General features: G+C 33.0%; 7 protein-coding genes and 1 long non-coding RNA gene across 14 annotated transcripts; 5 read left to right on the plus strand and 3 right to left on the minus strand.

Annotated features, from left to right (window-relative positions):
* Nucleotides 1-39,439: 39,439 nt before the first annotated feature.
* On the plus strand, nucleotides 39,440-65,756 carry LOC143058752 (protein PALS2-like). Its single transcript, XM_076232201.1, has 15 exons — nucleotides 39,440-39,525; nucleotides 41,821-41,881; nucleotides 44,233-44,354; nucleotides 44,911-45,063; nucleotides 45,695-45,850; nucleotides 46,078-46,156; nucleotides 46,618-46,766; nucleotides 50,285-50,416; nucleotides 51,690-51,807; nucleotides 58,256-58,315; nucleotides 58,898-59,059; nucleotides 59,555-59,757; nucleotides 60,387-60,512; nucleotides 61,460-61,492; nucleotides 62,626-65,756. Exons 2-15 carry the CDS (start codon nucleotides 41,842-41,844, stop codon nucleotides 62,800-62,802), a joined length of 1,710 nt encoding a protein of 569 aa, XP_076088316.1. The 5' UTR covers nucleotides 39,440-39,525; nucleotides 41,821-41,841; the 3' UTR covers nucleotides 62,803-65,756.
* A 1,485-nt stretch (nucleotides 65,757-67,241) lies between these two features.
* Nucleotides 67,242-96,455, minus strand: LOC143058196 (alpha-galactosidase A-like). 3 transcript variants are annotated; one of them, XM_076231656.1, is made up of 8 exons: nucleotides 96,195-96,454; nucleotides 93,108-93,282; nucleotides 89,571-89,748; nucleotides 86,965-87,133; nucleotides 86,331-86,410; nucleotides 69,195-69,356; nucleotides 68,660-68,869; nucleotides 67,242-67,659 (listed from the first exon to the last, which is right to left on the minus strand). In XM_076231656.1, the coding sequence occupies exons 2-8, from the start codon at nucleotides 93,266-93,268 to the stop codon at nucleotides 67,399-67,401; spliced, it is 1,221 nt and encodes a 406-aa protein (XP_076087771.1). In that variant the 5' UTR covers nucleotides 93,269-93,282; nucleotides 96,195-96,454; the 3' UTR covers nucleotides 67,242-67,398. The 3 variants fall into 3 exon arrangements, with proteins under 3 accessions (XP_076087771.1, XP_076087770.1, XP_076087773.1); XM_076231655.1 differs by having other exon boundaries at nucleotides 96,205-96,453; XM_076231658.1 differs by lacking the exon at nucleotides 93,108-93,282 and having other exon boundaries at nucleotides 96,205-96,455.
* A 19,161-nt stretch (nucleotides 96,456-115,616) lies between these two features.
* Nucleotides 115,617-142,528, plus strand: LOC143058557 (TGF-beta receptor type-1-like). The gene is made up of 10 exons (XM_076232051.1): nucleotides 115,617-115,725; nucleotides 121,177-121,282; nucleotides 123,643-123,812; nucleotides 126,312-126,554; nucleotides 127,265-127,495; nucleotides 128,089-128,256; nucleotides 130,045-130,137; nucleotides 132,435-132,632; nucleotides 133,425-133,555; nucleotides 135,089-142,528. Exons 1-10 carry the CDS (start codon nucleotides 115,659-115,661, stop codon nucleotides 135,227-135,229), a joined length of 1,548 nt encoding a protein of 515 aa, XP_076088166.1. The 5' UTR covers nucleotides 115,617-115,658; the 3' UTR covers nucleotides 135,230-142,528.
* Nucleotides 142,529-143,138: 610 nt separating this feature from the next.
* On the minus strand, nucleotides 143,139-146,119 carry LOC143058558 (uncharacterized). Its single transcript, XR_012973115.1, has 2 exons — nucleotides 145,998-146,119; nucleotides 143,139-143,994 (listed from the first exon to the last, which is right to left on the minus strand). It is a non-coding gene; the product is annotated as an uncharacterized LOC143058558 (long non-coding RNA).
* Nucleotides 146,120-148,327: 2,208 nt separating this feature from the next.
* LOC143059529 (C-type lectin mannose-binding isoform-like) lies at nucleotides 148,328-156,158 on the plus strand. The gene is made up of 5 exons (XM_076233043.1): nucleotides 148,328-148,472; nucleotides 151,067-151,173; nucleotides 152,859-152,946; nucleotides 153,429-153,645; nucleotides 156,045-156,158. Exons 1-5 carry the CDS (start codon nucleotides 148,433-148,435, stop codon nucleotides 156,070-156,072), a joined length of 480 nt encoding a protein of 159 aa, XP_076089158.1. The 5' UTR covers nucleotides 148,328-148,432; the 3' UTR covers nucleotides 156,073-156,158.
* Nucleotides 156,159-157,019: 861 nt separating this feature from the next.
* Nucleotides 157,020-200,176, minus strand: LOC143059526 (uncharacterized). Of its 2 annotated transcripts, XM_076233040.1 has the most exons (22): nucleotides 199,838-200,176; nucleotides 197,454-197,662; nucleotides 194,660-194,749; nucleotides 191,207-191,342; nucleotides 186,067-186,175; nucleotides 185,171-185,249; nucleotides 184,465-184,542; nucleotides 183,853-184,010; nucleotides 182,857-182,894; nucleotides 180,100-180,205; nucleotides 178,318-178,482; nucleotides 170,064-170,205; nucleotides 168,719-168,832; nucleotides 167,684-167,735; nucleotides 167,159-167,308; nucleotides 166,203-166,319; nucleotides 165,699-165,827; nucleotides 164,151-164,900; nucleotides 163,093-163,199; nucleotides 160,154-160,263; nucleotides 158,400-159,190; nucleotides 157,020-157,193 (listed from the first exon to the last, which is right to left on the minus strand). In XM_076233040.1, the coding sequence occupies exons 1-22, from the start codon at nucleotides 199,947-199,949 to the stop codon at nucleotides 157,150-157,152; spliced, it is 3,786 nt and encodes a 1,261-aa protein (XP_076089155.1). In that variant the 5' UTR covers nucleotides 199,950-200,176; the 3' UTR covers nucleotides 157,020-157,149. The 2 variants fall into 2 exon arrangements, with proteins under 2 accessions (XP_076089155.1, XP_076089156.1); XM_076233041.1 differs by lacking the exon at nucleotides 165,699-165,827 and having other exon boundaries at nucleotides 199,838-200,175.
* LOC143059527 (uncharacterized) lies at nucleotides 188,563-191,546 on the plus strand. Its single transcript, XM_076233042.1, has one exon. It carries the CDS (start codon nucleotides 188,811-188,813, stop codon nucleotides 189,672-189,674), a length of 864 nt encoding a protein of 287 aa, XP_076089157.1. The 5' UTR covers nucleotides 188,563-188,810; the 3' UTR covers nucleotides 189,675-191,546.
* A 16,037-nt stretch (nucleotides 200,177-216,213) lies between the features above and the next one.
* On the plus strand, nucleotides 216,214-261,995 carry LOC143058214 (cys-loop ligand-gated ion channel-like). 4 transcript variants are annotated; one of them, XM_076231674.1, is made up of 9 exons: nucleotides 216,219-217,483; nucleotides 251,556-251,684; nucleotides 252,662-252,856; nucleotides 254,029-254,286; nucleotides 255,172-255,327; nucleotides 256,404-256,577; nucleotides 257,556-257,603; nucleotides 258,439-258,579; nucleotides 261,337-261,995. In XM_076231674.1, the coding sequence occupies exons 1-8, from the start codon at nucleotides 217,169-217,171 to the stop codon at nucleotides 258,556-258,558; spliced, it is 1,395 nt and encodes a 464-aa protein (XP_076087789.1). In that variant the 5' UTR covers nucleotides 216,219-217,168; the 3' UTR covers nucleotides 258,559-258,579; nucleotides 261,337-261,995. The 4 variants fall into 4 exon arrangements, with proteins under 4 accessions (XP_076087791.1, XP_076087792.1, XP_076087789.1 ...); XM_076231676.1 differs by lacking the exon at nucleotides 256,404-256,577 and having other exon boundaries at nucleotides 216,214-217,483; XM_076231675.1 differs by lacking the exon at nucleotides 258,439-258,579 and having other exon boundaries at nucleotides 216,220-217,483.
* The last annotated feature ends 3,150 nt before the right edge of the window (nucleotides 261,996-265,145 follow it).

Genomic DNA, 265,145 nt, shown 5'->3' on the forward strand with positions numbered 1-265,145 from the left:
TATCTTTGATGTCTATCGCCTCTCTTTTAAATGGTTTTAGTGTTTGAAGTAGTTTGTTATATATTAGTGTTTTTGAACTAGATATGAACCTTGTAGGATTGTTTTATACATCAAGTATTTTTTTCAATTGATCGAATAGTGACAGAATGTGGTTCGTTTGTTTTATTTTTAATTTCAACCACAATAAAATATATCAATTTGTTTCAGAATTCTTTAATTTCCTACTTATTAACAATCAACAAAATAATATTTCATAGCAATCTTAGAGTAGCTATTACTTTAAAAGAGGGACGAAAGATACCAAAAGGACAGTCAAACTCATAAATCTGAAAAAAACTGACAACGCAATGGCTAAAAATAAAAAAGACAAACAGACAAACAATAGTACACATGACACAACATAGAAAACTAAAGAATAAACAACACGAACCCCACCAACAAGTTTAACTTAACCAGAGTGAGCTTTAAAAGCATTCAAATTTCGTTTTCATTGTCAATGATTTTAAATTAGCTTATCAGATTGTTACCAAAGTATGGTCTTGTTGTATGGTATATACAATTGAACAAGAGATAAAACAAGAAACGTTTACTGATGGTCATTGATGTTCTCTTTGGTTTTCTTCTTGTATTATTGATTATGACAGCTAATATTGATATAAAACTAAATGATGGTGCGCAGGAAAAAAAATATGTTACAAAACCTTGTACGTTCATTAGATATAGGAAGATGTGGTGTGAGTGCCAATGAGACAACTCTCCATCCAAATAACAATTTAAAAATAAGTAAGCCATTATAGATCAATGTACGGCCTTCAACACGGAGCCTTGGCTCACATCGAACAACAAGCTATAAAGGGCCCCAAAATTACTAGTGTAAAACCATTCCCACGGAAAAACCAACGGTCTAATCTATATTGAATAAAAAAACGAGAAACGAGAAACACGTATAAATTACATAAACAAACGACAACTACTGTACATCAGATTCCTGACTTAGGACAGGTGCAAACATTTGCAGCGGGATTAAACGTTTTAATGGATCCAAACCTTCTCCCTTTTTCTGAAACAATAGCATAAATCACAACATAGAAAAACACACGGTAAAATATCAATTGGCAGGCTTAACTCAATCAAAAAACGTACATTAATACACTATAAACGAATAAATTTGATGTCAATAAAATATCAGGGACAAACATTCAAGGCCAAAAAGCAAACAAACAAGTCCAAACAAAGCCATGTCAAGACACCACTGCGAAATATTTAACCCTTCGAAAATATTCACTTTAGAAAAAAAAACGGTTTTAAAAAAATACAGGTAAATCTTTACTATTATATAGGAAAGATTTGATATATTTCATTAACCAAGGAACTTAAAACAACAAAGCGGTCATTGTAGGCACAGCGAATTTTAATGTGATTGAATCAATGTATACTACACAAGGACTTAAAATCGTTCCGGGCTTTTTTTTAAAGAGATCTAGCATTAAATATTAAACAAAAATAGAAATTCTATTTTTATTTACCAGACTGCAAATCAAATGCATATACAATCAATATATGCATATTTGCAGGAAAATAACATTGGTCTTAGCACAACTTTCTTACTATTTACCGAATTTGTAATAACATAAGCAACGGTCACATCAGGAGCAGGATCTGCTTACCCGTCCGGAGCACATGAGATCACCCCCATTTTTGGTGGGGTTAGTTTATCTTTAGTGTTCTATGTTGTGTCCTCTGTTCTATTACTTGTCTGTTTGGTTTTTTTATATATTTTTTAGCCATGTCGTTGTCAGTTAATTTTCAATCTATACCCTCTGGTATCTTTTGACCCTCTTTTACACAATTTATGAACGGTTAACTAATAATAAAAGAAAAGCCTTTAAATGTATTTACTGGAGAATCTTCCTATTTTTCGCATTGAAAATATGCCGAAGTCAAGTCGCATCAGAGTAAAGCTTTAGTGAAATTTTCATTTTGCTGCTTAAATGTATATCATATAAAAGAGGGACGAAAGATACCAAAGGGACAGTCAAACTCATAAATCTAAAACAAACTGACAACGCCATGGCTAAAACGAAAAAGACAAACAAACAACAGCACACACGACACAACATAGAAAACTAAAGAATAAGCAACACGAACTCCACCAAAAAACTATGGGTGATCTCAGGTGCTCCGGAAGGGCAAGCAGATCCTGCTCCACATGCGGCACCCGTCGTGTTGCTTATGTGATAACAAATCCGGTAAATAGTCTAATTCGGTAGGTCACATTCATGAAAGGGAAGGGGATTGTAGTTACGACGTAAGGAACATATCCGATATCATTTGTGAAACGGTTATTCCATAACGGTCAACCAACTCGTGATGGCGTCCGTAAAATTTACGAAGGGATGATTTCAACTTCACCATTTGGAACTCTTGGTTTAATAACTTCCTTGTGAGCAGCAACCCTCTATCAAGAAAATCATGATAGGAAATACAAGCACGGGAATATCGTATCAATTGGGAGATATATACCCCGTATGCAGGTGCTGCTGGAATGTTGCTACTTAGAAATGGAAAGTTCACAATTGGAAAGCTGAAATCATCTCTTTTGTCGTAAAGTTTTGTTTTCAACCGACCCTCATTGTCAATTTCTAGATGTAAGTCAAGATATGAGGCCGACTTAACTGTATCTGTAGTATCCTTTATCTCTAGCTCGATTGGATAGATGCGTTCCACATAGTCACCAAATTTTGAATTATTTAGTGAAAGAACATCATCTATATAGCGAAAAGTAGAGTTAAAGGATATTGCTAACTTCTTATCTTTCTTCCTAAGAAGTTCCTGCATGAAGTCAGCCTCATAATAATAAAGAAACAAGTCAGCAAGTAGAGGGCACAGTTTGTTCCCATTGGAATGCCGACAGTCTGTTGAAAAACACGTCCTCCGAATGTAACAAATATGTTGTCAATCAAGAAATCAAGCATCTTGATAATATCAGTTTCAGAGAATTTTTTGTTCGAATCAGAGTGATCCTTTACAAAGTAGGATTTATCCCTCCCTAAGACAAGATACTTGTATCTACGTTGGCCATTCTTTTTTACGAAGCAAAGCAGTACCAACTCTTTAGAATGAGGAATACTAGTGTACAGAGTAGAAAAGTCAAATGTTTTAATACTGTTACAAGATGACAGAGAGTTAGATTGTATGTACTCTAAAAGATCTTTGGAATTTTTAAGTATCCACATCTGATTCACGCCCCCTCTAGAATAGGCAGTTTCACAATAACTTTGAAGCCCGTCTTTGATTGCTGATAAAATCGATGTTAATAATTTAGAAAGAGGTTTCGTGGAGCACTTGGAAGACCCAGCAATATACCGTTGTTTGTAAGGACACTTATGTAGTTTAGGTATCCAATACAGTGATGGCAGATCCAGTTCTTCATCTTTGGTTGAAATTCCAAAGGAACACAGAACAGACCTATGATTATCCAGGGTTTCCTCTTTGGTAAGTGTCGTGAGGGTATATGTTGAGTTTCCAAGTGAATTGTCAATACCTAATTCGTTTATCAAGCAGTTTATGTAATGAATTTTACATACAAAAACGATGTTGTTTGGGGCTTTATCTGCGGGGACAACAACATATTTGTCATGGAGGTAGGATAGGTGTTTTGCAACATTTGGGTCTTTAAAGATTGACGTAGCATGGGCATTGATAGACCCATTCAGTTTCTTAATTCTGATTTGTATCAACGACCTCACTGCCTTAATCCATTCGGAAAGAGTGTCTACGTCTTCCTTCTCGCGCTTAGCCCATTACCTGGCATAATCCTCAACTGAGTCCATCAAAATTTTAAAGTTGTATTTCCAATTGATGGATTTAGGCTCACGATATTTCGGACCTTTCGATAACACATTTCGTAGAGAAGTGTTATTAACAATGTTGAGGTCACCGGTAATAACGTGGCCAGCAGGATTATATGTGAATTGGGAACTAGCACAAGTGCAATCAGGAGGTTTAGACTTGAAGTCGTCAATATCGAGATCCTGCAAAACGTGTTTGTAATTGAAATTTTTAGTTGCAATAGGTTTGGTATAGGTATAAGAAATGATTGGCACAGACTGGTCTTTGAAATAAGGAGGTATTTTCGATTGAACTAATTTATGATGAAGGATATTGCCTAAGTTGACGCCATCGATACCTTTGTTGGCAAAGGAAAGATTAAGGAAAGATCTTTTCTCTTTTTCATCTTTGCCAATGCGGACTGGCTTGAAAAGTCCGTGACTAGCAATATCCGAAATTATAGCTGTAATTTTGTATTGGTTTGAATGAGGGTTTGTAACAGTGGATTCCAAACATAAATTGAACAGAGAATGAAGTTTTGAATGGGGTAATGAATAAAGTTTCGTGCGAATGTGATTAATACCTAACGGCTTTTGTATAAATGGCAGCAAGTCATTAATAGATACATCATGCAGAGAAGGTGATGTATAATGACGATGACCATGACTGCGTCTACGTCGAGGAGTCGAGTTGAAAATATTCATCACATTCACCGAGTTACACAAAGGACTAGATAGAATACCTATACCATCAATTTTGTCATTGCAACAATAAGGTGTCGCAGTTTCCAATTGTCTAATCCAGTAGTCCTCTTTTTGTCTACGGAGAGTTGTTGAAAGATTAGGATTAGATATAACAGCAAACAACAAACGATGCACATTTCGATCAGTTAAATTTAATTGTCATTATTTAAGAGTACATTGAATCTAATAATTTTATTTACGCCGTTTTATTTCATGGTCATGAAAGTTTTTTGGACTAATGAGTTTGGATGTCCCATTGGTATCTTTGTCTCTCTATTACAAAATTGATATTCCGTTTGTCAATTTTATCCGAACTGGGACTTAGCATGTGTTTTAATGCTTTCAATTATATTATATGTCCGATATATATGCGGACGATAATACTAGTTTTACTCTTCAATTATGAATTTATGTTTTATTTTCTTCTAATCAACGAAACCGGTCATGTGAATAGGGCGGTTGTTTTTGTTACTTTTTCTAATCAACTGGTCGTGTGAATTTGACGATTATTTTTTTCTATTAACTTAACGTAAAGAAAATTCTGAAATATATTTTGAAAGTATGTAGGCAAATTTATATTTCATATATGTACTAGGAAATAGGACATTCTGCATCAGTATAAACGAATCGTGTGTCAATGAGAAATATTTACACATTTGCATAAAATAAAAACAAGAATAAAGGCAGTTAATTTACATAATGTCTTCTACGATTTGTCATGTCAAAACAATACTTCAATATCAGTACATTGTTTATCAATTGATTGTTGATTAGCGCCATTTTGAGTCCTATTGACAATTTTTTGGTGGTCATTTTGAGCGCTATTGACTATTTTTTGGTGGTCATTTTGAGCCCTATTGACTATTTTTTGGTGGTCAGTTTTTATTCGTTGATAAAGCCAGAGTGTCTGTAGAGAAACATTCAAGAGTCTAGCGTACCTGCCACTTTACTGGTTCGAAATAACATGACAGCAAACTATCAATAAACCATTAGTACTTTAGTCAGTTTTGTCTGATTTATGATTTTACCTCATTCGCATCAATCTGTATCCACTGTGTAAAAGTACAAATATATATAGAGTATAGTACATCAGTATCACTGAATCATTAGTACTTAGTTTGGTCTGTCTGATTTCCAATGATATCTCATTTGTATCCTTCAGTATAGACTGTATGAAAGTACTGGTATAGAGTATAATACATCACTGTTCATGAATCATTAGTACTTAGTTTGGTCTGTCTGACTTCCAATGATATCTCATTTGTTTTCTTCAGTATAGACTGTATGAAAGTACTGGTATAGAGTATAATACATCACTGTTCATGAATCATTAGTACTTAGTTTGGTTTGTCTGACTTCCAATGATATCTCATTTGTTTTCTTCAGTATAGACTGTATGAAAGTACTGGTATAGAGTATAATACATCACTGTTCATGAATCATTAGAACTTAGTTTGGTTTGTCAGACTTCCAATCATATCTCATTTGTATCCTTCAGTATAGACTGTATGAAAGTACTGGTATAGAGTATAATACATCACTGTTCATGAATCATTAGTACTTAGTTTGGTTTGTCTGACTTCCAATGATATCTCATTTGTTTTCTTCAGTATAAACTGTATGAAAGTACTGGTATAGAATATAATACATCACTGTTCATGAATCATTAGAACTTAGTTTGGTTTGTCAGACTTCCAATGATATCTCATTTGTTTTCTTCAGTATAAACTGTATGAAAGTACTGGTATAGAGTATAATACATCACTGTTCATGAATCATTAGAACTTAGTTTGGTTTGTCAGACTTCCAATGATATCTTATTTGTTTTCTTCAGTATAAACTGTATGAAAGTACTGGTATAGAGTATAATACATCACTGTTCATGAATCATTAGTACTTAGTTTGGTTTGTCAGACTTCCAATGATATCTCATTTGTTTTCTTCAGTATAAACTGTATGAAATTACTGGTATAGAGTATAATACATCACTGTTCATGAATCATTAGAACTTAGTTTGGTTTGTCAGACTTCCAATGATATCTCATTTGTTTTCTTCAGTATAAACTGTATGAAAGTACTGGTATAGAGTATAATACATCACTGTTCATGAATCATTAGAACTTAGTTTGGTTTGTCAGACTTCCAATGATATCTCATTTGTATCCTTCAGTATAGACTGTATGAAAGTACTGGTATAGAGTATAATACATCAGTGTTCATGAATCATAAGTACTTAGTTTGGTTTGTCAGACTTCCAATAATATCTCATTTGTTTTCTTCAGTATAGACTGTATGAAAGTACTGGTATAGAGTATAATACATCACTGTTCATGAATCATTAGAACTTAGTTTGGTTTGTCAGACTTCCAATGATATCTCATTTGTATCCTTCAGTATAAACTGTATGAAAGTACTAGTATAGAGTATAATACATCACTGTTCATGAATCATTAGTACTTAGTTTGGTTTGTCTGACTTCCAAGGATATCTCATTTGTATCCTTCAGTATAAACTGTATGAAAGTACTAGTATAGAGTATAATACATCACTGTTCATGAATCATTAGTACTTAGTTTGGTTTGTCTGACTTCCAAGGATATCTCATTTGTATCCTTCAGTATAGACTGTATGAAAGTACTGGTATAGAGTATAATACATCACTGTTCATGAATCATTAGTACTTAGTTTGGTTTGTCAGACTTCCAATGATATCTCATTTGTTTTTTTTTCAGTATAAACTGTATGAAAGTACTGGTATAGAGTATAATACATCACTGTTCATGAATCATTAGTACTTAGTTTGGTTTGTCAGACTTCCAATGATATCTCATTTGTTTTCTTCAGTATAGACTGTATGAAAGTACTGGTATAGAGTATAATACATCACTGTTCATGAATCATTAGTACTTAGTTTGGTTTGTCTGACTTCCAATGATATCTCATTTGTATCCTTCAGTATAGACTGTATGAAAGTACTGGTATAGAGTATAATACATCACTGTTCATGAATCATTAGTACTTAGTTTGGTTTGTCTGACTTCTAATGATATCTCATTTGTATCCTTCAGTATAAACTGTATGAAAGTACTGGTATAGAGTATAATACATCACTGTTCATGAATCATTAGAACTTAGTTTGGTTTGTCTGACTTCCAAGGATATCTCATTTGTTTTCTTCAGTATAAACTGTATGAAATACTGGTATAGAGTATAATACATCACTGTTCATGAATCATTAGAACTTAGTTTGGTTTGTCTGACTTCCAAGGATATCTCATTTGTTTTCTTCAGTATAAACTGTATGAAAGTACTGGTATAAAGTATAATACATCACTGTTCATGAATCATTAGTACTTAGTTTGGTTTGTCTGACTTCCAATGATATCTCATTTGTATCCTTCAGTATAAACTGTATGAAAGTACTGGTATAGAGTATGATACATCACTGTTCATGAATCATTAGAACTTAGTTTGGTTTGTCTGACTTCCAATGATATCTCATTTGTATCCTTCAGTATAAACTGTATGAAAGTACTGGTATAGAGTATAATACATCACTGTTCATGAATCATTAGTACTTAGTTTGGTTTGTCTGACTTCCAATGATATCTCATTTGTATCCTTCAGTATAGACTGTATGAAAGTACTGGTATAGAGTATAATACATCACTGTTCATGAATCATTAGAACTTAGTTTGGTTTGTCTGACTTCCAATGATATCTCATTTGTATTCTTCAGTATAGACTGTATGAAAGTACTGGTATAGAGTATAATACATCACTGTTCATGAATCATTAGTACTTAGTTTGGTTTGTCTGACTTCCAATGATATCTCATTTGTATCCTTCAGTATAAACTGTATGAAAGTACTGGTATAGAGTATAATACATCACTGTTCATGAATCATTAGTACTTAGTTTGGTTTGTCTGACTTCCAAGGATATCTCATTTGTATCCTTGAGTAGAAATTGTATGAAAGTACTGGTATAGAGTATAATACATCACTGTTCATGAATCATTAGTACTTAGTTTGGTTTGTCAGACTTCCAATGATATCTCATTTGTTTTTTTCAGTATAAACTGTATGAAAGTACTGGTATAGAGTATAATACATCACTGTTCATGAATCATTAGTACTTAGTTTGGTTTGTCAGACTTCCAATGATATCTCATTTGTTTTCTTCAGTATAGACTGTATGAAAGTACTGGTATAGAGTATAATACATCACTGTTCATGAATCATTAGTACTTAGTTTGGTTTGTCTGACTTCCAATGATATCTCATTTGTATCCTTCAGTATAAACTGTATGAAAGTACTGGTATAGAGTATAATACATCACTGTTCATGAATCATTAGTACTTAGTTTGGTTTGTCTGACTTCCAATGATATCTCATTTGTTTTCTTCAGTATAAACTGTATGAAAGTACTGGTATAGAGTATAATACATCACTGTTCATGAATCATTAGAACTTAGTTTGGTTTGTCTGACTTCCAAGGATATCTCATTTGTTTTCTTCAGTATAAACTGTATGAAAGTACTGGTATAAAGTATAATACATCACTGTTCATGAATCATTAGTACTTAGTTTGGTTTGTCTGACTTCCAATGATATCTCATTTGTATCCTTCAGTATAAACTGTATGAAAGTACTGGTATAGAGTATGATACATCACTGTTCATGAATCATTAGAACTTAGTTTGGTTTGTCTGACTTCCAATGATATCTCATTTGTATCCTTCAGTATAAACTGTATGAAAGTACTGGTATAGAGTATAATACATCACTGTTCATGAATCATTAGTACTTAGTTTGGTTTGTCTGACTTCCAATGATATCTCATTTGTATCCTTCAGTATAGACTGTATGAAAGTACTGGTATAGAGTATAATACATCACTGTTCATGAATCATTAGTACTTAGTTTGGTTTGTCTGACTTCCAATGATATCTCATTTGTATCCTTCAGTATAGACTGTATGAAAGTACTGGTATAGAGTATAATACATCACTGTTCATGAATCATTAGTACTTAGTTTGGTTTGTCTGACTTCCAATGATATCTCATTTGTATCCTTCAGTATAGACTGTATGAAAGTACTGGTATAGAGTATAATACATCACTGTTCATGAATCATTAGAACTTAATTTGGTTTGTCTGACTTCCAATGATATCTCATTTGTATCCTTCAGTATAAACTGTATGAAAGTACTGGTATAGAGTATAATGCATCACTGTTCATGAATCATTAGTACTTAGTTTGGTTTGTCTGACTTCCAAGGATATCTCATTTGTATTCTTCAGTATAGACTGTATGAAAGTACTGGTATAGAGTATAATGCATCACTGTTCATGAATCATTAGTACTTAGTTTGGTTTGTCTGACTTCCAATGATATCTCATTTGTATCCTTCAGTATAGACTGTATGAAAGTACTGGTATAGAGTATAATACATCACTGTTCATGAATCATTATACTTAGTTTGGTTTGTCAGACTTCCAATGATATCTCATTTGTTTTTTTCAGTATAAACTGTATGAAAGTACTGGTATAGAGTATAATACATCACTGTTCATGAATCATTAGTACTTAGTTTGGTTTGTCAGACTTCCAATGATATCTCATTTGTATCCTTCAGTATAGACTGTATGAACGTACTGGTATAGAGTATAATACATCACTGTTCATGAATCATTAGTACTTAGTTTGGTTTGTCTGACTTCCAATGATATCTCATTTGTATCCTTCAGTATAAACTGTATGAAAGTACTGGTATAGAGTATAATACATCACTGTTCATGAATCATTAGAACTTAGTTTGGTTTGTCTGACTTCCAATGATATCTCATTTGTTTTCCTCAGTATAAACTGTATGAGAGTACTGGTATAAAGTATAGTACATCACTGTTCATGAATCATTAGTACTTAGTTTGGTTTGTCTGACTTCCAATGATATCTCATTTGTATCCTTCAGTATAGACTGTATAAAAGTACTGGTATAAAGTATAATACATCACTGTTCATGAATCATTAGTACTTAGTTTGGTTTGTCTGACTTCCAATGATATCTCATTTGTATCCTTCAGTATAAACTGTATGAAAGTACTGGTATAGAGTATAATGCATCACTGTTCATGAATCATTAGAACTTAGTTTGGTTTGTCTGACTTCCAATGATATCTCATTTGTATCCTTCAGTATAAACTGTATGAAAGTACTGGTATAGAGTATAATACATCACTGTTCATGAATCATTAGAACTTAGTTTGGTTTGTCTGACTTCCAATGATATCTCATTTGTATCCTTCAGTATAAACTGTATGAAAGTACTGGTATAGAGTATAATGCATCACTGTTCATGAATCATTAGAACTTAATTTGGTTTGTCTGACTTCCAATGATATCTCATTTGTATCCTTCAGTATAAACTGTATGAAAGTACTGGTATAGAGTATAATACATCACTGTTCATGAATCATTAGAACTTAGTTTGGTTTGTCTGACTTCCAATGATATCTCATTTGTATCCTTCAGTATAAACTGTATGAAAGTACTGGTATAGAGTATAATACATCACTGTTCATGAATCATTAGTACTTAGTTTGGTTTGTCTGACTTCCAATGATATCTCATTTGTATCCTTCAGTATAAACTGTATGAAAGTACTGGTATAGAGTATAATGCATCACTGTTCATGAATCATTAGTACTTAGTTTGGTTTGTCTGACTTCCAATGATATCTCATTTGTATTCTTCAGTATAAACTGTATGAAAGTACTGGTATAGAGTATAATACATCACTGTTCATGAATCATTAGTACTTAGTTTGGTTTGTCTGACTTCCAATGATATCTCATTTGTTTTCTTCAGTATAAACTGTATGAAAGTACTGGTATAGAGTATAATACATCACTGTTCATGAATCATAAGTACTTAGTTTGGTTTGTCTGACTTCCAATGATATCTCATTTGTTTTCTTCAGTATAAACTGTATGAAAGTACTGGTATAGAGTATAATACATCACTGTTCATGAATCATTAGTACTTAGTTTGGTTTGTCAGACCTCCAATGATATCTCATTTGTTTTCTTCAGTATAAACTGTATGAAAGTACTGGTATAGAGTATAATACATCACTGTTCATGAATCATTAGTACTTAGTTTGGTTTGTCTGACTTCCAATGATATCTCATTTGTATCCTTCAGTATAAACTGTATGAAAGTACTGGTATAGAGTATAATACATCACTGTTCATGAATCATTAGTACTTAGTTTGGTTTGTCTGACTTCCAATGATATCTCATTTGTATCCTTCAGTATAAACTGTATGAAAGTACTGGTATAGAGTATAATGCATCACTGTTCATGAGTCATTAGTACTTAGTTTGGTTTGTCTGACTTCCAATGATATCTCATTTGTATTCTTCAGTATAAATTGTATGAAAGTACTGGTATAGAGTATAATACATCACTGTTCATGAATCATTAGTACTTAGTTTGGTTTGTCTGACTTCCAATGATATCTCATTTGTATCCTTCAGTATAAACTGTATGAAAGTACTGGTATAGAGTATAATACATCACTGTTCATGAATCATTAGTACTTAGTTTGGTTTGTCAGACTTCCAATGATATCTCATTTGTTTTCTTCAGTATAAACTGTATGAAAGTACTGGTATAGAGTATAATACATCACTGTTCATGAATCATTAGTACTTAGTTTGGTTTGTCTGACTTCCAATGATATCTCATTTGTTTTCTTCAGTATAAACTGTATGAAAGTACTGGTATAGAGTATAATACATCACTGTTCATGAATCATTAGTACTTAGTTTGGTTTGTCTGACTTCCAATGATATCTCATTTGTATCCTTCAGTATAAACTGTATGAAAGTACTGGTATAGAGTATAATACATCACTGTTCATGAATCATTAGTACTTAGTTTGGTTTGTCTGACTTCCAATGATATCTCATTTGTATCCTTCAGTATAAACTGTATGAAAGTACTGGTATAGAGTATAATGCATCACTGTTCATGAATCATTAGTACTTAGTTTGGTTTGTCTGACTTCCAATGATATCTCATTTGTATTCTTCAGTATAAATTGTATGAAAGTACTGGTATAGAGTATAATACATCACTGTTCATGAATCATTAGTACTTAGTTTGGTTTGTCTGACTTCCAATGATATCTCATTTGTATCCTTCAGTATAAATTGTATGAAAGTACTGGTATAGAGTATAATACATCACTGTTCATGAATCATTAGTACTTAGTTTGGTTTGTCTGACTTCCAATGATATCTCATTTGTATCCTTCAGTATAAACTGTATGAAAGTACTGGTATAGAGTATAATACATCACTGTTCATGAATCATTAGAACTTAGTTTGGTTTGTCTGACTTCCAATGATATCTCATTTGTTTTCTTCAGTATAAACTGTATGAAAGTACTGGTATAAAGTATAATACATCACTGTTCATGAATCATTAGTACTTAGTTTGGTTTGTCTGACTTCCAATGATATCTCATTTGTATCCTTCAGTATAAACTGTATGAAAGTACTGGTATAGAGTATAATACATCACTGTTCATGAATCATTAGTACTTAGTTTGGTTTGTCTGACTTCCAATGATATCTCATTTGTATTCTTCAGTATAAATTGTATGAAAGTACTGGTATAGAGTATAATACATCACTGTTCATGAATCATTAGTACTTAGTTTGGTTTGTCTGATTTCCAGGGATATCTCATTTGTATCCTTCAGTATAAACTGTATGAAAGTACTGGTATAGAGTATAATACATCACTGTTCATGAATCATTAGTACTTAGTTTGGTTTGTCTGACTTCCAATGATATCTCATTTGTATCCTTCAGTATAGACTGTATAAAAGTACTGGTATAGAGTATAATACATCACTGTTCATGAATCATTAGTACTTAGTTTGGTTTGTCTGATTTCCAGGGATATCTCATTTGTATCCTTCAGTATAAACTGTATAAAAGTACTGGTATAAAGTATAATACATCACTGTTCATGAATCATTAGTACTTAGTTTGGTTTGTCTGACTTCCAATGATATCTCATTTGTACCTTCAGTATAAACTGTATGAAAGTACTGGTATAGAGTATATTACATCATCAATGAATCATAAGTACTTATAAAAAAAGAAGATGTGGTATGATTGCCAATGAGACAACTATCCACAAAAGACCAAAATGACACAGACATTAACAACTATGAGTCACCGTACGGCCTTCAACAATGAGCAAAGCCCATACCGCATAGTCAGCTATAAAAGGCCCCGATAAGACAATGTAAAACAAGTCAAACGAGAAAACTAACGGCCTTATTTATGTAAAAAAAATGAACCAAAAACAAATATGTAACACATAAACAAACGACAACCACTGAATTACAGGCTCCTGACTTGGGACAGGCACATATGAAAATAATGTGGCGGGGTTAAACATGTTAGCGGGATCCCAACCCTCCCCCTAGCCTGGGACGGTGGTATAACAGTACAATATAAGAACGAACTATAAAAATCAGTTGAAAAGGCTTAACTCATCAGATGGGCAAAAATACAAGTGGACGTGGTTAGTTTGGTTTGTCAGACTTTCAATGATATCTCATTTGTATCCTTCAGTATAAACTGTATGAAAGTACTAGTATAGAGTTTAATACATCATCATCAATAGATAATTAGTACTAAAGTCAGTTTTGTCTATCTAATAATTTGATCTAATTCGTATCAATCAGTATAAAACTTTCATAAATTTTACTTGTTCTTGTTATAATGTGGCATAAAACATTAATATTGTAGAACATTGGATGGCAATAAAATCTGATATAATGTACAACGTTCCAGACTTAAAATTGCGCAATCATAACGTTTTACCAGAGACATATAATAATGTGTCTTTGGTTTTACACTTATGCGTACAAATATATGTCACATTACGGAAAACATTATTCATTTTATTAATAGAAAAATTGTCACTATAGAGAACTGTATCCATTATATTGTGTTTTAACGTTAGATTTTACTTAATTTGCGACAAAATATGTCTTATTGTAAGCTAAGCTAAATACATAATTTAGATATGATAGAGTATGCGTATTAAAATAAAATTAACGGTATCAATTTACTTGCACCAGATGCGCATTTCGACAACACATGTCTCTTCAGTGATGCTCGTGGCCAAAATATTTGAAATCCAAAGCTTATATAAAAGATGAAGAGCTATAATCCAAAAGGTCCAAAAAGTATAGCCAAATCCGTGAAAGGAATCAGAGCTTTGCATGAGGGAGATACATTCCTTAATTTATAATAATTTCTAATATTTTGTAACAGCAAATTTTAATAACACAAAAAATCCTTATGTTCATGCCAGTACCGAAGTACTGGCTACTGGGCTGGTGATACCCTCGGGGACTAATAGTCCACCAGCAGAGGCATCGACCCAGTGATAGTAATAAAATTAACGGTATCAATTTACTTGCACCAGATGCGCATTTCGACAATACATGTCTCTTCAGTGATGCTCGTGGCCAAAATATTTGAAATCCAAAGTGAGGCGACAGATAACAAAGGGACATCCAAACTCATAATGAAAAACCAAAAGAATGAAAAACGATATAAAAAAAAAATGAAGACTGAGCAACGCTAACCTCGCTAAAATTGAGGATGATTCTATGTGCACCAGAAGGGTAGGCAAATACAACTCCATATGTGACAACCGTAGAATACAATCTTTATTTTTGACCAAAGAACATGTTTTGATTATATGGTGTGCTAAGTAATCAAATGCGTTCGATAATTACGTTTTAAAATCATTTGAAATAGCTATGACCTACACATGAACGTGACAATGGCCAAATTGCATAGATAAATAGAATACATGGACGAATAAAGTATTATAATATTTGTATTGTAGTCCTAACATTGTAATGTTGTAATGTTCAACCCACCATTTTTTTATTAAAATTTTCTGTTCCAAGTCAGGAAAATGGCCATTGTTATATTATAATTCGTTTTTGTGTGTGTTACATTTTGATGTTGTGTTTCTGTTGTTTCGTAATTCTCCTCTTATATTTGATATGTTTCCCCCAGCTTTAGTTTGTAACCCGGATTTGTTTTTTGTTTTTTTTTTTCAATCGATTTATGAATTTCAAACAGCGGTATGCTGCTGTTGCTTTTTATATTGATTTCTGATTTTTTCGAAATACTGAGGATTTCACAATATGAATAGATTGCATTAGCTGCAATTTAAAAAACTTTTGGAAGTTGAGGATCTAGATGGCAACAAGCAATTGTTTAGTATCACAACTGTCTATAGTATAGATAAAAGTATTAAAAGCGGGGTAAAAGATACCAGAGGGACATTCACATTCATAGTTCGAAAACAAACAGACAACGCCATGGCTAAAAACTAAAAGGACAAACAGACCAATAATAGCACACCAGACACAACATAGAAAACTAAAGACTAAATAAAGGCAACAGTAGTATATCGCTGTTCAAAACTCATAAATCCATGGACAAAAAACAAAATCGGGGTAACAAACTAAAACTGAGGGAAACGCATTAAATATAAGAGAACAACGACACAACATTAAAATGTAACACACACACACACAAACACAGAAACGGACTAAGCATTAGACAAAATTACCTTTGAGAATAACAAATATAACATCAAAACCAAATACATGAATTTGGGATAGATAAGTACCGTGACACGTCTTGTAGTAATCTGAATTCACACTCAAAAATAAGAGAAAACAAACGACCTGGTTTTGTGGCATGCCAAACCTCCCTCTTTTATGGCCATGTGAAATATAACATTAAAATGACAACGCAACATTACAGGACTACAATATAAATAAATAGGAGAACACAATTGACAAAGAAAAACACGAATAATAGCTAACAAAAGGCAACAAGTTTAAAATTTTTAATACGCTAGAAGTGCATTTTGTCCACACCAAAAACTGGGGCCTATATGGTACAAGACTGAAAGCGACTTTATATGATTTAGATTCTGTACTGAATATAAACAAAATTACATCAGTGTTCTCCATTACAAATCATATGACAATTTACAAAACAAAATTGTAAAGTTATATGATTTTCTCTGCACTATAGCGATGAAACGAACACGTTAAGTTTATCGGTTACGAGGTTCCTTCTTTATATGATATATATATATATAACATCAGAATTTAAAAAGGACCAGGTTTTCTGTTTCAGCATTTGTTTAAATAATAAGTGAATGTAGAAAGATACATTTTGGCTATTCTCCTTTATTCTTTCTTTTTGTTTTAACAATAAGTCCTTATTTTATTTTGTTTTAGCCTCCCATGTTTCGCTATTCTTTAATGTATAGTCGAAATACAGTATTCTGTTAATTTAATCCTTAACCTTATAATGAGATTTATTTAGCAAAAGAAAGGCACAAAAGAAAGCAGCAATAATATTACATATATATTTTTTAGTTTATAGTAGAAAAATCCTTACAAATCGTCTGTAGTAAAATTTACTTTCTTCTATAAAAATGTATTAGAAACTAGCTGATTGTTTTTAAAATAAAAGTTTTCTCGATAATTCAATATCGAACATTTGCATTAATCAATAGCGTGAACATAGTTGCACAAACATCAAGCAATTTAAATAATGTTTTACTAAATCATAGCGTATTGTTTTGTATATTAATGGATTAAGTAGATTTTAAAATTTTAATGAAAAATAACTTTATTCATTCAAATACAGTATATCTACATTTTATCATAAATTTTAATAAAAAACTGAAGTAGAATTCATAATTTGTTAAACTGTTGGCATTTAAGGATGTACTTAGGTGAGGTTAGGTGCAAATTAACAAATCAAGAATTCAAAATTGATATAATAAGCCGGTAGAGCATACATTAACTAAAGGCTAAAAATAAGCTAAAAATGTTGATAGGTCATGGACCTCTTTTTCGAGATATTTGAGATTTAAAATATGGCGGGAAAAGACTGACTCGGACTTTTACCTTATATTTGCATTGGTATTATTTGGGTCTCAAAACAAATAAAAGAAAATCAAGAATCTTCTAAAATTTTGGTAAATGACCTTTCATGAGCTATCAAGTCTTATATGAAAAAATAAATGTGTGTTATGGAGCAAAATATTTTTCATTGTATTGTATGGAAAAACACCAAGAAGTCCGAACACTTGACACAAATTCAAAAACCTCACCTAAGTACATCCTTAAGTCTCGATTAGTTTTTTTAACTCAGAAATGGAAACTAGTACAGTAACAGAACAACGTACCTACATCAAGGGGTGTTCACTGCCCCCTTCACCCAATTCAACTCTGATAAGCATTAAACATGTTAACCTTAGAGTACAAAGAATACTATAAGTGTGGGCTTAGCTTTTTTATTATGTTTGTTCCTCATTTCCAGGATATTGTTGATTGATGGAATCTTACATTTTTACTGTCTACTGAATTCTTTCATGAATATTTAATAGAATAAAGGTGATTAGCGTGGTTTAACTAGAGTTTCTGCGAAATAAATTGTTATCATGATGGTTTGTATTCAAGTAGAAAATGCTATGGATTAACGTTTATTAATTAAAAAAAGACCAACAAACAAACACACACACACACAAATAACTGTTGAAATTGTTATCCTTTTGCCTATGATGATTTTTATAAAAAAAAATGATAGTGTAAAAAGTAAAATCATAAAAAAACTGAACTCCGAGGAAAATTCAAAACAGAACGTCCCTAATCAAAGCTCAAACACGTATATATAAAATTTAGTCCTGGTGTCTATGATGAGTTTATTTTCAATCAGCATACATGAAGTTCATGTCCATCCTTTTACCGTTACTTAAATCAGCCGTTAAAAAAAAGTAAAATCACAAAAATATTGAACTCAGAGGAAAATCTAATCAAAAAGTCCATTATCATATGGCAAAATCAAATGACAAAACACAAAAACGAATGGATAACAACTGTCATAATCCTGACTTGATACAGGCATTTTCTTATGTAGAAAATGGTGGATTAAACCTGGTTTTATACTTATCTTATACTCTTATCTTTACGTTTTGTTTGTATTTTTTACATTTATAAATGGAGGTAAAAGTTAAGAAATGAATAAGCATGAATGAAAAGTCAGAGTTAACTTATCAGTAACAGTTTAACACGTGTATTATATCCTTGGAAGTAATGTGTTACTGTGATTTGCAAAATGTAATCCAAGTTATATAACATCAAAATTACTCCCGCAGATTATTAAGTTCCTACAATGTACCCTACAATTTAAACTTTCGTCAAAATTAACACAAGCTGGATAATTGAAAATATTAGATTAATGCATTATATATTGAGGAGTTTTGAATGACAAATTATGAAGTTGAACGTGTTAAAATCCCTGTATTTATTTGATATACAATGACAAATGATGACATTGTACATGATGATATTGCTGAAGTTGTTTGATATACAATGACAAATGATGACATTGTACATGATGATATCGCTAAAGTTGTTTGATATACATTGACAAATGATGACATTGTACATGATGATATCGCTGAAGTTATTTGATATACAATGACAAATGATGACATTGTACATGATGATATCGCTAAAGTTGTTTGATATACATTGACAAATGATGACATTGTACATGATGATATCGCTAAAGTTTTTTGATATGCATTGACAAATGATGACATTGTACATGATGATATCGCTGAAGTTATTTGATATACAATGACAAATGATGACATTGTACATGATGATATCGCTGAAGTTGTTTGATATACAATGACAAATGATGACATTGTACATGATGATATCGCTGAAGTTGTTTGATATACTATGACAAATGATGACATTGTACATGATGATATCGCTGAAGTTGTTTGATATACAATGACAAATGATGACATTGTACATGATGATATCGCTAAAGTTGTTTGATATACATTGACAAATGATGACATTGTACATGATGATATCGCTAAAGTTGTTTGATATAAAATGACAAATGATGACATTGTACATGATGATATCGCTAAAGTTGTTTGATATACATTGACAAATGATGACATTGTACATGATGATATCGCTAAAGTTGTTTGATATACATTGACAAATGATGACATTGTACATGATGATATCGCTAAAGTTGTTTGATATACAATGACAACTGATGACATTGTACATGATGATATCGCTAAAGTTGTTTGATATACAATGACAAATGATGACATTGTACATGATGATATCGCTAAAGTTGTTTGATATACATTGACAAATGATGACATCGTACATGATGATATCGCTAAAGTTGTTTGATATGCAATGACAAATGATGTCACTGTATATGATGATAGCGCTGAAGTTGTTTGATATACAATGACAAATGATGACATTGTACATGATGATATCGCTAAAGTTGTTTGAAATACATTGACAAATGATGACATTGTACATGATGATATCGCTAAAGTTGTTTGAAATACATTGACAAATGATGACATTGTACATGATGATATCGCTAAAGTTGTTTGAAATACATTGACAAATGATGACATTGTACATGATGATATCGCTGAAGTTGTTTGATATACAATGAGAAATGATGACATTGTACATGATGATATCGCTAAAGTTGTTTGATATACAATGACAAATGATGACATTGTACATGATGATATCGCTGAAGTTGTTTGATATACAATGACAACTGATGGCATTGTACATGATGATATCGCTAAAGTTGTTTGATATACATTGACAAATGATGACGCTGTATATGATGATATCGCTGAAGTTGTTTGATATACAATGACAAATGATGACATTGTACATGATGATATCGCTAAAGTTGTTTGATATACATTGACAACTGATGACATTGTACATGATGATATCGCTGAAGTTGTTTGATATACAATGACAAATGATGACATTGTACATGATGATATCGCTAAAGTTGTTTGATATACAATGACAAATGATGACACTGTATATGATGATATCGCTGAAGTTGTTTGATATACAATGACAAATGATGACATTGTACATGATGATATCGCTAAAGTTGTTTGATATACATTGACAAATGATGACATTGTACATGATGATATCGCTAAAGTTGTTTGATATACAATGACAAATGATGACCTTGTACATGATGATATCGCTAAAGTTGTTTGATATACATTGACAAATGATGACATTGTACATGATGATATCGCTGAAGTTGTTTGATATACAATGACAAATGATGACATTGTACATGATGATATCGCTGAAGTTGTTTGATATACAATGACAACTGATGACAAGCGCTTCATACTAAAAATGTGCGCACGGTCAACGCTTTTACAATCCTATGAAGTTACAAAAAGAAGCATTCAATACTTATATTTACATTTTTTTAGCAATGATCATGAAAACACGAATTTTATTATTGTTTTATTTAATTCACCTGTGCACTTTATTGTGGGACCACGTGTTATCATGAATGAAAAGTTTTATTGAGCAATGCAATTGCTTACGGAATAACAGGTGATATGCAGTTAGTAAATCAGAATAAAGTATCATAATGAAACATACATCTAATGTAATTATTAACAAACGATGACGCTATACATGCTGATATCACTGAAGTTATTTGATATTTTTTAAATTACAAATGATTACGTTCTATATTCTGATATCGCTAAAATTATTTGATATTCAATAACAATTGATGACGTACATGGCGCTTCTCTGATGTTATTAGATAATCGATGACAAATGACGGCGTTGTACAGGTCGACTTCGCTGAAGTTATTAGATATTCGATGACAAATGCAAATGATGAAGTTTTACATGCCGATACCACTGAAGTTATTTGATATTTTAAGAATTACAAATGATGACGCTCTTCATACCGATATCGCGGAGGTTATTTGGTATTCAATGCCAAATGATGACGATGTATATGCCGATATCACTGAAGTTGTTTGATATTCATTGACAAATGATGACGTTCTACATGCCGATATCACTTAAGTTGTTTGATATTCATTGACAAATGATGACGTTCTACATGCCGATATCACTTAAGTTGTTTGATATTCATTGACAAATGATGACGTTCTACATGCCGATATCACTGAAGTTGTTTGATATTTATTGACAAATGATGACGTTCTACATGCCGATATCACTGAAGTTGTTTGATATTCATTGACAAATGATGACGTTCTACATGCTTATATCGCTGAAGTTGTTTGGTATTCAATGATAAATGATGCCGCTGTACATGTCACATCGATGAAGATGTTTGATATTCAATGGACAATCGCCGATATGGCTGAAGTTATTTAATATCATTTGGCATTACAGTTCAATAAACTTTCATTTATAATCTATCTCATCAATAAACTATATTGATCTGACGATATTTATAACTACATCAATTCCTTCGGTATTACATTGTGATTATTTGATGAATATTTCATGTACAATTCATATTATTTGATTTGTGAATAAAGGTTCATCATTGTTCATAGATTGATTAAGTTATTAACACTCGCATTGTGTCTTCTGGGGATGTTTTGATAAATACATTCTTTAAGTATTCAAGTACTTATATTATATAGATTTTAAAATTACTCCTTATATTACATGTGTCAGGTTATATGCGATTATAGATATTGCTTCTGGTATTCAGGGCTCCCATAATGCATGTTTTCTACAACTGTATATCAGATTTATGAAAGTTTAACTTAGACTTTTGTATCGTCCCGTTTTAGTCTTCAGCCTTTATCGTCGACCCATTCTTGTCTTCTACCTTTTTTGGTAGATCCTTTTTTGGGTCTTTTTCCTTTTTAATCGTCCCTTTTTGGTGTCTTTTGTCTTCTTGTTCGACCCTTTTGTGTCTTCTACCTTAAATTTTGTGATCTTTGTTTTTTTTTGTAATTGCAGCGTTTTTATGTTCGTTTTGGTATATCTGTCTTTTATCCTACTGAAGGAAGGTGGTTCTCTACGGACACACCGGCTTCCTCTTTCAATAAAACTAACCGCCACGACAATGCACAAAAGTAGCAGTAAACACCTTTCAATCAATCTTCTGCCTTTTCTATCCTGTCTTCAGCCAAAATGGATCCTCCCGAGTTGTAAGTAGTTATCAAAGGTACCAGGATTATAATTTAGTACGCCAGATGCGCGTTTCGTCTACATAAGACTCATCAGTGACGCTCATATCAAAATATTTATAAAGCTAAACAAGTACACAAAGTTGAAGAGCATTGAGGATCCAAAATTCCAAACAGTTGTGCCAAATACGGCTAAGGTAATCTATGCCTGGGATAAGAAAAACCTTAGTTTTTCTAAAACTTAAATTTTCGTTTACAGGAAATTTATGAAAATGACCACATTATTGATATTCATGTCAACACCGAAATGATGACTACTGGGCTGGTGATACCCTCGGGGGACGAAACGTCCACCAGTAGTGGCATCGATCCAGTGGTGTAAATAGTTATCAAAGGTACCAGGATTATAATTTAGTACGCCAGACGCGCGTTTCGTCTACATAAGACTCATCAATGACGCTCATATCAAAATATTTATAAAGCAAAACAAGTACAAAGTTGAAGAGCATTGAGGATCCAAAATTCCAAAAAGTTGTGCCAAATACGGCTAACGTAATCTATGCCTGGGATAAGAAAATCCTTAGTTTTTCTAAAATTTAAATGTTCGTATACTGGAAATTTATGAAAATGACCACATTATTGATATTCATGTCAACACCGAAATGTTGACTACTGGGCTGATGATATCATCGGGGACGAAACGTCCACCAGCAGTGGCATCGACCCAGTGGTGTAAATAGTTATCAAAGGTACCAGGATTATAATTTAGTACGCCATACGCGTGTTTCGTCTACATAAGACTCATCAATGACGCTCATATAAAAATATTTTTAAAGCCAAACAAGTACAAAGTTGAAGAGCATTGAGGATCCAAAATTCCAAAAAGTTGTGCCAAATACGGCTAAGGTAATCTATGCCTGGGATAAGAAAATCCTTAGTTTTTCTAAAATTTAAATGTTCGTATACAGGAAATTTATGAAAATGACCACATTATTGATATTCATGTCAACACCGAAGGTCATGTTAGGCGTTACTGTGCCTCAAATTCGACTGAGCGATGAATTATGAAAAATGGTGAATGTTTCATTAAACGGGAAGTAAATGCAATGTTGAAGTCTTTGGTTTGACTTTGTCGTTAATATAGAGTCATGTCGCACAGAGACAATCAATGTAATTCGCCGTTTCAGAATCTAATGCATCCTGGGTAATATTTTCAAAAGTGTGCACAAAAACGTTCTGATAGGTTAAAAATGTCATAAAGAATGGAAATTTAACCAATGACGTGACGTTATTTTCATTTTTGGGTACGAACAATGAAATTACCCATGATACTTTAGATTCTAAAACGGCCAATCAAAAGACGCAAGAACAACATATCACATTGTTTGAATTTGGGGATTCAAAAGCATTCTAAAGTTATATTACTGATACTGACCAATAAATATAATCTTATTTGAAATTTTACTAAAAATTATACTGAGACGCAATATATGTCCGTGTTATACAATATTATTAAATAACAGGTTATATCGGCATTTAAAATATGACATTCCAATATATCATCTAGTAAATGTCTTTGCCCACGAAGCTTTTGCTGTTCGAAAAGAAATGACATGAGTTTTAAGTAGCCGTTGGCTTTGAAAATGTCAAAGGGGTGATTTACAACGCGAGTAGGTTCAAAGAACCAATAAAAAAAATATTCAATTATTCATTTCAATTCTCTAAATCGATTATCCGTCTTCATTCTGACTTGTGCTAGCTTTGAGGGATTTTATTATATTCTACCTCCACAAATGTATATTTAACAAAATGTAAGTTAACATTCATATCAATAAATAAACTCATCATAGATAACAGGATTAAATTTTGTATGTACGCCAGACTCGCGTTTCGTCTACAAAAGACTCATCAGTGACGCTCGAATCCAAAAAAGTTAAAAAGGTCAATTAAGTACAATGGTGAAAGGTCATTGGCGGTATAAATCAATAAGACATCAATAAGACATCAATAAGACACCATTCCAACAACACAAAACCATATGAAGCTCGGGGATCAAAACATAGTTTTTATTTTAGGCAACTGTCATACAAGTGTAGGGTTTATCTAGCTATAAAACCAGGTTTAATTCACCATTTTCTACATAAGACAATACCGGTACCAAGTCATAAATATTACTATTGTTTTTACATACGTTCGATGTGTTTGAGCATTTGATTTTACGTTTAGAATTTTCCTCGGATTAGGTATTGTTTGTATTGGACTTCGTCACGTGTTCATATTATATTTTAAAACTGAAATCTATACTAAATCACAAAAATGCAATCACTTAAGGATAAACAAAAGCAATCATTTAGGATGTTCCTTACTCATGTTACTCTGCTGTATAGGAAATCACGTGTTATAGTGTTCTTTATTTGTCTTTGTAAATTACAAACCTTTACTGCTTAGTTTGTTTTATTTTTGGTAATATCCTTTCGGTTTGGCTTGGTACTTATTCATCTTGCATATACGCTATCTTAATTTTTATAGTTTTATTGTCTATCATTTTAGCTAATGTGCTTTCTCTAAATGTCAGTTTGATTTTCTGTGTTGACATCTTTAGTTATAGTAATTCAGATAAAACACAATGTCGACTGATGTACTCATAATGTTTTTTAACATTTACTGGTGACGAATTGTCTTATTTTGGGAAATGTTCCTTCTAATTTTTACATTGACTCCTCATACGAGTAAAGCTGACCAAAAAATCTGTCCATTTACCTTAAAAATCAATTTGAAGGCCCGTAATCAAAATCAAAAGTATATAAATGAGGAGAAATAGTTGCCACGAGCATAACTAAAGACACATTGATTGTCTAAAGGCGCATCTGGTGCAGAAAAGTTGGTACCGCATATAAGCAGCATGGACAACATTTGCATGTGAGCCAATGTCTAAAAAACATATTTGGTAATTTAACTTTACATTTGTAGGCGATCAGAAGGAGGATTTTAAGTGATTAAAATGTTGAAGGCCGTACATTGACCTATAATGGTTTACTTTTATAAATTGTTATTTGGATGGAGAGTTGTCTCATTGGCACTCACACCACATCCTCCTATATCTACAACCTAGAATATGATCGGAATTTTTTTAAAGTCTAGCGCACCTGCCACGAGCGGGATTCGAACTCAATACTTTTGTATTTCTTTATATAAGACCTTTAGACTACTGAGGCATCCATGTCGACTTAGATTCATATCTTAATTGAAAAACAAATTCAAAGACACAAATTCCAAAACAAGTGGTTCTGAAACTGAATAAGCTGAGCAACAACCCGATGGCACAGGGAAAAAAATATCTAGGGTCAGCGAAAACTATTGTACAAACAGTTTGAACATAAAACATCCCTCTTAATGGATACTGTAACACTGTAAATTTTAATCTGCAATATTCCTTCTACTGTTTGATTCATACAAGCGTTAATTGAATGCTCCTTGTGTAACAAATATTGTGTGATATGACAATAAAGTTCTCATACAATCGATCATATCTTTATTGACGTCTTGTGAATGTGATTGAATGGCTGTCCAACACGCTGGCGTGATTGATGATCTTAGCTGTGTAGGGTTGATGATTAACTTTGTTTTGAACTTTGACATATTTTGTCCGTTCCATTTCCTCCTGCAAACATCTCACAAAAGTCGATAGTTTCGTTAATGAAATAGCAAAATAGTTTACATTTGTATACATACATGCTTCAGTACATTCCTGTTCACTCGAAACTGTTTAAAATACAATGTATTTCAAAACATAAGACAAAAATATATGTATTGAAGATTTTTTAACAGCAGGAATATCACTGGACACTAATTAATCTTAAAATAATAATGTTAACAGTTAATAGATCTGAGTCTTCAACCTCAAGTTTTACAATCCAAAAAATCCACATTTCTAGAATCCGACTTAGCGACACGATTTCAATGAATAAAGAGTTGGTGTCCTCGTAATTAAGTAAAAACGTGAATTATTAGGATCATATCATTTGGTAGAGATCAGTGGTTCTCTCGGTTTACTATGACTTCTTCTGCTAGTCATGATGATATCGGCAATATAGCGGGAAATGGTGTTATACATTAACAACCGGACAATGAAAAGCAAATGTATTCAAGTGTTAATGTCTATACTATATACTAGAATATGCAGTAGTTTGTGTCCGAGTGAGAGTACATATTTGTTTAGGCGCCGGTTGAAGAACGCCTCCGGTTGCGGGAGTTTCTCGCGGCATTGAAGACCCTTTGGTTGGCTTCGATTGTTGTCTGGTATATGGTCGGGTTGTTTTCTCTTTGACACATTCTCTATTTCCATTCTCAATTATAGGGTTTTGCATTACTATAGAAAAATATGAACCCTTCATGTTCATTGAAAAATGATACGTTGGTCCTGTTCAACTAAAACACTGACTAAACTTTTCAGCTGATCCTTTTCATCTAGCTGAATAGAAGTCAGAGGCTTAAGGTCGATATATCGAAATTCCGAAATGGAAGGCATGTATTCAAGTTTTTTTTTCCAGATCTTATTGAGCTTAATTGGTAAACAACAATACTTTGGAGATGTTTTGTTCTTCCGCAAATTATTTGGCAAACATACAGACGCGTTTTAAACGACGAAAAAAATGAATACTAATACAATAAATGCATTGGAGTTAGACAGAAAGAAAATATATTTTGAATTAGAATATTAAAATTGGGAATGGAAATGGGGAATGTGCCAAAGAGACAACAATCCGACCATAGAGCAGACAACAGCAGAAGGTCACCAACAGGTCTTCAATGCAACGAGAAATTCCCGCACTCTGAGGCGTCCTTCAGCTGGCCCCTAAACAAATATATACTAGTTCAGTGATAATGAACGCAATACTAAACTCCAAATTGTACACAAGAAACTAAAAGTTAAAATAATACAAGACTAACAAAGGCCAGAGGCTCCTGACTTGGGACAGGCGCAAAAATGCGGCTGGGTTAAACATGTTTGTGAGATCTCAACCCTCCCCTATACCTCTAGCCAATGCAGAAAAGTAAACGCATAACAATACGCATATTAAAATTCAGTTCAAGAGAAGTCCGAGTCTGATGTCAGAAGACTTGTTTTTTAAAGTGTTTATTGCCACAACATATGTTGACTACATCTATTTATCTTATTATTGCTTTAATTGATATTTTAAATCTCTTATTTGGCTTTGATCTGTTCTCATACATTTTTATACCTATCACTCAGCGACCTTACATGGACATATGTCTATAGTAGTTTCAGCCGCGTCCGATATCCATAGCCTACAAATGTAAAGTAACAAACATGTGTTCTAGTCATTGATTCATTGGTAGGTAGTTAAGCAATGTATTTTCTTTATTCTTAGTTAATTTAACCATCCATAATTCCGAGACAATTATTTAATCCTTTCAGTTGTTTTTCTTCATTTGTATGGTGTGTTCGAGCTTTAGATCTTGTCATTTCATTAAGTTCTTTTCATCTTGATTTTTTTTTTTTGCAGTTTTGTAATTTTTGTATTATATTTTTAAATCATATTTTTAACCGTATATTTTGCACTTTTTGCCCATTATTCTGTAGAATTCATCCAGACACGCATGCAGACATTATGAATTCAAAATGGTGGCTTTCCCTATTTACGGATTAGAACGTAGAACGTGTAGTCTAACATTCCTTTATTTGTCAACGTCCAATTAAAGCTATCGTTCTCAACGAATTTTATCAAAATATATATTTGTATTTTGTATGAACTTGGTTAACGTCTGGCGTACAAATTTAAAGCCTGGATCAATCTACAGCCTTTACACATTGTATAAAACATGTATATAAAAATTATGTGTTATTCTGAAAAGACAATTGAAAAGGTGTGAATCAGTTCTTTGCTTCTTATATGCTGTATACATTAATATTTCAATTGGGTGCTGCATGTACATGGGAGAAAATTATTACAAAAGATTGAGCTTTATTCCAACCCTCAACAACCTAATATCTTGAGAGTAAATTTATATATTATTCAAGGGGAAGTCATCCTTACAATATAAATGGATTATCTTCTCTATCAATATTTTTCTCCTGTGTAGATGCACGGACTGTTACGTCTTTAATCAAATCATTGCAATCATTTTATGAAATTTAAAATCCGCAAAGGTCCATGATTAGTCAAATAAGGAGTTGTATTTCTATTTCTTTTAAGAGTTTAATTAGATACAATTTAAAATAAGGCTGGATTCTTTCTGTATTAGCGACCCAGATTGTATAGGTCTTACCCAGATTATATGAGTCTATTGTATATGATAATCAAACATTTCTGAAGCACATAGCTGTTCAATTGTTTTGGTTATACCGTGTACAGTCATCATATGTATGTTATATAATTGGTATTGTGACGTTCTAATGTGTTGGCTATGTCGACAATAGAATCATCATTGTTATATTAAATATTGCGGCTGTATCATCTCCCCAGTTTTGTAACCGAGCTCCCCAGTAATGGTTCATTCTTAGTTCATTCACATCAGCGTCATACTTCTCCCCTTCGTCAGTTTATTATGATGAATGGCAACATAGTTTACACTCCTGTACGACAAATTGGCTTATACAAATTATTTGCAGGTTTTGGAGTACGATGCAAATATCTCTTTAAGATATGTTTTTCGTTTTTAGGTTTTCCTAAAAAGAGAAAGTTCTTCACAGACCATTCGAGTACATCTGGATATTTTTGCGAATTCCTATGAAGAGAGCGAATAAAAAATCCTTGTTCTTTTGTCATTTGGCATAAACGGATACTTGTCCAAAACAAAATATATCTGCCATGTTGAAACATTGCCATACGTCACCACTGCATGCTGATTGGCGGACATCTGTGTTTTTAACTGAAGAAGAAAAGTGACCATGCCAGTCGTGATAACTTACGGCAAAAGGAAAATTTTCAAAACACCAATACCTTAGAGATTCATTCTTTACTTTAAAATGATCATATAGATATATTCGCTCAACTCCCGCGTAAAGCATATAATCCATCCATAACTCTACTTTTGTCCATTTTGCTTTGTCATTATCATATATTCTTACCAGAATCACTGCCACTAAATAAAATGGAGGTTTACTGTCGTTCAGAGTTCGGTCGCTGCCACTTCCTTTGAAGTGTTGTACTATATCTATGTATGTTGACCTCACGTGAATATAATGTTGATTATTATACAATAAAAAATCCTAATAATCGAGAGAATATATATGTACCAATTAAGGTTTATAAAAGTTTCAAACACGTGTACCATCTTATCATATTTTTTTTATTTTTTTTTTTTCAAAAATTGTTAAAAAAAAATACACCGATCGTTAGTGAGAAAGTATTTGAAATTAATTGAATGCATGCATATCTGTTGTAATTTCCATAGACAAATCGAAACGTAGCATATAAAATATTAGATTAAATTCTCACCTCTTGTGACAGATTGAATAAACAATACATACAATCATAGGTTACACACAAGTACCTCGCTATATAGGGTTATTAAAAACTTAAAAATCATTATTATATGCAGATACAAGTCGCTATCATGTGTATGAAGGAACTATAGTATTCAAGATGTTTGTTGATATAAACACATCTTCGCACCAATTTAACGATTCATCAAATATATGACATGACAATGCCAGTCGTGATAACTGACTACTGTGAAAGTACTTTTGAAGTTCTGTTCGTGGGGTACCAATTTTCGTGGGTTTCGTGGTTGTCTCCAACCACGAATTTAAGTGTTCAACGAACTTTTGCAAAAATCAAAACACGGAAATGTAAACTGTGAAGGACCGAACTTGTGGATATAAGTAAAAAAAATACTTGGAGTGCCAGTACTTGTATTTTTCCTATATAAATGCAAGGAGAAAGTATGTTTGAAAATATGTAAAAGTTATATACAGTAACATGTTTATATCACCATACAAATATAGTCCAGCTGGAGACCTTTGCATTGTTAACAATGAAGAGGGGGGCAAGGGGGGTTCCAATAACAGCAAAACAGTAAATTGATTTGGCTTATAACAGATAACAAGGAATTGAAAGGGTCAATAACAGATAACAGTAAATGAAATCTTAAAATCAGTCTGGCCCAGGACTAATACAGTATATCTTATTATATAACTGGTTGCATGGATCTAGCTAGGCCTTAACTAAACAGACACATATATATTCACATTTTTACAGGATATTTTGTTGAGAAATTAAATTGAAGCTGTTAAAGACACATTATTATTTGCAGCGACAGTTCTGAGCTTCACTTTTCACTATGTGAACCAGTTAAAAAGCTTTTAAAAATGAAAGTCAGGGTTCTCTTTCATGTAAATACATATGAGGAGGAGTAGAACTTCTAAATGTGAATGCTAAAAGCAAACGATGTTGTGTAATTCCCACAGGTAATATTTCACTCACATGCTCAAACAAATGATACAAATATACTATTTTTGTATTTTGTAAACAAGTATAAAAGGAGGTGTGGTATGATTGCCAATGAGACAACTCTCTAAAAGAGACAAAAAGACACAGAAATTAACAGATATAGCTCATCATACCGCCTTCGACTATGAGCAAGCCAATACTGCATAGTCAGATATAAAAGGCCTTGAGTGACAAACGAAAAACAATTCAAACGAGAAATTTAACAGCCTAATTTATCTACAAAATAATGAACGAAAACAACCACTGAATTACAGGCTCCTGACTTGGGACAGGCACATACAGAATATGGCGGGGTTAAGCATGTTGGTTGGTGCCAAACCCTAAGGCTTCCTTAACCTTGGACAGTGGTGTAACAGTACAACATAAGTTTATTATTTGGTGATTTAATTAAAATTATATACGGTGTATCAATGCTTTTTTTTATGACAAAATCCATATGATAAGTTATTGTAAAAGTTATAAGTAAAATTTAGGCAAATTTTATACACATTGTTACTTTTATAAATCATAAGTTGTTCAAAAAATGTGTACAAAGTCAAAATACAAATTATAATTTGTAAGAAAAATGTGTACAAAGTCAAAAAAACAAACTATAATTTGTACAAAAAATGTGTACAAAGTCAAAATACAAACTATAATTTGTACCTTTTTTGTACAAATTATAATTTGTACAAAATTATACATCGTAAACATGTTCACAGACAATGGAATTTATTACAAAAACTAATAATAATGTATACTAGACCCGACTGTTTTTAAATATGTTGATGTGATGCATGTTACTGGAATCCTTCTGCAAATACGTGACCTCCATATTACTAGTGGAAAGACCCCAATAGTGATAATAAGATGTGGTATGTGTGTCAATGAGACAACGCACCATCCAAATCACAATATTCAATTTTCTTTAATTTCTACTTAAGATTGGCTGTCAAAATGGTAACATTCCAAATTGCAATAACAGTTAACAGCAAATACAATCTCACAATAACAGATAACAATAAAAATAATAGTCCTATAACAGCTAACAAGGAATAAGACAATAACAGCTAACAGTAAATATATTTTCAGAAAAACAGATAACAAAGAATTAAACTACCCCATAACAGCATAACAGTTAAACCCCTTGCCCCCCCTCAATGAACAACTTATAGAGAATGTTAGAAAAAGACCAATTATATCGAATTCCCCAGCCAATGAATTTGAGGCTAATAAAAGATGCATTTGAGAACTTAGTCCCAAAATGGGTAAAGTACGAACCAGATAAATAAAAACTGGATACATCATCTGATTCGTAAATGCAGTTTGGTCATGCTTTCAAACTGGCATTTAAAATCAGCGATGTTCAATGATCATGTGTGTTTCGCACCCCCTCAAAAAGACAAAGGTTGTGATGTTATTCCTGTCGAACAATCCGATCTCTCTCCGATTATATCTCCTACACTATTATCTGTTGTTGTTGTTTTTTTTTTTTTTTTTTTTTGTTATTCGGTTTTTCTTTGTTTTTTGGGTTTTTTTTTTTTGGTACAAATGTATATTCTAAGAATATTGGTCAACTACAGTTGCTTCAAATTGCAAATCTCTCAGGCATATTTTACAAAATGTGTGAATGTGGTATCCTCTCTCCAACACAGTAGGACGATGACTTCACACTTCTAAAACCAAACCGGGTAAAACATTCACTGGGTTGTTGTCTCTTTGACACATTCCCCATTTTAATTTTTCTTGTATATCGTATCAATTGGCAGCTATATAAATTCCATATTCAATTGTTGTTGGAATGTTGTTATATAGAAATAGAAACATCACAATCGGGAAGCTGAAATCATCTTTTACGTCGGACAGTCTTGTTCTCAACCGACCTTCATCGTTTACAAAGTCTAGATGTTAGTCAAGATATAGGTCATTTTCAAACAATGTCGAATTTTCAGTACACCCATGCTAAAAATGTTATTTCTAATGGAAATTTCAGTTATAATTGTTTAAATGAAAGTTTTTAGGATTTATGATTCAGAACATTAAAAACAAACACGATTTACATCTATTTTGGTAAGACTAAAATATATTTAAGTCCGATTTTGGTGTAATTTGTGTGCATACAGTGTCAGAAAAACACATTTCAAATGATAGTTTTTCCAATTTTCTGATCGCCTTCATGTCTGAAAAAGGGACTTTTTAAGAACGTTAATAATTACTCTAACGAAAAATCGTAGCTATCATTACATGTAATATTTAAGCTACAAACTAAATTCAATCAGCGTACATGAAGTTCATGTCCATCCTTTTGCCGTTACTTAAATCAGCCGTTAAAAAAAAGTAAAATCACAAAAACACTGAACTCAGAGGAAAATCTAATCAGAAAGTCCATTATCATATTGCAAAATCAAATGACAAAACACATCAAAAACGAATGGACAAGAACTGTCATATTCCTGACTTGGTATAGGCATTTTCAAACGTAGAAAATGGTGGGTTGAACCTGGTTTTATAGCGCTAAACGTCTCACTTGTACGACAGTTGCATCAAATTTTATACTAATTGTTCTCCCTATGAATATTTAATTAGTCAGTGTTGATTTCGAAAGTGCAAAGTAATCATAACAGGTAACACAGCACGTTTATTGAACGACAGTGTGGATAAAAGAAATTCCAAGACATTTAGTGAAGAAAAAACAGAGGTACTTTTTTCATGTCTATGCTGTTACCAGCAATTTTGATAAATCACACCAAAAGTATGGGCTTTGCTCATTGTTGAAGGTCGTACGGTGACCTATAGTTGTTAATGTGTGTGTCATTTTGGTCTCTTGTGGACAGTTGTCTCATTGGCAATCATACCACATCTTCTTTTTTATATTAAGTGCAATAACGTGTTGGAAACCAAATTCACAACCGAAAAACATTATCACTTCACCAAAGGGAGTAGTTATTCCACAATAGAATTCAAAAATGAAGAAATTTGTCTATCCTGTTACTATGGTTGCTATGGTTACAGTAACAGGATAGACAATTGTAGACAGAAACGTCGTTAAAAAGTTTATCATAACATATAGTTGCAATAGTTGAAATATGTCGTTGTTTGAACTTATCTTAAGGTTATACCGTCTTAATCTTCCCAATTTAGCATTTGCAGGTGACGTGCAATACTGATGTCGGTAACAGGATAGACAAAAAGGCAACTTTATATAGTGATATATCATAAACGTACGTTTCGGTTACCAATGAAATAAAGACAAAAGTAAACTAACATGTGAGGGATTTACTTATGTTGTGTTTATTTGAAAGAGAGAAAAAAAATACCGAACAATATGAATTGCTACCATAGAATTAAATTACTGGTGGTACTTTTACAACCTTTGAAAATCAATTGTTAGAGGCATTTTTCAGTACAACCTGTAAAATTGGCAAATAATCTATTATTTCACAGTATGAATATATATATAGAAGTTTATTCTCTTGAAAACCATCTAATTGGCTACGAAAAACAGGCTTAAAATTGTATCTAAACCTTTTCTTAATAACCCAAAATTTCTTTTGGAAATGGTAACAGGAGGGACAAAAAATTGTACTGCACCTATCAAAAAATGTTTCAGGATATTCTTATATATATGACATTATAAAGATTGCATCTTTTCATTTTTAGACTTATATCTGGAATTTAACTTACACAGTCATCTCAGTACCAAAATCTATGACAAACGAGACGATTTTAATTTTGAAATTGAAAATTTCACCCACCTTAGTAGCAATATACCAACTTCACCTGCATATGGGATATATATTCCCCAACTTATTCGATATTCAAGAGCTTGCAGCTCCTACTCAGACTTTGTAAAGCGTCATCAGTGTCTGAGTAGAAAGTTGATGAACCAGGGGTATGTCAAAGAACGTCTCATCCTTTTTCTAAAAAAAGTTCATCGGAAGGTACCAAGACCTTGTTGATAAATATTCCGTATCAACTTCACAAATAATACACGATGGTCTTGATGTATAGATTATGCGTACTGATGGTGTTTATCATCTTGACAACGTGTTTTATAGTTCTTTCATTTGTCTTTGTTCTATTATTAACATTACTTTTACTGTTGAATGGTTTTATGTGATACCCGTTTGACGTGGCTAGGTATTTATACATCTCGTCAATGTGTTTGTATTGTCTTTAATTTTTTGGTGGCGTGTTTTGTATATGCGACTTTTTGTATTTCTTTGGCTCTTATAACGTGACTCTGTACTTTAATAGATCCCGTCAGTATGATATTGTTCTATTTTATGTCATTATGATATATTTATATTATGAATTACAAAATACGTTGAACCAAACGTCAAAATCATACAATCGCGTAGTGCAATTAACTATTTGTGGATTCTTATAAATTCTATATATAACTTTGGACTATTTTCAATCTCGGTCTATTTCTGAAATTTATTCTTACATACTTTTGATTTTTTAACCCTACATGCTAACATTGCCTATGTAAATTTTTAAATTGTTTGTATGCACATTGAACGACAAATCTATGTGACGTATAAAATTTTCTGACGTCAAACACACAAATCAATGAATGTGTTAGTAGATAGATGTTTTTGTGTTCTGTTAAATTGTTCCTTTTAAAATTGTTATACGATGATGACTTATGTACCAATATTTTGACTATTTTATTTATTGTGTCTGTTTAGTTAACGCATCAATGTAAATATAACGGAATTTGATGAGACTGTCATCAAATTAAAGTGAGAGGGTTAGCGCTATAGAACCAGGTTTAATCCACCATTTTCTACATTTGAAAATGCCTGTACCAAGTCAGGAATATGACAGTTCTTGTCCATTCGTTTTTAATGCGTTTTGTTATTTGATTTTGCCATGTGATTATGGACTTTCCGAATTGATTTTCCTCTAAGTTCAGTATTTTTGTGATTTTACTTTTTAATATGTTGTTCGATAAGTACTGTTTGTTTTGATTTACTTATGTTTCTTAACTTATTCTTCGTATGTAAAAGTAAAGATAATTAATCACCCAGTTCATACATAAGATTTTAGTTTAAGAAATTCCGACAAAGCTAGATACATCTTTGTAATACAATTAATTGTCTAATTACTAGATAATTACTTGGTATAAAACGGCTAATAAGCCCTACCAAATCATTTTGTCAAGTTGAAATAGTGTATTGCCATATGTTATTGCTACATGTTGATAAGCCGTCATCTTTTTTCAGCTACTAATAGATAAGGAAAATACTTTTTACAGTCGTGTAAATTAGATAAGTTTATAACTAAATCGTCTCTAACTCAAAATATAGAAATAATAGCTTCAGACGTACTCATTGCCTTACCTTTTCCTACTGAACCAAATCCCAACTTTGTCTTCATAATAACCCATTTTTTCTGTTAATGTATATCGGAATTTCTTTCCCTCCTTGCTATTTCATGTAAAAAATATGAAGGAATTTCTCATAAATCAATTATATAAGCCGGACATCTGTTCCGACGTTTGTACTTCGAGGCATGAAAAAAGACAACTTCACTTATTGATGTAAAAATTGTCAATGGATGGGTTATGATAAGTTTACATGAAATGAATTAGTATAATGAATAAAGTCGAAAGCATCAATAAACTTAATTTTCAAAAATTGATTACATCAATTAGTGAAGTTTTTTTTTCATACCTTGAAACGGGTAAACAGTAAAAAAAAAAAACAGATTTGAACAGAAAACCATTTTGGCTTTAACGGCTTTTAAAAGTAAAAGCAAAAAAAAAAAAAACAACATAAAAATACATTTGTAAGTAAATAAGTAAGTAAATTCTATTTAGAGTCGGCATATATATACACAATAACAGACAAAACATGAGCTCTGGTGAGCTCTTTAACCGATTATCACATGAACAAATCATGCAGTATCATACAAATACTATCAAATAAAAAGGAAAAAAGCATGCAAGCATAATGAAAGCAAAACTATTTGATCTGTGAGCCTCCAGAGTCAAAGTTCATGTGGCAAGCGCATGTATGTGCATTGAACGGGGGAGTCAGCAAATCACTTGAAAATGTAACAAAAATAACAAACTAAAAGCATAAAAACAATAAATGAATAAATATAAGCACTAGCATTTAGTGGCAGATATATTCAATAAATGCATAAAAGTAGAGCAAAAGGCCATTATAAAAAGAAAGAAAGAAATTTCATCTTTGAGACAGCACTGGGTGGAAACGACATGAACTGCAGTTACATTTTTGACCCCAACACCAGCAATTTATAAAATTCCTAAACTGGTCAAAAGAAGTCATGATTTTGGCCTCATTAGGAAGGGAGTTCCATACTTTTGCTGCCTCAAATCTAAAGGATATTTTACCATAACTTGATGTTTTAGGTCTAGGTACCTCAGCAGTTTTCACATACCTGAAATTATATGAATTGGTTTTTATTACAACTAAATCTTGAATAGAATAAAGGACATTTTTTATTAATTATTTTAAAGGTCTCCAAGGCAATTGAGAGCATTCTACGGGGTTAACTTTAATGATGGAAGGTTTGAAATATGCAGGAGTGTTTCGTACGAGCTCTGGTGGTCTTCATAAATAAAGCAAAGCGCTCGTTCTTGTATTTTTTCTATTTTCCTGGTATTTTGTTCCCCGCAGAAATACCAAGTCAAAGGGCAATAACTAAAGTTAGACACGATAAAAGAGTAATAAATGGTGAGTTTACTCAGTTTGTTAAGATGTTTTCCAATTCTTTTCAAAACATTTATAGCCTTGCAGCCTTTTTACTAATATTTGAAATAATAATGTCAATTGAAGTTTAATTTAAAATCAATTGTAACTCCAAGTAGTTTAACCTCACCCTCACATGATATAGAAATACCATTCAAATCAAACACAATCTTTTTATCATGTGTTTTCTGCTAAGAGAGAGAGCTTGAAATTTCTCTAGGGTTGGCCTGCATTTTATTGGAAGAAAATCACTGTATTAAATAATTGCTGTCTTCCTCAAGAGTAGAAATTACATCTTGTAAGGAATTTCCAGACTTTGACAAAGTTTTGTCATAATTATATAAAGAACATTTTTTACAAAAAAAAAAGAACAACTCATTTATAAAAATATTAAATAGGATGGGTCCAAGGATGGAACCTTATGGTACCCCTATAAATATGACTAGCATACCACTTAAATTTTGGTTTACTTTCACACACTGTTTTCTTTTTGTTAAATAACTATATAACATATCAAGTGAGGATTTGGAGAGACCATAAGTTTTTAGTTTCAGTTGCAGTAAGTCATGGGGGAGACAGTCAAATGCCGCTTTTGACAAGTCCATAAGTCCCATAAGGATAGCTGCAAGGTATTTATTTTGATCTAATTCTAATTTCCAATCTTCAATTACTCTTAATAAAGTTGACTGACATCCAAAACCTGATCTAAAAGCTGTAAAAAATGGACTGAAGATGATATCAAAGTACTGTACTAATTGTACTTCTATGGCATTTTGAAAATTTGAAGGACCTCTTGAATATTTCATAGGACTATAAGAGTCTATCTTGCACGCAAAAACCCCAATGGACATTTTGAAAAGTTGGCAGGTATACAATACAATACAATACAATATTTTTTATTGTCAATAAAGGACGCCCTTAAAGAGCAGTATAATTACAAACAATTTATTACAATGATTATTATTAATTCTTAATGATATACAAATGACAAAATATAGATTAAAGAAAATAAACACAAAAGCAAAATTAAAACTGCAGATATTTATATATGTATATACTCAACATGTAAAATTGTTATTCAGCTGTTTATAGGTACCATTAGTGCCATATAAATTTAAATTTGGTCTATGAATGATTCACTGGGTCAGCAAATTGGCATCATTTACATTTTGTATCAACTTATCCCTTTCAGTCCAGAGACTGATTATTAAATTACATAGGTGTTTTAGAACTTCTAGATTCTCACAACCCATTAGCCATATAAACATATTTTCATAGTTACATTTCTTTAGATAAGGATAAGAAATACTAAGTTCTTTAATAAATGTTATTCTGTATGTTTCTAATTTTTTGCATCGTAGGAGAAAGTGGATCTCATCTTCCACCTGAACCTTAATATTTTGTGTTTTTAAAACACCCGCGTTTTTTACTTTTCTAATTGGAATACCTCTGATTATAACATCAAAAGGTACGAAAAAACCCGAAATTATTATCAGCCAATCGTAGATGGTGTTACAAACGACTTTCGTCGGATAAATGTCACAAATATTTCACAGGTGAAAACCGCGTCATTTTACTTAGTCAAGTATTCAAACAGGTAAATAAGTTAATTAACACAGATATACATATGCCAACTATTGTTTCTTTTGCATTTAAAGTAGATTTAACGAAAAAATGTTGAAATTATGATTAAATTCTTGTAAAAATGACAAACACCCGCGACAGGTAAGACAAACCTGGAAAATGGCTGTAAAATGTAAACATAATAACCCGGAAGTGCCGACTGAACACATGTTTTGTTTTAAAAACAGATAGACTGACTGAAATAAGAAGATGATGGTACACTGTGTCTTATTGTGCTCCTGGTAATTTAGTGAATGATCTGTGTTTATCCTGGATTTATTTACCATATTTGTTTTTGGGTGGTGTCTTTTCTACTTGTTTCATGAAATATTGATCGTATTATTTGATTTAGGTACATCTTTTTGGTCTTGTTAATATTTTCAACACATATCAGAAAATCCATGTTTCATTTTATCTAACATTTCAACCTTTACTTTTGTTGAACAAATCACAATTGAATCTATATATCTTTTCATTTTCTAAAATTGTTGTTATTCGTATTAGGCAGTGTCTGCGCGTACCCACATGCGGGTACGAATAGTCAAATTGCCGTTCTAGGCTGCGCATACCCACATCCGGTTTTCTATTAAAATGCCATCGGATCGGGAATGAAACGTGAAATATATACGGAAATTATCAATAATATGGGGATTTCGTGTAGAACGAGTGAAGAGTATGAAAAATAATATTTTCAAATTGTATTTATTAAATAATGATACATAATAAACATTGCAAAATTAAATGCACAATGATGGAAAATGAAACAGTACAGTCCCTGTAAAAGAAAAACATGATAGAAATTAATACTATTATCAAATTTAAATGAAAATTTAAAGAATAAAATTTTAATAATTTAAAAATATACCCATATGATATTTTAAAATAATCTTTTAGTAAAATGTAAAACAGAAACTGAAATTTTAAAATATATAAAACTACTAAAATTAAAGCTTGAGTTTATAAAAATTAAAGAAGCAAGTAACAATGAGTAATAATATCAATTTAAACCAATTATAAAAGATTCATGTAACTAATTAAGAATGGGAACAAATTTTACATGTATGTATCCAATATGATTGTTTTGGCACAGATTTCAACCCTGCACATTTCAAATGTTGCCATTCTAAACAGCAATCACATGCCAACGAGTCCTGATAGTGTAGGTTTTTTTTACACTTTATACATATCCAGTCGCATGTTTCCAAGCTTCAGTTGTAAAATATTTTTTAATGCGCTTGAGGTTTACGTTTTCATCAAAAATTTTATTGTTTTTAAGAGAAACATCAAGAATTTTTTTCCCCATGAATGCAGGAAAAATTTATTCTGTTGTACTTTAAATCTTCTTTAATTTTTGTGCTCCGGGTTTCTTCTTTTCTCTGCAGCTGCTATAGACTCCGAATTTCTTTTATACAATTGTATGAAATTTAATGCCTGATAGTTCTGTACATTTTAAGAATATTAATTAACTGAGAAAAAACTGTTCACTTACCTATATATATATATATGTGTATATTTATAAAAATTCTAAGTAGTTTTAATCAATTTATTCACTAATTGCAACAAATTCCGTATATATTTCATGTTTCATTCCCGATCCGACGGCATTTTATTAGAAAACCGGATGTGGGTACGCGCAGCCTAGATAGGCAATTTTACTATTCGTACACGCATGCGGGTACGCGCAGACACTGCCTTCATATTATTGTTCTAACTTGTGGCAAAGTGTGCACTCTTTACGTTTAGCCACAAACCTATCTGCCCAGGATGGTAATTGAGTTATCAGGTCTATTAAAATGAATTATGCATGTGTTTGGGGTTGTGCAAACGAACCCAGAATATAATTAGGACTTCTTCAAAACTTCCCATCAATTTACTGGTACATTTTTGTATCTCTGCATCCTTTTTGACAAAAATGAACATCTTCAAATGCATGTCAAAGTTCCAGCGAAGCCACCCAGGGGCGGATCCATCCTTTTTGAAAAGGGGGGGGGTTCCCAACCCAGGATAAAGGGGGTTCCAGGTATATGTCCCAATTCTAATGCATTGATCAACCAAAAAAATGGGTGGAACCCCCCCTCCCCCTGGATCCACCAATACCACCTTGATACCACATTGTACAAATTGAAACATCTTTGGACTCGGAGTCTCATCAGTTCAGTGAATAATAAGTCCAGCACTCATGGACTGTCCTCAGTGAAAACCTTGTTTTTTTTTTTTTTTTAAATTTATGTTTATTCATTCTTTAATAATTTCAGTTTTGTACTTTCAGATGTGAATAAAAGGTGTAACAATGCCAGCTGCAACAACTGACAGTCAAGAGACTGCAATTGGTAATGCTCGTTATCTGATACTGTTAATTGGTTCTCATGGAACTAAACAATTCTAAGCATTTAAAAATAGTCATGATAGTAGTCATTTCTTTCCAATTTGGCAGCAATATATTTTTGCACTTTTCTAGCATTGTTGTAATTGTTTTAGGCCAACCTTAAAAATATGTTTGTTTGCAGTTTTCCGACTGTACCTTCAGAGTGAAGGGTCGGTAGGTAGGAAAAATATTTTATTTTATCAGCCAAAATACAGTTTAAACAAGCAGTTACACTAAACCAAGTTTCTTGTGAAGAAAAAAAAAACATTTTAAAACAACAAACACTGGACATGCTGAAAACCAACATCAAATGAACAGGCATTTTCAGATAAAAAACATTTTAACCAAAACTGAAACTTTAACATACATTACATAGTGTCATTATCCAATTTATGACATAAAATATGGTATAATTATTAAATACTGGAACACTTATAAATAAGGAATGTCATTATGACTAGAACTGTTTTAAAGAAATATATTCAGACATGTATGCTTCTTGACTAGAATGTTTTCATGAGTAGAGTATTTTCATCAGAAAAATGTAGATATTAAAGATTTATAAGACAATATATTAAAGAGTGTATTTTTAATAAAAAAACAATAACCATTGAATCTTCCTCAATTGAAAAAAAAGTATTAAGACATTCAACTGTTTTCATATTTCTAACAATATTTAATTATATGTGATAAGGTTATATTTTTGCCAGGCTTTAATGAAAACCAAAGAAATCTAAAGTTTGGGTGAAATCCATAGCACCCCATTAAAAGTAAATGGTCTGTACTGAAATGTTTTTAATGCAGAAAAAAAATTGGCAGCATAGCTCCTAAGGACATGTTTTAATTGAATTCACACAGGCCACACAGTTTGGGTATATTTAATATTGTAAGAAAGAGAATAATTGCAATGAGTGGGGCAGCCCCCCTTATCCTAAAGGAGCATACTCATTGCAATTGAAGATAGATTTAATATAGAGAGAGTATATTTATTTTTCAAGCTAACCATTCATTTTCTCTACATCTTTGTGTAGTTAGGGTTGCTTCTTATTGATTTAGCATGATCTATATCCATTAACATTTCAAATGAGCCCATTTCTCCGTACAGGCGTGTTTACAGATATCCATGAAGATTTAAGTCACAGAGGAGTGGTTTCATCTTTGTCGTCTTCACAACGATTTGTAGAAAATATGCCATACTTCAAGCTGCTGTCGAATTATTTAACCACTGAAATTGGTTCCATAAAGTCAGGCTCCACAGATTCTGTACCCGATTTGTTTGAGACAGAATGGTTATCGTGTCAGTTATGAATATCCGCTGCATCATCGTCAATGATTCATCACACATCATTACATGTGCCTGAATCTGTATAAACAGTTTACTAATAAAATTTTTTGTTTGTTATTTGTCTTAAAATTGACACGAGACGACAGCGTAAAGCACTCCTCCGTGACTTCATGGATACCTGTAAACAATTTCCATGTGCTTTATCATTAAATGGTCACATGAACGCTTGACGGGAAGCTAAGAAAAACCGAACTTGAAATGCGTAATTGACCCAGACTTTAAATCATTTCCGGAAAGGACCCAAAGTTCCGGATCGCGTCAATAGAAGTATCAAAAAAAAATTCTTCAAATTTAAAGCAATAAAATTTTCACAGTCGGGAGGATTTTCAAGGGTCGGTCGGTAAACTGCAAACAAACAATATTTTAATTTAAGCCTTAACTTGTGTACAAATGCTTAAAGGGAACTAATTAAGTCATGTAAGTCCCTGCTTGTACTTAATGCAGATGAATTAAACTCCTAAATTAAATTGTAGGTCATTTAGATTCAATATTTTATAAGTTCTCATCATAGACACTTATAGAAATAAGTAGGATAATTGCCAATGAGACAACTATCCGACTAAGTTCAAATGAAGTGGATGTACATGTAAGCAATTAAAGGCACCCATATTCATGATAATGGCAAGTCTTCAGCAATGAGAAAAATCTTGCTGTATACTGCATATTCAGAAATTATTGTGTTCATTTGTTATTATGTTTCTGTTATTTTTAAACATGATTTTATTTTTTGCAATATTGATAAAATACAATGTACATGTTTAATTCAGATAAAAAATTACAAAATGTGAGTTTAAATTATTGCGCTGTCACATTTTTTGCAATAATTTCTGAACTTACAGTAGTCAGTTATGAAAGGCTCTTTTTCTTTTAAAACTAGTAAAATAAAACACTAGCTGATTCTCCATTGGCAAATTTTTCATCAAGTTCATATTGATGTTTTATTGATATCATTGATGATTTGTATGTTCCAGATTGTCTCCATGACCTTCGATCACAGCTTAATGACATTGGTGATAGAACAGGTGCTCGTGATGCTGACCTTGACTTTCTAAAAAGCTTTTTATCAGATCCTGTTGTTCAAAAAATTGCACAGGTAAAAAATCGCTATACTTCAGTGGGTTGTGCTCTATTGCTAAAATTATTATATCCCACGCAACGAAGTTGCGGAGGGTAAAATGTTTTTGACCCATTGTCCGTCTGTCAATCAGTCCTGTTTCTTGTCATCGCAACTCCTCTCAAACCACACAACAGAATTTTTAATGAAAAAAATTATTTCATATACATTTATGTCATAAACATCATAAAGATGAATGTATTAATTTCAGCCTGAATCAGGTTTGGGTCATGAACTGAGCATCTAAAATAAAACACATCCATTCAGATCTTCATATACATGTATATGGTTTCAAATTCCTATCCTACCCTTAGCAGGATTTGAACCTATGCTAATATTCTTTGTGGCAACACCATTTGTTAAGTTCAAATTTAGATTATCTTAAAAAAAATCATCATTTCCTGTTGATTGTGTGGCACACATACCAGCAAATTATATTGATCTCAATATGAAGCTCAGACTCCTTTAAGCCTCTTTTTTTATTCTTATGCACAAATGTTTATTAAAGACTAAAATATATTTGTTTTGTGTTTAGGCTGATGATGAGTTGAAGCTTCCGATGTCCAATCCCCCCAGTGATGTCAGAGGGGAGAAATTATTAGCAGATGTTAACAATGTCATACAGAAAGTTGTAGGAACTGCCAATGGGAGAGATCTGGATGAGATATTGTCAGATCCTCATATTGGGGTAGGTTTATACAACAAGAAGATGGCGAGGAAATATTGCCATCATGCTCAGACAGTTGACTTGTCTTCACCAATTGCTGACATAACCACAGCTCAAAAGAAACTATCACAATTCTAAAACTCTAAATTCTAAACTGTCTCAAACTATCACTGTGGATTCATGAGTAGGTGAAAATTACAAATTTTGATCTTCAACAAAGAATCTATTCTCTTGAGGCTTGTATTCTGACTTTGGCAAATACACAAATATAAATATCCATGAAAAAAAAACTTTCCCTCAATCCACAAAATATGGTACCCACTTAAGTTAATATGATAAGATAAGAAAACATTGTTTTGATTTGGCACAAGTTAAACTATACAATACAAGCTCTAGGGAGCTTTTGACCAAATATAGAATCATATACAATGTATATAACATAAAAACAGTCGATATTTGCAAGGTCATACAGAATTTTGACAATTAATGGACAATCGAAATAAAAAAAAGTGTTCTACATTGCATTAATTATTGCAAAACAAAATATATTCCAATCACACAAAAACAATGTTTTATCTTTGATACAGATGAATTGTTGTAATGTTAAGAAATCCAAAATAAAGACTGAAAATAATCTTTGTTTTTTATTTAGGCTTTAATGAAAGCATATGATGATGTGGCAGACAAAAACTATGAAGAAGAATTATACGAAACTAACAAGCTAGCTCAGCCTCCTCCACCAGTGTTCAGTGCTGTAGCAGACCATGTTAGACTTGTCAGTATCAAGAAGGATAAAACAACATCTTTGGTGAGTTATTTCCCTTGAAATTATCTTTGGTGAGATATTTTATCTTGAAATGATCTTTTAAGAGTTATTTCCCTTGAAATTATCTTTTGTGACTAATTTCCCTTGAAATTATCTATGATGAGTTACTTCCCGTGAAATCATCTTTGCTGAGATATTTCCCTTCTCTTCCATTTCATATCATCATTTAAATCAAAATCATTATTGTAGAATTCTTTATTATTTTACAGGGTATTACAGTGAAAATAGATGAGAATTTTAATTTGAGAATTGCCAGAGTTTTAGCTGGTAGTGTCATTGATAAACAAGGTTAGTATGAATACCCTATACATGTTTATGAACATTTATGAGTATGTCTTATAGTCAAATAAAATAAGTTTAATATAAAGTTTTTTGTATGCACAATACAATTTACTGTACTTTGGATTCATAATTATTCATTAGATACCAATTTTAGAGGATTTCTCGGGTACAGTTGAACCAAAAAATGATAGTTCAAAGAATGATAAATTTTCTTAGGGCTTTTATGCAGATGCCGCAAAACAACAAAATTTAATATCCACAAACATACAAGTTTCTTTCATCCACCAAAATTGACTCCCACGAAATAAATGAATCCACAGTATGCTTATATGTAACCATTGTTCATTGTACACTGTAGTTTGACCAATTAACAAAGCAAACATTTTGACCTTCTGAGTTTCCGTACTTCACAACCTTTGTGGTATAATATTTGAAAATCTCACCTTTTTTTTATCTGTTTTATACAGGTATGTTACATGTTAATGACATCATTAAAGAAGTGAATGGAATACCTGTAGCCACACCAGAACAGTTAATGGATATTATCAGAGTGGCGGAGAGTGAAATCACATTTAAAATTATACCAACAATGCAGGATATTAATTTTAAGACACAGGTAGTAATAATTTAACTGAATATAAATACACATTGAGGTTCATTTTAAAATAATGAATATATTTGCATACATTTTTAAATTCAATGAAAATGAGAATGGAAATGGAGATTGTGTCAAAGAGCCAACAACCCGACCATAACGCAGACAACAGCCGAAGGCCACCAATGGGTCTTCAATGCACCAAGAAACTCCCACAGCCGGAGGAGTCCTTCAGCTGGCCCCTAAATAAATATGTATACTAGATCAGTGATAATAGATGTCATACTTAACTCCGAATTATACACAAGAAACTGAAATTAAAATCATACAAGACTAACAAATGCCAGAGGCTCCTGACTTGGGACTTGTGCAAAAATGTGGCGGGGTTAAACATATTTTTTGAGATCTCAACTCTCGCCCTATGACATTTTTATTCCTGAATATGCAGGAAATAATGGCATCTGGATGTTATTAACCGTAGCAAAAAATAAATTGTCCATGACATTTATCATACTTTATATATTAATTAGTCTATAGACTAAAGTTTGACCTCTTCAATTCTTTACAGCTAGAACTAAGCTTTAATTCCCAGGTTTGTAGGATAAGTGTTATGTTACTCTGTTGTTGTATATCACAGTTGTTCTCAAGTAATCATTTATTTTTCAGTTTAATGTCCTAGAATATTTAAGGGGTGCATAACACCTAAGGGAGTTAACTCTTTAAAAATCAACTGAGCGCTTTTAATAAGGTGGAATCAAGCTTCTCAGTGATCAAAATTAGTGTTTGTCAAACTGCTATATTTCCAATGAAATTATTCCTGTTGATTCAGTGGTACAAATTTCTTGAAATTTTTATTTTTTTGTCAACAGGTAAAGGTAAATATTTTGTGATAATTTTATAAATTTAGAAAGGCAAAAATACTGGGTATCCGCTTATTTGAGGGATGATTCATGATTGATATAATTATTGGCAGGGATTTGTATATTCCCAATATATATCCACTCTCGAAAATCGTTTAAAAAATAGTTGGTTAAGGTTTCTGGAAACATACATGTATAAGAACAATTGGTGCTGATATAATGCAAAATTCACTATGTTCATGTATTTTGTTTTCATTCATAGTATGCATCTTGGTGTATGTTGATGTAATCTCAGTTTGGTTTATTTATTTTTTTGTAAACCTTCATATTTTCAGTTTTTCATATGTTCCTTAGTTAAACCTCTGCCTTACATTTTCATGTATATATACATACATATATATAAATCTTGTTTTCTATTTGTCTGTAGTGATCGTTCATGTAAACCATAATCTTTTTTATCAACCACACATTGAGTCATTGTTTGAATTATTATCTGTTATTTCTCCAAATCCATTTTGAAATACTATACCAGGTCCAGTACATGTATATGAACTTGAACTATTGTTTTTTAATTATTATTTAGAGATATGTTTGAAAAACGTTAATTTTGAAAAACTGATTCTTTTTATTCAGTAATAGAAAGATGATAAACATATTGATTCTTTTAATACAAGACCCTGTTTTAATATGGGGGTATTCTCTAAATGATAATTTATTGATGTGTTGAGCATTTTTGGTGGAACTATATTATAGCATTTATAAGTTTGTTGTTGCAGAAAAGTTAAGATCCCCCTTTTCCCACTGATACACCCTCTTTTTCCGTTTTCAGTCATCTTTTATTCATTTGTGTCGAGCCTGCAACTTTTGTTGCAGAAAGCTGGACATAGGGATAGTGATCCCGCAGCAAATTGAATCCTTGGGGTTCTTTGATATGCTGAATCTAAAAATGTACCTAGATTTTTGATTATTGGCCCAGTTTTCAAGTTGGTCCATATCGGGGTCCAAAATTAAACTTTGTTTGATTTCATCAAAAATTGAATAATTGGGGTTCTTTGATATGCCAAATCTAACTGTGTATGTAGATTCTTAATTTTTGGTCCCGTTTTCAAATTGATCTCATTAAAGTCCAAAGGGTCCAAAATTAAACTACACATGTAAGTTTGATTTTAACAAAAATTGAATTCTTGGGCTTTTTTGATATGCTGAATCTAAACATGTACTTAGATTTTTGATTATGGGCCCAGTTTTCAAGTTGGTTCAAATCAGGATCCAAAATTATTATATTAAGTATTGTGCAATAGCAAGAAATTTTCAATTGCACAGTATTGTGCAATAGCAAGAAATTTTCAATTGCGCAATAGCAAGAAATCTTCAATTGCACAGTATTGTGCAATAACAAATATTTTCAATTGCACAGTATTGCGCAATAGCAAGAAATATCTAATTGCACAATATTGTGCAATATCAAGAAATTTTCAATGGAGTTATCTTTCTTTGTCCAGGATAGTAGTTGAATCAACTTAAATCATTGTTTTATACAATGTATATTCACTTTTACTACCAACTGATAAATTAAAACAATCTTTACCATTCAGTGATAACAAGCACTTTATTTTACATTTTAATATTTTTTTTATGTATTTAAATGAGTAGTTATTGTTGCAAACTCCATTAGAAATTTGAATTGAGATCAGTTTTGGAAAAAGGGAAAGGGGGATGTGAAGAAAAAAATGGGGGGGGGGTAAATTTTTCTCATTTCTGATTTCATAAATAAAAAGAAAATTTCTTCAAACATTTTTTTGAGAGGATTTAATATTCAACAGCATAGTGAATTGCTCAAAGGCAAAAAAAATATTTTAAGACCACATGCATTCTGTGTCAGAAATCTATGCTGTGTCAACTATTTAATCACTATCCAAATTTAGAGCTGAATCCAGCTTGAATGTTGTGTCCATACTTGCCCCATTGAACCGTTCAGGGTTCAACCTCGTGGTCGTATAAAGCTGCGCCCTGTGGAGCATCTGGTTGTGTTTTAGTCTGTTTTTCTTATACTGTATGCAATAGGTTTACTATATTTGGTGTATGGAATGAATGTAAGGTGTACATGTCTAGCTGGCAGGTGTCATCTGGCCTTGACCTCATTTTCATGTTTCATTGGTCAAAGTTAAGTTTTTGATTTTTGGTCTTTTTTTCTAATACTATATGCAGTAGGTCAACTATATTTGGTGTATGGATATATTTTAAGATCTATATGTCAGTCCCGCAGTTTTTTTTTACCATGACCTCATTTTCACAGTTCATTACTCAGTGTTCAGTTTTTGTGTTTTGGTCTGTTATTCTTAAACTATAAGCAATAGGTCAACTATATTTGTTGTATGGAAGAATTGTAAGCTGTACATGCCTGACTGGCATGGTTCAACTGACTGTGACCTCATTTTAATGGTCCATTGGTCAATGATTAGTTTTCTTGGTTAATGTTAAGTTTATGTGACAGTTGTAATAAAGCTTTATATTTAGGACTATCAACATAATATCAATGATTGATAAAGAAGGCGAGACATTTCAGTGTGTGCACTCTTGTCTTATTTTTCATCTTCTAACTTACCTCATAATTCTTTGTTGATTTTTTCCTCATCATATTTATATATTTATCTTAACTGTTGACCCTTTTCCTTTCAGATGTTTATGAAAGCCCACTTTAACTATGACCCCTTGAAGGACAGATTGATCCCCAGTAAAGATGCCGGTCTGACTTTCAGTGATGGAGACATTCTACATATCCTGACTTCTGAGGACCCTAACTGGTGGCAGGTAAAGCAAACTATGACTGGGTTTCACATGCGTGTTTCATGCTCATATGTCTCATATGTTTGAGACGTTTCCTGCAACACATTTTACACAAACTTGGGCATGCATGTATTCCATGCATGTTTTTCATGCATGGTAGGAAACATGTATGTCACATGTGGGGCATTTTTACCCTAGTAGGTTTAGACTGTCATTCTAATAAGATGAAATAAAATGTAATAGCAAAATACTATCACGTAGAATGGTTTTACTCAGGCTCAAGTCATTTGGGTTACCTGTAGACAGATAATCTATAATCTTTCATCTAACCCTTTGATGAAATTGTAGACGAGAAACATCATCTTTTTTTTTCTTCAGAACGTCAGTTTTAATCTAGCTGATCTGTAACAATAACATCTTCATGCCTTATATATCATGTACTGCAGTACGCCGCTAGATTAAAACTGACGTGGAAAGGTAACACACGGCCAGCGAAAGCTCTTTTTGGAGAGCCCAGGTGGTCGTGTGGTCTAGCGGGACGGCTGCAGTGCAGGCGATTTGGTGTCACGATATCACAGTAGCATGGGTTCGAATCCCGGCGAGGGAAGAACCAAAAATTTGCGAAAGCAAATTTACAGATCTAACATTGTTGGGTTGATGTTTAGACGAGTTGTATATACATTATGTACACAGCCATGTATCACCATCATTGATGGCGATCCGATGGATACATCTGTTGTAGGGTTGTCACTGACTCAGACGTACTTATAAATATAATTATTTTCTGTGACTGTATCTTACATTAATTTGTAGGATCCTTTACTATAGATAATTTAGCTGATCTGTAACAATAACATCTTCATGCTTTATATATCATGTACTGCAGTACGCCGCTAGATTAAAACTGACGTGGAAAGGTAACACACGGCCAGCGAAAGCTCTTTTTGGAGAGCCCAGGTGGTCGTGTAGTCTAGCGGGACGGCTGCAGTGCAGGCGATTTGGTGTCACGATATCACAGTAGCATGGGTTCGAATCCCGGCGAGGGAAGAACCAAAAATTTGCGAAAGCAAATTTACAGATCTAACATCTATCCTACAAATTAATGTATATATGGGATTATGATAATGAAAACATTTAAGTATTCATTGAGATTATCTTTAATTTTGATGTAAAAAGTTTATTGGCACAAACACCTTGGCAATATATCAATTAGAGGGGAAAGTCTGATAAAACAACTCTTTGGTCCAATCAATGTTAAAAATAAAAGTGATTATAAAAGTTTGATGATAATTTTCAGGCCAGGCGGGTAGTGAAGGATGGAGAAGGGCCTACAGGACTGATCCCGTCACAACAGTTAGAGGAGAAAAGAAAGGCATTCGTACAACCAGACTATGATTATTCTAAAAGCAGTTTATGTAAGTTAACTTAATGTGCCTTGAAAAGCCTGCACTGGTTATTGTCTGCACAGGCTTTTCGCCACTTGGAATTCAGGAATAAACTTTTTTCACTTGTTGATAACGTCTATGGGAGCTCTGGTAGTTTTTGGAAAGATTAGAACTTGTTCTAAATCTTTACTTAGGCACCGGCCTCCCTAACAACAGGACAGGTTAGCTACTGTTACTAAATGTATTCACACTGAAATATAGTTCCCTATGTACTATATGTTGATAGCATGTTTATATGCCTTATTTAATAATAATTGTTATGAATTATTACCTAATTTACAAGAAACATCTGAAGAAAAGGATAATGTTTATGACTTTTCTTCAACAAAGGGTATAAAAATATGTTCACATAATGTCAACAGACTTGAACACAAGCTGGATGAAATCAAATACAATTTAATGTTTTCTGAAAATCCTCCTGACATATACTGTTGTTGTGAAACATTTTTGGACATTAACACCCAGGATAATTTTATACAAATTCCTGGGTTCATTTTAAACAGAAAAGATAGACTATTACGAGGTGGAGGTGGTTTGGTTGCTTATTTTTCAGAAAAAGTAACATTTAATAGAAAAGCTGAATTTGAAATAAGTGACATTGAAACAATGTGGTTTGAAATAAAACCAGTTCACAAAAAATCATTTTTATTATGTTCAGTATACAGACCTCCTAATTCACTAATTAATTGGATTGATGAATTTGAAAAAGAAATTACAACTGCTATTAATCATAATTCAGATATTATTTTAGTTGGTGATTTTAATATAGATTTTTTAAAACCTAATAAACAACCACAAAAATGGCTAAGTTTATTAGAAACCTACAACCTCAACCAGATAATTCAAGAGGCAACAAGAGTTACACCTGATTCTAGTACACTAATTGATCATGTTTATGTCACCAATAAAGATTTGATACTAGAATCACATGTTGCTAAATTTTCAATAAGTGATCATTATCCAGTTTGTTTAACTAGAAAAGAAAAAAATTCCACTTATATCAAAAAAGATATTCATACTACCATTTCTTACAGAAATTTTAAAAATTTCAATGAGGCTAATTTTCTAAGTGACTTAGCTATTGCACCTTTTGATAAAATTGAACACGAAAGTCACCCAAATACATGTATTCAGATGTGGTATGACATATTTAATGCAGTTCTAGATAAGCATGCACCAATTGTTACTAAACGAGTAAAAAGAGACAGACAACCTGAATGGTTCAATAATGAAATTGCATATGCCAGAAAAATGAGAGAAAAATACCATAAATTAGAAATGTGGTCCGAGTTCAAATTTTGGCGAAACAGGACAAAGCACATAATCGATGAATCAAAAAGAAATTTTTATTCAAAGATGGTAAAAGATTCAAAAGCATCTAAAGATTTGTGGAAATGTATTCACAGTCTTAACCCATCCCAACAAGAAAAGCCATATGAACTTTTAAATGAAGATGGTATTAAAACTAATAATGTCAGGGACATTTGTAATGTTTTTAATAAGTTTTTTACATCTTGTGTTGAAAACCTGAGGACTGACAGATGTATGAGCAAAAATAATGATTATGCAAAATTAAATAATTTTGTACAAAAGAAATTTACTAAGTCAGAACAAGTAAAATTTTCAATTCCACCAGTCACAATAAATGGTCTATTTAATGAGATGATCAAACTTGACATTAATAAATCCACCGGATCTGATAACATAGGACCAAAAATTTTAAAATTGAGTGCTCCTTTCATAACTTCATCTTTAACTTACATTTTTAACAGAATAATAGATACAAGTACATTTCCCTGTGTTTTAAAGAATGCAAGAGTAACCCCTGTTTTTAAAGCTGGTGAAAAATTCATGGCAACAAATTATAGACCAATTTCTGTACTTCCAGTTTTATCAAAACTTTTAGAAAAGCATGTTTCAAAACATTTGTTTGACTATCTTAAAAGATTAGATCTTTTACACCCAGCACAGTCTGGGTTTCGACAAGAACACTCTTGCCAAACTGCCCTTATCAATATCATAGATAAATGGATACAGGATATGAATGATGGTAATATCAACTTAGCAGTCCTGTTGGATTTTAAGAAAGCTTTTGATGTAGTAGATCATGATATCCTCTGTAAAAAACTTGAAATTTATGGATTTGATAATACTGCTGTTTCTTTTTTTCAATCGTATTTGAATGAAAGAACTCAACAAGTACAAATTGGTAATGCTCATTCTGAAAAACTTCATATCAAGTATGGTGTTCCCCAAGGCTCCATATTAGGCCCCCTTCTGTTTATATTATACATCAACGACCTTCCTATTTATATGAAAAATTGTTGCACTGATTTATATGCCGATGATTCAACCTTACATCTTTCTGGTAATTGTTATCAAACTCTTCAGTCAAAGGTACAAGAAGATTTACATGGTGTAGAGGCATGGTGCAATGATAACAATATGTTCATCAATAAAAATAAAACAAAATATATGATTATTGGAACGAAGCAAAGAGCAATGCCACATTACAATGAGAGTTGTTTAACTATTAACAATCAAGTGATACAATCTTCCACATGCGAAAGTCTTTTAGGCATTAAAATTGACCCTTCCCTCACATGGACAACCCAAATTGACTTGATCTGCTCAAAAATATCATCTAGACTATATCTACTATTAAAGATTAAAAAATTTCTAAATCTAGACTGCAGAAAATTATTCTATAATGGTTATATCTTGCCACTTATTGATTATTGTTGTATAGTGTGGAGTAGTTGTAGCAGTGAGGGTTTAAAAAGGATATTAAAATTACAAAAGAGGGCTGCTAGATTAATACTAGAAACAGACCCATTCGCTCCTTCTGCACCCTTATTCAAACACTTAAACTGGATGACAGTTGAACAGAGAATAAAATATCATAAGTTAGTGATGACATTTAAGTGTATTAATAATGATGCCCCATCATATCTTACTAACAAGTTTCATTATGTTTCAGACAGAAATCCGTACCCCTTGAGAAATGCTGTTCAAGGAAACCTCATACTCCCTAAACCAAAAACAGAATTATTCAAAAAATCTTTTATGTATTCTGGACCATTCTTGTGGAATAATTTGCCAATACCGTTAAGAAATATTACAAATATTAATTCTTTCAAATACAAAATAACAGATCATTTATTGAAATCAACCTAGCTGTATAAATAATATAAAAAACTGATCATGTCATTATGTTTATTTTTTCATCACATTTTATCAAGTTGTATTGAACATTATTATCACACTTGACTTTTTATGCTAATGTATGTATGCAATGTACTAGTATATGTTTGTGTTTTGTTTGATTTTTCATTACGAGGGCCTCAGGGAAGATTAGTTATATAGCTAACTGTGTAACCCTCTTAAAATAAAGTATTGTTGTTGTTGTTGTTGTTATGGTTCTCATGTCTGTGCACATAATACACATATAAACTGAAAAAACTGGGTATATTATTGGAGCAGCTCATTCAAGAATGTATGTCATTAAGGTGTGTTGATGTGCAGGCTTTTTAAAAAACATTTTGATTAGGTAACTGGGTATTGATTCAACTAGTATGATTGACAACTGTCATTATCACTAAACAATCAGAGACAAGGTGGACCTTTAATTACAATGCCCCACCTCCTAAACTGCCAATCAAATTGACCACATTACCTATCAACCTCAGTCTTACATAATTATACAGACCACTCAAAATTCATATAATTCTTAATACACAAGTATTTGACCTCATAATTGAATACACAAATGTGTATATTAGATGTTTGATATTTATAAGGATGACAGATTTATTTATTGCCAATTACTTTTGATCTACATTACATAAAGTGATTCTGTAAATTATATCTGAAAGATAAATGATTAATGAATTAACAAGATCTTAAAAAAATGAAATATGAATATAAATATGTATAAATAAAAGGTATTCAAGTAAGGCCTATAATTTACTTGATAAATTTCCAATAATCATTTGTAATTAATCAGCAATTAAATTAGTACACTTTTTTTTTTATCAGGAATTGGCTTGAAACAGTTTAAAAATTTAAAAACTTTTAATTATAACAAACCATTGTTTATTAGTTTATTTTCCATTTTAGTCATTTGAATTTTTATTAGAAGTGAATATATATTTTTGCAATCGGGAAAGAATCCACATTTCAATAAGATAAGTTTTTTAATTGGTTTACGTTGAAAAAAGTACATTTTCAATGCCCTGTGTTGAAAAATACTTTAAAAATTGATCAAAAGGCACTCTAAAACTTTTAATCTTCAATGCCATATATCCTCTGTTTCAACTTACAAAATGCCCCAAAACAACATTTTTCAATTTTTGTTGTTGACACTTTAAAGTTTTAAGCTGTTGGTCCAGATTAATGTCTTACAAGGATAGTTGGTAACATTTAATAGAAGAATTTTTGCATTTTTTTTGTTTTTTTGAAACATGTTCAGAACCGGCAACATACTTTCGATAAGATATAAACTGCAGTTTAAATAAAGTTGTGCAAATTAAGAGACCCATATTATTTAATTTGAGCGCATTTTATCCTCATACTGGAAAGCAAGTTTCCTTCTAAAGACTTGCTGTAAATGCAATTTTCAGCAATAGTGCTTTATAAATGATCATTTTTCCCCACCATACCTTAATATGAAATAATTCAAACTACTCTTCTAATCTTTCCATGAGTGATTTCCATCACTTTGATTTCACTTGTTGATAACGTCTATGGGTGCTCTGGTAGTTTTTTCACTTGTTGATAACGTCTATGGGTGCTCTGGTAGTTTTTTCACTTGTTGATAACGTCTATGCAGGGATGATTCCACTATATAGTTAAGGGCTGCTTAGCGGCCCTTAAATCGGCCAGCGCCCCCCCCCCCCCCCCCCCCCCCAAAAAATGTACATGAAAATGAATTCCCAATTCAGGAAAATAAAATAAAAATCGATATTTTCGGAAAAGTTTCTGTTACCAATTAAGGCAACTATAATTTTTCAGAGTTTGTTGTCAAAACATTTTTAAATCTGGATAAAAATGCTGTTTACGATCGCATTTTATTAACAACGATTTAATTATGTCAAAATGTGGCAAAAAAATTTATCAGCCGAATTCAATTGATTAATATGTTATAGGAGCAGTGGTGGATCCAGGGGGGGGGGGTCCGGGGATTGAAACCCCCTTTTTTTCGGCCGATCAATGCATTTGAATGGGAGCATATAGTTGGAACCCCCCCTTTTACTCTGGGTTGGAACACCCCCACCCCCCTTTTTAAAATGACTGGATTCGCGCATGAGGAGTATTAGATCTTGTAAAAGCAGATCGCCCAGCAGGTTGATAAAAATGGGTGTCAAAGCAGACCTCGACAGAGAAGAAAATCCAATTTTGATATAACATTGATGGATAAAGTTTAATGGGCGCCGTTCTCGTAAAAGCAGATCGCCCAGCAGAGCCGGTTATATAATATGATGAAAATTTGTTTTGTAAAAGAAATTATTTCCTCAAAAGACAAAAGTTTTTGCGTTTTTTGTAAATAATGTTGATGATAGACCATTCATATAATACGATGTCAACATTATGGAACTATTTCACAAGTTTTGAAGATGATTCAAATAATTTTAAAGAACACTGGTTCAATGCTTTAAATATATCTTATCAATTAAGTATATGAACTTTTGTAATTGCTTTTTTCAGTGGTTTATGTAAGCTGAAATATATGTTTTTGTAATAGGCCTAGGTAACTATAGCTAAGATGATAGACTGGTGCATCATGTTCAATGATATTCATGTAATAACAGTTGCCCATCCAGAATTATTCAAAATGTTACAACTTACATGAACATCAGTGTACAGGTTGAACTTAATGTTATTTCGTCTTAGATTTTATGCTTAAAAAATCCCAATTAGAATAAAAGTTCCCAATTTGATGTTCAAGGGACCCATTTGAAAACACCTGGAATCATCCCTGCTATGGGTGCTCTGGTAGTTTCAAAGCGTTGTGATCATTTGCAGTATTTTTTCAGTATTTTTTCATCAAGTTTAAAATGCTCGTAAATTGTTCTAAAACACCTCATGAGTGGTAAAATAAGCAAAAATTACAAGAAAACCAATTGTAAAAGTTTGAAATTAACAGGATATCTTAATAGAATGTGTTAATCGAAAACAAAAAGGGTAAGTGTGTGCAGTTAATGTGTTCTTAATAAAAACCACAGTTTTCTACATGGTAAACGCAGGTACATGTTTACTACAAATTAAAAGAAGACAACAACATGTCAGCATAGATTTGAATTAAAACATGACTCTTACATATTTCAAAGCATGGGCGTCTATGCCCTATGGACACTTTATTCTTGTATTTTACTATATAAATTTATCATATTAATTGGAAATTGAATTTTGATTTCAGTGTGTGGTCTTAAAAGGAGAAAGAAGAAGAAGATAAATTACACAAGCAGTAAAAATAAAGGTAAATAGCAGTACACATAGAGACATCAAACAATATGAACCCCCCCCTGGCTACGGGTATGTATTGTTGAGACCATATCTTGGCCTCTAGTTGTCTTTTGTTTTTTTTGCCCCCACTGCAGCAGAGGAAGCATTAAGTGATACCCTGTACGCCTATCCTGAAATTGGTTTCCATTCTCTAACTTTAGTTTACCTTGACCAAATGTTATGAAATTTGTACACAATTATAACCACAAAACACAGGTCAAGTGTGAATTTGAGTTACCGTCCTAGAGTTGTGTCCTTTACAAACATTAAAATTGCAGATTTTTTTGTTTCCATTCTCTACTGAAGTTTACCTCATTCAAATGTTAAGATACTTATACACAATGCTTATTATCAGAAAACTTAGATCAAGTTTGAAGTGGCATCACTTTTTCTGTTCTTGAGGTACAAATGTATGTCTCTTCATAATGTTTCATGCAAGCAGGGGCATCATCTTTGTCCCATGGACACATTATCCATTTATTTGTATTGTATGTTGCAGTCTAGATCAATGTATTATTTACATCTGCTATAACTCGCATACATATTTTCTTTTTAGAGTTTGATAAATGTGAAATTACCATATATGAAGAGGTGACTAAAATGCCCCCTTTCCAGAGAAAGACACTAGTGTTGGTAGGGGCAAGTGGAGTGGGCAGGAGAGCACTCAAACAAAAATTACTGAAAGATGATCCAAGGAGATTTGGAGCTGTTATGCCACGTAATTATTACACTTTAAGCTCTAGATGCAGATATAATACAAGTTACTGCTGAGTGAATAAAGGTCAAATATTTCTTAAAACAAAAAAATGTTTCCAAGAATATTTCTTACAAAGAAAGGATGTAAATGTTTAAAGTTTGTACATTATCATGATTATAGCAGACTTTTGTTAAGTTTTTAGCTCAGCTTAAAATGGATATAGAGTGATCTTTTTGGTGATAAAAATACTGTTTTTCATTTGAGATTTTTAATGAAAACAAAGTTTTCTTGTATAACATTATTTTACACTCATTAGAGTATTTCTTGTATGATGTAAGTTTACACCTATTAGACTATTGTCAAATTTTCAAATTTTTTCAACAAATTGTAGATATTGATATCATGCAATTATAAAGATACTGCCCAGTGAAATATCAACTAGATATTGTTTTGATGCAATTGTACTGATAAATAAACAACAGTGTGCTTAAATAAGGAGTATTTTCATAATTACAGATACGTCAAGAGCCCCTAGAGAAGGAGAAGTCCATGGTAAGGGATACTATTTCACAGATAGAGAAGGCATGGATGAAGAGATAAGAGAAGGAAAATACATTGAATGGGGAGAATTTAATGGTAATCTGTATGGAACTAAACTGGAGTCCATTCATAATGTTACCATGGATGGAAAAATGTGTGTCCTGGATGTTAGTCCCACTGTAAGTTCTATAGAGATAAATGTACATAGATGAGGGGAGGACAGGGGTAAGGGAGAAAGGGGGTGGGAGAAAGGAGAAAGGGGGTAGGAGAAAGGAGAGGAAGGCTGGGAGAAAGGAGAAAAAGTTGGAGAAGAAAATAAAATATGAAAAAATAAAATATCTCTCTTTTTTCCGGTAAATTAAAAAAAAAAAAAGGAGAAGAGGGGTAGGAGAAAGGAGAAGAGGGGTTGGAGAAGGGAGAAGGATACCCCCTGTCCTCCCCCTCATATATAAGGCCGTTAGTTTTCTCGTTTAAAATGTTTAACATTGTCATTTCCAGGCCTCTTATAGCAGACTATGTGGTATGGTCTTTGCTCATTGTTGAATGCCTTACAGTGACCTATAGATGTGGTATGATTGCCAATGAGACAACTCTCCACAAGAGACCAAAATGACACAGAAATTAACAATCTCAAAAAAAAATTCTATTGGAATATTTCAGGTTTATTTGTAGTGTGAGGTAGTACAATTTTAGCTTGGTATTCCATGGACAAAATGCACAATTATCAAACCGTAAAATAAGTTACGTATGGAGATTTTTGTTGCAAGATTATCTGATTTCTTTGTAATCGGTTTATTTTTGTTTTCAGTCATTAAAAGTTTTGAAGACAGCAGAATATATGCCCTTTGTTGTATTTATTGCTGCACCTGGTATTGAGGCATTAAAAAGAATGTATGAGGAGGGCAGACGGAGAGGTCTGGTGGGCCGTAAGGGGGTGAGTTACAAATAATAATGTTTTTACATGCTTATCAATGTTATGTAACTTTTTTCAGAAGATGTGCAGAGAATTTGTTGACACTTGAAATACAGATGTAGGCACTTAAATACACCAGAATTCTGTCTTAAAACAAGCCTTCTATAAATCCCTCATTAGTTTATAAAAGTTAAATAAAAAAGGTTTTATATACCCATTTTGATTGGGTTACTGAGTTTCTAATGATTTATACATTTTATTAGTATAATATTGATTACTTGGTATTCAACTTAGTATTTTGTTATATAAGTTAAAATTTAGAATGGAAATGGGGAATGTGTCAAAGAGACAACAACCCGACCATAGAAAAAACAACAGCAAAAGGTCACCAACAAGTCTTCAATGTAGGGAGAAATTCCCGCACCTGGAGGCGTCCTTCAGCTGGCACCTAAACAAATATATACTAGTTCAGTAATAATGAACGCCATACCAATTTCCAAATTGTACACAAGAAACTAAAATTAAAATAATACAAGACTAACAAAGACCAGAGGCTCCTGACTTGGGACAAGCACAAAAATGTGGTGGGGTTAAACATGTTTGTGAGATCTCAACCCTCCCCCTATACCTCTAGCCAATGTAGAAAAGTAAACGCATAACAATACACACATTTAAAATTCAGTTCAAGAAAAGTCTGAGTCTGATGTCAGAAGATGTAACCAAAGAAAATAAACAAAATGACAATAATACATAAATAACATCAGACTACTAGCAGTTAATTGACAATTGACATCTCCAAACCTCAATTAAACTGATTGAAAAATTATGACTTCATCATATGCATATTAGGCACAATCCTCCCCGTTATGGGTTTAGTATCATACCATCATAACATATATGAGAAGAACATTACCTGTGTCATATTCTTAAATTGCTGGATACTTATTTGTTTATGTCTTTTATTTTAGGCAAGTGGTCATGGCACTATTGAAGTTAAAACTGTAAGTATTATTTATTGGAGAATAAAGAACATGAATTTCTGTCCTTTAATATGCCATTTCTTAAAAATAGTAGTTAGTTACTGTGGATTCATGTGTTTTCATGGATATCAATTTTCGTGGATTAATTTATCATGGATATTTGATCTCATGGTTTTACCAATCTCTGCACACAAAGCCTATAGAAAATTTGTAATTCGTTGAACATATGAATTCGGGGTTCACCTGTACCCATGAAACCCATGAAAATAATAATGAATTCACGGTAGTTTGTTATGTCTGTCATGTGACTCAGCCGAATGTGACTAAAAAGTAGACATCATTACTTCTAACATTTTGAGCAAACAAGGGAAAACATTTCATGCTATACTGCGTTTACACTTATAAGGGACAATCAAATTACGTACTTAAAGTAAATAAATAATTTTTAGACATCAGTACAAGTTGATGCATGTGTAAAAGTTTGATTTGATAATAGTGCAGGGATACAGGTGCACCTTCTATCTGGTATGTGATGTCATAAGGTTGTGATTAAATGACGATCTTTTCTTGTGACAGACATAATTGAGAAATCGCCTATTATGGAGAGTTGTCTTAATGACGTTCATACCACATCTTCCTATATCTATTAGCTTGACCATCATTGATATTTTAAACATTAGAAGTAAAATTTGAAAAGAGGCAAGGACCATCAAAGTGTCTTTCTATGCACATTAAAGTTAATAATATGAGATCACAATCAGTTTTGGCTGGGGTCTTTGTTTCTCAGTCATGAGTTTAATATGTTGTGTTTTGTCTGTTGGACTTTTTCTTTTTTAACAATTGCTTTGTCTGTTTATTTTTAACTTGTGAGTTTGAATATATAAACAAAGAAGATGTGGTATGATTGCCAATGAGACAACTTTCCACAAGAGACCAAAATGACACAGAAATTAACAAATATAGGTCACTGTATGGCCTTCAACAATGATCAAAGCCGATACCGCATAGGCAGCTTTAAAAGGTCCCAAATGACAATGTAAAACAATTCAAATGAGAAAACTAATAGCCTTATTTTATTTAAAAATTGAATGAAGAATCTTTTGCCTCTCTTAAATATATTCTAAATTTAACATGCAATTCAACCTATTTTTCAGGAACATGATTTTTACGAGACGATTCAGGAAAGTCAGAACATAGAGAGAGTATACAAAGGAATGTTTGATTTTACGATCGTCAATGATGACTTTGACGAAACGTATAGAACTTTGAGACGAGAGTTAGACAATTTAAGTTCCGAGCAACAGTGGGTGCCCATCAATTGGGTCTATTAACCTGTATATTTGTACATTCTTTATATCATATCATATCAAGGGGAAGGTTATGCATCAGTAGAGTGCTTAAAGATAATTGTCAGGTAGTGTGGATTAGAGGAAATTTTCAGATATTACATGCTTTGTAAATGCAAAAGTATGGTGAATTCTGTATATTGTACTGAATCTGCCTGATTTTCATATTTTCATGATTTATTTATATAGGGCAAGGCCCTATTTATACATTTGATATAACTTTGCAACTAATTTTCTACTCAGATGGGGGAGAGGGGGGGATAATCGGTTGTAAAAATTAATTTGACTACAGTATTTAAAAGACTACATCAAGGCTGTGCATTTGAATTGTAGTAAAAACTTGCAGAAATTAAAATTAAAAATATTTGCAATTGTAGTGGTGAATTCAACATACACCACAAAACAACAAATACATCGGCAAATATTCAAATTCTATATAAAGTATTGTCATCAATCAAAACCAATAACATTTGTAAAGCATTACCATTTTATGTTTTATGTGTATGAGAAGCTTTTAACCATATCTAATTTGGCCTTTATCATAAGTACAGTACTGGTATGCATTTGGATGTTGTTATTCAGTGTTACACATTCTATATATAGATTTACTTGATAGTGGAAAGATTTGTGATTATTCAGCTATGACCACATCAAATTGATTTTCATAATTTGGATGTAAAAAGTTAATCAGGTTTATGATTTCTGGACTTCTTTAATCTTTATTCAAACAAAAGTAATTTGATGTGTATTTATAATTGTAATCTTTAGGCAGCATATATATATATATATATATGTATTAAGTGTCTTACTTATCGGTGTGTATGCATGTATATAGGATGAAAAGAGATCCTCTGTTTCTATATTATTATTTTTCTAAGTGAAAAAAATGTTCTTTACAGTTTATTACATAGTGTTAAGTTATTTGATATAATTTTCACATTATACGAGACGGGGAAGATTTATACTTAAACCTTCACTCTGTATTGCTATGTCTTGGAATGCCTATTTTGCATGCAGAATATTCTTTTAGCATTTATATTTAACCTCAAGATCAATTATGCAGAAAGCAGTGTTATACTGACACTATTTCTATTGTAAATTTACACAAGACTTATACTGTTTTTGGTTTTTTTCTTCACTTTTTAAGATTGTAGGGTGACCTTAAATTATTTATATCAACTCACATGCATGAAGAGGAACTTTTATATTTCTCTTTGCATTTTTATGTCTAGAATGTCAACCAAGGCAGTGTACACTTTTAACATTATTTAACCTCAAAACCTCATGATTACTTCTGCAGGGTCATTTTAGACACAATTACAGGAATTTTTATTTTCTCTATTTTGCTTGATTGATCATATTTTATAATAGCAACATAATAAAGGCATAATATAAGGACAATCTTTTATATCAAGGACATTTTATTTATAAAAAAAGATAATTCTATTGATAAGAAAGGTAATTCTATTTAAAGAACATTATTTGGATTAATTAATTGTATTAAGTGATTAATACATGTAAGTGGATAAACTATATGAAGTTAACAGCATATTTGGTTAAATAGGTAATTTTCTTATTTCTTATGTTTTATTTCTAACTTTATTGCACATGTGCAAACAAGAGAAGTTCCTTTGTCTAGTAAGAGGTCAACACACATTGAGTCAATCTCATCCATTAAGATTTGTTTCATTATATATGCATCTGTATTTTATCTAATTTGAATAAATAAACCATTTTTTGTAAATTATGCAGATATTCATCACCAAATGTCATGTGATAATGGGTTGTTACTACTTTTGTACATATCTTGTTTTATGATAGGTTGTAGAAAAAACATCTTAAGACACGCCTTTTGGCTATTAGTCTGCCTTTGATTGGTTGCCATACATATTTTCATAAATTTCAAAGACACAAGAGTTAAGGTCTGACTGCAAAGAGCAAAAGTGATTTCGTATGATGACAATAGGTCAAGTGTTAGGGTATCCAAAAAGAGCTATAAGGTCTATTATTTATGTACCCATTTATGTACCCTAGGTGAAAGATTAGTGTCAAGTCTGATATTTGTAACATATCATAGGTCATGGGTTGTACATAAGATTTTTGTATATTGAGAAAACATATTCTTTTCCAAATAATTTCCTTTTTAATAACTGGAATTTATCAGCTATATACCTATAGTGCATGATTTTAACATTTTTTCATATATATTTTGTTCAGAAATTTTAGTATACATTTTTTTTTTTTATATTTAAAATTTTGTATTCTAAGTATATATTATTATTTGTGTTTCATTTCTGGCTGTGAAAGTACAACAATACATCAAGAACAAATATGAGTAATATATTATTAATTTAGGAGAACAGTTCAGAAAATATTAATACCTTTACTTAGTTTATATATAATTTTTAATATTTTGAGAAATTATTTGTTGATTTTTTAGTAAATTAGCAATATATTAAAAGATACATATAAGCTGACTGATAATTCTGACAGAATATAAAATTAACTTGTTTTATATGAGCATACACTTGTATTGCAATACACTTACATAATAATTTGAATTAGACTTATTATAGGGGTCTGGAAGGGGTTTACAGAATAGAAATAAATTGGGAGAGAAGAGAATAGAAAAATAGGAAGGAAATAAGAAAGAATAAATAATAATGGAGTGTTTGAATATAAAGAATAGAGGATAATGGGCCAAATAAATGAAGTTTAGAGAAAAATGGCCTTAACAATTAAAAAATAAAAAGATGAAATATCCCGTCCAGACCCTCAACTATTGTAGTAATACTAATCCCTCCATTGATAGTCTTGTGTGATATATATTTTCTTGTATGCAAATTAAGCTTTCAGAGATGTATAATAGATGTAAAATATTCAAATTATATTTTTTGATTATGCAAAACCTATTACAATAAAACAATGATAGAAATTTCTTTTTTATTGTTTTAATAGACTCTGTTTAATTTATTTATATTTTGTGCAGATTTGGGTTCATATATGGCTATACCTATTGTAGAGTCCATGTGTGTTGATCTTGTTTTACTGTGTTGTATCTTGTGTAGACTTGGTGTCATATATTGATGTACCTATTACATGGAACTGGTCTATGATAGAGTTCTTGTGTTGATCTTGTTTTACCGTGTAAATATATCTTGTGTAGACTTGGTGTCATATATTGATGTACCTATTACATGGATTTGGTCTATGATAGAGTCCATGTGTTGATCTTGTTTTACTGTGTTATATCTTGTGTAGACTTGGTGTCATATATTGATGTACCTATTACATGGAACTGGTCTATGATAGAGTTCTTGTGTTGATCTTGTTTTACCATGTAAATATATCTTGTGTAGACTTGGTGTCATATATTGCAGTTCCTATTACATGGAACTGGTCTATGATAGAGTTCTTGTGTTGATCTTGTTTTACCGTGTAAATATATCTTGTGTAGACTTGGTGTCATATATTGCAGTTCCTATTACATGGAACTGGTCTATGATAGAGTTCTTGTGTTGATCTTGTTTTACCGTGTAAATATATCTTGTGTAGACTTGGTGTCATATATTGCAGTTCCTATTACATGGAACTGGTCTATGATAGAGTTCTTGTGTTGATCTTGTTTTACCGTGTAAATATATCTTGTGTAGACTTGGTGTCATATATTGCAGTTCCTATTATATGGAACTGGTCTATGATAGAGTTCTTGTGTTGATCTTGTTTTACCGTGTAAATATATCTTGTGTAGACTTGGTGTCATATATTGATGTACCTATTACATGGATTTGGTCTATGATAGAGTCCATGTGTTGATCTTGTTTTACTGTGTTATATCTTGTGTAGACTTGGTGTCATATATTGCTGTACCTATTACATGGAACTGGTCTATGATAGAGTTCTTGTGTTGATCTTGTTTTACCGTGTAAATATATCTTGTGTAGACTTGGTGTCATATATTGCTGTACCTATTACATGGAACTGGTCTATGATAGAGTTTTTGTGTTGATCTTGTTTTACCGTGTAAACATATCTTGTGTAGACTTGGTGTCATATATTGATGTACCTATTACATGGATCTGGTCTATGATAGAGTCCATGTGTTGATCTTGTTTTACTGTGTTATATCTTGTGTAGACTTGGTGTCATATATTGCTGTACCTATTACATGGATCTGGTCTATGATAGAGTTCTTGTGTTGATCTTGTTTTACCGCGTAAATATATCTTGTGTAGACTTGGTGTCATATATTACTGTTCCTATTACACGGAACTGGTCTATGATAGAGTCCATGTGTTGATCTTGTTTACTGTGACATACCTTGTGTAAATAGTGAAATAGTGAAAGGAGTAAGTATCGGCCGCTGAAAAAAAACCCACCAAAGTTACTGGTTCTCAAGGAACTTGTCTCAGAAATTATAAAAATATGGTTAAAAATAACGTTTATTTGTATAACTTAAATAGAACATAAGCCCACTTGTATTTACATAGCACAAACATTCATCTATTATATGAAATATATATATTAACTGAGCAAATTCACAAAGAACAAATGTTAACACTATAAAAAGTGCTTCCAGTATTAACTCAGAGGAACTGCCACTGCCAAAAATAATGAAGTTGGTTCCATTTTTAAGATAAGTTCATCTAAAGGCTTTAGTGGACCGTATTTCTTTCCTGTGAACACCTCAATCAAATCATATCCCTTCTGATTTGTAAGGCCAAAATCGCTCAGTGTCTTATTAACGTATTGTAGCCATCCAAAGTTGTTTGAATTCAGTATTCCTACAGCATACGTTCCTGCTGGAGACAGCGGTCTTAACCAACCTTCCACGTTACCTTGCTGAAAAATATCGTAACTGAAAACATATATTCAGGGCTGCCAATTTTCACGCATTGTCATGCTTATTTGGAGGCATTTCCTTTGATTATTTTTTTCCCTCTTTGATCTTTACAATTTTGGCAAAATCCCACGCAATTTGCTTCATGAAAAGTTGGCAGAACTAATATGCATTCACGATTAGTTCGCATTAGCGAAAGTTTATTCTTTTTCGATGTAATATTATAGGGACTTAAAAAGTCACATTCTTGTCACCTTGGTGTTTATCACTGTGTTACAATTTTTGATTGGCTTTAACATGTTTAATAGTATTGCTCTTTTTTGTCATGTCTGTGATATTTTACTTAGCGATGGTATATTCCATCGGCATTAGTTAGTGGCCAAAGTGTTTGAAACATCAATAACTTCGTCAAACCTTTATGGAGTATTTCAAAACTTGGCCAGACGCTTTTTTATAATTAAAAAGTATCGATAGCAAATATTTGAAACTTTTTTTTTCTTATTTCCTGTTCTAACCCGATAAAAGGGCTTATTATATTTGTAGTTAACTTTAAGATACAGTCTAAGGTTAAAGTTTTTCAACAAAAATAACTATGTGAACCGTTCATGAAATTTCAAAAAATAATGACAAATTCAAGGACCACATATGATGTGAAGTATTCTGATTCTCATATTGCTTTCTTTACTCCATTAAAATACCAATAATATGATGAATGTTACTCTTCGACGCACATGTAATTAAGCACACATAGCTGAAGGTTATATGCTTGTGTTCATCCCTTACATGTAGTGATCTTGTAAAGTCAATCCTGGTCACGACACCAAAATGTCAAAGAAAACGTTGCATGTCATAATTTGCAATCGATCTGAAGAATTTCAAAGTATATAAGTGACACATCACAAAGTCTTAAGTTTACAATATAAGAAATAAGTGACGTTCCCACGTTGTGTTCTCTACGAATTTACTGCAATGCATTGTACCTAAACGTGGAACCATACTTACTCGGACAGGATATTTAAACATTCGTCTTCCTTGTATACCAAGTGGATCTTGACTAATGGCTATTACTTCTTTGTTCAATAATATCTTCTTTGACTCGTTATCAATATCCCTTAGGTCTACAGACATAAATAGAGGTGACGCAAACAGAGCCCACATACCCATCTGGATCTTCTGTTGATTCAGACTTAAACCATAGTCTCCAACAACTAACTGTACAGAAAAAAGCAACTACAATGTACTTACTGTATAGATAAATAAAAACCAACAACTAACTGTTCAGAAAATAAAAACAACTACTGACTAATGTTACTGTACAGAAAATAAATACCAACTACTAATTATATATATAGAAAAATAAAGACAAACTACCAACTTTTCAGAAAATAAAAACCAACTACTAACTGTACAGAAAAAAAAATCAGAAAGGCATGTTATACAATTCGCAGTAATTTTTCAATCAAAATTATCGTTGCTATACTATTAAAATGTGTACAAACATTGCTGTCACTGAATGTGATACCCAACTGATATTTACCATGTCAGCATCGTGCCAATGACCCGGTCCTGCGGAATCAATGAACTCCTCTGTCTTATTACCATAGAAACTAATGATTTGGTAGACATTTTCCCAGCTATCTTGTACATCCATATACGATCTCACTGTATTACACGTATTTGCACCAGGAGTATAAGTTCCCTATGGAAAGCATTTAGTATTGAAGTGAAAAAAGTACTGTTAATCATTTCAATATCAATGCTGGTTTACAACTTTGGTTAGATTTAATTAATACATCAGTATTCTTTTTTATATGTCATATCTTATTGATTGGTTGATTGATTGACGCCAATGATGGTGCAAACAAATTGATTAATTGGTTGATTGATTGACGTTAAGGATGGTACATATATATTGATTGATTGATTGATTGACGTCAAGGATGGTACATACATATTGATTGGTTGATTAATTGACGTCAATGATGGTACATACATATTGATTTGTTGATTGATTGACGTCAGTGATGGTACATACATATTCACGGTGCATAACCATTACGGCCACTTCTGGCGGAAACGGATACTGCCACCAAAACCAACGGCGACTTTCGGTATTTTTCCTATCATGGACTCGGACGACGATCCGAATAATGATGATTTAGACAAATCTGTTGGGTTAGTGATACAATTGGTGTGTCCACGGAATCCTCGGATGTTTTTTTGTCATCTAGAAACCACTTATCCCAACGAACATGTATTCCTTTTATATTTGATTAGCATTTTAAACTATAGTGACTATGTGTTGTGCAACTCTTTTTCCACCAAAATGATAATTATTTCCGCTTTAATTAGAACAGTATTAGCCATACTTACATGGTTTCGACGTAAACTTTCTTTTGTTGATAACATTTTGAGTTTAATTTAAGATTTAAAGTCAAACTCCTTCCTTTTCAAAATTATGGGTCCGGTTCCAGTAATTTGATCTAGGTGAAAGGGTCCGTTTCTAATAATTTTGAAAAGTAAGGAGTTTGACTTTAAATCTTGAATTATGCACAAAATGTTATTAACAAAAGAAAGTTTACGTCGAAACCATGAAAGTATGGCTAATACTGTTCTAATTAAGGCGGAAATGAATAATGTGTGTGAAGTTAGCAGCCGGTTCGTTATTCGATATTCGATATTCAATATCCAACCGGCTGCTAGCAGTCGGTTGGATATTCAAAATTAAGTTGAAAATAAAAAAAGAATAATACTTAATAACATTAAAAGCATGATTTTTATAGTTAAAAGAACTGATACAATGTAAGATACGTAGGAAATAGTTTCATTACCTCTTCAAGCTGTCGCAAATTCTCGTTGTTCTCGAATATAAACCCTTTTCTAATTTGCATATTTGTCTAAATGTAATATAGATTGTTGTCAATACAAAAAAATCAAAGAGGTACAGTACTTTTATACAGGATTTTTCTTAAAAACAAAAACACAAAAACCAATGACTCTAGAAAACAATTAGGATTAGAAATATTTATGGAAAGCCCATAAAAAAAATATATAGTGAAAAGCTACCTGAGACCGCTTAAATGAGGGTGAGACCCCCCTGGTCTTTCAATGTCCACAAAATTTAAGTAAATCATAGACTGTATATATAAAGGTTGTATCAGAAGGATTGCCCAGAATAATGTCATATTCGATATCTATGGAGGGCTTGTATTGTCACTTTTCAGCTAAAAATTTTCAAAATTTTAGGACAAAGGGCACAGGGCAATGGTAAGAGCCCCCCTAATTGCTCAATCTTTCTAATATTATGCAGACATTTAGTCAATAGGTAGATACACGCGTGACTAAAAGGAATTTGGGTAGACGTCCTGTCTTTTATGTTTACGGAGCGCCCAAAGTGCCAGTTGGATATTCAAAATATATAGTGAAAAGCTACCTTAGACCGCTTAAATGAGGGTGAGACCCTCTGGTCTTTCAATGTCCACATAATTTAAGTAAATCATAGACTCTGTATATATAAAGATTGTATCAGAAGGATTACCTAGACTAATGTCATATTTGATATCTATGGAAGGCTTGTATTGTCACTTTTCAGCTAAAAAAATTCAAATCTTTAGGACAAAGGGCACATGGCAATGGTGAGAGCCCCCTAATTGCTCAATCTTTCTAATATTATGCAGATATTTAGTCAATAGATAGATACACACATGACTTAACGGAATTTGGGAAGACTTCCTGTCTTTTATTTTTACGGAGCGCCCAAAGTGCCAGTTGGATATTCAAAATATATAGTGAAAAGCTACCCGAGACCGCTTAAATGAGGTGAGACCCCCCTAGTCTTTCAATGTCCACATAATTTAAGTAAATCATATACTCTGTATATATTAAGGTTGTATCAGAAGGATTGCCCAGAATAATGTCATATTCGATATCTATGGAGGGCTTGTATTGTCACTTTTCAGATAAAAATTATCAAAATTTTAGGACAAAGGGCACAGGGCAATGGTGAGAGCCCCCTAATTGCTCAATCTTTCTAATATTATGCAGACATTTAGTCAATAGGTAGATACACACGTGACTTAAAGGAATTTTGGTAGACTTCCTGTCTTTTATGTTTACGGAGCGCCCAAAGTGCCAGTTGGATATTCACAATATATAGTGAAAAGTTACCTGAGACCGCTTAAATGAGGGTGAGACCCCCTGCTCTTTCAATGTCCACATAATTTAAGTAAATCATAGACTCTGTATATATAAAGATTGTATCAGAAGGATTACCTAGAATAATGTCATATTTGATATCTATGGAGGGCTTGTATTGTCACTTTTCAGCTAAAGAAATTCAAATCTTTAGGACAAAGGGCACAGGGCAATGATGAGAGCCCCCTAATTGCTCAATCTTTCTAATATTATGCAGACATTTAGTCAATAGATAGATACACACGTGACTTAACGGAATTCGGGAAGACTTCCTGTCTTTTATTTTTACGGAGCGCCCAAAGTGCCAGTTGGATATTCAAAATATATAGTGAAAAGCTACCCGAGACCGCTTAAATGAGGGTGAGACCCCCCTGGTCTTTCAATGTCCACAAAATTTAAGTAAATCATATACTCTGTATATATTAAGGTTGTATCAGAAGGATTGCCCAGAATAATGTCATATTCGATATCTATGGAGGGCTTGTATTGTCACTTTTCAGCTAAAAAATTTCAAAATTTTAGGACAAAGGGCACAGGGCAATGATGAGAGCCCCCTAATTGCTCAATCTTTCTAATATTATGCAGACATTTAGTCAATAGGTAGATACACACGTGACTAAAAGGAATTTGGGTAGACGTCCTGTCTTTTATGTTTACGGAGCACCCAAAGTGCCAGTTGGATATTTAAAATATATAGTGAAAAGCTACCTGAGACCGCTTAAATGAGGGTGAGACCCCATGATCTTTCAATTTCCACAAAATTTAAGTACATCATATACTTTGTATATATTAAGGTTGTATCAGAAGGATTGCCCAGAATAATGTCATATTCGATATCTATGGAGGGCTTGTATTGTCACTTGTCAGCTAAAAATTATCAAAATTTTAGGACAAAGGGCACAGAGCAATGGTGAGAGCCCCCTAATTGCTCAATCTTTCTAATATTATGCAGACATTTAGTCAATAGGTAGATACACACGTGACTAAAAGGAATTTGGGTAGACTTCCTGTCTTCTATGTTCACGGAGCGCCCAAAGTGCCAGTTGGATATTCAAAATATAAAGTGAAAAGCTACCTGAGACCGCTTAAATGAGGATGAGACCCCCCTGGTCTTTCAACGTCCACATAATTTGAGTAAATCATAGACTCTGTATATATAAAGGTTGTATCAGAAGGATTGCCCAGAATAATGTCATATTCGATATCTATGGAGGGCTTGTATTGTCACTTTTCAGCTAAAAATTATCAAAATTTTAGGACAAAGGGCACAGGGCATTGGTGAGAGCCCCCTAATTGCTCAATCTTTCTAATATTATGCAGACATTTAGTGAATAGGTAGATACACACGTGACGTATAGGAATTTGGGTAGACTTCCTGTCTTTTATGTTAACGGAGCGCCCAAAGTGCCAGTTGGATATTCAAAATATATAGTGAAAAGCTACCTGAGACCGCTTAAATGAGGGTGAGACCCCCTGGTCTTTCAATGTCCACAAAATTCAACCAAATCATAGATTCGGTATATATAAAGGTTGTATCAGAAGGATTACCCAGAATAATGTCATATTCGATATCTATGGAGGGCTTGTATTGTCACTTTTCAGCTAAAAATTATCAAAATTTTAGGACAAAGGGCACAGGGCAATGGTGAGAGCCCCCTTATTGCTCAATCTTTCTAATATTATGCAGACATTTAGTCAATAGGTAGATACACACGTGACTAAAAGGAATTTTGGTAGACCTCCTGTCTTTTATGTTTACAAAGCGCCCAAAGTGCCAGTTGGATATTCAAAATATATAGTGAAAAGCTACCTGAGACCGCTTAAATGAGGGTGAGACCCCCCTGGTCTTTCAATGTCCACAAAATTTAAGTAAATCATATACTCTGTATATATTAAGGTTGTATCAGAAGGATTGCCCAGAATAATGTCATATTCGATATCTATGGAGGGCTTGTATTGTCACTTTTCAGCTAAAAATTATCAAAATTTTAGGACAAAGGGCACAGGGCAATGATGAGAGCCCCCTAATTGCTCAATCTTTCTAATATTATGCAGACATTTAGTCAATAGGTAGATACACACGTGACTAAAAGGAATTTGGGTAGACGTCCTGTCTTTTATGTTTACGGAGCGCCCAAAGTGCCAGTTGGATATTTAAAATATATAGTGAAAAGCTACCTGAGACCGCTTAAATGAGGGTGAGACCCCATGATCTTTCAATTTCCACAAAATTTAAGTACATCATATACTTTGTATATATTAAGGTTGTATCAGAAGGATTGCCCAGAATAATGTCATATTCGATATCTATGGAGGGCTTGTATTGTCACTTGTCAGCTAAAAATTATCAAAATTTTAGGACAAAGGGCACAGAGCAATGGTGAGAGCCCCCTAATTGCTCAATCTTTCTAATATTATGCAGACATTTAGTCAATAGGTAGATACACACGTGACTAAAAGGAATTTGGGTAGACTTCCTGTCTTCTATGTTCACGGAGCGCCCAAAGTGCCAGTTGGATATTCAAAATATAAAGTGAAAAGCTACCTGAGACCGCTTAAATGAGGATGAGACCCCCCTGGTCTTTCAACGTCCACATAATTTGAGTAAATCATAGACTCTGTATATATAAAGGTTGTATCAGAAGGATTGCCCAGAATAATGTCATATTCGATATCTATGGAGGGCTTGTATTGTCACTTTTCAGCTAAAAATTATCAAAATTTTAGGACAAAGGGCACAGGGCATTGGTGAGAGCCCCCTAATTGCTCAATCTTTCTAATATTATGCAGACATTTAGTGAATAGGTAGATACACACGTGACGTATAGGAATTTGGGTAGACTTCCTGTCTTTTATGTTAACGGAGCGCCCAAAGTGCCAGTTGGATATTCAAAATATATAGTGAAAAGCTACCTGAGACCGCTTAAATGAGGGTGAGACCCCCTGGTCTTTCAATGTCCACAAAATTCAACCAAATCATAGATTCGGTATATATAAAGGTTGTATCAGAAGGATTACCCAGAATAATGTCATATTCGATATCTATGGAGGGCTTGTATTGTCACTTTTCAGCTAAAAATTATCAAAATTTTAGGACAAAGGGCACAGGGCAATGGTGAGAGCCCCCTTATTGCTCAATCTTTCTAATATTATGCAGACATTTAGTCAATAGGTAGATACACACGTGACTAAAAGGAATTTTGGTAGACCTCCTGTCTTTTATGTTTACAAAGCGCCCAAAGTGCCAGTTGGATATTCAAAATATATAGTGAAAAGCTACCTGAGACCGCTTAAATGAGGGTGAGACCCCCCTGGTCTTTCAATGTCCACAAAATTTAAGTAAATCATATACTCTGTATATATTAAGGTTGTATCAGAAGGATTGCCCAGAATAATGTCATATTCGATATCTATGGAGGGCTTGTATTGTCACTTTTCAGCTAAAAATTATCAAAATTTTAGGACAAAGGGCACAGGGCAATGGTGAGAGCCCCCTAATTGCTCAATCTTTCTAATATTATGCAGACATTTAGTCAATAAGTAGATACACACGTGACTAAAAGGAATTTGGGTAGACGTTCTGTCTTTTATGTTTACGGAGCGCCCAAAGTGCCAGTTGGATATTCAAAATATATAGTGAAAAGCTACCTGAGACCGCTTAAATGAGGGTGAGACCCCATGATCTTTCAATTTCCACAAAATTTAAGTACATCATATACTTTGTATATATTAAGGTTGTATCAGAAGGATTGCCAGGAATAATGTCATATTCGATATCTATGGAGGGCTTGTATTGTCACTTGTCAGCTAAAAATTATCAAAATTTTAGGACAAAGGGCACAGGGCAATGGTGAGAGCCCCCTAATTGCTCAATCTTTCTAATATTATGCAGACATTTAGTCAATAGGTAGATACACACGTGACTAAAAGGAATTTGGGTAGACTTCCTGTCTTCTATGTTTACGGAGCGCCCAAAGTGCCAGTTGGATATTCAAAATATAAAGTGAAAAGCTACCTGAGACCGCTTAAATGAGGATGAGACCCCCCTGGTCTTTCAACGTCCACATAATTTGAGTAAATCATAGACTCTGTATATATAAAGGTTGTATCAGAAGGATTGCCCAGAATAATGTCATATTCGATATCTATGGAGGGCTTGTATTGTCACTTTTCAGCTAAAAATTATCAAAATTTTAGGACAAAGGGCACAGGGCATTGGTGAGAGCCCCCTAATTGCTCAATCTTTCTAATATTATGCAGACATTTAGTGAATAGGTAGATACACACGTGACGTATAGGAATTTGGGTAGACTTCCTGTCTTTTATGTTAACGGAGCGCCCAAAGTGCCAGTTGGATATTCAAAATATATAGTGAAAAGCTACCTGAGACCGCTTAAATGAGGGTGAGACCCCCTGGTCTTTCAATGTCCACAAAATTCAACCAAATCATAGATTCGGTATATATAAAGGTTGTATCAGAAGGATTACCCAGAATAATGTCATATTCGATATCTATGGAGGGCTTGTATTGTCACTTTTCAGCTAAAAATTATAAAAATTTTAGGACAAAGGGCACAGGGCAATGGTGAGAGCCCCCTTATTGCTCAATCTTTCTAATATTATGCAGACATTTAGTCAATAGGTAGATACACACGTGACTAAAAGGAATTTTGGTAGACCTCCTGTCTTTTATGTTTACAAAGCGCCCAAAGTGCCAGTTGGATATTCAAAATATATAGTGAAAAGCTACCTGAGACCGCTTAAATGAGGGTGAGACCCCCTGGTCTTTCAATGTCCACAAAATTTTAGTAAATCATAGACTCTGTATTATAAAGGTTGTATCAGCAGGATTGCCCAGAATAATGTCATATTCGATATCTATGGAGGGCTTGTATTGTCACTTTTCAGCTAAAAATTATCAAAATTTTAGGACAAAGGGCACAGGGCAATGATGAGAGCCCCCTAATTGCTCAATCTTTCTAATATTTACAGACATTTAGTCAAAAGGTAGATACACACGTGACTAAAAGGAATTTTGGGTAGACTTCCTGTCTTTGATGTTTACGGAGCGCCCAAAGTGCCAGTTGGATATTCAAAATATATAGTGAAAAGCTACCTGAGACCGCTTAAATGAGGGTGAGACCCTCTGGTCTTTCAATGTCCACATAATTTAAGTAAATCATAGACTCTGTATATATAAAGATTGTATCAGAAGGATTACCTAGACTAATGTCATATTTGATATCTATGGAAGGCTTGTATTGTCACTTTTCAGCTAAAAATTATCAAAATTTTAGGACAAATGGCACAGGGCAATGGTGAGAGCCCCCTAATTGCTCAATCTTTCTAATATTATGCAGACATTTAGTCAATAGGTAGATACACACGTGACTAAAAGGAATTTGGGTAGACTTCCTGTCTTGTATGTTTACGGAGCGCCCAAAATGCCAGTTGGATATTCAAAATATTTAGTGAAAAGCTACCTGAGACCGCTTTAATGAGGATGAGACCCCCTTGGTCTTTTAATTTCCATTAAATTCAACCTAGTATAGATTTTATATATATATATATATGATTGTATCAAAAGTGGAATGTTCTTGAACGGACTGTCTGCTGCAGATCAGATCAGACCAGAACCCTAGGCCTAGTAGAATCGATGACCTAGTTTCAAATCAAACCGTCACTATAGGTTGAAGGGAAAATATACAGACCTTTATCACGCACCTTCACACAACTCACACAACCACCCCTTTTGATGTAAAATCCAGGTCCAAATGCATTGTTGATCGCTATTTCACACAGACAACTTAGGGCTCCAACACCTCATGCTGACATGAATTGTGTTCGCCAACATAGGATTGCCCTTTCCGCTAACATGGATAGGAATCCACTTTCTTTTTGAATGTTTTTCTTCAATTGGTTAGTGTTTTTTCCACTAGAACCATTCTGTAGGAGCTTGGTGATCTTTTCAATCAGTCGCGGGGTAAGCAACATCTTGTGTTCACCTTGCAGGTTTGTGTGGGATAAACGAATGGTGACCGGGAAACCTTTTTTGTCTGCTCTCTGTAATATTTAGATTGACCTTTTCTAAAGTTCAAACCGTATTTCGATAGACTATTTATTCATGCCTCGCGAATATGAAAGCGGATGGTGAGATGTTCTCTGCGGAGATTGTGGAGGATCGCCGTCTGGATCGGTGAGTTATGTCTGCATGCGATTGATGGTTCTCAGGATCACGGGTAAGTACACCAAATTTTTTGGGGGTTTGAATGATCTTTACCCCGGGATCGATTGCGGGGGGGGGGGGGGCGAAGCTTCAGATAGTGGACTGTTGGGTGCCGTGTATGTAGCTGCTATTGATGATGCCACTGTTCACCAGGATGCTGTTGATGCTTCTGATGCTTACAATGTATTCACCCTCTTTATAACATGTGTTGCCCGATCAAATTTGTAGAGCTGTCTCTTAAATCCCAATGTGGTGTTCGATTCCTTAAATTGTAGTTGGGGGAGGGGGTTGAACCGAGTAAAAATGCGACTGTCGTTTCCAGAGACAAGGATGGAAAACCCTTGTTTTTTGGTCTGTGTTGTGGATGATTTGCTGCAACAGTGTGGTGTCCATTTATTTATTAAAACACGACGTTCAACTACTGACCGGCCGATTCGAACTGGAGTCCTCGGACTCCTACGGAGATTGGAAATGCAAATGCTTCGGTGTTGGCGGGAGCATAACGCTCGAATTCCGCTCGAATCTGGATGTCCGTTCGGACTGATGACTTACATCGATGACAAACAGCGGCTATATGTCAATGAAATCAGAGGGGTTGACACCACCGTTACTGAGGAGGGTGTCAATGTTGTAGAATTTCTTTCTGGAGTCTACATCCTCCTTGAACACTCTGGCAACCTTGTTTTGTGAAAAAAACGGCATTAAAGTCGACGGCTGAGTAGCGTTCAGCTTTGAGGGTGACATGGATATTTTGCAATCGACAGCGATTGAACACGGAAGCATTATGGGTTTTGTCATTATCTCTGTCGGATTGAAAGGCAACGATAATATATCTTGGCTTTTCGTGACCACTATTGGCAGCTAGGCGGCAGTTTAACTGTGAGGCTTGGGGAACGGCTATGAAATCACACTGTCTCCTGCAAAATCCACAGAGGATCGTGGATTTTTCTGGATGGTTTTGTACAGTTGCATCTTGTTTTCGTCTGCAGGAGTGACGCTGCAGAGTTGGTAAGTTGGGCGCCGGCTTAAGGTTCGAATTCGTGAAGCTAGTATTAATAATTTTGAAGACTTTCATCGAAGGTCAACCCTTCTGTGATTGTAAGGATGTCAGACATTTATTTATTTATAGCATTGGAGGAAGTTGGGACGGTACCGATGCCACGACCAGAGATGAGATTATTAAACTGGGTTTGGTTGTTGGGCTTTCTGCATTTAACACTGAGCTGTTGATTGGGCTTGCTGCGTTGGTCAATGGGTTTTCGAGTGCGGGTCACTTTGTCAACGACATGGTTGACGACTACCACCTACCACTCCTATCATGGCTGCATTGGTGGCAGTGCTCATAGGCCTGCTTTTCAATGTCTTGGCAGCAGAGGAGGTGAACATGCGACCAGCGATACTGGCGATAGTGTCAAAAAAACTTCTACCACTGTATGCATACTTTCGAGCAAAACCTTTCTTAATTGAGGATATTACGATGGAGTTGCTTATATTCCTTGATGCTGATGTGTTCACCTTTCTTTATGGCATCGAGGATCGCCATAATCGCGTTGCGCACACCATTGTTTCCAGCACGGTATGCAGTGTTGCACAGATCCAAGCGATAGAGGAGCTGGTCAAAGTCGGAGGGTAGAAACACGGTTTGAAGTCCGCTACAATGCTTATCTTGCTTTAGTTGTGAGACACAATCTTCGTCCACTTTTAGATCTTTATCGCATTAGGGTTCTCGAGAGGGTTAATTGCCTTGATACATGGCACCGGAACTGTTCAGGATCTCTGCATAGTCGACAAGGTCTTAAAAACTTCGGGCTCGAAAGATTCTGATTTCTTTTACACCATGATTCCCAGAGGTTAAGGGTTCCTTTGTACCTCACTCCATCCACGAAAATATCATCGCCGTCAGAAGTAACTGGTTAGCTTCCGATGAAGATACCATCGTTTTCAGTTCTAGATCCAAAGGTGTGGTCGGCGAAGGATCGTTACTGATCTGCAAATACTGCTGTGCTCGAAGTCCGAGGATGGTGTCTATAGGTGGTGCAATGGGTGGTGGGTAGTCAAACTTGGGCGTCGGAGGATGGAGGGCTGTCACTGCTGCAGGAAGGTAAACGATCGTTTAGGTGATCGGTAAAGCTGCCTCACGCTGAGCCTCAACCACAGGCTTAACACCTTGGAAAGGTCCCGGTTGAGTCCAATCTTCTCGAGGCGATGCTGCATGTTACTGGCTTGAATCTTCCGCTTGATCTCTTGCAACTCCCTGGCGACCGCCTCACACTGTTTAGGGTCTGTAATCTTTATCGTCTATAAGTTCCACCCTTGACATCTGAGAGACCTCAAGGAAGGTCTGCACATCCATGTCAATAATTGGGGTCATCTTTCAGGTAGTAAATACATCTTTAAAGGTTTTCTTCAGTGGATGTACCTCAATTTTATCCCCAATGATTTCCTATCTTCTCTGATCTGTTCCTGTAACTCCTCCAGTAGTCGATCTTTCGACATCCTGCTAACCTCTATCAACTCATGCTGTTTTGCTTGGGTGATAATATCCTTCCTAGTATAGGGTTGGGACAACGCTAAAAAAATGTTGGTCTTCGTTCCGATCAACTGATCCAACTGATCCTTCCTCATCCGGGAGTACCATCGGCGGTGGTTCATTTTGGCAATACCACTCAGAGCTTTGACGTTTTCAACAACTAATTCCAGCTATTAATAACTATTGGATCGATGTCTTAATCTTTATAACAATCCAAAATAAAATCAATTTGTTTCACCCAAAACCAATATCCACGATTAAATGGTTTTTAGACCCAGCTTTTGATCTTTCGATCCTATCGTCCATATCAAAATATATAAAATTCGTGGTAATCATACCAGGTGCGCCTGTTTTTTTTTCATCCCATAGCTCACAATTTGCCGAGCTCAATCGGTCTCTCTCTTTGTCACGACGGTGGTCAGCTGCTTGTTTAATCTCTCACAACCCCAAGTGGGGATAGTTGCCCCCTTCCAACATAAGGTTATAATTTCTGCCTACCTATTAACTAAATGTCTGCTTAGTAATACAAAGATTGAGAGATTAGAGGGCTATCACCATTGCCCTGTGCCCTTTGTCCTAAAATTCTGATAATTTTTAGCTAAAAAGTGACAATATAAACCCTCCATATATATCGAATATGACAATATTCTGGGAAAGCCTTCTAATACAACCTTCATATACTAGTATACATAGTCTATGATTTAATTGAATTTTATAGACATTGAAAGATCAGGGGGGTCTCACCATTATTTAAGCGGTCTCAGGTAGATTTTCGCTATATATTTTGAATATCCAACTGGCACTTTGGGCGCTCCGTAAACATAGAAGACAGGGAGTGTACCCAAAGTCCTTTTATTCACGTTTGTATCTACCTATTGACTAAATGTCTGTTAAATATTAGAAAGATTGAGAGATCAGGGGGCTCTCACCATCACCCTGTGCCCTTTGTCCTAAAATTTGGACATTTTTTGACTGAAAAGTGACAATCTTAGCCCTCCGTAGATATTGAAGATGACGTTTTTCTGGAAAATCCATCTAATACAATCTTTATATATACAGAGTCAATGATTTGGTTGAATTTTATGGACATTGAAAGACCAGGGGGGTCTCAACCTCATTTAAGCGGTCTCGGGTAGGTTTTCGCTATATATTTTGAATATCCAACTGGCACTTTGGGCGCTCCGTAAACATAGAAGACAGGAAGTGTACCCAAAGTCCTTTTACTCACGTTTGTATCTACCTATTGACTAAATGTCTATTAAATATTAGAAAGATTGAGAGATCAGGGGGCTCTCACCATCACCCTGTGCCCTTTGTCCTAAAATTTGGACATTTTTTGACTGAAAAGTGACAATCTTAGCCCTCCGTAGATATTGAAGATGACGTTTTTCTGGAAAATCCATCTAATACAATCTTTATATATACAGAGTCAATGATTTGGTTGAATTTTATGGACATTGAAAGACCAGGGGGGTCTCAACCTCATTTAAGCGGTCTCGGGTAGGTTTTCGCTATATATTTTGAATATCCAACTGGCACTTTGGGCGCTCCGTAAACATAGAAGACAGGAAGTGTACCCAAAGTCCTTTTACTCACGTTTGTATCTACCTATTGACTAAATGTCTGTTAAATATTAGAAAGATTGAGAGATCAGGGGGCTCTCACCATCACCCTGTGCCCTTTGTCCTAAAATTTGGACATTTTTTGACTGAAAAGTGACAATCTTAGCCCTCCGTAGATATTGAAGATGACGTTTTTCTGGAAAATCCATCTAATACAATCTTTATATATACAGAGTCAATGATTTGGTTGAATTTTATGGACATTGAAAGACCAGGGGGGTCTCAACCTCATTTAAGCGGTCTCGGGTAGGTTTTCGCTATATATTTTGAATATCCAACTGGCACTTTGGGCGCTCCGTAAACATAGAAGACAGGAAGTGTACCCAAAGTCCTTTTACTCACGTTTGTATCTACCTATTGACTAAATGTCTGTTAAATATTAGAAAGATTGAGAGATCAGGGGGCTCTCACCATCACCCTGTGCCCTTTGTCCTAAAATTTGGACATTTTTTGACTGAAAAGTGACAATCTTAGCCCTCCGTAGATATTGAAGATGACGTTTTTCTGGAAAATCCATCTAATACAATCTTTATATATACAGAGTCAATGATTTGGTTGAATTTTATGGACATTGAAAGACCAGGGGGGTCTCAACCTCATTTAAGCGGTCTCGGGTAGGTTTTCGCTATATATTTTGAATATCCAACTGGCACTTTGGGCGCTCCGTAAACATAGAAGACAGGAAGTGTACCCAAAGTCCTTTTACTCACGTTTGTATCTACCTATTGACTAAATGTCTGTTAAATATTAGAAAGATTGAGAGATCAGGGGGCTCTCACCATCACCCTGTGCCCTTTGTCCTAAAATTTGGACATTTTTTGACTGAAAAGTGACAATCTTAGCCCTCCGTAGATATTGAAGATGACGTTTTTCTGGAAAATCCATCTAATACAATCTTTATATATACAGAGTCAATGATTTGGTTGAATTTTATGGACATTGAAAGACCAGGGGGGGGTCTCAACCTCATTTAAGCGGTCTCGGGTAGGTTTTCGCTATATATTTTGAATATCCAACTGGCACTTTGGGCGCTCCGTAAACATAGAAGACAGGAAGTGTACCCAAAGTCCTTTTACTCACGTTTGTATCTACCTATTGACTAAATGTCTGTTAAATATTAGAAAGATTGAGAGATCAGGGGGCTCTCACCATCACCCTGTGCCCTTTGTCCTAAAATTTGGACATTTTTTGACTGAAAAGTGACAATCTTAGCCCTCCGTAGATATTGAAGATGACGTTTTTCTGGAAAATCCATCTAATACAATCTTTATATATACAGAGTCAATGATTTGGTTGAATTTTATGGACATTGAAAGACCAGGGGGGTCTCAACCTCATTTAAGCGGTCTCGGGTAGGTTTTCGCTATATATTTTGAATATCCAACTGGCACTTTGGGCGCTCCGTAAACATAGAAGACAGGAAGTGTACCCAAAGTCCTTTTACTCACGTTTGTATCTACCTATTGACTAAATGTCTGTTAAATATTAGAAAGATTGAGAGATCAGGGGGCTCTCACCATCACCCTGTGCCCTTTGTCCTAAAATTTGGACATTTTTTGACTGAAAAGTGACAATCTTAGCCCTCCGTAGATATTGAAGATGACGTTTTTCTGGAAAATCCATCTAATACAATCTTTATATATACAGAGTCAATGATTTGGTTGAATTTTATGGACATTGAAAGACCAGGGGGTCTCAACCTCATTTAAGCGGTCTCGGGTAGGTTTTCGCTATATATTTTGAATATCCAACTGGCACTTTGGGCGCTCCGTAAACATAGAAGACAGGAAGTGTACCCAAAGTCCTTTTACTCACGTTTGTATCTACCTATTGACTAAATGTCTGTTAAATATTAGAAAGATTGAGAGATCAGGGGGCTCTCACCATCACCCTGTGCCCTTTGTCCTAAAATTTGGACATTTTTTGACTGAAAAGTGACAATCTTAGCCCTCCGTAGATATTGAAGATGACGTTTTTCTGGAAAATCCATCTAATACAATCTTTATATATACAGAGTCAATGATTTGGTTGAATTTTATGGACATTGAAAGACCAGGGGGGGTCTCAACCTCATTTAAGCGGTCTCGGGTAGGTTTTCGCTATATATTTTGAATATCCAACTGGCACTTTGGGCGCTCCGTAAACATAGAAGACAGGAAGTGTACCCAAAGTCCTTTTACTCACGTTTGTATCTACCTATTGACTAAATGTCTGTTAAATATTAGAAAGATTGAGAGATCAGGGGGCTCTCACCATCACCCTGTGCCCTTTGTCCTAAAATTTGGACATTTTTTGACTGAAAAGTGACAATCTTAGCCCTCCGTAGATATTGAAGATGACGTTTTTCTGGAAAATCCATCTAATACAATCTTTATATATACAGAGTCAATGATTTGGTTGAATTTTATGGACATTGAAAGACCAGGGGGGTCTCAACCTCATTTAAGCGGTCTCGGGTAGGTTTTCGCTATATATTTTGAATATCCAACTGGCACTTTGGGCGCTCCGTAAACATAGAAGACAGGAAGTGTACCCAAAGTCCTTTTACTCACGTTTGTATCTACCTATTGACTAAATGTCTTTTAATATTAGAAAGATTGAGAGATCAGGGGGCTCTCACCATCACCCTGTGCCCTTTGTCCTAAAATTTGGACATTTTTTGACTGAAAAGTGACAATCTTAGCCCTCCGTAGATATTGAAGATGACGTTTTTCTGGAAAATCCATCTAATACAATCTTTATATATACAGAGTCAATGATTTGGTTGAATTTTATGGACATTGAAAGACCAGGGGGGTCTCAACCTCATTTAAGCGGTCTCGGGTAGGTTTTCGCTATATATTTTGAATATCCAACTGGCACTTTGGGCGCTCCGTAAACATAGAAGACAGGAAGTGTACCCAAAGTCCTTTTACTCACGTTTGTATCTACCTATTGACTAAATGTCTGTTAAATATTAGAAAGATTGAAAGATCAGGGGGCTCTCACCATCACCCTGTGCCCTTTGTCCTAAAATTTGGACATTTTTTGACTGAAAAGTGACAATCTTAGCCCTCCGTAGATATTTCTATTTATAGTTAAAAAAAATCTTGAGTTATTGTTTTTTCTCTTTGTCGTAAGAAACATTATACACAAAAGTACATCTTTGAAGTCGTTTTTATGACAAAACTCTATATTACATACAGACAAATAAGTCGCACGGAAAAGGGTTTATATTCGAGGACAACGAGAAATTGCGACAGGTCATTTAATGATTCCTACGTATCTTATCAGTCCTTTTGACTATGAAAATCGTGCTTTTAATGATTTCCAGTATTTAATTTTCTTATGATTTTTCATTAAATTTTGAATATCAAACTGGCTGCTAGCAGCCGGTTGGATATTGAATATCGAATAACGAATAACGAACCGGCTGCTAACTTCACATACATAAATAATTATCATTTTGGTGGAAAAAGAGTTGCACAACACATAGTCACTATAGTTTAAAATGCTAATCAAATATAAAAGGAATACATGTTCGTTGGGATAAGTGGTTTCTAGATGACAAAAAAACATCCGAGGATTCCGTGGACACACCAATTGTATCACTAACCCAACAGATTTGTCTAAATCATCATTATTCGGATCGTCGTCCGAGTCCATGATAGGAAAAATACCGAAAGTCGCCGTTGGTTTTGGTGGCAGTATCCGTTTCCGCCAGAAGTGGCCGTAATGGTTATGCACCGTGATATTGATTGGTTGAATGATTGACGTTAATGATGGTACATACATATTGATTGGTTGACTGATTGACGTCAATGACGGTACATACATATTGATTGGCTAATCGATTCACACAAATGGGCGCATACATATCATTATGTTGATTAGTAACTGTTGACACCAATGGGTTCAAAAAATATCAATTGGTTAATTGATTGACGACAACGATGATAAATAAATGTGTATCGATTGGTTGAATCTAATGAGTGCATACATATAGATTAGTTAATAAATTGACGCAAATGGGTGCAAACATATCGATATGGTAATTGATTGAAGCATTATTTGACTATTCCTAGTGGTTTTCTTATTAATTTTCATCTTTCCAATACTTACTTCAGGGTTAGCACAACTACAACAAACATATAAAAATGGTCGCCCAGTTTTGTTCAGGAAAAATCCCATCACTTCAATACCTGAAACATACAAAATTCTTTATAATGAGGCACCTCATGGGGTGTCAAAGGAATAACATAATCACAACTTTCTTGCCAATATAATCATATAGTGATTCATTATTTTGTTAAACAAGGTTATCAAATCATCAAAAATACAGTCCTATGTTATCAAATTATCAAATAATCATGAAATATATAGTCTGATAATCAAATGATCACTATAAAAATGGCCAAGTGATCACACATCAATTCAATGCTTCGTCAAACGCAGCCTGATACGACCGCAGAGGTCGAACCTTGAACAGTTGTTGAAAGTTTTGGCACAATATTCAAGCTTGATACTGTCTGAATTTGGACCGTGATCAAATTTTTGACAAAATGATTGAAATATTTGTATAATTTTTCAAGTGAAGATTGAGCAATTCTGTTCATTTAAAGATTTTTTCTATTGTGCAATTTGATATTTCTCGCTATTGCACACCACTAAGTCTATGCAAATGAAGATTTCTGGATATTTGGCAGTATTGTGCTATTGCGCTAGAATCGTTATACATTTTAATTCACTAACTTACCCTCAACACTATGTGATGCGTAACAACAATCTATTTTTAACATGTCCACACCCCACGAAGCATAAGTCTCAGCATCCAAAGGTATATAGAATTCGTTTCCAGGGTAACCTTGACACGTCTTTGAACCAACATCACCATAAAGACCAAACTTTAGACCTTTGGAGTGAATCTAAAAGTAACATGAATCAATTTATTTCCAATTCATTTAAAACCTTTAGAAATTAAGCTTAGTTGGTTGGTCTTGTATTTCGGTTTTATTGATTATAACAGCTAGATCTAATTATATTTAGACAATAATAGTTTACCAATGGTGAAATCTCGTAAAAGAAAATCAATTAGAAAGAGACAGTAAGATAACAAACAAAAAGTGAGATAATCACACGAACGAGGGTCCGGATGGGTTTACAGAATAGGAGATAATGGACACAAAGTACAGAATAAAAGGTAAAAAATATAAAGAATAGATGAAAAATAGAGAATAATAGAGTAATGAAGTATTAAAAAACAGAGAAAAATTACATAGAAAATTAATACAGAAATGAAGAACACCTCATCCAGACCTAGCGACAGCTAGATAGTACAGAGTAAATACTTTGTTTTCTCGCTGTGTTAGTAAGTAAGTAAGTAAGTAAGTAAGTAATGACTTTATTTACAGAGGGTGACTCAATTAGCTTGTGCTAATCTACCCTGAGGCCCTCACAAAGAACAAACAGTACAAATATTACAAAGCTTACAGTTTCTAACATATTATGTAAATGCACTATTCATACTAACTATAAACTGTCTGTAGAACAAGAGAAAAATAAATTCATTGATATATATATATATACATAACATTCAAATCATTAGAATATTTGAGTAGGTTGTTATAAATCATTTATAGACAAGAAATCAACACATTTTTGTTTAAAAGTGTCCAGGTTTTCACAACATTTTATTTCATTTGGTAGTTTATTCCAAAGTATAGATGAGCTATATGCAAAAGATTTCTTCATTGAATTTGTGTTCGGTCGTACAACAGCTAAATTATTATTTGCAGATGACCTTAGATTTCTACTATGTAGGTTAACAATTGGACAACAGAGTTCCTTTAAGTAATCAGGTGCTTTATCGTTTAGAATTTTATGAACAAGAATAAGTTTATGATATGAAATTCGAGATTTGAAATTCAACCACTTTAGCTCTTTAAATAAATTTATACTAGGTGTTAGTATTGGTGCATCAAGTATAATCCTTGCAGCTCTTTTCTGCATTTTAAGAATTTTTTTATATCCATCTTCATAGCAATTTCCCCATATTGAGCAACAAAAATCAAATATGGGCAGAATATAAGCATTATAAAACAGCTTTCTACTACTTATATCCAAAAATTTCTTAATTCTAGATAGCAGTGCGATACGAGAACTTAAGTTTTTACATACATAGTCAATTTGAAATTTCCAGTCCAAATGTTTGTCAATATATACACCCTAAAGTTTCTGTATTTCAACGGGTGTGATTGGGCTATCTTGTATACATGTTGAAGACCCATTGATGGCCTTGAGCTGTTTGCTGTTATTTGGTTGGGTTGTTGTCTCTTTAAGGCATTCATCGTTTCAATTATCAATTCTACTACTAGTATTAAGCAAAGTAAAAAGTATAGAAATTGATAACGATAAGGAGAAAGAAATATTTTAGTTAAACTTTTAAACCAAGTTAAATGATGTAGAAAAACTACCGATAGTTTGGTTAACCGTACAAAATATCAAACAGTCTACTAAAGCGTCATCTGATATCAACAGAGTTTTATTAAATTCCTTGCCGAGGAATCTGCTATATATATATATATATATGACTCTGGAATGTAATAACTGGTGATATTTGACTATGTGATATAATTCCAGGAAAATGTGCATGGTATCCATCTCAGCATTTCACATCGTACCATTCCAGGCATTGCGTATTGTATCATTTCAGGCATTGTGCACAGTATTATTCCAAACATTGATTATGGTATCATTTCAGGAATTGGATAATTTTCTAACACATGTAAATAAACTATAATCATAGATACCAGGATTAAAATTTTATATTTAAGCCAGACGCGCGTTTCGTCTACAAAAGACTCATCAGTGACGCTCGAATCCAAAAATGTTTTAAAGACCAAATAAAGTACGAAGTTGAAGAGCATTGAGGACCAAAAATTCCTAAAAGTTTCTTTGAACAGAGAGTCATAACTATTAACTGGCTTGTACTACTACTTTTATTCTTTCTAGTCTCATCAGGGATTTGTTACAGTAACATTTTTTTCTTTACATTTGTACATACATAGACATTGCTTATGGTATCATTCCAGGCATCGTGCATGGTACCCATCCCAGCATTGTACAGTGTATCATTCGAGGCAATGCAAAAATTATAATATCAGACATTATGCATGGTATCATTTCAGGAATTGGATAATTTTCTAACATATGTAAGTTAATTTCTTTGAACAGAATGTAATAATTATCTACTTTCAAGTGCTACTACTTTTATTCTTTCTAGTCTGATCAGGGATTTGTTTTATTAGAATTTGAATTTGAAATAGGAAACAGTTAAATTTATTTGTTTACATTTGTACATACATAGTCTATGACAGGTTTCATACCACCAGGGAATCTTAGTGGGTCTGCCATTAATCTGCCGTCGCTGCTATTTCTCTGATGTGCCATCCAACAATCGTCAACTGCCAAGTACTCATAACCAGCATCAAGATACCCGCCATCTACCATCTGATCGGCCATTTGCATCAACAGCTTTGCGCTGAAACAATCATATATAATTTCATTTGTATGTATCAAACGCAAACAATTACAATTTTCGCATTAGAGCAGCTGCCTTTATTTCCAATCGTCAATCTTCATTCAGCTAGCATAACAACAGTAATTTGTAAAAGAGGGACGAAAGATACCAGAGGGAGAGCCAAACTCATAGATAGAAAATAAACTGACAACGCAATGGCTAAAAATAATAAACAGCTGCGCCATGGGCGCATGATACGCCCGACGTCTTGTGTGGAGGTTTTATGCAATAATCATAATTATTTTCTGAGAAAGTTTTAAGCAATAACCATTTATTGTTTTTGAGACACGGCGGGACATGTGAACCCCCCCCCCCCCCCCCCCCCTGTTTTTTTTTTTTTATAAATATCACTAAAAATAAAATTTTGAATCAATCATTAAAAAGCATACAGATCTTTAGATTAATATAACAAAGAAGTGTGTAAAGTTTTAAGCAATAATCATAAATCGTTTTTGAGATACGGCGCGACATGTAAAAAAACCCTCCCCCTTTTTTACAAAATACTCAATAACTGAAAAATGAAATTTTGAATCATCACCAAAAAGTATACAGATATTAAGATTGATATAACTAAGAAGTGTGTAAAGTTTAAAGCAATAATCAAGAATCGTTTTTGAGATACGGTGTGACATGTGAAAAAAGACAAACACCTGTTTTAGTTACAAAGTGCCGTAACTCAAAACGTTTAAATCTTATTTTCACCAAAAAGTATACAGATCATTTGACCATCATAAAAAACAACTATATTAAGTTTCATGAAATTTAGATAAGTCGTTCTCAAGTTACGGTGCGACATGTTTACGCCGGACAGACAGACAGACGGACGGACGGACGGACAGACGGACAGACAGACGGACGGACAGACAGACGGACGGACACCGGACATTTGTATACCATAATACGTCCTGTCAAAATTTTGACGGGCGTATAAAAAAGACAAACAGACAAATTATAGTACAGAAGACACAACATAGAAAACTAAAGACTAAGCAACTCGAACCCCATAAAAAACTTGGAGTGATTTCAGGTGCTCCGAAAGGGTAAACTATGGCAAGCCGTTTTACTATTTATTCTAACTTCAAGATATCTCATATAATATGTAAGATATCTCATAAAATATATAAGATATCTCATATAATATATAAGATATATATCTTATATAATCCAGTTTTTATAAGATATCTTATAAACTTAAGAAGATATCTTATATACTTTATAAGATATCTTATAAACTTTATAAGATATCTTAAATACTTTATAAGATATCTTATAAACTTAAGAAGATATCTTATAAAGTATGTAAGATATCTTCTAAAGTATATAAGATATCTTATAAAGAAAATTATATGAGATATCTTATAAATTATATAAGATATCTTATAAACTTTATAAGATATCTTATATACTTTATAAGATATCTTATATAGTTTATAAGATATCTCATATAATTTATAAGATATCTCATATAATTTTCTTTATAAGATATCTTATATACTTTATAAGATATCTTATATATTATATGAGATATCTTATATGTTTTATAAGATATCTTATATAAAAATTATTTATAAGATATCTCCTAAAATTTATAAGATATCTTATATAAATAATTTCATTGAAAATCAAAGTCTCCCTTTAAATCATTATTAAATGCGGTTCCTTCAACCAACATACGTAATAAATCTCAAGACTTTACACCGTTTTATTTAATTTCATTCATATGAAAGCTTGTTGCCTATAATTGAGATAATAACTAACAGTGTTTCGGGATTTTTTGCTTATACTATTAAAGCATGGGTCCCTTTTCAAAAGTCTCCCAACTATTTTTTTGAATTAGCAAGGTATTCACAGGCACATTAAAACAGGTTGAAGATTTCTTTAACATGGCGAACAAAATTAATCCGATGGTAAAAAACCTTAGTAAAGTTATAAGAAAACATTGGAGCAATCTGCAAAAAGACAAAAAATGCAGTAAAATTTTCACCCAGGTGCCTATCATAGCATATAAGCGTAACAAAATTATCAAAGAATACCTTGCTAAACTGAGGGAATAGTTGGGAGACTTTTGAAAAGGGACCCATGCTTTAATAGTATAAGCAAAAAATCCCGAAACACTGTTAGTTAATATCTTAATTATAGGCAACAAACTTTCATATAAATGAAATTAAATAAAACGGTGTAAAGTCTTCAGATTTATAACGTATGTTGGTTGAAGGAATCGCATTTAATTATAATTTTTAATTTTCTGCGGTTCTGATGTAGGGAGCGTTTGTTATTCAAAAATAATGGTTGAAGTCCCGTTTATAAGATATCTTATAAAGTATATAAGATATCTCATATAATTTTCTTTATAAGATATCTTATAAACTATATAAGATATCTCATAAAGTATATAAGATATCTTATAAAGTATATAAGATATCTTATAAAGTTTATAAGATATCTTATAAATATTTTTATATAAGATATCTTATATACTTTATAAGATATCTCATATAGTTTATAAGATATCTTATATACTTTATAAGATATTTCATATAGTTTATAAGATATCTTATTTAGTTTATAAGATATCTTATAAAGAAAATTATATGAGATATCTTATAAACTATATAAGATATCTTATAAAGTATATAAGATATCTTATAAAGTATATAAGATATCTTATAAACTATATAAGATATCTTATAAACTATATAAGATATCTTATAAACTATATAAGATATCTTATAAAGTTTATTAGATATCTTGAAGTTAGAATAAATAGTAAAACGGCTTGCCATAGTAAACTGTTTTCTATGTGAAATCACGGTCAGTGTTAACATATTCATCTATAGTGGATCGGAAAACAAGTTAATACAACTTAAAGTAATCCCTTTACACTGTGCTGGTTGCCTTGTAGCGGCACTGATTTGTCTGCTCTTTTCGAAATCTACAAGGGTGTCTGTTATGTCCATAATATTTTGCTTACTCTTAACCAGCGTCAGCCATTTATCGTCCCCTTCCGACGGACTACCGGCATCGTTTCTCAACACCATACTCGCAAATGGTGTTAAGTAAGGAAGAGGCTTAAATTTAAAATTCACTACAATTACAATAACGCAATGTCACACAAACATAAACATCAATCATAACGTTCGTAATCAATGGGTTAGTAACCCAACCTAACATTGCGGTTTTTAGTGTCCACCGTTATAGCTGTTTTGTTGTTGTTACGTTCCAACGTAGTCGTAGCAAGTGTCTATATATTCAAACGTATCTTATACAGTTATTGGGTTCAGCCTCACAATCGGTAAAGCTGTGCCTGTATTCAAACTTACCTTATACAGTTATCGGGTTCAGCCTCACAATCGGTAAAGCATCGGAATCTTTCCCATGACATCCAACCCATTGGAGGAGTCCTAGCTAACCCATTGTCCAAAGCTACGGTTAAGTAGTTTATCAATACACTATAAATTACAGCCACAGGGAACATCATCATTTAGCAATGTCAATCTGTAAATTGTCGAAACAAATATTTTGACACATTGACGGATCCAGGTATTCTGAGGGTTTGGATGGGATGTCCTTAATTTCTATAGTCTTTAATTTTTTATGCCATTTTTCTTTTTATATTTTTTTGCATTGATATATAAGCATTAGAAGATGTGGTATGCTTGCCAATGAGACAACTCTCCACAAGAGACCAAATGGTACAGAAATTGACAAGAGGTCACAATACTACCTTCAACAATGAGCAAAGCCCATACCGCATAGTCAGTTATAAAAGGCCCACAAACTGATGCGTTATAAAACCTATGAATGTCCCAATGATCTCCGCATTGTTTTGTCCCACAGACTAATGCGTTATAAAACCTATGAATGTCCCAATGATCTCCGCATTGTTTTGTCCCACAGACTAATGCGTTATAAAACCTATGAATGTCCCAATGATCTCCGCATTGTTTTGTCCCACAGACTAATGCGTTATAAAACCTTTGAATGTCCCAATGATCTCCGCATTGTTTTGTCCCATCGACTAATGCGTTATAAAACCTATAAATGTCCCAATGATCTCCGCATTGTTTTGTCCCATCGACTAATGCGTTATAAAACCTATGAATGTCCCAATGATCTCCGCATTGTTTTGTCCCACAGACTAATGAGTTATAAAACCTATGAATGTCCCAATGATCTCTGCATTGTTTTGTCCCACAGACTGATGCGTTATAAAACCTATGAATTTCCCATTGATCTCCGCATTGTTTTGTCCCACAGACTAATGCGTTATAAAACCTATGAATTTCCCATTGATCTCCGCATTGTTTTGTCCCACATACTAATGCGTTATAAAACCTATGAATGTCCCAATGATCTCCGTATTGTTTTGTCCCACAGACTGATGCGTTATAAAACCTATGAATGTCCCAATGATCTCCGCATTGTTTAGTCCCACAGACTGATGCGTTATAAAACCTATGAATGTCCCAATGATCTCCGCATTGTTTTGTCCCACAGACTGATGCGTTATAAAACCTATGAATGTCCCAATGATCTCCGCATTGTTTTGTCCCACAGACTGATGCGTTATAAAACCTATGAATGTCCCAATGATCTCCGCATTGTTTTGTCCCACAGACTAATGCGTTATAAAACCTATGAATGTCCCAATGATCTCCGCATTGTTTTGTCCCACAGACTGATGCGTTATAAAACCTATGAATGTCCCAATGATCTCCGCATTGTTTTGTCCCACAGACTAATGCGTTATAAAACCTATGAATGTCCCAATGATCTCCGCATTGTTTTGTCCCACAGACTAATGCGTTATAAAACCTACGAATGTCCCAATGATCTCCGCATTGTTTTGTCCCACAGACTGATGCGTTATAAAACCTATGAATGTCCCAATGATCTCTGCATTGTTTTGTCCCACAAACTGATGCGTTATGAAACCTATGAATGTCCCAATGATCTCCGCATTGTTTTGTCCCACAGACTGATGCGTTATAAAACCTATGAATGTCCCAATGATCTCCGCATTGTTTTGTCCCATAGACTGATGCGTTATAAAACCTATGAATGTCCTAATGATCTCCGCATTGTTTTGTCCCACAGACTGATGCGTTATAAAACCTATGAATGTCCCAATGATCTCCGCATTGTTTTGTCCCACAGACTGATGCGTTATAAAACCTATGAATGTCCCAATGATCTCCGCATTGTTTTGTCCCACAGACTGATGCGTTATAAAACCTATGAATGTCCCAATGATCTCCGCATTGTTTTGTCCCACAGACTGATGCGTTATAAAACCTATGAATGTCCCAATGATCTCCGCATTGTTTTGTCCCACAGACTGATGCGTTATAAAACCTATGAATGTCCCAATGATCTCCGCATTGTTTTGTCCCACAGACTAATGCGTTTTAAACCTATGAATGTCCCAATGATCTCCGCATTATTTTGTCCCACAGACTAATGCGTTTTAAACCTATGAATGTCCCAATGATCTCCGCATTGTTTTGTCCCACAATAAGAAACAACTAACATACTTACATTTGTTCATTGGGCCTCATACACGACTGTTTTTATCTGGTTTAATTTTTATTGTAAGTGGTTTATTCTGATTTAAATGTATAACTATCATCACTCGCTTACTCATCACAAGAAATGAAAAATCACAAGTCCCAGGTGTTATTTTAATTTGTTTGGAATCGATCGTAAAACGATGAAATAGAAAATGATGATTGTTTTCGATCTCCAAGTAATATAGTGTCTACATGATTTGGATCTACAGAATAGAAATAATAGGCCAAACTTACAGTTTTGAGAAAAAGGACCAACAAAATAAAGAATGGAGACCATTAGGGCAAAAATGAACTAGACGAATAGAGAATAAATGGGTGTTTAAATTTTAAATATAAAGAACAGATAATTGTGGACCAGACATAAAGAAGAAAGAAATCTTAACCAAAAACATTATGAATACATGACTTCATCGATTTAGACTACATAAATGTGTCAGGAATTATAAAATATTTAAACAATCTTCTCGAAAGGTATTCGGAGAACGAGGATGTATTTGTCTATAGAAGTGACAGTCAATTGAAGGGTTTACGTCAATATAATTCTCAAAATATTCATACATAAGTAAACAGAAAAATTTTATGAACACACACAAATACAGACAATAGTTATCATATAGAAATGTAGAAGAGTCGTAAGATAGATTTGCATGGTAGATTTAAATATATATTAGTAGTAACTTACTTCCGCTTTTGGACTGATAGAAAATTCAATCATTTGCAAATGTACGTATAACTGTTTTAAAAAAAATGGTTACTTCAATTCTTATGGATTCAATTGAAAACTGTTTAATATTGTTCATGTGGAAGCATTTGTGACGAAAATGATAAGAACTTTACCTGATCTTACCTTGGCTTCTTTGTTTGTTTGCTGACAAGTAAATCCGTCAGCTACATCCTATACCAAGTTCTTCATCGTTTACAGCGAAAATATAAAATATCAACTAGAACCTACACAAATCGACATCAAAATAATCCAAACTGCTCTGCGATATAGGTTTTCTTGTATCGATTAAAAATTATATCATAATAATTACCGTAAAAAATACAAATACCGGTATGAGATGTCTTAAATGTCCTTTTGTGAACTACAGTTCTTATTTATAAACGGTTCCGCTTCGCATGATATGTGGGGTAGAGACATGCTTCATTAATCAGGAAGTTAAAAGACAAATTTAAAAAACAATAACTAAAAGCTTTCACTTAAGAATTGAATGCTTCTTTTTGTAACTTCATTGGGGTGTAAAAGCGTCGACCGAAATACATTTTGTATGAAGCGCGGAAGCGTTGACCGAAGTAGATTTTGTCTGAAAATGTGAGCACGGTGAACGCTTTTACAACCCTATGAAGTTACAAAAAGAAGCATTCAATACTTATAATTACATTTTTTTAGCAATGATCATGAAAACACGAATTTTATTATTGTTTTATTTAATTCACCTGTGCACTTTATTGTGGGACCACGTGTTATCATGAATGAAAAGTTTTATTGAGCAATGCAATTGCTTACGGAATAGCATGTGATGTGCAGTTAGCCAATCAGAATAAAGTGTCATAATGAAACATACATCTAATGTAATTATTAAGATAAATGTTATACTGATTTATTTATTCGTTAAACAGTTTATTTCTTCCTCTGTGATATTTTATCCAGGGGATAATTTGTCATAGTACATTTTTAGCTCACCTGGCCCGAAGAGCTAAGTGGAGCTTTTCTCATCACTTGGCGTCCGGCGTCCGGCGTCGTCCGTCGTCCGTCGTCGTCCGTCGTCGTTAACTTTTACAAAAATCTTCTCCTCTGAAACTGCTGGGCCAAATTTAACCAAACATGGCCAAAATCATTATTAGGGTATCTAGTTTAAAAATTGTGTCCGGTGACCCGCCCAACCAACCAAGATGGCCGCCATGGGTAAAAATAGAACAAAGGGGTAAAATGCAGTTTTTGGCTTATAACTCAAAAACCAAAGCATTTAGAGCAAATCTGACATCGGGTAAAATTGTTTATCGGGTCAAGATCTATCTGCCCTGAAATTTTGAGATGAATCGGACAACTCGTTGATAGGTTGCTGCCCCTGAATTAATAATTTTAAGGAAATTTTACTGTTTTTGGTTATTATCTTGAATATTATTATAGATAGAGATAAACTGTAAACAGCAATAATGTTCAGCAAAGTTAGATTTACAAATAACCCCTTTAGGAGTTATTGCCCTTTATAGTCAATTTTTAACCATTTTTCGTAAATCTAAGTAATCTTTTACAAAAATCATCTCCTCTGAAACTACTGGGCTAAATTAATCCAAATTTGGCCACAATCATCTTTGGGGTATCTAGTTTTAAAAATGTGTCCGATGACCCGGCCATCCAACCAAGATGGCCGCCATGGCTAAAAATAGAACATAGGGGGGGTAAAATGCAGTTTTTGGCTTATAACTAAAAAACCAAAGCATTTAGAGCAAATCTGACGACGTAAAATTGTTTATCAAGTCAAGATCTATCTGCCCTGAAATTTTCAGATGAATCGGACAACCCGTTGTTGGGTTGCTGCCCCTAAATTGGTAATTTTATGGAAATTTTACTGTTTTTGGTTATTATCTTGAATATTATTATAGATAGAGATAAACTGTTCACAGCAATAATGTTCAGCAAAGTTAGATTTACAAATAAGTCAACATGACCGAAATGGTCAGTTGACCCCTTTAGGAGTTATTGCCCTTTATAGTCAATTTTTAACCATTTTTCGTAAATCTTAGTAATCTTTTACAAAAATCTTCTCCTCTGAAACTACTGGGCCAAATTAATCCAAACTTGGCCACAATCATCTTTGGGGTATCTAGTTTAAAAAATGTGTCCGGTGACCCGGCCATCCAACCAAGATGGCCGCCATGGCTAAAAATAGAGCAATGGGGTAAAATGCAGTTTTTGGCTTATAACTCAAAAACCAAAGCATTTAGAGCAAATCTGACATGGGTAAAATTGTTTATCAGGTCAAAATCTATCTGCCCTGAAATTTTCAGATGAATCGGACAACCCGTTGTTGGGTTGCTGCCCCTAAATTGGTAATTTTAAGGAAATTTTACTGTTTTGGGTTATTATCTTGAATATTATTATAGATAGAGATAAACTGTAAACAGCAATAATGTACAGCAAAGTAAGATTTACAAATAAGTCAACATGACTGAAATGGTCAATTGACCCCCTAAGGAGTTATTGTCCTTTATAGTCAATTTTTAACAATTTTTATAAAATTTGTAAATTTTTACTAACATTTTCCACTGAAACTACTGGGCCAAGTTCATTATAGATAGAGATAACTGTAAGCAGCGAGAATGTTCAGTAAAGTAAGACGTTCAAACACATCACCATCACCAAAACACAATTTTGTCATGAATCCATCTGCTTCCTTTGTTTAATATTCACATAGACCAAGGTGAGCGACACAGGCTCTTTAGAGCCTCTAGTTTTCAGACATGATATTTCACAGGTAGATTTTATCCAGAGGAGTGAAATTCTATCGATCTGTCTTATGCGGATAACAATAAACATTTGCCAGTATATATTTTATTCGAAGAAGAGGTGATTAGGTGTAGGAAGATGTGGTATGAGTGCCAATAAGACAACTCTCCATCCAAATAAAAAAAAAAAGTAAACCATTATAGGTCAAGGTACGGCCTTCAACACGGAGCCTTGGCTCACACCGAACAACAAGCTATAATGGGCCCCAAAATTACAAGTGTAAAACCATTCAAACGGGAAAACCAACGTTCTAATTTATATAAAGATACAAGAAACGAGAAACATATATAAACTACATTAACAAACGACAACTACTGTACATCAGATTCCTGACTTAGGACAGGTGCAAACATTGTTTGATAAGTTATTTTTCTGCTTTTATAGCAGTAAAACTCATTTCATGCTCATTCTTAATTGATGAGGAATTGGAGGCTTTGTCACAATATCAAGGAAATGAAAAAAACCTGGTTTGCTCAATTGTGTTTTAAAAGGAAAAGACGTTTATCCCATACTGGTCTCATTTGATTCAACGCTTTTTAAGAACAAGAAATAATGGATTTAACTTATTCGGGCGTCAGTCGATAGTCAACGTTCCTCAGTATGTCAACTCATCGAAAAGCTGGGGAGCTGGTTTGTGATATTGACGGCATGCAAATATGTACTTTTACCGTTAAAATTTATATACAAGTATATAGTATTGCGTTCATTATCACTGAACTAGCATATATTTGTTTATGGGCCAGCTGAAGAATGCCTCCGGGTGCTGGAATTTCTCGTTGCATTGAAGACCTGTTGGTGACCTTCTCAGCTGTTGTCTGCTCTATGGTCGGGTTGTTGTAATGCAGCAGGCGTGCTTCAGCTGGCCACTAAACAAAAATCAATACTAGTAAATTCAGAAATAATGGACGTCATACTTAACTCCTATATATATAAAAGAAACTAAAATCAAAAAGCATACAAGACTTACAACGGTCAGAGGCTCCAGACTTGGGACAGGCGCAAACATGCGGCTGGGTTAAACTTGTTTTTTGAGATCTCAACCAGGACTATTGAAAAAAAGGGGCCAAAAAAAGAATACTATATTGTACAATGTGATTATGATAATTTAATTCAATAAAATATCTTCCTACATATCTTTTTAATTGTAATTTAAAGTACTTGCACTTTGTCGATATGTTTCCTGTTCCATATCATTTTGTATCGTTCTTACATTTCTATACGTAACCATTATAAGTGACTAAATTCACAATATTAATATCCTTTGAATGTTGGCACGGCAGTCTTCATTGGATTTTCCCAACAAATAAATACCCATTTTTCAGAATAAGCCATAACACTTCCAATTTTTCTCATTTTTCCAGAAATATACGCACTTTCTGCTACCGAAAACTTGGCGTCGGCGTCATAAAACGCATTGCCTCCATCTTTACATAATTTCTCATCAAGGAAGAAGCACTTATCTTTAAGTCTGTAAGGTGAAAATTTGATACACAAGGTTATTAATTCCTCCGTTTCTCCGAGGTTAAGACTAAAACGACCATAATCCATGAATCGAATCAATCGGGAACTTGGAATGTCTTCAATGCCAATGCACGAGCTTGCGCATGACAAATAGTACATTAAGTGTGCTCTGTAGTCGTCTGCGACTTTGGCAAGAGAACCTTCTTTAGTTAGTCCTACAACAGACGACATCTTCGACATGTTCAGGGGAGGATGTTTGAAATTATACTGAGTAGAGTTTGAATTATTATGATTTGATAGTTTTACATTACAATATATTTTATATCGTTTTTTAATGTTGTAACTAAGTTTCATGCATGGTGGTCCTAAATTGTGCTAAGTTATTATGATAAATATACAAAACTGTATTACAATATGCGATTAAAAGGGTTCGAACTGGGGTATATTCTTTATTCATGTATTTTGTCATTTTGCCTTATTTATGTTGTATCTTAAAAGTAAACAGTTTACTTTTCTGCATTGGCTAGAGGTATAGGGGAGGGTTGAGATTTCATAAACATGTTTAACCCCGCCGCAATTTTGCCCCTGTCCCAAGTCATTACTCTCTTGCCTTTGTTTTGTATTATTTTTAATTTTAGTTTCTTGTGTGCAATTTGGAGTTTAGTATGGCGTTCATTATCACTGAACTAGTATATATATTTGTTTAGGGGCCAGCTTAGTGACGCCTCCGGGTGCGGGAATTTCTCGCGGCATTGAAGACCTGTTGGTGACCTTCTGCTGTTGTATGCTCAATGGTCGGGTTGTTGTCTCTTTGACACATTCCCCATTTCCATTCTCAATTTTAGTGATACATCTATGAGGTTGTGAAGAATAATAGCGACAAAACATGAAGAAAGGGCAAAATAAAAAGAATACAGCATAATTGGGTGCTTAAATATAAAGATACAGATCGATGCTCTTACCAAGACCCCCATATATATGTTCTCCTTATATATGTTAGACTCAGATCGACGTCCGGCCTCTAATCGACGTCTGTTTCTCAAATCGACGTCCAAATCTGACGTCACATTCTCAAATCGACGTCCAATATTTTGATACTCCAATCGACGTCCAATGTGACAACCGACGTCCGATTGATTGTAATCGTCTTTTATAATCGATGTCCAATATCAATAAATAATAAATTACTAGACTTAATTTACACTTATACATGTACATGTTTTGTTGGGTTCTTACGACAACTAAACTTTCAAAAATGTATACATGATACTTTCCATATAGATTTTTTTCAACCCGAAATAGGCAACATGCATATTTTAAAATGTTTATTTTGATAAAAAGTTAATACACTCGATCTACATAATAGTGTGTCATTCCTATTCCTATTAATAAATGACATGCATTTAAGGGTAAAAGCAACCCAACGACAAAGAGACCAAACGCCATCTAGAGGGCATTATTCAGTCTTCAACAATTGACAAAATAAAGAAGTACAGCGAATTGTTTTGAGAGAATTATAATTCTGACTCTGTAAGATATTTTCAACAAATGTCTAAGCTTTACACCTGGAGTGAATCATATACGCAAGAAATTGGCAGTATGTTCTATGTTGTGCTGTTACACCACTGGTCTAGGTTAAGTGCGCACACACATGTTTAACCCCGACATATTCTTTATGGGACTGAAGTGCAATGGTTTTCGATGATTTATGTCTGTCATTTTTGTTTTTCGGAATTGTTTTTTTTATTAATAAGACCGTTAATTTTATAATTTGAATTGTTTACATTATTCATGCCGTGGCCTATTATAACCTTTAACGGTATGGGTTTTTATCATTGTTAAAAGCCGCACGGATGCCTATAATCGACGCTGACATCCCCTTTATTTGAACTCTGTTGGATAGTTGTCCCATTGAAAATCATACCATATCTCCTTATTTTCATGTAGTCTCTAAAATTTAAAAACTGATTTCACTACCTGTTTTTTTTTCTTTGATAAATCTTATTTGTCACAATTTTGTTTAAAAGTCTAACGGTTTCAGCTGCTTTTGCCGGTTCAGTTAAATTTTATATTTTGTGTCCAAACAGACGTTGATTTGAGAAGCTTAAAATTGGACGTCGATTAGAGAAACCAAAAGAATGGACGTCGATTAGACATAAAATTGGCCGTCGATTTGGAATGTTATTTTATTGTGACGTCAGATTTGGACGTCGATTTGAGACACGGACGTCGATTTGAGACCGGACGTCGATCTGAGTCTTACATATATAATTTAATTTTGGATGTAACGCGTCTGATACGGTGCTTTTTGTCCGCAATTTGCTTTTTGTCCGCTTTTGCTTTTTGTCCGATAATTTTGCTTTTTGTCCGAAACTTTTGCTTTTTGTCCGTTGCTTTTTGTCCGTTTCGCCTTTTGTCCGATAATTTAGCTTTTTGTCCGAAACTTTTGCTTTTTGTCCGTTGCTTTTTGTCCGTTTCGCCTTTTGTCCGATAATTTTGCTTTTTGTCCGAAACTTTTGCTTTTTGTCCGTTGCTTTTTGTCCGTTTTGCTTTTTGTCCGCTGATTTTGCTTTATGTCCGATATAAAAATGTGTATATCTTTTGCCGGTTTCGTTTTGAACATCAAAACCCCCTGCCATGTTTTATTATTACAAAAGTAAACATACATAAGTGATTGCGCATATTGTCAACAGAGGCAGAAATTTTTATTGGTATCGTGCATATTTATGATTTTTTGCGTTTTGTGTTTGATAGTTTGTAAGAAGTATTACATAGCTAAAATTTTAAGTTATGCACATAACATTATTTATAACTGAATGCTATCAAACATGCAATGCTTTTATCTTTTTCATCAAAAAACATACTCAATTATTTTAGCCCATCTGGCTCTTTTGACCAAATAGGCTTTTCTAATCAAGTAGCGTCCGGCGTCCGTCGTCGTCGTCGACCGTTAACTTTTACAAAAAAAATACTCTAAAGTTACTGGGCCAAATTTAAACAAACTTGGCAACACTCATCATTAGGGTATCTCATTAAAAAAATATGTCTAATCATGGAAGTTTTAAATATTCAATATTACTTCCATTATCTAATTAACTCGCCTACCAACACGCCGGAAATACAATATATGGGGTAAAATTTAATTTTTGTCTTTTATTTTGAAAACCACAAAAAAGGTAGAAATCTGACAACAGCAGGATGTTGAGCTCTTCCGATTGTTCATACATTTCAAAACAGTCAGATGATGTCCCAAAATTGGTTTCCATTCTCTAACTATGGTTTGCCTTAAACCAATGCTATTAAACTTGAACACAATGCTTATTACCACATAACCCAGAACAAGTTTGAAATTCGGTGGCTTCACTTTTACTGTTATAGAGTTATGTCCCTTTGCAAAAACTGTTGATTTTTTATTCCCGTTCTTTTACTTAAAAAAATGGTATGAAAGGTGCAATGTGCATTACTACAAATCACAGGTCAAAATGGTGGCATCACTTTTCCAGTTATGCCCCTTTATAAATAAGAAAATGCTGACTTTGTCGTTTTTGTTTTCTAACTTAAGTTCGTCTTAAGCAAGTGTTATGAAACTTATACAAAATGCTTATACTAACAGAAGTACGATCAAGTTCAAATTTGGGTAGTGTCACTTGTGCCATGTTTGTGTCCCTTTCTAAAGGTAAATGCAAGCGGAATCATTATCTGTGTCCAAAGGACTCATTTGGATTTATTGCCCTCAAATGGATTTTACCATTTATTTTCGTGTTTGCCTACTATTTTGAAAATTAAAATAGAGACCATGGAGACAGAAAAACTTTATGATGATCAGTATGATCAGTTCTATACAAGTGAGACAACATGGTCGAACTCATTAATAGAATCCTACTTACAGTAAATGTCCTTTGATGATGATTTTGACCATTTTTTTGTTTGCGTTTTTTTGCCTCATACTGGATCTTAAATCTGCAATAAAGACAATATGAAGGCGACTTCTTATTTAAGTTATTGCCCTTTAATGTAACTGTCTTTCCTCTTCTTTTTTTAAATGTAAATAACAGAGAACCCAAGGACAAATTTGTAATTAAGGTAGTAAAATTTGATTTTGTTTGTTTGATTAGTAATGTTTTTAAATGGTAATTTTAGGGGAGATAACTATAAAACAGAGCAGACAACAGCCGAATGCCACCAATGGGTCTTCAATGTAGCGAGAAACTCCCGCACCCGTAGGTGTCATTTAGCTGGCCCCTTAAAAAATATGTATACTAGTACAGTGATAATGGACGTCATACTAAACTCCGAATTATACACAAGAAACTAAAATAAAAAATCATACAAGACTAAAAAGGCCAGATGCTCCTGACTTGGGACACGTGCAAAATTGCTGCGGGGTTAAACATGTATATGAGATCTCAACCCTCCCCTATATCTCTAGCCAATGTAGATAAGTAAACGGATAAAAATACGCACATTAAAATTCAGTTCAAGAGAAGTCCGAGTTCGATGTTAGAAGATGTAACAAAAGAAAAGAAATAAAATGACAATAAAATATTTATAAATAACAACAGACTACTACATGATCTTTTGCTATTTTACATTTGAGCACGGTGAACCTTTCTTATCTATTAATGTTTTCAAAGCATTTTCTTTTCTAAAAGCTATATTCTATCATTTGTTCACCATCATTTAATTTAGCTTCTGATCACATAATGCTGTTTTTTTCCCCCTGTATAATCCATACAAATGTGTCATTTTGTCACAACCTGTATCTTGAGAAAATGTTCGTTTACCTATCATATTTATTATATTTTTGAACATTTCACAATATTACTAAGTTTGTTGCAAAATCATTTTTAATCTATTCTCCCATACCACCTAAAAGACGATTTTCACCACCTATTTTGCGTTTTGTCATATATCATAGAAAATTATAATAGATAAAGATACACTTTAAATCACAAAAATGATCTGCAAGTCAAGATCTGCTTACATGTCAAATTTTGCTGACATAGTTAAGTATAGTCCGGCGGCTACAAGCATATATCAGACGAATTGTGTACATCCTGCTACAAGCATGAAATTTGGCATAGACTTTCCTCAACTATTACTCTTTGATTTCAGATACGGAGGCATTTGAAAAAAAAGTCTCACTTCCGGTAAAATTCAAAATGACGGACACCATATTTGAATCAGCCTAATATCGAAGACTAGTATTTGAAAAGGTGTTATTATCATGCTTCTATCATAATATTCAGTACAAACCTTTGTTTTTGACTACTTTTGGATATATTATATAGATAAGATGTCTTTAAAAACACTACTGCCGGTAAAATCCAACATGGCGGTCATTGTACTAAAAAAAGTTTTTTTTTAGGAAGGGTAATTGAAGTGAGTTTTAATGTATTGCCACTATCATTACATTATGCAGAAACCTTTCTTTAGTGCTTCTCATGGACATAATTTATAAGACGTATATCTTTAAAACCCTGACTTCCGGTAAGATAAAAAAAATCGCGGACATAGAAATATCGATTTATTACTTAAATATTCAACTTTTTTAACATGTAAAGAAAACGTTGGGTCATTCAACTTTTGGCTTTAAGTTATCACCAAAACCACTTATTCTATTCTGTTGTAAATGTTTAAGGGGACGACCATTTGATATTCTGGGAAGAGGGGGGGCAGGAGGATTTGTTTTTGATCAGTTATTTATTTTTGTAAACTGAGAGGACAGATTATTCTTTTTCTGCACTATTGAAGCAAGATTTTTCATTATTCATTTTCACAACTATATTTATGATACTCGAAAACATACATTTTTTTTAAATATTTGTTAATTATACATGTATAGTCCAGTCATTATGTACCATTTAATCAGAAAAGATCATTATCCCCTGCAGAAATTTTAAGATTCAAGATTTCATTCATAACCCCAGACACATACTTGTGTACAATAGGACAATATACAAACATTTTAAGATAATACATAGCGAGACAGGACAAACGAAACACAAATACATAGTAAAAAGTATGTTATAAAAGACAATTGATATAATTAGATTAAGTTTTTTTTTAATTTTCTTCAAGAAATAAATCATTTATGTTCCAAAGCAATATACATGTAATGTGTTCATACATAGTATTAAAGTTAATTTAGTTTGGTTTTACCTAGCCTAATTTAAAAGTATTGTCAAACATCTTTTGCCGAGCGGAGCGAGGCAAAAAAATTTTTGAAGGGTTTTTGAACCGATGAAGGCCATAGAAGCTATAGACCTGCTGAGTTATTTATTTTCAATACATTGCAAGTTGGGTTATTTATTTTCAAACCACCACAGAACAAACCATTTATTTTTGTGATTATCAAGGCTGAGTTATTTATTTTCAAAATCCTCCTGCCCCCCCCCCCCCCCCCCCCAAGAATATCAAATGGTCGTCCCCTAAATACAAAGTTGACACTTCCGGTAAAAAATATGGCGTAAATTTCAAAGGTCAGTCCTCTATCCATATCTTTGATGTAGAGTTTTGAATAGATTGATTAAAACAAAATATTCACTAAATTACTAATTGAAATATTTTTTAAATTACTACTATTTGGCCAAAAAATACATGTTTATTCACACTCTCCACCACATGCACACAACGCAGTGCACTGGGGACCCTATTTCCCCTATAACAACGACTGAGGCATCCTTTTTTTTACATCCAAAATATACAAACTTCTAACAAAATGATGAGGCCTCAGAAAGATTGTTTTTAAAAGGAATCTTCTTTGTCCCTTCGCCATCCATTAGCGCCTGGACTGGCTAGCATTGGTAAAAAGAGATGGGGAAGTAAAAAAAAGGCTACTTAGCATTTAATTAACGAAATAGATGTGCACAATATCTCATGTACACAGAGTGCATTTCTGAATACAAAACACTTTTTTAATAGAAATATTTGAAATAAATACATCAACAATGTTTATTTTCAAAATAGGTCAAGTCTGTAGGGCGTTAAAAGTTATTGTTATTTTTTCCTCTTCACTGAAATGCGTTACTCATAAAATCCGTAAATATTATCAAGTTAGGGGGTCTGTTATTCTGTAAACATTTAATTTCCCCCCTTTTTTCTCTAATCTTCCAAAAATAAGTCTATTCTTTAAAATTGATTTTTTACGCATTATTCTCTGATTTTTTCCCCAGTTTTCTTTAATCTTAAAATAAAAGTAAAAAAACATTCTTTTAAATGAATGAGAACGGTGATTTCCAAACAACAGCAAGGCTTTCATTTGTTTCTCAACAATGACGTGTCGATGCGTATTGTTCTGCATGATTAACGTGCTAGTTCCTTCATGTAATAAGTCCAAGTTCTCATCAGTTCTTTCCGGTGATTTTGACTACATATAAGAAGATGTGGTGTAATTGCCAATGAGACAACTCTTCAAAGAGACAAAATGACACCGACATTAACAACTATAGGTCACTGTACGGCATTCAACAATGAGCAAAAGCCAACCGTATAGTCAGCTATAAACAGGGCGGATCCAGGTTTTTTGAAAGTGGGGCCGTATTTTGCAAAGATCGACGAGCGGAGCGAGGCAAAATTATGTTTGGCCCCTTTTTAGGACTTAAAACATAAAATAAGTGAAATATGCACTTTTTAAACGGTTCCTGGCGTGGGGTATGCATATTTTGTAATTGCTGGTAAGGTGTAAGGTTGGACATTTTAGATGCTGTATCTCCTTATTAATTTCTATCATTAAATGATAGTTTGGATCCAAGAACTATGTACTGATACATTTAATGTGTGATGTGTCAGTAAAACATAGGCATGAAAAATGTTCGTACGTTTGTTGTAAGTTAAGTAAGAATAACCTCACAGAGTTGTTGTTGTTAACAAGATATACGCTGGGCTATTCGATTGAATTTGAAATACGACCGACACGAGTAAAAATAGACAAACAAGCAATTTTTATCCAAATATTTGGTTGATATGTTTCACCAACAACATTAAGGGAAGTAAAGGGTTCCAAATCAATCAAAGGCTAAGAATGAGTCTGAAATGACAATGAATTTATGAATGCCGGCCGACAAATGAAGACATAAAGGCCACACCCAGCAGGCAGGTTGCAGTCTGGTCTTGAAAAAATTATTCCATATATATCAGTTCGGCGAAACAGACATTCCGGTCAACCATGAAAACCCCTGCCACAAAAAAATATGCCCGCTTTTATTCATCATGTTCATTTAATGCTAAATATTTCTGTTGGGAATTTTCGTTTCTAATAGCAAAATAGTGGACAAGATTTTTATTTTGCGTCTATAAATTTTGTTTAAGGCAAAAATCAGAGTTAATTTTTTTTCTCTCAAATATCTAAGACTGTCTCCTCAAATCAAATGGTTCGGACTTACGACTTTAAAACTATATAGAGCTTGTACTGTCTAGGGATCATTATTCAGCTAAATTATTTTTAAATAGGCGGGGGCGTTTGGGGTTAAACATATTTCCGTAGTTAGATACTATTGCAGTGGAACTATTTTTCATGAGAGTGTAATAGTCTATAGAGTATAAAATTGAGAATGGAAATGGGGAATGTGTCAAAGAGACAACAACCCGACCAAATAAAAAAACAACAGCAGAAGGTCACCAACAGGTCTTCAATGTAGCGAGAAATTCCCGCACCCGGAGGCGTCCTTCAGCTGGCCCCTAAACAAATATATACTAGTTCAGTGATAATGAACGCCATACTAATTTCCAAATTGTACACAAGAAACTAAAATTAAAATAATACAAGACTAACAAAGGCCAGAGGCTCCTGACTTGGGACAGGCGCAAAAATGCGGCGGGGTTAAACATGTTTGTGAGATCTCAACCCTCCCCCTATACCTCTAACCAATGTAGAAAAGTAAACGCACAACAATACGCACATTAAAATTCAGTTCAAGAGAAGTCCGAGTCTGATATGTCAGAAGATGTAACCAAAGAAAATAAACAAAATGACAATAATACATAAATAACAACAGACTACTAGCAGTTAACTGACATGCCAGCTCCAGACTTCAATTAAACTGACTGAAAGATTACGATTTCATCATATGAACATCAGGCACAATCCTTCCCGTTAGGGGTTTAGTATCATACCATCATAACATATATGAGAAGAACATAACCCGTGTCATGCCAAAAACTGTTTTTAGAATAAATGTGTTTAAATATTAACGCCAAAATATGCAATCTTTAATGACTTGACAACAGTATCGTAATTATATCCCTTCTTAATAAGTCTATTCAAAGGTTTTCTGTTTGGTGGAATAGTGAAATAGAAGTCAATATGTTCTTGCTAAATCCTGTGTTGCTTTGAAGGTTATGATTGTCATCCTCAGCCTATGCAATGTGTTACTGTAATTTGAATTTCAAAATGACTGAGAGACGTTTTATTCGACGCACTGCAGGTCAACTTCACCATATCGAATCATATGACTTTGATAATCAGAAAATTCCAGCGAAAAATATCTTTATAAGTCAAAAATTGTCGTATAAAATTAAATAGTAGTACACGGGAAATGGCAAAGTTCACCATGTTCACGAAGTCTATATAAAAAAAGATGTTGTAGTATTGCCAATGAGACATCTATCCACAAAAGACCAAAATGACACAAACATTAACAACTATAGGTAACCGTACGGCCTTCAACAATGAGCAAAGCCCATACCGCATAGTCCGTTATAGAAGGCCCCGATAAGACAATGTAAAACAATTCAAACGAAAAAACTTGGCTAACGGTCTTATTTATGTAAAAAAAAACAAATATGTAACATATAAACAAACGACAACCACTGAATTACAGGCTCCTGACTTGGGACAGGCACATACATAAATAATGTGGCGGGGTTAAACATGTTAGCGGGATCCCAACCCTCCCCTAACCTGGGACAGTGGTATAACAGTACAAAATAAGAACGAACTATAAAAATCAGTTGAAAAAGGCTTAACTCAACAGATGGACAAAAATATAAATATGTCTGATTAATCTTTTTTTTTTAAAGTCTGAACAAAGGACGCCCTCTACGCTCCCCTCTGGATCCGCCACTGAATTAAAAGTCCAAGTAGAAGTATCGGAAACCAGTTCACATTGACTGAATCCTATAGTTTGTTATCACGAAACCCAAAAAAGGTTTACCAAGTTTGTTTTCACTTTTATCATATTTTTACAATGATAATTTTGATAATTTTCTTTAAATTTTAAGAAGGAAAAATTCTGTTAACAGTTAATTTTTAGTGTTTTCTTTTATTAATCATTCAATATTCATTATATTTTTAGACCATACATTTCTCTAATCTTTTTTTTTTTGCCCGTTATTCTCTAATCTTCATTTTTTAAGGGCATTATTCTCTAATCAGTTAACCCCATCCAAACCCTCATATCTATTTCTATTAAATCACACCAAAACTTGTCCCTTTTTGACAGGAACAAGAGAGTACGATGTTGGTTAAGTCGTTAAAACAAGTTAGCTAAGTTGAAATCCAAGCCGTTATAACAAGTTAAACCCCAGTCCCTCTAAACCACGATCACACCACGCTCACCGAGATCTAAAATAAATTCAGATCGTGGTGAGGTCGCGGTATGAGCGGCATGGAAATGTAAATTTTCGTTGCTTTCACGATGCTACTACGTTCTCATTACGCTTCTACGACAATCCTTCTACGATAATAACACGTTCTCACCGCACGTGGGCGTGGTGGTACTGAGGGGTTGATGTAGAGGCAAAGGGAGCTCTAATAGTTTCGAATCCTGATCCAGCAGAGATGTCGAACCGACCAATCAAATCTAAATTACAATCTATTGCTGGTCCATCAAGCTCAAATGACGATATTTTAGTGAACGATAGCAGAGATGACACAGATGTGTCAATAGAAATAGGAGATGTGATATGAGTGTCAATGAGACAACGCTCCATCCAAGTAACAATCTATATTAGTAAACCAATATAGGTCAAGGTACGGCCTTCTACACGGAAACTTAATGCTTAATCCAAAAATAACTTAATCCAAAAAATAATGCTCACACCGAACAGCAAGCTATAAAGGGCCCCAAAATTACTACTAGTGTAAAACCATTCAAACGGGAAAACCAACGGTCTAATCTACTAGCATATACAAATTACAAGAAGCATGGTTAAGCCGTTAGAGAAAAAGAAGTCCTAATTACATACAGACAAATAAAACCTGGAGAGATTTAATATATTTTATGTGAAAATGACAATGAGAATGATGGTCGTAAAATGAACGTAGTGGGGTCGTAAGAAGAGCGTGTTGAGGACGCCAAGGGCGTACTAGAATCCTACTATGGTCGTGAACAGCGTGGTGTTAACGTGGTATGTTTGTAGTTGGGTCTCTATGATAACACGATGGTCGTAGTGAGGTCGTAATAACGTCGCTGTGAGATAATAGCGCTGTCTCTCCGAAAATAGAATCACGCTTTCGCTGCGCCCTCGCTACGATGGTACAGCGACCTTTGTGATCTTACCACGACCTTAGTGCGCTCTCACTACGCTTCTACTACGACCTGATTTCACCACGACCGCACCACGATTGTTTTGAACATGTTCAAAGTTGGCCACGCTCATCACGATCTTGAAAACCTCACCACGATCGTGATACGACCTTACTGCGATCTACACTTTTTGATCTGACATTTTTTTCACAGATCGTAATAAAACTTCATTCAAATAAAAACCAAAATCTGATAATTTTCTTTAAAATTACCAATTAAGGGGCAGCAACTCTAAAAACTGTTATCCGATGTGTCGAAAAAAAATTCAGCAGATAGATCTTGACTTGATAAACATATTTACTCCTTGTCAGATTGGCTCTGAATGCTTTGGTTTCAGAAATATAAGCCAAAATCTAAATTTTACCCAAAGTTCTATTTATAGACATGGCGGCCATCTTGATTATTGGGCGGGGTCATGTGATATTTTTTTTTAAACTAGATACCTAAAGGATGATTGTGCCAGTAGTTTCAGAGGAGAAAGATTTTTGTAAAATTTAACGTCGAAGACGGATGCCTACTGATGAGTAAATCTCAGTTAGTCCTCTGGTCCAGGTGAGCTAAACCAGCAAAACGGACAAAAAGCAACGGACAAAAAGCAAAAGCGTCGGACAAAAAGCAAAATTATCGGACAAAAAGCGAAACGGACAAAAGGCAACGGACAAAAAGCAAAAGTTTCGGACAAAAAGCAAAATTGTCGGACAAAAAGCGAAACGGACAAAAAGCTACGGACAAAAAGCAAAAGTTTCGGACAAAAAGCAAAATCATCGGACAAAAAGCAAAAGCGGACAAAAAGCAAATTGCGGACAAAAAGCACCGTATCACGCGTCTTCTGATTGGCTGACGTTATTTTGTTATGAGCCCATAGACATAATTTAGTCATGTGACCATGACGTCATCAACGTTTTTTTCATGGTTTTCTACAGTTTAAAATGGAATTTAGAATTAAATTATAAGAAATGACTGTAACATTTTTTCTGTCTATTCGAAATGACATAAAAAATGTGGTGCACACTGTTAAATAACCCGCTACGCGAGTTATTTAGTGTGCACCACATTTTTTATGTTATTTCTTCATAGACAGAAAAAATATTACAGTCATTCCTTAATTAGATATTTTGCACCCCTTCGTTAACTTTCCTGTTTCACAGATTTGTATCAATGTTATTTACTGGCTGATTTTTTTTTTATTTTCTACAAAGAGGAAACGAAAGCGGATATAATTGTCCATAGTTCATTTCAAATAATCAAATGATACATGGATAATGCAATTTAAATGGATGTTGAATACGATAGTTATTCTAAAAATGTTTGAAATGAATTTTAAATAGCACTATTAATTTTAATCATCAATTTCAAACAAGTTTAGTGTCTGAAAATATCTTTGTAGATTATTTTATACCTAACAAAATGCAGCTTAAATTTGCAAAATAAATTTTAAGTGTGTACAAGCCAGTAGCTATATTACTGTCCTAGATAAATCGAGTCTTTAACACTTTCTCTCGGATTGCACTCAAGTCTAAAATTAGTAACGGGTTATATATGTATTAATTAAAACCAAAAGATAAAACTTTGATTTATTGATCTAATGAATAAAACATTTTACTCAAAACAGTTTGAATTCGATAAACTTAAAGATTTTAAAACAAATCCTATTGGCGTTAAGCATGTTTGGAAAATACATTAAGTTACAATTAATAACATATTAAATGATAGTCAACATGGGTTTAGAAGTAAAAGATCTTGTGAGACCCAACTTATCATCAGCATACAAGATCTTGCAAAATCATTGGGATATGGTAACCAAATAGATGTCATACTTTTAGATTTTTCGAAAGCTTTCGATAAAGTCCCCCATCAAAGATTAGCCCAGAAATTAGAATATTATGGTATTAGAAATCAAAATTTAAATTGGATAAATGACTTTTTAGCTGACAGGCAACAGCAAGTACTACTAAATGGCGTTAAATCTTCAAAATTAGCTGTTGACTCTGGTGTGCCTCAGGGAACAGTTTTAGGCCCAACATTATTTTTACTCTTTATTAATGACCTACCCGAACATGTAACTTGCAATGCAAGACTTTTTGCAGATGACTGTTTATTGTATAGAAATGTAAATAATAGTTCTGATGCACAATTACTTCAAAAAGATTTATCTAGTTTAGTAAAATGGGAAGAGGACTGGCAAATGAATTTTAATCCTGAGAAGTGTTATGTAATTCATATTTCTAAAAAAAGTAGACCTTCCGCTTTTGATTATATATTGCACATTCATGTTTTAGAAGCAGTAAAAGACAGTAGATATTTAGGCGTAACTATAAGCCATGATCTTGATTGGGGAACACATATAAACAATATTACCTGTAAGGCAAATAAAACCTTAGGTTTTCTTCGTAGGAACTTGAAAAACTGCACACTTGTCCGTCCAGTCGTCGAATACTCTTCCCCTGTCTGGGATCCGTATAAAAAACAACACATCACTCAGGTTGAGCAGGTACAGCGTAAGGCAGCCAGGTTTGTCTTCAATGATTATAAAGACAGATCACCTGGAGCAGTTTCAAATTTAATTAAATCTTTGGAATGGGAAAATTTAGAAATAAGAAAGAAAAAAGCTAGATTAACTATGCTGTATAAAATAAATTGGGGGTTAGTTGAAGTTCCTAAGGACAATTTAGCAATATATGATAGACGTACTAGGGGGAAACATAAATTTAGGCAAATATCAACAAATAAAGATTTCTATAAATTTTCATTTTATCCTTGCACTATTTCGGACTGGAACTCACTACCTGAAGCAATAGGTATGTCTGACACCCTGGAATCCTTCAAAAGTGGCATATCCACTCTAACATTTGAAGGATCCACAACAACTTATTAAACTACAAAGCCACTGTACATAATGTATATATATGTTATTGTTAACGATTTTTCTTTGTCATATATTTTAAATTAAGTCCATATGTACAAAGCACACAAGTTCCGGGAAGTTTTACACTCCTACCTAGGAGTCTACTCCCGTATCCGGAAGAAGAAGAAGAAGAAGAAAGTTAATTTAAAATTAATTCCATCTATTCAGTCATGATTGTGAACGAAAAGAAAAGATTAAACAATATTGGGAATTATAATAGTACATGTGTAATACTGACTGTAGTTCTCAATTGTAGTTACTAGTATCAGGAAGAGGATATATGCAATAACTTATAATGATATCAAGAAAGCAGGCGGTAATAAGTTGAGAAAATACCGTTTGAATAAAAAAAAAATGTTTGAAAATTTTTAATTTATAAAGCAGTCAAATGAATTCAGTTAAAACTGGGATATATATCTAACATGTATAAAATTAAAAATGTCTATGTGGGGGACTCCCTGCTTAGAAGTATGTTTAATGTTTTATTTTATTAGTCAAAAAGATGTATGAAAGAAAAATCAGAATCTGTCTATAAATACTGTACAAGATCCATGATACTACTCTTATCACTCAATTTTTATCAGTATATTTAATTAAGAATGGGAAAGGGGAGTTAATCGCTACAGGTGCTCGGAGTGTTAATTGGTATATCAATACGCGACATTGATTGTCTGGAAAATATTTCTTTTATTCGGCACAATTAAAATAAGCTTGCAATGTTCTTTGAAATATAATTAATATATGAAATATGTTCATTCAGTGGTATTTAATCCGCATTTCTTAAAGTTGAAGCAGATTTTCATTCGTCAAAGTAAATATCATGTTGGACTTTTTTGGTGGATTGATATCCTGTATAACAGACAGTATGTTCCTCGGTCAATAACAAACAGAGAAAAATGTTAAAATTTCTAATTTTTATGATTTTAATCACGATTTTGCTTAATTTAATTGGAGTTTCAGATGGTAAGAAGAAAATACTCTCAGCATCAAGAAGAATTCAACAAACATATTTCATTTTTTATAGAATTTAAACATATTTACGATATCTCAACACCGATTCAAATTATACAAATCAGCTGCTCTAGATATATGTATCTGATCTTAAAGTATAAGATTTCATTTATAAATTCTAAAGTTGTTTAATCTCTGTGTATCTAGTTGTAGTTCCTCCTTACCAATTATTAATCACCTTTTGTATTACTGAAATGTTACCCTCTTCCCTCCTGATGCATGTATTGAAGAGGGTGGTAAAGGGGGGGTGCTTGCACGAAAAAAACGTGAAATAAGACATAATTTCACGTAGAACGTGAAATAATTTCTGTAATGAACGTTGCACGAAAAATAAATACTTTTATTTGAACCTTTTGTGACCTTCTTGTATATATTAACTCTTTGTTTTACTTGATATTCCCGATTTAGTATACACATTTATGATATAATTGGTTTACAGTTTTTAAAAAAGTATTTCTTGACGATCCCTGCCAAGTGTTTGAATTTTATTTGAAAAATACCGAGCACGCAAAATAAGACTTTGAAAATCACGATGCACGTAAAATTAAATAAGCAGAACACGTTGAACGAGGCACCCGTCTTGCACGACTGTACGTCAAATAAAAAAGTAAAAACACGTTGAACGTGAAATAAAAAACGGCGATCACGTTGCACGAAAATAACCTGAAAAATGTGAGAACTGGAAATGACTTAATTTCAATATGATAATATATATCACTCTTGTGGCAGTGTCAATATTACTATTAAACATGTTAAATAAATGAAATAACAAGATTTTCAGATGGGGTCTAAAAGTGTAAATGTAATGGTGTAAAAGTATGTCTTTGCTTGAAAATTAGTAAATTTGATTAATAAAATTGAGAATGGAAATGGGGAATGTGTCAAAGAGACAACAACTCAACCACAGAAAAAAACATCAGCAGAAGGTCACCAACAGGTCTTCAATGTAGCGAGAAATTCCTGCACCCGGCGGTGTCCTTCAGCTGGCCCCTAAACAAATATATACTAGTTCAGTGATAATGAACACCATATTAATTTCAAAATTGTACACAAGGAATTAAAATTAAAAATAATACTTGGGACAGGCGCAAAAATGTGGCGGGGTTAAACATGCTTATGAGATTTCAACCCTCCCCCTATACCTCTAGCCAATGTAGAAAAGTAAATGCATAACAATACGCACATTTTAAAAAATTCAGTTCAAGTGAAGTCCGAGTCTGATGTCAGAAGATGTAACCAAAGAAAATAAACAAAATGACAATAATACATAAATAACAACAGACTACTAGCAGTTAACTGACATGCCAGCTCCAGACTCCAATTAAACTGATTGAAAGAATATGATTTCATCATATGAATATCAGGTACAATCCTTCCTGTTAGGGGTTTAGTATCATACCATCATAACATACATGAGAAGAACATAACCCGTGTCATGCCAACAACTGGTTTTTGGTGGAAGAAGACCTCAAGTCTTCTGAAGGCCAATGGTGCCGACTTTAAAATCATTGAATTCTCCGTATGCCGCATTCGTTTCTGTGTATTACAATTTCATAACAACTTCTGATTCCTGACACCGATTTTTACACATGATTAAGCATCTGAATCATTTAATTTGTAAATTAGGATTGAAAAACAATCACTATCGTAAATATGTACCCTTTTATTTATGTAAATTTACGATTTCATCTCATCTACATGAACGTAATTTGTTTACTTGTAATCGGATGTTTTTACTGTAGATATTTGAAGTACGCATGCCAGTGTGAATTTGGTATCGGGACGACTCACCCTGTTTACATGTTCGCCCTTAAAGTTACGAATTTGCAGACAGGAAGATTTTGTTTTTAATAAATAGAAAGGATCTATTTCTTATTAAAATGTTGTCTTTATTCATTGTTTTCCTTTGTCATGTGAATTAGATGCCCTTCTACTTCAAATGGTTTGAATCTATTTATAAAATTGTTCAAGACTCAGTTGACAAGAGCAGTACGTTGCTGTTGGGAGAATTTTGATTAAACTCTAAATGCTCATAGAATAAGAAATATAATCTAAACAAAATGTACCTCCTTCTGAATAATTTATTGCAATATAAATATAAATCCCTTTTGACAATTTGACAAGAGAAATCTGACTTTTGTCAGAAATATTTGTTTCACATGTGCAAAGGTAATCACGTGTGGTGGCCATATTGGTTTGTTTACAAATATGTGAAGAAGCCTCTAGAACCATGACCTAAACATAAATAGTTTTCCGAAAACGTAAACTTTATGCAATACTATTTTATCAATCATGATTATTTTCATAAATTTAAATTTAATCATTAAAGAAATAAATTATAACAATTACGATTTTAGATTAGAGATTCTACACAGACATGCTTTGATCTATTTATAGCCAAATTAGTTTACCTGTGTGAAAATGTAAATAATGGTCTAAATGGATATTAATTTGTTTACTAAACAAGTCAAGACAAAAATGACAAACTATGGATGGAAGATAATAATTCACATAAATATTTCAGGACATTTGATTTATTTTAATAAATATAGGATTTAAAAACTGCAAGTGCAAACAAATTGGTGTTTCAAATTTTTATTAATTTATATTAATCTAAACATCTATACTTTTTGGTGATGATTCAAAATTTTATTTTTCAGTTATTTTGTAAAAAAGGGGGAGGGTTTTTTTTACATGTCGCGCCGTATCTCAAAAACAATTTATGATTATTGCTTAAAACTTTACACACTTCTTTGTTATATTAATCTAAAGATCTGTATACTTTTTGGTTTTGATTCAAAATTTTATTTTAGTGATATTTAGTTTTTTTGAAGAAAAAGAAGAGGGGGGGGGTTCATATTTCCCTCCGTATCTCAAAAAACAATAAATGGAACAAAGCAGCCTGGGTTAGTGGGGCTGCTTTTATGGTAATTCAAATTACCTTTTATTCACCTTCTTCCACCTCAGAGCTATCAGCTCTTTGATTGAATAAATGTGTTTAGTTCCGATGCAAAGACCCTATAAGTGAATCAATATTAACAGTGATTAACGCCAAAATATGCAATCTTTAATGACCTGACAACAGTATCATAACTATATCCCTTCTTAATAAGTCTATTTAAAGCTAGGTTTTGTTAGTTTCTGAGGTGAATACTGATATTTTTGTGCTTTATAAAGAATATTTACATAAAAAATTGGATGTGAAATACCTGAACGTATAAGAAGTCTGCATGTTGAGCTATATTTAGGAATGATGTGCTTATACCGATGATAAAATTTAGTAAATGTTTTGACTAGTTTCTGATATTGAAAACCCTGGTGTAATATTAATTTTTCAGTAATACATAAATTTCACATTAAAATCTAAAACATTGTTACATACACGAGCAAATCATACAAGATGAGATATATAAACACCGTAAGATCATGAAGATAGTGACAAGGGAACGTCACCATCTAAAAATGGATAATTTACAATAGGAAATGAAAAATCATCTCTTTTATCATAAATTTAGTATTAAGTCTTCTGTTAATGATATAGATATCAAGATCGAGGAAAGGACAGTGGTCATTGTTAGTATTAGCTTTATTTAAAGTAAGTTCAACATGATAAATTTCTTTAGTATACACACTGAAGTCGTCATTATTGAGAGCCAAAATATCATCCAAATATCTAAAAGTATTATTAAATTTGTGTATCAGATGTTGTTTCGATGGGTCTTTGCTGATTTTTGTTATAAATTGTAACTCATAGCAATACAAAAACAGATCCGCAATAAGTGGTGCACAGTTAGTCCCCATTGGAATTCTGATAACCTGACGATATACGGAATCTCCAAAGCGAACAAAAATGTTATCTAGTAAAAATTCAAGGGCAGATATAGAATCAAAGCATGTCCAATTGACATTGTTTTTTTGTTTAGAATGCTACTATAAAATGACCTAAAAGAGTTTGAACATATATATTCACATTCTGACTTTTTAAATGCCCATTTAATTAGGTGTGTGAATTTTTTTCTTAATGAGAATGTGAGGCAATGTGGTATATAGGGTAGAAAAATCAAAGCTTTGAACAGATTCAAAATCACCAATATAAGCATGCAATTTGTCAAGTACTTCCAACGAGTTTTTGACACTCCAAAAGTAATTAATTCCACTATTTTCGAAGGCTTATTTGAACAATTTATTATCAGGTTTTTGATTGTACCAAGTGTACTGGTAATTTAGTAGTGGAACAATGGCTTGAAGACGAAATAAATCTATATTTGTAAGGTGTTTTGTGTAGCTTTGGAAGCTAATACATAAGTTAGGACTTTCATTGTTTTTGGTTCTGCTTGTAAAGCGGTAGCTAAAAGTTTATGTTTGTTACAGATGTCGTTTTCTGAAAATGGAGTCAGTTGGAATGTTGGTGAATTGGTGATTTCTTTTTTCAGAACCTCAATGTAAAATTTACGTCAAACAATAATAATATTATTAGCAGCTTTATCGGCCGGGACAAAAACAAATTCCCTGGCTAGTTTTTTTAGTTTATGTTTGATACAAGAAATAGGTTTATTGTGATTATTCATTGTTAGTAGTAAAATGTTCTTTAAAATGTTGAATATGTATACATGTATCAACTATCTTCATTACTGAATTAAAAAAACAGTCCAAAGATTTTTTCTCAGCTTTTTCCTGTTTTATCCATTTCAAACAGTAAGTATGGAGTGAGTCATGGATGATATAACAACACTCATTTGGTCTGCCTTCTTTTAACATGTTTAACACATTATTCAAATGGAAGTTTAATAGTTAAGCCATTTATACAAGTGATACAAGAAATTCAGCGCCATCAGATGATCTGTCTGCTCATCTTGATCCGTCTTACAAGTGTATTACTAAAGTGTACCAACACATTCAATTTTACATTTAACCAGTTCAATTCTGCTGTTATAAAAAAAAAAAAAAAGGTCCTTTGCTCGTTTAGCTATCAAATTGCTTTCTTTAAGATTTTTTATGTATCTTCCTCCTTAGAGTTATCTGCACTTTAATATTATTTTAAAGTATATTTGGTCACATCACCATATCATGTATATTTAGCAAGTGACTTAATGAGAGTTAAGACAGTGCACCCTACAAATCCTAAATCTCCTGTATACTTGGTATATTCTGATCCTTATACAGTGGTGGAACCAAGGGGGGAGGGGGGGTACGTGGTTTGGACCCCCTTTTTTGGTTGATAAATGCATTTGAATGGGAACATGTAGTTGGAACCCCCATTTGTCCTGGGTTAGGACCCCCCACCCTTTTTCAGATGGCTGGACCCGCCCCTGTTATAAACTGTTATGAATTAAAATATTTGTTAATTTAAAATTTTTAAAAGCAGAGAATTACTAGATTTAGATTCTTTTGATTTATTTTCAGGTCTGAAATGTTATTGTGACATATGTCCGAATAGTACATGTATAGCTAATGCTAAATGTTTAACAGTTGTTGTCAAAGGAAAGACAGGTCTTGTCCATAGATACAGGTATGTGTATATATATATATATATTAATAAGATGAAATCATTGACATGATTGAGATGAAAAATGATACTGGCAACAGAAGAAATGTTTAGAGATAAACAAAAATGTAGGGTACCAAATCATGCAGATATAACTTTGATAAATATGTACGGTACCAGATCATGAAAAACTTGTATTGACAAATATTAGGGAACCAGTTCATTGCAAATAAAAAATTAACGAAAATGTAGGGTACCAGAATGAGTTCAAAAATACATTTTACTGGGTACACTGTACATGTATTTCAGGGCTCACACTACTTCAGAATTATAGGGAGAAGTGACTTCTCTTTTTGAAACTGATAGGGAGAAGTGGAGAGATTTGAAAGAGAAGTGCTCATTCGCGCGGTGCGCTACAATGTTTGGATTTTACAATAGTATAAAGGGCCATATGTAAATAATGTTCTTTTTATATTGTTCAATTCATATCTGAGTAAAAATAAATACAATTAAAGTAACATTTGAAATAAAAAGTTGTTTAAGTTTTACTAAGGTTCTTGTGCATGTTGTGAGAAACTACCAACTAAATATCTAGCACTAAAAAAAAACCCAATTATTTTAAAAAATGTAAAGAAATTATAATATATCAATTACAATTTAATTAAAAATTATCTTGTGTATGAAATTCAGTGTTTCTCATAAAAAAATATAAAAGTTATTAAGCTGGGCCATAATATATTGATATTAGTATGATAGTCTCAGAGTTAAGCAACTTTAATCAATAGTTTGAAACAATCCATAAAAAATATAGGGAATTATATACACCAAGTAATTAGATGAAACCAAAAGTCTCTTAATGTGTGTGGAATGCGTAATTTTTCCCTTTGGGATCAATATTCTTCTGTCAGCTGTTCCATCCGTGCGTCCGTAGTAATTATTGTAAAAGTACGGATTTCGGTCATAGCTGGTCCGGTTCAGATCCGTAGTTTAAAAATCGGTCAATGGCGGACGAATGCAAGAAAATTTACAAAAATAAACGATGTTTGACAACTTATTTGGAAAGGAAAATGACGTTTTTAATGCAATAAATGGATTAAACATTTACTGGAGGCAACTTTTATCACGTTTAAATGAAGTAACAAACTTATGTTGCCGCCGAAATTTAGGTTGATGTACGTTTTCGAGTAACAAGCACCGGAACTTGCGAAAATGCATGAAGTGATAAAAAGTTGTATTTTTATCAAATAACCTGCTACACACTGCGAAGACAATGCTTCAACCTCTTTTCTAAATATATTGTATCGTTTATGTCTGAATTTCTTTAATTATCAATAAAAAAATGATGTTTCATCAACTTGGTAAAAATTGAAAATGTCCGATGACGGAAGCGACTGAAAGCGAGTATCGTCAAGAACAGGGCGACTTGATTTCGCTTTTGGGGGTCGGGGAAAGCGAAGTGACGGTCTGGAAGGCGACTTCTTCGCCCAAGTCGCCTTGTAGCGTGAGCCCTGGTATTTTCATTGAAATCAATCTGTTTTTTAACATGTAGAATGAAGCCTGAAAAAACCTTCAAAGTCCCAATCATTAGATGACCAATGACAAGTATAAAGTGTTATGACATTTCAGATGCAACACAGAGGACAAATTTTTCCGTCCACCAGATTCGCCGAGTATTTGTAATCCTACTGATAAAACGAGTCTGAGTAATGCTCAATGTTGTTCCAACTCAGATTATTGTAATCGATATCTTACTCCTACATTAACTCATGTTGGGAGTACAAATATGACAGGTATTTATACCACCTATCACCATGGCAACACACCAAGAACCTTCAAGATTCCTTTAACCCATCAGAATATCCCAATTTCTTGCATAAACCATTTCACGCATTTTCGCAGATCATTTTCACTCAGCAAAATCTATATACAATTGCAAGCAAGCAGCATTCCCACTGGACAGAGACACCACTAAAAGAAAAGCTTAAACCACAAAGTGAAAGGCATTACTGCTTTCATGATACAAAATGTATGAAATAAGGATGATTTTGAAATAAATTTGAAAAATCAGAAAGTTTTTTTTTTTTCCTGGGAATCCAAATTGCGTTTTTGCCCTGTAGAATATTGAGCATGAAACGTGAAATGGCCTTAACAGGCCACCATAGATAACGCATATACATGTAAAATGTATTATTTAATATATGACTCATATTTCAGATATTTAGCATGTTTAGATGAAATAGTAATCAGGAGTCATTAACTCGAAATCATGAAATTCATCAGGCATGTGTCCATGTGTCAGTAGGCAGGAATTGAATTGAATGACTTTCTTTGAACTGATATAATTATGCATATTTGTTAAACTTAATTTATGACTAATATTTCAGATGTTTAGATAAAATAGAAGGACAGTTTTTGAATGGAGAGCATTTAACATGTAATACAGCTAAGAAACAAAAGACAGACAATTATAGACTGTGTTGTGATGATTCTGATTTTTGTAATCGGGCTCTGGAGCCGACTCTGGCGCCACCTACAACAACAACCCAGAGTCCAGGTTTGTTTTGACACTAAACAATGTTATGTTTTTTGACTTACATTTGAGTTATTCTGTTTTTGTTTTTATGTTTTTTGTATACATAGAATATTTGATACACTTTAGGTTTTGTTTAAGTTCGACCATAAAACATCTTAACAAAAATAACGAATTCCAAGGTAAATTCAAAATGGGAAAGTCGTAAAAACTGACAAAATCTAACGCTATCAACATGATCAATCAATATAAAAAGTGAAAAAACAACTGATGTATTCTTGACTGGGTACAGACATTTTCCAAAGGAAGTGGTTTGTAGTTCTGTTATATTGCCAAAATGTAGTTAATCACCCAAGCAGACATAAAAGGTTAGTATGCCAATAATTGGGACCAAGCACCTGTGGAAATGTAGTAAACACAAGAATTAACCATATTTAATAATTTCTACATAGATATGGTAATATAAATAGACTATTTGTCTTTTATCCCACATTAGCTGACATTGATAGCTATATATATATATATAGCAGAAAAATATTGCATCTTGGATAAGGTCTTTATTTCTGTATAGACTTTTTCCCTCTTCACAGTTGTTGTCCATTTGTTTGATGTGTTTTGTCATTTGATTTTGCCATGTAATTAGGGACTTTCCAATTGAATTTTCCTCGGAGCTCAGTATTTTTTGTGATTTTCTTTCTATTTTGTTTGTCCATAAAAGTATTATCCTCTTCATACACATTAATACTCCATTATTTTCTATTGTTTAATTTTGTGTAGGGGTTATTTTATGATTACTGGACAGCAGAAAATGAATGCATTCTCTTATCACTGAAGTGGGTCTCATTGGGGTCTAAGTGTGACGCGGACTTGCCAATATTTGTAAGTGTGACCCATGAAATTCAAATTATTGTGCCATGAAATCGGGAAATGGAATCTAGCAGGACAGGAAATTACAAAAAAAAATGAGATTTGCTTACGTACATAGTGTAAGCGGGATACAGCTATCTTACAAAAGAGTAAGCGGGGTCTGGGATCAGAACCCTCCAATGAGACCCCCACTGAACTAGTACATTTTTTTGTTTAGGGTCCAGCTGAAGCATGCCTACATGTACGAGTGTGGAATTTTCTCCCTGTGTTCGAAGATCCATTGGTGGCCTTTCTGCTGTTTTCTGCTCTTTGGTCGGGCTGTTTTCTCTTTGACACATTTCCATTCTTAATTTTTTATTTTATTTATGTTTCAACTTTTTATTAAATATACTTGTAGTTTGTTAGTGTTGTGAGTATTTCACTTTGTTTATGTTATAAAAATGAAAAACCAGTACATCGATACAAATATATACTTGTATACTAGTGTATATTTTGTAAATGATGCAAGCAAGGTAGTATTTCAATATTTTTGTCCAGTATTGCACTATACCCTCTTGGCTTACACATGCTTCAAACATGTTAATTGGCTAGCATCAACACTTCAAAATTCCCAAAATTGCACTTGCAAAAAGAATGTTTTGATAGATTTGTCAGATATTTTATATCTGTATATTACATGCATTAAATGTTGGGATATTTTTTTTAATTTTTGCTCTAATTAGAATAAAAATAACAAGTTATACTTATAATTTATATTTACTACCATGACAACATGTAATGTTTAAGAGCCAATTATCAACCAAAGCAGGGTTCTCGTTAAGGATTTTTGAAGGCGAGTCCAGGGACTCGTCATTTTTGGTCATGGTGAGTCCAACAGCAAGGAGAAGATATTTTTTGCAATATAATGTAATATTTAAGTCTCCATGGCCTAACAGAGCATTGAAATGACATTAAATTCAGGTTACTTTTAAACTTTTGCTATAAAATGATGATATTTGTATTTAACTGTGTTTATAGTTTATACAAAATATTTCTATCCTGATGCATCTGTGGACTCACTAGTTTTGAAAATGATGAGTCCAGACAGATTTTGATGAGTCCAGGACTCATGGACTCGCCTTAGTGAGAACCCTGAACCAAAGTGTAATTAAAGTGGATGTAAGTAATTAGTTGGAACCTTACACCCTTCAACAATGAATAAAAAGACATACAATAATATTATATAGACAGCTATAACATGTATAAAGGCCCGGACTTGAAAAATATGAAACAATTTTATTGAGAAAATGCAAGCTTTGAATATTATCACAATAAAAACAATTAGCAATAATTTAATTTTGGATGTAACACGTCTTCTGATTGGCTAACGTCGTTTTGTTTATCAGTCCATAGACATAATTTTGTCATGTGACTGTGACGTCATCAACATTTTTTCATGGTTTACTCCAGTTAAAATGGAATTTAGAATTATATTATAGAGCAATTATAGAGACAGAAGAAAATATTACAGTCATTCCTTAAATAAATTCTAAATTTACATACAAATGAAACAAACTTTAAAAGCACATCAAAGGCTAACCATGACTAGAGGTTCCTGACTTAGGTCGGTGCTTAAATGCAATGATGCTAATCATGTTTTTTTTTGTTTGTTTACAGATGAGGATTTAGACAAATTAGAGTTTGGGACAGCAGAGCTTGTTGTACTGATATCCGGTCCAGTAGTACTGGTCTCCCTACTCTTTATGATTGGATTCTTTGCTTACTACCAATACCAGCACAGAAGACCCTCAGGTTACATGCTGCCACCAGATACAAGTAATGCAGACGTTGCACCATTTGCCCAGCAAGGGACAGAGGGATTGAGAGAGATGATGATTGAATATTCGGGTTCTGGATCTGGTATGTATAAGGATCTTAGCTTTACTGTAAATTCAGAAGTTATTGCGTGCATTTATGATTGAGATTTTGTCAGTTTAGACTTAATTACAATTTTAATGTTTACGATTTTAAGATAAATACATATTTCAAACTGTGAGTTTAAATTATTGCGTTTACAACTCTGTTGCATTTTTTGCAAAAATAAAACCTGACAGTAATTTCTGAATTTACAGTATATATAGATTCTGATAATGCACAAATATATATCACTGTATTTAGCAGAGTTCTTACTAATAAAATTGAGAGTGGGAATTGGGAATATGTTAAGGATACAACAACCCGTCCAAAGAGCAGAAAATTGATAATGATTATGGCTAAAATTTCTAAAAATTATTTTATGACCATTCTCACAATGTTACATGATTACATCATTTATTAATGTAGGAAACAAGCTGTTATAAAATTACTTCAGTCTTTAAATTAATTCAACTTGTGGGTTTTAGTGAAAATTAAGTGTGATATACAAGGAACTATTTGCTTTCCTTCCCATGCCAAAACTGTTAGGATGCAACATCATAGACAATATCTTGACACCACCAATTGTTTTATGAAGTCAGAGGAGTGACATTATAGGTGTTTATTCAGGTATGATATTATCAGTTTTAAATTTCACTGGGAAATTACAATAATTCATTGCAACTTATGTAATAATTAATTTGATTTGATTGCAGGTTTACCTCTGCTGGTTCAGAGGACTATAGCCAGACAGATACACTTGTGTGAAATCATTGGAAAGGGGAGATATGGGGAAGTTTGGCGAGGAAAATGGAGGGCAGAAAACGTGGCTGTGAAAATATTTTCATCTCGAGAAGAAAGTTCCTGGTTCAGAGAGGCAGAGTTATATCAGACAGTCATGTTGAGGCATGAGAATATTTTAGGGTTCATAGCTGCAGATAATAAAGGTGAGAGGTCAAGGTTAAAAGTTCCTGGTTCACAGAGGCTGAGTTATATCAGATAGTCATGTTGAGGCATGAGAATATTTTAGGGTTCATAGCTGCTGATAATAAAGGTGAGAGGTCAAGGTTCAAAGCTCTTGATATCTAGTGCAACTGTATCATGGTAAAAGGTAAAAAAAACTTGTCATTCCTTTATTCCTTGAATTCTTCTAATGTTTTAAATAAGCATGATAAATATGAGGTGAAAGTTCCTGTTTTTAATAGTAAGATAGAACTGTTTTAGGCACTTTTTCTATTGCTAACCAACTATTTTTCATTTTACTGTTTGTATTTGTATCACAGTTGGTTGTACCATAAAATTTTAAAAGCTTTCATATTCCACCAGTTTGTTTTTAATGCTTTATATGTCAAAACTCAAAATAGTCTATAGTCTATTTAGAAAAGTTTTAAATCTTAACTAAAACCTAGGAACACTATCAAAAGCATCCATAACTGGTCTAACATTGTTTATCTTTGTGTATGTAATAAAAGAAGAGGTAAAAGATATTTTCAATGATGAGTTACAATTATATTATTTTATTGTAAATTTCTAATTTCAGACAATGGTACATGGACACAGTTATGGTTGATTACAGACTATCATGAGAATGGTTCCCTGTTTGACTATTTGAACAGGACCCAGATCAGTATCCCTCAGATGATTCAGTTAGCCTTGTCAGCAGCTAACGGTCTCTGTCATCTTCATATGGAGATTATCGGCACAGAAGGTATTAACATTTTAGATTAATGTGGATTCAGTTATGTTTTGTGGTTACTAAATGTTATCAGATTGAGGAAAACATTTTTTTGTGGATACTGTGGATTCATTTATTTTCGTGGGTACCAATTTTCATGGATTAAGGAAAACCTGCATGTTTGTGGATATTTAATTTCGTGGTTTTGCGGATGTCTGCATACAAGCCTATATAAAATATGTCATTCGTTGAACATTTAATTTCGTGGTACACTTGTACCCACGAAATCCACGAAAATTGGTATCCAACGAATAATAATGAATCCACAGTACTGTATAAGAATTTGTGGTTTTGCCACTCATAAAAGCTTTTATGCAAGAAACATTGGAATTGATGGATCATCTGTACCCATGAAACCCAAGGATCATCTGTACCCATGAAACCCAAGGATCATCTGTACCCATGAAACCAAAGAAATTGATGGATCATCTGTACCCATGAAACCCAAGGATCATCTGTACCCATGAAACCCAAGAAATTGATGGATCATCTGTACCCATGAAACCCAAGGATCATCTGTACCCATGAAACCCAAGGATCATCTGTACCCATGAAACCCAAGAAATTGATGGATCATCTGTACCCATGAAACCTAAGGATCATCTGTACCCATGAAACCCAAGGATCATCTGTACCCATGAAACCCAAGGATCATCTGTACCCATGAAACCCAAGGATCATCTGTACCCATGAAACCCAAGGATCATCTGTACCCATGAAACATAAGGATCATCTGTACCCATGAAACCCAAGGATCATCTGTACCCATGAAACCCAAGGATCATCTGTACCCATGAAACCCAAGGATCATCTGTACCCATGAAACCCAAGGATCATCTGTACCCATGAAACCCAAGAAATTGATGGATCATCTGTACCCATGAAACCCAAGGATCATCTGTACCCATGAAACCCAAGGATCATCTGTACCCATGAAACCCAAGGATCATCTGTACCCATGAAACCTAAGGATCATCTGTACCCATGAAACCTAAGGATCATCTGTACCCATGAAACCCAAGGATCATCTGTACCCATGAAACCCAAGGATCATCTGTACCCATGAAACCCAAGGATCATCTGTACCCATGAAACCCAAGAAATTGATGGATCATCTGTACCCATGAAACCCAAGGATCATCTGTACCCATGAAACCTAAGAAATTGATGGATCATCTGTACCCATGAAACCCAAGGATCATCTGTACCCATGAAACCCAAGGATCATCTGTACCCATGAAACCCAAGGATCATCTGTACCCATGAAACCCAAGGATCATCTGTACCCATGAAACCCAAGGATCATCTGTACCCATGAAACCCAAGGATCATCTGTACCCATGAAACCTAAGGATCATCTGTACCCATGAAACCCAAGGATCATCTGTACCCATGAAACCTAAGGATCATCTGTACCCATGAAACTTAAGGATCATCTGTACCCATGAAACCCAAGAAATTGGTATGCAACAAATAATAACGATTCCACAGTTATAATTTGTCTGTTATTTGTTTAATGTTCAGTGCCATACTCTGGTCAAGAATCGTTAATAATTAATAAAAAAAAAGTAGGCTCACTTGGACAAAGGACAGGAAATAAGGACCAACAAAGCAAATGAGAGTATGTTTGATGGGGCAGAAATTTAGTCTTGCAACTGAATATATAAACATGTATAGATAAATCCATTGATTGTTACTCATTTCATGTCCAATGCCCATTATTTAAATAAATATTAAATACAAAAATCTTTCTTTTTTCAGTTCATGCCGGCAAACCAGCCATTGCACACAGAGATTTGAAGAGTAAAAATATCTTGGTTAAAAATAATCTGACTTGTTGTATAGCAGATTTAGGTAGGTGTTTATATTCTAATAGTTTGTTCGATAAGGAAACCGTCTAAACTTGATCAGTCTTGGTAGTGACCTTAATGAAGGTATATTCAAAAGTGTGATGAGGTCAAACAATGAATATGATTCTATTTCATACAACCCTAAAATTACATAATTTATACATGTTATAGTAACACATGTTACCAACATTTTGGTTAAGCACCTTTAAAAGTCCATAACACTTGCTTCTATAGTCAATCTTAAGTATTTTTCAAACAAGAATGTGTCCATAGTACACGGATGCCCCACTCACACTATTATTTTCTATGTTCAGTGGACCATGAAATGGGGGTCAAAACTTTAATTTGGAATTAAAATTAGAAAGATCATATCATAGGGAACATGTGTACTAAGTTTCAAGTTGATGTAACTTTAACTTCATCAAAAACTACCTTGACCAAAAACTTTAACCTGAACTTCGCACTATCATTTTCTATGTTTAGTGGACCATGAAATTGGGGTTAAAACTATAATTTGACATTAAAATTAGAAAGACCATATCATGGGGAACATGTGTACTAAGTTTCAAGTTGATTGGACTTAAACTTCTTCAAAAACTACCTTGACCAAAAACTTTAACCTGAAGCGAACGGACGCACGGACGGACAAACGGGTGAACGGATGAACGGATGAACCGAGGCACAGACCAGACAACATGATGCCCTCTACTATCGTAGGTGGGACTTATAAAAAAGTCACCATCAAGTAAAACTGGCACTATGTTTTGTACTGGATTGAACATTTTAACTTGTGCTTCATTTATACCTAAGATATCATAAAAACTCATATCCAAAGAATGATAATGAATTCATTGCAAATTAAGATGCAACATTTATTAGGCCAACTAAAAATATATGTGTGGTTCCAGTAACACGACCGACCCTAGAACTTTTTTTTTTCATTTCTGAAAAGAAATTTTCAAACGATCAAATTTTGAGGATTGTGAATTAAAATAATTAAATTCATAGATTTCTGTCATCTGCATTTCCATCACAAGTATCTGTTATGGCTAAAATACAACAATTCATAACAGAATGCAACAAAATTAACTAAAAACTTATCATGACTGTTTATTTTACAACCAAACAACTGAAAAAAATGGCGGACTTCCGGTTGGGGCGTGTAATATACAGGAAACAATTTCGGTTAACACACAATTTTTTTTCAGGATTTTGACATTAAAAAAAAGTATTACCAACCTACCGACCTTATTTTTTAAAAGTATGCAACTGGAACCACACATATATTTTTATTGGGCCATAGTTGAAAATAATGTATAAATCAGCTGAATATCCTGAAATAATTACATTACATGAATGTTGTACAAGAATCTGTTAGTTTGATTGGCAAACAACAATCATGCGACATTCAAAAATTAACCTTTCAATGAAATTTACAATAAATATCACATGTATTTTCACACCAAAGACACAGCCACAGACAAATAAAAGAAACAGTTGATAAAACTTTTTTGACATGGTCTAAATAGTATAAAATTGTGATTGCAATTTTATGTGGATGTAAAAGTGTTGATTGTGTTTCGTTATGTTTTGAATGAAGTGCTTCCACTCTTAATACAAAATGTGCCTCAGTCAACTCTGTTCCACCTTAAAAAAAAATACAAAAAAGAAGTTTTACAACTTAAAAAACATTACAAAAAGAAGCATTTACTTCTTAAAAAAATTTTGCTTTAATTATCCATTGATTATTATTTCAGGGCTTGCTGTTCGTCATGATATTGCCACAGATTCAGTAGATATAATTCTCCATTGGTTATTATTTCAGGTCTTGCTGTTTGTCATGATATTGCCACAGAGTCAGTAGATATAATTCTCCATTGGTTATTATTTCAGGTCTTGCTGTTTGTCATGATATTGCCACAGATTCAGTAGATATAATTCTCCATTGGTTATTATTTCAGGTCTTGCTGTTTGTCATGATATTGCCACAGATTCAGTAGATATAATTCTCCATTGGTTATTATTTCAGGTCTTGCTGTTCGTCATGATATTGCCACAGATTCAGTAGATATAATTCTCCATTGGTTATTATTTCAGGTCTTGCTGTTCGTCATGATATTGCCACAGATTCAGTAGATATAATTCTCCATTGGTTATCATTTTAGGTCTTGCTGTTCGTCATGATATTGCCACAGATTCAGTAGATATAATTCTCCATTGGTTATTATTTCAGGTCTTGCTGTTCGTCATGATATTGCCACAGATTCAGTAGATATAATTCTCCACTGATTATAATTTCAGGTCTTGCTGTTCGTCATGATATTGCCACAGATTCAGTAGATATAGCTCCAAATGACAGAGTAGGAACTAAACGTTACATGGCTCCAGAAGTCTTAGATGCTACTCTCAACAGAACACACTTTGAGTCTTTCAAAAGAGCTGATGTATATGCCTTTGGTTTAGTATTATGGGAGATGGCAAGGCGATGTTCAATTGGAGGTAAGTGTGGGCAAGTCGGGGAAGAAATTACTATGATGGGGCTTGTATAATTCGCACCCCCTTCTCCCTACGAAATTTCAGGTACAAACTTTTTGTAACTGTTAGAAAAGGTCTAATGAAATACAGTAATTTCAAATCCTGCTTTATAGGAAAAACCTGTTTTTCATCATCAAACAGGAGCTGAAACTGCTTGTAAATAAACTCATCATAGATACAAGGATTGAAATTTTACTTTCTTTGTACTTTTTCAAAAAGAAATTTGTAATGAAGCCTTTAATTTTAAAATTTATCAGTATTAATTTGATATTGTATAAAAATAACTTATTAATATGGATTAGGTAAAATTATTAGTTTGAAAATTGGTAAGAGCGCCCTCTACAATATCAAGAACAAACATGGTAGATTGTAAACAAACCACCTCGCTCACGAAATTGAACTTTTTCTCTTATTTCTTGCTTATTGTACTTTATTGTCCGCACCCTGTAAGGAATGTCCAATTTTTGAGAATAAAACAGTGGACTATACAAGCCTTTGAATGAAAGGTAGAATTGCTTAGGCTGCCTAAATATAATGATTATGTGTGTAGAAATTCCTGAAAGGAACATACTTTATGTTTACTTAACATGATTAACATAACCAAGGGGTTTAATTTAAGTGTAGGCAAGTCTGTCAAGAAAACTATTTATACTTGCTTTTGTGGCTTTAATTTAATCAATATGTGTACATTATTACTTTACATTCACTTTTAAAACATTACCAAGGGTCTCAATTTGTAGAATTCTATGTTGACAGGAATCGTAGAAGACTACCAGTTACCATATTATGACATGGTTCCATCAGATCCTTCCTTAGAAGAAATGAGAAAGATTGTCTGTGATGAAAAATATAGACCCGCCATACCCAACAGATGGCAAACAGTAGAGGTACAATAAACAACATTTGTTATAACCGATTTGATTCTATTATCACACACTTTTAAGACTAATTACTTCCCTTTGTCAATTAGCCATTTCAGAATCTAATGCATTCTGTAATATTTTCAAAAGCATACACCAAAACGTTGTGAGTAGTTTGAAACATTCTTAACAATGGAAATTCAACTGATGACATAATTTTATTTCCATTTTGGTATACATACAATAGAATTAACTTTTAGATTCGGAAAAGGCTGATTGTAAACTGGTTCTATGCTGGATAGAATTTGCATAAATTACTAATTTAATTCTGTTATTACATACTTTTAACAAAATTTACTTCCCTTTGTTAAAGGTAGACTGGTTCTGTACACAACATAATTAGTTCTTACCAATTAGATTCTGTTATGACATTTTTAAGCAAAAATTGCTTCCCTTTGGTCAATTTGTAGCCTGGTTCTTAAAAGAGAGACGAAAGATACCAGAGGGACAGTCAAACTCATAAATCGAAAATAAACTGACAACGCCATGGCCACAAAATGAAAAAGACAAACAGACAAACAATAGTACACATGACACAACATAGAAAACTAAAGAATAAGCAACACGAAACTAAACACGCAAAACATGAAGCCTCAGACAATTGAGTTGCCCATACATTCTTTGTTAAAGTAATGACATACAAACAAAATTAAACCGCCCCAAACAAAATGATGACAAGAGAAGAGGTTACTTGGTTGTAAGACTTGCGTCTTATGTTTAGACTAAACAAAATGATATTTGCCCCACATGAAGATCAAACTTTTCTCAGGAAAATATTAACATGTCAGAAAATCCATCAGTGCTTTCGTCTGTAACACCTTAATACACATTCATTGGATTCATCTATCCCAAAGAAAAGAAAGTAAACACCAAAAATTTTACCTTTGAACTGAAAGACAATTAACAACTATTAGTTCAAATATTCAAGTGAAGGGAATTTAAAATAATTTATGCTAGCTCAATAAAAAATTAGGGGCATTAAAAGATTTGAAAAACTTAAATATTAAACAAATAATGTACATATAAGTCTGCTTTTTCTTTATTTCCTTCTTGTTGATTGTTAATGAAAATTGATATTCCTCCAAAGGGAGACAACAAACAAAAAGATCTCTAATTATAGGGTCAATTGCTTGAATTGACAAACAGCCTATTAACAGCTCTCATTTGGAGTCATGCCACATCTTCTTATATCCATAAACAAACATCAACAAAATTGCATTTAACCAACTGACTTTGATTTCTCTAAAAAGAATGTCAATGTTTAATAATTAAGATGTGGTATGATTGTCAATGAGACAATTATCCACAAAAGACCAGATGTCAGCATTTATAGGTCACAGTTCAGCCTTCAACAATGATAAAAACATATACCACCTAAATAGCTATCAAAGGCTTTGAAAACCTATTCCATTGCAACAACGTTTAACAATTTTAACAATTATAAAAACCTTGCAAAATTTTCTGAATTTACATAAATTACATTAAATGTTTTGATTGTAGTCATTGAGATTAATGGGGAGATTAATGAAGGAATGTTGGTATCATAATGCTGCAGCCAGATTGACAACTTTACGGATCAAGAAATCGTTAGCTGCAATGACATCAATGGAGGACACAAAAGTGTATATAAGGACAGCATGAAAACTTTAATCAAGGGAGACAACTACTTTGAGGTGTAATGCCTTTCAGCTTTCAGAAGTGATATTGATGTAGAACAGATTATGTCACAAATTAAGTTTTATTGTTTGTAAGCAATCACCATTAGGCTTTTACATGACTACATTTCACCAAATTGTTATAGTATGAGTCTGTCATTGTGATGCTGTTTACACTTGTGTCAGTACTGTTACAAGTAGTGTAAAAGCTGTTAATAGTAGTCACATTGCTGTTACAAGTAGTGTAAAAGCTGTTAATAGTAGTCACATTGCTGTTACAAGTAGTGTAAAAGCTGTTAATAGTAGTCACATTGCTGTTACAATTAATAATAGTGCTGTTGACAGTAGTGTCAGAGCTGTTAACATTAGATTTATTACTGTTTACATAGTGAGATTGCTCTTAACATTATTAACTGTACTGTTAACAGTAGTGTCAGTGCTATTGACAGTAGTGTTTGTGCTGTTAACAGTAGTGACATTGCTATTGTCTAGTGTTATGTCAGTGCTGTTGACAGTAGATTCATTGCTGTTATAAGTAGTGTCATATCTGTTAACAGCAGTGATATTGCTGTTGAAAATATTGTCATATCTTAACAGTAATGTTATTGCATCTAATTGCTATTAAGGAAATGGGTCCTTATGAAACACAGAGCTTTTATTCAGCTACATGTAGTTCAAAATTTTAGATTTTGTAAAGATAATTCATGGATAAAACAATCAGCTTGTCAGTTCTTTAATGGCATTCATCAAACTGCAATAAAATTTAAAGTGACGAAATTAAGCAAAAATACTGAAGTCATTTCGAAAAATTGTTTCATAAATTGAGAAAAATGACAAGCGCTCGCACTGAATCAAATTATTGACTACTATTTCTGAAGTTTGCCAAAGATATGTCTATTCTTTTGTATCAACATCCTGGTCTTTATACTGATCATGTGATCTGTTATTGCGCCAGTGAAGAAATTGATACATAAAATATTGATTTATCTCTGAAAATTCAATCCAGGTCATAAATCAATTTTCTTTTAAAAAACGAATCATTCTGTGATTGTTTACATTTGTATTATGCTGCCACTAGGTGTCACCACTACTCCACATATTAGGCTATTTATTTGTTATATTTTTATCATTCACTGTACATTATTTTATTAATTAAGAACTTGAACATGTTGAATATAGGTATTGTAAAGACAAATAAACAAAAACTTAAGTATCACTGTAAAATATGAAATTATTGCATGAATTCACTAATGCTATTGTTTTTTAAATTGTCAAAAATGTCATTTTAATTTTTTCAACTTAATCTGTAAGGGTATTATTGAGCAACTCATCAAGTCGCATTGTCCAAAGAAAATACAAATCTCACAATAATTTCTAAATTTATAATAAACCCAACACTGAAAGATAATCACAAGGGTGACTGGGTGCATTCATTTCATTCCTCTAATTATTTTGGTCGTTTGCTCTCTTTTTTAGCTCACCTGGCCTAAAAGGCCATGTGAGCTTTTCTCATCACTTGGCGTCCGTCGTCGTCGTCGTTAACAATTTTTCAAACATCTTCTCCTCTGAAACTACTGAATGGATTTGAATGAAACTTAAAATGATTGTTCCTTAGATTATCCTGCACAAAGTGTGTGCTTCGATTTTTGATCCGTCAAAAAACATGGCCGCCGTTACTTAAAATAGAACATAGGGGTCAAATGCAGTTTTTGGCTTATATCTCAAAAACGGAAGCATTTAGAGCAAATCTGACATGGGGTAAAAATGTTCATTAGGTCAAGATCTATCAGCCCAGAAATTTTCAGATGAATCAAACAAACCATTGTTGGGTTGCTGCCACTTAATTGGTAATTTTAAGGAAATTTTGCAGTTTTTGGTCATTATCTTGAATATTATTATAGATGAAGATAAACTGTAAACAGCAAAAATGATCAGCAAAGTAAGATCTACAAATAGGTTAATATGACCAAAATTGTCAATTGACCCCTTAAGGGGTAAATGTCCTTTAATGACAATTTTTCACAATTTGTTCATCATATTTGCTAACTTTAAAAAATCTTCTCCTCTGAAACTACTGAATGGATTTGGATGAAACATAGTTCCTTAGATTATCCTGCACAAAGTGTGTGCTTCGATTTTTGATCCGTCAAAAAACATGGCCGCCCTTACTTTAAATAGAACATAGGGGTCAAATGCAGTTTTTGGCTTATATCTCAAAAACGAAAGCATTTAGAGCAAATCTGACATGGGGTAAAAATGTTCATTAGGTCAAGATCTATCAACCCTGAAATTTTCAGACGAATCAAACAAACCATTGTTGGGTTGCTGCCACTTAATTGGTAATTTTAAGGAAATTTTGCAGTTTTTGGTCATTATCTATAATATCATTATAGATAAAGATAAACTGTAAACAGCAAAAATGATCAGCAAAGTAAGATCTACAAATAGGTTAATATGACCAAAATTGTCAATTGACCCCTTAAGGGATAAATGTCCTTTAATGACAATTTTTCACAATTTGTTCATCATATTTGCTAACTTTAAAAAATCTTCTCCTCTGAAACTACTGAATGGATTTGGATGAAACTTAGCATGATAGTTCCTTAGATTACCCTGCACAAAGTGTGTGCTTCGATTTTTGATCCGTCAAAAAACATGGCCGCCCTTACTTTAAATAGAACATAGGGGTCAAATGCAGTTTTTGGCTTATATCTCAAAAACGAAAGCATTTAGAGCAAATCTGACATGGGGTAAAAATGTTCATTAGGTCAAGATCTATCAGCCCTGAAATTTTCAGACGAATCAAACAAACCATTGTTGGGTTGCTGCCACTTAATTGGTAATTTTAAGGAAATTTTGCAGTTTTTGGTCATTATCTTGAATATCATTATAGATAAAGATAAACTGTAAACAGCAAAAATGATCAGCAAAGTAAGATCTACAAATAAGTTAAGTATGACCAAAATTGTCAATTGACCCCTTAAGGGGTTATTGTCCTTTAATGACAATTTTTTCACAATTTGTTCATCATATTTGCTAACTTTAAAAAATCTTCTCCTCTAAAACTACTCAACCAAATTCAACCAAACTTCAACTGAATGATCAGTAGGGTGTATAAAATAAAGTTTGTGTTTTATTTTCTATTTTGGTCTATTTTTTTAATACTTTATGCATTAGGTCAACTATATTTGGTGTATGAAAATATTTTATAATCTATATGTCGGTTACGCAGGTTTTATTTGAACTTGACCTCATTTTCACAGTCCATTGCTAAGTTTTAAGTGTTTGTGTTTTGGTCTCATTTTCTTTATTTATAAACAGTAAGTCATATATATTTGTAATATTGAAGAATTGTTAGCTGTACATGTTTGCCTGGCATGGTTCAATATGTTCAATAAGGCATTGTTTACCAGGTGAGCGATTCAGGCTCTTGAGAGCCTCTTGTTTATTTTTCTGGTCCATTCATTCTCTCATGTATATTTTAACACCTCATTATTATTTATTCTTTACATTTTTTTTGTTTAGTCTATATAAACCCAATCCTGACCCTCATTGGTCACATTCATGGAAATAAACAAATCTTATGGCATTTTTTCTTTAATTATTGATTTTAGTAGCAGAGTTGTTTGTCTGATTTACTGTTAAGTTAGAATTTCTAGTTACCCATTATTACAATGTATTATAAACTGACAGGCCTTTAGAATGGGGCAGTTCTGGGTCAAATGATGTAACTTATTAAATGTGTGTATTTAGAAAAAGATTTAACATATCATGACATTTAAATTTGCATATTTTACAGCTCTTTATTTTTGTTAACGGGGAATGTAAAATTAACTTAGGGAGAAAACATAAGAAATTAATGTGGCATTGATTTAACCGATGTTTTGATTATATTGGAAATGATACGTTTAAATCTGATTTTATGCATTATGTCAAATGTTGTTGTTCTTATTATTGGGTTGCCGTCTCTAGAGCTTTAACCTTTCATCTCTTTTTATTTACTTTTTTACTTTTTAAAAAGACAAAATTTAATTATATAATTAAAATATAGGTTAGATCATAATTAGGCAGGGTAATGATCTACAAATTGTACTGTAAAGGCACAATCTGAATAGGTATTGATTTTGAGTTCAGTATTTATGGGGATTCGTTATTGATTTATGGGATATTTATTATTGTGGATTTCTTAGGTATAGTTTTACCCAAATTCAATTGTTCATCAAAATACAAATGAGCTGCGTCGGATAGAAATCGACATTATGCAAAACATCATCAATACCTCAACCTATTTCTGATTTGAGAAAAAAAAAATCAATGAAAAGACTGGGATTGTTTGCAAGTTAAATTGTTAATCAAATGGTACACAACGGACTTCATCTTTTAATTCATTGTAATTTGTATTTAAGGTGGTACCCAACACTTTCACTAAAATTAATTTGGCTCATTTAATTTTCATAAAATTTTGTCAAAGTATTTACTTTGACCCTTCAACAAAAATATAAAAATTTTAAAAATTTTGAACCAACCGTTTTGTCAGAAAAATTACACTGGTTATATGTCAGTTTGACAAACACCACTTTTGATCATTGAGAAGCTTAATATTCCTTTTATAACACAACGTAATTAAAACGTTTAGCTGACTTTACAGAGTTATCTCCCTGTAGTGTTAGGTACCACCTTAAAGTTCCAAAATAAATCACAGTCTTATACTGGAACATGTTTACGTGCACTTGCATAATATATCCGACGCAGCTCAAATTTTCTATTGGCTTGTATGCAGACTTGGGCAAAACTACAAAATCAAATATCAACAAATACACAATTGTTCAATGAAAATTGGTATCCACATTAGTTGGGTTTATGACTGTAAAAACTGATATACTTATTTACTTAGTTGAGCCGTCTGATGAATATTTACTAGGGAGATTAAGAAAAGCACATGTACTGTGTGTTTATGTAAATATTGCTTTTAAATGTGTGCAATAACTTTGTAAATAAATTTTAATTCAATTAACCTAATTTAGGTTCACATTATTTGTCAGGTTGCAGTACATATTAATTTTTCTATTGTGTTTGAGATGAAACGAGAGAAATAAGTCTATTGTATGAATTCCATGGCAATTTGACATTTTTTGTGTATATATAATATGTGTCTCATAATGAAATCGTTTTTTTCCTGCTAATTTTCATGAGTGAAAAATATGTGTATAATGGGCTTGTACTATCAAGGTCAAAATATTTGGTTTATTAATTTGCTCTTCACAATTAACATTGCAGAAACAAAAACAGTTCATAGTCAAAACAATGGTGATTGTTTAACGGCTTTACGCAACATTCGTTATATTTAGAACAAAATGGGATGTAGAATAATTCAAACCACAAAACATCATGCTACAATCTGTCAAAACAAATTCAATAACTTGACACATTCATTTTAGATATTTAGATATTTACATATTTAGGATAAAAATATGTCCTGCATTTACTTCCTTTTTGACTGAGTTATGTCCCTTTTGTTCAGAAATTGTAAATGTATGTTTAGTTTCATGTTCTAACAGTGTTTTATACATGTATTAACCCATTTCATTATTAATAAATATGTAAATTAGTCACAAATTTAATGTAGTATTAATGTGTTATCTTTATATTCATTTTAATCCTAGCTTTAAAAGTTGGGATCGGTCTGTTAATTTTTGCATGAGCCATCTAATGGCAGTGTGTATGTGTACAGTGAATGTTTGGGACGGAGAGAGAAAGAAAGAATAGTAGAGGGAGTAAGGCATTAAACATGCAGAAAAGTTTGGGTATTATTTGGTTGTCGTTTTTATCCTTTCTTCCCTTTTCTTCATTTTCTAAGTTAAAATCTAGATAACTTTTTTCTACCAAATCTTGTAAGCTTTTGATTTTTTGTACAGTATTCACAGTCTGCACCAAAAACTTTTTCAACTACTAGTCCGAAGACCAATATTCTGACATTTTTCTTTTTGGGCCAAACAAAATTTGGCAAAATCTTACAAGTCCGAATGAAATTTTACTAGTCTGGGGCATCGGACTAGTGGCTAACCGTGCAGACTGCAGTAAATGTGGATGTTTGTGACGGGAAAAGAATAGTAGGGGGAGTAAGGCATTAAACATATGCAGATAAGGTTGGGTATTAAATTGTTATTTTATTCCGTGTGTTTCATTCTGTAAGTGAGAATCTAGATATCTTTTTACCCTGTCTCTTGATTTTTTTTGTACAGTTGTAATGATCATACATGTATATATACATTATCCTATTTTTCCGCCATTACTGGACATCATAAAGGTTCCCTTAAATTTAGATGTCACAATAGAAAATGTCAGACACCAAAAAGAAAAGGCACTGTTTTCCAGTCAAGAGTCGGATCCCCAAATTTTGATTATGTCAAATAGCAATGTTAAAATTACCTTATTTTCAAATAATGACGATAATGACATATTGACTTTTGTGATATATGAAATTACCAAAATAGTATTTAAATAAAAGGTTCTGTTCACATAGAAAGACATGGTAAAATAATTAGTAGGTACTTTATATTTGCATATTAAAAGTATATTGCAGATCGTTTACAAATAATTACAAATATGCATGTTTTCACACAAATATGTAAGTCTCTACAAAAAATGTGTTTTCCTTTGGTCCAGAATTGTAACATTTCTCCATGATTCACATACTTTGCTAAAAAAAAAATTTTATACAATACTGTGCTTATAATACTATTGAAATAAAAAAAAAATATCTGAGGTTCTTTTTATAAAAAAAAAGCTCATTTTGAGTAAAAATTAGGTATGTTATTATCAGGTTTTTTAAATGTGATCATTTGGAGTAAAGATTACTGTAAATTTAGAAATTATTTGCGAACTTTTTATTATTGCGAAAAATGTGACTGAGTTGTAAACGCAATAATTTAAATTCGCATTTTGAAATATTTTATATGAATTACACAGGATTCTTCTCAAAATCGTAAAAAAAAAAATCGCATTTAAGTTTAAAATGACAAAATCGAAATAATAAATGCAAGCAATAATTTCTGAATTTACAGTACTTATGAATTATTTGTTGTAATTTTTTTTTTAGAATTTTTAGTCTTGGTCTTTCACAGTGGAGACTTTCATATGAATGATGTTTTTTGAATAACGATATTTGTTATTTTTGTTTTTAGTTATGAATGTGTACATATATGTGCTTGCACTAAGTCTTGAGATAAGCTTAATATATTAAATGTGTGTATATTGTGAAAGAAATATTAAAATGGAAACCACATTGGTGTTTTATTTAATAGTCCTCTACGAACTTTATGTGCACTCTGTCTGTCTGTCTTTCAGTCCAGCAAATCAGTTTTCTACATTTTCTTCATGCTTGAAGATATGGGATTAGATATTTGGTGTATTGTTTTATCCTGACAAGTTACAGATCAAGTTCCAATTTTGTTCTGGTCTGGAAAATTCACAAAAATAAACAGTTATCCACAGTTTTTATTGTCATTCTTCAAGATAATGATTTGATATTTGGTATATAGTTTTAACATAACAATTTATAGTTTGACTTTTGTTATAAAAATAGAAGAAGTTGTATGACTGTCAATGTCAACTATATAGCCCATGTGCGAATTTTCCTCAATTTTGGAAAAAAATCCGTATTTCATTTGCGCCAACGGGTTGTATTTCACATGTGCCAAATATAAAAACTGCCTTTGTGCCAATTTACAGTGAAATATATATAACTAATAAAAACACATATATTTATTATATCAAGTTCCATTATAATTGTTATTTTTAAATTTGAAACATTTGCCACTGGACGTTAAGCAAATATGCGTTTACGTAACCAACAATAGATCCCACATAATTGATGGTAAATTTAAACACAAAAAGAAGAGCTGAAGTAGCTATTTATTGGGATTTTATTACATCATTTAACTACATATAGAAATGCCCAACCAAATCCTTGACATATGAGCAATTGTCCACTATCATAATAAACTGCTGCGGGAAACTTTAGACCACAATCCTTCCTGCATAGTAACTCCAGTTTGTCTTTTCCATCCGGGCTTATAACAACAAGGTTATGAGAATCTAAACCGACCAGATATATGTTCATGAATTCATCCATAGCTATCCCTCGTGGAGATTTGATCAAATCGTCATCCCGGACTTGGAATAGTTTCTTTCCCTGCGAATCAAGGAGGGTGACAACGTGGGGGTTTGTATAACATATTTTGTCCCCATTTGAAATTATGTTTGAATATGTTGATACTGTTTTATCACTAATGAATAAAGAAATTGTTTTTCTGTCAACATCATACATAAGAAGTCCAGTGTTTTCACCACAGAATAAGGTCTGTCCTTTATGTTTTGTAATACCATAGCAACCACAATCAGTTTGAATTGAGGCCAGTATTTTCTTATTATTGACATCAATTACTGAAATAGTTTTGGTATGGCCACCAGAAACAACAACAGTGCTTTTTACGAACGAGACAATACCGAAAGCTGACACTGGTGATAATGGAATATCACACAGAAATGTTCCATCTTTCTTATAAACGGCCAGACACTGTCGTGTTTCCGAGTAGTCCGTAAAAACCAAGTATCCATTCGGAAGAATGCAACCTCCTCTGACTTCATCTCCGTCGGATAGAATGGTTTGCTTCAATTGTAATTTGATCTTATTTAATTTTTTTAGCTTTTGTACCGGAATTTGGACGCCACTCACTGAAAAATCGGGAGCTGAAATATAAAGTACAAATACAATTTTAATTTTTTCCTTTTTTAGCATGAATAGTTAAGGGAAAAACCCCAAATGCTGACTTGAATTAACATTGTTAACCCTGACTTCTCACATCAATCAGTAATAATGCATTGCAAACTGTAAAAGGCAAGATATGACGCATGTAAACAATTAAAACGAAAACAATTAACGGCCTGATACTAAACAACAAACAAAAAACAAATATAATAGTAATATACAGCATCAAAGATAACCAGTAAATGTCCTAAATTGCAGGTTCTTGACTTAGGTTAATATGTTTATAATGGGACAGTGGTGTAACTGCACAATTTAAAAACAAACTTAAAATCAGATGCAATGATTCTGAGATCTTCAGATATATACACAAAGTACACCAAAAGCAAATACTTAAGCATATATCACTTAATAGACTTGCATACTATTGATCATAAAGAATGTGCAGATAAAACATGTATGCAATTAGAGAGCATTGGAATACACAACTGCATGTACGTGGTTAGTACTAACATGCTGAAGTACATGTATGATCTGACTGACTAACTGACGGTATAAGAAATCTCTAAAATTCGGTTAAGGTTCACAAGGGTGACTGGGAAATAGAAATATGGCCACCATTGGCCTTCCTCCCACAGACAGTAACATCCTCTTAAAGGTGAGGCGACGTTAAATCCGAAGTGTGCTAGGCTCTTTGCACGCTAAGAACCCTTTAAAATACTCTTTGAAGGGTCCGTGGTGGTCTGTTGCAAGGCTAAATCTCTGTCCCTATCCAATATGTACACTCCTTTTGCTGTGGCAGTCCAAATTTCACTGACCTACATCCCGGACGGTGTCTATTACAATACTGATCTATTGTATGTACTGTTAATTTGTTCTCGTCCTGGTTATGCATGAAGTATTTGTCACTGGACGTTAAGAAACCGACAATCAAACAATCAACCAAAGTCGGTTAAGAGTTGATTACTAGTAGAACGATCGGAGATGGATCAAATTGTATTATCTCCCTTTTACTATAAAACAAATTCTATCTAAGAATTACTTAACTAATATATAAGATACTCCGGACATCTCTAGATATCAGAAGATGTAGTGTGAGTGCCAATGAGAAAACTCTCCATCCTATAGATATCAGAAGATGTGGTGTGAGTGCCAATGAGAAAACTCTCCATCCTATAGATATCAGAAGATGTGGTGTGAGTGCCAATGAGAAAACTCTCCATCCTATAGATATCAGAAGATGTGGTATGAGTGCCAATGAGAAAACTCTCCATCCTTTAGATATCAGAAGATGTGGTATGAGTGCCAATGAGAAAACTCTCCATACTATAGATATCAGAAGATGTGGTATGAGTGCCAATGAGAAAACTCTCCATCCTATAGATATCAGAAGATGTGGTATGAGTGCCAATGAGACAACTCTCCATCCTATAGATATCAGAAGATGTGGTGTGAGTGCCAATGAGAAAACTCTCCATCCTATAGATATCAGAAGATGTGGTATGAGTGCCAATGAGACAACTCTCCATCCAATAGATATAGGAAGATGTGGTGTGAGTGCCAATGAGAAAACTCTCCATCCAAGTCACAATTTGTAAACGTAAACCATTATAGGTCAAGGTACGGCCTTAAACACGGAGTCTAGGCTCACACCGAACAGCAAGCTAAAAAGGGCCCCTAAAATTACTAGTGTATATCCATTCAAACGGGAAAAACAACGGTCTGATTTGCCTGTATTTTACATTTTACATAGATTGTTTTGAATGATACAAGGCTATATGCATATCGATGATAAAATGAGCCCAAAACAAATTCGCTATGTGAAGTTTCATTGATATCAGGTATACACATCTTATTTAATAAGTTCTATAGAGAATTTTCGTGATTTAGAGAGAGTTTACACCACCATTTGCATGTACAAATTCGTAAGTGTGACATTAGATACTTAAAAATATATAAGCTTAATTAACAATTCTGAAATACGTACCCGACATGATCACCTGGCATGACCACTATAGATTATTTATTGATATCTATCCAAGGTTTTAAACTTTTCATATTCTTCTTAAAATCAATGACGCAAGTATTCGTTAAACTTCGCGATTTAAAATTTTAATAACAAACCAATTTATAAATAGTTCTAAATGCAAAATATAACCAAGCAGGTTAATTGTTATCCGTTAAACGGTTTTTGGGTCATTTCAAAAGGTGCATATTTGATTCAGGAACCTTTGTATTAGTTATCCGATGCGCTTACCACTACATCACGGCTCTCCTTCGGTTTTTTTCAGAGACTGCCATGCCTCCACAATTATGCCTTGTTAGAACATTTTAAAGAAAGAAACAACATGATTTTATTCCCAGTTATTCTTGTGTTCTATATAATTTACTATAAAATTGGGTGTACATTCACATTCTGTTTAACATAGATTACCTTACCGTATTTGGCACAACTTTTTTGGAATTTTGGAACCTCAATGCTCTTCAACTTTGTACTTGTTCGGCTTTATAAATATTTTGATATGAGCGTCACTGATGAGTCGTATGAAGACGAAACGCGCGTCTGGCGTACTAAATTATAATCCTGGTACCTTTGATAACTATTTCACAGGGACAGGCGGTTTTCTCTACTTTTGGTCACTTTCAATATTCGCCTTAACTATCTTTAGTGCATAAGTAACTTCTATTCAAGCAAAGCAAAATGTCCAAATAGAACATATAACGTGAGATATATGTATGGGATCCAAATATACACTTAAAAAAAACATTTAAGTACAGCGTTTTCATGAATGTTTTAAACCACGATCAAATTCATTTATATATAGTGTTTGAAATTGAAAAGACATATGCAAACCCGACTCACCGCCAGACAAACGATACTAAGGGCAAAACTTGGTGTAAATCGATATAATTCCAAAACAATGTGGGCATCGAATATACCAAGGAGACAGACAACCAACGACACAAATATGCAACAGACATCTAGGGCATTGTTCTCTTGACAAACGGTCATTTTACCAAATGACAAAATGTTGTATCATTCACGATGTTTCTTACTGGTTTCATTCCATTGTTTTCCGTTGTCCTTTTATGTTAACAGTGATATATCCCATTTTATGAAAGCATATAACACTCAAAATTTAAAAAAAAAGTTATAGTTAGGTTTTATGTTGTACTGTTACAACACTGCCGTCCCAGGTTAGATGAGGGTTGTGATTCCGCTAACATGTTTAACCCCGCCACATTCTGAATGTATGCACCTGTCCCAAGTCAGGAGCCTGTAGTTCAGTAGTTGTCGTTTGTTGATGCATAACATATTTGTTTTTAGTTAGTTGTTTTGTACATAAATGAGGCTGTTAGTTTTTGCGATTGAATTGTTTTTCATTTGTCATTTTATAGCTGACTATGCGGTATGGACTTTGCTCATTGTTGAAGGCCGTACGGTGACCTGAAGTTGTTACCTTCTGTGTCTCTTTTTGTCTCTTTTTTCATGTATAACAGCTGAATTGATAAAACTTTGATTTTCTTTTGATTGACGCAAGTAAACAAAAATGGAATCATAACATACAATTATCACCTGTATATATATAGAAAATGTAAATATCCAAAATTATCAACCCAAAGGAAGGTTATTTTCATGAGGGCGTATAGTCCGAGGTGTAATAACTCTTTACTGTAAACAATTTTGGATATTTGTCGCTTCTAAGCGTCCACTATTGTTTTTTTTTATTATATCATACGAACAGCTAAGGGCATTTTGAGCTATTGCAGAATACTACCATAGTGAAAGCTATTCTCGGCATAACTTTAATTTCCAAGCATTTTGTTTCTTCCTTACTCGATATTTCGGGAATAAAATACATAAAATGTTATATATATAGTATAAACACTAAAAGTAACATAAGATGTCTAAGTTCAACTTTGATAAAAGAGTTTCAATTTTAGTCTATCTACATAAACTTATCATGTATAACGGGGCTTTTTTCTGTGTATTTTCTACCTAGTCATTATTTTGTGTCTATGTACCCGGGAAATCAGAGCATCGAGGGAAACCAATAGGCCTTCAGCACACCAAGCAAATCGTATTGATTATAGGCAAACAATTTACAATACAAGAATCACTGAAATCATGGGGATACCAAATTTAAGATTTATTCATAACCTCAGACAAACAAATGTGTACAAGAGGGATACCGTAACATTAGCTATTCACTAGGCGGATAATAACTTATGGGACTTATCAGTCACTAAAAACGGTACAATCACATTGGTAGTAACATGACTTCCAATTACTGTACATGGCACGTGTTTCTGGAACAACCTTTAAAGACATACATATATCTTATCAGTTATAATAAACGACAAGGAGTTACTTCGTACCAGAGTTTAGATTGACATACTTAATTTCTTCAAGTGTTAGAAATGGCGTCGTTTGTTATGAAATTTCTTTTGATTTCAATATGTAAGTGTGTAAATATGATAATATTTAAAAAAAAAACAAAAAAAAAAAGAAAAGCAAATATTGCGGATTAAGGAGAAAATACAGGATAGACATGTAAAGGTAACTTTAATATATGCCACGGTCTTCGACAATAGACAGTGGTGAATTTTTATAGAATAAATCCTGGCCGGTTTATCGGTGGGGTTCGTATAACGCAATCTTTAATTCATAATACATATTTTGTATACTGTTGTATGTCTTCGTCGTTTTTCTTTTTTTCACGACGGTTTTGCCTGTTTCCCTTTGATACCTTCCGCCTCTTTTTTTTTACCCTAGGAAAAGACAAAAGCAGCATGTAAAACATTAGACACAAGAATAACAACAACATGGTTAAAACAGATGGAAAAACACATATGAACAAAATTTAATAAGCCCGAGTCGAGACACGTTAAGAATAACTCATCAATTACCAAATGATTTCCGTCAATATAATATTCGACAAAACACTAAGATAACAAGAAGTAATTGTAACAGGATGCTGTTACGAAGTCTCCCAAACAAAGCTCCCATAACTCGCCATTTATATGGTCCCATGTTCATTTGATTTGATTTTTTGTCCAATACAAGAATATATATGGCTTACGGGTGGGGATCTCCACCATTTACAAGTATTCAAACAGGAGGGGGTGGTGGTGACCCCCAGGGACTTTACCTACATTTCATTTGATTTGTTTTATTGTCCCATACAAGAATATATGTGGTTTAGGGGTGGGGATGTTGACCGTTTACAAGTTTTCAAACAAGAGGGGGTGGGGTGACTCCCTCGGGACTTCCCTTTTATTTCATTTCATTTGTTTTATTGTCCCCTACAAGAATATATATGGTTTAGGGGTGGGAATCTGGACCATTTACAAGATAATAGCACATTCTCAAATTGAACGGGGTGGGGGGCAACTCCCAGGAACTTCCATTTAATTTCATTTGATAAGTATTATTGTCCCATACAAGAATAGATATGGTTTAGGGGTGGGGATGTTGACCGTTTACAAGTTTTCAAACAAGAGGGCGTGGGGTGAGCCCCTAGGGACATCACTTTTATTTCATTTGATTTGTTTTATTGTCCCCTACAAGAATATATATGGTTTAGGGGTGGGGATCTGGACCGTTTACAAGATAATAGCACATTCTCAAATTGAAATGGTGGGGATGACCCCCCGGGGACTTCCCTTTAATTTCATTTAATTTGTTTTATCGTCCCATTGAAGAATATATATGGTTTAGGGGTGGGGATCTGGACCGTTTACAAGATAATAGTACATTCTCAAATTGAACGGGGTGGGGGTGACCCCCAGAAACTTCCATTTAATTTCATTTGATTAGTTTTATTGTCCCATACAAGAATAGATATGGTTTAGGGGTGGGGATGTTGACCCTTTACAAGTTTTCAAACAAGAGGGGGTGGGATGAGCCCCTAGGGACATCACTTTTATTTCATTTCATTTGTTTTATTGTCCCCTACAAGAATATATATGGTTTAGGGGTGGAGATCTGGACCGTTTACAAGATAATAGCACATTCTCAAATTGAACGTGGTGGGGATGACCCCCCGGGGACTTCCCTTTAATTTCATTTGATTTGTTTTATCGTCCCATTGAAGAATATATATGGTTTAGGGGTGGGGATCTGGACCGTTTACAAGATAATAGCACATTCTCAAATTGAAGGGGGTGGGGATGACCCCCAGGGACTTCCCTTTAATTTCATTTGATTTGTTTTATCGTCCCATTCAAAAATATATATGGTTTAGGGGTGGGGATCTGGACCGTTTACAAGATAAAAGCACATTCTCAAATTGAAGGGGGTGGGGATGACCCCCCAGGGACTCCCCCTATATTTCATGTGATTTGTCTTATTGTCCTATAATCATTTCTGAAGACTGCATGTATCTATCACTTACAGTTTTCAAGTTATATTCATTTGAAAATTTTAGAAAATAAAATCCCATAGGGTTCTATAGTAAACCCCTCCCTCCTTTCTAACCCCCAAAATACCCCTTAACAGACCCCAATGCACAAACGAAAGATTGATGGCTCACCTAGACATGTTAGTCTAACATATTGTAAAATCCTAAGTAAATCTGACATGCCATTTAGGAGAACCGCTGCGGACAAGCTCATTTTTAAAGTGGCGGAAGAAGAAGAGGAAGAAGAGGAAGAATAATAAAAATAATAAGAAATGACCAAAAACAATAAGTCTCCAAACTTTGTTTGGGAGACTTAATAAACAAAAAATAACCCCAGACGAAGTTCCTGACATAAGGTTGATCAATAGGCTGATCTGAACGAGATGCTATGCATCACAACTCGATGTACGTTCAAGTAGATTACATTCACCAAAAACGTCAGTGATAGCACAGGAAAGACATGATTTTCTGCAATGTTCAAATAAAATAGAATTTCTGGGGGCGGATCAACCAATTTTTTAAAAGGGGGTTCCAACCCAGGATTAAGGGTGGGGGTGTCCCATTCAAAATTACATAGCGTCAAAAATAAGGTGGTTTCAACTTCCTAGGGGTCTTGTGCTGATTCTAATAATCTAATTGTTTACATATACAGGTGTAACGGTAATAACTTGCTGTGCCCCTGGATGGAAGAAGACTAGCAGTCTAAGTGGATGGTGTTTTCTATTCTCACATAATCAAGTGACTTGGGCCGAGGCTGAGGTATATATTGTAAATGGGTTGGCTAGAGGGGTACTATCAGGTTACTGCTCATTAATTTGATAAGATATTTTGTGTTTTTACGTCTCTATTAAGCCCATTTTTATTGGTGGAGGAAGCCGGAGTGCGCGGAGAAAATCACCGACCTTCGATAGAAAAACTGACAATTCTAGTCAATTTAGATTGGAGTCAAGTGCACCCGCACAAGCGGGGTTCGAACTCACAACACAACCTCAGTGTTGACTTTACTGCTCATTAAAAGATATTTACATCACATATTTTATCGACAGGCGACCATGTTCATGTGGCTCGTTCGATTGGAGGATGCTTTCAAGCTATAACAATATGAGCTTATGATATTGTAATATGGTTTTTCTTGTATACCTGAGTTAAAAATTACGAAAAAACAAAACACAAGATTTAAGATTCATGTGGACCCTATGGCTAAAATGGCTGCATTTTCGTCTCGAAATTTACTCTGAGTACAGACAAACCTGTGCATCTGGAAAAGTTTTAAGGCATGGCATGCCCTAGATGCAACCATTTTAGCCAAAGGATCCACATGAACCTAAATGTGACCAAAATCGTTTATGGTCATTTTTTCTGACAAGATTTCAACAGTAGTTTTGGTCCAACGACCAATTATTGTAATCGGAAGTCCTCGTTGTAAGTATACCAGTGCCGATACACCGGTTAGAAGGGTTAACGTGGATGGAAAGCATAACAACAGCAATAGTATTGATTCATTTCAAACCAAGTAGTTGCAACGTAAAAATATAAAATAACAAAAATACCGAACTCTAAGGAATATTCAAAACGAACAGCCCTTAACAAATGGCAAAAAGATCACCGAACTCTAAAGAATATTCAAAACGAACAGCCCTTAACAAATGGCAAAAAGATCACCGAACTCTAAGGAATATTCAAAACGAACAGCCCTTAACAAATGGCAAAAAGATCACCGAACTCTAAGGAATATTCAAAACGAACAGCCCTTAACAAATGGCAAAAAGATCACCGAACTCTAAGGAATATTCAAAACGAACAACCCTTAACAAATGGCAAAAAGATCAAACGAAAGAAAACAACTGTCATATACTCATGACTTTGTACATGCATTTCCTTCTGTAGTAAATGGTTGATTTAAACTGGTTTTATAGCTAGCTAAACCTGAAACTTGTATTAGTAATGTAACGATTGTTATCATAGCCAATATGATTGATGTCATAGCTTACATGATTGCTATCATAGCTTACATGATTGTTATCATAGCTTACATGATTGTTATCATAGCTTACATGATTGCTATCATAGCTAACATGATTGTTATCATAGCTAACATGAGTGTTATCATAGCTTACATGATTGTTATCATAGCCAATATGATTGTTATCATAGCTTACATGATTGTTATCATATCTAACATGATTGTTATCATATCTAACATGATTGTTATCATAGCTAACATGATTGTTATCATAGCTAACATGATTGTTATGATAGTTAATATGATTGCTGACATACTAGTAGCTAATATGATTGTTGTCATAGCTAACATGATTATTATCATAGTTTATAGTATTGTTATCAAAGCTAATATGAATTTCATCAAAACTAATATAAACTCACATATATGCATTTCTAAAAAGTATTTTCTTGTTGATACCTTAGTCTTTTGTATATTCTAGGAAATATGCAGGTCATTTGAAGGATATTTAGCAGAACCAATAAATAAACCTATTGATGATTATTTAATCTCAGAAACTCTAAAAACGGGTAAGATGTGTTTTGGCTGATTTATGTAGTATTATACAAGATAACAAAAACAGTTGTTTTGAATGGCAGTCGGGAGCACATATTCTACTGTATATGCCATCGTGATAGCAGGTTATCTAGTATTTTGACTAGATTCGTTGAAATTATCTGGAGTTGTTTATATATTTGACACTGTTCCATTAGGAATAAAGGAATTTAAAAAGAAGTATTATAAGAATCATCACTTTTATAAGATAATTGTAATTATTTACTGTTATACACAACAGACTGAAATAAATATCGTACACACTAATTGAATCTGATGCGTTAAACATTCAAATGCATGTGAATTATTTTAGCAACTCTCGTAGAAAACATTTGTGTTACTAAGCCTACAAACGTTAGGAATAAATCTCAAAGAAGGACACAGATTTGCTATGGGCACTTAAATCGTAAAAAAAATCTGCCCTTCCCACTAATTGTATTAATGTGTTTTATTGAAGGACGAAAATACTGGCTCGGACTCAGTGATTTGGAACAAGAGGGTACCTTTCTGTGGACAACTAGTCAAACAGGAATTACATCATATAATAACTGGATCCAAGGGGACCCGAATAATGCCAATAGTGGGGAAGATTGTGTTCTAAATAACTGGACCCATCGAGGTAAATGGGCAGATGGAGACTGTGAATGGAAGGAGTATTATATTTGTCAGACAGAGTGAGTTTTTCAATATTTGATTTTATCTTACCTCCTATAAATTTCCAGGAATATGATAGGTTAAAAGCGCCCGCGTGAAGACCGTGTATATTCCATATTAGGTTAGTCGGGAGGCGGGGCTTGTTTCAATACATGAGTAGTAGTGGAATTACGACGAATTCAAGAAATAAAGATAGATTCGTTACATAGAGTGCCAGTGACATGATATGATTTATACGGGGTCAGTAAATTCCGTCTGGAGTTCGAGCTTTGTCTCATCCCATATTGAATTGATACTGACCCCGTATCGTATTAGGTTACTAACACACTATATAACTTATAATACTGAATGCCAATACAAACGCAACACATCATATTTAAAGCGTTCATATTTTCTTATGAATAACAGTACAAACATATGCAATCAGCGCATTTAGCACCTGAGATCACCCCCAGTTTTTGGTGGGTTCGTATTGCTTAGTCTTAAGTTTTCTATGTTGCGTCTTGTGTACTATTATTTGTCTGTTTGTCTTTTTATTTTTTAGCCAGGGTGTTGTCAGTTTATTTTCGATCAATGAGTTAGACTGTCCCTCTGGAATCTTTCGCCCCTCTTTTGTAAAACCTAACGCTGGATGTTACTCTCACAGTTTGGTCGCACATTGACTTTTTGCAGATTAGAAACTTGCGACGAGTTCTACAGTAGTCAATATGAAAGTTCACATACTTAAAAAAAAAAAAAAAAAAAAAAATAGATTCACAAATTGTTATTCTGCATTGCTGTATGACAAACTTTACTACAGGCGTTCATTATTGTGAAAATGTGCCTTCAAAATCGTAAAATTTGATATTGTTTGATCAAATAAAGAGAAATTTGTGGAATAAACGTTTGAATACTGCTGACAAACTTTAAAATGTCTTCAAACTTTAAATGATTGGTCATTTTCCCAAAAAAAAATCGTAATTTTGCATATGAAATGTAAACTACATGGAGAAGTTGCATACCTATAGACACTCATTATAATAACATTATAAATAAACCCCCTTGATTAAAAATATAAATTTTATGTAAAATGTTTGATCTTTGATGCATGAATTTCATGAGTTAGACTATAATATGAGTTAATACACAAGACCCATGCAATAGTTCGATATACAAAAAGGAAAATTAAACATTTAAACGGGCGTCTGGCGTACTAAATTATAATCCTGGTACCTTTGATAACCAATTATGTTTAAAATATGACGGAATTTAGGATCCTTTTTTCGCCCGATGCGAGCGTTTATAGGGAGTCTTTTTTACACGAAACGCGCGTCTGGCGTACAAAATTGTAATCCTAATATCTATGAGGAGTTTATGTAAAACCTCGCACTTCCTGTCTAATGGAAAAAGGCTTACTTTTTTTATGTCCAGTCTGTTTATTTTTTAATATGATGGAGGTCTGTGTAACTACTATGACCGTTCTGGTATCCTTACGAATGGTATTGTTAAAAGAGTGAACCATTTTTTAACGAAATTTACTTGCCGACTTCTTTCTTTATTATTACGAGGCTGACTTCATGCAGGAACTTCTTAGGAAGAAAGATAAGAAGTTAGCAATATCCTTTAACTCTACTTTTCGCTATATATATATGATGTTCTTTCACTGAATAATTCAAAATTTGGTGACTATGTGGAACGCATCTATCCAATCGAGCTAGAGATAAATGATACTACAGTTAAGTCGGCCTCATATCTTGACTTACATCTAGAAATTGACAATGAGGGTCGGTTGAAAACAAAACTTTACGACAAAAGAGATGATTTCAGCTTTCCAATTGTGAACTTTCCATTTCTAAGTAGCAACATTCCAGCAGCACCTGCATACGGGGTATATATCTCCCAATTGATACGATATTCCCATGCTTGCATTTCCTATCATGATTTTCTTGATAGAGGGTTGCTGCTCACAAGGAAGCTATTAAACCAAGAGTTCCAAATGGTGAAGTTGAAATCATCCCTTCGTAAATTTTACGGACGCCATCACGAGTTGGTTGACTTTATGGAATAACCGTTTCACAAATGATATCGGATATGTTCCTTACGTCGTAACTACAATCCCCTTCCCGTTCATGAATGTGACCTACCGAATTAGACTATTTACCGGATTAGTTATCACATAAGCAACACGACGGGTTTCTTAGACTTATGAATTTGGATTGATCATTGAAATTTACGATAACTAAAGACTAAACAGAAGATGAAAAGTTCTAACAGTAGAATCTACTACTCTGATTTCGTTGGTATATTTTGTACTGAAATATGACGGTTTATCTCATTTATAAGATAAATCAATTTAATGAAAGAGATTTGATCTAGCCGCTCTTGTAGATATGTGAAAGTTTTGAAACATTGAATAATTACATTTTAATTTTTTTTTTAGAGATATTGATGGAGGTATCGTCGGATGATTTGACACAACATGAATTACAACAACTACAATCACGGAATACTAAGACTGACTGACAATTGAAATTGATTAAAAAGGGTCACAGTAGTTGTGTATACTTCTTTTTTAATACCCATCATGTTTGAACACTTCCTGTACATATACGCATGTCAGTTCATAATTCGGGTAAATCTAAATCAGTTTGGAGATTTTGGGGGATTGTTTGTCCATAATAACTATAATTATTTTGATATTATCAAAACTGATATAACATCCACATGGCACACACTACATATCAATGAAGCTGCATTGAGTTTGATCAAATAACATTCAAAAATATGATACACAACCCAATGGCGAAGCTTCAATTAGCGAGTAAGACAACACACAAACCCATCTGATTTAAAAGGAACGCAATCAAGTATAATAAAGTGAGATAAAATGCAATACATAGTACATAGTATAAATCAGAATTAAATATATAAAGTGTACATCTCTATGGAAACCAACTGTGCTCCACATCTGACCGACATGTTCCTTTATCTATAGAAAGCAGGCTTCATAGTTCATCCTGAAACAGCAATCACTCAATTGTGTTTTGCATTTGTAAATGCTAAAATCACTTTTTCGTTGCCATTTTTGCCGATAAACTATAATGTATAACCCGCGCTGAAGCATTGACTCAAAAGCTTCAAATCGTTTGAAATAATAGTTTATTTACGGAACTGCATTTATTACCGTAAAATTGTCACAATTGAATCAGTTGAGTTAACATTTATAGTTATATAGTTTTAGGTAAGTGATTTGTGCGTAGATTCATTAAAATGATGCCTCGTTAGTATTGATTGTTATAAGTACTTATCTGTTGATATATTTCTAGCGTGAAAAGATGCTCTTTGTGCATTAGTTTTTTATTAACTTTTCTGTTATCATGTTCGAACATAAAACGATTGTGTTAAAAAATATATACCCTTTATTATATTTATTCAAGAAAAGCTTATGGTATTTTGGTGAACATCACAAAAAGTTTATACAAAAAATGGTTGTTCATTATACTACCACACTATATAGTAGATACAAAGGTTATTTAATATACGAATCACAAGTCTGTAAAATATCCAACACGGTTGATGCGAACCCGATCTGAAAAAATGAAAGAATATATACTTAGCAGAAACAAAGAGCAAATCATTTTTGTATAACAATACAAATATATATATGTATTATTTATTTATGTATGATTGTCATTTTATTTATTTTCTTTTGTTACATCTTCTGACATCAGCCTCGGACTTCTTTTGAACTGAATTGCAATGTACGTATTGTTATGCGTTTACTTTTCTACATTGGCTAGAGGTATAGGGGGAGTTGAGATCTCATAAACATGTTTAACCCCGCCGCAAGTTTGCGCCTATCCCAAGCCAGGAGCCTCTGGCCTTTGTTAGTCTTGTATGATGTTTAATTTTAGTTTTTATGTATAATTCGGAGTTTAGTATGACGTCCATTATCACTGTACTAGTTTACATATTTTTAAGGGGCCAGCTGAAGGACGCCTACGGGTGCGGAAATTTCTCGCTACATTGAAGACCCATTGGTGGCCTTCGGCTGTTGTCTACTCTATGGTCGAGTTGTTGTCTCTTTGACACATTCTCCATTTCCTCTCTCAATTTTATAGCTAAACAATGAAAATAATATATTCACGTTCCATGTTATTACATAACATAGACGAAAACTTTACGTATTGAAGACACTTTGATATTTTAAAAAAGTTAAGATGTATCATGTTCATGCACGTTCAACATTGACATTGATAGTTAATAAATTCTTATGACAGACATGACTTTTAAACAAGTTGAATTACACGTGTATCATTTAATGTTTGGGAATAAAATGGCAACAGCGGTTACCGTTCCTGTGTATTTTCGGTTAGATAGTAGCCTGTTATACTCTCACTTCCTTTTTAATTGTTTTATGTTTTGAATGTTTTATATACATGAAGCCAATTTTTATTTTTCGTTTATGGAAAATACTTGATTCCGTAATCATCCAATAAAAAACATTAAATGAGATGTGATATGATTACCAATTAGACAACTTTCCAAAAAAACTCGTTCGGTTGTTTGTTAGCGTATAATGTGTCAGTCTTTATGAACTTTCTCTTTTTAAGCTAACCGGCGAGATTGGTATGTTTGTTGAGTTTATTCTACAATTCATCAGATGACAATCGCCATTTCAAGTTCACCATCAAGGTGTATTGAACCGTGCGGGTTATACTCTTATCAGAAATTTACATGCAATTGAAACTTGCTGGCTTTAATCTAATCAGATATGGCTAAGCATTATACAAACCTTTCTTCCGTTTTCTATTGAGAGAGTGTTGATTTGGATAAAGCATAACTGGTTCCCCACCTTCAGTGTAAACAACAACTGGTTTCCCAGAAACTGTGCTATGGGCATCAGATGTCATAGGTTTATTATGACGCGGTGACCTTGGAGTACTTTGTAACCGAGGAGATCTATGTGCTTGCGGTCTCGGTGTGACAAGTAAATATTCTTCCCCTGTCGTATAATACGCACGAGGACTTTCACTCTTGTTCACAGCTTGAAATGCATGACCTCTTACATGTTGTATATTTTGTTTCCCCCTGCGTGGAGAAACGTCAGTGGCCCGGATGTATTGTTGCTGTTTTAAGTTCCTCATTTGCTGTTCTCGTAACCATCTGTCTCTTAAATGCAGTCTCCGATCGAGCATCGAACCTTCTATAATACTATCACTTGCATGCCTTCTCAAGCTAGTCTCCCTAGCTTTTTCGATAATTTTTCGAGGACTGTCTTTCTTTTCATATCGAGGTGTCGAAGTCTGAATTCGTACGGTCCTATCTGACTCCGAACGTCTTGGTACTGATGTTGTTGTTTCGCTGATCAATGCACCATTCCTCTGCATTTGTCGGTCCTCAATAATGCTACTCGACCTATTTTCATTTTCTTCTGACAATCCATACGTCTTACTGATCTGACCGACAGGTTTGTTTATAATGGTTTCAGTAAGGGTCACGTCAGCAGCAGAAACTGGTCTATTATAATCGGGATACCCAGGTGGGTTTACATTGTATGAGATGAATGTCCCTTTCTGTACAACACTGCAGATAAAATGGGTGAAGTTAGTAAAAAATGGCAAAATATACCACAATAAATGATCCTGTTTAATTTTGATCTTTTTTATTACTATACACACACATATGTTGAAAAATGCCCGGTTTATAAAAATATGCGCAAAACATAATTACTTTTTATAATGTGATAAAATATAAGAAGCTTCTAAAATGTGATGATTGAACACTTCATATTTATCTTGCATGATTATTTGATCACATACTGTTGGATATGTTTTCATGTTTTTATATTTGTTTTGTTGTGTCGAATATGACTCACCAACGTATTTGATAGGAATGACAAGTTAACTTTTTTTTTTATATTTAATCAGGTATAGTTGACACTTTTGCAAGACTTCATTTCAAACCAAGCTTTGGTGGCCTTAGTATCAATCAACCATTATTTTTTTAATGTGTTATGTGGAATGATGTTTGATTTGGTATTTTTCTTTAAGTTTTCGTGGCTATTCCTACAGTTAGGGACGACATCAAAAGTTCAATGTAGGATACAAAACTTAATTCACATAGTTTTTTCACTGACCCCCCCCCCCCCCCCCCCACCCCCTCTTAACTTAATTTGTGAAAAAATGATTTACCTATATAGATATATGTAAAATCGATTTTTGATTAACAAAACTCGCAGCCATGTTGACCCCCCACCCCCAAACTATTTGATTTAAGTTTTTTATCCTACATCGATCTTTTGATGTCGTCCCTTACACATTTGCAACGTTTACCAAAATAAACATTGATATCCCAAAACGACAAGCTGTTGATTTGCAAAAAATGAAATGATTGCAAAAGGTTACAAATTTTTTAGGAAGACATTGACTCGCTTTATAATCGATATTTTTGCAAACATATTTGTTTGAAAGAAAAAAAAATATTCAAAAGATAGTTGAAGTAAAATATAAACTACAATGCCTTAAGAGAGAACATTTCAATTCTTACTTGTGATTGTCCTCTGGTTGAAATCCTTTGTTATTAAATATCTGTTTATCGGGTTCAATAGTTTGCCAAACGGGACTCTCTCGTAGAATGGCTTGTCTTTCTGGTTGCTCCTACAAAAAACATACAAACGCATTGAACATATGATCTACGATTTCTTAAATAAATTATATAAATTGCGATGACCATGACATTGTCTACGTGTTATAAATGTTTATATGGACTCGATGTAAGTACTGTAATGAGGTTTCAGAAATAAAAGCAAATTAATGATTTTATAATAATAAATTTTATATTAAAAAAAAATCAACCAGATGTAAAGAAAGTAAGCTGTTAGTAGAATTTTTAACGACTCCAAGTTACTTCCTGAAGTAAACAGTTGTCGTGTTGCGCAATGCTTGTTCTTGGTAATATAGCCAATATTTTTTTCTGGTTAATATAGCAAATATTTTCGTGTTTATTTGTTGTCTACAGTATTGTAAATTATTCATCGAATTATTGATATTGATATAACCTCAACATCTACTTGCTTTACTTCTCGGTCAATGCTAGATTGGTCGAAACATTTACTCTTTTCAGTTACACTTTGTATTGTATTATTCTAAGATTTATCAAAATTGGCCATATTAACAAAGTTCTTTCCCCTTTAATAGATCAATCACATTCACTGAAATAACATAACTTCTAAACACTCAAATAGAATCTTAAGCACTGTACCTTAATGACGCTTCGTTGGTGTTTCGATGATTAATCACTTAATTTACAGATCGTTACAAATATTTAATATCCCAAAACAGTTATTGTTTTCAATATTTATACACTGGGTCGATATCACTGTTGGTGGACAGAAGTCCCCGAAGGTATCATCAGCTCAATAGTCAGTGATTCGGTACTGACATGATATAACGAACGTTGCTTAAATTGTTCGTTAATAAATTTTGAAATTATTATGAAACTAAGGTTTCAACTCCCTCAGGCAAAGTTGGCTTTAGATGAATTTGGCTATTTATTTTAGGTATTTTTGACATATAGCTCTTCAACGATTTTCGGGACTTATCTATCTTCGTATTTCCATTTTTTGGCTTTGAGCGTTCCTAATGAAGGTAAATCCAGAAGAGCGCTTCGGACGCAAGAAATTATTAAACGTGTTATTTTCAATATTTTATTGCATTCAAACGAAAAAGATCGTATTAGAGTGAATCTTATAAAACATTAGGCATGCAGCAACAACAATCATTTAAGATCAAAACATAGAACAGAAACTCAGTATCACATGCTTCTACATAAAATAGAAAGGTTTCTAAGAGTCTCACTTTGGGTAACGAATGAACATGAGCTGTTTTAATGTACAAATGTGTATTGATCACTTAGCATTATAACATTTTAATAATGAAAATCAAACAGACGTGTTGCAAGTATTTCAAAATATAAACGGCAGCAAAGATGTTAGTGATTTTACTTACCAAAATATACTTATGCTTTGGAAATGACAGAAACAAAATAAAGCAACAATAAAATAGGGAAGTGAGTTTTTCTTTGTAACCTTTTAATTTCAACTGATTATTGATTTGTAACAGGTTACTCATATTCATATATTAAGTCACCAGTTAACATTTAATATATAACTCGTTAAACATGTAAGGCCATTTTCTACATTTGAAAATGCCGGTACCAAGTCAGGAATATGACAGTTCTTGTCCATTCGTTTTTGATGCGTTTTGTTATTTGATTTTGCCATGTGATTATGGACTTTCCGAATTGATTTTCCTCCAAGTTCAGTATTTTTGTGATTTTACTTTTTAATATCACTTTAGACTCGAATCGGTTAGACTTCAGTTTTCAGTGTTTAGTTTTAATTTCATACAAATAATAGCGAAACATTCATTAGTTAAAAACTATTGTTAAATAGTTATGTACTTGATGAAGTGCTTATGCAATTAATATGACGATCAATGACAAATTGGAAAATTTTAATATTGTTCATTTATTGCTATCTGAATAATAAATAAACTCATCATAGATAACAGAACCAAATTTTGTATATGCGCCAGACGCGCGTTTCGTCTACATAGTATTACATGTATTGAAAGTTTACGATTAAACATTTGTGTTTGCATGATGATTAGATAACTCAGATATATTTCCGTTAGAGAAATGTATTTGGCTTCACAATCCTTCATCTAATAATAATTTGCAAGCAAGCTCTTAAATTTTTATGAATGCCAAAACATACAATGCATGTGCCAAAAGTAACGGCTACTAGAGTTACTTCAGCGACTACCAGCAAATTGAGTAGCTGGCCACTCATAGAAATTTCTCAGCATTTGCTATTTAACGCGAAATTCGAATTACGTCCCAGTATAACACTTTATTAAACAAACATAAATTGGTTTTTTGGCATTTTGTTCATTTCCTCTCCTTTTTTTGCATTTTAGCTAAAGACTATAAACATTGCACATATCCCACGACAACTATGTATTGAACAAAACCAAAACATTCATATTGAAAATAGAGAGAGTTAAAACGGTTAAAGGCATCAAACTATTAACTCATGACCAAAACGTATACTTATTTGCTTTTATGGTGGTTTAAACCGAAATATCTGATTTATCAATTCTTAATACTACATCAAGTTGAAATCCCTTCCCTAATGGATTTTTTTTGCTATTTGGATAGTGTATCATGTACAATTTCAGGGTCGTCCAATTTACGTTTGTCTGATATTCTTGCAAATAAAGCAAATTTAGAAATACTTCTCCCTTTATACTTTATTTTCTTAATTTGTAGTTTCTTCGGACCCGATATCTATAAAATAGATACACAATATTTCAAAATATAATATATAAACAAATAGGCGTTCAATGCATTTAATAAGTCAAACTTTGGTCACGTTAATCGAAGACAAATCAGAGTGATGTCCATTTCTAATTTATAATTCCTACCTTTTGTCTACCATTTCTGCGTCTATATTGAAATAATATCAGAACAATGATGCACAGTAAAAGACAAATTCCACCCAGAACCGAAATAACCGGTATCATCCATTTGTCTACAACATATATAGATAAGGGTAATTATACTATTTAACATTAACAAGGTAGTTAATTAATTTAATCTTAACCGTTAAAGCAAAATATAGACCAGAAATTTCACGTTACACTAGTTTGTTATTAATAGCATAGTAATTTCTAATGACAGATTTTTATTCTACGATAAGCGAAAACAACAAGTTCAAAAACAAAGTATGCAATACAATTAACGGTACCAATTTTCTTGCACCAGATGCGCATTTCGACAATACATGTCTCTTCAGTGATGCTCGTGGCCAAAATATTTGAAATCCAAAGCTTATATAAAAGATGAAGAGCTATAATCCAAAAGGTCCAAAAAGTATAGCCAAATCCGTGAAAGGAATGTTATATGATTAATAGTTTCAAGCCAATGTTTAACAATTGAGTGACATTTTCATGCTTCAAATTGGTAGACAGCTTGGTGCGAATGTTTTCAGAAGTGCTAATAAGTGATCTAAAACTATTTTGAACCTCATGAATGATAAATTAGAAAATATTGGAATAGAAATTTAGTTTTAAAACATTAAATTTTCTACATCCCATGAACTACATATGCTTCTCCGAAAAGTGATGATTTCAATTCCATAACTTCAGTAAAATTCAATAACCACGTACATGTGTGGCAGCATGAGTTTTTAATCAAATAAAAAAGCCTCATGAATAAATTTATAAAGCTTACATATAATTCAGGTGTTTTTATTATTAGATGTCTTTTTAATACACCAAGACTGATATGAAACAGATTTTAAAAGAGGAAGATATACCAAGACTACATCAAAAATATTATTTTACTTGTAATCGGTACATTACTGTTCCAAGAACTAAGTTCTAAACGCATACAACAAAATGGAAACTTGTCCGACATTCACAGAATATTTAATATCTGTTAGATATAAGAAAAAGATATGTAGAATATTCTCTGTGTTTACCTTTAGTATCGGATTCTAGAGAAACAGGTGAAAGGCTTTCTGAAGTTGTAGTAGATTTCGTTGTGGCTTCAGTAAATGATGAAAAAGTTGTATTTTTGATAGTTGGTTCTGAAGTAGAAGTCGTAGTTGTCGGTGTTGTTGTCGGAGAGGTAGTTGACGGTGTTGTTGTCGTAGTAGTTGTAGAAGTTGTCGAAGTTGTAGTCGTCGGTGTTGTTGTATGAGTTAAAGTCGTCGGTTTTGTTGTTGCTAGATCTGTAGTTTTCGGTATTGTTGTCGAATCTGTGGTTGTCGTTGGTGTTTTTGTAGTCGAAGTTGTAGTAGAAATTATTGTACTCGTCGGTGTTGTTGTCGGAGTTGTAGTTATCGGTGTTGTTTTCGTTGGAGTTGTCGGTGTTGTAGTCCTCTGAGTTGTAGTTGTCGGTGTTGTAGTCCTCTGAGTTGTAGTTGTAGAAGTTGTAGTCGGAGTTGTAGTTGTAGAAGTTGAAGTTGTCTGTGTTGTCGTCGGAGTTGTAGTTCTGAAAATTGTTGATGTTGTTGTTGAAGTTGTAGTTGTCGGTGATGTAGTCCTCTGAGTTGTAGTTGTGGAAGTTGTTGTCGGAGTTGTAGTTGTCGATGTTGATGTTGGTGTTGTTGTAGTCACATTACGATTTGCGATATATTGTCGACATGTGTGACAACAACCTTGAGGATTAACATAAAATGGACATAGATTCTCCATACAGCCTTGCCATAGGTCTCCATATAAACAGTCTTAAAAAGGAGTATAAAACTTAAATAAAACTATCTTTTATAGCGGTAAAACAGTAAAATGCAATGAAATTTCTTTAATTGATTTGATTTGAATTTAATTAAAACAAAAAATGTTAACATTGTGAATATCAAAATATTTTGAAATGTAGTCCTTTAACTATATAGAGTTTGCAGTTTTATTGACAAATAATTGTTTACTTGTGCATTACCTAAACAATGAATATCTAGAAATTATGCAAACGTTTGTAATGATATCCGATGTAGCTGTATTCATCCCCTACAACTAATGGCAATGTGCAGTATCATTGAAAATAATTAAGACCAACCATAAAATATATGTGTTGCGTATCTTGCAATAAACTTTAAAAAAATTTGAAATATACATATGAAGCACGAAAAGCCTATAACACATAATACTGATTTAAGCCAGAAATAAATAGTTTTGATGCATGGTCTGTTTAAAAACTTAATACTTAAAATACTTAAAACTGGTTTCTGTAGATTCAATTTTGGATGTGACATGTTTTACACACGTGAAAGTAGTAGTTTTTTTTAAATAAAAGCCCTACAATGCATCACAACACTTTATTTCTTTCTAATTTCATTGCTGTCATGAAAAAGCATGTACTGAATATATGTATGACAATAATGATTTGAAAGCAAAATAATAAATAGTCTAAGCATTTTGCATTTTCTAAAAAGGAAGAAATGATCTCATTTTTTGTGCATAAACGGTATATGTATGACCAAACACATTGAGGTCGATGGTTTGTGTATTACCAATGACATTAAACCGACCTATATTTGTTGTTGCAACAGTCGTAGGAAACAAATGATTGTGACATGTTTCACAACACCACTCAGGATTAACATAATATGGACATAACGTTTCCATACAACCTGAAGTTTTGTCTCCGAATCTACAATCTACAATTGAGCAAATACTTGAATAGATAAATTCCAAAGCGGGTTTCAAATACCATGTACTACGTAAATTGTATTTTAAGATCTTAAAAATACGGGATTTTTTTCGATTCCGCCGTTGGAACACACGTTTTTGTTTTAGTATGATTTCGTTGTTTTACCACATGTTTTTCTGTACCATTCCATCCTTAGATAACAGTATCAGGTTGATTGAATTTCATAACGCTTTAATGTCTTTCAATTCAATTGGTTGCTATTCTTTTTTATTTATTTTTTTGCTTTAACTTAAGCTATCATTTTTTAAATAAATAGCTCTAATATCAGCTCTTGATAAAATTTTATGTATCAATTTAAAATGCAACAATGTAAAATATTTACCAGGGATGTTTGTTTTATGTTGATGACAGTATCTACAGCATTGGTTTTCTAAGGCAGTAGTATAGCAATCCCTTGGACTTAGTGACGAACAGTCACCAACATCACCAAAAATGCATTCTATAACGTTAATATATTGCAAAAATTCTTAAATAAACATTTCCTTCATATTTTTCAAGCAATTTTTATTATACCTACTTGTAAATTAAACAACAGTATTATATCGCTGTTCAATAGTCATAAATTAGTTATGCGAAAACAATCTGGGTTCATTGTTGATATTTCAATTCATTTTCATGAGTTATTCAGAACGATGCATGGAAGTCAACAATGAACATGGATTCGCATGGCGTTTGATGCACGCATAACAAGAGACTACTACCATGTTGAGACAATCGGTATAGCTACTTTACGGATTTATGCAATTCCCTCAGTTTTTATGTGCTACCTCTAGCTGTGTTTTCTTAATAGATTATTGAGAACTAACTTCGATTCACTAAAATTTTGCTCATATAAATTCAATCTGAACTTGAACTTTCGTTATACTTGAAAAAGGGCATTCTAATTTGTTATTTGTCTTTTGTCAAAATAAAATTTATAAATATTCGCAACTGCACTTTGTCTCTGTAGCTTTCTAGTCAAACGGTACGAATTAATATACTGAATGGAAAGATAAAGATAAACAAGAAACACTTATTATACTGTTTGTCATTAGGCATTAGGTCAGCAAAACGTAAAGTGTTTTCTTCATTGCAACTTCTACGGTGACCTGCTATTGTGAACATCCTTCTTCACAATAGTGGTATATTGGCTCTTGCGTTTGCTGTGGTTTGCGCTTTTGATATTGCCATGTGATAAAGAACCATTTTTTCGCGGAGTTATTATTGTCATTTCACTCTTTAGAAATCATATTGCATCTCCTTATCCTAATTTAAGAGGTGTGCGAAACGAAAACTTACCAGTATCATTGGTTCTATGGTTAAGACAGGATTGACAGCATGTGTTGAAAACATTATCTACATAGCACTGCCATGGTTGACTCTGTATAAAGGAGTCACATGATTCCCCATTGATTGGAGTAAACGGGGTATCACCAAACATACAACTATCTACAATATTTTTTTTATTATGAATCAGAATCATTCGTAGTTCATTTATTGAATAAGAATGTAGAAACAGGCAATTATAAATTTATTTTGAGAATAAAAACAAATAAAAATATGGATTTAGATTGAACGTTTGAACAACTATGTAAATGAATATACATCATTTAGAATAAAAACAACAAGTTTTTTATAAATGATAAAAATTCTTAACTAACTTAATATGTAAAAGACAAAATACTATGAACCTGCTAGATATCAAACTCGTATATTTTCCATAACCGTTTTTTTTTTTTGGTCTTCTGATCAAGTAAATTGGGATAGTAATCATAAAACTCTTAATCAATTTAATCTTAATTGAACATTGAACTTTATGCTTACCTGTAACGGATGGAGCTGACAGATCATTTACACAAGAATAACCAGCACACCACTGTCAAATAGAAAAACAGGATTGCAATAATTTACACATCTTGATATATCTATGTATGTTTGTGTGTGTTTATGTCGTAATTTTTTGAACATTTTGACCATATAAAATCTGTTTACTTAAATGACAAAGAAAGGCGGAAAATACAAAAGGGATATTAAAACTCATAAGTAAATGGCAAGACATTGCAAAAACCGAAAACGACCAAAACACAAACAATTGTATACAGAACATTTCATGAATAAAGGCAACAGTAGTATAACGCTTTTCTATAGTCATAAATCGTAAAAGCAAAAACATATCCGAGTCACTAACCGAAAACCGAGGTAAACAAATCAACACATCAATGTGTTTCCAATAAAAATATAAGACTAAGCAACATAAAACCTACAAAAAAACGGGAATTATCTCAAAATTATAACACCCTGTATTATGATATCAAGTGTAGATTACCGGAAACAAAATTAACATAAACTATGAATATTTATTAACAATTATTTATCAGGTATAGTTTTTCTGGCTAAACACTTTATCATGGTGGGGGTTCGTGTTGCTTAGTCTTTAGTTTTCTATGTTGTGTATTCTGTACTATTATTTGTCTGTTTGTCTTTTCATTTTTAGCCATGAGGTTGTCAGTTTTTTTCGATCTACGAATTTGACTGACCCTCTGGTATATTTCGTCCCTCTTTGCTGTACCCATATGTTGATTATTTTTTATTATGTCCGTTTTCTTCACGCATCGTTGTAAATATAACGGAATTTGATGAGACTGTCGTACAAGTGAGAGGTTCAGCGCTATAAAACCAGGTTCAGTCCACTATTTTCTACATTTAAAAATACCGGTACCAAGTCAGGAATATGACTGTTGTTGTCCATTCGTTTTTTATGTGTTTTGTCATTTGATTTTGCCATGTGATAACGGACTTTTCGATTGAATTTTCCTCGGCATTAAGTGTTTTTGTGGTTTTACTTTCCATTAGAATTACCATGTTATTTCCGCATGTTGTTCCATCGGCCGGTATAACTAGAGATAAACTGGATCCCCCTGTAGAGCACCATAATCCTGTACATATATTGGGGAATTTGTTGTTGGTTACTATCTGAAAAGAAATGCTTCTTAATAATATAAGATTATTTCTAAAGTGTTAAAGTTGTCTTATTTCTTTCTAATAAAAATTAAGGTAATAGAAGTTTTCAATGTTAAAATATGGATAATCAAACCGAGCAAACAAATCATTTCGGGCCTTTTATAATTGTTGAAGACCGTACTGTGACCTGCAGTTGTTACTTTCTGTGTCATTTTGGTCTCTTGTGGAGAGTTTTCTTATTGGCAATCATACCACAGCTTTTTTACCGATAACTGTTATTTGAAGATTTTTCTATTAAAGGCAGATATCTCTTAGTTGACTTGATACTCATGGATGTTCTAACAATGGTTTCTTCAATCGAAATTTGCCTCTTAGAATGTACTTGTTAAAGCAAGGATATTTAATGGTAAAGTTCAAGTCATCACTTTTTGAGTATTACCGTCACCATCATGAATTTCCCCTCCTTGTTTCCTCGATTTTGACAACATCGAATGGGACTTAACACCGCATGTGTACTCACCATGCTCGATAGTTACCGCATGTGTAGCAGGATATGCCTACCAATTCAGACCACCTAATGTCATTCACGGTATGTATATTAAACGCGCTTCTGATGTGTTAATGCAAAGCTTGCATCGTTGAAGAGTTCTTACTGGTTAATTCATAATTGATATGAGTTTTGTGTACTGTTGTTAATCTATTTGTCTTTTATGTTTTGAGCAATGGTCTTTCGTCTCTTTTTGTCGGATATTTGTTAGTTTTATGTTCTGTGTGATATTTTTCTTCAAACATCTCATTATCTATACTAGGATCAAAAATTTGCACGGCAGACGCGGGTTTCGTCTTCAAAAGATTATAAAGTGACACTCAAACCATAAATTAGAAAGCTAAATAAAGTATACATTAGAAGAGCGTTGGAGATTAAAATTTCCAAAATGTTTTACCAAATACAGCTAAGGTATTTCTAAAGATAGACATGTACGATTCTCCAATATATATATTATATGGTCATACTTTTGAATCGTCCATTTTGTAATATGAAAAAGTAAAATCACAAAAATACTGAACTCAGAGGACAATCAAATTGTAAAGTCCCTAATCACATGGCAAAATCAAATGACAAAACACATCAAAAACGAAAGGCCAACAACTGTCATATTCCTGACTTGGTACAGGCATTTTCAAATGTAGAAAAACATTTAATCTTTGTTACTGTATAGATAATTTTGTTATTAAACATTACCCTGCTAGCATATGAAGTTGGCCCAAATATGAGCTGACACTGTTTATCAATGGAAAAAGCTTGTCCTATAGGGTCTGACATGTACTGGTATATATCTAAAACTGTCGTAGAAGTGGTGGACAGCAAACAATTTGGTCCTTGACTAAAATATAGAAAATGGTAGAAATGGTTATTAGACACATTGTCAGTTTAATAATCATAATATAACATAATTGATGGACAGATCAGAAGATCTGATATTATTGACTGTATCTTATTATTTTACATAAAGAGGATTCAATTATGAAAATCTAGGTAAAATGTAAAATCACAAAAATAATAATTTCCGAGGAAAATTCAAAACAGAAAGTCCATAATCAAAAGGAACAATCAAATGATAAAATACATAACACGAATGGAAAACAACTGTCAAATTTCTGACTTGGTACAGGCATTTTCAAATGTAGAAAATGGTGGATTGAACCTGGTTTTATAGCGCTGAACCTCTCACGTTTATGACAGTCGCATCAAATTCCGTTTACATAATCGGTAAAGTAGCCAAAATATAGTTACATCAGTCATCACTGTGTTACAATATCAAGACAAACAAACATATACAAAACACAAAAAGAATCTTATCAAATTAAAAAAAAACACATTCCTAGTTTCGCGTGTTGGGCGTCAGATAATGTAAAGTCACAAACACGAAATAACAACACTATATAAACAAAGTGTACACGTTCCGTTTGAATATGATGAGTTTTATTTGACATGTAAACAGATAAATTAACATGAGAAATTGGTGAATGTAGTTGAGTATATGTAACGTATATGGGTGTAATAAATAAACATATAACATTTGCACAATGTGAGACAATATTGATTTAAATATTAGGTGGTTTGTAAACAAGTAACCGTCATTGTTTGTCTAGATTATTTACTGTTCCTTTGTGAATAACAATATAGAATAGAAGTTAAATACTTTATACAAAATCAACTTGTCTATTCTGCATGAATTTACATTTACAGTCTAAACTTTAATTTTTATTAGGTCTTTCCACCTTTCCGTGGAAAGACCTATTGGATTTCTTCTGATTATTAGGTCTTTCCACCTTTCCGTGGAAAGACCTATTGGATTTCTTCTGATTATTATTAGATCTTTCCACCTTTCCGTGGAAAGACCTATTGGATTTCTTCTGATTATTATTAGGTCTTTCCACCTTTCCGTGGAAAGACCTATTGGATTTCTTCTGATTATTATTAGGTCTTTCCACTTTTCCGTGGAAAGACCTATAGGTTTTGTTCTGATTATTAGGTCTTTCCACCTTTCCGTGGAAAGACCTATTGAATTTGTTCTGATTATTATTATTATTATTTTTTTTTTTTTTTTTCTTCCGCCTAATTTTTTTTCTTGCGTATTATTGATGTTTCAAAAGATGTCGCTTAGATATTTGGAATATGGTATCGTATAGTTTATACGCTTTAAAACTTTACAACTGTGTAACAAAATACTTTACGTTGTAAGAGTTATCTCCCCAAACACTGTTTTTCTTGTGGCCACTACTCCTTCGCAACCGTTAAAGATTACGACAAATTTATTTTACCAAATTGCTCGTTACATCTTCAGGATTAGGATATTCATTTGGACCGAAGCTTTACGGAGACTCCATATGAGAGTTATTCCCCCTTTTCCATTTAATTAAGTGATAGGCATTTCTAAATGGTAAACCATAAGTGATAAAGACATAGGGTCTTTAGATTTGGGGTCCTTGGTCGAAAATAATAAAAATGAGGTCAAGGTCAAAGGTCAAGGTCATATTCTAAATTTTGATTTTGGCTTATTTTCATTTATTTTCAAATACCTTATGACATATCGACAAATAATTTTTCATAAATTGTTAGTTGCGACATGTCCTTACTTGTATATTTTGATTGAAAGGGTGCGCAGACAATAAATGGGAGTTTTTGCCCATCTTACATTTAGAATTACGCGTAAAGTGATATTACTAATAAACCAAACATATTAAAGACCTTGGGTCTTTTGATTTAAGGTCCTTGGTTTGTGAACTTGAAATTGAGGTCAAGGTCATAGGTTGATATGACGTTCTAGATTTTGACCTTTGCTTTAAATTCATATAAATACATCATAAAGCCATAGGAACTAACATTTTAAACTGATTTTTAATATTTCAATATCAAAATAGATCTTTACTAGTGGAAAGACCTACAATTGTTCTCTGAACAATTGGTTTTTAATTATTATTATTATTATTAGGTCTTTCCACCTTTCCGTGGAAAGACCTATTGTATTTGTTCTGATTATTATTATTTTTTTTTTTTTTTTTTTTCTTCCGCCTAATTTTTTTCTTGCGTAGTATTGATGTTTCAAAAGAAGTCGCTTAGATATTTGGAATATGATATCGTAAAGCGTATGCGCTTTTAAAACTGACAACTGCGTAACCAAATACTTTACGTTGTAAGAGTTATCTCCCCAAACACTGTTTTTCTTGTGGCCACTACTCCTTCGCAACCGTAAAAGATTACGACAAATTTATTTTACCAAATTGCTCGTTACATCTTCAGGATTAGGCAATTCATTTGGACCGAAGCTTTCTAGAGACTCCATATGAGAGTTATTTCCCCTTATGTAAATGATATAAGTAATATGCATTTCTAACTGGTAAACCATAAGTGATAGAGACCTAGGGTCTTCAGATTTGAGGTCCTTGGTCCAAAAAAATGAAAATGAGGTCAAGGTCAAAGGTCAAGGTCATGTTCTAAATTTTGATTTTGGCTTATTTTCACTGATTTTCAAATACTGTATGACATATCTACAAATAATTTTTCATAAATTGTTAGTTGCGACATGTCCTTACTTGTATATTTTGGTTGAAAGGGTGCGCAGATAATAAATGGGTGTTTTTGCCCATCTTATATTTAGGTTTACCCGTAAAGTGATATTACTCTTTAACCAAACATATTAAAGACCTAGGGTCTTTTGATTTAAGATCCTTGGTTTGTGACCTTAAAATTGAGGTCAAGGTCATAGGTTAATAGGACGTTCTAGATTTTGACCTTTGCTTTAAATTGATATTAATACATCATAAAGCCATAGGAACTAACATTTTAAACTGATTTTTTATATTTCCATATCAAAATAGATCTTTACTAGTGGAAAGACCTTCAATTGTTCTCTGAACAATTGGCTTTTAATTATTATTATTTTTTTTTTTTTTTCTTCCGCCTAATTTTTTTTCTTGCGTAGTATTGTTGTTTAATAAGTTGTCGCTTAGATATTTGGAATATGATGTCGTATAGTTTATACGCTTTAAAAATTGACAACTGCGTAACAAAATACTTTATGTTGTAAGAGTTATCTCCCCAAACACTGTTTTTCTTGTGGCCACTACTCCTTCGCAACCGTAAAAGATTACGACAAATTTATTTTACCAAATTGCTCGTTACTTCTTCAGGATTAGGATATTCATTTGAACCGAAGCTATCTGGAGACTCCATATGAGAGTTATTTCCCCTTATGCATTTGATATAAGTGATATGCGTTTCTAACTGGTAAACCATCAGTGATATAGGCCTAGGGTCTTTGGATTTAAGTTCCTTGGTCCAAAAAAATGAAAATAAGGTCAAGGTCAAAGGTCAAGGTCATATTCTAAATTTTGATTTTGGCTTATTTTCTCTTATTTTCAACAACCGTGAAAGATCTTGAAAAATTATTTTTACTGAATTGTGAGTTGCGACATGTTGTATCTTATAAATTTTGGTTGGAAGGGTGCGTAAACAATAAATGAGAGTTTTCGCCCATCTTATATTTAAAATCATGCCTAAAGTAATATAACTCATTAATCATACAAATTACAGACTTAGGGTCTTTTTATTTGAGGTCCTTTGTTGGTGACCTTGAAATTGAGGTCAAGGTCACAGGTTAATAGGACGTTCTAGATTTTGACCTTTGCTTTAAATTCATATTTATACATTATAAAGTCATAGGAACTGACATTTTAGATTGATTTTTCATATTTTGATAATAAAAAAGATCTTTACTTGTGGAAAGACCTTCAATTGTTCTCTGAACAATTGGTTTTTAATTATTATTATTATTTTTTTTTATTCTTCCGCCTAATTCTTTTCTTGCGTAGTATTGATATTTCAAAAGATGTCGCTTAGATATTTGGAATATGATATCGTAAAGCGTATGCACTTTTAAAACTGACCACTGCGTAACCAAATACTTTACGTTGTAAGAGTTATCTCCCCAAACACTGTTTTTCTTGTGGCCACTACTCCTTCGCAACCATAAAAGATTACGACAAATTTATTTTACCAAATTGCTCGTTACATCCTCAGGATGTTCTGTTTTATTTTGACCGAAGCCGTATAGAGACTCCATATGAGAGTTAGTTCCCCTTTTGTATTTGAAATTATGAAATGTATTTTAAACTGGAAAACCATAAGTGATAGAGACCTAGGGTCTTTTGTTTTGAGATCATTGGTCCAAAAAAATGAAAATTAGGTAAAGGTCAAAGGTCAAGGTCATATTCTAAATTTTGATTTTGGCCTATTTTCACTAATTTTCATTAACCTTATAAGATACCGACAAATTATTTTTACTAAATTGTTAGTTGCGACATGTCGTAACTTATATATTTTGGTTAAAAGTGTGTGTAGACATAAAATGGGAGTTTTTGCCCCTCCTATTTTAAGAATTAAACGTAAAGTGATATAACTCATTAACTATACATATTACCGACCTAGGTTCTTTTTATTTGGGGTCCCTGGTTTATGACCTTGAAATATAGGTCAAGGTCATCAGTAAATTCGACGTTCTAGATTTTGACCTTTGCTCAAAATTCATATTTATACATCATTAAGCCATAGGAACTGACATTTTCAACTGAATTTTAATATTTTCATATCAAAATAGATCCTTATTGGTGGAAAGACCTTCAATTGTTCTCTGAACAATTGGTTTTTAATTATTATTATTATTTTTTTTATTCTTCCGCCTAATTCTTTTCTTGCGTAGTATTGATGTTTCAAAAGATGTCGCTTAGATATTTGGAATATGATATCGTAAAGTTATGCACTTTTAAAACTGACCACTGCGTAACCAAATACTTTACGTTGTAAGAGTTATCTCCCCAAACACTGTTTTTCTTGTGGCCACTACTCCTTCGCAACCATAAAAGATTACGACAAATTTATTTTACCAAATTGCTCGTTACATCCTCAGGATGTTCTGTTTTATTTTGACCGAAGCCGTATAGAGACTCCATATGAGAGTTAGTTCCCCTTTTGTATTTGAAATTTTGAAATGTATTTTAAACTGGAAAACCATAAGTGATAGAGACCTAGGGTCTTTTGTTTTGAGATCATTGGTCCAAAAAAATGAAAATTAGGTAAAGGTCAAAGGTCAAGGTCATATTCTAAATTTTGATTTTGGCCTATTTTCACTAATTTTCATTAACCTTATAAGATACCGACAAATTATTTTTACTAAATTGTTAGTTGCGACATGTCGTAACTTATATATTTTGGTTAAAAGGGTGTGTAGACATAAAATGGGAGTTTTTGCCCCTCCTATATTAAGAATTAAACGTAAAGTGATATAACTCATTAACTATACATATTACAGACCTAGGGTCTTTTTATTTGGGGTCCCTGGTTTATGACCTTGAAATATAGGTCAAGGTCATCAGTAAATTTGACGTTCTAGATTTTGACCTTTGCCCAAAATTCATATTTATACATCATTAAGCCATAGGAACTGACATTTTCAACTGAATTTTAATATTTTCATATCAAAATAGATCCTTATTGGTGGAAAGACCTTCAATTGTTCTCTGAACAATTGGTTTTTAATTATTATTATTATTATTTTTTTTATTCTTCCGCCTAATTCTTTTCTTGCGTAGTATTGATGTTTCAAAAGATGTCGCTTAGATATTTGGAATATGATATCGTAAAGCGTATGCACTTTTAAAACTGACCACTGCATAACCAAATACTTTACGTTGTAAGAGTTATCTCCCCAAACACTGTTTTTCTTGTGGCCACTACTCCTTCGCAACCATAAAAGATTACGACAAATTTATTTTACCAAATTGCTCGTTACATCCTCAGGATGTTCTGTTTTATTTTGACCGAAGCCGTATAGAGACTCCATATTAGAGTTAGTTCCCCTTTTGTATTTGAAATTTTGAAATGTATTTTAAACTGGAAAACCATAAGTGATAGAGACCTAGGGTCTTTTGTTTTGAGATCATTGGTCCAAAAAAATGAAAATTAGGTAAAGGTCAAAGGTCAAGGTCATATTCTAAATTTTGATTTTGGCCTATTTTCACTAATTTTCATTAACCTTATAAGATACCGACAAATTATTTTTACTAAATTGTTAGTTGCGACATGTCGTAACTTACATATTTTGGTTAAAAGGGTGTGTAGACATAAAATGGGAGTTTTTGCCCCTCCTATATTAAGAATTAAATGTAAAGTGATATAACTCATTAACTATACATATTACAGACCTAGGGTCTTTTTATTTGGGGTCCCTGGTTTATGACCTTGAAATATAGGTCAAGGTCATCAGTAAATTTGACGTTCTAGATTTTGACCTTTGCTCAAAATTCATATTTATACATCATTAAGCCATAGGAACTGACATTTTCAACTGAATTTTAATATTTTCATATCAAAATAGATCCTTATTGGTGGAAAGACCTTCAATTGTTCTCTGAACAATTGGTTTTTAATTATATTTTGAAAAAGTTCGGAATAAGGAACAGTTTTGCGAAGTATATATCTTTTAAAATACACCCTATACTACTTTAAAAGATTTAATTAAAGGGGGCTCACGGGTCTAAATCAAACCTTTTATTTAATATAGGATTTCTCTATATTTTTCTATAAATGAAATTTATCTTATATCTTAATTAAATTAAAAAATGGGGTCACCGTTCATTTACGCTCACAATCTGCCTTCGAAAGAAAAAAAAAAGAACTAAATTACAGACATAGCTTAAATTTTACGATTATTTAGTTTATGTACAGCTTATTCGAAAACAACAATGAAAAATATAGGTCACCGATGATTTAAAAAAGATATTTCAATTTTAATGTAAAAAAATTGCATTTTTGCACCAAAGGGAGATAATTTGGAGCTTTTTCAATGATATTAACATTTAAAAAGTCACCTTGGTCCAACACAAATTGATTTTTTGGAATGATTTTTGTACCATATGATAAAGTAACAACTACTTAAGGTAATACATAAAACTTGTAATGAAAAAATAATGCTTAATTTTTTTCTGAAAATCTTATACCTGCGAGCCTCCTTAAGGCTATTTCTCAGAAGGATATTCACTTACCGTTCTAGCAATTATTCAAGAAGTCAATGTTAAGTCGATAATTATCTCAAACATATTCAGGATGGTCAGTAGGTCTTAACTTTGAGCATTAATTCCAACGATATTTTTCATTTACTTTTTATACAGATTCCTCGATTTTACATTTAACATTTAACACTATCATCTTTTCAATCTTTTGACGAGCGCACAACTGGCAACAAATTTCCAACATTCTCAAATGAAGTATCTTATTTCGTAGGATGTTTGTGGTTATGTGTTATTAATCCGTACATACTCGTACAGCATCCTTAATGCATATGTACGCATTCAAAAGATATTAAAAATACGAAATTAAAGATCCTCATGATGTGGTATGATTTAAATGAATAGGAAGTTAATGTTATTCAATTGGACAAGTATAGAAAGGGGGATACAAAGTAGATAAGGTGAAGGTATCAGATCTGTTCAAAGCGGTACAACATTGTACAACAGAATGAAAACTAAAGAAGAATGACTGGTCTAGAAGGGGAATATATAATACAGATAGTAAAGCATGAAAAGCAAAGTCACCAATAAAAATGTTTTTAAACCTTTAAAAGTAATAAGTTATTATGAGAACTGTTAAAATTTAGTTTGGCTTCGTTCAGACAAAATGGAAATGAAAGCTATTATTAACCTGTATACTACTTTTACGTATATATATGCATCAAACCATTAATCAAAACTGTAGCACAGGTACAGAGACGATTGCACATGTATTGTTTTGAAATGGTATTTAATTGTAGAGTGCATTAGCTTACATTCCTTGCAAACAAATTCCCATAAATACAAAAATAACAACTATTATATGGAGGTAGTATTTAGATGATGTGTCCACTATGATTACCTTCGACCACGTGTTTCCTCTATCTTACCTATTGAGTTTCTCCATCACTGTCTGCATCTCTGCAACAGAGCAAGATGAGAAAATCCATGGATGTCGGGCTGTATCACCAAGCTTAGCACTTCCTGTAGCGGACATGATGAAGGCAGCACTTTTATTGCACACATTTTGATCCCCATCATGAATAGCACCAAGACTAAATATGAAATTTTGTAAATGTATATGACAAAGATGTATTTTATCCAACAAGTTATAAAGAGGGCATTGGAAACAAAAGCTGACTCATTTTGAATTGAAATTTTTTAGAAAGGTTGATTATTTAAAAACAGTTAGTTAAATTTTAATACAAGTCATCAGATGAAAAATGGATACACAGACAGATGTAATCAAAAGACAGTTGAAGTGAGAAATATTTGAAACAATATAAATATACATAATCTGACACTTCGGCTACCTCTGAATGGTATCATTTGTTTTAATTGATATACATAAATTGTTTTCCATATTAAATAAAGGCAACAGTAGTATACCGCTGTTCAAAACTCATAAATCTATGGACAAAAAACAAAATCGGGGCAACAAACTAAAACTGAGGGAAACGCATTAAATATTAGAGGAGAACAACGACACAACATTAAAATGTAACACACACAACAACGGACTAAGCATTAGACAAAATCCGATGAGAATAACCAATATAACATCAAAACCAAATACATGAATTTGGGATAGAAAAGTATCGTGACACGTCTTATAGTAATGTGAATTCACACTCAAAAATAGGAGAAAACAAACGACACAACGGAAACACAACGTAAAAATGTTATACACACAGAAAAAACTATGATATAACAATAAAACCAGATTTGTTTCGTATTACCCTTTTGTTAATTCTCCTATTGAATAATAAGACTTTCGAATAAACACACTTTCAAAAATGAGTAAGCTTTTATTTTCAATGCTCAGATTTAATACCCCGTGTTCTACTTAACGCAATGTCTGTACTAAGTCAGGTTTATGAAAGTTGTTTTTCCATTCGTTTGATTAGGTTGAACTTTTGATTTTGATTTTCCCATTTGACTTTCTACTTTGAATTGTCTTTAAACTTTGGTATTTTACTTTGATTGACGTGTCATATCCGGTTAAATAGCGGACAAAGTGTAAAGCGGAAATGCAAAGTTGGCGTTAGCGACATAGCAGAGGGCCGATTTGAAGAAGGTGTGCATTCAAAGTGTGTGGGAAAATGAAAACTTTATGAGAAAAGTGTCGTAAGGATAGGATCTCCGAGTATGATAAAAAAATCTAATAAATTGAAACAACATGTATGTGTTACTATTGAGAAACTTGTCGTTTTGGTTTTTAGTTGCACTTCACTGTTTCTGTTGTTTCGTTGTTTATCTCTCATATGATATGTGTTTCCCTAGGTTTAAGTCTGTTATCCGGATTTGTTTTCTCTCAATCGAATTATAACTTTTGAACAGCAGTATTCTACTGTGGCCTTTATCTCTTATACATTTTTCCTAAGGAATTGAAGCTACATATATGTGATACTGGTAAACATCAAAGGCAATAACATCACTGGTCGGTATTATTTGGTATTTATTTTTGCAAACGATCTATTTTCGCGAGTAGAAACTTATTTCGAATTTTAATTGTCGGGAATATGTAACGCTTGTGACTCCCTAGTATAAATACATCAAGAAAATTACAATGCCACGAACATAAATGGCCGCGAAGTCGGCTGAAACGACCAATACGCGAAATATAGTATCCAAATTCAGTAGATTTATAGTATTATTTGCATCAAACTTACCTATGTCCTAATTCATGAGCTGCTACAGTTTGTGATATGAAGTTGAAATTGTCGCGCACGAGAGACTGACTTAATGGGGAACACATTGCACCGAGATAGGCAACTCCTGTAATTGAAATAAGGCATTGTCACGCACGTGAGACTGACCTAATGGGGAACACATTGCACCAAAAATAGGCAACTCCTGTAATTGAAATAAAACATTGTCACACACGAGAGACTGACCTAATGGGGAACACATTGCACCAAGATAGGCAACTCCTGTAATTGAAATAAGGCATTGTCACACACGAGAGACTGACCTAATGGGGAACACATTGCACCAAGATAGGCAAACCCTGTAATTGAAATAAGGCATTCTCACACACGAGAGACTGACCTAATAGGAAACACATTGCACCAAGATAGGCAACTCCAACTCCTGTAATTGAAATAAGGCATTGTCACACACGAGAGACTGACCTAATGGAGAACACATTGCACCAAGATAGGCAACTCCTGTAATTGAAATAAGGCATTGTTACACACGAGAGACTGGCTTAATGGGGAACACATTGCACCAAGATAGGCAACTCCTGTAATTGAAATAAGACATTATCAAACACGAGAGACTGACTTACTGGGGAACACATTGCACCAAGATAAGCAACTCCTGTAATTAAAATAAGGCATTGTCACGCACGAGAGACTGACCTAATGGGAAACACATTGCACCGAGATAGGCAACTCCTGTAATTGAAATAAGGCATTGTCACGCACGTGAGACTGACCTAATGGGGAACACATTGCACCAAGATAGGCAACTCCTGTAATTGAAATAAGGCATTGTCACGCAATTGAGACTGACCTAATGGGGAACACATTGCACCAAAATATGCAACCCCTGTAATTGAAATAAGACATTGTCACACACGAGAGACTGACTTAATGGGAAACACATTGCACCGAGATAGGCAACTCATGTAATTGAAATAAGGCATTGTCACGCACGTGACACTGACCTAATGGGAAACACATTGCACCAAGATAGGCAACTCCTGTAATTGAAATAAGGCATTGTCACGCACGAGAGACTGACCTAATGGGAAACACATGGCATTGTCACGCACGTGAGACTGACCTAATGGGAAACACATTGCACCAAGATAGGCAACTCCTGTAATTGAAATAAGGCATTGTCACGCACGAGAGACTGACCTAATGGGAAACACATTGCACCGAGATAGGCAACTCCTGTAATTGAAATAAGGCATTGTCACGCACGTGAGACTGACCTAATGGGGAACACATTGCACCGAGATAGGCAACTCCTGTAATTGAAATAAGGCATTGTCACGCACGTGAGACTGACCTAATGGGGAACACATTGCACCAAGCTAGGTAACTCCTGTAATTGAAATAAGGCATTGTCACACACGAGAGACTGGCTTAATGGGGAACACATTGCACCAAGATAGGCAACTCCTGTAATTGAAATAAGGCATTGTCACACACGAGAGACTGACTTACTGGGGAACACATTGCACCAAGATAAGCAACTCCTGTAATTAAAATAAGGCATTGGCACGCACGAGAGACTGACCTAATGGGAAACACATTGCACCGAGATAGGCAACTCCTGTAATTGAAATAAGGCATTGTCACGCACGTGAGACTGACCTAATGGGGAACACATTGCACCGAGATAGGCAACTCCTGTAATTGAAATAAGGCATTGTCACGCACGTGAGACTGACTTAATGGGGAACACATTGCACCAAAATAGGCAACCCCTGTAATTGAAATAAGACATTGTCACACACGAGAGACTGACTTAATGGGAAACACATTGCACCGAGATAGGCAACTCCTGTAATTGAAATAAGGCATTGTCACGCACGTGAGACTGACCTAATGGGAAACACATTGCACCAAGATAGGCAACTCCTGTAATTGAAATAAGGCATTGTCACGCACGAGAGACTGACCTAATGGGAAACACATTGCACCGAGATAGGCAACTCCTGTAATTGAAATAAGGCATTGTCACGCACGTGAGACTGACCTAATGGGGAACACATTGCACCGAGATAGGCAACTCCTGTAATTGAAATAAGGCATTGTCACGCACGTGAGACTGACCTAATGGGGAACACATTGCACCAAGCTAGGCAACTCCTGTAATTGAAATAAGGCATTGTCACACACGAGAGACTGTCTTAATGGGGAACACATTGCACCAAGATAGGCAACTCCTGTATTTGAAATAAGGCATTGTCACACATAAAAGATTGGTTTTATGTACAACCAACACAATACACCAAGCTACACTTTACTTGCAGTTAATATAAAGAAACACATTTCAAGAGTCGGAAGATAACATTATTTATTCTTATTTCGTAATGTACGTTTTAACATATTATCGTTATGAATATGATAGTTGTTATCCATTCGTTGATGTGTTTGAAATTTTGATTTTCTCATTTGATTATGAACTCTCCGTTTTTAATTTTCCTCGGAGTTTGGTATTTTTGGAATTTTCTTTTTATATGAATTGTAAAAAATGCATGTCAGATAAATTTGAAGGTGTAGTACATTTTTTATTACAATCTTTTTTATCTGTTGTAAATATTTCGAAGTACTAAACACACGTGCTGATTTCGATTGCCTTTTATTCAAGAAAACGTAGACGTATTGGAACGTCTATCAAGTAATTTTCTGAATTCGGAAAACTATCAATATAGCACAGATATTTTTTGAAACACTAAAAATACTTACCATTGGCACTAGTTGACCCACCTCGCACAAGTTGATACCTATTAAGTGTTTAATCAAAACGTTAATATTAATTTTTAGAGCATCTGATTTCATGAAATTATTTACACTATTTTTTAGTACAGTACAACATTATTAGATAAAATACCTACGACATGGTGACATTTCTTGTCATTCAGTCTGACTTAGAAAATATAGACTAAAAGAAGCTTTTTATCTTTTATAATGTTGATCTTTTTGTAACACTTTTAGTGAAACTGTTTTTTCTTAGTCTAACATCTCTATACTTTTATCTTTTATTTGAGTCGTTTTGTACTTGATACAACGAAATTGTAAGTAATGCCTGTACCAAGTCAGGAATATGACAGTTGTTTTCCATTCGTTCTGTTGTTTTATATTGTTGAGCGTTTGATTGTGTCATGGTTTTTGGACTGCCCCTTTTTGAATTTATCTTGGCGGTCTGTATTCTTGTATTATTTTTTTAAAGAGGCCGATACGCCAATCTCCAAAAGTTATTTTGATGTTTCGAAGACGCATAAAAAAATGCTTAGAAAATTTATCCCTCTCAAGAAATACTAATATATTTGCGTTTACCACTGATACAGTACGCCTGTTATCAACTGCTTTGTCCCTTACATCAATCTTTTTTTCCCCTATAAATTGTTAGGCTTCTCTTCATCGACTTCAGTGTTCATTTTTTTATAGATAATATTTTGTTATTTGTGTTCAAACATACATCATCCGAAGAAAAAATGAGGATAAACATAAACATTTCGGGGCCTTTTATAGCTGACTATGCAGTTTGGGCTTTGTTATTAATTTCTGTGTTATTTTGGTCTCTTGAGGAAAGTTGTCTCATTGGCAATCATACCACATCTTCTTTTTAATATAGACCGTGTTGACATACAGTTCATTTACACCTGTTAATACCGATGTTTCACGCGGATCAAGACAAAAAAAAACTAATATTCAATGTGTTTCTTTACTAAATTGACTTACTTTGTAAACAACATGGTATGATCTGGATTTGAAAATTTCTGTGAATTCTGTTGAACCCAGTTGCTGAATATTGCTAAAGTTGTATCAGGGTCTATTCTAGTTTCACCTGAAGGCTGGGTTATCTTTCTGTTTTCTGTCCAGTATGAATCACTTGATGTCTTGTTAAAATATAGATAACTAATTAAGATTTATTTTATGAAACATTTAAAAAATATCGTAAAGGCAAAAGGGGAGGTTTGTTCTCGCGTTAAACTGTTTGAAACTCAAGACATTTAATACAAAGTTGGACCATGTGCTGTTTGGTGTTGCTGTCTTCGTGTATGCGCATATTATTTTCAAGCAGAGTTTAGTTTTGACGTGTTAGTTGACGTGTTCTGTTGAAATGTTTGTCATCTTTAATTCTTGTCATCCTTTGTGTGTATTGTGCATACTCACAAAGAGAGGAGGAAAATATCAATACTGATAAGCTAAATAAACGCATAAGTTGAAAAAGAACATAATGCGTTCTAAGATGTGTGACCTAAATTTTCAAGCATTTCATTGGATTTAACAAAAAATATTATATCAAAAGAAGTGAAATAATATTTATCTAGTTGATTTTGTTGTACTTACCTCGGAGATATAGATACCTATATATGTCAAACCTATTGAAAAGGGTGCGTTTGGTAAATTGTTGTACCGTATGTCTACCTGAAATATAAAGGAACAATATTCAAAAATGACACCCATTAAAAGATCAGGTTAATTCAAAAAATGTAGATATATGATACATAATCAATAAAAAAATGAAAAGAGGTGATATAATGTGCTAATGAAACAACTAACCACGAAAGCTAAAAGCAATTATAGGCAATCGTACGGCCTTCAGCGGTTAGATAACCCCATAATATAAATGTATTTAACCTTAATTTTTTTTCGGTAAGGTAAGTGATTCTAAATCATGTGTTTTATATATAATGTTTTGGAAAGTTATTTGACTGTTATTGGCCACGATGTTGTCTGTCTGTCCACAACTGATGATTGCCCACTTGTTATAATTTCTTTTCTATTTTCACTCCAAGAATCAGTTATTTCATTAGTTCTTGTATTTGATGTTTATATCTAGTAAACAACTTATGCAATTCGTTGCATCTCACTATCAAACAAACCAATAAGGTCCCAAAACTATAAATCTAAGTATCGTTTAGTTTCAAAACAATGTCTCGCTTGATTATAAAGCTATGAACCGTTTGGTTTTAAAGCGACTTCTCTCGTTGGTAGTCCGTCCGACTTTCAGACAAAATGGTTGCTGCCCAATCATTTTAGTTTATTATCTTACCCCATTAATCATGAATGCATAATATGTGTTAATTCTATCCATGGCAATTGTTTTATTCTGTTCACTCTCGTCCATCCAACTGAAAAAGAAAACCATGATAAAAAGTTTTACAATTCAACAATGTAATGTACTTTATTTGGCCTTTTTTACATTTTTTTTTAATTTACTGATCAGTCTTTTGTAGACGAAACGCGCGTCTGGCGTTAATACTAAATTTCAATCCTGGTATCTATTGAGTTTATGTATGTATTAATCTTTTTAATTTTTTGGGGGTATTTTAGATATGCCTGTCGAATGTCATATGATTCAATCCCGTGTAGCCGATATTTCGGTGTAACATGCATTTACGTTTTATATAGAGTAATCTATCAAAGATCTATCATTAACATCCAATAAAACAAAATAAGAAGGAAAAAGGGGGGAAAAAGCACATAACTATACCCCTATTAGTTCCACAGTTTTATTTTAATATCTATTCTTAATTTAGATGATTTCAGATGTGATCTGTTAATATACAAGACCACAAAGAAACTGCTGAATGCAGAAAAACAAAAACTGTTTTTATGCTCAAAATACCATAAGCAATGATGGAACAAATATACCTATAATTTGTAGTTTATTGGCCAGCTGCAGTCTGCATCCGGGAGTGTGATTTTCGCGCTGTGTTGAGGAACTAGGTTGCCTTGGTTTTTTTTTTTTTTTTGCTCTTTGGTCGAGTTGTCTCTCCGACGCATTTTACTGTTTCAATTATCATTCATATAACCGTATAAATAAAGGAACGTTTAGCTCACATAGAAAAAAAAAATAAAATTCAGAACGGAATTCAATGTCTGTTAATGATATTTTTATCAAATATATAGCAAACTTACTTTTTATATACTCTCATAAATACTTACAATTTAAAAACTGAGTAATCTATGACTAGAAATATTTCTATGGCATATCTAAATGTTTGTCTTTTGAACCTTTGGTTACCGTCTGTTTGACTATTGTAAGAAACATTACCTATAATGAATGGAAAGCTGCATGTAAGAATATGTCAGGTAACACGAATCTGAGGAATTGATATGAAGTTTAATATTAAAATTGAACGTTTCTTAAGTCCAGTATAATAAACCTTCGATTTCCAAACAATGTACGACTGTTGTTATCCTGTACACTATATTCGTGTTTTAAATGTGTTTTTTGTGGCGAGATCTTACATACAAATTGAAAAGAAGATGTTTTATGATTGCCAATACCTGTTTTCTGTATATTCAAAAAATCAGAACGACCATCTATTAATGATAATTTTTGACAAGCGGCAATGTTAAGATATCTCTTGCGATTTTTGTAGATTTTGAAGCAGAACACATTCTAAGTATAAGTAGTTCTTCGCACTTGCTCTTTGTGTATATTTGTCGCAAGCGTCATATTAACAACAAGGAGCATCATATTAGCAAGTGCAGAGAACTAATTTTGATTAGATTGAGCAGAACATTACTTCAATTTCAATTACATCTAAGTTTTATATTTCGCGATGCTTCTCTTTTCGATATGTTCATGCATTTTAATTCAATAAAAAGGCGCATTAACTTCTGAATATGCAATTCATTTCAATATGTGTAAAAGGAAATGTGAGAACAGCAACCCTATTTCATATTATCAAAGATTTGGATATTTTATTTATTTCCGTAAATGCTTTTCTGTGTGATTTTTACCCTATGGTTTTCTATTTGATTTCTACCCTACGGTTTTCCATGTGATTTCTACCCTTTGGTTTTCGTTTTGTTTTTTCACCCTGTTTTTTTTTTTATATTTTTCCCTATGGTTTTCTATATGATTTTTATGCTATGGTTTTTTATTTGATTTTTACCCTATGGTTTTTCTATGTGAATTTAAACCTATGGTTTTCTATGTGAATTCAACCCTATGGTTTTCTATGTGAATTCAACCCTATGGTTTTCTATGTGATTGTACCCTACGGTTTTCCATGTGATTTCTACCCTATGGTTTTCTTTTTGTTTTTTTACCCTATGTTTTTTTTTTTATATTTTCCCTATGGTTTTCTATGTTAATTTAACACTATGGTTTTCTATGTGATTTTTACCCTATGGTTTTCTATGTGATTTTTTTACCCTGTGGTTTTCTATGTGATTTTTTACCCTATGGTTTTCCAACTTCCTAATTTGCAACGTAATCACATACGTGCTCTCTCGACATAGACTCGTTCAAGGTTTTCATATATAATCAACGCATTCGTTTATTAATAATAAATGATTAAAGTAGACCAAAAACACCCTTTGTTACACATGTTTATCATTCGATTTTAATCTTTTGAACTTTTGACGATCTATTTAATCCTCAATCATTTCGTTTATACATTTAAAATTAGTATACCACAACAGATATGACTACCTGTTTAAATTCTTTTCAAAATCCACTTTTAAAAGAAACGTTGCATAACTTATTTATGGGTCATTAAAATTCTTTGCATGTCAAGTCCAACAATGGCGTAGTGGTGAAAATAAATATAAATTATGCATGTTGTAAATTAAAGATTTACCATTGTAAAATCAATTGGTTGCGATATATAAACATTGTATACTAAGTACCATGTTTATACTATCATATGCGATGAAGATATAATCCACATTGCATTTGTGATGGCGGGAGAAATAATAATGATTCAGTTGTTGAAGGATTATAAAATGATTGATTTATTGACTAATTGATAAAATAGCTGATTCATTGATTTGTTAAATTAATTAATTACCTGATCGATTGATTAATTAGTTACCTGATTGACGGATGAATTAATTAATTGATTGATTGATTGATCACATTCATCCAAAGTGAGATCAGACAAACGAAACCTGAAATTTATTCAGGGTCAATTTCCTGAACAATTTGTTATAAAATGACAGAAAATTGAAATGCACGTGTATATGTACATTCAGTAGAGGAAAGTTCAGGTACAATTAGAAGAAGAGAAATTGAAGTAAAAGTACTATTGGTACATTAACCAATATCATATTCTACCATCATGTTTAAATCCTGATTATGCATGACATATTTACCGCTGGACGTTGTAGAAATGACATCAATACTGAACTGGATAATAAAGATTAAAAAAATAAATTTCTCAGAAATAAAGCTGATGCATTTTCTTATAATCTTTTCCTGTTATTGATCGTGGAGATATGATATTGTACAAATAAAATTTCTAGTCTGAATATGACTATTAATATTAATAGCTGATTCAATAAGTCATAACGATATAATGATAGATAATTATTATAATACATGTATATAATTATAACAAATTTGATGAATACTCTAGAAAAGATATTTAACCATTTTGTTTCCGTTTATTATGTTAATCAGTTTCAGTTTTGATGAATCTCGGAAATGAAAACCATTTTAAATCAATGTTTTATACGTCGTGCTGCTCAGTATATAGTGGGATCGAACACGGTACAAGGTCATGTTAAGCTTGTCGTTAAATTTAAATTTAAAATTCAAAAATGTAAAACCCATATATTACATCAAGTGCAACTTAGATAACGGAGTCGTATATATATATTACAGTAGATTATGGATATAACAGTTGGATAATGTAAAATATAGACAAAAAAAAGGATCAAAACTTGTTTTCACTATGGACGTCATTAAAGTAGTCACTACCGAACTTCCCGCTGTTGTTGGAATAGTAGAAAATGGGGATCTTCTTTGGATCCATAATCCTCAAGAAAAACTACTTCAAGAAGTGAAAGTCAATGAAAATATAGATTTAATTCAAGAATTGACCGGTGTTAAAGTGTACGACATAGCGAAACTGGTCAATGATGAAGGATATTTATTGTCGATTTACAGTAGTAATATTCTTAAAATGTTAACTCCTGAAGGACAATTAAAAGCATTGTCAAATATATCACCATTTCTTCCATTAGGAATTCATATCACTAAAGAAAACGATATTTTAGTAGGATTCCAAGAAAATGCCCCAACCTTTCCAATAACTGAAACATCTCGCAGAGGAATTAGAAAACTTGGTATGGACAGAAAAGTGAAATTTACGTTTGAATACGACAAAGACAAACGCAGGTTATTTACGTGTCCGTACCGTATAACAACGAATATTAACGGTGATATTTGTGTGTCTGACATTATCACTGCCGATAACTCTGGAAGAGTTACTGTTCTTGATAATGACGGCTCAGTGAAATGGAGTTATATAGGAAATCCAGATGTGAACGGTGGATGGAACAAATTTAACCCTGAGGGAATAGCTACGACCTCTCAAGGTCATATAGTCATTACTGACTGTAACAATCATGCTATACATGTTTTATCTATGAAAGGAGATGTGTTATTGTGCCAGAAAACAATGCAGCTTAACTTTATTGCTCCATGTAGTGTATGCATTGGAGAAAATGACATTTTGAAAATCGGCTGTTCCTCAACAAAAGGCAAAAGTGAAGCTCAACTAGTATTTCTTAAGTTAAACATCGACACATATTGAAGACAACTTTCTTGTTCGGGTGAGGTAAACTTTATAATTCAGAAAAATATTGCACAGCCTTAAGTTTCATATATTGCAAGATATTTACCATAGACTATTGTTGAGAACAATAATTGTAAATCGTTGCTTAAAGTTCGATCATAATGCATGATATGCTTATGATATGAATGAAATGAGACTTTGATTATACGTTTAATAAGCGGAGTGCAGGCTGCAACAACAAAACATGATATCACAAATATGGAATACTATTTATTACAATGGAAAAGTGTTTATTTGATATGTCAACCTAGTAGTCTCTGAGTCGACTTTAGATGTTACAACGTGAATTAGTTGTAGATGTTCACGCTCTTCCTTATTTTACATTTTTCACGTTACAAAACATTTTATTGTTTTTTAGCTCGAGATATATCTAATGTTCATCCGTATGACAATAGATCTTACACATTTCAATGGTTCATAATTGTTTGTTTGTTACATAGATATTGTTTACGATTCCCAATGTGCGTGTTATATAAATGTGATTAAGTAATGTATATGACACTATAGAGAAAACAAGAAGAATAGCAAACAAAACGGACGATTGTCATATTACTCTCAGTCACTTTTTTTTCTACATTGTCAGGACATTATACCATTGTTAAATTTTGATGAGGTTGATGCAATAATTTTTAAACTCAGAGATATGATACTCATCGAGGACAACGGCAGAGGGTGAATGTCATGTCTGTTGGTTTGATATTTCAGTGTATCAATTGATATCCAAGATTAACAATGTTTGTTTTTTGTTTTTTTTAAACATTCATCATTAATTTTTTTTTATAAGCAAAAGATATTTAGCTGCTCCTCGTGTTCATGCTAAATGTATCGACTGCTATGGTAGTTTCTAACTACTTTGAGTAGAAGAGATGTTAAATTTATCAACTTTAAAAATTACAACGAAATTTTGTCGAAATAAAAACAAGAACCTTCCATGAGGTATGATTGCCTATGATACATGTATGTGTAGCCACAAAGACATGATGTTATAAACCGACGGCATTGGTATTGAATAGATAAATTAGTATTTGTAATGCACGTTAGCTGTTCCCAAATCTCATGATTTTTTTTCTCGTTGTGAATATTATATTTTAGAAATAATAATCCTTATGCTTTCAACCAATGAGGAAAAAGACATTTTATGGTCCCATAATTATATAGCTATCATACTTCCTAGACATGACGTAAAGTGAACAATTTTACAACAACGTCATAAGATTGATAGGCTACCTCAGAACATCATAGTGCTTATTTCTAGCTTATTTGCCCTTTTTCACAAGGGTCACCAGGAAGATGTGGTATGAATGCCAATGAGACCAAAAGAGACCAAATGACACTGAAATGAACAACTATAGGTAACCGAGTAACAATGAGTAAAACCCGTACCACATACTGCCCTAATCATAAAGATATAGGATATTCCTTTCTAGATATTTGTTCTGTATTTTTGTGACAAGGTTTTGATGAGCTTAGGGAAATTTATCTGCACATACCTTCTTCAATAAAATCATTAAAGGACATTAACGGATCTGGTTTAGTTATCTGGTGAATGACTCTAGTCGTGGTATTATTCATGGTATTTATTGGAGATACAAAATATGTCTCTTCTCTCAGCGTGAATGATCCAGTCTGAAAACAAATGAGATTCTTTATATTTTATATGCTGTTTTGTAAATATGTTGTTTAAGTCAAATACATATTTAAAAGAAGAAAAAAAACATACAACATTGTGCTTGTGTCATGTTTTATAAATTTTGTATTACTAGTATGCTGTTTTGTAAATATGGTGTTTAAGTTTAAAATATATTTTGAGATAAAAGAAAACAAAATAGAGCTATGCGTTTGTGTCAATATTCCTTTTAAGTTTTTATTAAATTCAATTCAATGTTTACCGTTAAATTTTGTATTTAATATTTTAAGCAAACAGGATTATGTATAATTTGAAAAATTTCCCTGTAGTTTTTACGAACTGATATTGACTTCTGATTACTGACAGGTATAATTATCTTATGATTTTTACTTCCTGTCTGTTATTGAGAGCTCCAGACACAAAACGGATACCAATGGATAAAGCATGCGCAATGGTAAAGTTTATGGATTGCTAAGGATAACACTCAAAATGATTCAGAGTCGATTAAGCTATCTATAAAGGGCATTTTTTTCTATCTACTTTGGTTTCTAATGAGAATAATCCCTTTCAAACATTTATAGGTCTTCAGTTTACAAAAAAAATATATGATTTAAAGCGTCCTTGCTATCGTTAAATCCGGAAATGCATACGTTCGATATCTTTCAGTTTTATAACCTTTTTTTCAACTTAGATTTAAATATATTACGAAAGCAAACATATAAATTTCAAAATCCAGGACAACATTTCATTACAGGTACTTAAAATCTTAAAGTACTTTTAAGGTGGTATGGGAGTCTAAAATAAAAATGATATAATTTGTTCATACTTTGCCAAAACGTAGTATCTATTGATATATGTCCAAAAATGAAATAAAATTGATAGGTCACCGCGCATTTTCTCAAGCTACAGGTTGTGACAAAATGACATTATTTGTATGGATTATACAGGAAAAAACACCATTTTGTGATTAGAAACCAAACAAAATGATAGAATTGTAAAATAAATTAGGAAAAGATAGCTTTCAGACAATGCTTTGAGAATTCCAAAAGAAAAGATAGGGTCACCGTACGTTTTTTCCTGCTAAAATACAAAATAGAAAAATTCCATGTAGATTCCTTCAGAAAATGCAGTTTTTGGAGTTACTTCCCCTTAAAATGACAATTTAAAGACATTTAAAATCCACCAAAAATAATTTACATTTGTAAAAATATTAATATTTATAAGTTATATTCTGCATTCCTGTATCAAATGTTGCTAACTTGATCTTAGGTTCTCTGTTTTTTTTTCCCGATCCAAGATGGCGAAAGACACCCATACGACATTAAACGACTTGTATATGAATGTTATATAATAATCTCCGAAAATGTTTTCATTTTAGCTATTTTAAACATTCGAACAGGATGATGCTTTTTTTTACAAAGGTACAATTATCTGATTATCTTCACTTCCTGTTTTACATACTAGATAAACATCAATATCTTACTATTCAGTATATCACTATATCTCCGTCAACAAATTATATGATATATCATTATGCATTGTGCATAAGGTTAAGATAATAGTAAAAGTTTAAAAATACATAGTAGTTCAAAAACCAGGGTCGGCTCAAGTATCTTTAGAAAGGGCGAAACAGAAAGAGATTTCTTGAGTGCATACGTGAAGGAAAATGGAGGGTTTACCCTTATATTTAAACATAGATAATTCCCTTTAAATAATAGTAAACGTTTAAATACATAGCTTTTCATAAACCAAGGTCGGGTCAAGTATATATAGAAAGGGCGAAAGACGAAGGGATTTTTTGGGTTCATACGTCAAAGTAAGTAAAGGTTTAACCTTTATATTCAAGGTAGAAACCGTTTGATTTTCAGAGGGGGGAAGGGGAAGGGGTGGTTTTAGGCTGATCTTTTGAAAAAAAGGCAGGTTGGGAGTTTTGAACGAAAAAAATCAGGATAGACAACTTGGCAAATATGTTTTAAAAAAAATGTCAGGATAAACTAATAAAAGGCAGGATCAAATAGAGTGAAAAATACAAATACAGGACAGACATTACAATTAAAATACGAATACAGGACAGACATTACAATTAAAATACGAATACAGGACAGAGATTACAATTAAAATACAAATACAGAGATTACAATTAAAATACAAATACAGACAGACATTACAATTAAAATACGAATACAGGACAGAGATTACAATTAAAATACAAATACAGGACAGAGATTACAATTACAATACAAATACAGGACAGATATTACAATTAAAATACAAATACAGGGCAGAGATTACAACTAAAATACAAATGCAGGACAGAGATTACAATTAAAATACAAATATAGGACAGAGATTACAATTAAAATACAAATATAGGACAGAGATTACAATTAAAATACAAATACAGGACAGAGATTACAATTAAAATACAAATATAGGACAGAGATTACAATTAAAATACGAATACAGGACAGAGATTACAATTAAAATACAAATACAGGACAGACATTACAATTAAAATACGAATACAGGACAGAGATTACAATTAAAATACGAATACAGGACAGAGATTACAATCAAAATACGAATACAGGACAGAGATTACAATTGAAATACAAATACAGGACAGAGATTACAATTGAAATACAAATACAGGACAGAGATTATAATTAAAATACAAATACAGGACAGAGATTACAATTAAAATACAAATACAGGACAGAGATTACAATTAAAATACAAATACAGGACAGACATTACAATTAAAAGACAAATACAGGACAGAGATTACAATTAAAAGACAAATACAGGACAGAGATAACAATTAAAATACAAATACAGGACAGAGATTACAATCAAATACAAATACAAGACAGAGATTACAATTAAAAGACAAATACAGGACAGAGATTACAATTAAAAGACAAATACAGGACAGAGATAACAATTAAAATACAAATACAGGACAGAGATTACAATCAAAATACAAATACAGGACAGAGATTACAATTAAAGTACAAATGCAGGACAGAGATTACAATTAAAAGACAAATACAGGACAGAGATTACAATTAAAAGACAAATACAGGACAGAGATTACAATTAAAAGACAAATACAGGACAGAGATTACAATTAAAATACAAATACAGGACAGAGATTACAATTAAAATACCAATACAGGGCAGAGATTACAACTAAAATACAAATGCAGAACAGAGGTTACAATTAAAATACAAATGCAGGGCAAATTGTTTCATCATAGCGCCACCACCCCCTAAATATCAAATGGTAGGTCCCTAACAATTGGACTAATCTTACCATTAAATAATCGATACATGGATCCTGGCATTCGACATGAAATGATGCGCCTCTGTTCAAATCTTGATAATATCTTTCAGTTGCTTGTAACTACAAGAAAACAATTTAAAAAAGCCACATTCAGACAGTAAATGAAACCTGCTAGAACTGCTGTTAACAAGATGTCGAAATCAACATCAAGTTAGAAAAACTACATTACTTCTTTCCACTTAATTTCCATGATGTTAGATTGTTTTTTAATTTCATGTTACTACACGCATCATTTTTTTTCTTTTTTATTACGATTTTACGACATAATGTGCTTTATAAATAAGCTTAAGAAATAAATTGCAAACATTTGATAGTATGCCTAAACCTTTTCATATTATGCAAACATGAAAATTTGCGAACTAAGCTTATTCCATGCATGCAACTAACGTTAACTTAGTCCATACGTGCATGGACTAACACAACAGACGTTGTCCATGCATGCGTGAGCCAAAAAAACTTATCATAGACATTTGAAATTCAAGCAGACTTATTCCATGCAAGTATGTTGTTTTTACTACGTTTCCCCAAGCATATCACAATCTTAAGAATGAGAGCAAAGTTGTCTGCTTAGTGTGAATAATCTCATGTCCATGCTGATTAGTTATGCCTGTCGTTTTTGTCATTATTCAATAAAGCTGTGTGTTTTGCAAGTTGCCTCATTTTGATTCAAAGTTTGCATGATTATAATATCAAAATGACATAAAGGCGAGACATATATCTGTGTCAACAGTTTATTTTGAAAAAAAATATTGCTTTCATATTCATCCCTGGAAATGTGTGCATTTGTGACTGGCGGCTTATTGTTCAGTCAATCTATGTAGAAAAGGCTTAAATATCAATAAAATTGCATTATTTAACATGAGAAGAAGATGTGGTATGATTGCCAAAGAGACAACTCTCCACAAGAGATCAAATGCCACAGAAATTAACAACTATAGCTCACTGTAAAATGACCAAAGCCAATACCTAATAGGCAGTTATACCAGGCCTCGAACTGAAAAGAAAAATCACAAAAATATTGAACTCCAAGGAAAATTCAAAAAGGAAAGTCCCCAATCAACATGCAAAATAGAAAACTAACGGTCTAAGTTATGTTCAAAATAAGGAACACAGCAACAAACGACGACAACCACTGAATTACAGATTCACAAGTGTCTTCATATTTGCTATATGTTTACTAAAAGTCTGAGTTAAAAGTGTTAATACTATATGATATATGGTTAAGATCATCATTTTATATATATAAGAAAAGAATGTGTCCATATTAAACAGATACCCCACTCGCACTATCATTTCCGATGTTCAGTGGACTGTGAAATTGGGGTCAAAACTCTACTTTGGCATTAAATTCGAACGATCATATCATAGGGAAAATGTGTATTTAGTGGCAAGTTAATGGGACTTCAACTCCGTCAAAATTTAATTTAAGCTGGAGCGCGACAGATGGAAAAAAGGACGGCTGGACGGACGAACGAACGGACGCACAGACCGAAAGACATAATACCTCTAGTTGATTCATATGAATACATCAATGAAAACTGGAATACTGTGATATTAATGTTACTGATGAAGCAGCATCTTTTATTGCAGTAGATGAAGAAACATCACAAACATGATTCTATAAGGAAACTGACAAAATATGACCAGGAAGTACTAATCAAAGACTGAACCTAAAAATGTATCATGAAATCTCCGTTTAAAGGAATAGGAAACCGGACAATGATTCCACAGAGTGATAACAATGATGATTTGTTTACGGAAATAGACAAGTGTTATGACAAATAACACCCTATTTTAGATTTTTATCAAGTCTCCGAAAACAGGACAACGAGACAATTGTCAAATGGAATGCAATGTCAAACTATTTTGTTAGTATTTTCTAAATTATATATGGAATAAGTAAAAATATCTAACGAAAAACAGTATTTATGATATATATCTAAGACAAAACTTTCTTTTATATTTTTAGAAAAGATAATAAAATGTGTAAAATGATTCTTTGGAGACATCTGTTTATTTTTTTTTCTTTCTTTCTTTCTTTCTTTCTTTCTTTCTTTCAAAAACGTATGTTCCGTGCTCTAACAACACTGTTGCAGGTAAGAGGTGGGTTTATCACTCACAAACATGTTTAACCAAGTCACATTCTTGTTTCATGCCAGGTTCCGTTTATTCAGTAGGTTTGGTTTTTTTGGTTCATGTGTATCATATTTGGTTATAGTAATTTATGTTAATTGTATACATTTAATCGTTAGATTTATACTTTGAATTGTTTCATATGTCTCCTATAGGGGCCTTTACTAGCTAAATATACGGTATGAAATTGTTCATTGTCGAAGGCCCTCTGATGGCCTATAAGTGCTTTTTCATTTGAAATATGGTGGATATTTGGTCTCATTGGCAATCCGACTTCATTTCTTAATTTTCAAAATATTCCATAGCCTGAAAAGTAGCATGCGGAAGTAGTTGTTAGTAAAAATTTAGTCCATTTATTACAACCTCATTAATAAAGACAATTTTAAAAATAGAACTGGTAGATTAACATATAAAAAAATGGTGGCATAATCGAGCCACTGGCAGATAAGCAATGTATATAAATAGAACACGTGGTATAATTGCCATTGACGCAACTATCAACCAGAATCAAAAATGGATCAACTTCTCAAACCACTCGAGCACTGTGGCCTCTGCTCTTATAGTATTTGGTATCATATTACGTTTAAACGTAATGCATACTAATTGAACAATTGAAAAAGTGAAAACGTACTTTAGTTATTCCTGTGTCTTTTATTATCTTCCCATTAATGTTTCTATGGATAGGTGGCAGTGCTAACAGCTTTGTGTTTGTAACGAGATCAAGATTGACCATTTCATCCTGAAATACGAATCTAGGTGACAGTTTGCGTGGTAGACTAGGAACGGTTGATCGTTTTCCTCGTATAGAAGCATCAGAAGAAAATGAAAAGGATACATAAGCTGTAAAAGAAAAAAAACACCATCTCAGACGTTTAAATAAGTACAAATCCTTGCAATGATGATACCTAAAATCCCAAAGGGACATGTAAACAATTCAATTTCAATTCTCAATTGTAAGTTATTTTAAGCATTGAAAAAATATATAATTCTACGCCTTGTTACAATAAATTATTAATTTGATTTGTATTTTAAAATTATACTTAATACAGCAATGCGTGAATCTTGATTAAGATTTTTAGTATATTCCGGAACCGTCTACTGAAGAATTTGAGTTAACATCTCAGTTGCTTGATTTTTCGATTGCTGTTTTTTCTTGCATCTTTTTTTGTTTGCCTTGTTGCTTTCTGACTTTCTTCGACGTTTGGTTTGATTGGCTCTTTAGTATATACTATTCCGCACTCACATTTAGGGGTATACCCAATAGAGAATTATGAAAACAAATTAAAGAATAATTTGAAACAAATTAGAATTGATAAAAATGGGCCGCACAAACCAAGGAGAGAGAAAAGTGCGTCAGACACATATAGAGAATAAGGAATAAGAAAGATAACCCTAGACTGTTATGACTGTTATAATTTACTTTAGACAATTTGAAATTGTGCATTTTCCTGTTCTCAATTTTTTAGTATTGCGCGTCCCCCTCCCCTCTTGGAAGTCAAATAAGAAAGATGTAAATTGAATAATCCAGTCGTGATATTCCCTTCAGTACGATCACTCACTTAACCTATTAAGGACATTGACGGGTAGAGTATAGGCGGATCCAGGGGGGGGGGGGGGCTTTCGTGGGAAAAATTTGGTTGATTATATAGGGAATCACTGAAGTATGACTGGAGCGCCCCCACCCCCCTTTAGGTCTGTCAGCGCCCCCCCCCCCCCCCCCCCCCTTAGGAAAAGTTCTGGATTCGCCACTGTAGAGGGATCATTATTTATTCGAGTTCAGAAAAGTAATTCATACGCACTCGTGGTAGTGTTTTAACGTTTACGCATATTACAATTAATTGAATGTTGTTTGTTAAAAGGCTCAGTGGAAAATAGTTTATGCATGTTCGAGACGAGAACACCTTAAACAATACTTTGAATATGTAAGAGGTGGTTGACAAGATTCGAGGGCAGAACGTTTGAGATAGGTCAGAACTTAGTCCTCGGACAGGTCGGCCACTCACGAGAGTTGAAAGATTGTTACGGGGAGGGGATCTTGAACATGCACATCGTGGTACACTGTCTCGTCATTAAGATTTCCAATCCAACTGATGGATTTTGCATTTGTAACCCACAATTGCTGATGTCCGTTTGTTCGTTTCTTCTACTTTAAGGTGATATGGGTGTCTTCTATCCACCATTTTCTACATTTGAAAATGCCTGTACCAAGTCAGGAATATGACATTGTCCATTCGTTTTGTATGCGTTTTGTTATTTGATTTTGCCATGTGATTATAGACTTTTTGAATTAATTTTCCTCCGAGTTCAGTATTTACGACATTTTACTTTTTCCAGCATTATGGATTGTAAAAAGCATAAAATCTAAGGTCCATATTTTCTATTAAGTTAGCAAAATTTGATGCAGGAATGCAAATATTTCATGTAAATTTTCATCTGAAAGATCCAATTTATAAGAACATAACTTATACATATTAATATTTTTACAAGTGTTAATTATTTTTGATTGTTTTTAAATGTTTTTAAATTTGCATTTAAAGGGGAGGTAATTCTAAAACAGTGCATTTTCTGAAGGATTCTATATGAATTTTTCCTATTTTGTATTTTAGCCGGAAAAAATGTACGGTGACACTATCTTTTCTTTTGATATTCTCAAAGCATTGTCTGAAAGCTATATTTTCCTAATATATTTTATAATTCTATCATTTTGTTTAGTTTCTAATAACAAAATGGTGTTTTTTTTCTGTATAATCTATACAAAATGTGTCATTTTATCACAACCTGTAGCTTGAGAAAATGCGCAGTGACCTATCATTTTTATTATAATTTTGAACATGTATCAATAGATACTACGTTTTGGCAAAGTATGAACAAATTCTATCATTTTTATTTTAGACTCCCATACCACCTTAAAACACTAATTGTGCAATACTATGTACGTATATTTTAAAAAAAATCGAGTGACATATATCAACGATTTTTTTTTAAATTAACTACAAGTACAAAAAATAACTGTACCTTGATGGTTAGATTTGTATGAATCTGGCATATGTAGACAATTAACTGCAGAAAAATCCAAAATAATACAAGAAAAGAGTAAAGTAATCGGCAAAAAGTTAAGAAGTGTCATTTTTAAGGCGAAAAGCACCAATACATCGAAACATCAACACGTTACTTATCCAAAAGCTTCACTGCAACAAAAGCTCATTCTGCGGCCATCAAAATTGTTTTGTTTACTTGTCAAATCCCATTATTGAAAACTATAATATATATACAAAGTATACTTTAAAACGGTTAACAAGGAATAAGAACTATTCTTTACATTTTTGTTAATTCATTTACGTCTAACACCTAGTTAAAATTACACACCGTTTTTGTTTTAAATAGGTCGTCGATATTGGCGTGATTAAATAACATATATTGTTAAACAATTAAACAATGACTTTGTTACCTTATTACTTCTTTTGTTAAATTTCAAAAAAGTTTATTTTTTCTCTTTAACGTTCGACTGAATGGGTTATTAAATATGAGATATTTTCATTATTCTTAATCTATTATAAATTACAACAGTGTAGACCGTTACCGTAGTCTAATTTAAATTGTTCTACTTTTACAAATTATTTTAAATAAAAGAAATAAATCATCATTTTATGAAAATACGGAACTAATTTTCATGGATGGAAACACGTTACTATCAATATAACAAATACATTTGTACATATTTCGATTGCATTGATAAAATAATTATTTATTACTGTGAAATATATCTTCAATTTCGAAAGCAAAAGTATACAATTGTATATAGTTTTTTGTCAAAAATAGATTAACAATTGTCATTCCAATGCCTTGTAGATAACTGACTATATTTTTATATTTTTTCCTCATTGTTGAAGGCGTACAGTGACCTCCAGGTATAATCATCATCACCCCTTGGTCTCTGGTGGCTAGTTTTATCACATCATCACCCCTTGGTCTCTGGTGGCTAGTTTTATCACATCATCACCCCTTGGTCCCTGGTGGCTAGTTTTATCACATCATCACCCCTTGGTCTCTGGTGGCTAGTTTTATCACATCATCACCCCTTGGTTCCTGGTGGCTAGTTTTATCATTGGCATTTATACATATCTCCTTACTTTATATCCATAAAGTTGAATACAATTGGAGTGTAGAAACACAAAGTAGTTATTAATGATGTTCTATGCTTTCATTTACTCTTTTAAGAAATACACTATTTGGTCTGTTAAGACGGATTGCTACTACACTATTAAAATTTTAAAATAGTTGATATATTTGCGCAACGATGCTTTAAATACCATCTTTCTTCTTTTGAAGGTAATTTGAACGTCAACATTTGATTCTTAATAGGAAGATGCAGTTACTCGCAGGGGCGGATCCAGCCATTTTAACAAGGGGGGGGGGGGGTGTCCCAACCCAGGACAAAGGGGGGGGGAGTTCCAATTATATGTACCCATTCAAATGCAATTCATCCTTCATAAAAAAGGGGGTTCAAACCTCCAGAACCCACCCCCTTGATCCGCCAATGGATCGTGGGTGGTTCCAACCACCGGAACCCTCCCCCTGAATCCGCCAATGGATCGTGGGGTTTCCAACCCCGGAACCCCCCCCTGGCTCTGCCAATGGATCGAGGGGGGTTTCAACCCCCGAAACCCTCTCCCTGGATCCGCCAATGGATCGTGGGGTGTTCCAACCCCCGGAACCCTCCCCTGGATCCGCCAATGGATCGTATCGTCGATATCACCGAAATAAACTTACACGAGACTTACACGAGAGTTTATTGCCCTTACCTTTTTGAAAGATATTCCTTTGAACTTTATTTTAAAATGTTTGGTATCATAATCACTAACGGTCCTATACACTAGGCAAGTTGTGGATCCAAGAATCGTATAGAACATTTGATCCCCATCGATAGAAAAACCCAAGTTTTTTTTATTGCATAACTTAGTCAAATGAAATTCTCTTAGCTGTGATCAGCAATATAACTACAATTAAGGACAAGAACGCCCCTTCAAGTTATATCAAAATCCAGGTTCATCCTCCTGTCGTCCAACCTTTACAATGAAAACAAGTAATTCGATTATGATAAATAATAAAATAATAAAAATTTACCGAACTCCAAAGAAAATTCAAATCAGAAAGTCCTTTACCAATGGAAAATCACAAGCTTAAACACATCAAACCATAGAAAACAGTTGTCAAATCAGACAATAGCTAATTTGATAAAAAAAAAAAAAAAAAAAGTCAATTAGCTATCAGCGGAATTAACTTTCTGATTTGAATTTTGTTTGGAGTTCGGTAAATTTTTATTATTTTATTATTTATCATAATCGAATTACTTGTTTTCGTGGTAAGGTTGGACGAAAAAACGCGCTTTTAAAAAGAAGGACGAAAGATACCAGAGGGACATTCAACTCATAAATCAAAAACAAAGTGACAAAGCCATGGCTTAAAATTAAAAAGACAAACAAACAATTATACACATGACACAACATAGAAAACTAAAGAATAAGCAACACAAAACCCAACAAAAACTAGGGGTGATCTCAGGTGCTCTGGAAGGGTAAGCAGATCCTGCTCCACATGTGGTACCTATCGTGTTGCTCATGTTATGACAAATCCGTGTCAGTAAAACAATAAAAGAGGTTACCATATGCTTCTTTCTCGGGTTAAAACCGTAAATAACCAGGTCAGTGTATGAGCATGCAGCTACAACAACCGTAAATAACCAGGCCAGTGTATGAGCATGCAGCTACAACAACCGTAAATAACCAGGTCAGTGTATGAGCATGCAGCTACAACAACTGTAAATAACCAGGTCAGTGTATTAGCATGCAGCTACAACAACCGTAAATAACCAGGTCAGTGTATGAGCATGCAGCTACAACAACCGTAAATAACCAGGCCAGTGTATGAGCATGCAGCTACAACAAATGGAAGTTTTTAACGACCTTGACTAGCTATATAGCCCTTGAAGGGTCCGTGAAGCAGGCAACTCTCTCAGTAAAACCACGAATAACGTCATATTCATTCGCATATTTACAACAGTATTCTAAGCGAGACAACCGTTTTTCTTCCTACTGTTATAAGTTCGAAGTAAAGTATTGAATAAATGCCTTGTAGTTATTACAATTTTTAACTAATTATGTAAATAATCAAGTTGAAAGTATTTTCAAGTTACTAATTCTGAGACCAAGGTCTTATAATAGATTTATGGTGACAACGGTTATGTTCCCCTTGTTGCACACACACTCTGTTCCACTGTTCTTCGATTGTGACCTTACATGTTAACTTGAAATGAGCACAGCTAACACGATGTAGAATACATAACGAGGAAGCTTTGCTTTGCTCTACATGGACTACGAACTCGTATAAATAAAAATCTTCAGCCAAGCAAGCGTAAGGGTCTTTGAGAAGTAACCAACACTCATCTCACGAGGCGTACCTAGTAAGTCTTTATATATATATATATATAAGTACGTCTGAGTCAGTGAAAACCCTACAACAGATGTATCCATCGGATCGCCATCAATGATGGTGATACATGGCTGTGTACATAATGTATATACAACTCGTCTAAACATCAACCCAACAATGTTAGATCTGTAAATTTGCTTTCGCAAATTTTTGGTTCTTCCCTCGCCGGGATTCGAACCCATGCTACTGTGATATCGTGACACCAAATCGCCTGCACTGCAGCCGTCCCGCTAGACCACACGACCACCTGAGCTCTCAAAATAAGAGCTTTCGCTGGCCGTGTGTTACCTTTCCACGTCAGTTTTAATCTAGCGGCGTACTGCAGTACATGATATATAAGGCATGAAGATGTTATTGTTACAGATCAGCTAAATTATCTATAGTAAAGGATCCTACAAATGAATGTAAGATACAGTCACAGAAAATAATTATATTTATAAGTACGTCTGAGTCAGTGACAACCCTACAACAGATGTATCCTTCTAGCGGGACGGCTGCAATGCAGGCGATTTGGTGTCACGATATCACAGTAGCATGGGTTCGAATCCCGGCGAGGGAAGAACCAAAAATTTGCGAAAGCAAATTTACAGATCTAACATTGTTGGGTTGATGTTTAGACGAGTTGTATATATATATATATATAAGTACGTCTGAGTCAGTGACAACCCTACAACAGATGTATCCATCGGATCGCCACCAATGATGGTGATACATGGCTGTGTACATAATGTATATACAACTCGTCTAAACATCAACCCAACAATGTTAGATCTGTAAATTTGCTTTCGCAAATTTTTGGTTCTTCCCTCGCCGGGATTCGAACCCATGCTACTGTGATATCGTGACACCAAATCGCCTGCACTGCAGCCGTCGGAGAGCCCACTGAGAGCCCAGGTGGTCGTGTGGTCTAGCGGGAGTGTCAGATTATTTTTTAATGATGTGTTTGGAAGTTCCTCTGATAGTTTTTCCCTTTTTTTTTTTTTTTTTTTACAATATATTCATTTGAAAATTAAAAGTTCAATTTAACATATATACATAGCCAGACTAAACTAAACTAAATGACCTTAGTCCTTTATACTTTATTAAATTATCCAAAATATAAAACAATATACCATGTTAATACAGTTCTGTACCACTGTTCATGCATAATTAAATAGTCATTTATCAGTTATTTCACGATATAAGTATTTTAGTTGTCATGTTCCGAGGGTTCATGGAAAAATAAGTGCCGGAGGACGTATAAAAAGTTATTATATTCACCAGTCGTGTATAGTATTTCATGAATATTTTATTGGCCATGATACATTTATCGGAACTAAAGATACCATAGAAATTTCAATATTACAGACCAGTGCGTGCGATTGTTATCTTTCAAAATAATTTGATACTGAAAGGGTAAAATATATTTTGACCACATTATTTTGTTTGTAAAAAGTCATGTCTGGTGCTATCTGGCATTACCTTTTCATAGATGGTTAACATAAGTTTCATAAATCAAAATAGGTATGAAAATAGAAATAGACTTGTGTGAATTTTTTATGCGCTTTAAATTTATAGCTTAGTTACGGAGGTTCGCTACTCAGTTTCAAAATAAAAAAGCTTTTCATAACACTAGTATATATTAATAGGGGATTAATAAGAGAAGCAAAAGAGAAAAAGAATAGATATAGGTCAATGTGCTTGTTTTCGAGATATTAGCCATTGAAATTTAGAAACTATTAAAAAATAACAAAGATTTTATAAGACTTTTAAGATGGCTTATAAATATATATGTAAAAGATTTCTAAAAAGAAAAATTGGGATCAATGGGCAATTTTTTTTAAGGCATTCAAATGGCTTAAACCATTCCGTTAGGAACATTTACTGTAATATGTTTTCCAGTGGAAATAATATTCCAATGGGCCAACAGTGTAAAGGAAAAAGAAAAATAACGAAATACCGAACTCCAAGGAAAATTCAAAACGATTAGTCCTTAAGTTTGTCAAATGGCAAAATAATTAAAAAAAAAAAAAAATGGAAAACATGGATACTAATTAGGTGCTGGAATATAAAGATGTTGAATGATAGACTGAATAAAAAAAAAGACTAAAGGAGAAAATTTCAACAATATTCAAAGAACACAGCAATGAGACCGTCTATTTTTACATTTCATGTCTTTATAATTTAATTTTGGATGTAACGGCCTTCTGATTGGCTGATGTTATTTTGTTATCAGCCCATAGACATAATTTAGTCATGTGACCGTGACGTCATCAACGTTTTTTCATGGTTTTCTACGGTTTAAAATGGAATTAGAATTAAATATTATAAGTAAGTAAGTAAGTAATTTTTATTGGTTTGAAATCCAAAATTACAGAATTGATACCATGACAATACACATTGGTTATACACAAACATGACAAATATACAGACATATATATCATACCAAATTCATAAAAATTGTATAATATATATATATATATATATGAGGAGGTGGTACCACAAAGTTATTTAGTACTTAATAAAGCATTTCTAGAAATGTACATGTCGCTTATAAATTTAACAACAATTCTAATTATATCAGTCTCACCACACGTATACAAAAAATTAAATCTTGCTTCATTAGTCATATTTAAAAAAGCCCTATTACTTTTCTGTCTTTATTTAACAATAAATAGATTTCCAATTTATATTTTTCTTTAAGCTGTCTATATATTCTGCTTATTACCGTGTACTGATGTATTATCACAAAATATATTTTCTTTCCAATATTTAAGATATCTATCATTAAGTTTGTTATGAATTGAATATGATAAACGCCTTTTTGAAATAGTATCGTGATTTTTCCAAACATGTGAAAAATTCAATGTAGCAAGTAACTGTTCAATCTTTTTAGCAAATCTATTGGTTAATTGCAGGTTTGAACAATATATATCTTTAAGTAAACAATTTTTATCAGATTTTATAACATGCAACCAGAAGCTAATTGACAGTTATTAGAAATGACTGTAATATTTTTTCTGTCTATTCGAAATAACATAAAAAATGTGGTTCACACTGTTAAATAACCCACTACGCGCAGTATTCAGTGTGCACCAATTCTTTTATGTTATTTCTTCATAGACAGAAAACATATTACAGTCATTCCTTAAATAATATGAGTTTGTATACTCGTCATATGGTCTATAGTGGGTAGAGGTCTCTATATTATGTTTTACCTTGTGGAAAATTATCTCATTTGCAATCATACCATAGACTAGAGTCTGATTAGCAACCATATCACATCTCCTGATGGACAGTGGAGTCTGATTAGCAATCATATCACATCTCCTGATGGACAGTGGAGTCTGATTAGCAATTATATCACATCTCCTGGTGGACAGTGGGAACATCTCCTGATGGACATCATATCACATTTCCTGATGGACAGTGGAGTCTGATTAGCAATCCTATCACATCTCCTGATGGACAGTGGGAACAAGTACTAGAGTCTGATTAGCAATCATATCACATCTCCTGATGGACAGTGGAGTCTGATTAGCAATCATATCACATCTCCTGATGGACAGTGGAGTCTGATTAGCAATTATATCACATCTCCTGGGGGACAGTGGGAACATCTCCTGATGGACATCATATCACATTTCCTGATGGACAGTGGAGTCTGATTAGCAATCCTATCACATCTCCTGATGGACAGTGGGAACAAGTACTAGAGTCTGATTAGCAATCATATCACATCTCCTGATGGACAGTGGGAACAAGTACTAGAGTCTGATTAGCAATCATATCACATCTCCTGATGGACAGTGGAGTCTGATCAGCAATCATATCACATCTCCTGATGGACAGTGGAGTCTGATTAGCAATCATATCAAATCTCCTGATGGACAGTGGGAACATCTCCTGATGGACATCATATCACATCTCCTGATGGACAGTGGGAACATCTCCTGATGGACAGTGGGAACATCTCCTGATGTACATCATATCACATCTCCTGATGGACAGTGGAGTCTGATTAGCAATCTTATCACATCTCCTGATAGACAGTGGGAACAAGTACTAAAGTCTAATTAGCAATCATATCACATCTCCTGGTGGAAAGTGGAGTCTGATTAGCAATCATATCACATCTCCTGGTGGACAGTGGAGTCTGATTAGCAATCATATCACATCTCCTGGTGGACAGTGGGAACAAGCAATCATATCACATCTCCTGATGGACAGTGGAGTCTGATTAGCAATCATATCACATCTCCTGGTGGACAGTGGGAACAAGCAATCATATCACATCTCCTGATAGACAGTGGGGTCTGATTAGCAATCATATTACATCTCCTGATGGACAGTGGAGTCTGATTAGCAATCATATTACATCTCCTGATGGACAGTGGAGTCTTATCAGCAATCATATCACATCTCCTGATGAACATTGGGGTCTGATTAGCAATCATATCACATCTCCTGATGGACAGTGGAGTCTGATTAGCAATCATATCACATCTCCTGGTGGACAGTGGAGTCTGATTAGCAATCATATCACATCTCCTGGTGGACAGTGGAGTCTGATTAGCAATCATATCACATCTCCTGATGGACAGTGGAGTCTGATTAGCAATCATATCACATCTCCTGATGGACAGTGGAGTCTGATTAGCAATCATATCACATCTCCTGATGGACAGTGGGAACAAGTCTTCATATTTTTAACATAGAATACATAAGTTCTATGTTGTAATGATCCTGAAGAATCTATATAACTTTAAATATTTGTTCCAGGTTCTTACAACAGAAATTAACCAAAAAGTGTTTTTGAAAAATTTAACCGAAATTATAACCTTGAATATTAGAAAACATAAATTATGACCTTGAATATTAGAAAACATAAATTATGACCTTGAATATTAGAAAACATAAATTATGACCTTGAATATTAGAAAAAGAAAAAGTTAAAAGTTCATTTAAGTTTAACTCCGCGATAATGATAAACTCAGTTGTTAGATGGGATAATTTTAGCTATAAATTGCTTAATGTTTTAGATTTATCGTACTTAAAGACAGAAGGTTGTTAGCTGAATACGTTTGATCAACATTTGTGATGCTTGTGTTATTTATGTTTAAATTAATGTTATTAAGAGTCATAACATTCGAGAATTCGTTAATTGGTACAATTTATAGGTTTGTGGGGAAAAGGGAAAAGTTTCCAAGTATGTTTGTTCAAAAAAATATTACTTACAATACAATACAATACAATACAATAAACAACAACAACAATACTTTATTTTAAGAGGGTTACACAGTTAGCTATATAACTAATCTTCCCTGAGGCCCTCATCATGAGAAATCAAACAAAATGCAAACATATACATTGCATACAGTAGTATAAAAAGTCAAGTATGATAATAATGTTCAATACAACTTGATAAAATGTGATGCAAAAATAAACATGATGACAGTTTTCAATATTATTGATACAGCTAGGTTGATTTCAATAAATGATCTGTTATTTTGTATTTGAAAGAATTAACATTTGTAATATTTTTTAACGGTATTGGCAAATTATTCCACAAGAATGGTCCAGAATACATAAAAGATTTTTTGAACAATTCTGTTTTTGGTTTAGGGAGAATGAGGTTTCCTTGAACAGCATTTCTCAATGGGTATGGATTTCTGTCTGAAACATAATGAAACTTGTTAGTAAGATATGATGGGGCATCATTTTTAATGCACTTAAATGTCATCACTAACTTATGATATTTTATTCTCTGTTCAACTGTTATCCAGTTTAAGTGTTTGAATAAAGGTGCAGATGGAGCGAATGGGTCTGTTTCTAGTATTAATCTAGCAGCCCTCTTTTGTAATTTTAATATCCTTTTCAAACCCTCACTGCTCAGTACAACTACTCCACACAATACAATACAATAATTTATTAAAGTCTCACCATCAATAATACAGTAAACACATTTCACATTATAAAAATAAACCTTTTTAAAATTATTGATGCCATTCTAAAAAGAATTATGAGGGACGGATTAAAAGGAACTAGTATTTACTTATGACGAACACTGGTTTCATTGATTTACCCATAATATAGTATTGTTCATATACTAGGTCTTATATAATTATTGGCTTTCAAATTTAGGTTTTGGCATTCCTGATGAAGCTAAATCCCAAAAACAAGCAATTCGGACGCGTAAAAATGATAATTACTTTTTTTTTTTTTTTTTTTTTTTTTGATTATCTACATAATCTAATTTCCAGAGACCAGAGAAAACTGAGCGTATACAATGTAAGAGAAAACTGAGCGTATACAATGTAAGAGAAAACTGAGCGTATACAATGTAAGAGAACTGAGCGTATACAATGTAAGAGAAAACTGAGCGTATACAATGTAAGAGAAAACTGAGCGTATACAATGTAAGAGAACTGAGCGTATACAATGTAAGAGAAAACTGAGCGTATACAATGTAAGAGAAAACTGAGCGTATACAATGTAAGAGAAAACTGAGCGTATACAATGTAAGAGAACTGAGCGTATACAATGTAAGAGAACTGAGCGTATACAATGTAAGAGAACTGAGTGTATACAATGTAAGAGAAAACTGAGCGTATACAATGTAAGAGAAAACTGAGCGTATACAATGTAAGAGAAAAGATATTTGAATTGCGGTTCAAAATGTATATAGATATAGCACAGTGAGGAGAGAGAATGTTGATTTGACATGACATATTTTTGCTCAAACATAAAAAAGCAAATGTTATCTGACTATTCATTTATTTGTTTCGCTTTTCATTAAATGATACGAACAACCGCAATATGCAACACACACACATATTGTTTACCATTCCTAAGCAACCGATTTCAGTCCGGTTTTGCTTTGACTTTGTGGATGGCAATATGACAGTTGTTGTCCATTCGTTTGATGTGTTTGAGCTTTTGGATTTGCCTTTTGATTCTGATTAGGGCTTTCCGTTTTGAATTATCCTCGGAGTTCAGTATTTTTGTGATTTTACTTTTTACTATGGACTAGCCTCATTTTTATTTTCAAATTGCAATTCCAGTTTTTTTTTTCATCCGACCGATAAGAGCGTTTACTTGAAAATGCGGACCTAGGATTTTGAAAAGAGGAGGATGCACCAACAAGGCAACGTAAGAAGTGAGAGTTGTAAAAAGACTATCCATTCCATCAATTGTCATACATCATCATTATATTTCTCTATTGTGTTTCTTGTTCATTCGTTTTTGATGCGTTTTGTTATTTGATTTTGCCATGTGATTATGGACTTTCCGAATTGATTTTCCTCTAAGTTCAGTATTTTTGTGATTTTACTTTTTTCAGTAAAGTATTGACACATATATTTTTTGTTATTTTATAATTGATGTAGTTTGAACTAAATATAAACAAAAATGATAAAAATAAGTTAAATGTTTCTTAAAGTTGTGTAAACAAGATACAAATATATTGGATATCTCAAAATCAAATTCCTGTTTTTTGACAGATAAGATTATTAAGTTTACCTAGTTATAACAACTATCGGCAGTGTTAATCATTGTTTAGTTCTCTTACAAGTAAATATTGAACACTGGTTACGTTAATATAAACATCTTAGCATCCAAATATAATTGCCGTTTATTTGAAACAATGTTACCTTTCTACATTGGCTAGAGGTATAAGGGGAGGGTTGAGATCTCATAAACATGTTTGACCCCGCCGCATTTTTGCGCCTGTCCCAAGTCAGGAGCCTCTGGCCTTTGTTAGTCTTGTATTATTTTAATTTTAGTTTCTTGAGTACAATTTGGATATTAGTATGGCGTTCATTATCATTGAACTAGTAGATATTTGTTTAGGGGTCAGCTGAAGTACGCATCCGGGTGCGGGAATTTCTCGCTACATTGAAGACCTGTTGGTGACCTTCTGCTGTTGTTTTTTCTATGGTCGGGATGTTGTCTCTTTGACACATTCCCCATTTCCATTCTCAATTTTATTGCTATACTGTTACAATAATTGTAACATGCATTTGTGAAGTTATAGAATCAAGTGACTTTCAAGTCAATTGGATTCAAACATTGCAAATATTATAAACAGTCTTAAACCTTAAACTGAAGATGGTCGCAATTGCGACTCTTTTTAAAACAAAACACATCTCAACCATAAAATGACGATACGCATCTCTTTGGTATATACAGTCCCGCAGATCTGTGGCAAAATTATGGGCTTTGTGATAACAGCACACCATTTCGCATAATAGTAGTTCTGGGTGTTCCAAAAAATACAAGCTGTAGACCCACTTCGAAATTTCAATATGGCGCCTATTTTCAAGATGGCTGCCATACAATTGTGTTCAATTCTCACACATTACGCTTTTTAAGACTCTAATTGTCAAAAGATGTTTGAAATAAGAAAGATTGTATTTGATATTGCTTTCATAATTAAGCGGTGAGAGAAAATAATTAGATACCTTATATTCAATCGAAAACTTTCAAGTGATATATGCCTTGGGGGAACGACGTGATTAATCTGGTAAAATTCTAATTCTGACTGACAACCTATCATTTATACCTGTATCAATATAAAACCTCTTCGTGGTTTTGAAATTTTTGTTTTCTTAGCACTGGACATAACTGCTAGTCGTTCAACACGGTATGAGGTTCTGTGGTTTCCACGAGGAAGAACAATGAGCTGACAACTGAAGAATATAACTGGGTGCGGAAATATTCTGAAAACAAATTTATGGACGAAAAATATAGAATGGAGAACAATGCCATAAGAAATTAAAGAACACAGAAATAAAGCCCCTCTTCCAGACCACTTTTATTTGCTAAATATTCAATCCATAATTCATTTCTTCTCTTCTATCCAGACTTTAACTATATACTTACTGTACAGATAAATCGGTTCAAACTATAAACGGATGTTGGGATGATGTCTAAAATCATAATTGATAACCCTATTCAATCATGTAATAAATCAACACTTTTCTATAAGTATACCTGACTCAGATCCCTAATGATCTTTGATGTTATACAGCAGGAAATCAGTTAACAATACAATAAACATATATTGACCTTCACGCGAGGTGTTTGTGTTTCATGTGATGTTGGGTGGATGTCTATGATCAACATTGATAACCCTATTCAATCGTGTTATCATTTTACGATGTTGGGTGTATGCCTATGATCAACATTGATAACCCTATTCAATCGTGTTATCATTTTACAATTTGATACAACTATCACTGATTAATCATTGAGTTATACAGCTAATCGAACAGATAATTCGGTTACGATAAAATACACGTATGTTGACCTTCATGTTATGTGATTGTTTGTCTAATGATGTTGGGTGTATGTCTTTAATCAACATTGATACCACTATTAAATCATATATTCATCATATACTCATCGATATGCTATAAGTATCCCTGATAGATCTTTGAGTAATACAACATGATAAAAGAATTGTGTCTTTTCTTCAGAGTTCAGCCATATACTTACTTTTTAACTTTTTTGGATTCAAGCGTCACTGATGAGTCTTTTGTAGACGAAACGCGCGTCTGGCGTATACTAAATTTAGTCCTGGTATCTATGAGGAGTTTATTTACAACCACTGGGTCGATGCAACTGCTGGTAGAGATTTATTTCCCCGAGGGTATCACAAGCCCTGTAGTCAGCACTTTTTGTGCTGACATAAATTGTCATAAATATCGTCCCCCGTCAATTATTAATTGGAATGAGTGTCGTAATATCATCCACGACTCACTCCATACTTACTGTATGAAATGGATAAAACGGGAAAAAGCTGACAAAAAATCTTTGGACTCTTTTTTTAATTCAGTAATGAAGATAGTTGATATACGTATTCAACATTTTAAAGAACATTTTACTATAAACCCTTACAACAATAAACCTATTTCTCGTATCAAACATAAACTAAAAGAACTAGCCAAGGAATTTGTTTTTGTCCCGGCAGATAAAGCTGCTAATAATATTATTATTGTTTGACGTAAATTTTACATTGAGGTTCTGAAAAAGGAAATCACCAATTCACCAACATTCCAACTGACTCCATTTTCAGAAAACGAAATCTGTAACAAACATAAACTTTTAGGCACCGCTTTACAAGCAGAGCCAAATACAATGAAAGTCCCAACTATGTATTGGCTTCCGAAGCTACACAAAACCCCTTACAAATATAGATTTATTTCGTCTTCAAGCCATTGTTCAACTACTAAATTGTCTATTCTTCTTACCAGCACACTTGGTACAATTAAAAACCTGATAATAAATTGTTCAAATAAGGCCTTCGAAAATAGTGGAATAAATTACTTTTGGAGTGTCAAGAACTCGTTGGAAGTACTTGATAAATTGCATGCTTATATTGGTGATTTTGAATCTGTTCAAAGTTTTGATTTTTCTACCCTGTATACCACATTGCCTCACATTCTCATTAAGAAAAAATTCACACACCTAATTAAATGGGCATTCAAAAAATCAGAATGTGAATATATATGTTCAAACTCTTTTAGGTCATTTTTTAGTAGCAATAAACAAAAAAACTATGTTAATTGGACATGCTTTGATACTATATATGCCCTTGAATTTTTACTAGATAACATTTTTGTTCGCTTTGGGGATTCCGTATATCGTCAGATTATCGGAATTCCAATGGGGACTAACTGTGCACCACTTATTGCGGACCTGTTTTTGTATTGTTATGAGTTACAATTTATGACAAAAATAAGCAAAGACCCATCGAAACAACATCTGATAAACAAATTTAATAATACTTTTAGATATTTGGATGATATTTTGGCTCTCAATAATGACGACTTCAGTATGTATATTAATGAAATTTATCCTGTTGAACTTACTTTAAATAAAGCTAATACTAACAATGACCACTGCCCTTTTCTCGATCTTGATATCTATATCACTAATGGAAAGCTGAATACTAAAATTTATGATAAAAGGGATGATTTTTCATTTCCTATCGTTAATTATCCGTTTTTAGATGGTGACGTTCCCTTGTCACCATCTTACGGTGTTTATATATCTCAACTTGTACGATTCGCTCGTGTATGTAACAATGTTTTAGATTTTAACGAGAGAAATTTATGTATTACTGAAAAATTATTACACCAGGGTTTTCGATATCACAAACTAGTCAAAACATTTACTAAATTTTATCATCGGTATAAAGACATTATTCGTAAATATAGCTCAACATGCAGACTTTTAATACGTTCAGGTATTTCACATCCAATTTTTTATGGTAATATTCTTTATAAAGCACAAAGGTGTCAGTATTCACCTCAGAAACTTACAAAACCTTTGAATAGACTTATTATGAAGGGATATAATTACGATACTGTTGTCAAGTCATTAAAGATTGCATATTTTGGCGTTAATATTGAGTCATTGATAAGGTCTTTGCATCGGAACTAAACACATTTATTCTAAAAACAGTTGTTGGCATGACACGGGTTATGTTCTTCTCATATATGTTATGATGGTATGATACTAAACCCCTAACGGGAAGGATTGTGCCTGATGTTCATATGATGAAATCATAATCTTTCAGTCAGTTTAGTTGAAGTCTGGAGCTGGCATGTCAGTTAACTGCTAGTAGTCTGTTGTTATTTATGTATTATTGTCATTTTGTTTATTTTCTTTGGTTACATCTTCTGACATCAGACTCGGATTTCTCTTGAACTGAATTTTAATGTGCGTATTGTTATGCGTTTACTTTACTACATTGGTTAGAGGTATAGGGGGAGGGTTGAGATCTCACAAACATGTTTAACCCCGCCGCATTTTTGCGCCTGTCCCAAGTCAGGAGCCTCTGGCCTTTGTTAGTCTTGTATTATTTTAATTTTAGTTTCTTGTGTACAATTTGGAAATTAGTATGGCGTTCATTATCACTGGACTAGTATATATTTGTTTAGGGGCCAGCTGAAGGACGCCTCCGGGTGCGGGAATTTCTCGCTACATTGAAGACCTGTTGGTGACCCTCTGCTGTTGTTTTTTATTTGGGCGGGTTGTTGTCTCTTTGACACATTCCCCATTTCCATTCTCAATTTTATCATTGATATGGTTATATTTATAAATTTACTGTTTACAAATTTTTTGATTTTTTTTTTTAAATACAAAGGCTTTTCTACCTCAGGCATATATTACCTTAGCTGTATTTGGCAAAACTTTTAGGAATTTTGGTCCTAAATGCTCTTCAACTTCGTACTGTATTTGGCCTTATTAACTTTTTTGGATTCGAGCGCCACTGATGAGTCTTTTGTAGACGAAACGCGCGTCTGGCGTATACTAAATTTATTCCTGGTATCTATGATGAGTTTATTTACAAATAAATCGGTTACGAATACAATAAACGTATATTGACCTTCAAATGGTGTGTCTGGTGATGTTGGGTGGATGTTTATAATCATAACTGATAACCCTATTCAATCATTATATCACTCATCGATTTACTTAATGTATCGCTGAATGATCCTTGATGTTATACAACATGATAATAGAACAGATAAATCGGTTACGTATTTAATAAACGTATATTGACCTTCATATGATGTGATTGTTTGTCTGGTGATGTTGGGTGGACGTCATAATCATAACCGATAACCCGTTATCATTTAACGATTCGTTAAATATATTATGAAATAGATGTAATGCTACGCACGAGACGACACGTAGCACGTTATAAGCACGCGCGATGGCAATTAACTCGTAGTCGTTAAGCAGACGATCGCGACTATAATTTTTTTTTCTGTTTTGATCTCATGTTTCGTTATGATCTATATAAAACCTTTTGTTTGTGAGGCGCCAGGAGGTTGATAATTAACTCATCAAATTATTGACTGACGACGCACACAATCATTCTTATCCGTAGGTGCAAAGTTCAAAGAAAAGATTTTTTGTAATTAATACACAACAAATGATATTTCAATCATAATAAACTGCCGATGATTCGAATGTTTTACTGATGTAGATAAAGGTGAAATGTGTACAATCTATTTTAGTAGCTGGCTATATCAACAAACGAAAAGTGAAAGGAAAAACATCTTCTTGATAATATTATTTACACTAAACAATCTAGACAAATAGCTATCTTACCATGACGGTTTACGCTACAGATGTAATAAGCAGGGAATTCGTAAGACTTACTTATAGAACTATATGTTAACCATTACATGTCATTGCATCATAAATTAGAATTAGAACAAGGAGATTATAATTGTCATATCGATATATGGTCAATTGGATATATATAATAATTTTTTGAATCGTTCGTAATCGGAACTGATCATATTTATTGCCGACTTCTTCAGTTGTCAGATTTATCTATCATCTCGCGGGATTTGAAGAGATTCAAATAATAGCATATTGGAAAGTTATTACCCGTTTTATTTTTATTATACAAATGTGAAAATAGCTTTCCATGTAATTATTAAATGTTTTCACAGAAAAAAAAAATATTCAAATAAAAAATAACAAGTGAAATTTCTATAGTTTAATTGTGTTTTTTTTAATAGCACTATTTTCTACATAGGAGTATTGTTTTTGTCTACAGAACAAAGCGAACCATTGTACTTATTCACAAGAGAGAAGCTTGTTTTGAATTTATAATTTCCGTTTTGATTGATGTTTGATTGCCAAAGATTCATGCAGTATGAAGTGATGAAATGCATAACGTAGTTTTTTATTATGTACATGTGTTACTGTTAGCGTAAGTGGAAGAAAACTTATATTCACGCACGTTTTCTTCAATAAAATCATCACATCAAAGGTCGCATAAAATATAATGCGTTAAAATCCTTCTATTTTGAATTTTAAGAAACACGGATCTGAATCGGTACTATTTTGATGAAATGTTTTCTGAAATTACGGATTGATGAAGAGAACGGAAATGCATCTCTTGGGATTTTCAAGAGGCTGTTACGTATTATGTTAACCTTTGGTGAAGGTCTTGTTTTTAAGATGACAAGTATTGCTTACAGCTTTATGAACAATAAAAGTACCGGATATAACAATGAAAGTGAAAATAGCAGACGGTGTACAGAAGTTTTTACCGGAAGTAAGAATCGAAGTGTTAGCGTTACTGACGTCACATCAAGAGGTGGGACATACCCAAAACAACATAGAAGGAGATCATCCAAAAATCGGCGGCATCCAATAAAGGTGAGTCAAAAATTGTATTTGAAAGTAAATTAACGTAGATCAGGCCTTGAAGTGATAAATTTTCGGGTCAGTTTTTTGTACTCATGCTCCAAAATAAACCAATCAAAATGCTGGATTTCTTGTTTTAAGCATGATTTTTGTGCTCAGAGCAATGAGAAAAGTTTTATGACATTAATCCTTGATAAACAGCATTTTGACAAAGAAATTTACTTGATGAAAGTATTCTGCCGTTAATTGTTTTTAACCTTATTGAGAAAAATGTATACACTATGTCTATAAAACGTCAATAATACAAGCGGATAGAGAATTTTTCAACAAACTCCAAACAAAGAGACTCAATTAGTAAAACAAATAAAAAAGGAACAAAACCAAAAGCTAAATGATATATAATACACTTATAAACAGGCATATAGAAATGATATAAATAAACTGAAGAAAAAATTTATAAATATTTTTTTATCAAGAATACAAGGTTTAGAATTTGCTACGTCAAAGTGTGTTTCGCCTACATAAGATGAACCAGTGCTGCTCTCAATAAAGTAATTCGAAAACCAAATTAAAGTCGTAGACACTTAGTTACAAAAAAATCCAAAAGTTTATTCTAAATCTGACGAAGCTACCTTTAGCAATTTATGCAGGAGAGTGACAGTGAACGGGTATATTTAACCTTAGTTTGAACAAAGGTATAAAGTAAAATTGCAGAGAAATCTTAAAAAAAAAGAAGTTTAGTTTCACCCCGCTACCGTTATATGTACGTTTCCCAGTCATTGGTGATTTTTTGATATCTGAATGGTTCTATTTGCTATTTTGTTAATTTGGTTTTGATGACAGTTCTTTGCATGTTTCTGCTCAATTTAGTATGGACCATCTGCAAAAAATAGGAGGTTATTATGTTTGTCGGTCTATGTGTCAGTGACTCCGTCGATCCATTAATCCATTCATCCATTTATCCATTCATCCGTCTATATCATTCTGCTTATTAAAATAAAGTTTGGTTGAGGGTAGTGTGTGTTTTCACATCAACTTAAAACTATGTAGACACTATGAAGTTAACTATTTACAATAACAAATATAAGTTTTGACCTATATTTCACGGCTCACTGAACATAGACATATGATAACGCGAGCAGAACATTATGTCCAATGGAAACAGTGGGGTTTTTTCATACTCGGGGCGATCAATTTTGCTCAATACACTAACAAAACAGTTATGATTTTTTTGTGCATTTTATAAATTGCATACTGCTGATTTAGATTCTGAATTACAATGACGGACTATCATCGTTTCTTAAGACCATACTCACAAATAGTGTCATGGGAGAGCCGGAAATTCCATCCCTGAAATTTTCTCCTCAAGAACCCTTGTGTTAGTAGTCCGATGCACTAACCACTACACCACGGCTCATTTATCTTACTGATAAAAAATTAACATATTATGACTATTGATGGTAGAACTATATGATAAGGATACAAAAATATATAGGCTCTTTTATTAGATACAGGTATGGAGAATGCTGTGATTCTCACGGGTTCCTTTTCAAAGTTAACAAGATATGAGTAATTGCTGATGGATAAATTTCATTTAGGGTTTGTTTCAGAGTCAATATTTTATGTAATTAGACATATTATGTAGGACTATAATTTGCGTACTCTTTCGAAGCATCTGCGATAACCTGTATATTTTGGTAGGGTTAGTTTTGCTCAGTCTTTATATTTGTGTTCTGGTTACTGTTGTTAGTCGTTTTTGTTTGCCATGTCATTGTCAGTTTATTTTGTTTAACTTAGAGTTTGAATCCTTAGTATTTGTCGCCTTTCTTTTTTATCAAGCAAAGTGTCCGTATAACGTTCAGCTAGCAATTAAGATTCACAACAATAATTTAACTAAACTAAAAGTCGGCACAATTTGTACTAAGCATATTTTGATGATTTTATTTATTACCAAATTAAACACTGTTGTAAGGTCTTTAAACATAATTGTCTTTATCGGTATTAACTCTTATGTTGACTTAAACTTATGAAAATTCCTGTCAATATTTTGTAAACTTATGAAAATTCCTGTCAATATTTTGCACAAGCTCATGGTTTTCTCAAAATATACTTTATGATATCTACTGATTGATAAATTAAGTGGTCATTCTATTGTTTAATTTTGCAATCAAGCATTTTTATTCGTGCTCAAACAACTTGTAGACATGTTAGTGTACGATTATAATCTTAATAAAAATAATGTAATGGAAAGTTCATTTTATAATACAAAGTTCATTTATATTATTGCGGAGTATTGAATGTTATCGATTAGTAAGATGACAAAACAAAGTTCGATTTTTCTGCCTTGTTATGAAGTTTGCATAGCATTGTTCTCCAGATCATTTCACGAAATGACTGACATAGTTTTAGATCATTTTGCTGTTCTGATATCTGCTATATCAGTATTACACGTGCTTTTCTCAGCTAGTTTTTACTGGTTACATTTGTCTTTACCTTTGTTAATAACTAACTAAGATACTATTTGATCTGAGCGTCACCGATGAGTCTTAGATAGACGAAACGCGTGTCTGGCGTATTAAATTATGGTACCTTTTGATAACTATGTACTAGGGTAAGTTTTTCAAAATCCAATAGGCAATTCTTGGGCGAACCGCTACTCTTGAAAGTTGTTTGTATTATATTGTTTTGTTAATTACTTGCTGATGGCAGATCGTTGGAGTGTCTGTTTCAACAGTTAATTGATGGTGGTAGGTCTATGGTAGTGTCTTGATAATAAATTAACTTCATTTCACAAAATGCATATTTATAATTTAGCATGCTGCATAAGCACTTGTCTATTATCTTTCCTAGGGTATTATAAATTAAGATGCATATTGTGATACTTATCGCTAAGAATTATTCTCCATGACCAGACAATGAAGTGCACGCATATCTATCTTTTTTGTTTATCAAAAATAAGTGCAATGGCAAAAATGCCTATTTCCAATGAAAACTAAAAACGGAAAACCCTCTATCAATAGCAAATTCAATAGCTTAAACACGTCAAACGAATAAAAAAGAACTGGCATATTCCTTACCTGGTTCCTGTTTTTCCTTATGGTGAAAAGGGTTGATTTAACCTGGTTTTATAGCTAGCTAAACTGCTTACTTATATGTCAAACTTCATATTGTTAGTACTTTCTTATGGTTTTAACTTTTTATGTTCATGCTGTGTTAAGGTTTTATTCATTTCAAAATTTTTAAAGATTACAGTTTAAATAATAGTATATAATTTTGCAGCGTCAGAAGCGCTTTTTATACGACAGCAAAAATTGAAAATTTTTTGGTCGTATATTGGTATCACGTTGGAGTCGTCGTCTGCGTCGTCGTCGTCGTCGTCCGAATACTTTTAGTTTTCGCACTCTAACTTTAGTAAAAGTGAATTTGAAATTTTGACACAAGGTTTTTCACCACAAAAGGAAGGTTGGGATTGATTTTGGGAGTTGAGGTCCCAACAGTTTATGAATAAGGGGCCAAAAAGGGCCAAAATAAGCATTATTCTTGGTTTTCGCACCATAACTTTAGTATAAGTAAATAGAAATCTATGAAATTTAAACACAAGGTTTATGACCATAACAGGAAGGTTGGGTTTGATTTTGGGAGTTTTGGTCCCAACAGTTTAGGAATTAGGGGCCCAAAGGGTTCAACATTGAACTTTGTTTGATTTCATAAAAAATTGAATAATTGGGGGTCTTTGATATGCCGAATCTAACTGTGTATGTAGATTCTTAAATTATAAACTAGAATAGTAGTTGAATCAACATAAATCATTGTTTTATACAATATACAATGTATATTCACTTTTACTACCAACTGATAAATTAAAACAATCTTTATCATTCAGTGATAACAAGCACTTTATTTTACATTTTAATATTTTATGATGTATTTAAATGAGTAGTTATTGTTGCAAACTCCATTAGAAATTTGAATTGAGATCAGGTTTGGAAAAAGGGAAAGGAGGATGTGAAAAAAAATGGGGGGGGGGGGGGAAGGTTAAATTTTTCTCATTTCAGATTTCATAAATAAAAAGAAAATTTCTTCAAACATTTTTTTGAGAGGATTAATATTCAACAGCATAGTGAATTGCTCAAAGGCAAAAAAAATATTTTAAGTTCATTAGACCACATTCATTCTGTGTCAGAAACCTATGCTGTGTCAACTATTTAATCACAATCCAAATTTAGAGCTGAATCCAGCTTGAACGTTGTGTCCATACTTGCCCCAACCGTTCATTGTTCAACCTCTGCGATCGTATAAAGCTGCGCCCTGCGGAGCATCTGGTTTTATATTAATTCCCTGTCATGAACACTCACACTAAACTAAAGCCAAAGGTGTTTGAAAACTTAATTACACGATGAGGTAAATGAAGGTTATAGCAAGAATAGCAAAATCTTATAATGATAACTTTTCCTGAGGGAGGCAGAACCATAGCTATTTATCATAATTAATGATAACTTTTCCTGAGGGAGGCAGAACCATAGCTATTTATCATAATTAATGATAACTTTTCCTGAGGGAGGCAGAACCATAGCTATTTATCATAATTAATGATAACTTTTCCTGAGGGAGGCAGAACCATAGCTATTTATCATAATTAATGATAACTTTTCCTGAGGGAGGCAGAACCATAGCTATTTATCATAATTAATGATAACTTTTCCTGAGGGAGGCAGAACCATAGCTATTTATCATAATTAATGATAACTTTTCCTGAGGGAGGCAGAACCATAGCTATTTATCATAATTAAGGATAACTTTTCCTGAGGGAGGCAGAACCATAGCTATTTATCATAATTAATGATAACTTTTCCTGAGGGAGGCAGAACCATAGCTATTTATCATAATTAATGATAACTTTTCCTGAGGGAGGCAGAACCATAGCTATTTATCATAATTTTTTATCAAAGGAGAATGATATGTAAAAAGAGTAAAATCACATAAATATCGAACGCCGGGGAAAAATCAAAACGGAAAGTCCCTAATCAAAAGGCAAATTCAAAAGCTCAAACACATCAAACGAATGGATAACAACTGTCATATTCCTGACTTGGTACAGGCATTTTCCTACAATGATGTAATAAACCATGTCAGTACCTTAGTAATATCATTTCATATCAATCCAAGATCATATATATATCTGTATTTTGATTTATTGATTAGACGATACTTAAGAAGTCATTTGAGGGCGTCGCCGATCTAAGAAATTTCGATTTTTTTTATATCTAGTTGCCAAGGAGGGCTAATTTAGCGAGACAAACACACTTCATATATTGAATTATCAATAATCGTTTTGTAAAGTGTTTCACACATATATATATATAATACTCAAAAGTAGTCAGTGCTAGTGTTCTCACATGTTTTATAACACAATTTACTTCAATTATCCGTTAATTGTTAAAACAAAAACTTTTGTAATATAAAACTTAAGTTCCAACTCCCTCCAGCAAAGTTTACCTATAATGTTGGGTTTTTTAAAACCCCTTCAAGCTCCAAACGTTTATAGGTATGCGTTCATTATTAGCTTTCAATTATTTGGGTATCAACGTTCGTGATGGAGGTAAATCAAGAAAAAGATACGGACGCACGATATTCATCTTAATACAACTAGTTACTATTATAATTAGTATCAAAACTGCTATATTTAGTCTGCATTGAACTACTTAATGCTTACCTTATCACAACAGAGATAAGACCAATTACTATAAAATTAGTTCATACTATTTCAATAAACTGATCATAGATACCATGACTAAATTTTATATATACGCCAGACGCCCGTTTCGTCTTCAAAAGACTCATCAGTGACTCTCGATTCCAAAAAAGTTAAAAAGGCCAAATAAAGTACGAAGTTAAAGAGCATTGAGGACCAAAATTCCTAAAAGTTTTGCCAAATACAGCTAAGGTAATCTATGCCTGAGGAAGAAAAGCCTTAGTATTTCAAAAAATTCAAAATTTTGTAAACAGTCAATTTATAAATATAACAATATCAATGATAATTCATGTCAGCACAAACAAACAGCAATTGCATTGCAGAAAATTCAATTAGCTTACAATTCCATTTACCCATGTTTAATGTGATGTATTACATTGACAATTTCTTTTTCAAATTGAATAAATGAACATTACAAATGAACAATGGACATCATGCATAACTTTAATCAAACGAATGGTTGTAAAATACCTTAGTCTTGGCCTCTATTATGACAAGACCTACCTATTGTATTTATTGTGAACTTGTTCTCGTCCTGAATATGCATGAAATATTTGCCACTGGACGTTAAGCAACCAACAATCAATCAATCAACCTTAGTCTTGATTTTGGAAATCAGTTTTTTTCCAATAAGACAAAAGAAAATTTTCACTTTTGATAATTTTGTTTTTAACTCTGTTCATCTATTTTGATGTATCATATATCTTTGGCTTTAATTCTTTTGGTTTTGATATTTTTGGGTGAAGATAAATTAAAAAAGCGCAAACTATATCAAATATTGCTTTCTATTTCTAAAGAAGAAAGAAGTAAACAATCTACAAAAGCACTCCCTTTTGGTATAAGATCTAACATTGTGCTTTCGTATAAGTTTCACATCAACTTTTGAGATCAATATTTTATTAATTTAACCTAATGTTCATATATTTACTTTCATATGTGCGTCCCAAAATTTGGTTTACTTTAAACAGACACTGATTAGTGTGCTAGAAGAGACATAAAATTGAGAATGGAAATGGGGAATGTGCCAAAGAGACAACAACCCGACCATAGAGCAGACAACAACAGAAGGTCACCAACAGGTCTTCAATGCTCGTTTGCTTTGGAACTATTTCCAAACTTAATAATTGTTGTCAAAACTGCTTTTTAATATAAAACATTCACTCATAGAGTCTTTCATCGGACATTAGATACATTTATTCTACAGACAGTTGCTGGCATGATACGGATTATGTTCTTCACATATATTTTATGATGGTCTGATTCTAAACTTCTAACAGCAGGGATTGTGCTGCTTGATTTTCATGTGATTTCAATCAGTTTAAATGTCGTCTGTAGCTGGCATGTCAGTAACTGCTAGTTGTCCTTTGTTGATTTATGTATCATTGTCATCTGCTTAGTTTCTTTTGTTACATTTTCTGACATCGGACTGTGTGTATGTTAGCTAGAGGTATTTGGGGAGTGTTGAGATCTCATAATACATGTTTAACCACGCTGCATTTTTTCGCCTGTCCCAAGTCAGGAGCCTCTGGCCTTGTATTGTCGAGCCTGCAACTTTTGTTGCAGAAAGCTCGACATAGGGATAGTGATCCGGCGGCGGCGGCTACGGCGGCGGCGGTGTTAGCTCACTTCTTAAAAGCTATATATTTTAGAAGGTGGAAGACGTGGATGCTTCATATATTGTATATAGATGCCTCATGTTACAAAGTTTCCGTCAGTCACATGTCCATTGTCCTTGACCTCATTTTCATGGTTCAGTGACCACTTGAAAAAAAAGTTCAGATTTTTTGTAATGTTAAATTCTCTCTTACTTAAGTAGTAGGATAACTATATTTAGTATGTGCGTACCTTGCAAGGTCCTCATGCCCGTCTGACAGTTATCACTTGACCTCGACCTCATTTCATGGATCAGTGAACAAGGTTAAGTTTTGGTGGTCAAGTCCATATCTCAGATACTATAAGCAATAGGTCTAGTATATTTGGTGTATGGAAGGACTGTAAGGTGTACATGTCCAACTGGCAGGTGTCATCTGACCTTGACCTCATTTTCATGGTTCAGTGGTTATAGTTAAGTTTTTGTGTTTTGGTCTGTTTTTCTCATACTTTATGCAATAGGTTTACTATATTTGTTGTATGGAATGATTGTAAGGTGTACATGTCCAACTGACAGGTGTCATCTGACCTTGACCTCATTTTCATGGTTCAGTGGTTATAGTTAAGTTTTTGTGTTTTGGTCTGTTTTTCTCATACTTTATGCAATAGGTTTACTATATTTGTTGTATGGAATGATTGTAAGGTGTACATGTCTAGCGGGCAGATGTCATCTGACCTTAACCTCATTTTCATGGTTCAGTGGTTATAGTTAAGTTTTTGTGTTTTTGTCTGTTTTTCTCATACTTTATGCAATAGGTTTACTATATTTGTTGTATGGAATGATTGTAAGGTGTACATGTCTAGCGGGCAGATGTCATCTGACCTTGACCTCATTTTCATGGTTCAGTTGTCAAACTTAAGTTTTTAAGTTTTGGTCTTTTTATCTTATACTATATGTCATAGGTCAACTATATTTGGTGTATGGAAATATTTTATGATCTATATGTCAATCGTGCAGATTTTATTTGACCTTGACCTGGTTTTCTGGTTTTCACGGTTCATTGCTCTGTGTTAAATTTTTGTGTTTTGGTCTATTTTCTTAAACTATAAGCAATAGGTCAACTATATTTGTTGTATGGAAGCATTGTTAGCTGTACATGTCTGCCTGACATATGGTTTAACTGACCTTGACCTCATTTTCATGGTTCATGTTAAGTTTATGTGACAGTTGTAATAAAGCTTTATATTTAGGAGTATCAACATAATATCAATGATTAGTAAAGAAGGCGAGACATTTCAGTGTGTGCACTCTTGTGATTCTTAATAAAAGTTCATTTATATGTTTTGGAGTTTAATGTGACGTCCATTGTCCCTGAACTAGTACACATTGTGAAAAGGGCAAGCTGAAGCACGTCTCCGGATGCATGATTTGTCTCGCTGTGTTGAAGACCCACTTGTGGCCTTTGCCTGTTTTTTTTATCTTTGGTAGGTTGTTGTTTCTTTCTCTAATTCCCCATCTCCATTTTCAATTTTATGTACAGTATATGATTTAAACATGTACAATTACATCATCTTAGTAACCGGTGGACGTTTAACTACTTTTTAAATTATAGGTACTATAATTTGTACAAAACAAATGTTTGTGATATAACAATGTTATTTTTGAAGTATCCCTTTTACCAGGGCGTTAGTCATCTCATCTACTTGTTATTTACATTGCCTTTGTCATTTGAAGACAAACATTACCATGATAATAAGACGTGTAAAACTTCTTTGTGCCGTACTCTGTTTCTGTGGATATTTATCTTATAGCTAAAATCAACTTTTCTTTTGTTTACATAATATACTGGGAAATTACAAAAAAAAAAAACTGGTGTGATTTCTTATCTTTACAACTCTAGATTAAAAAAGATAAACCAGAAATAGAATACTATATATTTTGCATGTAGTGCGAAGCTTTACTTCATCTGATAATTCCTTTAGTTCAAAAAAAGAAATTGTTAAAGCTATATGTATTGTGTTTGAGCTTTTGATTTTGATTATGCCGTTAAGAATTTTTCGGGGTTCGGTATTTTTGTTATTTCATTTTTTGTAAGTCTTATATCATGTAGAAATACAGCCAATATGCTTACAAGCTTGAAACATACTTTGTTATAAAGACGTTCTAAACATTTGTTTTTGACAAGATCAAACTTTACCCATGCTAAGTATATCTGTATTTGAAACAAAGATAAATTCTGCACACTGCTTTAAAAAGGGTTAATTTAACAAAGACTACTAGGGGAAAACAATGGTGGTATTACACATCACAAGTGTATAGCAAAGCTTATGACAAAAATACTACTAATCATGTTTCAGAACTCTATGAAAAGATTTCACTTTGCAAGATATGAACTGTTGAATCCTAATTAGCTTGTACATTATAGGTGAATTTATTACCTATCATTCCATTGTATCATGCGCCGTTTGCTTTTAAATAAATATAAAAAAGACCATTGTCCCAGGTTAGGGAGAGGGTTGGGTTCCCGCTAACATGTATAACCCCGCCACATTCTTTATTTATGTGCCTGTCCCAAGTCTGGAGCCTGTAATTCAGTGGTTGTTGTTTGTTTAGTGTTACATATTTGTTTTCCGTTCTTTTTTGTGCATAAATTACGCCGATAGTTTTCCTGTTTGAATTGTTTTACATTGTCATTTCGGGACCTTTTAAAGCTGACTATGCGGTATGGTCTTTGAACATTGTTGAAGGCCGTACACTGATCTATTGTTGTTAATTTTTGTGTCATTTGGTCTATTGTGGAGAGTTTCCTCATTGTCAATCACACCGATGTCGTGTGATTGACAATGAGAAAACTCTCTCCACAAACATCTTCTTTTTTATATTGAACCCTTGATCAATTAATTTTCAACTTGTACAAATTTGGAAAATCCTCAACAAATAAAGAAACATTGGTACGAAAAACTTAAGAAATAATTGGCAAAACGGCTTCTGTTATAATAAAATTGGCTGCATACTACAGATTGTACATATCATAAATCAAATTTTGCCTATTAGTAGGCTAAACAGACATGTCAGAAGTCATAACCATCAACTTTCATAATAAATCGATGTCTTGATAGTTATCCAAGGTACCAGGCTTATAATTTAATACGCCGGCGCGCGTTTCGTCTACACAAGACTCATCAGTGACACTCAGATCAAAATTATAAGAAATCTTAAAGTACAAATTTGAAGAGCATTGATCACACAAAATTCAAAAAAGTTGTAAAATGTGTATTCTATATGCAGGTGAATTTGGTATACTTCTACTCAGGTGGAGGAAATTGATAATTTAATCAAAATCGTCTCGTTTGTCATAGAATCTGTTACTCTGATGACCGTGTATGCCAAATGTGAGGTATAAGTCTACAATAACGCCGCGGAAGTCGTGTCTGTTGTTTCTTTAATTTCTAGTTCTGGGGATATATTAATGACACCTAATTTGAACCGTTTTGGCTGTTAATGGAAAAACATCATCATTATATCTGAATGTAAAATTAAATGACTTGTCTGATTTGATCTTCTTGTTTTTAACAAGAGTCTGACGGAACTCTGATTCATATGAAAATAAGAAGAGGTCAGCACGGAGAGATTCACAGTTTGTTCACTATTAACAACAAATGCCGTATGGTATCCCAATGAAATATATTTATAGCGTATGCTACCATTTTCATGTTGAAAAGCATTGTGGGTTGTTTTTCATTTTTCATTGAGAATTTGGTTATACATTTTTGAAAAATCAAAAGTTTTGATAGAACTTCTTTCAGAGAAAGATCAAGTTCTTAACTTATCCCAAGTCTTTAGAGATTTTTTGAATCAACATTTGGTTAATACCACTACGAGAGTAAACAGTATTTCTGAGGACCCTCTTTCACATCAAAAGACCCTCTTTCACTGCGAAAAGTTATTTTAACGATTCTATAGGCATGGGAAATTATTCCATTTGTTTTAACGTCATACCGCTTTTTCTTAATCCCGCTAGTACTTGTCGATTTGTTTATGTATAGAAATAAAACTGAATGTTGTAAACTTTCACAAAGTTCAAAAAGTATTTAAAGAAAGATCTCAATTTCTTCTCTCTCTCTCTCGCTCATTCTGTATCTGTTTTATTCAGTTTTCCAATCATCTTCAAGTAGTTCCCTTCATGCTCATTAATTTCTCTATCTCATTAGAAAGTTCCACTCTTATTAAAAGTAGTTCCCTTCATGCTCATTAATTTCATTAAAGATCATTATTACGCAATATATATGTTCAGTACTTTATAAATTTGGAGTCTTTTCAATTTTCGTTGACGCCATTATACTTTATGATTTAATGTTTTGCACTAATGAATTAATTGCTCTCATCCATCAGCATTTTGATTACGTCAAAGGAAGAGATTAATTTAAAGACGCTGATTATGTGCACCACCTTGGACGCCCATAAACCCCCAAAATCCATTGTCACTTAAGATCTATATAACGAAAAGAGGACATGTACATAAATAAACTGCAGCTTATAATCAATCATGAATCACAGTAATATATAGAATTTCTAATTGGGTTTAGTTTAGATAAAACGCACGTTAAGAGTACCTTATATATTTTTTTTTTTTTTTTTACTTTTCTTTTTCCTTTAAGCCTTAAAACAAGACCAAATGACGTAAAAGTTAGCAACTTATATAAACATAGCTCCCGTCTTTCCATATTAACTTTTAGAGGCAACAATCTCATCTATTGACCCGTGTAAGGAAACGCTCGATAAATTTGCCTTTTCAGAATCTAAAGCATTGTAGGTAATTTCATTGTTCGTACACCAAAATGAAAATAACGTCACATCATTGGATGGATTTCTATTGTTTAGTACTCTTTAAACCAATCACAACGTTTTGGTGTACGCTTTTGAAAATATTACCCAGAATGCATTAGATTCTGAAACAGCGAATTGAATTAAAAGTAAACACCACTGGAGCAATGAATAGTGGTCGTTACTAGTATATAACTGTTTTGTTTAGGAACGCATCGTTAACACTTAAAAGTCATTATACTATAATGACGATAGCCAACATATCATCAAACCCTAGTTTTACTCTCTAAAACTCTTGTGGGTGTGTTATATGATTGCCAAGTGTAAAGGTAGAGCATGATTTGTCTATCAAAGTTACAAAACATCCCAGTTATTTCAAGAATAGAAATAACACTTCAAAAAGATTTTTTCCGATTCACTTTTATGTATGTACCTTCTTAAGGTAAGCAAGCTCATACCCCAAAATTGAGAGCCAAGAATTTATAAGAATCAAAGCAATATTTGTCAAATAAACTTATTACAGCTATCGAGATTAAGTTGAATCAAATTGGCCCGAACGAAATAATCAAAGACAGCTATTGAAAAATTATCTTACGGAATACGACCATTACTTTCTTAAAACTATTTCTCAATGTATATTTGGAGCAAGAATTTGATTGCAAAATGAAGTTATAAATCATATCAGTACTGAAACACAAACTACTAAATGTGATGATATCGTCCGAACTGCAAGGAACGCTTAATTTAACAACAGTTTTCAACATTTAAAATAACATTTCTGATGAATGAAGGATTTTATTGCAAAATTAGTGAGTTGTATAAGGTCTTCACACTGAAATAGAGTTAAGTCAGTTGATGCACAAAGATGTAGAACGCTATTTTTTTCAATGTGATATATCATACAGTTACAACTTTGTATGACTATTTAAAAACTCCCTATTTCTTCAAATATATTTCTATGACACATATTTGACATTTTTTAAACATGCATTTTTTTCAAATATTAGTAGCATATGTTATATCTTACTATTGTAAAATGTATTAAACATTTTGTTACGGTGGCCTTTAGTAATTAATTTCTGTGTCAAATTTGGTCTCTTGTGGATAATTGTCTCATTGGCAGTTATACCACATCTTATTTTTTTATATTATATGGTGATATTTTTAGTAATTGATATGTGTTTTATATGTGATGAAAGAGTTCTTATTATTGTTCAATCTATAGGTATCCTTCTTTTCATAGTATTACCTAATTACACATCAGAACCCAGTGTCATATGTGTAAAGCATTAAAATCATACATAGACGAGTGTGTTTGCATTTAATTATATGTGTCCTTGGCAAATTATGTTAACGTCTAATGTGATGTACATTCCATAAGCTAACTAGCTAAACTGACAACACAGTCAAAAATCCATAAATAACACGCTTCTATCTAACCGAGACTTTGGGGCAAACAAGGTAGGTAATGTTTTCTCTCAGATATTGTTTTCATGGGGATTTCGGTCTCGTTTTGATTACAAATGTCGCGTGACCTTGGCGTGAGTTGGAATAATTCAGGTAGATTTATAAACTTCTAATAAATTTAACGTACAGCAACTTTCAATTGATTTTTTTCTTCAAAACTGTCTCCTATGAATTACTGTTGTCAATTATATCAAACCATAATGATTATGTGGAATTCTGATAATTTGTGTATGACGTTTTAGTTGAAATTTTAATGTTTAAGTGTAAGGTTGAACGCATTAGCATGGTAGTAAGATATGAGGTGTTACGTGAGTTACATAGTAAATCTTCAATGTTCGATATCTTGTGTATATATTTAACTTTTTTTTCATTCAAAATTTAAGTTGAAATCTTTCAACTACTTGACAACCCTAACAAGCTTCAACTTGAAATGTTTTAAAACCACAAAAGATTAAATTATTCATTTTCAAGTAAAAATAATTAAAAAGAATCCACATAGCTTTCAGGATTCTATACAAATTGAAAGGACAGATTGCTGGAAACCATTTCTGACATGTAAAGGTTACCTACCATTAGGATGGGAAACAGTGAATCTGATCTTGTAGAGCTACCACATATAGACCACCACAAGAGATTAGAACTTCATATAAAAAGGAGAAAAAAGGCAAGTCCCGAGTCAAGAGCCTTAGTTAGTTTAGAGTGTTTGTTTTTAAATTTGAGTTTAATTATATGTTTAATGTTACGTCCATTTTCACTGAACTCGTACACAATTTTATTTAGAGGCCAACTGAGGACCACCTCCAGCTGTGGACTTTTCTTCGCTGCATTGAAGACCCATTGGTGACTTTCGGCTGTTATCTGCTATTATGTCAATTTGTTGTCTCTTTGACATATTCCCTATTTCCATTCTTAATTTTATGCTAATAGATTACACCTGTTTATTTTTATTGATTCAACTATTTATTGTACATGATCTGAGAATTTTAAGAAAATGTTAAAAAAGATTTCATTTGGAATGTTTCAAAATATTGGTGTACGAATTTCAAAATCCATAAGTAACGCGACGGGTGCCACATATGGAGCAGGATCTGCTTACCCTTCCAGAGCACCTGAGATCACCACTAGTTTTTTGGTGGGGTTCGTGTTGTTTATTCTTTAGTTTTCTATGTTGTGTCATGTGTGCTGTTGTTTGTTTGTCTTTTTCATTTTTAGCAATGGCGTTGTCAGTTTGTTTTAGATTTATGAGTTTGACTGTGCCTTTGGTATCTTTTGTCCCTCTTTTATTAATCCATTGTTAATAGAAGGATGTAAAAGAGGGACGAAAGATACCAAAGGGACAGTCAAATTCATAGATCGAAAATAAACTGACAACGCCATGGCTAAAAATGAAAAAGACAAACAGACAAACAATATATAGTACACATGACACAACATAGAAAACAAACGAATAAGCAACACGAACCCCACCAAAAACTAGGGATGATCTCAGGTGCTCCGGAAGGGTAAGCAGATCCTGCTCCACATGTGGCATCCGTCGTGTTGCTTAAGTGATTACAAATCCGGTAAATAGTCTAATTCGGTAGGTCACATTCATGAAAGAGAAGGGGATTGTAGTTACGACGTAAGGAACATATCCGATATCATTTGTGAAACGGTTATTCCATAACGGTCAACCAATTCTTGATGGTGTCCGTAAAATTTACGAAGGGATGATTTTAACTTCACCATTTGGAACTCTAGGTTTAATAGCTTCCTTGTGAACAGCAACCCTCTATCAAGAAAATCATAATAGGAAATGCAAGCATGGGAATATCGTATCAATTGGGAGATTTATACCCCGTATGCAGATGCTACTGGAATGTTGCTACTTAGAAATGGAAAGTTCACAATTGGAAAGCTGAAATAATCTCTTTTGTCGTAAAGTTTTGTTTTCAACCGACCCTCATTGTCAATTTCTAGATGTAAGTCAAGATATGAGGCCGACTTAACTGTATCTGTAGTATCCTTTATCTCTAGCTCGATGGGATAGATGCGTTCCACAGTCACCAAATTTTGAATTATTTAGTGAAAGAACATCATCTATATAGCGGAAAATAGAATTAAAGGATATTGCTAACTTCTTATCTTTTTTTCTAAGAAGTTCCTGCATGAAGTCAGCCTCATAATAATAAAGAAACAAGTCGGCAAGTAGAGGGGCACAACTCGTTCCGATTGGAATGCCGACAGTCTGTTGAAAAACACGTCCTCCGAACGTAACAAATATGTTGTCAATCAAGAAATCAAGCATCTTGATAATGTCAGTTTCAGAGAATTTTTTGTCTGAATCAGAGTGATCCTTTACAAAGTAGGATTTATCCCTCCCTAAGACTAGATACTTGTATCTACGCTGGCCATTCTATTTTATGAAGCAAAGCAATACCAACTCTTTCAATTTGTCTTTTAGTTTGGAATGTGGAATACTTGTGTAAAGAGTAAAAAAGTCAAATGTTTTAATACTATTACAAGATGAAAGAGAGTTAGATTGTATGTACTCTAAAAGATCTTTGGAATTTTAAGTATCCACATTTGATTCACGCCACCTCTAGAATAGGCAGCTTCACAATAACTTTGAAGCCCGTCTTTGATTGCTGATAAGATAGATGTTATATATTTAGAAAGAGGTTTCGTGGAGCACTTGGAAGACCCAGCAATATACCGTTGTTTGTAAGGACACTTATGTAGTTTAGGTAACTTTGAGGTAGATCGTGAACTCTAGTAAAGGATAAAAGAAACATAAATTGTCATCAATCACCCGTTTCCTTTTGTATGCATAACTTGTTTCAACTATTAAATCAAGTATACACAAAACCAAAATTTCCCCTTAATCTAAAAACATTATTTGCTACATGTCCTTTTTTTTACTCTGATAACATTAGCGTCTACCCTGTCGAAGGAGCATTGGATAAATGAATGGTCTACGTAATTCATCTACAGTGTTCGATAGCAAATTTTCCTTCTTTCGGTGTTCAATTATAAAAATGACCGTGTAATTGATATTCATGTCAACATCGAAGTGCTGAGTACTGGGCTGGTGATACCCTCATGAACAAAACGCCAACCAGCAATGGCATATAAAGTACATTCTCCATTATCGTACTATTGTTGTCCTTTCTTGTAGACACTGATGATCATTATCACTAAAATCTTTGTTGATGACGACCATAAGTCTACCTTAGATAAAGAATCATTGCTAAATATGTCGACCAGTAGTCAATATCACGATGCCGAAAGTATGTATGTGGTTGTAAACGAATGAATAGATAAGTAATAACGTAAAGTCACACTCTTACCATTATTATGACAGAAACTCTAAAAAGGCCAAGTGAATGATAATTTTAACAAATTAAAATGTCTGCTTATATCTTGGATTTTATTTCAGTCAGTTCAATAGATGAGGACACACTTTGTTCTTAAGGTAAAAAAAACATTCCTTTTATAGATATAGGAAGATGTGATGTGAGTGCTAATGAGACAACTCTCCATCCAAGTAACAGTTGATAAAAGTAAACCATTATAGGTCAAGGTACGGCTTTAACACGGAGCCTTGGCTCACACCGAACAGTAAGCTTTGAAGGGTCTTAAAAAAACCTAGTGTAAAACCACTCAAACGGGAAATCTAACGGTCTTATCTATATAAAAAATGATTATTTTCGCTAATGTTCCAGAAAATAGACAACATAAGTATGTATATACCGATATATATATAGTTCGTCAATTCATTTTCAATGTACAAATAGAGAAACAATTCAAAGGAAATGGCATGAACTTCAAACAGATCGAGACCAGAGGCGATAGCGAGAATAGTCTACTGCAAGAACAACCTTTATAACAAATTTTCCTTATATCCCATGATCAGTTACGACCAATGTAAAAGCAATAAAAGCACTATTCATATAATTGCAAATTTATCAGTCTAACGATTTGGTATACGGCAAATTGATTCTCATAAGAATATGTCGCATACCAATTTGAAAACCATTGCAAATTTAATTAATTAGAAATACTGATAAAAATCATAATCAACTGTCAACGTGCATCGTCAATCAATATTTACATAGATGAAGTCACTGAATTTGTATTGTCCGTTATATTATAACCATATATGCATTTTTTAAGATAACCTTTTCACTCGGCATACAAGACAAATTCAGTAAAACTTACGGTTTATAGAATATTGACTCTTTATGTTTAATTCTACCAAATATACGAGATGAAGATAAAGGTTTGACCGCTATACAAAGTTATCGGCAATTTGTACATTTTCCATTTGCTCTTACGCTTTATACTTGTTTGATTTTGAACATGACTTGAAATTGAAAATATCAGACAATGACGTCATAAATACGTTCAGCAACGTCACGTGTTGATTCACATATGCGTCAATTTATCAATGAACGTTCTTTCCTGGTCGTTCATATCAAAAAATTACTATCACAACGTGATGTACCCGTAAAAATACGTTTTCTTATTATTTCATTTTATTTTAATGTCTTAACAAAAACACATACATAGTTAAGACAACCTGTCGATTAAATGAATAATGGAATTTTATATTTCATCTGCCGCTCGCCCACGAGGTCTCAACAAAATAACACGTACACAGTTAAGACAACCTGCCGATAAAATACATAATCGAATTTTATATTTCATCAACTCGCCCATGAGGTTTCAATAAAAACACATACACAGTTAAGACAACCTGCCGATAAAATAAATAATGGAACTTTATGCTTCATCAACTCGCCCATGAGGTCTCGCTCGATATTTTTGCAGATGACAAAACAAAATACATCATTCTACATGTATTTAAAAGAGGTGGATGATACTATGGGGACATTTACAATTTAGAAATAGTAGAAAACTGAATGGGCCATGTCCATGTTTTACTCTTCATGAAATATCGACTATTCATTATGCATAATAAAGATATTAGTCGCACTTTATTCACTCCGTTTTTTTTAAGACAAATTGTCTATTTACAAGTAAAATCACAAAAATACTAACTCCGAGGAAAATTCAAAACGGAAAGTTCCTTATCAAATGGCAAAATCAAATGATAAAATACATCAGACGAATGGACAACAACTGTCATATTCCTAACTTAGTACAGACATTTTCAAATGTATAAAGTGGTGGTTTGCATTTGGTTTTATAGCGGTAAACCTCTCACTTGTTTGACAGTCACATCTAATTCCATTATATTTACAATCATAGCATTAATATATCTCACTGAAAATAAATTAAACATCTACAAATGTAAATTGTAAAACTTTCAAAGAATCAAAATAAATACTGATGAAACATAAAACATGACATTAAAAAAGCCTTCTGTACTTGACAGTGGCTATAAATCAGTTAATAAGATATGCTGCTGTTCAAAATAACATTCCTTACATTGCATACATATCTTTATCAAAATTTGCATTGATGTTCATGGTTGTATGCTATTAAAGTTGATTCCAATGTTACTATTATATCAAATGTGGTTATCTTCATAATTTGAAGAAGAAGCCACTAAACCACGATAGCTCAGAAGAGCATACCCCATGTTGATTTAGTAATAAGTCGGTTTTCATTATAGCTATCATATCAATCATTAGAACGATCAAGATAGTAGCTGTATGACGTCATTCAAAATTGTGCTACGGAAAATTAGAATTTTACTGAGTGTTAATTTTGACAGGAGATGTACATTTGCATATTTTTGAAGAAAAACAACAACATTTATTGCCGAATATAATGGCCACAAATCACAAAGCTCGTAATTTTGATATATTATTGATATAATATATTTAGTATTCACAATCGTTCGTGTTGATAAAAGTAAGTTTCAAGTATGCCCAAAGTATCCTCATTGACTTCTAAGTGCTAAAAGTTTTTTTTTTTTTGCCTTATGTCAAGGATGACAATTATAACTAAACTTTCTTTCATCAAAGTTCGTCTCAATGATAGACACTGTTCTAAGCAAAAAAAGCCCTAACCCGATGTGCTATCCCTCTTTGACTGTTATTCACTTATTATTTTTAAAGATATTCCAAACCTTTCTTTTTCATTAGATACACAATTTCTTCTATATGATATTGTCCGACTGATTTGAATCATGCATCTTACAATAGAATTTCGTAGGGTGAGCTTTGTAGATTTCATCATTTAGCGTCATACACAGTACATGATCGTGACAATAATCAAAGCAGTAAAACCATCAATACAAAATAAATAAGGAAAAAAAAATCAATGACGGAGCGAACGTTCTTAAGGTCACGGAGTCAAACTACTAGTGTTGGTCGACAAGTATTATTATATGTACCTTTCTATAAGAAGTGAAATAGAATAGGTCTTCATCATGCTCTGTATATCTACATAGTGAGCTACTTATATACAAGAAAATATTGCCATACATAATTATCATCCCGTGCATTTTCAATAGAATTCCTGTTCCAAGATTTTTCTTTTGAAGTGCTATTTGAAACTTTGCAGACATAACTGAAATAAAATACTACTGAATATGATAGTGCAATTGGTTTGTACTTTATTTAGACAAAAAAAAATCACCAATACGTGTACCGTAATAATAAAACATAATTAAATTTTTAAAGCCTGTTATATTTAAGAGTGCTCTTTTATCTTTTAATGATAAATTTTCAAATGTCTTTGGAATATCTTTCTTTTATTAGCCTAATCAATCTACATAGTTAGATTTGTATTTTTCCGGAGCTCCTTCATGAGATATGATTACATGAACACTTGTTGAAAAATAGATATATTTGTTTTTACATAAATAAGGCCGTTAGTTTTCTCGTTTGAATTGTTTTACATTGTCATTTCGGGGTCTTTTATAGCTGACTATGTGGTATTGGCTTATTATCTTCGAGTTCTTCCAATGAAGATGTCTTCACCGGGCATCCCGAACATTGCAGTATAATAAAACAGTCCTGGTGTGGGTTTTAACTTTCAAACGATCAATAAACTAAGTAAGTTTACCTCAGGTAAAAAAAGGCAAATGAGTTACTTAACGACGACAAAAGGCAGGATGACAATTTGTGTAAAAAAAAGTCAGGATAAACTTATAAAAAAGGCAGGACAGTATTGAATGAAAAATAAAAATAAAAAACGGAAATTACAATTAAAAAAAATGCATGTCAAATTTTTGTATCCAAGGTTGAAGTCAGATTGGTTATCATTTTTGAAATAACCAGTTGATGCAATAGTTTTTAACACGAACAAATATATATGTAAAAAAAAAAAACCAAACAAACACAACATTGCACAATGATGAAACAGATACCTCAATATATGACTCAATACATACATTAAGTGAATATATAAGATGATCTAAGATGTATGGGCATGTTGGCATTAACTTTGACTTACTAAACAATAATCATAGGTTAGGCGATATGCCATTTTCTATGACGTTGTTGTTTATCTAGATAAAAATAAAACAGCTGAAGTCATCAGGTATTTAGTGGTTCTTGTCCTCACATACTCCATAGGTGTGGGTGACAACGCGGCAGAAACTTGGGCCACAACCTTTGGTTGACAATGAGGTCAGAACTTTGGCCAAAATTTGTGGGGGACCAACATTAATATTAATGTATGCACCATTCGTAGGAATGTGTATGAAAACAACACGATATGTTATTCTAGTGCGTTAAGATGACCGATTTTGCGGGTTAATACCTGGATGACATTTTTTTTTCAATCCCATGTCAAGGGGAAGACAATTTCTTAAATTTCACCATCGGATGTTGACCAAGAAACAATCGATTATTAAAGGACAATGAATGAAATTTGATTTTAAAGACAATGATAAAGTTTTACGTTTTATACTCACGTCCTTTTTAAAAGAAAAAAGTAAAATCCCCAAAATACCGAAGAATAAGGAAAGTCCCTAATCCAATGGCAAAATCAAAAGGTCAAACGTATTGTTGATGATGGATTACACCATAAAGATTCAGAATGATACTTGAATGACCATCACGCGTATCTAGTGCAGGGAAAATTGCTTGTTAACACATTTGTATATAATATACTAGATATAATGATGATAACGCCAGTCTGTTATATACAAATATATTTCATACATATATACAACAATAATTATCAATTAGGTCAAGATGAGGACATACAGAACCTCATCTTTTCAGTCAATTTCATTAACATATGCCTTGAGGTAGTCTTATTTCTAATAGACAAATTAACCGTTATATGAAGGTACAAATATAATGATTAATGTCTAGAAATGTAATGGTTTTAACGTTTCATTTGAAGTCTATTTTGGTTGTTCATTCATTAAACCTTAATTGATGATGTATATCAATACTCAGGAGATGTTATTCAAAACAATTTCTACGCTTTTTTCAACTCATTACAAAAATAGAAGAAGAGGAAAAACTTTCAGAGTCTATGAAAGACAGACAGATGATTATCATTAAGAAACTACCATAACATAAAGGGGGAATGGAGGAAATCATACTCCACGAACCTGACCCAATACTAATTGTTAAGTTGGTTTGTAGTAATGTGCATGCCATTCATTTCATTCATATCTAAAATTTGCAAGATTGTCTCATTGTATAATGAAGTCGATTTTCCAATGATTTGATATACGGAAAAATATAATTGAAAATAGTTTCTGTAATTTCTAGATAATAAAATGGATATTGTGAGTGAATAGGTCCAATTTATACACCAATAAATTCCTTTGAAGAGAAGTTGAATCCCATTATACCTTTCTGTTTGAGAAAATAAGATTGTATAAGTTTAAGAATCGTTCGATTAATGTTATTTAACTTTTAAAATCCAAATTCAATAAAGTCATATCATTTTTGGTACAGTTGTCATTGTTTACAACGTCTAACGGTGTTATGGTTTTAACGTTTCATTTGAAGTCTATTTCGTTGATCATTTATTAAACCTAAATTGATGATGTATATCAATACCCAGGAGATGTTATTCAAAAGTATGTCTACACTATTTTAAACTCATTACAAAAATAGAAGAAAAAAAAACTAAGAAATGTACAGTCTATGAAAGACTGATAAATGAATGGTTATCTATCTAAAGAAACTACCATAGCATAAAGGAGGATAGGAGGAAAATATCTTCACGAACCTGACCCAATAGCAATTGTTAAGTTATTTTTTGTAATGTGCATGCCATTCATTTCATTCATATTTGAAATTTGTAAGATTGTCTTATTGTACAATGAACTCGATTTTCCAATGATTGATATACATAAAAACATAATTGAAAATAGTTTTTGTAATTTCTAGATGATACAAGGTATATTGAGAGTAAAACATTTGTTGTTTACATCGATAATATACCTGTCATAAAAATCATAAGCTAAATTTGATTTATTATCATAATGGAATTTCTACGTTATGTTTAAAAGTCAGTTGATCTGTGTTGAGGGTTTTATTTCCAGAAATTACAACTATTTTCTCTTCAACTTTGTACTTGTTTGGCTTTATAAATATTTTGATATGAGCGTCACTGATGAGTCTTATGTAGACGAAACGCGCGTCTGGCGTAATTAATTATAATCATGGTACAATTGATCTGTTTTCATCTACCATTCATTCACTTGCAAAACTATTTCACTTATGAAAACTATGTTAATATATTTTAACTGAGGCTACGACTTCATCTGGAAAAGTTGATGTTCGACAATTATTATCATTATGGAGAGCAATGTTGATTTTATGTTTTTGAACGATTTGAGATCTAAGCTTATTCGACATTACTAAATTATAATCTTGGTACCTTTGATGACTATTTGACCATAAATTCAGCTGATGACGTTCAACTTCAGTTAAAATCCCTCTTTATCATATTAAGACAAGGGATCTATGGATATAAATTGTTCTGCCATTTGAATAAGATGAAAGGTTGACAACAATGTTTTTGTATTGGTTTCACATCATTTTTCTTTTCCGACTTTTTTTTGTTTGCGAGTAAATTGGTCCAACTTATACACCAATATATTCCTTTAAAGAGAAATTGAATCCTATAATAACTTTCAACTTTTGATTATAAGATTGTTAAAGTGAAAGGCCCAGTGAATCAAAATTATTTCAATTTTTAAATCTAGATTAAAAAAAAGCATTGATATTATTTGAAGTAAAGTTTGCATTGCTAACAATGACAATGTTTCATTGGTTATGCTTCACTATTGCAAAAATGGAATTATTTGAACTAGTTTCTTATTGGATATAATTGATAAAAAATAGTTCTCTGCTTTGAATTACTCTATTATTATCTTGTTCCGTTATTATCTTTATATGCGGAAGGTTCGGTTTGGTTTAGATATTCATCAACAAATGCATCAGATATATAATATAATTTGATAAAAAATAATTGATGCCAAAATACATGGTGTATATATAATCCCATAAAAATTATAAGAATGGCATCGATTCAAGTAATAAACATAACGTATAACGGTAATGAAAGCATACATAAACAATCCATTCATGTTCACTTGTAATCAAAACAAAGTGTTAATATTATGTTGTGTTTCTTTCAATATGTTCTTTGTATTAAAACAAGAGGTTGTGAGTTGTTAATTAACATATTAAATACGAAATAATGATATATGTGTTCTTTTACCCCTCTGTCTATAGTTCTGACGTCATATATACCTTTTTAAATATAATTGATTAAAAGAAGTACACATGCAACATTAAACCTTTTTTCGCATAATATGTTTTGAGTTCGTTTTATTTTAATTATAAGAAGTTTTAATTGAGCGAAAAGATTTCTAACGCAAAATGTTTTTACTGGCACTAGAATTGTATATTGAAGTGGAAATATTCTCAAATATTAGCCTTTTGATAAATTATTTATACATTTTTGTTATGTCATTAGACTGCCTAGCCATTGTAATTAGTGTAGTAAAAGACTACTTTGATTTTGGTTTTTACATTAAGATTGCAAACTTTCTCTTTATTTAGCGTGTCTGTTATATGTGTCTACTGCATATAAAAAGGTATTATGCATTTTTTTATACTTCAATAAATATAACATTGCAGTTAGCTTGGTTATCTTTATTATTAGAGCAAGCAAAAGTATAATTAAATGAAAACACGACGTTATTAGTTCCCTGCCTCCGTTAAAGAACCGGAACAGTAAACAAGCTATATGATAAAAAAGGTCATCAAAATTGGCCTTATCAATATGAGTTCAACTTTGTCTGAGGGTGTAGAAACCTTAGATTCTTTATAAATTATATAAATTATAAAAACGGCTGGTTTTAGAAAGGTTTGTTATTGATTCATGACAAGAAGTAGTAGTAGAATAATGCCAAATATATCGGATTTCCGTCACTTACTTCGTGTTCTGTTGACATTTCATTGGTTTCATTACACCCCCCCCCCCCCCCCCCCAAAAAAAAAAGAAACAAAGCTCACTTGAAATGTTGCAACATTGTTAACCTAAGAGTTTTGTAGATATCATCCCTTTAGATCGTGATTACAATAAATGTGTTGTGTGCTACGTTGAATACAAAAACGAGAAAATATTGAACTACATAGTTTAAACATAAACGTTACTATAAGTGTAACCAATATTTTAATTTAGAAACAGATAAATAAATATGAACATAAATACAATACATGGATTGGAAAACAAGTGCCAAGTCACTTATACAAATTCCTCTCGTTACTATTATAAGTAGTATAAGTAGAAACAGTAGTAATAGAAATTGCATACCAGACAAAGATATCAGGTGTCCTCAACCTTTTTCGTATACTGATTACATTTACATATCGAATTGTTCCTTAAGTCGTAACTACAATCCCCTCCCTTTCATGAATGTGACCTACCGAATTAGACTATTTACCGGATTTGTTATCACATAAGCAACGCGACGGGTGCAACATGTGGAGGAAGATCTGCCTACCCTTCCGGAGCACCTGAGATCACCCCTAGTTTTGGTGGGGTTCGTGTTGCTTATTCTTTAGTTTTCTATATTTTGTCATGTGTACTATTGTTTTTCTGTTTGTCTTTTTCATTTTTAGCCATAGCGTTGTCAGTTTATTTTCGATTTATGAGCTTGACTGCCCCTCTGGTATCTTTCGTCCCTCTTTTATATAGGTTGCACTGTCTTCTCCCCAGTATCCTGGAATCGTTGCAATATGGTATTCGTCGATTGATTAATAACAGTAACCCCAATATTCATAAATGCTGATTTAAACACACATACAGGCATACAGGCACGATATACTGTTTTTAACAACTTAAGTTCATGATATCAACAGATAGTTTGTGCTTTACTTTTGCAAGAAGAAAGAGGAAATTAATCTGTTAAAATAAAATTACATGGAAACTGCTGATTTGCAGGTGTTTTTGGTTAATTATATCAATAACCAACTGTTGAATATAATAAAGCATTGACCTTAATCTTTATTTCGGGAAAATGCTTTGAGAAAGATTTTAAATGTTCCCACATGCATTCATCAGCTAGATTTATGCACAAGAAATAAATATGTGACGTCAAATCACAGGCTAGTTTTAATAAAAGAACAGGATTTCATAAACTATAAAATGTTGCAGTTGTCGATTTTTGTGTTTCTTAGTGATAAAAAAAATCTACAGGTGTTAATAATAAAGACAATGATAAATTAACAGAAGGTTAACACAAAGTTTGTGTTACACAAAGAATTAATCAATTGGATGTTTGTTAAAACGGTCGCTTTTTATAAATTGATTATCAAAGCAGTGACCTATGCTTGTAACAAAGAGAAGAAAAAAATCATGCCTGTTATAGTTAGATTTGCAATTAGAGATACTTTTTACAAGCCTACAAGACCTACGTATGCCAAATTTCGCGTTTTTTCGATAGCCATAGGTTGTTGCATGGGGAGGGGACACTTCCTCAATACATAGTGATAGGACGTTTCGATTGAATAGCTCACTTTTTCGAGTTCAAAAATATGTGAATAGGTAGGGAAAACTATTAGAAATTTATGATAACTATAAGTATAAAAAATAAGATGTGGTATGATTGCCAATGAGACAACCGTCCAAAATGCCACAGAAATTAACAACTATAGGTCACCGTACGGCCTTCAACAATGAGCAAAGCCCATACCGCATAGTCAGCTATAGAAAAGGCACCGAAATGACAATGTAAAACAATTCAAACGAGAAAACAAACGGCCTTATTTATATATATGTCGTGTACATGTTATTATTTTGTACAGGTTATTACTTGTACAAACATTTTGTACAAATAACTACTTGTGTGATGCCATCATACAAGTTATTACTTGTACAAATACAATTGTACAAGTAATTACTTGTCCATTGTTTATTGAGAAAAAGATAACTTGTACAAATCATTATTCTACCTTGGCCTATTTCTTGACTACAACAAAACTTTTCCTTTAAAAATAATTTATTATAAGTGCATTAGTATAAACTTGAAACATTTTAGAAATTTGTATTTGATTAATATGGTAGCCAATTTGTACAGTATGACCACATCTTGAAAGGGTATGTTCAATTACATGTTTCCTCCTTTTCGTCTTCTTCCAAAGATCTTGCACAAAATTCAGAGGGGTCTTTGCAAGACCATTCTTATTAAAAGGAATGTCTAACATTTCTGCTAAAACCTTTTCTACCTGGATTTGCAATACTGTCATGTATACTTATAAGTCTGCTTCTTATGACGTTTTAGTTAAACATCAAGTTAAAACACATGAAGTAAGAGTCTTAGCCTCTTCTTAGAACATTTTTAATGCCTTCTCTATGTCGGAAATCATGTCAATTGGTTTTTGGAGGTCAAATAGTGCCTATTATAACCATTATTTACGGTACATGCCTCTTCATTGTGACAACCTCTATTCTTTAGTACCTTATGTTGCTGCTCAGCAGGTTTGTTTTCCTCCTCCTAGTGAGGGGGATTCAGAGCTTCGTTATATTCTGTTATCTAAATTTATGAAGATGAGGTATTTAATGTAATAAAAATCTTTTTTTTTTTTTAATTAACATTAGTTTTGTAAATTAAATACTCACCTTCATAAAAAAAATGAAAACAACACGTTTAATAATTTCTTGTGTCCGAAGCGCTTTTCTGGATTTACCTTTATCAGGAACGCTCAGAGCAAAACATTTGAAATCCAAAGATGTATAACTACCGAAACCGTTGAACAATTATATGCCAAAAATACCTAAAATAAATAGCCAAATTCCTCTTCAAAGCCAACTTTGCCTGAGGGAGTTGAAGCCTTACTAGTTTCTTAAAGAATTGGGACAACATCCCTAATGCGCCTCGAAATGAGGAACTCAAAAGTCACGTGTAAAGAAAAAATCTCTGTGTAGTGATATTGGACATGTTTCTATTTTTAACAAATGACTGAACTTAATTATTTGTGGTGATTAGGAAAGAAGAGGAACATAGAATAAATGTGTAAAAACTATGGAGCTCTTGAATGTGTTCAAAGTATTAAATTTTCAAAGAACTTATTGTGTTAAAAAGGGGATATTTTACCACAAGGAGCAGTATCACAAAAGGATGTTCGGGGTTTGCTAATTTACGGAAAAAGTAATCTCACTTCGTACCCCGAAAATTTAACTACATATGTGAAAATGTCACAGCTTCGAAACGAGCTATCATACATATCCAAGTTTACGATATGGACTGAGCTACAGGAAAAAACGTTACCATTACCGCCTATGTAAAAACAATTAAAGATATTGAGCCAATTATAAATTTATAAATCAGAGGTCCCTCCCCCTTCCCTTTGTTCTCCTTAGTGCCTGGCATTTCAAGGAACACATGATGAAGGCTTAGGACGCGCAGGTGTCAGGTGGAAGAGGTTGTCACGGGGTCATGGTTCTATTTCTGGCTGGTTTTCAGTTGAATAATGCAGCGAGTGGACTGATATCTTAATTTATGAAGGTGAGTATTTAATTTAAAAAACTAAATTTTAATTCTAAAAATTTGATTTTCATGAACACACGAGAATAACTGACACTGGTCTGAATGATTAAGAATTGAACAATTCCATAAAAAAGGAAGTAAATAAATAATTATAATTAAAACACAAAGTCAGAGAACAATTGAATATTTCCCTCCATTGGCAAAATCAAAATAATTGGAAGAGTTTCATTTTATTTATTCCTTTCAGTGACTTTGTCACTTTGCACCAGTAGTCCGTATTTAAGTGGCATCTAGTTGTTCAACCCAATATGCTCAAAGTGTCATGTTTGCTTTAGTTATTACTTAAAAAGCAGATAGAAGGAAGAAACAAACAAAAAAGATAGGGAGTTGTACAAGTTATTATCTTTTTATCAACAAAAACTGTACAGGTAATTACTCGTACAATTATATTTGTACAAGTAATAACTTGTATGATGTCATCGAGTGTTGTTGGTTCGACTCTCGATTTGCTAGTGCAAAACGCTTTTCCATTTATGTTCCTATTTGCAGCGTTGATAACTATTTATACCACTGGGTCGATGCCACTTCTGGTCGACGTTTCGTCCCCGAGTGTATCACCAGCCCAGTAGTCAACACTCTGACATGAATATCAATAATGTGGTCATTTTTATAAATTGATTATCAAAGCAGTGAATTATGCTTGTAACAAAGAGAAAAAAATCTTGCCTGTTATAGTTAGATTTGCAATTAGAGATAATTTTTACAAGCCTACGTATGCCAAATTACGTGTTTTCTTCGATAGCCATAGGTTGTTGTCCGGGGGAGGGGGCACTACCTCAATACACTGTGATATGAAGTTTCGATTGAATAGCTTACTTTTTCGAGTACAAAATATGTGAATAGGTAAGGGAAACTATCAGAAATATATGATAACTATAAGGTCAACATAAGGAATCTAAGCTCCGAGCAAAGGTGATTGGTATAAACATTGAACGACAAAAATATGTGACGTATATAATTTTCTGACGTCAGACACGCGAATCAATGAATGTGTTTGTAGATAGATGTTTTTGTGTTCAGTTAAATTGTTCCTTTTAAAATTGTTACACGATGATGACTGCTGTACCCATATTTTGACTATTTTATTTTAATATGTCTGTTAAGTTCACGCATCATTGTAAACATAACGAAATTTGATGAGACTGTCAACAAAGTGAGAGGTTAAGCACTATAAAACCAGGTTTAATCCACCATTTTCTACATTTAAAAATGCCTGTACCAAGTCAGGAATATGACAGTTCTTGTCCATTCGTTTTTGATGAGTTTTGTCTTTAGATTTTGCCATGTGATTATGGACTTTCCGATTTGATTTTCCTCTGAGTTCAATATTTTTGTGATTTTACTTTTTATAACGAGTTCATAAAACCCAACCAATGTGGAAAAAGGTTCCATTTTGTCTATGCTATATAAAAGGGTATACACTTTGAAAATCTACATTATATCAAAATGGTAGGGTAACAAAACCCGTGCGGCACCCCCAACAATTACGTATTGAATTGCCGATCCCCCTCAATCCCCGAGGATTGTTGGTTTGACTCTCAATTTTCTAGTGCAAAACGCTCTCCTATTTCTGTTTCAATTTGCAGCTTTTTAAGTATGGAATCTAAAAGGTGTGTTAAGGTGACAATCCTTCTTGCTAGACCAGAAAAGAGGGACAACACAATCGAAAATCCTCGTGCTTAATCGGGAAGGGGGAACAACACAATCGGTGATCCTCGTGCTTAATCGGGAAGGGGGAACAACACAATCGGTGATCCTCGAAATAATCTGCTACTTGTTCAGTAGGAGGTATAGAATCAGCCGAATCAAGAGATGGTTATTGTTTTTATCTCGTTCTGTTGATTTATAACGTCTGTTTTTTTTCAGTTCTAATGAACTTCTCCTTTTCTAATTTACCTTCGAACTCTGTATTTTTGCTACTTTGTCAGAAGACACACACTTTTCCAAGTCTAGACTTCACATATCCACTTCCACCTAAGAGGTTTAGTTAGCTATAAAACCAGGTTTTATTCCCCATTTTCTATATAAGAAAATACCTGTACCAAGTGAGGAATATAAAAGTTGTTATCCATTCGTATGATGTGTTTGAGTTTTACTCGGAGTTAGGTATTTTTGATATTTTACTTTTTAATTAATTTTACTGAAGACAATGTTGTTTTTATGCAAGCTTCGAATTTTACAATCATTTAAATTTTACAAATGATTCTATAATTCTAAAAACTCATTTTGGTGGTTTTGTTCATTTAAAATTGAGAATGGAAATTATGAATGTGTCAAAGAGACAACAACCCGACCGAATATTTTGTTTTGTTTTAGAGAACTAGTATCTTTCAACGTTTTGTATTTATCGACTTCGAATATCTCAACAATAAAACACATTTATGATGACTTATCATATTTATGGTGCATATCTGTCCAAATAAAGTACCCATGAGCATTTAACATTGAAGAATATGCAAATGTTCGTCATTTCGTATTCAATCACTTGGGAAATTATTGACATTTCCAAACCTTTTCATCATAGTTATGTAGTCAGGGGGATTACAGATCGTTCGTTCTCAATTATACAGTTAGCTATAGTGATATCATTTACTTATGTAATAAAACAATGTTCGGTGTTTGTTATATGTTGTGGAATGTTTGTTGTCCAATAGCATTTATCAATGTAATCATTGTAATAGTTTTATGATAAAACAGTTTATATTAATTGTATGAAGGTGATACCTAATACATATTTATGTAATCAATTCAATTATTGTAATTTGTTTTTATAAAATTGGTTTTATTAATTGTATGAAGGTGATACCTTATACATATATATGTAATCAATTCAATTATTGTAACATTTTTTTTTATATAAAATTGGTTTTATTAATTGTATGAAGGTGATACCTTATAGATATGTATGAAATCAATGCAATCATTGCAACATTTTTGGATAAAATTGTTTTTTATTAATTGTATGAAGGTGATACCAAATAAATATTCATATAAAATATTATTAGTAAGCAAAATGTCATTTAGTGATACAATGTTGTTGAAAAATACCTAAGGGACTATCAAAACGAACAAGTCGAAAAGAAAAATGTTGAAAACTTGGGGAACAGAAGCAATCATTTATACGGAGGACACATTTCATTAGTTTATATTTCCAATTATATAAAAATTAATGTGCCTAATAAATTTACAATGCAAATGTTGCGATTGACTTCCAGTGCACCCAGGATATTTAAAGAGTTAAAAAAGATATATTAAAAAAAAAGGATTTATCCCGAAAAATAAAGAGATGTTTCAATACACTACAAAATAAAAATAAGAATAAAAGCAAATGAAGATTAATATTAGGAATGCAGAAATGTTTCCTCGTTTTTTGTTTTAGAATGTCTTGTTTCTCGATAACAACGAAAGATGACGAACAGAAAAATTAAGTCTACAAAAGCAACTGACAGCATCAAGCTAATATTTTCAAAACATTTCCTCTAAAGTTCACCTTATATAACTAATAATACAGTCGATGGACTTTTATTGGTTGGATTTTGTGGTGATGAATCGTTAGGTTTAGGTTCCATTGACAGATCGTTTTATGTTTATGGTCCTGGTATTCAAGATTTTACAACTTATGATTTTCGTTTTCACAATCCATAATCGTTTTGGTATCTTCTCTGGTTTTTTAGTCTGAATAATTCATATCATCAATTTTAACATTATAGTATGAGAAGACACCTAAATATTGTGTTTGAGTTTAAAAATTATTTCTAAATATTTTCTTGGGGAACATTTAGTCATGTTCAGACATTTACCTTCCAGTTTTGTTCACAGAATTTCCAGAAATTAAATTGTTTATTAAATATGTAATGACCTTATCTTTGTGGACTGTTAGACAAATTCACAAACAAAACTAGAATGTCGTCCACTCTGTGAAATTACGTATTTTGTAATATTCCTTCTTGTAATATTTGTACTACGTAGTGTAAGCCGCACAACAGGATAGGCTAGCGAGGTTGATATCCTTCCCCTTTTTCAAGTCTTACTCGTTTTCAAAATCACGCTATTACCGTGGTTGTTTCTCTTGGATTTTTTATTCTAAATTGGGAGATTTGACAATCAGGCAAACTGCTCTTGTGTCTTATTTCTCCGAACTGGACGCATAGGAAAAATGATTGAAAGACCGACAATTATCTATGTATCTATTGTGCATTCTTGTTCATTGGTTAAGTTAAAAATATCGTTACAGTTTAAAAGAAAAATCACTAGTAAAGGAGAGGCTTGTATTTTGCATACTGTATATAAAACAAATGAACTATAGCTGTGAAAATATTCAGTTCTCTTTTCGAGATCAGACGTTTATCAAATAATCCTTGTACAAATTGAACCCTCAGTGGCAGATCCAGGGGTGCCAACCCTCTTTTTGACCGATAAATGCATTTGAATTGGAACATATAGTTGACCCCCCCCCCCCCCCCCCGCCCTGGTATCCTGTGTTGGGAACCCACTTTTTTTAAAATGGCTGGATCCGCCTCGACCCTAAGATGGATCGAGATGTTCTAAAAAAACGTGATTTAAAAATATTGTGGGTTGAAATGTATTTACCACAGACATGTCAGTCATCAACATACAATGAAACTATACAAATTGCATGTGACTTGTCAGAACGTGTTACTATTCCATTACGATGATAAGATTGGTAAAAGCATTTGATGTTTATGACATGTGTGTGGTATTTAATGCAGCTTCGATATTCGTTTTTGTATAAGAATCATGACTGTGATAATAGAATATTTATAATGGATTGTCTCCCATGTATAGTTTGCCACCATTGGAGTTGCCCTTTTGGGACTTTTTAATTGGCGGATTGTTTTCCTGTTGCTACATTGCACACTATGTTTACCCATACCATATTAAAGCTTTTAATATTTTAGAGCGATATGGAAATAATGTCTAAAAGTATGTCTATCTAATGGATATTACATTCATGCTTTTTTATTGCACAACGGTCCATAATCCGGCTGAAATGTCAGTGTTAATTGGTATGGAGAGGAAACAGATATATATTAAATCGTTAAAGACATATGGATTATTTTTGTTAAAACTGTTTACTAACAAAGATATCGAAAACTTTGCTCTCTAAATAAGATAGAGCGTATGGCACATAATGATCTTTACCAGTGACAAAACTTTGTTCGGAATATATTTTGTTTAATCTATTGAAGTAATAAACCAATATTGATATTATGCAACGAAGTGCCTGCTGTGTAGGATATTCTGCTGTGTAATTAATGACAATTCATAACTTGTTATATTATTTTGCATTACAAATTTGATAAAATATCATCGGCTCATGAAAAAGTTAGAGTATTCCGAAAGGAGCAAAATGAGTTCACTCAAAGCCATTACAAAAAAAGTTGTCTGTAACAATCACTTTATGTGGTATTTCATTAAAATGACTAATAACCCATTACAGGCAAAAGTACAGATCTGTGTACAATTTTTCAAAGTTGGTGAGATTGACACTTTAAAGGAGCAATTTACGGCAGACGTTATCGTAAAAGCAAAATGGCGGGAACCTACATTAGACGGTCAAAACAAGTCGGTAAGTATGTTTAAAGATCAAGTTTTATTTTGATTTACATAAGGTATTTAGTAATGCTGTATACGTAACGAGTTGTCCACTTTTAAAAAAAGAAACTGATATTGCTAAAAGTAGTTACTAGAAATTCGAGCAAATTTTGTTTTACTTGTATATAATTACATTTTAAGAATAGGAAGAGTAACTCACATTGCAAATAAATAAAGATAAGATAAATCTGCTTTATAGTCCATGTCCATTGCGATGTCCTTTGTGGTTAATACAGTACATGCTATAAATAAACGATCCACATTTTAGTCAAGGCACGAATACATTTCTACCCAAACTAACGGTGAAAATACTTATAAGAGTTTTTGGTAAGGAGTGGTTAAAACATAAGAACATTTCTCATGGGCCTGTTCATAATCATCAAAATTGTGGGAAGAGCTGACACTTTGAATATTTGAGAGAATAGAAAAAGTAACTGAATATATCTGTTCTTTTATTTGGTAGTCTAGCGAAAACCAACACAAATAAGAATATATATATAGAAGCACATTAATACTGATACAAACCCAACATGAGACAAAAACATTTTTTAGGAAAATCGTCTCTGGTTTTCTTGATAGGGATTTGAAAAAAAGGTAAAATCACAAAAATACTGAACACCGAGGAAAAGTCAAATCGGAAAGTCCATAAAAAAATCAAATGACAAAACACATCAAAAAAATCGACAACAACAGTCATATGGTATCAATGTGCTTATGGTAAATCGTAATTTGGTAACCGAACCTCTTTCAACAATTCAGAAAAATCATCAAATATATCCCCTAAAGGGACAAATCTTACAAATATTAATTTGATAATGATCACATGTAAAGTACAGGTTTTACTGTACCAGATGAGCTTTGCAAAATTTGTCTCCCCTCATTCTTGAGGCAGAAATCTTAGAAAATTCTAATTAAATTGATATATTATATATTTGTTATTCATATTTTTAGGCAGAAAATGTAGATTTCTCCAAGATCTGGAATCCGAAATTGTATATAGAAAATTCATATGGCGATCCTAAAGAACAGATGCGGTACCGTATACTGTATAATGATAAAGGGGACGCATATATATCAGAGAAAAGGGTCATAAAGGGAACATTCATGGAAAATCTGGAATTGGACGACTTTCCTTTTGATGTGCAGGTATGTAGTTTTACTTTTATTCGAAACATGAGCATTTGACAACCAAGAACTGTTGGCATCACGGGGAAAGGAATGTCTTTAGCAATGACGATCGCCTCCCGGTTTTCACACCTAATATATAAGCTAGAAGTCAATTTATTTTCTGTTAGCATGTGAATTTAAAAAGAAAGATTCAAATGTGTCTTTTATCTTATATATATTTTATATTATGTTTAAGTTCTTTAAAGATGCTAGGTTCTTTCAAAATTAGTTCTAATGTATAATATCGGTAATATTCTGTTGCCTACAAAGGAGTAGGTCCGGTAAGGGTCAATTTTAGCCCCAAATTTTAGGTTCATCGAACAAAAGATTTTTAACACTTTTTAAACACTTAAGTGTCTATCAATTAGTTTATGTAAAAGATTTTAACTGATTTAGTCATTTTTTTGTCAAAAATGAAAATGACCGCATTCGTTTTCGTCCTCAACCTTTATATATGTTATGTATTATCACCAAATACAACTTACATTTCAATATTATGAATGAAAACGAATGCGGCCACTTTAATTTAAGATGGAAACCATCTAAGCTTTAACTCAAATGCTCAAATTGTGAAGATTTCAGTTATTTAGCATGACTTAATGATGCTAGTACCCGATATATGTGCATTGTATTGTCAAAAACAGCCCATATAGATGTAGCAGAAGCATTCTACTTTCCACTAAATAGCTAAAAGATTACTTTTCATACTTTTGTAAAACTGCTAAATTTTGGGGCCAAAAAGTGTTCATACTGAACCTACTCCTTTGAGAAATACAAAATGCTTCACTACATAAGAATTTAAAAAAAATCAGTGATTGTTTGGACAAGGTTAACTGGTAAAGGAATACGCTCGTTTCGTCTACAAAAAGAATATTTGTAAAAAAGGTTGTTTTTTCTTATAACTAGGTAGAAGTTAACTAGCAAATGCTAAAAAAAACCGGTCAAATGTCTTTCAATACTTGTATCTCTATGAAAATATAATTTTCTTCTATAAATTTATTACTTTCCAACATTTGTTTTTTTCACCTCAAGGTTCTGACTGTAACGGTAGTGTCCGAGTTATTTCTATTTGAAAATGTTCGATCTAGGGCGTTTTGAAATGATAATATATATTCTGTCAATTAATATTTTTTTTTTTTTGTATTTTCAAGGATCTGACTGTGACGGTAGTGTCCGAGTTACCGTCGTACGAAGTTGAATTAATAGAAGATGAAACTGACCACCACGTGGTCAATAGACAATCGTTTGTTGATGAACAAGAGTGGTTTTTATACATGCACACTGAGTGTTCTCGGAAAGATATAGTGATAGATCAGGCGGACAATAGTATAAGACGATCTGCTCTATCAGTTAAATGTAGAGCCGCTCGAAGACCGGGTTATTTTGTGTGGAATATATTTATGGTAACGGTAAGTTTTCTTGTCTTATTCTAAATAATTTAATTTTGGGATGTAACGTGAATTCTGATTTGCAGACAGTGTTTTGTCTATAAGCTCATAAACATAATTTTCATACCTTTTTTCATTATTTACTACGGTTTAAAATGGAATTTACAATTAAGTTATAAGGAATGACTGTCATATCTGTTCTTCCTATTCGAAATAATATGAATAATGTGGTGCACACTTTAAAATAACTCACTACGTGGGTTTTTCAGTGTGCTTCACATTTTATGTTATTTTTTCATAAACAGAAAAAAATACGACAGTAAACACCAAATCTATTCGTAACTCGAAGATTTTAGCAACCGTTCTAAATCTAATAAGAATGCCTTTGTTTAATTATGGAACTTTAAACTTCAGTTATAATTTTGAGATGAGAATAATTTGTTTTAGCAAAAGAATGGATAGAATAATTTATTTAGGAAAGCTTGGGCCAAAATACGGAGGATATATGTAGTGAAAGATTTTTTTTAAAGATTTACAGTTTAATTTTGTCATATTATACCTGTTTGGGTTGCTTATCCAATGTCTTTTAATATGATGAAACTATAAACAACTGACAATTGATAAGGGCATTCACTTTTGAATTTTCCTTAGAGTTCGATATTTTTTGTTATTTTCCGTTTTGTCATACAAGCGTGGGGTTATGCTAGCTATAAAACCAAGGTTAACCCACCATTTTGTACGGAAAATCTCTGTGCCAAGTAAGACATAAAGCAGTTATTTTCCATTTGTTCTTTTGCTTGATAATGTCTAACGTTTGGTTGTGTCAGTCCTATTGACTTTCCTCTTTTTTTATCTACTTTGGAGATATTTTGTACACCCTTCTTAATACTATTAATTTTCTTTCAGTTCCTGATATGTACCTTATCCTTCGCAACATTCTCAGTGGAAAAAGAAAAGCCAGAAAATCGGCTGCAGCTTTCGTTTACTCTTATACTGACCGCAGTAGCGTTCAAATCAGTTGTAAACAACAGTTTACCTAGAATATCTTATTTGACGTATATGGTAAGTTTAATCTGGATAGCGATAGGGCTATACATGTACACAACCTGTTTTCATTTGAGTTCCTTATTTTTCTTTATCGTTTGAAATGAGATGCGCTCACACACAAATGGGAGATTTAAACATAAAATGTTTAATAATTTCTAAGCTATGGTCAACTGAGTTTATATCAAATTATATATGTCATTATGTAATTCAGTTTTTATACCCCCGCTTTAAAACAAGTTGGGGTATACTGTTTTACCTCTGTCTGTCCCTCCGTCCTTCAGTCCATCAGTCCATCCATCCATCCCTCCATCCGTCAGTCTGTCTGTCCGTCCTTTAAATATTTTCGTTACATTTTTCGCAGTAACTAAATTTTGTTTCAGTGTTTATATAAGTCAGCTACACCTTGTGATTCGTTTTCAGATTCACTACTTAACAACTTCCTGTTTATCGAAATATTTCGGGTGGGTATTATCAGTGAGCAGTAGCTCACAGCTTCACTTGTTGTATATAAACTTACATACCACTTAGCAAATTAGGTGAGGGAAAATGCCACCGGTAAGATGTCACCGAATACTTATATATAACTAAATCCGTATTATCCTGATCAAGCCATCCTTCAAATTTTTCACCAACACCTGCCACGTACTGACATATTAAGCCTTCGTGAAAACTGGTGTTTTTTTCTTTGTAAGGAAACATAACTCAAATGTTTTAATCTGTAATTGCATGTTACGTTTTTTCGTTGCACCTATATATTCATGTTGTTAGAGAAAACATTAAAAATATAGATATAACAGTTTAAAGATTTCATCTTGAATCCCAGTCACACATCAAAACAAATCATAAAACAAATTATTTATCAACAATAAAAGAGAAAAATTAAGTTATACCAAATTTGACAGGAAACTCATGGTTTATTGATAATCAACATATGTTTTTTTTAACAATATACAATGTATGTAAATATGTGAAAATTTCATTAATCAAATATTTGTTAAGGCTATTTAATGATTGTCATTTTTTATATTCATTTTCCGGTCATTTTATTTTTATAAAATAATTGCTGAATCGTATTTTTGTTTGATTTATAGGATAAATATTTGTTGGCAGCTATGATCATGTTGACAGTAGTGTGCTGTTGGCATGCTATAGTAACCACATTACCAGATGCCTCACGTGACATTGTTGAAATTTACGTTCTGTCAATCCTGGCTGTGATATACTTTATTTATAATATAGGATTTTTAATTATGATATATTTATTTGTAAGTATTTAAGGAATTTAGTTAAAGCAGAATAGGTATATTTAACATGTTAGGGGAATTTACACAACTCATTATGTGTATTTTAACATAACAATATTTCTTTTCCTGTATAATTTTCATGCTATAAAAAAATAGTCTCTTATATATTCAGCTATTTCCGTGTTTTAATGAGAAAAATGTCTATGAAACCTGTCACATAAATTGCATTGAAAAACGATGAGCAATACCCATAACCGTACAGTCAGCTATATACAAAATGCCCTACAAGAAATTTTTTTAAATCTAACCATAAAAAAATACGTTCTAATTTATGACAAACAAATGAAAAACAAATATAGCAAACATCAATCCTTGATATTCATTGAATCACAAGTTCCTGGTTTCAGATATGCATATCTATGATACTTGGTTTATAATAGAGAGTTATAGATTATCGTTGATCATCTCAACGAGATTGATTTTCTCGCTTGAGCTGGTACAGCGAAAGTGAGAAAAGCAATCGAGTTGAGATGACCAATGATAATCTGTTTATCGCTATTTTACCTATGACGACGTTGTCAATTTCATGTCAATTTCGTTAGCAACGCCACGTGGCCTCCTTAGTTTCTAGCGATAATTTTTCCATCTAAAGCGAGAGGCATGATATGAAAATTATCACAAAAAAAAGATCAAAAGAAAAATGCACAAAAAAGCGATAATTAATGATATTGACAAACATACCACATTATCTTATTCTAATGCATTAGAATGTAAAACCGTTTCAAATTCAAACTTAACCGACATTGGAATCAAACTCTGATTTATAACCATGACAGAAAACAAATATAAAGTGCGACCCCTGATATTCTTTAAAACGACAATTTATGATTTTTTTTAAATACAAGAAGGAAAATTTGCAAAGAGACCCAATCTCAATAACAGAATAAGTAATTCGCATTTTAAAAAGTGTTATTGAAATATTGTTTTATTGCATTTTAGCCATGGCGAAAGCGGCGCACTATGGTACAAAAAGATAGGGATTACAGGGTTAGTATGGTAAAACATTTATTCATACAAAATATTGGCGCCCAGCAAAGCGACCTTACATATGCATAAGTTAAACATATTTTCTCTTGTTCTATCTAATGTATTCCTATTCCCAAATCGTGACAATTTGAATGCGTGTGGATATTCATGATAGGTAATAAATGATTTACGTGGATATTTATGAGAGGTGATTCCTTTTATGTGTTATCTTGCTTTGTTTATTTTTAAACGATAAATGGGATCAGATAGGTATTTGTTTTCCTTAATGGATAGATCATCAGAATAGACCGAAAACAAGTCAAATACGAAAAGTGTTGCCTAATTCCCATTATAAATGCGGGAAACATAAAAATAATTAAAAAGCCAGGTTTTTTGTTATTGTATTTTAATCGAAAAAAATATGTCCAGTAATTTCTCTTTTTTTTTATATAAAAAAGCAAAGACTTTTATTAAGAAACCTATAAGATTGAATCTAATCATGCTTTTATATTTATCAAAGGTACCAGGCTTATGATTTAATACGCCAGACGCGCGTTTAGTCTACATAAGACTCATCAGTGATACCTCAGGGACCAAACGTACCAAAGCATATTATAGTACACAAGACACAACATAAAAAACTAAATACTAAGCAACACGAAACCCACCACAAACTGGTCGAGATATCAGGTGCTCCGGACGGGTAGCAAATTTGCTCCACATGTGGCACCTGTTGTGTTGCTAATGTTATTATAAACCTCGTAAATAGTCTAATTCGGTAGGTCACATTCGTGATAAAGTGTTGGGGTTTAGCTGACTATTGTAAATCTAAAAATATTTATTGTATCCTATAAAGGAAGATCCACCGTCAGGACATAGCTTCCTCATGAATGCTCTTAGTAATGCAAGTACGTCAAGTGCATCAAACGTAAACATACATACCAAGGTATATAATGGTAACAAACACATCACGTGACACTGTTTCAATCATAGCAAGGTATGTAGCAGAAACAAGAACGAACACGTGAAATGCTTCAAATTGCACAATTGATTGCACAATTGAATGTTCAATTAACTGCAAGTTAAACAGTTGATCACACTAAACCACGCCTATCAAGATATATTACACAAACAAGCACGAACACGTGACATTGCTTCAATCACAAAATGTTTTGCCAGTTTTATTAGTGTACGACAATACTGGGGTTAACTGCAATTTTCTGGGCTTACATTGGAGCTATTTGTTAATTACTTTTTTAACACTGAAGACTGAACAATGAACTTTAGATACCTTTCTGCTCATGTAAGATTGATTAGAAAAAGATGTTATTCCTCAAGATTCCTGAGGATTATACAAAATATCAGTCACGGGTCCTCAAAAATTGTTCTTAGATTTTAGGTTCAACGTAACTTTCATGTTAAAGGATCAGGGAAACACTTTATATTTACGACATTAAGATATACATATTTAAATAATTTTACACTCAATTTTGCAGATATTGAAGGGCTTTGTATAAACAAAATAAAATGAGTTGTTCCTTTGGTAAATTGGTAATAATTTCTAAATATTTTTTTATAAGTCAGTCGAACTCTTTTTGACTATTTCTTTTCAATGTCGTTGCATACACAGGAATGTACTGGGATTTCATTTTCTATGAATGGTTTTATTCTTTAATACACTTTATCGTCTATGTTGTTCACATATATCATATAGAATTGTTTTTGTTTTCTTCATTTACTATATATTAACTTTTACCTTAACTGAATATGAAACCTAGTGGCTCGCTGATGGTATTCAACTTTTCTAAAAACATAATTTACAACCCAAGTTATAGAGGGGACGATTTTGTTGCATGAAATGTTAATAATGCAGCTACATACGGCTGGAAGGGATTTTTAATGTGTTTTCCATCGTCCTATAGAATATTGGAATACTTTATGGGTCCAGTGTGTACTGGCTTAGAAATATCTTAGGCAGCAAAATCAATCAGGTTAAAGAAGGATGAACATCAACACGAATTACTAAACAGTAGAAGAGCTACACACACTTTTAAAGATAAAAGCAAACCACGTCGAAAGTAACCCGACGGTCAGACATTCTTAATAACAAGTGACACCCGTTGTGTTACTAAAAATAAGACCCGTTATGGTGTAGATTATATGTAAATATCGTTTGTCTAAGTCAATGCTCTGTCAAATTTGTAATCAATTGTAAATGTACATTTGTTCTCAAATGATAAGCAATACAACAGGTACCAAAATGTAGAACAAGATCTGCTTACCCTTCCAAAGCACCTGAGATTATCCCCGGTTTTAATGCGGTTCGTGTGCCTAAGTCTTTAGTTTTTTATCCTGAGATTATCCCCGGTTTTAATGCGGTTCGTGTGCCCAAGTCTTTAGTTTTCTATCCTGAGATTATCCCCGGTTTTAATGCGGTTCGTGTGCCTAAGTCTTTAGTTTTTTATCCTGAGATTATCCCCGGTTTTAATGCGGTTCGTGTGCCTAAGTCTTTAGTTTTCTAAGATTATCCCCGGTTTTAATGCGGTTCGTGTGCCTAAGTCTTTAGTTTTCTAAGATTATCCCCGGTTTAAATGCAGTTCGTGTTGCTTAGTCATTGGTTTTCTATGTTATTCTTGTACACTGTTGTTTGTCTGTTGGTCCTTCTGTCTTTGCCATGGCTTTGGTCCTTCTGTCTTTGCCATGGCTTTGGCAGTTAGTTTTTGACTCATGAGTTTGAGTATGTCTTCGTTATCTTTTGCCTCTCATTTCAAGACAAAACGCAAAAATGCAACAAACTGCAACATCGTCATCTTTCCAAACGCTTTAATGACGTCATGACTTGACTTTTACAAACTTTTTGGGTCAAACATGATAAAGGATATGTTTCTGTTGTCGTAGCAAGCGCGTTCACTTTCCCCTGCATAATGTTGATTATAACGCAATTGGATAACTATTTGATTTATTGGTCATGTGGAATTCAACGGTTTTCATTAGTGCTTACTCTTCGGAGCTTTAGAGTCACACTTGCGTTTTTTTATTTAAGTGTTCGAAATACGTTTTAGTTCACTGTTTAATATTTAATGGTTAGTGGTTTTTTTCATATATTTTTTTCTCTTTTGATATGAGCTGTCTGCAATTTTTTCGTAGCATTACAGTCACAATAGTGTTTTTTTATTGACGTATTCGAAATATGTCTAAGTTTACTGTTTAAAGTTTAAGGGTTAGTGTGTCTTTTCATTATTTTTTTTCTCTTTTGGTATGAGCTGTCTGCAATTTTTTTAGGAGCATTAGAGTCACAATAGTGTTATTTTTTTTATTTAAGTTTCGATTTTTTTTTTTATTTCACTTTTTAATGTTTACGGGTTAGTGTGTTCTTTCTTGTTTTGTTTTCTTCAGATACGAGCTGTCTGCAATTTTTTAAAATATGAAAGCATTTTTTTTTAAATTATTACTACTGGTTTCATAAAACAATACGATTTAAATGATTTGTCTTATCTTTGTTTTATATTTCCATAAACTACTTTTTATTAATAACTACTCAGTACATTATATATAAAAAAACGCTTGATACTTTTATCTCTTAATGTATCTCAACACAACTTTACCCCTTTTTCGAATGAGTAAGTCTTTTTAAATTTTCGAAATCTTCAGTAATTTTTGCCGTATAATACAAGGTAAAATATTTCACACAATCCACGCTTTAATGTTAAAAAGTTGATAATCATCCAAATCATAAGTTTGTCTATTTTTTCAGGAAGGGCTTCTATTTAACTCCAAATTTTGAATGACGATGGCGATTGTAGACAATATAATTAACTCAGAGGATGCAATGAACCTAGAAATAGAGGAGGACCTACTTCAAATTAGTCGTCAAATCGAGAAAATTAATGACATTGCTTTTCTGGATCTGTTTATGACTTCAAACTAATTATCACCAACAACAAATGAATGATCGTCAAGCTTTGGAACAAATGTGAAGTCAAAATTTGAGGTTAATTTCGGAGCCGTATACCAGTCAAACCGTGATATATACATGATATATACCGTTTCCAGTTAAAAGCAGATTTATATGTACCGATTCCAGTTAAAACAAGATCAGCATACAAAATCCAGTTAAAACCAGATTTATGTACCGATTCCAGTTGAAACCAGATCAACATACCAAATCCAGTTAAACCAAGATCTTTATATCGAGTCTAGAGAAACCAGTTCCTGTTAAAAACAAGACTAATATAACGATTACACTTATAAAACCATTTCAGTATACCAATTCAAGTTTTTTTTTTGTCTGGTTAAAACCTGTTATATATACAGAATAAACTCAAAACCAGTACTCCATAATATCAATATTTTATATATTGATTTAATAATAATGTCCAAACAACTTCTTGTTAAACATATTTGTAATAATGGATAATGAGTTCAGCAAAATTGGATTAAGTGTTATTTTTTTTTTTGAATATAATCGAATCTTAAAGTTGTAGAAGAGAATCTTAAAACAATTTTAATCGTATTAACTATTGTAAAAAAAAACATCATTGTTGTCAATATATTGTTAATGTAATGGACCATTTCAGAGATATTGTTATGAATTTCTGATTTGGTCTTTTACGCGTCAAAAGATTTGTTAAATTCAATCTTATTCTTTATTATATTACCTCTAGCAGTTATAAAATTTTACTTTTCTATGTAAGTTGATGTTTGTTGGGGCTTAATTTTGCTCTTCAGTTGTTTCGTTCTCATAGTTGATGTGTTTCCCTCGGTTTTACTTTGTATCCCGGATTAGTTTTTTTCTCATTTGATTTATGACTTTTGAACACCGGTATACTACTGTTGTCTTTAGTTACATTGTTTGTTCATGAATTCATTTTTAAATTAAAAGAAGATGTGATATGACTGCCAATGAGACAATTCTCCACAAGACACAAGATTATTTCCAGTGAATCTTTCTCTGAATTTGTATGCAACTGAATTGAAGATATTAAGTGCAACATGGTTGGAACAATTAAGACACTCTTTTAAGAAAAATCTTCATGGTGTATACGCATAGAGTTTTACATCCTGGATACCGCGGTAGAGACAGGTTTCAAAGAGTCAAAGAACTCAATTTCGATTTGTGTAGCCTCAATATTAAGAAGAAAAGATGTAGGATAAACGTCACTGAGACATCGACAAAAATAGATAATACAACTAGTGTTGAATAGTCTATATACCAAAATGTAAAATCACAAAAGTACAAAAAGAAAAATCCCTAATAAAAAAGCTCAAACACATCAAACGAATAGATAGCAACCTTCATATTCCTGACTTGGTACAGACATGTTCTTATGTAGAAAATGGTGCATTTATCATGGTTTTATATAGTTGTTGTACGACAATCGCACCAAATGTCCAGTCTAAATCATTTAGAGTTTATATAAGTTAGACATTAATTCAACAGAAACAATCAAGGGTCTGTAATCAAAAAGCACGTCCTCCAACACATAACGAAGAACAATAAGATATGAAACGTCATAAAAGTTCCAGGCCAATTGTCGTTATCGTGGATAAACTCATCATAGATACCAGGATTAAATTTTGTATTTACGCCAGATGCACGTTTCGTCTACAAAAGACACATCAGTGACGCACGAATCCATAAACGTTAAAAGGGTCTAATAAATTTCCTTTCTCAATTTTACTAATAAAGATAGAAGTTGAAGAGTATTGTGGACCAAAATTCCTAATAGTTTTGTCAAATACAGCTAAGCTAAGGTAATCTATTCCTTGGGTAAAAAAAGCCTTAGTATTTCATAAATGCAAAATTTTTGTAAACAGTTAATTTATATATATGACCATACCAATGGTAATTTATGTCAGCACAGAAGCGGTTGTAAATAAACTCATCATAGATACCAGGATTAAATTTTGTATTGGGTTATACTTCCAATAAAAAAAACTTGATGAAGAAAGAAAGTCGTGTGTTGAATTTTTTAGCACTTACAACGGGACAAAATAAATCTACCGAAGGAATTAATTCTAGCGTGGAAAATATTCTAATATATTTGCTAATTGATTGAGCGAAAACGAGGTCAATTCTTCATAATTAAATTATATTCCCATTGGTTCAATAACACAGTCTATTGCTTTTTCAATGCTCCCTATGTCCATGAATAATTTACTCATCTATATATCTAGATAATATAATTTTCTACAATATGTATCAATATTAAGTAATAAATGTGTCGTTTACAAGTTAGATGTATATGTAGAATCTATGAATTCCAATAAAAAATGTTATATCATGGTATTTACAGTGATGGTGGTTATACATACATCATTCAATTAAAAGCAAGTGGTGTGCGTCATTTTTATCACGTTGTCGTTAATCTTTTTAATGTGATATTGAAAAAAAAGAAAAAATTATAAAAGTGGCTTTAGAAACATTTTCAATAAAACCAATTATCTGAATCCTAACCGAAGAGAGACGAATACAGCCGAAATAAACATGAGTTACATCACAACTTAGTATTTAGTTTTCACAGACAAAAAATCCTGTTCGAGAAGCTGTTATTGTCATCACAGGTATGTTTGGGCTTTTACGATTTTGTCCGGGTCTTTTAACATGGATGAGCGTCTTATCATATATGAACTCATCACAGATACCAGATTAATTTTTTTACTAATGATTTATAGTCAGTTTATTATATGGAGGTTTTACTCCAAATACCACATAATCTTAACATTATCAATGGTCTATGAAGCTGATGCCACAGTCAGATCAAAGATTTCGTGTACACTTTCCAATCATTCCATACACTAAATATAGTGGTACTATTTATAGTAGTACCAGAGAAACAGATCAAACCACAAAAACTAAATATTGACAAATGAACCATGAAAATTAAATCATGGTCATATGAACCCTGCCAGACAAACATATGCACCTTCAATAATTTTATACACAAAAAAGTTCACCTATTAGGCTTTTACTTATAGTATGTGATAAACTGACAAAAGTACGAAAACTTATCATTAGTCAATTAGCCATGAAAATTGATCAGGGTCAACTTAACCCTGCCAGACAGACAGTACACCATACAATCGTTCTATATACCAAATATAATTGACCTATAGCTTGTGATATCTGATAAATAGACAAAACCACAAAAACTAAACAGTCCAATAAACCATGAAGGTCAAGGTCAGGTGACACTTTATAATCATTACACCAAATAAGTCAGAACTAATGCTGTGGAGCATGATCTGCTCACCGCCCTTGGATACCTGATATCACCTCCCCCTCTCCCGTTTTTGGTGGGAATCTCGTTGCTCATTCTTAAGTTTTCTATTTTGTGTTATCTGAAAGTGACCACGAAAACCTAACCTTGTTAACGGATCCATAAAAGAAGGGCTAGGTCAAAATTGTCTGACGGACATAAAGACCTTGAGTACACTCACACATATCAAATATGGTTACTCATATTTAAGATAAAAAATCAACGTTACAAAATTTCACTAGTTTTTCTTTCAAGTAGTGGATGAGATCAAAGACAATGGACACACGACAGACAGAAACCTACA

The sequence above is a fragment of the Mytilus galloprovincialis genome, chromosome 14 (genome assembly GCF_965363235.1).
Source record: "Mytilus galloprovincialis chromosome 14, xbMytGall1.hap1.1, whole genome shotgun sequence".
NCBI classification, from domain to species: domain Eukaryota; kingdom Metazoa; phylum Mollusca; class Bivalvia; order Mytilida; family Mytilidae; genus Mytilus; species Mytilus galloprovincialis.

Excerpts from the sequence above, each read along its gene's own strand:
- LOC143058752 (XM_076232201.1), top strand. The coding sequence starts at position 41,842 with ATGCCAGCTGCAACAACTGACAGTCAAGAGACTGCAATTG. Across the intron at positions 45,064-45,694 it reads TGTCAGATCCTCATATTGGG|GCTTTAATGAAAGCATATGA; the intron begins GTAGGTTTATAC and ends TTTTTTATTTAG. Across the intron at positions 60,513-61,459 it reads GTCTGGTGGGCCGTAAGGGG|GCAAGTGGTCATGGCACTAT; the intron begins GTGAGTTACAAA and ends CTTTTATTTTAG.
- LOC143058196 (XM_076231656.1), bottom strand. The coding sequence starts at position 93,268 with ATGATGATGTTCCCTGTGGCTGTAATTTATAGTGTATTGATAAACTAC. Across the intron at positions 89,749-93,107 it reads GAACCCGATAACTGTATAAG|CGCAAAGCTGTTGATGCAAA; the intron begins GTAAGTTTGAAT and ends TGATTGTTTCAG. Across the intron at positions 87,134-89,570 it reads TGAAACCTGTCATAGACTAT|ATTCACTCCAAAGGTCTAAA; the intron begins GTATGTACAAAT and ends TGTTACTTTTAG.
- LOC143058557 (XM_076232051.1), top strand. The coding sequence starts at position 115,659 with ATGTTAAAATTTCTAATTTTTATGATTTTAATCACGATTTTGCTTAAT. Across the intron at positions 121,283-123,642 it reads GGTCTTGTCCATAGATACAG|ATGTTTAGATAAAATAGAAG; the intron begins GTATGTGTATAT and ends CTAATATTTCAG. Across the intron at positions 132,633-133,424 it reads AAGGCGATGTTCAATTGGAG|GAATCGTAGAAGACTACCAG; the intron begins GTAAGTGTGGGC and ends CTATGTTGACAG.
- LOC143059529 (XM_076233043.1), top strand. The coding sequence starts at position 148,433 with ATGGCGTCGTTTGTTATGAAATTTCTTTTGATTTCAATAT. Across the intron at positions 152,947-153,428 it reads CTCAGAAACTCTAAAAACGG|GACGAAAATACTGGCTCGGA; the intron begins GTAAGATGTGTT and ends GTTTTATTGAAG. Across the intron at positions 153,646-156,044 it reads TATTATATTTGTCAGACAGA|AGATATTGATGGAGGTATCG; the intron begins GTGAGTTTTTCA and ends TTTTTTTTTTAG.
- LOC143059527 (XM_076233042.1), top strand. The coding sequence starts at position 188,811 with ATGGACGTCATTAAAGTAGTCACTACCGAACTTCCCGCTGTTGTTGGA.
- LOC143059526 (XM_076233040.1), bottom strand. The coding sequence starts at position 199,949 with ATGACACTTCTTAACTTTTTGCCGATTACTTTACTCTTTTCTTGTATT. Across the intron at positions 180,206-182,856 it reads TGGGTCAACTAGTGCCAATG|GAGTTGCCTATCTCGGTGCA; the intron begins GTAAGTATTTTT and ends TTTCAATTACAG. Across the intron at positions 178,483-180,099 it reads GCTCATGAATTAGGACATAG|TCTTGGTGCTATTCATGATG; the intron begins GTAAGTTTGATG and ends TTTCATATTTAG.
- LOC143058214 (XM_076231674.1), top strand. The coding sequence starts at position 217,169 with ATGAAATGTTTTCTGAAATTACGGATTGATGAAGAGAACGGAAATGCA. Across the intron at positions 217,484-251,555 it reads ATCGGCGGCATCCAATAAAG|GCAAAAGTACAGATCTGTGT; the intron begins GTGAGTCAAAAA and ends AACCCATTACAG. Across the intron at positions 257,604-258,438 it reads AAAAAGATAGGGATTACAGG|GAAGATCCACCGTCAGGACA; the intron begins GTTAGTATGGTA and ends TATCCTATAAAG.